Source organism: Salvelinus alpinus, chromosome 6 (assembly GCF_045679555.1).
Source record: "Salvelinus alpinus chromosome 6, SLU_Salpinus.1, whole genome shotgun sequence".
NCBI lineage: Eukaryota > Metazoa > Chordata > Actinopteri > Salmoniformes > Salmonidae > Salvelinus > Salvelinus alpinus.
In genome coordinates, this window is record NC_092091.1 from 38498463 (window position 1) to 38742255 (window position 243793).

Here is a 243793-nt window from a genome sequence, read left to right on the forward strand (position 1 = left end):
ATGTCTTCACTATTATTCTACAATGTAGAAAATAGTCAAAATAAAGAAAAACCCTTGAATGAGTAGGTGTGTTCAAACTTTTGACTGGTACTGTATATATCTTCCGTTTAGAGGGTCTTATATGATGCAGTTCACACCAGCACTGCCGGATGTTTTGATTTGAAAACTGCGTTGGCGTTTTGAGAGGGGAAACATTTAAGTATCTTTGCCAAAGATGAATAGGATAAATGTTTAATTATATTTGCTGACATCCTACATTTTTTGCACCAGTAGTTTAGTGATCTAGCTACATAAACCACGGCCCTTTGCAGACACGCTTTCTCCAATGTTGATTGCAATGTGGTACTTATTTAAATTAGGTAAGAGAATATCATGTTACCATTGGTGTATAAAACAAGAGTTAAGGTGACCAGTAAAGGGGACCAGTAACTTTATGGTCAAACTTTATCAATAATTTTTCATAAATTGATCATCATTCTTTGGCCTGGTTTTATCCCCATATCATTACATTTTATGAAAGACATGATTTGAAAAAAAACTGTACTTTTTCATGATAGCCAATTGGTAGTTTTAGTCTTGTCCCATCACTGCAACTCCCCTACAGACTCGGGAGAGGCGAAGGTTGAGAGCAATGCATCCACCGAAACACAACCCAACCAAGCCACACTGCTCGCTTAACCCAGAAGACAGCCGCACTAATGTGTAGGAGGAAACACCGTCCAGCTGGCAACAGCGGTCAGCTTGCTGGCGCCCAGCCCGCCTCTAGAGCACAATGAAATCCCAGCCGGCCAAACGCTCTCCTAACCCAGACAATTGTGCGCCATCTCATGGGTCTCAGCAGGCTGGGATTGAACCTTGGACTGTAGTAACACCTCAAACACTGCGATGCAGTGCCTTAGACCGCTGCGCCATTAGGGAGGACAGAATACATGATTTTGTCTGTTCATGACCTTTAACACTGTACCAGTGTCTATACGGGTCCACACATTGTGTTAATTTAACACTGGAGAATTTGCTGTTTTGAATTCACTTAGAAGTGGAATTTAATTAGTTAAATCGACTCTGTTTGAAGAACTATTATGGACATTTGAATTTATGTAATTTATAGGGAGAGGGAACTGCATTGTAATTGCATTTGTGGAATTGACCCCAGCCCTGCAAGAATTTTGAATTGAATTGATGGAATTTGAGGTAGACATTCAAAAATCATGAGTCCATGCAACTTATGTGACTCGTTAATCAAAATTTGTATCCTAAACTTACTTAGGCTGGCCATAACAAAAGGGTTGAATACTTATTGACTCAAAACATTTAGGCTTTTCATTTTTAATTTATTTGTAAAAATTGTAAAAAACACAATTCCACTTTGAATTCTTGGGGTATTGTGTGTACACCAGTGACCAAAAAAATCTAAATTTAATCCATTTTAAATTCAGGATATAACACAACAACATTTGGAAAAAGTCAAATGGTGTGTATACTTTCTGAAGGCACTGTATATCCATATTGGTTATGCCATGGTAATTCCCCAGGCGTACAGGTAATAGTGATGGTGATTAGAGAAGCACTAGCTATTCTGATGAGTTAATGTTATGGAATGTATTGGTAATGTGCGCACAATGTCAGGGTCTGATGTGTTAGTGTGTGTATGAGAGGAGGAGAGAGAAAGTGATTGAGTGGGAATTTGTTGAGTGTGTGTGTGTGTGTGAGCGCATGTACAGTACCATGCACACTCGCGTAATGTGTATGTGGGAGGTAGGTGGGTGGCGGGAGCGGGGGTGAACTGCATGCTGGTCTATATGGTAATGAGTTATAATTGCAGCGTGCGTTCTGCTTGATTGTCTACTTTTAAGATTCAGGGCGATTTTACATAATTATTCAGCCTTTTCAAATATGCTAATCAGACAAGATTTTCTGCTTCTCTGAGGCATCTTTAATCACAATTATATGCCTGAGTTCATGGCTACATCCTAAATGGTGCCATATTCCCTGTATAGTATACTACTTTTGACCAGAGCCCTATCTGTCCTGGTCAAAAGTAGTGGACTACTGTGGCTTCAGAAAGTATTCACACCCCTTGACTTTTTTCACATTTTGTTGTGTTATAGCCTGAATTTAAAATGGATTAAATTGAGATTTTGTGTCACTGGCCCACACACAATACCCCAAAATGTCAAAGTGGAATTATAAAATGTATTGAGTCAATAAGTATGTAACCCATTTGTTATGGCAAGCCTAAATAAGTTCACGAGTAAAAATGCTTAAAAAGTGACATAATAAGTTGCATGGACTCACTCTGTGTGGCAGTAATAGTAGTTAACCCTACACATACAATTATCTGTAAGGTCCCTCAGTTGAGCAGTGATTTTCAAACAAGATTCAAACTCAAAGACCAGGGAGGTTTTCCAATGCCTCTCAAAGAAGGATACCTATTGGTTAATGGGTAAAGTTTTTTAAAAAGCATGGTAAAGTTATGAATTACCCTTTGGATGATATATCAATACACCCACTCACTATAAAGATACAGGCGTCCTTCCTAACTCAGTTGCCGGGGGAAAAGAAACCGCTCAAGGATTTCACCATGAGGCCAATGGTGTCTTTAAATACATTTTAAAAAATGTCTAAACCCCTGTTTTCGCTTTGTCATTGTGGGTATTGTGTGCAGATTGCAGAGTTTTAAAAATTTATTTAATCAATTTTAGAATAAGGCTGTAACGTAATAAAATGCGGAAAAAGTCAAGCGGTATGAATACTTTCCCGAAGGCACTGTATTTGTATATGTATGGAAATAAATTATTGATCTATTATGAATTATTCCTTGGCTGAATGGATTTCTTAACTTTTTTGGAGGTCTTTTTTGTCAACAATGACAGCGGGTCACACATTTCACCACTCTCCCCCAGGGTGCAAACACACACACAGACCTCTCCCCCAAACTAGCGTTGGTGTTCTGACACCCCATTAATCACCTGGTCTATATATAGTTATTTAATTAGCAGCAGCAAACTCACTTCAAGCAGACATCATAAGGCTGCACCCCCAAGACTGTGTGTGTGTGTGTGTGTGTGTGTGTGTGTGTGTGTGTGTGTGTGTGTGTGTGTGTGTGTGTGTGTGTGTGTGTGTGTGTGTGTGTGTGTGTGTGTGTGTGTGTGTGTGTGTGTGTGTGTGTGGGCAGGGGGCTGGTCCCACCAGGCAGTGTCTCATTGGAAGCAGTTTTAAAGAACAATCCAAATGCCAGCAACACAGACCATCTAATTACCTTCACTTGGCAATTAAACCTCATCTGGATTAACATGCTGTCTAGTGGGAGGAGAGGACTGACCTCTCACAGCACTGCAAGCCTCGCACATCAGACGTACATAAACAAGTCTTGGGGGTAAAATGTGATGATGCCTGCTATAATTGTGCTCTATCTTTCTTACTGTCTCTCACACCCACAACCCACACTCTCTCACACCCACAACCCACACTCTCTCCGCCTGTCTCTCTCTGTCACAGTCGCAGAACATTCGATTTGCCTGATGGGGGTAGGGAGACCTGTGTGCTGGGAAAAAACTATGCACGGAAATAAAAACAATTATTGCTGGAACTATATTTCACGATCATATTTTGCTATAGTCCTTTCAAATATTGTTTTGTAGTTATAACCCCTCTATAGTTTAATTAATCTTAGCCTATCTAGTAATTTAGAATCACCATATTTGGTAGCGTGTGCTGTTCGATGCACTGTGGTTACAATGTATCACTAATCCAATGATCTCATAAAAGGTCAAACAAGTTTGGTACAGGGATAGACATCTTTGTACATGCAAATCTGATTGGATACAGCATTTGATTAATTTAAATTCAAAGTTGCATTTTTCTCTCTCAGGGCTAATCGGCGACATTTCCGGCGACAGCTGTACTGGGACCGGCCTCGAAAATCGGGGCGTGGGGGGGCGTCATCTGGTACACCTAAACTGACTGCATGCTTTTCATGATCAGTAAAAATCTATTGATCAGGCATTTTCAGACACGTGAGGGTAGCCTATCCATTTGGTATATACAGTGCCTGTAGAAAGTCTACACCCCCTTGAACGTTTTTCACATTTTGTTGGGTTACAAAATGGGATTAATATAGATATAATACATGAAATACTCCATAATGTCAAAGTGAAAAGAAAATAAGACACATTTTTACAAATTCATAAAAAAGTCTACAACTAAAATAGTTGTATAGCATAAGTATTCGCCCCCTTTGTTTAGGCAAGCCTAAATTAGTTCAGAAGTAAACTTTAGCTTAACAAATCACATAAGAAGTTGCATGGACTCACTCTATGTGAAATAGTAGGTGTTGACTACCCCTTCCTCTGTCCCCCATACATACAACGTCTGTTGTATGTCCCTCAGTCAAGTATTGAATTTCATGCACAGATTCAACTACAAAGACCATGGAGCTTTTTTGAAAGCCTCATAAAGAAGGGCAGTGATTGGTAGACTGGTAACAATAACAAATCAGACATTGAATATACACTGTATATACAAAAGTATGTGGACACCCATTCATTCACATTTTTCAGCCACAGCTGTTGCTGACAGGTGTATAAAAGAGAGCACACATCCATGCAATCTCCCAAGGTAAACATTGACATTAGAATGGCCTTACTGAAGAGCTCAGTGACTTTCAACCTGTCACCATCGTAGGATGCCACCTTTACAACAAATTTTGACATTTCTGCCCTGCTAGAGTTGCCCCGGTCAACTGTGTTGTTATTGCTTCCATGTGTAACTCTGTGTTGTTTGTGTCACACTGCTTTGCTTTATCTTGGAAAGGTCGCAGTTGTAAATGAGAACTTGTTCTCAACTGGCATAGCAATAAAAAAATATATAAAAAAAATGAAGTGCTGTTATTGTGAAGTGGAAACGTCTAGGAGCAACAACGGCTTAGTCGTGAAGTGGTATGCCACACAAGCTCACAAAACGGGCCTCCCGAATGGCGCAGCGGTCTAAGGCATCAATACAGACCCGGGTCACAGCTGGCCGTGACAGGGAACCCATGAGGCATCGCACAATTGGCCCAGAGTCATTAGGGGAGGGTTTGGCCGGCCGGGATGTCCTTGTCCCATCACGCTTTAGCGACTCCTTGTGGCGGGTTGGGCACCTGCAAGCTGACTTCCGGGTCACATCGGTGCAGCCGGCTTCCGGGTTATGCGTACAGTGTGTCAAGAAGCAGTGCGGCTTGGCAAGGTGGTGTTTCGGAGGACACAGGGCTCTCGACCTTCGCCTCTATCGAGTCCTTACGGGAGTTGCAGCGATGGGACAAAACTGTAACTACCAATTGGAATTCACGAAATAAGGGAAAAAGGGGTAAACGTTTTTATTATTTCAAAAACACAAAACGGAACCTCTGAAGCGCGTCCACGAAAATCAGTCCTCGGTTGCAACACTCACTAGTTCCAAACTGCCTCTGGAAGCAACGTTAGCACATCAACTATTCGTCGGGAGCTTCATGAAAATGGTTTGCATGGCCGAGCAGCCGCACACAAGCCTATGATCACCATGCGTAATGCCAAGCGTTGGCTCTGGAGCAGTAGAAGCCCGTTCTCTGGAGTGATGAGTCACGCTTCACCATCTGGCAGTCCGACGGACAAATCTGGGTTAAGCGGATGCCAGGAGAACGCTACCTGCCGAATACATAGAGCCAGCTGTAAAGTTTGGTGGAGGAGGAATAATGGTCTGGGGCTGTTTTTTATGGTTCGGGCTAGGCCCCTTAGTTCCAGTGAAGGGAAATCTTAACTCTACAGCTTAACTTCTTTGGGATAGAGGGCAGCATTTTTACTTTTGGATGAATAGCGTGCCCAGAGTAAACTGCCTCTTACTCAGTCCCAGATGCTAAAATATGCATAGTATTATTAGTATTGGATAGAAAACACTCTGAAGTTTCTAATACTGTTTGAATGATGTTTGTGAGTATAACAGAACTCATATGGCAGGCAAAAACCTGAGAAAAAATCCAAACAGGAAGTGGGAAATCTGAGGTTTGTAGTTTTTGAACTCAGCCCCTATCGAATACACAGTGGGATGTAGGTTATTTTACATCCTAAGGCTTCCACTAGATGTCAACCGTCTTTAGAACGTTGTTTCAGGCTTATACTGTGAAGGGGGGCCGGATGAGAGCTGTTTGACTAAGGGGTCTGGCAGCAGCCTCGTTCTCAGTCACACGCATTTCACATGAGAGGTAGCTCTCTTTCCATTGCTTTTCTACAGACAATGGAATTCTCCTGTTGGAACATTATTGAACATTTATGATAAAAACATCCTAAAGATTGATTCTATACTTAGTTTGACAAGTTTCTATGACCTGTAATATAACTTTTTGAACTTTTTGTCCGACTGGACCTGAACGCGCGTTTGGATTTGTTTACCAAACGCCCTAACAAAAGAAGCTATTTGGACATAATTGATGGACTTTATGGAACAAATCAAAAAAAATTGGGAGTAACTACAATATTGTTGATCCATCCTCAGCTTTCTCCTATCACAGCCATTAAACTCTGTGACTGTTTTAAAGTCACCATAGGCCTCATGGTGAAATCCCTGAGCGGTTTCCTTCCTGTCCGGCAATTCAGTTAGGAAGGATGCCTTTATCTTTGTCTTTGTAGTGACTGGGTGTACTGATACATCAGCCAAAGTGTAATTCAAAACTTCACCATGCTGAAAGGGATATTCAATGTCTACTTGTTAAATGTTTACCCATCTACCAATAGGTTCCCTTCATTGTGAGGCATAGGAAAACCTTTGTGGTTGAATCTGTGTTTGAAATTCACTGCTCAACTGAGGGCCCTTACAGACAACTGTATGAGTGGGGTACAGAGATTAGGTAGTCTTTCAAAAACCATGTTAAACACTATAATTGCACACAGAGTGAGCCCATGCAACTTATTATGTGACTTGTTAAGCACATTTTTACTCCTGAACTTATGTTGACTTGCCATAACAAAGGGGTTGAAGACTTATTGAGTCAAGACATTTGAGCTTTTAATTTTTAATAATTGCACTTTGACATTATGGGGTATTGTGTGCATGTGAATTGCCCCCCAAATGTTATTTAATTAAAATTCAGGCTGTAACACAAAAAAAAATGAAAAATTAAGGAGGTGAATACTATAATAGAGATTGGCAAGAATACATTTCTGCACATTTGCCTAAATTTGCAGTAAAAAAAAAGTAAATATATACAACAACTTCTAGATGTTATTTCTATAAAAGGACAGTATGTTGCTCTATTCTCATTTAAATTACTGTAAAATCTTGTACTGTGACCACAATTGAGAGTCAGCCTTAAATGGGAGCTACACCACCAGATCTGACGGGCCGCCCCCAGGTGGTGAGGGTAGGTAACAACATCTCCACCCCGATGATCCTCAACACTGGGGCCCCACAAGGGTGCGTTCTGAGCCCTCTCCTATACTCCCTGTTCACCCACGACTGCGTGGCCATGCACGCCTCCAACTCAATCATCAAGTTTGCGGACGACACTACAGTGGTAGGCTTGATTACCAACAACGATGAGACGGCCTACAGGGAGGAGGTGAGGGCCCTCGGAGTGTGGTGTCAGGAAAATAACCTCACACTCAACGTCAACAAAACAAAGGAGATGATTGTGGACTTCAGGAAACAGCAGAGGGAGCACCCCCCTATCCACATCGACGGGACAGTAGTGGAGAGGGTAGTATGTTTTAAGTTCCTCGGCGTACACATCACGGACAAACTGAATTGGTCCACCAACACAGACAGCGTTGTGAAGAAGGCGCAGCAGCGCCTCTTCAACCTCAGGAGGCTGAAGAAATTCGGCTTGTCACCAAAAGCACTCACAAACTTCTACAGATGCACAATCGGGAGCATCCTGTCGGGCTGTATCACCGCCTGGTACGGCACCTGCTCCGCCCACAACAGTAAGGCTCTCCAGAGGGTAGTGAGGTCTGCACAACGCATCACTGGGGGCAAACTACCTGCCCTCCAAGACACCTACACCACCCGATGTAACAGGAAGGCCATAAAGATCATCAAGGACAACAACCACCCGAGCCACTGCCTGTTCACCCCGCTATCATCCAGAAGGCGAGGTCAGTACAGGTGCATCAAAGCAGGGACCGAGAGACTGAAAAACAGCTTCTATCTCAAGGCCATCAGACTGTTAAACAGCCACCACTAACATCGAGTGGCTGCTGCCAACATACTGACTCAACTCCAGCTCACTTTAATAATGGAATTGATGGAAATTGATCAAAAATTTATCACTAGCCACTTTAAACAATGCCACTTAATATAATGTATATGTATATACTGTACTCTATATCATCTACTGCATCTTGCCATCTTCATGTAATACATGTATCACTAGCCACTATGCACTTTTATTGTTTACATACCCTACATTACTCATCTCATATGTATATACTGTACTCGATACCATCTACTGCATCTTGCCTATGCCGTTCTGTACCATCACTCATTCATATATCTTTATGTACATATTCTTTATCCCTTTACACTTGTGTGTATAAGGTAGTAGTTGTGGAATTGTTAGGTTAGATTACTCGTTGGTTATTACTGCATTGTCGGAACTAGAAGCACAAGCATTTCGCTACACTCGCATTAACATCTGCTAACCATGTGTATGTGACAAATATTATTTTTGATTTGATTTGATTTGAGTGAGAAAGAGATATGGCAACAGCCTTATTGTTAATAATGCATTTCTGCACTTTGTTAAAAGCTGATCAGTATCAAGTAAATTGTTGTTCAATTACCCCCACCAACATAACACTAGCAGTGCTCAAGGACACTTGACATAGAGTATACATTACTTCTTTGAGGATTTGAACTATGCTATCTCTTGGTTGGGAATGAATGAATGTTTCTGCAGTGCCACTAGGTTCATACCAACAGCTTAAAACATATATTAACACACAAAAAGGGTATGCTTAGGGTACACTACAGTGTTGTTACCTGGGGTACACAAAGTTCAAAGGTACACTTCACAGGTACACATACGAACTCACAGTTTGGTACCTTATAGGTATAATGGGACATATATCTACCCAATATTTAGAATATAAGGTACGATCGTCATTACGCATTGATAGGTGGGGGCAATGTACTGGTGGAGCTCATTAGCATATTCGGGGGGCATGGTCAGATATGTGTGTTTGTGCCAACCGTGAGTATAGCAGTTTAAGTCTTTGATGTTTATGCCAATGCAATCAAAATATTGCCAGTAACAGACAGTAGACTTACTGCTACTAGAAGTCTTACCAGTAACTTACTGTGCCTTCACTGACTCTATTGTTGACAGCACGCACATTAATTGCTTTTTGGCAGCATACTGTGAGAGTGACAGCCTATCAGAAGATTGTAGTCATGGCTTATTTGAGGTGTGGCTTACAGTTATCTCTTCCATAAGTGGAGAAGTCATTCCATTTAGTGTGGTGTGTTAATAAACCTTAAGTCTGTACACTAAAGCACTTACAAGGTGCCCTTGGACAAGATGAAAGAAGATGGTGGACAAGGAAGAAAGTTGTACATATTATGAATAAATATGAGGCGGGGGATTGGAGAAGCCTTCTGGACTATCTGGTGAAGGAGAAGATGGCAGATAAGGAAAAAACAAGAAAAGTGGAATATGTTTTGAGCAAATATGAAATGGAGGATTGCACAGAACTTCTGGAAGAGCTAGAGAAGGAAAGTGAACGTGTAGAGAGTGAGGGTGAATTAGTTGTGGTGGCAGGTGCAGTGATGACCGCCGAGAAGGAGATGAGGGAAGCGGTGTAGTGAGGGAGGTTGGCGCCAAGTTCAAAAACAGGGATATGTGCTCAGGTAGCTGAGAGATGGAACCTGAGTATGGATCTAGTACCTGAAGTGAGGACTGCCGAGTTTGGGCCTCATCCCGAGGAATGAAAGGATCATTCTGGCCCAGTAGGAGTGGCATTTGTGGAGAGAATGGATCCTTGCATTTTGGCTGATCCATATGTGGTGTCAGGTTGGGTGAAGAAGAGGTTGGGGACTGTTTAGTTGGTGAGAGTAACTCGGAGTGGCATAATGATGATTTATTGTGTTTCTTTAGTCCAGAGGGAGCAGTCGCCATAGGTCACGCGACAAGAAATGTGACTTGCTTGGCTCTCCGGAGCAGGGCACCTTTGAAAGGGATGATAACGGGGTTGGCATTAAGTATTGAGGAGGATCAGTTGAAGTTGAATATTCCCGGTGTCTGTGACGCATGCCGTTTGGTGAGACGCAGATGCTGCGGAGAGCGTGGGGAAACGGAGAAGACATTGTCTTTCCTGCTGAGTTTTAATGTTGTCTCTGCCAGACAAGGTCAAGTTAGGAAGTGTAAGTTATCCCGTGAGAGCTTTTGTTCCGAGAATACTACAGTGTTTTAAGTGTCAAGTTTGTCAGCATGTTGCAGTAAAGTGTAGGAGGGAGATTCCTAGATGTGAGAAGTGTGCAGGAGGGCATGAGACAAAGGAATGTGTAGTATCAGTGGAGAAAGTTGTGTGTGTTAGTTGTAGGGGTTGAGGTTGACAGGGTTAGAGTAGTACAGAAAGTGTTCTATGCCGGAGCAGTGAAGAGAGTGGTAGAGGAAGATGATTACAGGGTGAGTGATACTGAGAGGATTCCTGTAAGTAGGCAGAGACAAAGGGAGAGGGATGGGGAATATATGTGCTCCAGTAAGGTGGGCTTTTTAGCATTCATAGCCATGGTTGTCAATTGTACCTCAGAAATGAATCGGAATTCACAGAAAATAGAGGTTGTGGAGGCAGTGGCTGAGAAGTACTTGGGATTGCGAGGATTTACTGCAGAACAGTTGCAGGGGGTGTTGAGTGGTCCTCTCAGACTGTTGGTCTGGAGTAGGTTTAGATAGGGTTAAATAGTGAAAGGGGTTGGTGTTTTGGTTTTGAGAGGGCTAATAGTTGGCAGGGCAATTTTGTATTACTGTACCAGGAATTGTATGTGTGTATGCACCTAAAAGTTTGATGCGACCCGCCAACCAAATCCTAAAGAAGAAGAAGAACTTTGTACACTGTCAGTTCTGCAGTTTTGTCAACGGCTGACGTGATGTGCATGTGATGCCAAAAAATATATTTAATTTATAGCTAGTCAACATGGAATACACACTTTCCTACCAAACCATCAGGTGGATCAGCTACAGTGAATTACTTTGAATTTTACAATGACTAACTTGTATGTATACTGAACAAAAATATAAACAAAACATGTAGGGTGTTGGTCCCATGTTTCATGACCTGAAATAAAAGAAAACAGTAATTTCCCATACTCACAAAAAGTGTATTTCTCTCAAATGTTCAAATGTTGTGCACAAATTTGTTTACATCCCTGTTAGTGACAATTTCTCCTTTGCCAAGATAATCCGTCCACCTGACAGGTGAGGCATATCCAGAAGCTGATTAAACTGCATTACAGTTTGATCATTACACAGGTGCACCTTGTGCTCGGGACAAAAAAGGTCGCTCTAAAATGTGCAGTTCTGTCACACAAGACAATGTCGTAGATGTCTCAAGTTTTGAGGGAGCATGCAGTTGGCATGCTGATTGCAGGAATGTCCACCAGAGCTGTTGTCAGATAATTTAACATTCATTTCTCTACCATAAGCCGCCTCCAATGTTGTTTTAGAGAGTTTGGCAGTACGTCCAACCTGCCTCAAAACCACAGACCATAGGGCCTCCAGTGCACTGCAGTGTTTGAGGCGTCACTACAGATCCGGGTTCGATCCTGGGCTGTGTCGCAGCCCGCCGCGACGGGAGACCCATGAGGTGATGCACAATTGGCCCAGCATCGTCCGGGTTAGGGGAGGGTTTGGCCGGCCTGGATTTCCTTGTCCTCTAGCGACTCCTGTGGTGGGCCAGGCGCATGCAAGCTGACTCTGGTCGGCAGCTGAACAGTGTTTCCTCTGACACATTGGTGTGGCTGGCTTCCGGGGTAAGCAAGCAGTACGGCTTGGCAGGGTTGTGTTTCTAAGGATGCATGGCTCTTGACCTTTGCATCGTCCGAGTCCGTACGGGAGTTGCAGCGATGGGGCAAGACTGCAACTACCAATTGGATTTCACGAAATGGGGGACAAAAAAGGGCACAAGAAAATAATGAAAACGCAGACCACGTGTAACCATGCCAGCCCAGGACCTCTACATCCGGCTTCTTCACCTGCAGGATCATCTGAGACCAGCCACCCGGACAGCTAATGAAACGGAGAATTTCTGCACAAACTGTCAGAAACTGTCTCAGGGAAGCTCAGCTGCGTGCTCGTCGTCCTCACCAGGGTCTTAACCTGACTGCAGTTTGTGGTGTAACCGACTTCAGTGGGCAAATGCTCACCTTTGAGAAGTGTGCTCTTCCCAGATGGATACCGGTTTCAACTGTACCGGCAGATGGCATGTATGGCGTATTGTGGACGAGCGGTTTGCTGATGTCAACATTGTGAACAGAGTGCCTCATGCTGGAGGTGGGGTTATGGTAAGGGCAGACATAAGCTACGGACAATGAACACAATTGCATTTTATCGATCGCATTTTGAATACACAGAGATACCATAACGAGATCCTGAGGCCATTGTCGTGCCATTCATCTTCCGCCATCACCTCATGTTTCAGCATGATAATGCACAGCCCCATGTTGCAAGGATCTTTACACAATTACTAGAAGCTGAAAAAATTTCCCAGTTCTTCCATGGCCTGCTTACTCACTAGACATGTCACTCGTGGAGCACGTTTGGGATGCTCTGGATCGACGTGCATGACAGCGTGTTCCAGTTCCCGCCAAAATCTTTGCACAGCTATTGAAGAGGAGTGGGACAACATTCCACAGGTCACAATCAACAGCCTTATCAACTCTTTGCAAAGGAAATGTGTCGCGCTACATAAGGCAAATGGTTGTCACACCAGATACTGACTGGTTTTCTGATCCACCCCCTACATTGACCAACAGATGCATATCTGTATTCCCAGTCATGTGAAATCAATAGATTAGGGCCTAATGAACATATTTCAAATGACTGATTTCCTTATATTAACTGTAACTCAGTAAAATATTTGAAATTGTTGCATTTTGCATTTATATTTTTGTTCAGAGTAGTTGACTGTAAGTTATTGAAAATTAAACATTAACTTCCTGTGAACCAGCTTCCATTAAGCTACTGGAAAATGCACAGTAGGTAATTATTATAATTACTAGTGGGAAACGAGTCTATCATCTCTGAGCTTCCCACATGATGACCTCAGCATTTTTGTCAATTAAATGTAATAACAAAACATTATTTATAAATAGCAATTTATTAATGTTTTTTTACTCTACAATTTGTTTGCAAGCATGATAGCTGTACTTTTAGTTTATGGATGCGCAGCTTGTTTTCCATTAGCCAATTGCCATTTCCCAACGATTTCAAAGCACGTGAACGCATCCAACTCGTATTTATGACTTCACAACTGGTAAATTCCCACCTCCCACATGGTTACAAATGCAGCTTTATATATAATATTTTGGGTAGAAAAATGTACCAATACACTAGATAATCCACACATGTACCCTAAAATGTACCGACCAGTACCATGTGAGTTCATATGTGTACCTCTGAAGGTACCTTATGTGTACCTTTGACCTTTTTGTAAAACCAGGGAACAGCACTGTATCATAACCATACTCATATTTTTTAGTGTGTGGATATGTGTCCTTGGTAACAAATAACCATCTGGTGACACTGCTGAGACATTAACCCTTTGACATGTACGAACACACGGGTGTGATAATTCTACAGTGGTCGCTGCAGCATACGCTCAAACCAGTATGAACAGAACACTTATTTAGAACGTCCAGTTACGATTGATGCAACAGTCAGCGTTTGAACTGGCCACACTCTTTTTTCACAGAAGAAATGTAGGCTACATTAGTCGTAGCGCTAATTGAGGAAAGAGTGACCCAACACAAGCGATCATATTTAGCTAACTCTCGGCTGACAGAAACCATAATATGAATGAGCTAATATCAATTACTATTTACAAATCATCACATCACAGGTGACCTCACCAGTGACTGAAATAATTGAGTAAAACACTTGAAAAAATGTTAAGTAATCCGACGATGGGTAGTTTGTGCGCACCAAACCAAAGATAAGAGGTTACAAGTTGAGTTGGGTCTGTTTGCAATATGCAAGTTGAAGGGGGTGCCATCAACCATCATTCACTTCCATCATTCACTTTTGGGAGTTTATTTGAAAGACGAGTGGACCATTCTTTAACCTCATTTTGTTATAACATCTTTGGTCTGACAGACATTTATGTGACCATCAGAATACATTGTATGATGTCAACAAGCATGATGCCACACATAGCTGGCAATTAACTTAGCATTAGCTCATCATAATCAGTACAACCTTCAAAAAACTATTTCACACACGTCATATGTGTCCATTACAATCTATGCAAATTTGTCACGAGTACTTGAAAACATGTGAATAAAACCGTAAATACATTATAGTCCATACACACTGTACATACAGTGTGCTACAGTAGAAATGACAACACGATATACAGAAACTATATAATGATAACTTAATAAGCCACTTACTTTGGTAGGAACGCACACATGTCCAAAGTTATTAGTAGTAGTGAAGGCAATGTGCCGGCTCATTAACGCCTGAATTACATCGTTTTTTTGTACCATCAACTCAGCTTGCAGGTTCCCGGCCCACCACAAGGAGTCGCTAGAGCACAATGGGACAACTAAATCCCGCCCAGTCAAACCCTCCCCTAACCCGGACGACATTGGGAACCACCTCATTGAACCCAGGTCTGTGTTGACACATCAAGCACTGCATTAGACTACTGCGCCACTTTGAAGACTATAATGCCTCAAACTTAAATTGTCCGCAACAGTGAAATGGGCTACTTCTATGTGAATTAATGAGGAGGCAGAACACACCTCAATTTGAACTGTTGTTTGAAAATATAACTTCTTAGAAAATAATTTGAAATTGACAAGTTGAAACATAGCCTATAGAATTAGCTGGCAGCGTGCCTTGGTTTGAGGGCAGCGTGGGTTAAGGGTGCAGAGTTTTCACTTTGGGAAAAATAGCGTGCGCAATTTCAACTTCGTGCTACTCATCCCCAGAATATAAGATATGCATATTATTAGTAGATTTGGATAGAAAACACTCTGAAGTTTCTAAAACTGTTTGAATCATATCTGTAAGTATAACAGAACTTATATAGCAGTCAAAACCCTGAGGACTAACTTTTTTATTGTTAAGTTCCTGTATGTTCAATGGGTTTTCATGGGCACACCAGAATTCTAATTACTATCCACGCAGTTTCTACTGCTTCCACTAGATGTCGCCATTGTATGGAAAAAGGTTAAGGTTTTTCCTTAGTGAACTGACAAAGATATTGACCCGGAAGTGGAGTGACGTCGTTTGTTTATGTTTGAGAGTTGAGCTGGGGCCTGTTGCACAAAAGTAGAATTAAGACATCCGGGATAAATGACTCAGCTGAGCTCAATGAAGCCAAAACATGTGCGTCCAGGCTTAATTGGTTGCACAAAGACCAAGCCAGGATGAGCAGACACGGATTCATTAAGCCAGGTGAAACCAATCCTGGATAGGTGCGCGCTCACGGCTCACTCAAATAGACCCCGCCACAGATCACAGATTAACTGATTTACCATGGCAACTAGAGCCGCGTACTTTTCCCCGTCGGAAGCACAAATCCTCATGGAGGCATACGAGGAGGTAAAATATATAATTAAGAAGAAAGGCAACACCGCCACAGTGATAAAGCAAAGAGAAAAAGCGTGGCAAAGTATTGCAGACCGCCTGAATGCGTAAGTAGTGCACAATTACACACTCACCGCTCCGCTGAAACATCACAATTACAATTCAAATATTTAATTCACATCTCCAAAAATGCAGTTGTACTGTAATTATGAAACGGTTAAATTTTTTATTGAAATGCACTGCAGATATGAGTGAAATTGTGTAAAGTAACTCCATCACACTGTATAAAGCTATGATAAATTTTTTGATATTTTTACTGAAAACAAGACAAAAATACCAAGTAATTTTTTGCAGTGTGACTCCATTAAATGTGTGTGTGTGTGTGTGTGTGTGTGTGTGTGTAGATTAAACATGAACGGGCCAAAACGGACATGGCAGCAGGTCAAAATCAAATACAAGAACATTCTGCAGAATGGTATGGTCCCTGACTAATATTTAACAAAGCACAAGCATATATTGTACCCAGAAGGTGCCTGCTCACACATTGTCTGTACTGTTTTAGCAGTGAAAAAGAATACCCACAGACAAGGCACGGGTGGTGGGTCACCAAAGGCTGACCTTACCCCAGCAGAGGACATGGCCTTGGAGCTAAATAAAGGCAGGCCCGTCTTAGAGGGGATCCCTGGGGGGAAAGAGACGAGCATAGGTTCCTCCCAAGATGCCACCCGCTTCATTCAAGGTATGTCCTTCCATCTCTACATGGGATACAACCACATTCATATTGAATCAATTTGGACTGTCTGACTTTGGTTTACCTATTGCCTTGCAGTGTCTGGCAGCACTGTGTTCCTGTTAGAGCCACCAGCACAAGCACCAGACGATGCTGATCCAGTGAGTACTCCATCAAAGGCATACTGTAGGCCTGGCATGTCTTGTCTACTAGCTTCAATATGAATCCGATTAAATGTGATAGGGTGAAGGCCCCAGTGCAGCAGCAACAGCACATGATGGAGACGATGATGAGGAGGAGACCATCTCTCTGGATTCCAGAAGGCATGAGGTATCATGTTAAGACTGTGAAAGTACTATTTACTCTACAATGGTGAGGAGTCCTCATCAAAATCAAAAAATCTAATTTCTTTTACAGGACCCAGATGCTATACAGTGGGAAAACCAGCCTGGCAACATAGTGCGTATTAATAAAAGGACACCACATCCTGCCAAATTCCAGCTGCGCTAATTGTATTGTGTTCACAGAGCTCACAAGCTATCAGAAAGTTGTATGGCAACCACCTCCGGCGCCAAATAGAACTGGCAGACATAGACATTCAGTACAAGAAGAAAAAGATGGAAAATCTTGCACTGGAGTCCGAAATAAAAAAGAGGACAATTAGGAAACTGGACCTTGAAATAAAAAAACTTGAGAGGGAGGTGAGATATGCCTTCAATGTACACTGTATGCTAACTGTAACACAAATGTATTAATCATTATTTTTCTTTCCTCCCCCAGCTCCAAGAAGATGACACAGCTCAAAATAAAAATTAGGTATATTCTCGTAAAGTCAAGTGAGCCATGACATATGAGCTCTTATTGTGAGCACACAGGACGGTGGCATCTTTCTAAGGTTTTTTTTATTTTCCCAGCAATCAGTACAACCAAGTCATCGTTATAAGGCATCGCCCTCTTTTGCCCACCCCCCCAGCACCAGGTGTGGCCACTAGCCTATATGAAGGCCCAAAATTGTGTGTTCCTTTCTGCTCTGACAATGGCATGCCCATTCGTGCGAGATGTGGTGGATGAAGAAGCACTTGTGCTGAGGAGAGCCTTCAGGCGAGAAAGGGTCTTCAGGGACCGGTTGGACCCACTGGCCTTCCCTGATGACCATCTATATGAAAGATACAGGTTTTCTGCAGATGGCATCAGGTATCTATGCAGACTACTGGGTCCCAGGATTAAGCACCGCACTGCACGGAGCCATGCACTGAGTGTGGAGCAAATGGTTTGTGTGGCCTTGTGCTTTTTTGCTAGTGGAGCCTTCCTGTACTCAGTGGGGGATGCAGAACAGCTGAACAAGGCCACAATTTGCCGCACAATAAGGAGTGTGTGTCTGGCTATCAAAGCATTAGCAGATGTCTTCATCTCCTTCCCTGGCCACAGAAGACTCTGTGACATCAAAGAGGAGTTCTATAGGATTGCAGGTAAGAGGATCTACAAATTACAGGACAACTGTTAACACATAGTAGGATACTCATTACTTTGTGTGACAGGTTTCCCCAATGTCATTGGTGCAGTGGACTGCACACACATAAGGATAAAAGCCCCCTCAGGTGCCCATGAGGCCGATTTTGTGAATAGGAAATCCTTTCACAGCATTAATGTTCAGGTGAACATAACTTATTGATATTGTCCATTGACGAACACTCTGCATTGCCAGTGATGTGCATTGATTGGTGTAATATTCCTCATCTTATGATTTCAGATGGTCTGCAATGCTGACTGTGTGATCAGCAATGTTGTGGCAAAATGGCCTGGCTCAGTCCATGACTCCAGAATCTTTCGGGCCTCTGAAATCTATCAGTGCCTATCACAAGGTAAGCCACACAACCCCTATTTATAACCATCATGGCTGTGTCAAGAATATCACTGTGTTTATGAGGTAGTAATGATGAGATTTTGTGTTGACAGGTGAATTCTCTGGTGTGTTGCTGGGAGACAGGGGGTATGGCTGCCAGCCTTTTCTCCTGACACCTTTCACAGACCCCCAGGAAGCACAGCAGGCCTACAACCATGCCCATGCCAGGACCAGGGCCAGAGTTGAAATGACCTTTGGCCTCCTGAAGGCACGCTTTCACTGCCTTCACAAATTAAGGGTCAGCCCTGTTAGGGCATGTGATATTACTGTGGCTTGTGCTGTCCTCCACAATGTGGCCTGCCTGAGGAAGGAGAGGGCCCCCAGAGTGCCACCAGCCATGGACTGGGACAATCCGGCAATCTTCCCTGATGACGACAGTGGTCGGCTGCTGAGGGACCAATATGTGTTGAATTATTTTAGTTAGTATGTGTGCTTTCAATTTTGGTTAAATATGTCCTGCGGTGGCAGAGGAATTTGGGTTTTTTTGGGTTCGTTTTTTGACGAATTTGGCCTCTTATGATGTTTGTGCGGTATACTGTGTGTAATACAAGGCTGCAGGGAGGCTACTGCATCCATTCATTTGTCTGTTCAGTTGATGTGTATGGATTTGTCCTGCATTTATTTTAGTGTGCAGACATGCAGGGTGTGTTATATACAGACCTTTGAATGTGTATGTATCATTTTGTATAATATGCTTGGATTCTGTGCTTTCCATCTTGTAGAGTCACTGTGACTTCAGTTTCGAAAGGAGCTGATGGTTTACCTGCTTTGTTTTGTCCTTATTCAATAAAGGAACATAATGTTACACATTGTGTTTTTATATTCATATGGAATGTGTATTTGTTTATATGACAGAGTACTAGGGCCACACTGAAGAAAAAGGATAAAGTCATAAATTTATGAGGCTGGTTCTTTCTGCAGAAAAGCTACATATTGTTTTTACAGTTTTGATACTGACAATGTCACATGACAATGTGATACTTAATATTCTGGCACATCAGCATGTCTTTGTTTATGAAACCATACTGAAGTACAATTTCACGAAATGCCCCACATCTGTCATTTTAACAACTGTCCTCCTTTAAAACAACTGGTTACAATATTATGACTTGTGTTTTTTTCCCCTCTGTGGCCCTAATATTCTATCATTTTATATATAGCCTTATAGTCTATGGGAAACTGTAAATTATCTAATGATAGCAACATCATCTAAAAATCATTTTTTATCCAAAATCATTGAAATTAATGATCACAAACGTTTAAATAATAACAGTGGGTCTAGTTATATGTGATAACAATGTATAGTGAGCAGTGAAATAACTATTGGTTTCCATTTGTGGTGACTGCTGACTGACATTAGGGATGAGATTAAATAGATCCTGGAATTTAGCCTGGTCTGGAGCAGGCTAGCTCCACAGAATAAATCTCCATGGTAATTTATACCATAACATATCCTCCTGCCCCCTATCCATCTTTAGTGCAACCGGATTACGGATCAATTGAGCCAGGATCACCAAGATATCCTGGCTTAATCCCTTATCCTAGTTTTGTGCAACAGGCCCCAAGACTTGAAAAGTACCGTGAGTTTGTTGATATCCTGTATTGAAAACAGATTGACCCGTCTTCAATTTGATCGATTATTAACATTTACAAATACCTTAAGTTGTATTACAAAAGTACTTTGAAATGTTTTGGCAAAGTTTAGAGGTAATTTTTTAGATATTTTGTCGTGATTTTGCGCAAATTGAACGCTATTTTTCCTGGTACAACGGCGCCAAATAAATGGACAATTTGGATATATATGGACGGAATTAATCGAACTAAAGGACCATTTGTGATGTTTATGGGACATATTGGAGTGCCAACAAAAGAATCTCGTCAAAGGTAATGCATGTTTTATATTTTATTTCTGCGTTTTGAATAGCGCCGGCATGGTTGAAATTGTCAAAAAAGAGAGTGTAGCCTCTGTACTATCATCAGATAATAGCATCTTATGCTTTCGCCGAAAAGCCTTTTTGAAATCTGACATGTTGGCTGGATTCACAACGAGTGTAGCTTTAATTTGGTATCTTATATGTGTAATTTAATAAAGTTTGATTTTATAGATTTTTTTTTTAATCTGGCGCTCTACATTTTAACAGGCTGTTGGGACGCTAGCGTCCCGCGATCCCAGAGAGGTTAACTGTCCTGTAGCGTAAAAATCACATTTTGTAATAGTAAGTGTTATCTCACATCAAAAGAACTCACGCTGGGGCAACTGTTGGAGATATTTGGAACTCACACATGAAAAGGTTAATGCACTCCAGACCAAAAGGTTGCAAGTTCAATACCCGAGAGAATGTATGCACACTTAGGGCTAGATTCTAGCAGAGCCGCGCTAGCATACACCTGCAATTAAATGCAATTGCAAGTGAGTTGTGCCGAGTTAAAACTTCATGGGGCTATGGCCCCTTTTTTCTTCACTTCCTGTCTGAATGAAATGCCTAAAGTAAACTGCCTGTAGCTCAGGCCCTGAAGCCAGGATATGCATATAATTGGTACCACTGGAAATAAAACACTTTGAAAATTGTAGAAATGTTAAAATAATGTAGGAGAATATAACACAATAGATATGGTAGGAGACAAACCAAAGAAAAACCAACCACATTTTATTTTGAGAGACCATCCTCTTAGAAATGCAAGAGAAAGGTCATATTGAAAATTAGCTCCCTGTATGCAATTCCTATGGCTTCCACTGGGTGTCAGCAGTCTATGTTCAAGGTTTCAGGCTTGTAACTTCAAAAACAAATAAGAAATATCAGTTTTAGTAGAAGGACACAGTCTTGGAAATTCGTGTTTGCGTGCGCCATGAAGACATTACGCACCTGCTAAAATCAGTGTCCAATTTAACATAGTTCTTTCTGAAATAAATATTATAGTTTGATTACATTTTAGGGTATGTGAGGAGTAAATAGAAATGTATTTTGACTTGTTGAAACAAAGTTTAGGGATAGATTTTCAGATTCCTTTCTCTGCAAGTTGAACGAGTGGATAAATCAAATCGATGGTGCCAAATAAACTGACTTTTTGGAATATAAAGAAGGATTTTATCGAACAAAACGACACTACATGTTATAGCTGGGACCCTTTGGATGACAAATGAGAGGAACATTTTCAAAAAGTAAGTGAATATTTCATCGTTATATGTGAATGTATGAAACCTGTGCCGGTGGAAATATATTTTGATGGGGCGCCGTCCTCAAACAATCGCATGGCATGTTTTCGCTGTAATAGCTACTGTAAATCGGACAGTGCAGTTAGATTAACAAGAATTTAACCTTTCAGCTGATATAAGACACTTAAGGTATTACACTAAATATGTATCCTGTATATACAGTTGAAGTTAGAAGTTTACATACACCTTAGCCAAATACATTTAAACTCAGTTTCTGACACATAATCCTTGTAAAAATTCCCTGTCTTAGGTCAGTTAGGATCACCACTTTATTTTAAGGATCTGAAATGTCAGAATAATAGGAGAGAGAATGATTTCTTTCATCACATTCCCAGTGGGTCAGAAGTTTACATACACTCAATTAGTATTTGGTAACATTGCCTTTAAATTGCTTAACTTGGGTCAAATGTTTTGGGTAGCCTTCCACAAGCTTCCCACAACAAGTTGGGTGAATTTTGTCCCATTCCTCCTGACAGAGCTGATGTAACTGAGTCAGGTTTGTAGGCCTCCTTGCTCACACACGCTTTTTCAGTTCTGCCCACACATTTTCTATCGGATTGAGGTCAGGGCTGGCCACTCCAATACCTTGACTTTGTCCTTAGGCCATTTTTCCACAACTTTGGAAGTATGGTTGGTCTCATTGTCCATTTGGAAGACCCATTTGTGACCAAGCTTTATCTTCCTGACTGATGTCTTGAGATGTTGCTTCAATATATCCACATAATTTAGTTATATTCTTCTTTCATCAGACCAGAGAACATTTCTCCAAAAAGTACGATCTTTGTCCCCATGTGCAGTTGCAAACCATAGTCTGGCTTTTTATAGCGATATTTTTTAGCAGTGGCTTCTTCCTTGCTGAGCGGCCTTTCAAGTTACGTCGATATAGAACTCGTTTTACTGTGGATATAGATACTTTTGTACCTGTTTCCTCAAGCATCTTCACAAGGTCCTTTGCTGTTGTTCTGGGATAGATTTGCACTTTTTGCACCAAAGTACGTTCATCTCTAGGAGACAGAACGCGTCACCTTCCTGAGCGGTATGATGGCTGCGTGGTCCCATGGCATTTATACTATCGTACTATTGTTTGTACAGATGAACGTGGTACCTTCAGGCGTTTGGGAGATGGATGAACCAGACCTGTGGAGGTCTACATTTTTTTTTTTTTAGGTCTTGGCTGATTTCTTTTGATTTTCCCATGATGTCAAGCAAAGAGGCACTGAGTTTGAAGGTAGGCCTTGAAATACATCCACAGGTACACCTCCATTTGACTCAAATTATGTCAATTAGCCTATAAGAAGCTTCTAAAGCCATGACATCATTTTCTGGAATTTTCCAAGCTGTTTAAAGGCACAGTCAACTTAGTGTATGTAAACTTCTGACCCACTGGAATTGTGATACGGTGAATTATAAGTGAAATAATCTGTCTGTAAACAATTGTTGGAAAAATTGTGTCATGCACAAACTAGATGTCCTAACCGACTTGCCACAACTATAGTTTGTTAACAAGAAATTTGTGGAGTGGTTGAAAAAATGTAACCTAAGTGTATGTAAACTTCCTACTTCAACTGTACTTAAGTGTACCTAAATGTTTAAAATCCATAATATGTATGATTATTTATTTGAATTACTCGCCCTCCAGTTTCACCTTAAGCTGTCCCGCTAGCGGGACACCGATCCTTAAGAAGTTTTAATTTACAGGACTTGCCAAGAAGTACCCAAGTCCATTGCGATTGACAGTAAAAATATAGCAAAGCACTAATACATTATCCTATTACTGTAGAAATGTACCGTATGACTGTAAAATTTACCAGCAATGGTCAGCAGTGTAGTTTCATGTTATCATATGTGATTCATTTCAGGAAACTAGGCGTCTATCACACGTCACTATTTCACAGGAGCGGCATTTGAACGTAAACATACATTTTTTTATCAAAATGTGTTTTTTGCCAAAAATGCCTTCTGGAACATGTGAACTTTCATGCGCCTTAATAACAAACCTGTATTTCATCCATGAATATGAATACAATTATTCAATTACGAACCTAGTTGGTTTAGCCATGGAAAAAGTCAGGAACCTTCCCGCTAGCCATGATTGGCTGAGATAATGGATGGGCTGGACATGCCGGGAGATGAGTTTGGATTGGTTTGCCATGTAGCATGCTTCTGTCTTAAACATGAACTGTTCAGTATGTGTTGACAGTCCTTTCTACCACGCCATTTTTGAAAGACATAACGTTAGCCATCGAGAACTACAAAAGTTTTGCTACTTTTCTCAACAACATTGATTGCCTGAATTTCGCAGGCGCTATTGACAGATCAGTTGGAAAAAGTGATGAGCTACCTTCTGCACACGCCACGGTCAGTGTGAACCGGAGTGTCTTGACACAACGCTGGCCAAACAAGATGTAGCTACAAACAAAACAGAGTTAAATGGTTCCAGTCTGCCGTGAAGCTTTCATCCATCTAGCTCATTTTCAGATATAAGTTTCACATTTTGTCAGAAAGTAATTTTATTGCAAGTTAAAGCGTACTGTTAGTTAGCTAGCAAACATTACGCGTATGATGTGTGTTGTAATATTATTCAAATCAGAAATCCATTTGTATTGCTAGTTATAGCCTAATGTTATTTAGCTAACATTGAACCTAGTTTGTTAGCTTTAGCTACCTGCTGATTCATGCAGCTATGACAATGTTTGTATTGGTAATAGTACGAGTTGGGATTATGCCGTTCATTGTTTAGCTATCTACCTAGCTAGCTACATGTCTAACCAAAAGACTCCACTTCGGCCGGATTATTACATGACCCATCAAATTAGCCAGGTGTGTCTGGGGGTGATTACAGCCATCTATTGTATTTCATGAACATGTGTACATGTCTAGACAATAGTGACCCATCCACTTAGTTTGATGTGGCTGGGGGGGATTATAGCATTGCCTTCACATGACCCATCAATTTAGTGTGTTGGGTAAGTGTCATCTAATAATGATAAAATATTTTTATCTGGACACTCTCTGTTTTTGATTTTGCTACTAAGCAAATAACCACTTCACTGTACCGTTAACACCTCCTATATCCTGTGCAAACAAGATTTTATTTGTTATAGTGTGTGTTTACCACATGGCCTCGCATGTAAATCCTTAAAGAGATGGGTGGGGCTAAGGCTTAAGAGGGTGTGAACGATGCTGAATGGGTGTTGACAAAGGAGAACTCTCCAGTAGGTGTACAGTACCAAAACGTTCAAGGGCCATTTTCTCAAAAGTGGGGTTAGAAGTTTATAAATTTTCAAAACAGAATTACTTTCCCATTGTTCCTCAACTGCAGTGTATGATATACCATTTTCTACCTCTGAGTCTCTACTTTTATTCAATGTAAAAAACACAATTTCAAATTTTGCTACATAAGAACCAATCGAGACGGTCAGTCACATATGTTGAACCACATGTTTTCACATGTGAAAAATCACGATTTCACACATTTTGAAACAATGTAAAAACATGTTTTTGGAACACTTCACGTGATCTTTTACATGTAAAGACATGTTTTTGGAATACGTTACATGTGACATTTCACATGTGAAAACATGTTATTGCTGTTCAGCTAAAGTATGACACCACCTGGAATTTGAACTAACAACCTCTGGATTTGAGGTGCGCTGTATGTGTGAGAGTGTGTGTGCATGCAGGTGTTTGTGTGTGTCTATAATAATACCTCCCCTGTCATGGGGGAGCAGTGTGCGAGAGTGATATGTGCTGTTTTCTCCACAACTGAGATAATAAATTGGGAGGCTCACCGAGGGGCCTGAGGAGAACAAACATCCATTATAAACCACCGTCATGTCAAACACCAAGAAAATTGCCAGCCATTTTGTGTGTGTGTGGGTGCATGCCTGCGTGCGTGTGAATAAACACACATGTCACACACCAATAAACTTGCCATATTCACCTTCTGAGCTTCAGCGAAGTATTGGTATTTCAGTGGTAGAGCCAAGATTAGGTTGTCTGGATAACCCCAGTGTGTCACGCCCTGGCCTTAGTTATCTTTGTTTTCTGTAATATTTTGGTTAGGTCAGGGTGTGACAGGGGGATGTTTGTGTATAGTTGTCTCGTCTGGGGTGGTTGTATGGTATAGGGGGTTTTGGTAGAGTGTATGGGTTTGTGTTGAGTGTAGGTGTCTAGGTAAGTCTATGGTTGCCTGAATGGTTCTCAATCAGAGACAGCTGTCATTCATTGTCTCTGATTGGGAGCCATATTTAAGGCAGCCATAGGCAGTAGGCTTTTGTGGGTAATTGTCTTTGTGTAGTGTTTAGTGTCAGCACTATTTGTTTGATATAGCTTCACGGTCGTCTGTTTGTTGTTTTTGTTCGTTTGTTTCGTCTTCATAATAAAAAGAAGATGTCTTTCTATCACGCTGCGCCTTGGTCCTCTCTTCAAGGTTACGACGATCGTGACACAGTGGTTCTGAGGGGATTTCTAATGGTGATGTATTTTGTTCCGAATACAATTGCTCGGTGGACATCGAGAACACCTTATTTCTCAAAAACCACAAACTTTTATGGAAAGATGGCTTCTCAATCTGTTGGGAAATAGTTATTCCTTAGTTTAATTAGATCGTTAGCCAGACAGAGTTACAGGCAGATAAACAAAGACAGAGACCAAAACTAGAGATAGGTACAAGCAGAGTTAGAGAGATACTATAGTTGGAGATATTAATTAACTGAAACATTCTCGATCGTTGATTTCTCTTGGCTGTTGTTGTTTAATTAGCTGATGTTGTTGGAGATGAGTCCTTAATGGAACACCCGCCACTTATTCAACACACACACACACACACACACACACACACACACACACACACACACACACACACACACACACACACACACACACACACACACACACACACACACACACACACACACACACACACACACACACACACACACACACACACACACACACACACACATGCCTCTCTCTCATTAAATACCAACGGGACAAGAGTGGATGAGAGTCAATAATTAGCTTGGTAGCCAGAGATGAGCTGCATCGCAAATGGCACCCTATTCCCTACACAGCACAATCAATGGTGTACATTTAACTCTGAAAGTGTCAAATGTACACTATTGTCAGTAAACATGAGTCCCACTGTACTGATGTTAAAATAACACTTTTGAAAGTGTTAAAGATTTAACTCTGTTGCAGTGTTCCCCATTTGACTCTCAAAATGTTAAAAGGAGCTCGATTGTGGTGTTTGCATAGCTCTACTCAAGAGTAATATGCAACACCTACAGTGTAAAACATAACACTTGAAATAGAGTAAACTGGACACACTTTGCTTAGTCCTGACTTTGTTACACTTTCTCATTGTAAGAAATTAACACCTGTAGATTTACAGCAAATCATTTTGGGGTGTTGTTTTAACACTGTAGGACGTAAAGTCTAATTCACATTTTTCATAGGTTGCCTTTTCATGGTAGTTAAATTCTTTACTTTTAAAGGCCTGGGTCTTTCACCAAGTGAGTTTTAGGGTGAACGATATTATGAAAATTAAACTATGACAATACATTACATATATCAAAGCCTTAATAGCCTAGTTTTACCTTAAAACAGTGGTGTTAGTAAACTCCTGGCATACAGGCCACATTAGTCATGCAAATCACATTATGCTGAGTTGCAATGAATGTGTAATTCCTATTTGAATCCAACCAATTAGAATTCAATAGACATTTTTATTCACCCACAACCGGCACTCAGAATGACTTCCAGGATTATGTAACTTCATGTAAATGAAACACGACCTAAACCATTTAAACCGGAACAACCATTTCAGTAACGGGTGCAAAAAATATATCTAACTGATTGCAGTAGTTTAGAAGCATTTATGTTATTTATCTTTGTGTAGCATAAGATGAATCAATCAATGTACATGCAAAAACACTGATATTAAAAACAATCTTTAAAAGATCTACCCGCAGCAGAGCATGCTGGGAAATATGATTGTGATGGGGTGTGGTTTTGATGGGGTGTGGACTGTTTTACTCTCCACAGTGTAAAACAATACCTTTGGTTATTAACACTAACACTGGAGGTTATTTTACCCCACTAAATGTTAATTTCACTATTACAGAGTGAATATACCTCCTAAATCAACACTAAAAATGTTACACTTAAAAATGAACACTGGTCAATTTGCTGTGTACACAGCAAATTCTTCAGTGTTAAAAAAATCACAAATGAACACTGAGAGTGTTGAGTCTGTGGAACCATATAGACACCAGAACAGTGTTAAATTAACACAATGCTAAGTGTAAAGCTTTATTCAAATATTTCCCAGAGTGCCATGTCTTTCAAGAAAATTGTAAAGTTACCGAACTATTTGTTAGTGACAAAGACATGGTTGTTGCATACATCCATTTTCATTCCTATTGACTTCACAAAGTGAGATCATAAGTGTATATGTCTCATAGTTTAGTCTTCCTAACCCTGACAGTCATTCTGAATACAGGTTGCGGATGAAAAAACATTCCAAAAGATGGATATCCCCACACTAGCTGAATTCCAATAGGAACTACACATCACTTTGCAAGCCAGCATAATGTGACTTGCAGGCCTGATGTGGCCTGTAAACCATACGTTTCAGGCCATAATTGTATTACACTCTCAGAAAAAAAGGTTAAGATTACAAACACTTATCACTGTAGTGGTACTCTGTAAGGTTCTCCTTTGTACCTTTAGTTATAAGTCCATAATAGTACCCCAGTTCATACATCAGGCCACATCAGGCCTGCAAGTAGGTTGACAAATTTCAGGTGACTTTCCCAAAATTGGATTTCCTGCTTCCCTGTCAAGGAAATGTCCACCCAGATTTTCTGGAAAATTGCAACCCTACCTGCAATCACATTACGCCGGCTTGCAAAGTGATTTGTAATTCCTATTGGAATCCAGCCAGATATTCAGCAGTTGGAATTTTTATTCACCTGCAACCAGCATTCAGAAGGAGTGCTATATTTAGGAACGTAGTCTTCTTCTTCGATGAGGTTTAATGGCGGCTGGCATTCAATAAAAGTCCGCCACTTACCAGAATGGAGTATAACACCCTTATACTTTGCTTGAAAATACAAATAAATCTACAAATACCCAACCATCTAACCCTACACTCACTAAAAACCCACCACCCTACTCCAATATTTAAATCTATCTAGTCCTACGGATGGGGCACCACCACTCAACACACCCTGTAACTCTTCTGACGTCATGTCTCGTGCACCCAAATACCCGTCTGCAGCTGCCACCACAACCTACATTTTCTGTGACTTACGTTCCATCCCTGCAGTACAGTTGATAACCATTGCTATAAATGCAAAAAAATCTTAATGAAACGTATCACTTGTCGGCCTATCCCTCTACTGGTTCAGATCTACTACTCACACCACTCCTCTTAGGATCCCTCCTCCCCCTTGACCCATCTACCTCTACTAGGATGGCGCCGGAAGAGATGGCTGCTGTTTTATGGGCTCCTAACTAATTGTGCTATTGGGTGTGTTTTTATGTGTTATTTGTAACTTATTTTGTACATAATGTTTCTGCCACCACCTCTTATGACCGAAAAAAGCTTCTGGATATCATGACGGCGACCACTCACCTCGTACTGGACAAAGATTTTTCCTTTAACATATCGGACGGGAAATAATTTATTTCAGACACCCGACAAGGCCCAAATCCCCGTCATTCGCATGAAGAAGAGACAGAGATATCAGGGACATAGGTCGGGGTGCCTTGTAAGGATCCGACGGAGAGTGAGTTATCCCCCTCTACCATCAGTCCTATTACCCAACGTGTAATCATTGGATAACAAAATGGATGAGTTCTGATCACGACTATCCTACCAACGGGATATTAAAAACTGTAAAACTGTAAAGGCGTGGCTGAACAACGGCATGGATAACCTACAGCTGGCGGGGTTTTCAGGCCATCGGCAAGATAGAACAGCTGCCTCCGGTAAGACAAGGGGTAGCAGTCTGTGTCTATTGTAAATAACAGCTGGTGTACGAAATCTAATATTAAGGAAATCTCAAGGTTTTGCCTGCCTGAGGTAGAGTATCTCATGATAAGCTGTAGACCACACTTTTTACCAAGAGAGTTTATCTATATTTTTCGTAGTGGTCTATTTACCACCACAAACTGATGCTGCCACTAAGACGGCACTCAACAAGCTGTATAAGGCCATAAGCAAACAAGAAAATGCTCATCCAGACATTAATGCATGGAAACTTAAATCCATTTAACCTCATTTCTACCAGCATGTTAAATGTGCAACCAGAGGAAAAAAACTCTAGACCACCTTTACTCCACACACAGAGATGCGTACAAAGCTCTCCCTCACCCTCCATTTGGAAAATCTGACCATAACTCTATTCTCCTGATTCCTGCTTACAAGCAAAAACTAAAGCAGGAAGCACCAGTGACTCACTCAATAAGGAACTGGTCAGATGACGCAGATGCTAAGCTACAGGACTGTTTTGCTAGCACTGACTGGAATATGTTTGGGAATTCTTCCGATGGCATTGAGGAGTACACCACATCAGTCACTGGCCAATGAAAAAGTGCATAGATGACGTCGTCCCCATTGTGACCGTCCGTACATACCCCAACCAGAAGCCATGGATTACAGGCAACATCCGCACTGAGCTAAAGGGTAGAGCTGCCTCTTTCAAGGAGCGGGACTCTAACCGGGATGCTTACAAGAAATTCCGCTATACCCTCCAACGAACCATCAAACAGGCAAAGCATCAATACAGGACTAAGATTGAATCGTACGCTTGTCGGATGTCGCAGGGCTTGCAAACTATTGCGGACTACAAAGGGAAGCACAGCCGCTAGCTGCCCAGTGACACGAGCCTACCAGACGAGCTAAATGCCTTTAATGCTCGCTTCGAGGCAACCGACACTAAAGCATGCATGAGAGCATCAGCTGTTCCGGACGACTGTGTGATCACGCTGTCCGTAGCAGATGTGAGTAAGACCTTTAAACAGGTCAACATTCACAAGGCCACAGGGCCAAACGGATTACCAGGACGTGTACTCCGAGCATACGGTGACCAAATGGCAAGTGTCTTCACTGACTTTTTCAACCTGTCCCTGACCGAGTCTGTAATACCAACATGTTTCAAGCAAACCACCATAGTTCCTGTGCCCACCTGCCTAAATTACTATCGACCCGTGGCACGCACATCTGTAGCCATGAAGCGCTTTGAAAGGCTGGTCATGGCGCACATCAACACCATTATCCCAGACCTACTGCACTCCACACTGCCCTTTCCCACCTGGACAAAAGGAACACCTACGTGAGAATGCTATTCATCGACTACAGTGCAGCGTTCAACACCATAATGCCCGCAAAGCTCATCACTAAGCTAAATACCCTGGGACAAAACACCTCCTTCTGCAACTGGATCCTGGACTTCCTGACGGACCGCCCCCAGGTGGTAAGGGTAGGTAACAAAACATCTGCCACACTGATCCTCAACACACGGATCCCTCAGGGGTGTTCACCCATGACTTCATGGCCAAGCACGACTCCATCACCATCATAACGTTTGCTGATGACACAACAGTGGTAGGCCTGATCACCGACAAAAATTAGATAACCTATAGGGAGGAGGTCAGAGACCTGGCGGTGTGGTACCAGGATAACAACCTCCCCTTCAACGTGATCAAGACAAAGTAGATGATTGTGGACTACAAAAAAAGGATTGAGCTCGCCCCCATTCTCATCGACAGGGCTGTAGTGGAGCAGGTTCGACACCAAGTACTTTGGTTTCCACATCACCAACAAACTATCATGGTCCAAACACACCAAGACAGTCGTGATGAGAGCTTGACAACTCCTATTCCCCCTCAGGAGACTGAAAAGATTTGGCATGGGTCTTCAGATCCTCAAAAAGTTCTACAGCTGCACCATCGAGAGCATCCTGAATGGTTGCATCACCGCCTGTTATGGCAACTGCTCGGCCTCCGACCGCAAGGCACTACAGAGGGTAGTGTGTATGGCCCAGTACATCACTGGGGCCAAGCTTCCAGGTCCCATATACCAGGTGGTGTCAGAAGAAGTTTAAAAAAATTGCCAAAGACTCCAGCCACCCTAGTCATAGACTGTTCTCTCTGCTACCACACGGCAAGCGATACCAGAGTGCCAAGTCTAGGTCCAAAATGCTTCTTGACAGTTTAAATCCCCAAGCCATAAGACTCCTGAACAGCTAATCAAATGGCTACCCGGACTATTTGCATTGTCCCCATCCCACACCCCATTTTACGCTGCTGCTACTCTGCCTATTATCCAAGCATAGTCACTTTACCTCTACATAAATGTACAGCACATTGACTCTGTACTGGTATCCCCTGTATATAGCCTCGCTACTGTTGTTACATTTTTTATTACATTTTAAATTCATATTTTTATATTGTTTACTTCAGTTTATTTTAGTAAATACTTTCTTTAGACTTTTTAAAATGTAAACTGCATTGTTGGTTAAAGGCTTGTAAGTAAGCATTTCACTGCATTCGGCGCATGTGACAAATAAAATTTGATTTGATTTGTTGTCTGCCACAGCATACAAATGTTGTATGGAGACTAGATAAAGAATTTAAACTGGAACAAACATTTCAGTAACGTGTGCAAAAAAAAATCTAACTACCTGATTGGATTAGTTTAGAAAAATGTATGTTATTTATTGTTGTGTAGCATAAGATTAACCAATCAGTGAATGTACATGCACAAACAGATATTGAAACAAACAATTCTAAAAATAAACCTACGATAGAGCATGCTGGTAAATGGGTCACGACTTCCGCCGAAGTCGGTCCCTCTCCATGTTCGGGCGGCGTTCGGCGGTCGACATCACTGGACTTTTAGCCATCGCCAATCCACTTTTCATTTTCCATTTGTTTTGTCTTTGTTTTCTACACACTTGGTTTCTATTCCCTAATTACATGTTCATTATTTAACCCTCTGTTTCCCACATGTTAGTGTGCGTGTTTATTGATTGTTCATGGCGGTACTTGTCGGCTGGTTATGTTTGCCAGGTTATGTATTTACGCCGTTATTTTCGAGTGACCGGTATTTCTCCGCACTTTGAGTATTGTCTGTATACTGGTGCTGTCGTGGAATTAAATACCTTGTACACTCATTTCTGCTCTCCTGCGTCTGATTCACTGCACCAGTTAACCACCGCCTGACATAAATATGATCATGATGGGTGAAGTTTTGGTTCAGAGTGATGGGTATGAGCTTCATGCCCCTGTATTATGGTAAAATTAGGCCCTCAAAATAAGGCCTTTTGAAATACTTAAGGTATTAGACTAAATATGTATACTGTATATACAGTTGAAGTTAGAAGTTTACATACACCTTAGCCAAATATATTTAAACTCAGTATTTCACAATTCCTGAGATTTAATCTGTCACGCCCTGACCATAGTTTGCTTTGTATGTTTTATGTTTTGTTTGGTCAGGGTGTGATCTGAGTGGGCATTCTATGTTGTATGTCTGGTTTGTCTATTTCTATGTGTTTGGCCTGATATGGTTCTCTATCAGAGACAGGTGTTTTGCGTTGTCTCTGATTGGGAACCATATTTAGGTAGCCTGTTTTGTATTGTGGGTTGTGGGTTATTGTCTATGTGTTAGTTGCCTGTGTCTGCACTGTTATATATAGCGTCACGTTCGTTTTGTATTAGTTTGGTTAGTGTTTCTTCTTAAATAAATAGAAGAATGTATTCACTTCACGCTGTGCCTTGGTCCTCCTCTCTTCCACATTACGACGAGCGTGACATAATCCTCCTACAAATTCCCTGTCTTAGGTCAGTTAGGATCACCACTTTATTTTAAGAATGTGAAATGTCAGAATAATAGTAGAGAGAATGATTTATTTCAGCTTTTATTTCTTTCATCACATTCCCAGTGGGCCAGAAGTTTACATACTCTCAATTAGTATTTGGTAGCATTGCCTTTTAATTGTTTAACTTGGGTCAAACGTTTCGGGTAGCCTTCCACAAGCTTCCCACAGTAATTTGGGTGAATTTTGTCCCATTCCTCCTGACAGAGCTGGTGTAACTGAGTCAGGTTTGTAGGCCTCCATGCTCGCACACGCTTTTTCAGTTCTGACCACAAATTTTCTATGGGATTGAGGTCAGGGCTTTGTAATGGCCACTCCAATACCTTGACTTTGTTGTCCTTAAGCCAGTCTTGAGATGTTGCTTCAATATATCGACAAAATGTTCCTCCCTCATGATGCCATCTATTTTGTGAAGTGCACCAGTCCCTCCTGCAGCAAAGCACCCCAAAAACATGATGCTGCCACCCCCGTGCTTCATGGTTGGGATGGTGTTCTTCGGCTTGCAAGCCTCCCCCTTTTTCCTCCAAACATAACGATGGGCATTATGGCCAAACAGTTCTATTTTTGTTTCCTCAGACCAGAGGACATTTCTCCAAAAAGTACGATATTTTTCCCCATGTGCAGTTGCAAACCGTGTTCTGTCTTTTTTATGGCGGTTTTGGACAGTGGCTTCTTCCTTGCTGAGCGGCCTTTCAGGTTATGTCGAAATAGTACTCGTTTTACTGTGGATATAGATACTTTTGTACCTGTTTCCTCCAGCATCTTCACAAGGTCTTTTGCTGTTGTTCTGGGATTGATTTGCACGTTTCGCACCAAAGTACGTTCATCCCTAGGATACAGAACGCATCTCCTTCCTGAGCTGTATGATGGCTGCGTGGTCCCATGGTGTTTATAATTGCGATTGTTTGTACAGATGAACGTGGTACCTTCAGGCGTTTGGAAATTGCTCCCAAGGACGAACCAGACTTGTTGACGTCTACAATTTTCTTTCTGAGGTCTTGGCTGATTTCTTTTGATTTTCCCATGATGTCAAGCAAAGAGGCATTGAGTTTGAAGGTAGGCCTTGAAATACATCCACAGGTACACCTCCAATTGACTCAAATGATGTCAATTAGCCTATCAGAAGCTTCTAAAGCCATGACGTCATTTTCTGGAATTTTCCAAGCTGTTTAAAGGCACAGTCAACTTAGTGTATGTAAACTTCTGACCAACTGGTATTGTGATACAGTGAATTATAAGTGAAATAATCTGTCTGTAAACAATTGTTAGAAAAATTACTTGTGTCTTTTATACTGATAACAAGTTCAAACAGGTGCCATTAACACAGGTAACGAGTGGAGGACAGAGGAGCCTCTTAAAGAAGAAGTTACAGGTCTGTGAGAGCCAGAAATCTTGCTTGTTTGTAGGTGACCAAATACTTATTTTCCACCATAATTTGCAAATAAATTCATTAAAAATCCTACAATGTGATTTTCTGGATTTTTTTCTTCTAATTTTGTCTGTCATAGTTGAAGTGTACCTATGATGAAAATTACAGGCCTCTCTCATATTTTTAAGTGGGAGAACTTGCACAATTGGTGGCTGACTAAATACTTTTTTGCCCCACTGTATGTGTTCGGAATATAGTTGTGTGTGTGCATGGGAGGATAAAGGAGTGTTATGAATAGAGTTGTGTGTGCTTGGAAGGAGTGTTAGGAATAGTAGACCTGCCAACCCTGTCCAACTTTTTAGAGTACCAGACACGCGCGTCAAATTGGAGATTCATGTGCTTAGACAAACATTATGGATCACACCTGGTTCAGTTCGGTCCTCTGAAAAGGTATTTACAAAACAGAAATAAAATATTCATACTGATAAGTACAGAACATATAAAATAAATATATTTTTTGTGGAATTAGCACAGATTGTCTGTATGTTTATTCCATTACATGTACAGTGTAGAATGGAGATAATAATCTATAAAGTTTTTCTTCGCACATGTCCCCAAGTTTAGTCTATATAGTAGAAGAACTTGTCACCTCTCAAACAGGGCCAATCTCTAGGGCCAGCTCACAAGTATTGGATTTTTAGACACGGTTCCTAATCAGCACGAAAAGCAAAATCATTTTGAAAACATAAAAACAAAAACAAATGATCGCATAGACACAGACCACAAACTGGCTACACAAGGCTTAAGTAGGTTAGCGCGAAGGGAATCTGAACGCTGTTCACTAGAAGAGTCCGGTGTTTCAGCCGATGTAAAGGTGCCTATTGTATTTCTTTGCAGCACATACATCATCTCAGATATTCGAAATTGAGAAAATCTCAAATCTATTGCAAAGACATTTTAGAAGCATTACCTCTATAGCTAATACCAGACACTCAATCATTCTTAATCAGTCTTCTAAACTCCCGACTCCATTTGATGCCAAGATGTTTATATTTATTTTTGATTATACTTTTGTAATGCTTTTTTGTGACGTGGATCATAATTACAGTTACAGTCTTGCGTGATCAGGTTGCGTGATCCTCGTAATGTTACGTCTAAAATACAACTAATGAGACGCAGTATTAAATGTATATCACCCTCTCACAAATGCGACCAGTTATTTTTCATATTTGTATTTAATTTCTTTCACTAGCAAATGCGAGTGAACTGCTGGCACTTTAGACCCCCATGAATGTCAATCTTATGATCGCTAACGTTAGCTTGAAACAATTTGTGTTTACCTTTCCACAACACACAGAGTCGAAAAGGGATTTGTCCATATGTTTACGTACAGCTGGCAGTCGGAAAACTCACCATCACAATAAACAGGAGGAGGGGCAGACACGGGGTAGCTACATCGAATAATGATGTATTAATCTCCATGTCCGTTGACACAAACTCTGTATATGTCAAAGTCGTGGCCAGAAGTTTTGAGAATGACACAAATATACATTTTCACAAAGTCTGTTTCTTCAGTTTGTATGATGGCAATTTGCATATTCTCCAGAATGTTATGAAGAGTGATCAGATGAATTGCAATTAATTGCAAAGTCCCTCTTTGCCATGCAAATTAACTGAATCCCCCCAAAAATGTCCACTGCATTTCAGCCCTGCCACAAAAGGACCAGCTGACATCATGTCAGTGATTCTCTCGTTAACACAGGTGTGAGTGTTGATGAGGACAAGGCTGGAGATCACTCTGTCATACTGATTGAGTTCGAACAACAGACTGGAAGCTTCAAAAGGAGGGTGGTGCTTGGAATCATTGTTCTTCCTCTGTCAATCATGGTTACCTGCAAGGAAACACATGCCGTCATCATTGCTTTGCGCAAAAAAGGGCTTCACCGGCAAGGATATTGCTGCCAGTAAGATTGCACCTAAATCAACCATTTATCGGATCATCAAGAACTTCAAGGAGAGCGGTTCAAATGTTGTGAAAAAGGCTTCAGGGCGCCCAAGAAAGTCCAGCAAGCGCCAGGACCGTCTCCTAAAGTTGATTCAGCTGCGGGATCGGGGCACCACCAGTACAGAGCTTGCTCAGGAATGGCAACAGGCCGGTGTGAGTGCATCTGCACGCACAGTGAGGCGAAGACTTTTGGAGAATGGCCTGGTGTCAAGAAGGGCAGCAAAGAAGCCACTTCTCCCCGGGTAAAACATCAGGGACAGACTGTTATTCTGCAAAAGGTACAGGGATTGGACTGCTGAGGACTGGGGTAAAGTAATTTTCTCTGATGAATCCCCTTTCCGATTGTTTGGGGCATCCGGAAAAAAAGCTTAACCGGAGAAGACAAGGTAAGCGCTACCATCAGTCCTGTGTCATGCAGTAAAGCATCCTGAGACCATTCGTGTGTGGGGTTGCTTCTCAGCCAAGGGAGTGGGCTCACTCACAATTTTGCCTAAGAACACAGCCATGAATAAAGAATGGTACCAACACATCCTCCGAGAGCAACTTCTCCCAACCATCCAGGAACAGGTTGGTGACGAACAATGCCTTTTCCAGCATGATGGAGCACCTTGCCATAAGGCAAAAGTGATAACTAAGTGGCTCGGGGAACACAACATTGATATTTTGGGTCCATGGCCAGGAAACTCCCCAGACCTTAATCCCATTGAGAACTTGTGGTCAATCCTCAAGAGGCGGGTTGACAAACAAAAATCCACAAATTCTGACAAACTCCAAGCATTGATTATGCAAGAATGGGCTGCCATCAGTCAGGATGTGGCCCAGAAGTTAATTGACAGCATGCCAGGGCGGATTGCAGAGGTCTTGAAAAAGAAGGGTCAACTTCTGCAAATATTGACTCTTTGCATCAACTTCATGTAATTGTCAATAAAAGTCTTTGACACTTATTAAATGCTGGTAATTATACTTCAGTATTCCATAGTAACATCTGACAAAAAATATCTAAAGACACTGAGGCAGCAGACTTTGTGAAATGTAATATTTGTGTCATTCTCAAAACTTTTGGCCACGACTGTAGCTCGAGAATCGGGATGTTAGATTTACTCAGTGGATTTATTTTTTGTTAAAATGTTGTTTTCTTAATGTAAAAAAAGAAATAAATCAGACCCTATTAATTTATGCATACTTTGTACTCTAATCTCGTACCTGCATACATGGACAGAGAATTACGTAGTTGGTATGCAAAATGTGTGCATGTTGGCAGGCCTGGAATAGAGTTGTGTGTGTGCATGGAAGGAGGAAAGAGTGTTAGGAATAGAGTTGTGTGTGTATGGGAGGAGGAGGGATTGTAAAGAATAGAGCTATGTATGTGTGGGAAGGAGTAGCTGAGTTAACTGGTCGCAGCACAAATTGGTTTTGGTGGCAGTGGGGACTTTCAGTAAGTGACGTTAGACTGATAGGTCCTAGTCTCAACAGAAACAAAGAAAATATGCATTATCTTGAAACCAGTATAAAGGAAATTTTACATTGTGATTCTTATCTTTTGTGTCATAACAATCCTTGGTTCCTGCCTGTGTCTGGTCAAGAGATCGGGGGGCCTTCCGGAGGAACATCTGGCAGAACGCCCAGAATATGTTCTTTAAGTTAAGATAGGAGACGGAGACAGTCGGTTTAGATAGCAGTATATAAGGCTCTATTTAAAGAATACCCTTGGGGAGCTCACTTCAGACCGGTACTTATGCATCTAAGTTTGACTGTGAGAGTGATTCATTTAATATTGGCTTCAAATGTCCTATGTAAGAATTTCCACCACACCAGTGTAGACTTAATGTCTCTTGCTGAGCTCTGTCTGAAGAAAATAAAAAAAGGAAAAAGGAATAAAAAAAGAGAGGGCGGAACTGAAAAATGGGCAGAGAGCATACATTTTGAGTTCAGATTTAAAACTCAGTGTGTGTGTGCTTCTGTGCATACATGTATGTGCGCGAGTGTGCGAGCGTGTCTTTGTAGCACAGGTAAATAAGTAGGAAACCATCTTGTCTCAGTCAGAGTTCAAAGGGTCTCTCTTCTGTTCCTCTCTGTATCTCTATTGATCTCTGTGTTCTCCTGGGGCTCCATTACTGAGATAAGTGGTTGTTCCCTGCTCCTACAGCTGCTGCTCCTGTTCCTTGATCTCCTCTACCTAGCTCAGTGTTAGCGGGGGGATTGTAAAACCACCATCTCCCTTTGTAATTAAAGAATTTTCAGGAACTAGAATAAATCTAATCTGAGCGTCAGAGGAAGCGAGAGAGAGGGATGGAAAATGAAAGAGGCTGTCTCAGTGGCATGGCTTATTGGAGGCGGGGCTTTCAGATATTTCTTCTTGGCCACCTGCTAGAGTAATGGTAGAGTAAATGTCATTCCTGTTCATCATGTTAAGTTCGTATACTGCAAATGTAGAATTTTCTTGAATATTTACGCTGACCTGACTCCCAGTCCACGGACCTGACTCCCAGTCCACGGACAACGCCAAACCCCTAGCATCCAGAAGACTGATGCTAATCCCCGACGAGGAGGCTGCTGAGGATGGAGCCACCAATCGACATGGAGCAGCAAGAACGGCAACAACAACCGCCAGACCAGAAACCATGATCCGGCTGGGATTCAGCAAAGCAGTTCTCCAGAAAGGTATGACCTGTGTCTGACCTCAATTGCCTGGTGAAACCCACAGGGCTACAGAAATCAATTGAAGCCAGTTTCAAGACACCCCAGAAACTAGAACAGTTTTGGTTAAAATACAGAAATTGCTAAGATTTAGCCCCGTTTAACATATTCAGAGTATACCCCCTTTCCCACACAGAATCTAAGGTAGTTACAGAACAGCTTCACAATGAATGCATTCAGGACTATGACATACACATTTGGTTAAGCAGGTTCGCCACCCTCGAGTCGACGGCTAGGAGGGACCTGGACGAAGGCAACATCTGGACTGGGGCACAAACATTTTATTATTTAAAAAAATTCAACCGGAGTGGTTGGAGACCAGCACCTCCCAAGTACCATCATGCTGGGGAACAACAGGGGCAAACTAAGGTTCATATTATTAGTATTTTCATGTGTACATATGAGACACGCCAACTATATGTATTTTAACCAGTTATATTTGATTAAATTTGTAGTTGAATGTCGAAAGCTAACGGCTAACTAGCTTAGCACTAGCCTGACAGTCTATGGTGTTTTGTTACATTGAATATGTATGCCTCTTCTCTAATTTATTTTCCTATTAGCCAGTTTAAAGAGGAAACGGTGGTGTACTATTGTAGCCTATGTAATACAAGTGTATTATTCTAGTGGTTTTGGACACCACCACACCATATTTGAATAAGTAATAATTAAATGAATAAATGAGAGCTACTGTATATGAAGTGTGTCATTGAGAAAGGGGTTACGAAACAAGCTGTTTGTGCATTACAGTTGAACCTCAACTCACCCGTTGCAAAAACTAAATCAAATACAGTAGCTACTTCGGTTTGTTTGGGCGTGATCCATGCATTGGTTGTATTTAGCTGGCCGAAAGAACTAGCTGTATGTTGTTACTACGTGCATAATCATCCATGTCCCACATTTTCATTGTCATTTTATTCACAGTGAGCTTGGGAGGAGAATGCAGAACCCTGCATCACCTCAACACCAGCTAAGGAAGGGAAAGGGAGAGGTAATTAGAACAGAGGGAGAGAGAGAGGACATACAATCTCAATTCATCTTTCCTCGATTCCTTTGCATCATATATCCTCGCCTCCTTTTCAAATGCGTCAGAGTATGTACATTGGGAGCAGTAATGCTATCTATGAAAATTGTAATAATTGACTGCCATTAAAGGTAATGCTGTTCATTATTTTGCTTTCCCCATCATCCCAGAAACTAATTAGTGGGGGAAGCTGTGCTCATCTAACCTGCACAATCATTTTACACAATTCAAAACTGGTTATATTCAATTGGTATTAAATAAATCTCTATTAGTTTCAATGTTATTAATAAACTAAAGTGGAAAGACTGACATTCACTAAACTGGTGCTTCTTTTGTCTCCCGCAGGTTACGGGGGGGACTGGGAGAACAAGCCCCATCGGGGATTCTGCACCCCATTTTGCATGACTGTGGAAGGCTTCTTTGATTGACAGTCTCTCTCTCTCTCTCTCTCTCTCTCTCTCTCTCTCACGCTACCATAATTCCAATGGATATCCAGTGCAGGATATGTGTGGTTGTAATGGATGACAACCAGTGTGGGAATGTGGACTATTTATGATAAGGTTAAGATTCATTCAAAGAAGGGGTCAGCAACCCAGTCCTGATTGTGGTAGTTCTGAGTGTCACATGTTTTATTGAACTTCTAACACTGTTCTGCAGAGAAGATCAAAACATCCACCCAGAGAACCAACACCATGTACATGCTGTTCGGGAGCAGCTTCAGTCAGAGCAGGAAACCCCCACCGAGCCCAGGCCGCAGCACTACACTGACATGTCCTTGACAGGCTGCACTGCCAGTAGAAACCAACTGTGGCCAACTCTTCTGTGGTTCCTGTATAATTACGTATTGGAGATGTGGGACCTGGCTTGGTGCTATAAACTATGTCCCATCTGTAAACAAATGGTGACATTACTTTTCCTGCTCTTGCATGACCACGCCTCATTGCAGCAAGTTCAGGATGGGCAGGCTGAGTTCGATACTCATCTTGCAGAATCTCAACGATTACAACTGCAGGTTCTTAGGCCAGCCCAGATCTCTCATGTATCGCCTGCGGGAGGTCCCCACGCTGCAGCGCCACGCCTTCAGGGATACTTCCTGATTTGGCAGAGTTTTTCACAATGCTCGTTAATAAATGCTAGTGGCCATGACAAAAGGCAAAAGAGAGTTGCCTTGGGGGTATGGTTTGATGTGATTGTTTCTTGGGTGTGTCTTTGCCATTCAACCGCAACAAACAAGTGCAGTAGTGAGTACAGCGAGGGAAGCTGAGCTAGCTTTGCTATGGAGAGAACAATATTTTGCTAATTCAGTTCTATATGTAGGCTAAAGCCTGCACGGACCTTGTGTTTAGCCAAGCTGACATCAGCTAGCTAGCCAACACAGTCTCACTGCAGAATTAGACGTTCATCCAATTTCTCCAAACTGCATATTTCGAAGTTACTCCAAAAGTAAGTTACTCCCCCCCCCCCCTGAAAACAGTGTCCACAACTGGGAACGAACATGGGACCCAGAGTAATGGCATTACGCCCATCCACAACACCCTAGAAAAACCCAAGCCTACTTGATGGTAAAAGCGCTCACTGTTTCCCCTAGTAGTCGGTTTTGAAGGCATACATCCTCAGGACATGGATAGACATCCAATTTTGACATACATCTTGAACGACCTGGCTGAGCTAGCAATGTCCGCGGTCTTCAGTCAGTTCAGCTTTCCTACAACACAATATTCTATAACTGGCTAGTTTAGTCTCGTCTCCTCTCTCTTCATGTCCTCTGTTAGATCTTTCCTGAGAGACAAGTCCCAGAACTAACATCCCTACAGGTGTAGGCTACATTTAGACATTGCACAAACATCGCCCAGCTTGAGTGTAGATACATCTACTAAAAATCGAAAGATGTATTTGTATTACAAAGACAAAACATTGTATGCTGTAAATATCCTATTAATGTGCTTATAAATACAGTATGCCTAAACTTTACCTAACAAATCAAAATCAGTTGCGTGTAGATTACAAATTCAACTGTCGAACCAGAACTAGAATAGCATTTCGATTTCTATAGTCTATTTGCCAAAATCTAAGGATTTGGATGTCTAACATACTGACATGCAGAGCTCTCTGGGTGAGGGTCTGTCTTCAAGTCTTTAGTGGGCAATGAAGGCCTTTTCATCTATACGATTTATTACAAGTTATGTACATGTGCAGTCAGGTGGCAGGAGGGGTGAAGTGCATGACACTCCATCCTGGATATGACAGAGTTTGCCTCATGGGTCCAGCAGTTCAGCAACTACAGGCAGATGTGAGATGCAGGAGGATGACACTCTTCTCATACTGAGTAGCCTACATTGTAATATGAGAGAATGCAATTGCTGAACTTGTGTAGATATTCTAAACAAAGTGTTTTGATAACTTTCAAGTGTAACGGTTCCATGTAGAATAAACCATCCTTCACATAATATTGTAGAAGCAGTGTTCTGCTAATAAACTATGTGTAAATATTACTCTTGTCTTCCATCTTTTATTGTCATTCACAGCCGTTACAGATTCTGTACCTATCAACATTTTGTCTGGTGGTGCTGGGACTATCTTGCCAAACATGTCAGCTGTCATACCTTCCTGTGTGGTGTCCCATATCCCCCCCCCGTGATATTAACATTTGATTCAATAATAGCAAAAGACGATAAAAAGTAATACATGTGTCTTGTATAATGTTATTGCTGAGTGCAAGTTCACTCCATTCAGAGACATCAGCATCAAGCCTGTCCGTCAGTCTGGACTCAGTCACATCATCTTGCAAGTATTCACTGTAGTGTTTACTGTAGTATACTGTAGGCTTGGGCGGTATACTGTATATACCATACACCGGGGTATTTGGAAATAGCCACTACCATCAATACCGTTAAAACTATTTATAAACCAATACATTTTAATATTTGTAGTTACTTTTTAAGTAAATACCTGAGGTCAACTTGAGCAATATGTTAGGACATGAAACTGTTTTATTTTTGTTTGCACTTGATAACATATTTAGCTAGCAGCCTCCATGGAATTTCTCTATTATTTCTGTAATTTTTTTAGATTTCTTTTAAACAAAATGCTGTGATGGAGTGCTGCATCAGATGACCTGGTCTCCACAATCACCCGACTACTCCCTTCACAGAACAGAGCAAACTGTCTCTAACAGAAAAAAAGAGGAGTGGGAGGCGCCGGTGCACAACTGAGCAAGAGGACAAGTACATTAGTGTCTAGTTTGAGAAATAGATGCCTCACAAGCCCTCAACTGGCAGCTTCAAAAGAAATCAGCCAAGACCTCAGAAAACAAATTGTAGACCTCCACGAGTCTGGTTCATCCTTGAGAGCAATTTCCAAATGCCTGAAGGTACCACGTTCATCTGTACAAACAATAGTATCCGCAAAACACCAGTCTCAACGTCAACACTGAAGAGGCGACATACTATACAGTATGTACAATAACAAATCAATAATGGACACGGAGAGCTAACATTAATAATGTTGAATAAGCCATCTGATTCAATAAATCATGGAGTTGAGTTTGCCTTTTTGCTCAAAATGTAATTTAATGCGCTTCAAAGATTTTTACTATTATTCTTTATATCATTTATCTTTGTTTCATAGTATACTTTCCTATTGTTCCTTAACATTGTTCCTCAACTGCAGTTTATGAAATACAATTTTCTAGCTCTGAGTCTATACTTTTATCCAATGTAAAAAACACAAAATCAAATTTTGCTACATAAGACCAAATCGAGGAGATGAGTCCCATTTGGCAAATCTGACCATAACTCTAGCCTCCTGATTCAAGCTTTTAAGCAAAAACTCAAACTGGAAGTAGCAGTGACACTTTCAATACTGAAGTGGTCATTTAAAGCGGATGCTAAGCTACATGACTGTTTCGCTAGCACAGACAGGAATATGTTCAGAGATTCTACCGATGGCATTAAGGACTTTACCACATCAGTCACCCCTTTCATTAATAAGTGCATCGACAACATTGTCTCCACAATGACCGTACAAACATATCCCAACAAGAAGCCATGGATTAGAGGCAACATCCTCACTGAGCTAAAGGCTAGAGCTGCCACTTTCAAGGAGTGGGACACTAATCCGGACGCTTACACGGAACCCAAACCGGCTGCGCGAGTGCGCCTTCGTGCACAAATGTATTTTGTCCCCCCACACCAACCGCGATCACGACACACAGGTTAAAATATCAAAACAAACTCTGAACCAATTATATTAATTTGGGGACAGGTCGAAAAGCATTAAACATTTATGACAATTTAGCTAGCTAGCTGTTGCTAGCTAATTTGTCCTGGGATATAAACATTGAGTTGTTATTTTACCTGAAATGCACAAGGTCCTCTACTCCACCAATTAATCCACACATAAAACGGTCAACTGAATTGTTTATAGTCATCTCTCCTCCTTACAGGCTTTTTCTTCTCTTGACTTTATATTGCGATTGGCAACTTTCATAAATTATGTGCATTACCGCCACGGACCTTTTTCATATTTCAGTCACCCACGTGGGTATAACCAATGAGGAGATGTCACGTGGGTACCTGCTTCTATAAACCAATGAGGAGATGGGAGAGGCAGGACTTGCAGCACAATCTGCGTCGGAAATAAAACTGACTTCTATTTTAGCACTTGGAAACGCAGACGCCGTTGGCACGCGCGAGCAGTGTGGGTGCAATAATTGAATAACATAGATTCAATTATCTCTGGGACATCTTGGGTGTTGGGTTGGGCGGTGTCTGTGCATAGGTCAAGTTCTGGCCTGGTTTAGATCTTATCTGTCGGAAAGATATCGGTTTGTTCTCTGACAAATCAACTGTAAATTTCGGTGTTCATCAAGGTTCCGTTTTAGGACCACTATTGTTTTCACTATATATTTTACCTCTTGGGGATGTCATTCGAAAACATAATGTTAACTTTCACTGCTATGCGGATGACACAGCTGTACATTTCAATGAAACATGGTAAAGCCCCAAAATTGCCCTCGCTAGAAGCCTGTGTTTCAGACATAAGGAAGTGGATGGCTGCAAACTTTCTACTTTTAAACTCGGACAAAACAGAGATGCTTGTTCTAGGTCCCAAGAAACAAAGAGATCTTCTGTTGAATCTGACAATTAATCTTGATGGTTGTACAGTCGTTTCAAATAAAACTGTGAAGGACCTCGGCGTTACTCTGGACCATGATCTCTCTTTTGACGAACATATCAAGACTGTTTCAAGGACAGCTTTTTCCATCTACGTAACATTTAAAAAATCTGAAACTTTCTGTCCTAAAAGGATGCAGGAAAATTAATCCATGATTTTGTTACTTCTAGGTTAGACTACTCTAATGCTATACTTTCCGGCTACCCAGATAAAGCACTAAATACACTTCAATTAGTAAATACGGCTGCTAGAATCCTGACTAGAACCAAAAGATTTGATCATATTACTCCAGTGCTAGCCTCCCTACACTGGCTTCCTGTTAAGGCAAGGGCTGATTTCAAGGTGTTACTGCTAACCTACAAAGCATTACATGGGCTTGCTCCTACCTATCTTTCCAATTTGGTCCTGCCGTACATACCTACACGTACGCTACGGTCACAAGACGCAGGCCTCCTAATTGTCCTTAGAATTTCTAAGCAAACAGCTGGAGGCAGGGCTATCTCCAATAAAGCTACATTTTTATGGAATGGTCTGCCTACCCATGTGAGAGACGCAGACTCGATCTCAACCTTTAAGTCTTTTTTGAAGATTAATCTCTTCAGTGGGTCCTATGATTGAGTGTAGTCTGGCCCAGGAGTGTGAAGGTGAACGGAAAGGCACTGGAGCAACGAACCGCCCTTGCTGGCTCTGCCTAGCGGGTTCCCCTCTCTCCACTGGGATTCTCTGCCTCTAACCCTATTACAGGGGCTGAGTCACTGGCTTACTGGTGCTCTTCCATGTCGTCCCTAGGAGGGGTGCGTCACTTGAGTGACGGCACCCCCCCCTCGGCACCTCCCCCTTGGGTTGTGCCGTGGCGGAGATCTTTGTGGGCTATACTCGGCCTTGTCTCAGGATGGTAAGTTGGTGGTTGAACATATCCCTCTAGTGGTGTGGGGGCTGTGCTTTGGCAAAGTGGGTGAGGGTATAATCCTGCCTGTTTGGCCCTGTCCGGGGTATCATCGGATGGGGCCACAGTGTCTCCTGACCCCTTCTGTCTCAGCCTCCAGTATTTATGCTGCAGTAGTTTATGTGTCGGGGGGCTAGGGTCAGTCTGTTATATCTGGAGTATTTCTCCTGTCTTATCCGGTGTCCTATGTGGATGTAAGTATGCTCTCTCTAATTCTCTCTTTCTTTCTTTCTCTCTCTCGGAGGACCTGAGCCCTAGGACCATGCCTCAGGACTACCTGGCATGATGACTCCTTCTGGTCCCCAGTCCACCTGGCCATGCTGCTGCTCCAGTTCCAACTGTTCTGCCTGCGGCTATGGAACCCTGACCTGTTCTCTGTGATTACTAGTATTTGACCATGCTGGTCATTTATGAACATTTGAACATCTTGGCCATGTTCTGTTATCATCTCCACCCGGCACAGCCAGAAGAGGACTGGCCACCCCTCATAGCCTGATTCCTCTCTAGGTCTCTTCCTAGGTTTTGGCCTTTCTAGGGAGTTTTTCCTACCCACCGTGCTTCTACACCTGCATTGCTTGCTGTTTGGGGTTTTAGGCAGTGTTTCTGTACAGCACTTTGATATATCAGCTGATGTAAGAAAGGCTATATAAATACATTTGATTTTATTCTGGATCTTCATTGTTGTTATCTGGTTGGGGGCGGTGGGGCATTGGTGGGTTTAGGATTTGGGTTAGTGCATAGAAACCGGGACAGGTTCTGAAGAAGTGGCCCCCTTTCCCGCACATGTTGCAGGGGCGTGTGGAGGTATAGTCTGAGGTTGTCGATGGTTGTCTATACAGAACTTGCAAATGATGGCTGTGGCCAGGTGACCCAGTTGGCCACAGTTCCTGCACAGTTTAGGCATGCTGTAGCAGTGGACAGAGCCTCTGTTGTTTCCCAGGGTGATAGTGCTGGGGAGGTGTTGGACTCCGCCCACTGTCGTTAGGTCCTTAACAGGACTGGCAGGAGTCTCCGAGCTGCTGACTTGAGGGTTGCGAACCTGCTTAACCAAACTTATATGTTGTAGTCCTGGATGCATTCATTGTGAAACTGTACTGTATCTACCTTGGATTCTATGTTGGAAAGGGGGTATGCTCTGAGTTTGTTCAACGGGCTGTTGTCTGGTCATTTCTTACTCCGGCTGTTGGTCCAGTACTGGTTCTGGATGCTGGCGGGGTGCGGGGTGGTCCATGGACTGGGGAGTCAGGCCACAGCTATGCCACTGTTACCTTTCCTTCATCCCCAGTCCTTCAAGTGTTGGGTGGTCCATGGGCTGGGGAGTAAAGTCGGCCGCTGTCAAGCCACTGTAACCTTCCATTTTTCTCTAGTCCTTCCGGTGTCGGGTGGTCCGTGAAATAGGGGAACAGCACTAGCCGCAATCAAGCCACTGTTACTAGTACTGTCCCATATACCGTCGATGGAAAATAAAATATGAGAGAGAGAAAGTGGAAGGACACAACATCATAAAATCATTCTGCGTAATGAAAATAAACCAGAGTTGTAAAGAGTGGGTGGGACATAGGGAGTATATTAAAAGTGTTTATTCTTTCTTCCATTGGAGAAATATGTTTCTGCATGTCACCTCTGTCGCTAAGCAGTGACTCATCCTCTCAGCGAGGGTTGTCGCGCTTTAGTTGGATGTCTGCCCGGGAAGAGGCGAGGCACCAGGATCTCTGTGACATTTTAGCTGTAGGCAGCCTGACCCCTTGACCTAGCATGCAAATCATCTTGTGTGGATTGTTCTAGAATGCTGGTGGTGTGTGGGTGGAACTGATGCCCTCAGGGCTATGGGGCTGAACTCCTCAACTCTCTTTCATTTCCTCAACTCTCAACTGGCAAAACCAACTCAGCTCCCAACCAGCATTGTCTTCTCAACTCAATATTAACCTGGAAGCAACTCAACTCTCAAACGACACAAACTAACCACTAACAAAAATACTCAAGCGCAAATACAACTGTTCTAAACATAGGCTACATAATAAGAGTTCCCTGAATACCAGATCAACATTCCCAACAGATTAGACTACAGTAATCTACAAAAGAACACTGCATCTCAGTTGGTCCAATTATTAGAAGAAAACCAATATGTTGCATCTCTGTTTAGCAGACAGATTTATAGCAAACATATTGATCTTATACTAATAAGGCCCACATTTGGTGTTTAGTTGAATTTAAGTGATTTTCCTGGAAACTAATTGTGAGTCAGTTTTCTCAATGGGATTTCAGTTTGTCCAGACTTTGTAATATAAATTGGTTCATACAAAGTATGAGTTCATTCAGTGAATTGATTCCCAGATGCCCAGATGACTCCCAATGGGGAATCAATGAGTTGATTCTCAGATGATTCCCTCTATAATAGGGAAATAAGTGAGTGGATTCACAGATGATTCCCTGTATAATTAGGAATTTGTGAGTTGATTCCTAGATTACTCCCTTTAAAATAGGGTAGTTAAGCCTTGGTGGGCCTGCAAAGACTCACAGAGGCCTGTACAAGAGGGTATGTTACGGGAACACTGCATCTATCTATTATCCCCCAGTCATAATACAATCATCTTTGCTGTAATGGGGAATATTGCCTTGCATAACTCACTCACAACTCATTTGCAGAATTAATTGCAGTATTAGGCTCGGCACGTCCCCAGCGGCTAGTGCAGCTCTTGCGATAACAGATTTCATTAAGTTCACTTGTTTACAACGCATTCCATCCGAGACACCAATGATATGCAGGAGAAGGAGGCAGCCACACAGAAAGACATGCAGAGTCTCTCACAGTACAGGGCTCGGCTCAGGAACTACAGACGTGGGTGAGTGAGAGATGTCTGTAAAGAAGATGGCCTTTGTCACTAAGATAATGTTGATAATCCTTGTGTTTGGCCTCAGGTCACTGCTCAGGAACTGTACAGGCCTGGGTGAGAGAGAGATACACTATATATACAAAAGAATGTGGACACTCCTTCAAATTAGTGGATTCGGCTATTTCAGCCACACCCGTAGCTGACAGGTGTACAAAATCAAGCACACAGCCATTCAATCTCCATAGACAAACATTGGCAATAGAATGGCCTTACTGAAGAGCTCAGTGACTTTCAACATGGCACCGTCACAGGATGCCACCTTTCCAACAAGTCAGTTCATCAAATTTCTGCCCTGCTAGAGCTGCCCCAGTCAACTGTAAGTGTTGTTATTGTAATGTGGAAACGTTTAGGAGCAACAACGGATCAGCCGCAAACTAGTAGGCCCTCAAGCTCACAGAATGGGATTGAAACGCGTAGGGCGTAAAAATCATCTGTCCTCGGTTGCAACACTCACTACCAAGTTCCAAACTGCCTCTGGAAGCAATGTCAGCACAAGAACTGTTACCCGGGAGCTTCCTGAAATGGGTTTTCATGGCCGGGCAGCCGCACACAAGCCTAGGATCACCATGCGCAATGCTAAGCGTCGACTGGAGTTGTGTAAAGCTTACCGCCATTGGACTCTGGAGCAGAGTCCAATGGCGGTAAGCTTCTCTGGAGTGATGAATCACGCTTCACCATCTAGCAGTCCGAAGGACAAATCTGGGTTCGGCGGATGGCAGGAGAACGCTACCTGCCGCAATACATAGAATACATAGTGCCAACTTTAAAGTTGGGTGGAGGAGGAATAATGGTTTGGGCTAGGCCCCTTAGTTCCAGTGAAGAGAAATCTTAATGCTAGAGCATACAATGACATTCAGTTTGGGGAAGGCCCTTTCCTGTTTCAGCATGACAATGCCCCTGTGCACAAAGCGAGGTCCATACCAAAATTGTTAGTCGAGATTGGTGTGGAAGAACATGACTAGCCTGCACAGAGCTCTGACCTCAACCCCATCAAACACCTTTGGGAGGAATTGGAACACCGAATGCAAGCCAAGCCTAATCGCCCAACTTCACTAATGCTCTTGTGGCTGAATCGAAACAAGTCCCCGCTGGAATGTTCCAACATCTAGTGGAAAGCCTTCCCAGAAGAGTGAAGGCGCGCACACACACACGCACACACACAAATACACCACACATTTTATGAGAAAGTGTCCTGAGAATAATAATAATGTCACACACTATCCAACACTTTCTAATAAGTCTTTATTCACCCGTCGCTGCATATAAAAGCCTACCTCCATTTTGAAAGTGGACCCATGACTACTGGTACAAATTGTAGCACCTGGGGAAAACCCACCATGGGATTAATTTACTGTGACACTACTCACAACTATCCTCAGACAACCAGGCCTGGAACACATACAGTTAACTTGCCCATTGACTGATGGAGGACCAACCCAGTTAGAGGCTAGGTTGGTTTGATAGAGCTCATCTCAGCCATAAAGAGATGGTTCATGTACAGTGCATTCGGAAGTATTCAGACCCATTTACTTTTTCCAAAAATAATTATCTCAACAATCAACACACAATACTCCATACTGACAAAACAAAAACAGGTTCCCCGAAATGTTTGCTAATTAATAACAAAGAAAAAACCCAGGAAATATCATATTTACATAAGAATTCAGACCCTTTACCCAGTACTTTGTTGAAGCACCTTTAGCAGCGATTACAGCCTCGAGTCTTCCTGGGTATGACGCTACAAGTTTGGCACACCTAATTTGGGGAGTTTCTCCCATTCTTCTCTGCAGATTTTCTCAATCTCTGTCTGGTTGGATGGGGAGCTTCGCTGCACAGCTATTTTCAGGGCTCTCCTGAGATGTTCGATCGGGTTCAAGTCCGGGCTCTGGCTGGGCCACTCAAGGACATTCAGAGACTTGTTCCGAAGCCACTCCTGCGTTGTCTTTGCTGTTTGCGTACGGCTGTTGTCCTGTTGGAAGGTGAACCCTCGCCTTAGTCTGAGGTCCTGACAGCTCTGGAGCAGGTTTTCATCAAGGATCTCTCTGTACTGTCCTCCGTTCATCTTTCCCTCGATCCTGACTAGTTTCTCAGTACCTGTCCGCTGAAAAACATCCCCACAGCATGATGCTGCCACCATCACCATGCTTCACTGTATGGATGGTGCCAGGTTTTGTCCATACGTTACGCTTGGCATTCAGGCCAAAGAGTTCAATCTTGGTTTCATCAGACCAGAGAATCTTGTTTCTCATGGTCTGAGAGTTTTTAGGTGCCTTTTGGTAAACTTCAAGCAGGCTGTCATGTACCTTTTACTGAGGAGTGGCTTCCGTCTGGCCACTCTACCATAAAGGCCTGATTGGTGGAGTTCTGCAGAGATGGTTGTCCTTCCGTAAGTTTCTCCCATCTCCACAGAGGAACTCTAGAGCTCTGTCAGAGTGACCATCGGGTTCTTGGTCACCTCCCTGACCGAGGCCCTTCTCCCCCGATTGCTCAGTTTGGCCGGGGTGGCCAGCTCTAGGAAGAGTCTTGGTGGTCCCAAATTTCTTCCCTTTAAGAATGGGGGAGGCCACTGTGTTCTTGGGGACCTTCAATGCTGCAGAAAAGTTTTGGTGCCCTTCCCCAGATCTGTGCCTCGACACAAACCTGTTTAGGCTCTCTATGGAAAATTATTTTGACCTCATGGCTTGGTTTTTGCTCTGACATGCACTGTCAACTGTGGGACCTTATATAGACAGGTTTGTGCCTTTCCAAATCATGTCCAATCAATTGAATTTACCACAGGTGGACTCCAATCAAGTTGTAGAAACATCTCAAGGATGCTCAATGGAAACAGGATGCACCTGAGCTCAATGTTGTGTCTCAGAGCAAAGAGTCTGCGTACTTATGTAAATAAGGTATTTGTCACGGCTGTTGAAAGGAGGGGACCAAGGTGCAGCGTAGTGAGCGTACATTTTCTTTTATTTAATCAAAATGACACCGAACAAAACAATAAACACTACAAAAACAAACCGTGAAGCTCAAAGGCTATGTGCCCTAAACAAAGTCAACTTCCCACAAAGACAGGTGGAAAAAAGGGCTACCTAAGTATGGTTCTCAATCAGAGACAACGATAGACTGCCTCTGATTGAGAACCACACCCGGCCAAACACAAAGAAATAGGAAACATAGAACATAGAATACCCACCCCAAGTCACGCCCTGACCAAACCAAAATAGAGACATAAAAAGGATCTCTAAGGTCAGGGCGTGACAGTATTTCAGTTTCTTAAATGTAATAAATGTGCAAAACTGTCTAAAAACCTGTTTTTGCTTTGTCATTAATGGGTATTATGTGTAGATTGATAAGATTTGTTTTGTATTCAATCCCTTTTAGAATAAGGCTGTAACGTAACAAAATGTGGAAAAAGGCAAGGGTTCTGAATACTTGCTTGTCCCATTTTAATACTGTCAGAAATAACAGGCCAGACTGAGAGGCACAGACAAGTTAGAGTCAAATGTTTCATGTTGAGTCTGTTGCGGAGGTCTCTCTTTAAATCTCTCTCTGTTGTTTGCGCTCACTCTCACTCTCGTTTTCTCTCTCTTGCACTACGTAATGCGTGGTGCAAGAGAGTGCACTACGTAACTCTCTTGCTCTGAGTCTCTATTTTTTTCACTTTGTCTCTCTTTCAGTCAGTGATAGATGCCCTGTGCCATAGATGCCTGTTATGATGAGAGAGCCAGCAAAGAACAAATCAGCACAGTTCAGAAAATAGAGGAAGAAAGAGAAGAGAGAGGAGGGAGGGGGGCTATCCACAAAGCACATCAACAGTGATAAAATAGTTAACATGTGTCAGAGACACTGCGCAGCATGCACTGCAAAGTGTCAGATTGATTTCTTTATGTATTTTATTATTCCTGTCTCCCGCTTGGAAGGCAATAAACGCTATACTATGCATATTTAAACATAAATCAGAATTAAGATTAGTGTCATATATAGCTGCTTAATGTATATAATGTGTCTAGCTCATCACGCTCTCTCTACCTGGGGTCAGTCTCTGTGCGTATAGCTTAAATGTGCAGTGAGAGCCTTAAAAACAATACCAGACGTAGGAATGACCTGTGATCTGGAAAACGAACTTGCAGACATTCTCAACGACATTCTCAACGACAAGACATATGAGAGACCACTCTCTCAGGTAGGATAGGTCTCTATTACTACACCCTAAAAATGCTGTGTTGTTTGGTTGACCCAAATGCTGGGTTGCAGGCGTTGGGTCACTTAGTATGGTTGTTTTCTTGAATAACTGCTGGGTAATTGGTGCTGGTTATTGGTGCTGGGTTATTGAGCTGTAACAAAGCAGTCAGATCAGAAGACTGGAGGTGTAGTGGCTTTCATGCAGTTATGTTTAGCCACCCACGAGAGTAAATGTCATTCCTGTTCATCTGTTTTATTGTAACCTTAACATGTGTTAAGGTTGAGCTTTGCAATTTTTTTTTTAGTTTCAATGAGGTTTACAGATGTATATGAATTTCATTTAAACCTTTCTAGTTTAAATACCCAGCTGCTAGGTCAACCCATCATGACATTAAAAAATACCCAACTGCTGGTTAAATTAACCCATGTTTGGGTAACCCTAACAACCCCATGTTTGGGTAACCCTAACAACCCCATGTTTGGTTATTCACACAACTCAACTGACTGGGTCAAAACAACCCATTGTGTGTTTTGTCCAATATTTACCCAGTGCTGGCATACCAAATAACCCAAATTGGGTTGTTTTTAAACCATGCATATTTTAGAGTGTACAAAGGGATAGTTCCATTATGTCGTATAGCTCTATCTATGGCTTAAAACAAGTCATACATCATTGCATTATACTCTCTTACCTAATTTAACTAAGTATCACCTTGTAACCAACATCAGAGAAGGCGTGTTTGTCCAGTGGAGTGGCATATATAGCTAGATAGCTACTCTACTGGTGCCAACATTTGACTGTAGGGTGTCAGTAAATATATGTAATTAAAAGTTTACACTATTCATCGATGGCAAAGATACTTATATGTCTCCCCTTTCATCTGTGTTTGGTTTTAGCTAGTTACTGGCTCGCTCGGTCTTCAGCCAGCACGGAACAAAAGGGGGGAGAAGGTTTGTTCAAAACTGGCGCAGTTGTCATGTGAAAACATTCAACACTGCTGCTGTGAATTGCATCACAAGAGACATGCCAAATGGGAGATGTATGAAACAATTGACAGCGTTGATGCAATTTCAATGCTGTTTGAGTTGCTTTATGTGTCACCAGATTTTGATGAGATGATTTTACTGCTCACTGCATCCATGTTTTTTGACATAGGTGTCTCAAAGACCTGTCAGACAAGGCAAGCTCATGAATATAAGCTCCCTGCCCACTCAGCCTGTCTTTTCAAACTTCCTGGTAGTTAGCCAGGATTTTTTTTTTGAAATATTCCTATCTGCAAAAAATATTCTGGGTGATATTTTAGTCTCTAAAAACGCTATTTTACATAAGAATCAGAATGTCTGTTGGGGACCTTGAATTCTCTGAGGTGAGAGCAGTCAGAAGAGGATACAGTGGCACCTAGTGGTTGTGCTGGGTTATACACTCATGAGAGAGAAAAAAAGCATAAAGCAGGGAAGATATTCGAGTGACTGTATTCCTGCCTGCATTCTCCTCCAGTTGCAAACACACAGCCACGATGATATTACATTTTGTTGTATGGAGGTTGAAAAGATGACCACCACATACAAACAACAATATCTGAAAACTACAGACAATTGGGGAATTGGAACAGATTTATGTTCCCACCACAATTTCACCTTCTATAAAATCCCTATTGAATCCTGAGTACCTAATAAATGTGCCTGTGACTATCTCTAGTCATGTTATTAGAAGTGCAGCAGTACTAATGATTGCTGCAGCAGCAATAATATCAGTGATCTTTGTGATTTTTAGAATTGTTGAATCAACTAAGCGGCACACTTTAGAACAGCCCACACGTCTATTTTCTCCATTTACATTTGAAATGAATGAATAAATTAAGTCTATGGAAAAAATATGCTGAGAAGCAGAGCATAGTCCCCAAACAAATCAGGCTCTCCCCAACAACTGAGAGCATTGCAGGTTTATGATTAATGATTATTCCCTCCCTCCCTTTTCCCTTCCCCCTTCGTTTCAAATATATTTTTTTTAAGGGTTCCTTATAGAACCAAAAAAGGTTTTACCGCTTGCTTTATATATGGAACCCCTAAAAGTTCTATATAGAACCCTCTTATTTGGTTATTTTTTCAGAACCCTAGAGGTTCTTCTTCACTGAACCAAAATGGTTCCATATACAGTACCTTCGGAAAGTATTCAGAACCCTTGACTTTTTCCACATTTTGTTACGTTGCAGCCTTATTCTAAAATGGATTAAATGTATTAGAAAAATCTCATCAATCTACACACAATACCCCATAATGGCAAAGCAAAAACAGGTTTGTAGAAAGTTTAGCAAATGTTTATAAAACATATATGTATACCTTATTTACATAAGTATTCAGATCCTTTGCTATGACACTCGAAATTGAGCTCAGGTGCATCCTGTTTCCATTGATCAATTCTTTCTAGAACTTGATTGAAGTCCACCTGTGGTAAATTCAGTTGATTGGACATGATTTGGAAAGGCACAACTGTCTATATGAGGTCCCACATTTGACAGTGCATGTCAGAGCAAAAACCAAGCCATGAGGTCAAAGGAATTGCTCCGAGACATGATTGTGTCGAGGCAAAGATCTGGGGAAGGGTACCAAAACATTTTATTCAGCATTGAAGGTCCCCAAGAACACAGTGGCCTCAAAAACATTTAAATGGAAGAAGTTTGGAACCACCAAAACTCTTCCTAGACCTGGCCAAACTGAGAAATTGGGGGAGAAGGGCCTTGGTCAGGGAGGTGACCAAGAACTCGATGGTCACTCTGACAGAGCTCTAGAGTTCCTCTGTGGAGATATCTCTGCAGCACTCCACCAATCAGGCCTTTATGGTAGAGTGGCCAGACGGAAGCCACTCCTCAGTAAAAGGCACATGACAACCCGCCAAAAGGCAAACTGAGTGGCGCAGCAGTCTAAGGTACTGCACCTCAGTGCTAGAGGCGTCACTGCAGACCCTGGTTCAATTCCAGGCTGTATCACAACCAGCTGTGATTGGGAGTCACATAGGGCAGTGCACAATTGGCCAAGTGTTTTCCAGTAATGGCCGGGGTAGTCCGTCATTGTAAATAAGAATTTGCTCTTAACTGACTTTCCTAGTTAAATAAAGGTTAAATAAAAAATTATAAGTAATGAATAAAAACTAAAGACTCTAAAACCATGAGAAACAAGATTATCTGGTCTGATGAAACGAAGATTGAACTCTTTGGCCTGAATGCCAAGCGTCAAGTCTGGAGGAAACCTGACACCATCCCTACGGTGAAGCATGGTGGTAGCAGCATCATGCTGTGGGGATGTTTTTCAGCGGCAGGGACTGAGAGACGAGGGAAATATGAACTGAGCAAAGTACAGAGAGATCCTTGATGAAAACCTGCTCCAGAGCGCTTAGGACCTGTAACAAACGTCGTCGGGAGAAGGAGAAGAGGACCAAGGTGCAGCGTGGTAAGTATTCATAATACTTTTAATAAATACGAACACTTGAACAAAAACAACAACAAACAAACAGTTCTGCAAGGTGCAATACACAAAACAGAAAACAACTACCCACCAAGCACAGGTGGGAACAGGCTACCTAAGTATGGTTCTCAATCAGAGACAACGATTGACAGCTGCCTCTGATTGGGAACCATACCAGGCCAAACACCTAGAAATACAAAACATAGAACAAAACATAGAATGCCCACCCCAACTCACGGCCTGACCAAACCAAAATAGAGACATAAACAAGGAACTAAGGTCAGGGCGTGACAGGACCTCAGACTGTGGCGAAGGTTCCCATTCCAAAGGAACAACAAACCTAAGCACACACCCAAAACAACGCAGGAGTGGCTTCGGGACAAGTCTCTGAATGAGTGGCCTAGCCAGAGCCCAGACTTGAACCCGATCTAACATCTTTGGAGAGACCAGAAAATAGCTGTGCAGCAAAGCTACCGATCCAACATGACAGAGCTTGAGAGGTTCTGCAGAGAAGATTTGGAGAAACTCCCCAAATGCACGTGTGCCAAACTTGTAGCGTCTGAGCTCAATTTCGAGTCTCATAGTGAAGGGTCTGAATACTTATGTGAATAAGATATTTCATTTTTTAATTGTAACAAATTTTCACACTTTTTTAAAATCTGTTTTTGGGTTTGTCATTATAGGGTATTGTGTGTAGATTTCTGAGATTTTTTCTCTCTAATTTAATCAATTTTAGAATAAGGGCTGTAACATAATAAAATGTGGAAAAGGTTAAGGAGTCTGAATACTTTCCGAAGGCAATGTTGTTTCCTGATATTTGTTATATCTCTCCGATATAGGACAGACACTTCTGAACAAACTTATTTTAAAAAACATTTTGGGGGGAATATCTGTTTATCCATGTATGAAGCTGTTATTCAATGTGTTTTTGTGGGCTAATAGTAGTAAGGCCAAATTCAATGTTTAATCAAATGTTTGTATATGCTACCTTAAAACCTCTTACGGCTGAAATCCCGTTAACGGGATCGATTTGACAACAGCCAGTGAAAGTGCAGGGCGCCAAATTCAAACAACAGAAATCTCATAATTAAAATACCTCAAACATACAAGTATTATTCACCATTTTAAAGATAAACTTGTTGTTAATCCCACCACAGTGTCCGATTTCAAAAAGGCTTTACGACGAAAGCATACCATGCGATTATGTTAGGTCAGCGCCAAGTCACAGAAAAACACAGCCATTTTTCCAGCCAAAGAGAGGAGTCACAAAAAGCAGAAATAGAGATAAAATGAATCACTAACCTTTGATGATTTGCACCCCATTATTTCTGTCTCTACTTTGCGCTTTCTTCCACTGCAAACCAACCATTCCAGTGTTTTTAGTTTTATTTTACTTGCTGTGTTGTATTTACTTCGCCACCATGGCCTTTTTATATTTTTATTTATTTATACATATATTTGTTTGCCTTCACCTCCCTTATCTCATCTCACTTGCTCACATTGTATATAGACTTATTTTTTTTCACTGTATCATTGACTATATGTTTGTTTTACTCCATGTGTAACTATGTGTTGTTGTATGTGTCGAACTGCTTTGCTTTATCTTGGCCAGGTCGCAATTGTAAATGAGAACGTGTTCTCAATTTGCCTACCTGGTTAAATAAAGGTTAAATAAAAAAAATAAAAAATAAAAAATAAAAAATAAATGATCTTCATCAGATGACACTCATAGGACTTCATGTTACACAATACATGTATGTTTTGTTCGATAGTTCATATTTATATCCAAAAATCTCAGTTTACATTGTTCAGTAATGTTTTGCTTCCAAAACATTCAGTGATTTTGCAGAGAGCCACATCAATTTACAGAAATACTCATCATAAATGTTGATGAAAATACAAGTGTTATGCATGGAATTAAAGATATACTTCTCCTTAATGCAACCGCTGTGTCAGATTTCAAAAAAGCTTTACGGAAAAAGCACACCATGCAATAATCTGAGTACAGCGCTCAGGCACCAAAACAAGCCATACAGATACCCGCCATGTTGTGGAGTCAACAGAAGTCAGAAATAGCATTATAAATATTCACTTACCTTTGATGATCTTCATCGGAATACACTCCCAGGAATCCCAGTTCCACAATAAATGTTTGTTTTGTTCGATAAAGTCCATCATTTATGTCCAAATACCTCCTTTTTGTTCGCGCGTTTAGTTCACAAATCCAAATTCAAGAGGTGCAGGCACTTAGTCCAGACTAAAAGTCAAAAAAGTTATATTACAGTTCGTAGAAACATGTCAAATGATGTATAGAATCAATCTTTAGGATGTTTTTAACATAAATCTTCATTAATGTTTCAACTGGACAATTCCTTTGTCTTTAGAAATTAAATGGAACGCAGCTCACTCTCATGGGCGCACGCCTGACTGAGCTCATGTCATTCTGCCAGACACCTGACTCAAACAGCTCTTATTCGCTCCCCCTTCAGAGTAGAAGCCTGAAACAAGGTTCCGAAGACTGTTGACATCTAGTGGAAGCCTTAGGAAGTGCAATCGGACCAAATTTTACACTGTATATTGGATAGGCAAATACTTGAAAACCTACAAACCTCAGATTTCCCACTTCCTGGTTGGATTATTTTTCAGGTTTTTGCCTGCCATATGAGTTCTGTTATACTCACAGACATCATTCAAACAGTTTTAGAAACTTCAGAGTGTTTTCTATCCAAATATACTACTAATATGCATATCTTAGCTTCTGGGCCTGAGTAGCAGGCAGTTTACTCTGGGCACCTTATTCATCCAAGCTACTCAATACTGCCCCCCAGCCATAAGAAGTTTTAAGGGGTCCTAAAATTCAAAACCAAATAGCTAAATTATCCTTGGTATGACCATCTTGGTATGACCAAGAGGTTAAAACAATTCCATATGTTAGCTTAGAAGACGAGCACAGGTCTGCATAGAGAGACCTATTTGCGTGTGAGTTCCAAATATCTCTAACGGTCGCCCCCAGCGTGAGTTTTTTTATGCACCTGTTCTCAAAACGCTCTTACTGTTCCAAAATGTGATTGTTACGCAACAGGACAGTTAACCCTGCGCTGCCCTCAAACCAAGAAACGCTACCTGCTAATTATCCATAAATTATGTTTCAAATATTTTTTACAAGTTTTATTTGCTAACAACAGTTTCAATTGAGGGGTGTTCCAACTCCTCATTAATTCACATATAAGTAGTCCAATTTAAGTTTGAGGCTTGACTGAGCCGAACAAACGCCTTTCTTCAACGTTAGCCCAAGCACTTCCCCAGTGTTTCCGCAGATCAAGTATGAAGACATTTGCGCAGTCTTGCACAAACTTTTCCCCCCTGGCACATTTTCTGGGCTGGAGCTCGCATTGCCTTCATTGTTGTTTTCCGTATAAATAGTAACTTTGGACATTTGTGCTTTCCTATCAAAGTAAGTGCCTTATTTTATGTGTATCGTGTTGTCATTTCTACTGTAGCCTACCGTATGTATGTATGTATGTATGTATGTATGTATATATGTATGTATGTATGTATGTATGTATGTATGTATGTATGTATGTATGTATGTATGTATGTATTTATGGAGTTTAAATGTATTTACAGTTTTATTCACATGTTTTCAAGTACTAGTGACAAATCATACATTCCGATTCTTGCATAGATTGTAATGGACATATATGATGTTTGTAAAATACTTTTTGAAGGTTATACTGATTATGATGAGCTAATGCTAAGATATGTGCCAGTTTAGTGTGGCGCCATGTTTGTTGACATCATACAATGCATTCTCGGTGTCACGTAAACGTCTGTCAGACCAAAGATGTTACAGAAAAATGAGGTGAAGGGATGGTTCACATATCTTTCGAGTACATTTCCGGACGTGAATGAAACAAAGTGAATGATGGTAGACAACAAACCCCATTCAACATGCATACTGCAAACAGACCAAACTCATCTTGTCTCCTCTACTTATCTTTGGTTGACTCAAAAAACAAACATGAAGGTGCGCAGAGCTACCCATCGTAGGATTACTTTAAATTTTTAGAAAGTATTTTACTGAATTATTTTCGATCAATGGTGAGCTCACCCGTGATGTGATAAATTGTAAATAGTAATTGGTATTAGCTAATTGATATTATGCTCTCTGTCAGCCGAGAGATAGTGAAATATGACCGCTTGTGTTACATCAATCTTTCCTCAGTTAGCACTAGCACGAATGTAGCCTACATTTTCTGGTTTGGATGATTGTGTTATGCTGTTGCCAGTAATTTACTGGAATTCAGTACCACCCAACAGAATACAGTACCATATTGTATTTTTGCAATTGAAAAACCTTTTCCTGAAAAACGACAGTAATTTACTGTCATTTTAAGTTCCTCTGCGTACACATCACGGACAAACTGAAATGGTCCACCCCCACAGACAGCGTGGTGAAGAAGGCGCAGCAGCGCCTCTTCAACCTCAGGAGGCTGATGAAATTCGGCTTGTCACCAAAAACACTCACAAACTTTTACAGATGCACAATCGAGAGCATCCTGTCGGGCTGTATCACCGCCTGGTATGGCAACTGCTCCACCCATAACCGTAAGGCTCTCCAGAGGGTAGTGAGGTCTGCACTACGCATCACCGGGGGCAAACTACCTGGCCTCCAGGACACCTACACCACCCAATGTCACAGGAAGGCCATAAAGATCATCAAGGACAACAACCACACGAGCCACTGCCTGTTCACCCCGCTATCATCCAGAAGGCGAGGTCAGTACAGGTGCATCAAAGCAGGGACCGAGAGACTGAAAAACAGCTTCTATCTCAAGGCCATCAGACTGTTAAACAGCCATCACTAACATTGAGTGGCTGCTGCCAACATACTGACTCAACTCCAACCACTTTATTAATGGAAAAATGTATGTAATAAATGTATCACTAGCCACTTTAAATAATGCCACTTTATATCATGTTTACATACCCTACATTACTCATCTCATATGTATATACTGTACTCTATACCATCTACTGCATCTTGCCATCTTGATGTAATGTATCACTAGCCACTTTAAACAAAGCCACTTAATATAATGTTTACATACCCTACATTACTCATCTCATATGTATATGCTGTACTCTATACCATCTACTGCATCTTGCCTATGCCGTTCAGCCATCACTCATTCATATATTTTTTTACGTACATATTCTTATTCATTCCTTTACACTTTACATAAGGTAGTTGTTGTGAAATTGTTAGGTTAGATTACTCGTTGGATATTACTGCATTGTCGGAACTAGAAGCACAAGCATTTCGATACACTCGCATTAACATCTGCTAACCATGTGTATGTGACAAATAAAATTTGATTTGATTTTAATTAAGTATCACCCCTGCTGAATACAGTATAATTAATTTTGGAGCACCAAAAACCTTTAGTGGGTGCATGGTATTGCTGTGGCTCATTAACTCATTTTGAGGCATACCTTGTAAGCAGGTACACTTCTTGCACCAATTAGTGAGAGGGCTGCAGCAATTTAAGTGACGTGGTAGTAGTTCCCTACTAAAGCGCACAAGCAGAAGCAGAAAAATGAAATGAACAATTCAATTGATAGATGAGTGGCAGCAAGTCTTAACTCTTAATGGTTGATTGTTTTGCCCTGTAGTCACTGCCACTTCCAAGTTTTTTCTGAATGCTTAAACACTAACAGTGATTCTTGAAGCACTATCTCTGAAACCATTAACACTTGTAGCCAATGCATTTACCAAGTGTGCTAAACTGAATGCACATTCTCTGCTTTACACTCAGGTTGTAATTTTATAACACACTTTTTGCAAAACTGTAAACACAACTCACTGCTTTACACTCAGTTCGCATGTGATGTGGATGAAGTCTTATGGCCAGACCCACAAAGGTGAGATGTAGCCAAATAAAAGTATGACAAATGTTTTTGTTTTCTTCTACTGTGCTTTTGTTGTTTGAGGAGTGTTAGAACATTTTTAGAAGAAAAAAGATCTAACTTTTTCCTCTTATTTGTGTTGATAGTGTGTTATGTTCAGAATACACATCCATACTTTACTCATTTGGATACCTGTGTGTATGTGTGTTTATATATGTATGACAAAACTTTATTGCAAACTGCTATGCCCTGCACACATAAAAAGCAAAAGCCACAAGTGTTTTTCATTTGTACTATCAGTGCGTAGTTGGTGCTTCATGTGCGTATTCAAAGGATGGTTTGTATGTACTGTATTGACGCAAAAACACAATTTTTTTAAAGAGTTTTGCAAAAAAAAATTGCTATTACAAGAGATGTATAAGGTTTTGCTGGTTTGGTGTAAGGTTTTGTGGTTAGTGTGTAGAGTTTAAAACTATAGGCTATTCTTGCAAAAGATATTGCCGAAGCAATCAGAAGAAAACTGTCACGCCCTGACCTTAGAGAGCCTTTTTTTTCTCTATTTTGGTTAGGTCAGTGTGTGACTCGGGTGGGTACTCTAGTTTTTGTATTTCTATGTTGGCCTGGTATGGTTCCCAATCAGAGGCAACTGTCTATCGTTGTCTCTGATTGGGGATCATATTTAGGCAGCCTTTTCCTCACTGTGGTTGTGGGATCTTGTTTATGTATTTTTGCTTGTGAGCACTGCATAGCTTCACGTTCATTTTGCTCTTTATTGTTTTCTGTGCGTTTCACTCGAATAAAGATGATGAAACATTCCACGCTGCACCTTGGTCCGATTCATACAACAACGAGCGTAACAAAAACTGTAATTGGAACGCTGTATTATATAACTACACATTCACTGTTAGCAATTGCTGAAATGTTATTACAATACCAATTTAACAATTACTTGCTGTTTTGTTGTATATTTACTGCAGCATTCTGTACATAATACTGTGGGAGGAGAAAGAATCACTGGCTCATCAACATATTTCGAGCCTTGTACGTGGCTATATTTATTGCACCCGTCAGTGAGAATGCTGTACCAATTGAAATGATATGTGGTAGTAGTGCCTTATTAATTTATTGTATTGCTGCTCAGTTTAGCTTTATTCTGTCTACCCTTGGTCTGCAGCCCTCATCCCCTGCCTGCCTTTCTATTCTTATTTCTGATCTGTCTGCCTTAGGCCACCACTGACCAGACCAGGACCAGCAGACTGCCAACAACCCGGAGAACACCAGAGGCCATTACCACCAGAACCAGATGCGTGGAGGAAGGACCAAGGACACCAACCTACGCCTGGAGCGAGAATACCACAAGGGAGTGCCCCCTTTGACCTACGAGTTACGGGCTTCCAGGTGTATCTGCCTGCTCTGAGGTTTGTTTTTCCTCCCCTTGCAGGACTGGAGCAGACCCAAAATTCACCAACACCCACCTGAACAAGATGACCGGGATGAACCCAGGAGCGATGCCCCGCTAAAATGCGACGATGTTGACGCTAATCCCCAATGAAGAGGCTGCCGAGGTCAGAGCCGCCAATCGCCGGGAAGCAGCAACAACAGAGAACCATTACTATGGCATACCCAAACTGTGCAGGAATTGCTGCCAACTGGGCCATCTGGCTGTAGCCTGCACAGCCATCATCTGCAAGATCTATAAAGACAACCATCCCTCCTCAGACTGTACATCCACACGCCACTACAACCTGTGCGGGAAAGGGGGGCACTTTTTCAGAACCTGCCCCGGTTCCTACGCCAGCAGGTCAAGGGCCAAGGCCACCAACCAAATTTTCACCACCTTCACCCCTCCTATCATCTTACATCCCTCCATCAGGACAGGTTAGGGGGCCACCGGGCAGTCAGAGGGGAGGCACGTCAAAACCCATGAACAGCCAAGGGGAGGTGCCACCATCAAGCACCTCAGATTCACTAGAAGCCCTCATCTAAATCTGCAATGACATGGCCAACACCAGACCCGGACCATCTTCATAATCCATTATACCCCTGACAATATCCACCCTCAACACCAGAAGCATCCGGTTTCCAGACAGACGAGAGACCGTCCTGGTACACCTCTCTAATAACCTGGCACATAGCACCAGTTGTAGAAAAAGTACCCAATTGTCATTCTTGAGTAAAAGTAAAGATACCTTAATAGAAAATGACTCAAGTAAAAGTGAAAGTCACTCGGTAAAATACTACTTGAGTAAAAGTCTAAAAGTATTTGGTATTAAATATACTTCAGCATCAAAAGTAAATGTAATTCCTTAAGTATCAAAAGTACAAATCATTTCAAATTCCTTACATTAAGCAAACCAGATAGCGAAATTTTCTTGTTTTTAAAATGTATTTACGGATAGCCAAGGGCACACTCCTTGTCACGTTCTGACCATAGTTCTTGTGTGTTTTGCTTGTTTTAGTGTTGGTCAGGACGTGAGCTGGGTGGGCATTCTATGTTGTGTGTCTAGTTTGTCTGTTTCTATGTTTGGCCTAATATGGTTCTCAATCAGAGGCAGATGTTTTGTGTTGTCTCTGATTGGGAATCATATATATAGGTGGCTTGTTTTGTGTTGGGGTTTGTGGGTGGTTGTTTCCTGTCTCTGTGTATTCTCTGCACCAGCTAGGACTGTATCGGTTTGCCACTTTTTGTTATTTTGTATTTGTAAGTGTTCTCTGTTTTATCGTTTAATTAAACATGTTGAACACTGGCTACGCTGCGTGTTGGTCCGATCCCTGCTACACCTCCTCTTCTCTTGAAGAGAAGGAAGGCTGCCGTTACACTCCTACGCTCAGACATTATTTACAATTATAAACTGGGTGGTTCGAGCCCTGAATGCTGATTGGCTGACAGCCGTGGTAAGACAAAATATTTATTTTTACTGCTCTAATTACATTGATAACCAGTTTATAATAGCAATAAGGCACCTCTGGGGTTTGTGATATACGGATAATATACCACGGCTACGGGCTGTGTCCAGGCACTCTGCATTGCCTCGTGCGAAGAGAAAAGCCCTTAGCTGTGGTATATTGGCCATGTACCATACCTCCTCGGGCCGTATTGCTAAAATGAAGCAAGTGTGTTTAGTGAGTCCGCCAGATCAGAGGCGTGAATTGGACCATTTTCCTGTCCTGCTCAGCATTCAAAATGTAACGGGTACCTTTGGGTGTCAGGGAAAATGTATGGAGTAAAAAGTACACCATTTTCTTTAGAAGTCAAAAATATAAATAGTAAAGTAAAGTACAGATACCAAAACAAATACTTAAGTAGTACTTTAAAGTATTTTTCCTTAAGTACGTTACACCACTGGGTAGCATGTACAGAGAGCTGCCCCCACGGATGCACTGGCAGTGAAAAAAATCGAACACCTATTTGTTGAGTGCACCGTGGCTAGGCGGGTGTGGGCTCTGTTTGTTCCCTCTGTCTCCCGCTGACCCTACTACGCTTGACGGCGGAGAACATCCTGAACGGACCTCCCGGCGGATGCACCACCTTCCAGTTCCGCCAATAGTGGAGAATCATCAGCACCGTCAAGCAGGTCCTGTAGGAGACAAGGAACATCAGGGTCTACCAACAACAAACCCACCGAGCCGCCCAGACCAAGTTAAATCCCAGAACAGTTGCCCCTCTTCCACGCCCCACACCACCAACCACGCCTCCAGCACCAGCCAAGGCCGATGGACACATTCTCTACCCCCCCTCTCTCTTTTCATTTCTCACTACCCTTACCTCCCACTATCACTCTCAGAGAACCAGCACCAGCCTAGAACCTGGAACCATCCACCACAAGAGGGCGGAGGGGGGACCAAAGATCACACCTTCACCCGGAGCGTGCAGGCCACAGGGAAGTACCACCATTGACCTCTGGGTCCAAGGCTCCCTTGTGTGTCTGCTTGCTCCTCAAGTTGTTCTTCATCCCGTGTACAGACTCAGGTCCCGACCCAGCACCTGCATCAGCCCCAGTTCCCGGTTCCTGGTTCCTGGTTCCTGATTTATTTTCACGATCTCCAGCACCAACTCTTTCCCTCCAGTCCTGGCCCCAACATAGGTACCAACCCAGGTTTTCCTGGTCCAAGCCACAACACCAGCACCAACCCTGGACACAGCACAGACCAACCACAATTGCCAATTCCTTGTGCTCTGATTTCTGTTTCACTGATCTGCTCTCGTAAAAGACTAGCAGTTGTAAAAGCCTGGGTTTTCTGCATGTTAACACTAGAAGCTTATTACCTAAAAAGGATCAATTGGAAGTGTGGGTTCACAGCTCTAATCCAGATGTGTTGGTCATTACTGAGACGTGGTTAAGGAAGAGTGTTTTGAACACTGATGTTAACCTTTCTGGTTATAACCTTTTTCGTCAAGACAGATCTTCCAAAGGTGGGGGAGTGGCAATTTTTATTTATTTTATTTTTATTTAACCTTTATTTAACCAGGTAGGCAAGTTGAGAACAAGTTATCAATTACAATTGTGACCTGGCCAAGATAAAGCAAAGCAGTTCGACACATACAACAACACAGAGTTACACATGGAGTAAAACAAACATACAGTCAATAATACAGTAGAAAAATAAGTCTATATACAATGTGAGCAAGTGAGGTGAGATAAGGGAGGTGAAGGCAAACAAATATATGTATAAATAAATAAAAATATAAAAAGGCCATGGTGGCGAAGTAAATACAACACAGCAAGTAAAATAAAACTAAAAACACTGGAATGGTTGGTTTGCAGTGGAAGAAAGCGCAAAGTAGAGACAGAAATAATGGGGTGCAAAGGAGCAAAATAAATAAATAAATACAGTAGGTAAAGAGGTAGTTGTTTGGGCTAAATTATAGATGGGCTATGTACAGGTGCAGTAATCTATGAGCTGCTCTGACAGCTGGTGCTTAAAGCTAGTGAGGGAGATAAGTGTTTCCAGTTTCAGAGATTTTTGTAGTTCGTTCCAGTCATTGGCAGCAGAGAACTGGAAGGAGAGGCGGCCAAAGGAAGAATTGGTTTTGGGGGTGACCAGAGAGATAAACCTGCTGGAGCGCGTGCTACAGGTAGGTGTTGCTATGGTGACCAGCGAGCTGAGATAAGGGGGGACTTTACCTAGCAGGGTCTTGTAGATGACCTGGAACCAGTGGGTTTGGCGACGAGTATGAAGCGAGGGCCAGCCAACGAGAGTGTACAGGTCGCAGTGGTGGGTAGTATATGGGGCTTTGGTGACAAAACGGATGGCACTGTGATAGACTGCATCCAATTTATTGAGTAGGGTTTTGGAGGCTATTTTGTAAATGACATCACCGAAGTCGAGGATTGGTAGGATGGTCAGTTTTACAAGGGTATGTTTGGCAGCATGAGTGAAGGATGCTTTGTTGCGGAATAGGAAGCCAATTCTAGATTTAACTTTGGATTGGAGATGTTTGATGTGAGTCTGGAAGGAGAGTTTACAGTCTAACCAGACACCTAGGTATTTGTAGTTGTCCACATATTCTAGGTCAGAGCCGTCCAGAGTAGTGATGTTGGACAGGCGGGCAGGTGCAGGCAGCGATCGGTTGAAGAGCATGCATTTAGTTTTACTTGTATTTAAGAGCAATTGGAGGCCACGGAAGGAGAGTTGTATGGCATTGAAGCTCGCCTGGAGGGTTGTTAACACAGTGTCAAAAGAAGGGCCAGAAGTATACAGAATAGTGTCGTCTGCGTAGAGGTGGATCAGAGAATCACCAGCAGCAAGAGCGACATCATTGATGTATACAGAGAAGAGAGTCGGTCCAAGAATTGAACCCTGTGGCACCCCCATGGAGACTGCCAGAGGCCCGGACAACAGACCCTCCGATTTGACACACTGAACTCGATCAGAGAAGTAGTTGGTGAACCAGGCGAGGCAATCATTAGAGAAACCAAGGCTGTCGAGTCTGCCGATGAGGATGTGGTGATTGACAGAGTCAAAAGCCTTGGCCAGGTCAATGAATACGGCTGCACAGTATTGTTTCCTATCGATGGCGGTTAAGATATCGTTTATGACCTTGAGCGTGGCTGAGGTGCACCCATGACCAGCTCTGAAACCAGATTGCATAGCGGAGAAGGTATGGTGGGATTCGAAATGGTCGGTAATCTGTTTGTTGACTTGGCTTTCGAAGACCTTAGAAAGGCAGGGTAGGATAGATATAGGTCTGTAGCTGTTAGGGTCAAGAGTGTCCCCCCCTTTGAAGAGGGGGATAACCGCAGCTGCTTTCCAATCTTTGGGAATCTCAGACGACACGAAAGAGAGGTTGAAAAGGCTAGTAATAGGGGTGGCAACAATTTCAGCAGATAGTTTTAGAAAGAAAGGGTCCAGATTATCTAGCCCGGCTGATTTGTAAGGGTCCAGATTTTGCAGCTCTTTTAGAACATCAGCTGACTGTATTTGGGAGAAAGAGAAATGGGGAAGGCTTGGGCGAGTAGCAGAGGGGAGGGCAGTGCTGTTGTCCGGGGTAGGGGTAGCCAGGTGGAAAGCATGGCCAGCCGTAGAAAAATGCTTATTGAAATTCTCAATTATAGTGGATTTGTCGGTGGTGACAGTGTTTCCTATCTTCAGAGCAGTTGGAAGCTGGGAGGAGGTGTTCTTATTCTCCATGGACTTTACAGTGTCCCAGAACTTTTTTGAATTTGTGTTGCAGGAAGCAAATTTCTGCTTGAAAAAGCTAGCCTTGGCTTTTCTAACTGCCTGTGTATACTGGTTTCTAGCTTCCCTGAAAAGTTGCATATCACGGGGGCTGTTCGATGCTAATGCAGAACGCCATAGGATGTTTTTCTGTTGGTTAAGGGCAGTCAGGTCAGGAGAGAACCAAGGGCTATATCTGATCCTGGTTCTAAATTTCTTGAATGGGGCATGCTTATTCAAGATGGTGAGGAAGGCATTTTTAAAAAATGTCCAGGCATCCTCTACTGACGGGATGAGATCAATATCCTTCCAGGATACCTCGGCCAGGTCGATTAGAAAGGCCTGCTCGCTGAAGTGTTTCAGGGAGCGTTTGACAGTGATGAGTGGAGGTCGTTTGACCGCTGACCCATTACGGATGCAGGCAATGAGGCAGTGATCGCTGAGATCTTGGTTGAAAACACTAGAGGTGTATTTGGAGGGCAAGTTTGTTAGGATGATATCTATGAGGGTACCCGTGTTTACGGAATTGGGGTGGTACCTGGTAGGTTCATTGATAATTTGTGTGAGATTGAGGGCATCAAGCTTAGATTGTAGGGTGGCTGGGGTGTTAAGCATGTTAAAATTTAGGTCGCCTAGCAGCACGAGCTCTGAAGATAGATGGGGGGCAATCAGTTCAAATATAGTGTCCAGAGCACAGCTGGGGGCAGAGGGTGGTCTATAGCAGGCGGCAACGGTGAGAGACTTGTTTTTAGAGAGGTGGATTTTTAAAAGTAGAAGTTCAAATTGTTTGGGAACAGACCTGGATAGTAAAACAGAACTCTGCAGGCAATCTTTGCAATAGATTGCAACACCGCCCCCTTTGGCCGTTCTATCTTGTCTGAAAATCTTGTAGTTGGGGATGAAAATGTCAGAATTTTTGGTGGTCTTTCTAAGCCAGGATTCAGACACGGCTAAAACATCCGGGTTGGCAGAGTGTGCTAAAGCAGTGAACAAAACAAACTTAGGGAGGAGGCTTCTAATGTTAACATGCATGAAGCCAAGGCTATTACGGTTACAGAAGTCATCAAAAGAGAGCGCCTGGGGAATAGGAGTGGAGCTAGGTACTGCAGGGCCTGGATTCACCTCTACATCACCAGAGGAACAGAGGAGGAGTAGGATAAGGGTACGGCTAAAAGCTATGAGAATTGGTCGTCTAGAACTTCTAGAGCAGAGAGTAAAAGGAAGTTTCTGGGGGCGATAAAATAGCTTAAAGGAATAATGTACAGACAAAGGTATGGTAGGATGTGAATACAGTGGAGGTAAACCTAGGTATTGAGTGATGATGAGAGAGATATTGTCTCTAGAAACATCATTGAAACCAGGTGATGTCATCGCATATGTGGGTGGTGGAACTGTGAGGTTGGATATGGTATAGTGGTCAGGGCTAGAGGCTCTACAGTGAAATAAGCCAATAAACACTAACCAGAACAGCAATGGACAAGGCATATTTACATTAAGGAGAGGCATGCTTAATCGAGTGATCAATAAGGGTCCAGTGAGTAGAGGTTGGTTGGGGTCACGGCGATCCAGACAGCTGGCCGGGTAGATGGCTATCGGTAGCAAGATAGCATAGTATGGAAGTCTATTTGTAGATACCTCGTGCGTTTCCGTCGGTAGGTTAGTGGGGTTCCGTGTGGTAGAGGGGATCAATCCAAATTGGCAAAATAGATATAGTGACCCAAGAAAAAAAAAAATAATAATAATAATAATTGTCCGATATACTTATTCAGATAGCAGCCGATAAGACAGCTAACGGTTAGCGGGCCCCAGATGAGCGTTCAGGTAACGTCGGGACGGAGGTGCCAGTTGGATAACTCCCTCGGGCAGATAACGTCGGCAGTCAGTCGTGAAGGCCCGGTGGGGCTCCGTATCTGCAGCAACAACAAAACAACAACAAAAAAAAAACGGGTCCGGATAGGTGGCTGTAGCCCAGGAATGGCTGATGGAACTCCTCAGCTGGCTAGCTCCGGAATGATTTGAGTTTGCTCCGGGATCGACGTAAGCCAGTAGTCACACGGTTTGCAGCTAGCTAGCTGCAAATGTCCAGAGCCTGCGGCTGAAATCCGGGGAAACTGAGAGAGAAAAAAGTCCCGGAATGCTCCGGTCCGAGTCGCGTTGCACAAAAGTGCCGGTAGATTATCGAGCTAAAGGAATAGCTGATGACCACAAAACGTGGGCAGCTGAAACACCAACGCTAGCCAGCAGACCGGCTAATTTCTGGGCAGCTACAGATTAGCTTCTGGCTAGCTATCGGATAGCTTCTGGTTAGCTTTCTGGCTAGCTTCTGAATTAGCCCCTGGCTAGCTTCCACGGTGGTTTTTCAGATTTGAGGTAAATAATACTTTTTTGTAATTGGTGAAGCGGGTTGCAGGAAAGCTTTTGCAGGGAAGCTTTTGTAGTTGAGTTCTTGGATAATAAAATATATAAAAGATATGCGAAGAAAGGTGTAAATATATATATATACAGGACACGACAATACGAAACAGAAATGACGTCTGAACTGCTAAGCCATCTTGGAACGAAATGATGCATGTAGATCTTCACTCCCTTAGTGGTGCAGTAAAACAAAAATAATAGACCCGCATATGAAATAGAGTTGACAAAAATGATAGATGTGTAGTAGACTGTAGGATAAGTCATATTAATATCCAATGGTATGTGCACTCTGTAGTGAAGTATTTAATGTAGTAATAAAAGGACAAAGTATCAATTGTGACTAAGTGATGATATGGAATGAATACACATGCGGGGGTAGAGGGATAGTGGGAGGGATGGAAGGGAGTTAAAAGGTGATTGACAGAGGGATGGAATTATAGAGAAAGGGGATTTAGAAAGTTAGGTAGAGAGAGAGGGGGGAATAAAGTTAGAGAGGGCAGAATGTGTGAGAGAGAGGGAGAGAGAGAGAAGAAGGATTACAGTGGTATCCAGAGTATAAATGCACCGTAAGGAGATCATCTTTTGAATGTTCAGTGTTCAGACGGTTTCCCTCCATGTTTGGTATTCTCCTGTGTTTACATGCACAGTAATAATTATGTAAAAAAATGTAACCAGGCAAGTCCGTTAAGAACAAATTCTTAATTACAATGACTGCCTACCGGGGTACAGTGGGTTAACTGCCTTGTTCAGGGGCAGTACGACAGATTTATACCTTGTCAGCTCAGGGATCGGATCCAGCAACCTTTCGGTTACTGGCCCAACGCTCTAACCACTAGGCTACCTGCCGCCCCAAACGGTAACACCTTAATTGGCGTTCCAGCAGTGTATTTCATCTGCGCATGTGCTAGCACCAGCTGAGAAAGCCTCCCTCTTTAGCATGAGTGAAGTGAGTTCGGAACAACTGAATGTATGCATCTTAGAAGTGGTTTTCACATACAAACTGTCCAAACTCAGAATCAAATATGCGTCCCCAAAATAACATGGTCGCTGTGGTAGAACGTTTATATTGATTGCCGATTTTCTGCATTTATCATCAGGTAGCCTGATTTCAGATTTGTACATGTAAGCAGGATTATTTAATCAAACTATTATATTCATCTATCCACAATAATTGCATTATTGTGTGCAGGTAACCATTCTCTGTGTGTGTGTGTGTGTGTGTGTGTGTGTGTGTGTGTGTGTGTGTGTGTGTGTGTGTGTGTGTGTGTGTGTGTGTGTGTGTGTGTGTGTGTGTGTGTGTGTGTGTGTGTGTGTGTGTGTGTGTGTGTGTGTGTGTGTGTGTGTGTGTGTGTGTGTGTGTGTGTGTGTGTGTGTGTGTGCCTGACAGTGTACAGTATGTGCCTTGCAGCATGTGGATATGTGCCCTGGAGTCTGTGTGTGTAATGTATATGTGTCTTCTGCAGTGTGTGTTTCCTGCAGTGTGTGTATGCCCTGCGGTATGTTTGTTCTACTGTGTGTGTGCGTGTCTGTGTGTGTTTACTGCATTGTTAGCGTTCTAAGGTATGTGGTTGTTTAGGGAGTAATCCACATACACAGCAAATCCTTCAGTGTTATATCTACACTGAGAGTGAAAAATGTAACACTGGTCCAGTGTCTATATGGGTCAACACTTTTCAGTGATAAATGAACACTGCTCAGTGTAAAGCCTTATTTGCATATTTCCAAGAGTTCCTTGCCTTTCAAATGAATTGCGGAGTTACCACCCATGATGGCATTTGCTAGTGACATGGTTGTTGCATTCATCAATATCTAGTCCTGTGGCTCTCCCCAAGTGAGATCATAACTAAATTCAAATGAAGTTCTTTCATGGTTTACAGGCTACATCAGGCCTGCCAGTCACATTATGCTGGTTGGCAAAGTGATGTGTACTTCCTATTGGAATATTGGAATCCAGCCAGTGTGGGGATATCCAACATTTTCATTTTTATTAATCCACAACCTGCATTCAGGTTCGGAAGACTAAGATATGAGACTACCTAAACCATGTAAACTGGAACAACTATTTTAGTAACGGGTGCAAGTAACAGATTGGATTAGTTTAGAAAATGTATGCTATTTATATTTGAGCAGCATAAGATTGCTTGATTAATCAATGTACATGCAAAAAAAAAATATTAAACAAACAATTATAAAAATCTACCTGCAATAGGAGCATGCTTGGAAATATGATAATGATGGGCTTGGTTTTGGTTTAACACTGGTTACTAACACCAACACTGGGGATTATTTTACATCAATGAGTGTTAATTTAACACTTACAGTGTTAATTTAACACATGAATCAACACTATAAATGTTACATTGAAAATTCAACACTAGGTAACACTGGCCAATTGCTGTGTATTTATTAACTCTGCCACTAAATGGAGGGTGACATTTTCTGTGTGCTGCCTGACATTTAGTTTGACATTTCACTTCTTTGAGGCTGCAGAGGTCTGGCTAGGGCTGATACACACGCACACACACACACACACACACACACACACACACACACACACACACACACACACACACACACACACACACACACACACACACACACACACACACACACACACACACACACACACACACACACAGGTCTAGCTCTGGTTACGTCTCAAAAGCCACCCTATTCGCTATATGGACTGAACAAAAATATAAACGCAACATGCAAAAATGTAAAAGACTCTACTTAGTTACAGTTAATATAAGGACATCAGTCAATTGAAACAGATACCATTTGCCTCATGCAGCGCGACACATCTCCTTCACATAGAGTTGATCCGGATGTGGATCTCCTTCGCATTGAGTTGATCAGGATGTGGATCTCCTTCGCATTGAGTTGATCAGGATGTGGATCTCCTTCGCATTGAGTTGATCAGGATGTGGATCTCCTTCGCATTGAGTTGATCAGGATGTGGATCTCCTTCGCATTGAGTTGATCAAGATGTGGATCTCCTTCGCATTGAGTTGATCAGGATGTGGATCTCCTTCGCATAGAGTTGATCAGGATGTGGATTGTGGCCTGTGGAATGATGTCCCACTCCTCTTCAATGACTGTGCAAAGTTGCTGGATATTGGCTGGAACTGGAAGACGCTGTCGTACATGTCAATCCAGAGCATCCCAAACATGCTCAATGGGTGACATGTTTGGAGACTATGCAGGCCAGAACTGAGACATTTTCAGCTTCCAGGAAATGTGTACTGATCCTTGCGACATGGGGCCATGCATTATCATGCTGAAAAACATGAGGTGATGGGGGCGGATGAATGGCAAAAAATGGGCCTCAGGATCTCGTCACGGTATCTCTGTGCATTCAAATTGCCATCGATAAAATGCAATTGTGTTCATTGTCCGTAGCTTATGCCTGCCCTTACCATAACCCCACCTCCATATGGGGCACTCTGTTCACAACGTTGATATCAGCAAACCGCTCGCCCACTTGACGCAATACTTCTGCCATCTGCCTGGTATAGTTGAAACCGGGATTCACTCAAGTGTGCCAATGGCCATCAAAGGTGAGCATTTGCCCACTGAAATCGGTATGATACAAAACTGCATTTAGGTCAAGACCCTGGTGAAGATGACGAGCACGCAGATGAGTTTCCCTGAGACGGTTTCTGACAGTTAATGCAGAAAGTCTTCAGTTTTGCAAACCCACAGTTTCATCAGCTGTCCGGATGGCTGGTCTCAGATGATCCCGCAGGTGAAGAAGCCGGATGTGGAGGTCCTGGGTTGGCATTGTTACACGTGGTCTGTGGTAGTGAGGCTGGTTGGAAGTACTGACAAATTCTATAAAACGATGATGGAGGCGTTTTTTAAATATTTTTGTTCAGTATAGTTACAAACGATGGAGAAATCCTTATCTCACCAACAGAGATTTTGAAAGAAGAAGTAAAATATTTCAAAGAAATGTTCTCGTCAAGTTCTCTACATAGGGTTGTCTCTCAAAAGTAATGCACTATGTACGGAATAGGGTGCCATTTGGAAGACAACCTGTGCTCTGTGCCAAGCGTTACTGTCATATCTCACATCAGGCTGATGTCTCCAACCTCTGACTCATTTAACACCCACCTACTAGAGAGCAGAGACACACTGTGACCAGCTAACGATAACTACCAAGCTCACTTATCACTGCTGTAACTTAGACAGACATCCACACACACACACACGAGAGAGAGACAAGTCTGCCAAGACAAATTCCACACTCAGCTTTCCAAAGAGCTGCCTCTGAATTATAACAGTGTGAGCATATTATATTGTCATCATTAATCTTTCTGTCAGTGTCTCTCTGTGTCTGAGTCAGTATCTCAGTCTGTAGGGCTCACTCTCTGTAGCAGTATTTTTGTTTGTGTCAGTCAAGTAAAAAACAAGAATTGACACCCAAAAAAGTGTTGACTAACGGAGTAATAGCATACCCATGAAATAATTGGGAGCATACACTATAAACACAAAAGTAGTGGATTTGGCTGTTTCAGCCACACCTGTTGCTGACACTTGTATAAAATCGAGCACACAGCCATGCTATCTCCATAGACAAACATTGGCAGTAGAATCGCCTTACTCAAGAGCTCAGTGACGTTCAACGTGGCACCGCCATAGCCACCATTCCAGCAAGTCAGTTTGTCAAATTTCTGCCCTGCCAGAGCTGCCCCGGTCAACTGTAAGTGCTGTTACTGTGAGGTGGAAACATATAGGAGCAACAGATATGTGAAAATGTTCATATTTGGTTGTAAAACCTTAGAGATAAATGATTGCAATTCAAGATAATCCATAGGATTTACTACAATCCTGCCAGAATGCATGTAGTGCACCCAGAAATGTCACATCTCTGTTGGAGATGCAACAAAAATATAAAAGGAACTCTATTACATATGCTGTGGTCATGTGACAAACTGACACCATTTTGTCATAATCTGTGGTATCATATGGCACCATATGGTGTCTAGGAATTTGTATCCATCCATCTCCACGATTATGTCTGTAAATATCAATATCAACGTTTTGTAACTTAGGTCTAATTGCTGCAAAATAATGTATAGCTATCAGTTGGAAAGCATCGTACTCACCGTCAATAACGAACTGGAGGGCTGAACTACATAGTTACGTTCCAATATATTCTGTGTTTTATAAAATTAAGCAAAAAAAAAAATGTTTGATATAATCTGGAAACCTTACATTGACCATCTTGAGGAGTGTGACATTTTCCAAACAGATATAATCAGGTTTGAATTTGATTTGTACACTGAGTGTACAAAACATAAGGAACACCTGCTCTTTCCATGACAGACTGACCAGGTGAATCCAGGTGAAAGCTCTGATGACTTATTGATGTCACCTGTTAAATCCACTTCAATCAGTGTAGATGAAGGGGAGGAGACAGGTTAAAGAAGCAGGATTGTGTATGCGTACCATTGAACGGAGTATGGTAGTAGGTGCCAGGCGCACTGGTTTGAGTGTGTCAAGAACTGCAATGCCATTTTTCACACTCAACAGTTTTGTGTGTGTGTCAAGAATGGTCCACCACCCAAAGGACATCCAGCCAACTTGAAACAATTGTGGGAAGCATTGGAGTCAACATGGGCCAGCATCCCTGTGGAATGCTTTCGACACCTTGTAAAGTCCATGCCCCGGTGAATTGAAGCTGTTCTGAGGCCAAAGGGGGTGCAACTCAATAATAGGAAGGTGGTCCTAATGTTTGTACAGTCAGTGTACATGTTTATTGAAAAGAGAGGCAACAGTGTGTTTTTGTGTGTTCATGGACAAGTGTGGGCATGTTGTGGTGTGTATCAGGTGTGGTGGTTGTGTTGTTTTTGTGTTATGTTGTTTCTTTATAAATAAAAGTAAGCAATACAACATGTTGTAGTCCTGTGTAGCTCAGTTGGTAGAGCATGGCTCTTGTATAGTGGATTCGATTCCTGGGACCACCCTTGTGTAAAAAAAAACATATGACTGTAAATCGTTTTAGATAAAGCATCTGCTAAATGGCATACTGTATGTTGCATAATTATAAAGCAATACAGAATAATTGAGCAAACAATTCTCTGAATACTTTGAATTTCGCCTCCATATAGAAGGCATCATTTGAAGTGGCAATCAACAGTAGAAACAATAACAAAGCGTCCGGTTCGGTAAACAGCTGAGGAATGGGCCTGGAGACATATAACCGCTCTCATATTCATAGACAGAGCTATGGATGCAAGGACTGAGTTAGACAAAGATTCGTAGTTGAACAAGGCACTGCATGTATCATTTTTTATTTTCTTTTACTGTACTTGAGTTTTGACTTGAAAACCTGTGACTCGACTCAACTTGACTTGCTTTTAGAATGCACAACTTGGACTTGACTCAAGTCTTGACCCGTTCTACTTGGGACTCGACTTGAGACTCGGCCCTTGTGAATTGAGACTTCCTTGTGACTCAAATAATAGTGACTTGATCCCATCTCTGGCATTTTCCAGCCCTAATGCCAGGTTTGGCAATTCACCTGTCTTATATCCGCTCGCTTGCGCTGAGGGAGGTGTGGCAATATTGAGCTGTGTTCTGAAAAACAAGTGCAAAAGTGACACTTTCATGCCGCACTTAAGGGAAGTTTTAAGACCCACAAAAATAAAATCTTTGTCTATTTATTGAGGGTACCGACAGACCTTTTCATTATTTTGTCTACAACACATTTCGATTAGCCTATGTAATTGCAAAATAGGGACCTTGTAGCAGTCATAAGGGCATGAAATCAGCAGAAGGCAAGGCAGGTTGATGGGCTCAGAGTGTAGATTTATGTACAGGTTTTGGTGATCCAATGGTGAAAGCGTCATATCATACAAAATATACAAGCAGATGTACCAAATATGCAAGGTCCTCTGTATCGGGCTTAACCTGTCCAATCTGAACGGACAAAGGTAGAGGGCAAGACAGTACTCAAATCTATCCAATAGGAGCTCAAACGGGTAGGCCTGTTTATTTTGTCTGAAATTGTGTTTATTTTGTCTGTGAACTTGAGTCATGTCTGGGGTCGTGGAGGGAAAATGCGGCACATGCACAAGAAAGTTTTAGTTTTGTTTGAGTTCAGTCAGTAGCACACAATCTCAATTTGTGTGTGTGTGTGTGTGTGTGTGTGTGTGTGTGTGTGTGTGTGTGTGTGTGTGTGTGTGTGTGTGTGTGTGTGTGTGTGTGTGTGTGTGTGTGTGTGTGTGTGTGTGTGTGTGTGTGTGTGTGTGTGTGTGTGTGTGTGTGTGTGTGTGTGTGTGTCTTTGCAGTGCGAAGTTTGTTACAATCTAAGATAGATAACAATTGTTAATGTAATTAACGGTTATTACAACACCTGTAAAGCGGAGTGATACATGTATAGTTAAAAGTCCCAGTGCTGTTGTACTCTACCCCAATCAAATTACTTGGTCGTATTATAAATACTTGTGAACATCATTTTCAGTTCTTTCCGCCCTTTTCATTGAAAGCAGTGGGAATGTTTTACTTGCGTTTGCTTTTAGTAACATTCGAGATGCTTTGGCATCTACAACCCTGGGCCTGAAGTAACAGTGGATGAGCAACTGGTTCATTCAGAGGTACATTTTATTTTCATATCTGTAATGTAAGTGATTTTCACTGTTAATTGTATGTGTTTCTGTAATATCATTGATTTATGTGATTGTTTTCTGTGACACTGTTACTAATTACTGATAGTAATTTTTTAAAATGTTTTATTTAACCTTTATTTAACCAGGTAGGCCAGTTGAGAACAAGTTCTCATTTACAACTGCGACTTGGCCAAGATAGAGCAAAGCAGTGCGACACAAACAACACAGAGTTACACATGGGATAAACAAACATACAGTCAATAACACAATAGAAAAGTCTATATACAGTGTGTGCAAATGAGGTAAGATTAGGGAGGTAAGGCAATAAATAGGCCATAGTGGCAAAATAATAACAATTTAGCAACTAAACACTGGAGTGATAGATGTGCAGAAGATGACTGTGCAAGTAGAGATACTGGGGTGCAAAGGAGCAAAAAAAAAATAACAATATGGGGACGAGATAGAGATGGGCTATGTACAGGTGCAGTGATCTGTGAGCTGCTCTGACAGCTGATGCTTAAAGTTAGTGAGGGAAATATAAGTCTACAGCTTCAGTGATTTTTGCAATTCGTTTCAGTCATTGGCAGCAGAGAACTGGAAGGAAAGGCGGCCAAAGCAGGAATTGGCTTTGTGGGTGACCAGTGAAATCTACCTGCTGGAGCGCGTGCTACAGGTGGGTGTTGCTATGGTGACAAGTGAGCTGAGATAAGGCGGGGCTTTACCTAGCAAAGACTTATAGATGACCTAAAGCCAGTGGATTTACCGACGAATATGAAGCGAGGGCCAGCCAACGAGAGCATACAGATTGCAGTGGTGGGTAGTATATGGGGCTTTGGTGACAAAACGGATGGCACTGTGATAGACTACATCCAATTTGCTGAGTAGAGTGTTGGAGGCTATTTTGTAAATGACATCGCCGAAGTCAAGGATCGGTAGGATAGTCAGTTTTACGAGGGTATGTTTGGCAGCATGAGTGAAGGATGCTTTGTTTCGAAATAGGAAGCTGATTCTAGATTTAATTTTGAATTGGAGATGCTTAATGTGAGTCAAGAAGGAGAGTTTACAGTCTAACCAGACACCTAGGTACAGTTGAAGTCGGAAGTTTACATACACTTAGGTTGGAGTCATTAAAACTAGTTTTTCAACCACTCCACAAATGTATTGTTTTAACAAACTATAGTTTTGGCAAGTCGGTTAGGACATCTACTTTGTGCATGACAAGTCATTTTTCCAACAATTGTTTACAATTCACTATCACAATTCCAGTGGGTCAAAAGTTTACATACAGTAAGTTGACAGTGCCTTCAAACAGTTTGGAAAATTCCAGAAAATTATGTCCTGGCTTTAGAAGCTTCTGATAGGCTAATTGACATCATTTGAGTCAATTGGAGGTGTACCTGTGGATGTATTTCAAGGCCTACCATCAAACTCAGTGCCTCTTTGCTTGGCATCATGGGAAAATCAAAAGATATCAGCCAAGACAAATTGTAGACCTCACAAGTCTGGGTTATCCTTGGGAGCAATTTCCAAATGCCTGAAGGTACCACATTCAACTGTACAAACAATAGTATGCAAGTATAAACACCATGGGACCACGCAGCTGTCATACCGCTCAGGAACGAGATGCGTTCTGTCTCCTAGAAATGAACGTACTTTGGTGTGAAAAGTGCAAATCAATCTCAGAACAACAGCAAAGGACCTTGTGAAGATGCTGGAGGAAACAGGTACAAAAGTATCTATATCCATATTAAAATGAGTCCTATATCAACATAACCTGAAAGGCCGCACAGCAAGGAAGAAGGGACTGCTCCAAAACCGCCATAAAAAAGTAAAACTACGGTTTGCAACTGCAAATATATTGTACTTTTTGGAGAAATGTCCTCTGGTCTGATAAAATGGACAATGACCTGAAGCATACTTCCAAAGTTGTGGCAAAATTGCTTAAGGACAACAAAGTCAAGGTATTGGAGTGGCCATCACAAAGCCCTGACCTCAATCCTATAGAACATTTGTGGACAGAACTGAAAAAGCGTGTGCGAGCATGGAGGCCTACAAATCTGACTCAGTTACACCAGCTCTGTCAGGAGGAATGGGCCAAAATTCACCCAACTTATTGTGGGAAGCTTGTGGAAGGCTACTCGAAACGTTTGACCCAAGTTAAACAATTTAAAGGCAATGCTACCAAATACCAATTGAGTGTATGTAAACTTCTGACCCACTGGGAATGTGATGAAAGAAATAAAAGCTGAAAGAAATAATTCTCTCTACTATTATTCTGACATTTCACATTCTTAAAATCAAGTGGTGATCCTAAATGACTTAAGACAGGGCATTTTTACTAGGATTAAATGTCAGGAATTGTGAAAAACTGAGTTTAACTGTATTTGGCTAAGGTGTATGTAAACTTCCGACTTCAACTGTATACTGACAGACTGTTACCTAAAGCCCTTGGACTCCACTGTTGCAAAGGGGTGTAGGCCTTTCACTATGAACTTGGTCACGGCTAGGTGGCACTCATTCATCCTCTCCTTAGTCATCCTCCCACTAGCTGCCAGCGTGAAGGGGCTTTGGGCTTGTGTTTGGCTTGGACCAGCGGTATTAGAGGGAGGAGTGGGTTGGTTCATTGTAGCTGCAACTTTAACAAAAGAGTGGCAAAATCTTGAAATGGGAGATTAAATTTATGAACTGGCTAATGGTTACTTTTGATCATGAACCCATGTTCGCATAACTTGGTTAACTCCGTGTGTGGGCTCTAGGCTGCTAGCATACATACCTAACGTAGACCGGGCAACGAGAGATTAACTACGAGCTAGGCAGTCAAAAACTGTGCATTTCTCTGCCTGTACATGATGCACTATCGAAAGATGTTTGGACAGATTTGTTTGTAAGGGCGGTAACACGAGCAAAGTCTTGTTGTACTTGTGGTAACGAGCATTGTCAGCATTGACTCTGGTGAAGTGTAACCACACTTTTGAACATTTTCACTCTCTCCGCCATTGTCACTATTTAAGTGCAGTGTGATGTGTGTTGTGTAGTTTGTGAGAGATCTCTCTTCTGGATTGGGAATAGCAAAAATGCATCATAGACGAACGTCTTCATCTTATTGCAAATTAGAAACAGTTGGTGAGAAAGTGTGCAAGATAACGTTTATGTAGCAATAATAAATAGGAAATGTTTTATCTTAATTTCTCCAGTACCGAAAGCAGAACCGATAACGTCGGGGCTTATCAATACTACAGTATTTCATAATTTAGCCCCGGGGTCCGTTTAATACTGGGTTTCAGTACCCATCCCTACTTTTAGACTTGGAAAAATACATTTTAAATGGTGTCAGGGGGCTGATCAGCATGCTGTTTTGCTGGTCCTTTTTTCTAAATCTTTGTTTCTATGTCTGTGGTTTCGGATGTACATTAATTGTTATTTATAATATGCAGCACAAAGATATATTTTTTTAATCTACGCTAATCTGGTTGTGGTTGGATGTATTATACCCATTATTGAGAAGGTGGAGCCAGTTCATATGGGTTATGTTGTCTCATCAACTTTATGCCCTCTACCTTGCAATCAATCTGAATGTAAAACGTCTGTGATTAACTTTTCCAAATGTTGCAAATTTGGCTGGTTTTCAATGAGAATTAAAAACCATCCTGAAGAGGAATATGGCGGACTGAAGATGGTGGTGCAGAATGCCTCATGATAAAAATGTAATATTCAATCTGTAAAAAGGACTAAATATTAGCACTTCACTCTGACTTTGATTCACTTATTCGTACACAATAACCTTCAATCTGGATAACAACACCAAACAAATGAAAAGGCGAGAGAAGTTTATCGACACATTACCAACCAATGCCAAAACATGTCAGAGAATAACCAGAGTAAGTATGGAGAACCAATCCCCAAAAGAAAACAAGACACCTCAACAAACACAGACGATTCATGGAGTTCACCACCCGGTACGGTAAGAATGGAAACCAACCTGCTCAAGTCGATAAATGATAAATGAGGCATTCTTGAATTAGTCAGTAAAGATCTAAAAGGAGTTGAAGGCAAGCCTCAAGAAGAGTGGCGAGAAAGCCGTGACACTGGAGAAAGAAACTAAAAAGCTAAAAGTTACTGTCAATATTATTGAAACGGATCATAATGAAATTAAAAAGAGAACAAGTTTCAAGAGTTCAATCACAATAATTGCATGCCAAACTAGATTTTGTACTGCCAGTCCTGGTTATAGGTAACAATCCTTTGTAAGAAGTGCCTATATTATTAAGCATGTTATTCATCAATTGTGGAAATAAATTAAGATATGCACAATTTGTCTTCGATATATATACACTACCAGTCAAAAGTTTTAGAACACCTACTCATTCAAGGGTTTTTCTTTATTTTGACTATTTTCTACATTGTAGAATAATAGTGAAGACATTAAAACTATGAAAAAACACAAATGGAATCATGTAGTAACGTTTTTTTTAAACAAATCAAAATATATTTGATATTCTTCAAATAGCCACCTTTTGCCTTGATGACAGCTTTGCACACTCTTGGCATTCTCTCAACCAGCTTCATGAGGTAGTCACCTGGAATGCGTTTCAATTAACAGGTGTGCCTTCTTAAATGTTAATTTGTGGAATTTATTTCCTTCTTAATGCGTTTGAGCCAATCAGTTGTGTTGGGACAAGGTGTGTGGGGGGGGGGGGGGGGGGGGGGGGTATTTGGAAGACATTTGGTAAGAGACCAAGTTCATATTATGGCAAGAACATCTCAAATAAGCAAAGAGAAACGACAGTCCATCATTTCTTTAAGACACGAAGGTCAGTCAATACGGAAGATTTCAAGAACTTTGAAAGTTTCTTCAAGTGCAGTCGCAAAAACCATCAAGGGCTATAATGAAACTGACTCTCGTGAGGAGCCCCACAGGAACGGAAGACCCAGAGTTACCTCTGCTGCAGAGGATAAATTCATTAGAGTTACCAGCCTCAGAAATTGCAGCCCAAATAAATGCTTCAGAGTACAAGTAACAGACACATCTCAACATTATTATTATTATAATTGTTTTTTTATTTACCTTTATTTAAACAGGGAGTCATGTTGAGATTAAAATCTATTTTATAAGAGAGCCCTGTACACATTACAATAAAAACAGAATATTAAAACAACACACGTGTATAAAACAATAAAATTCAGCACAATCAAAAAATAAAATAAACATTTAATAAAAGAAATCACATTCAACTACATAGAGGTCCTCAATCAATAATCTAAACTGCCTGAGTGGCACCAGCACATCTAACTGCAGCAAATTTAGCAGATTATTCAAAAATTTGGGGCATAAAAACAAAACGCAGATTTTCCCAAATCTGTGGAGACTGGAGGGACCTCTAGTGTTACCAAACCCATTCACAGGAATGGATAAGTTCAGATTTTTATCTTAATGAATGATGTTACGTATAGAGGGAGTTTCTGTAAGATTGCTTTGTAAATAAATACAAGAGAATGCAGCTTTCTTCTTACAGATAGAGGTCCATCCCACATTTTTGTACAGACTACAATGATGAGTCCTAAAATTGTCCCCCTGTGATAAAAAGTATTGCTGTGAACGTAAACTGTGTCCAAGGGTTTTAAAACAGAGGTTGCCACATGCATGTAAACAATATCACCAAACTCCAATACAGGGAGAAGCGTTGTTTGAACAATCTTTCAAAAAATTATGGATATTAAACATTTAGGTACATACAAGTGTCTTATATCGGTTGAAAGCTTAAATTCTTGTTAATCTAACTGCACTGTCTGATTTACAGTAGATATTACAGTGAAAGCATGCCATGCGATTGTTTGAGGACGGCGCCCCACATCAAAATATTTTCCAAATGTTTTTGTGTTATATTCTCCTACATTAGTCTAACATTTCCACAAACTTCAAAGTGTTTTCTTTCAAATGGTACCAATTATATGCATATCCTGGCTTCAGGGCCTAAGTAACAGGCAGTTTACTTTGAGCACGTCATTCAGGCGGAAATTGAGACAAAAGGGGCCTAGCCCTAAGACGGTTTACTAAGGCATGATTTATTTCGATATAAAAAAACTATCTTAGCTTCTTAGTCAGAATTTTTATATGCGTTACGAAGGACCACGTCATGAATCCAGACACCCAGGTACTTATATTGAGAAACAGGCTCAATTTGGGCTCCATTTATAGTGCAAATATGCAGGTCCGCAGGGTCAACATTTCGTGATCTAGAAAACAGCATAACTTATAACTTATAAGTCATGCTGAAGTTCACAAATGGCCTGCTTCATTGAGGTGGCACAGAATTCCAAAATTGTGTCATCTGCATAGAGATGAATGTTACAGGTATTAACAGTGTTTCCTCTGCCATTAATATACAAAGTGAACAATAATGGACCCAAAATCGTTCCCTGAGGATAACCTTTTTGAATTTCAAGAAATTCAGATTTAACCCCATCTATCAAGATGGCCTGAGTTCTGTTGCTAAGATCATTCTGAAACCATAAACGGGCTGTATATCCCAGGCCTATTCTTGATCATTTCTTCAGCAAAACAGAACGATCAACAGTGTCGAACGCCTTTGACAGGTCAATGAACAAGGCAGCACAGCATTTTTTAGCATCCAAGGCATTGACAAGATCATTAACAACTAGCGTGGTTGCTGTGGTAGTACTATGCCCAGGCCTAAACCCTGGTTGGTTTATATTAATAATAGAATTATCAGATAAATAGGAACGAAGTTGTACATTAACCAAGGATTCAAGAATCTTAGCAAAACACGGTAGTCTTGAAATGGGGCAATAGTTGTCAAGATCATTTGTATCCCCACCCTTATGGAGTGGCAGCACATATGCGGATTTCCATGCTTTTGGAATACTTCCTGATAGCAATGTTAAATAAAAAATGTGGGCTACCGAGACAGCGATAAGGGGTGCTGCACACTTAAGCAGATCAGGCTCCAAATGATAAACCCCTGTAGATTTTTTTTGTCTAATGTTAACAAAGCATCCAGGACTTTATCAGTGAATTTTCGAAAAGAAAACTCCTGACCAGCATTTTCAGTATCATTCAATAGATTTTCACCATCTACATCCAAACTACTCTTTTCAAGAGCTGGCTTTGAAATACATTCAAATATAAAGCCTGCAGAGATAAAATGGTGATTAAATGCATTAATGATATACATTTAGTCAGTAATAGGGCCAGAATCTAAATACATTTGTTGGGGGAGGGGAGAGGAGACACAACCCTTCAGTGATTTAACAGCTTTCCAGAATTTAGCTGGGTTCCCTGTACATTCAGATTGTGTATTAACGTGATAATCTGATTTTGCTTTTAACTAGTTTTACACACAGATTTCTCAATCGCCTAAAAGACTGCCAGTCTGGGCCCGAGTCTGTGAATCTAGCTTTGGCCCAGGCAGCATCTCTCTTGTGTATGACTTCAGATAGCTCTGGACTGAACCAAGGGCTAGACCGATTTTTAATGCTCTGTTTTTTTAAAGGGAGCGTGTTAATCTACAATACAATTGAAAACATTTGTGAAGTGTTTCAGAGCCAACTCTGGGTCAGATATAGATGCAATGCAATCAAAGTCACCAAAATAAAAGGTCACAAAAAAAAGGTCGTAATAAAAATGGCAATTAAATCAGAGAGTTTGGTTAGTACACAGTTCTTGGTGGAGGGTGGACGATAGATTCCTTAACTGCTATTTTTGATTTTGAACCCAACTGAAGACTTAAAGCCAACAATTCAAACCGTTTCGGACTGTTGGTAGCCTTTAACTTTTTATGGCTGTAGGGGCAGTATTGAGTAGCTTGGATGAAAGGTGCCCATTTCAAAGGGCCTGCTCCTCAGTCATAGTTCCTAATATTTGCATATTATTATTAGTATTGGATAGAAAACACTCAAGTTTCTAAAACTGTTTGAATTATGTCTGTGAGATTAACAGAACTCATATTGGCAGGCAAAATCCTGAGTTGAAATCAAAACAGGAAGTCAGAAATCTGAGCTTGTCTGTATTCACCAGAGTCCTTTACAACCTTTTGTGAATAGGGGGCGCGGTTTTCACTTTGGGAAAAAATCGTGCCCAATTTAAACTGCCTCGTACTCTATTCTAGATCGTACAATATGCATATTATTATTACTATTGGATAGAAAACACTCAAGTTTCTAAAACTGTTTGAATTATATCTGTGAGTAAAACAGAACTCATTTGGCAGCAAACTTCCAGATAGGAAGTGAAAAATCTGAAAACGATGCTCTGTTCCAGGGCCTGCCTATTCAATTGCCTAATATCTATGGATTTGCATGCACTGCATACGCCTTCCACTAGATGTCAACAGGCAGTGGAAGGTGGAATGGGGTGTCTAGCTTGATCTGAGGTCGAACAAGAGCTCTTGGAATGACGTGACCACAATTTCCTTTCTCTACCTAGGCGCGGGAAGGACATCGACATTGGCTTCTGAAAAGCGTTCGGTATAGATGGTGGATATCTCCGGCTCTGATTTTATTTGATAGATGTGATAAAAACATCATAGAGTAGTTTTTTTCAACCGAGTTGTATCAGTTTATTCAACGTTTATTGCGACTTTTAGCATTTACCTTTCTTTGCGTCAGGAGAAGATGGGCATGTTCGCGCCACATGGCTAGCTAAGGTTGCTAATTCGACAGGAGAAGAGGACATTCTAAAACCAAACAATGATTTATTCTGGACCTAGGACTCCTTGTACAAGATTCTGATGGAAGCTCAACAAAAGCAAGAACAATTTATGATGTTATTTCGTATTTCTGTGGAAAATGTTGAGTCCTATTTTCCGCCCTTTTTGCGGGCGCTGTCTCGCTATAACGTAAGCTGTTTGTTATGGTAAAGTTATTTTTAAAAATCTAACACGGCGGTTGCATTAAGAACTAGTGTATCTTTCATTTGCTGTCCAACATGTATTTTTTAGTAAAGTTTATGATGAGTTCTTTGGTCAGATTAGGTGAGTGTCCAAAATATCTCCGGACAATTTGGTGAATCGATGCTACATATTCACAATGTATAACCACGGTTTGCAGCTCAAAATATGCACATTTTCGAACAAAACATAAGTGTATTGTATAACCTGATGTTATAGGACTGTCATCTGATGAAGTTGGTCAAGGTTAGTGAATAATTTTATATCTTTTGCTGGTTTTTGCGATCGCTACCTTTTGCTGCTGATAAATGCATTTGTGTGTTTGGCTATTGTGGTAAGCTAATATAATGCTATATTGTGTTTTCGCTGTAAAACACTTAAAAAATCGGAAATATTGGCTGGATTCATAAGATGTTTATCTTTCATTTGCTGTACACCATGTATTTTTCATAAATGTTTTATGATGAGTATTTAGGTATTTCACGTTGCTCTCTGTAATTATTCTGGCTGCTTTGGTGATATTTTTGATGGTAGCTGCAATGTAAAACTATGATTTATACCTCAAATATGCACATTTTCGAACAAAACATACATTTATTGTATAACATGTTATAAGACTGTCATCTGATGAAGTTGTTTCTTGGTTAGTGACTAATTATATCTCTATTTGGTCGGTTTTGTGATAGCTACCTATGCGGTAGAAAAATGCTGAAAATATGCGGTTGAGTCTTTGGCTATTGTGGTTAGCTAATAGAAATACATATTGTGTTTTCGCTGTAAAACATTTTAAAAATCGGTAATGATGGCTGGATTCACAAGATGTTTATCTTTCATTTGCTGTATTGGACTTGTGATTTCATGAAAATTATATTATATAATATCCCTGTCGCGTTAGGCTAGGCTATGCTGGTCAGCTTTTTTGATGAGGGGGATCCCGGATCCGGGAGAGAGAAGCGGTAGAGGTTTTAAGAATTCCAATTGAGTTATGACTGATGTTGCACTGCCTAGGGGTTCCACTAGATGTCAGCAATCAATAGAAATTCCAATGAGACTTCTATGATGTTGTGGGAGAGAATGAGAGTAGAATCAGTCAGGTGTCCATCAAGCAGCCATGCGCTGATCATGCCTTTTCCTCATGCAAGGCACTGACGTTCCATTGCTCACGCAGACAAGAAGGAATACTCCGGTTGGAACTTTATTGAAGCTATATGTTAAAAACATCCTAATGATTGATTCAGTACTTAGTTTGAAATGTTTCTTCAACCGGTAATATCACATTTTGAAGTTTTTGTCCGATATAACGCTGACCAGAATTAGCGTTTGGATATGTAAACCAGACGCGCTAACAAAAGAAGGTATTTGGACATAAATAACGGATTTTTTCAAACAAAACAAACATTTATTGTGGACCTGGGATTCCTGGTGTGCTTTCTGATCCTAATCAACAAAGGTAATGGAATATTTATCATGTATTTTATTGTTTATAGTGACGCTGTCTTTGCAGCTGTGGTATGCTACTTTGAGCGCCGTCTCAGATTATAGCGTGCAATTATTTTTCCGTAAAGTTTTTTTTAAATCTGACACAGCGGTTGCATTAAGGAGAGGTATATCTATAATTCAATGTGTATAACTTGTATTATCATCTATATTTATGATGAGTATTCATGTTGAAATGATGGGCTATGCAAAGTCACTTGATGTTTTTGCATTTAGTGAATCTTGTAGCCTCAATGTAAACTCAGATTTTTTTATATAAATATGAATTTAATCAAACAAAACATGCATGTATTGTGTAACATGAAGTCCTATGAGTGTCATCTGATGAAAATAATCGAAGGTTAGTGATTCATTTTATCTCTATTCTGGTTTTTGTGAAGCTATATTTAGCTGGGAAAAATGGCTGTGATTATTTTTGGTTTTGTGGTGACCTAACATAATCGTTTGTAGTGCTTTCGCTGAAAAGCCTATTTGAAATCGGACACTTTGGTGGGATTAACAACAAGATTACCTTTAAAATGATATAAGACACATGTATGTTTGAGGAATTTTAATTATGAGATTTCTGGTTTTTGAATTTGGCGCCCTGCACTTGGACTGGCTGTTGTCATATTCGTCCCGATATCGGGACTGCAGCCATAAGAGACACAGAAAGAACATTCCTTGTGTAAATAGCAACACCACCACCTGTGCCTTTCCTATCAGCCCCAAACACGTTGTAACCATCCATAGAAACCTCAGAGTCCAGGGTTTTGTCAGTTAACCAGGTCTCAGATACAATAACAAATATCAGGGTCTGCCTGAGAGGCCCAGATCTTGACATTATCCATTTTAGGTAATGAACTATGAATATTAAGATGGAAAAATGTCAAACCTTTTCTGCATTTAAAATCATACAGAGTTTCAATACAAGTCAGATTACTTTGAGATTTCAGAACAGTAGGAGACTCAAATATTGGATTATATAACCTATAAGGAAAATAAAACAAAGTAGAAATAGCAATTACATTTCTCCGGCTAGCACCATTTGGCATGTCACCACTTTCAGACACAACATGTGGAACTCTCATAGAGACCAAAGAGGGGATGGTAAAAACGGACTTACACGTAATGCTAATATTGTCCTCACATCAATTTAGTTGACCAAGAACCTTTCCAATGTTTGATGACAACAGCCGGGAGCCATTTTCACCCAGGTGAATTCCGTCTTCAACGACGGGCCACAGTCCGGAACCTCCAACGACGGGCCACAGTCCGGAACCTCCAACGACGGGCCACAGTCCGGGGCCTGCAACGAGGGTCCCCAGTCCGGGGCCTGCAGAGAGGGTCCCCAGTCCGGGGTCGGCCACGAGGGTCCACGCACCAGAGGCGCCACCAAAGTGGGGGAGCCAGAGGTGGAGTGGGGTCTGCGTCCCGCACCGGAGCCGCCACCGAAGTAGATGCCCACCCGGACCCTCCCCTATAGTCAGGTTTGCCACCTTTGGGGGCGGGTACTGTCACGCCCTGACCGTAGAGATCTTTTTATTCTCTATGTTTGGTTGGTCAGGGTGTGACTCGGGTGGGAAACTCTGTTCTTTGTTTCTATGTTTTGGCCGGGTATGGTTCTCAATCAGGGACAGCTGTCTATCGTTGTCTCTGATTGGGAATCATACTTAGGCAGCCTTTTTTACTTTGGTATTTGTGGGTAGTTGTCTTTGTTAGTGGTATTATAGCCTAAGTAAGCTTCACGGTCATTTCCTTGTTCTTTGTTTTGTTGGCGACATTTATAAATAAAGAAATGTACGCTCACCATGCTGCACCTTGCTCCGGTCATTTCCACGACGACTGTGATCGTGAAACGTACTAGTCAAAAGTTTGGACACATCTACTCATTCAAGGGTTTTTCTTTATTTTGACTATTTTCTACATTGTAGAATAATAGTGAAGATATTACAACAATAAAATCACAAAGCTCAATCAAAAGCAGCTAAGGTATTTGAAAGAAAATACTAATTGAACCCAGGTCTGATGAGAAATACCAGTATATGAACATCTGGAGAAGGAGCAGGTAAAAACTACAGCCTAGGTTTCAACCTGTCCTTAACTTTCTTTCCATGCTGTGTTTTCCATGCCAGAGGGTAACAATCTGGGCATGATAATAATGAGGAATGATGGATTTAATAATTTTCTCATGATTACTTTTAAAGCCTACCAATTATTTTCCCTCTGGTTAAAAATACATTTTGCCCAAGTTATCCTTCACGTACAGATCTGGCAGCAATTTTAGCCATAACAATCAGAATAGGTCAAACTATAGCTTATCATTTATTTAAGTGATGATGCCCTAGAAGCCGATGTTTTTGAGGAATATATTGGTACCAGTCTTGTTACGTCCGAGACGAAGTGGAGGGCCGGTTGCTACCAAAGACGGCTGGTCGTTCGTTCTATTGCCAGAGACGCGACCCAGTCGTTCAGTCTTTTTGTATCTATGGACGCGACCCAGTCGTTTGTTCTAAATGTTCCATTGCCATACTGGCTGGCAAAGTTCTTAACCCTTGCTTGCTAGCTAGCCAACTACGGCTAATTTACAGTCACGTCATCATTGCAGCCAGAATAACAGCTAGTCTCATTTGCATTTGTTAAAAGCTGTCTTCTAAAGACATTCATTTGGATACATCCATAACAATGAGCTAATGAGGCGCGATTTCGCCTGGCATAGAAAATGTGCTCACTCATTAGGATACCGTTGTTCAGAGGAGCTAGCCAACAACACAGATACAGTGACATAATCACTTCAAACGGAAGCTGGAACGACTGCAAACATACCTTTTTTCAATTAACTTAAAAAAGATATATATCCATAAAAATGATGCCAGCTGATTCATGATTTTGACTGGTTGAGGAAACGCTGCCTATCTGTCTCGTTCCGACTCCCGACAGCTCACCTAGTGGTTAAGACATGTCATGACAGGTTGAAGAAGCCAAATGTATCTATACTGAACAAAAATATAAATGCAATATGCAACAATTTCAAAGATTTGACTGAGTTACAGTTCATAGAAGGAAATCAGTCAATTTAAAAAATATTCATTAGGCCCTAATCTATGAATTTCACATGACTCTGCAAGGGCGCAGCCATGTGAGGGCCTGAGAGGGCATAGGCCCAACCACCCACTGGGAAGCCAGGTCCAGCCAATCAGAATGTGTTTTTTCCCCCCCAAAAATAGCTTTATTTCAGACAGAAATACTCCTCAGCACCCACCCCCACCCACCTCAGACGATCCCGCAGGTGAAGAAGCTAGATGTGGAGGTCCTGGGCTGGGGTTGTTACACGTGGTCTACTGTTGTGAGGCCGGTTGGACGTACTGCCAAATTAACATTACATTCTCTGGCAACATTTCTGTTTCTGCAGTCAGCATGCCAATTGAACACTCCCTCAAAACTTGAGACATCTGTGGCATTGTGTTGTGTGACAAAACTGCACATTTTAGAGTGGCCTTTTATTGTTCCCAGCACAAAGTGCACCTATGTAACGACAGTGCTGTTCAATCAGCTTCTTGACATGCACACCGGTTAGGTGGATGGATTACCTTGGCAAAGGAGAAATGCTCAATAACAGCGATTTAAACAAATTTGTGCACAACATTTGAGAGAAATAAGATTTTTGTGCTTATGGAACATTTCTGTGATCTTTTATTTCAGCTCTTGAAAAATGGTAGCAACCCTTTACATGTTGCGTTTTATATTTTTATTCAGTACATTTTCAGTGTTCCGCAGAGTAGTGAACAGTCAAAATGAATGCTTTATGAGCCAACATTCAGAACTTGGCAAATGGGGAATAGAGATCTGTGTCTGAATATAAATCTACCCTCGGTGGTTTATGACTAACCAACATGAGATATACTGTACATACTTTGGCTCCATCTTCAGGCTAAATGTAAGACAACCAAACCTGAATCTCACAAATCGTATTACAGTAGGTTGGCACACTAAAATTCAGTAAACCTCTATCAATAGCCAAGAGGAGAGGAATTATTAGAACAGGACCATTTTATAAACTCAAACAGATCTCTGAATAGTCAACAGTTACCAAGGGCCTTGAATTAATTCTTGAGGAGCCAATCTGTCAATTACATATTTAGGAGTGGGGAAAAAATCATAATCAACTGAAATGAAGGTGTCATTTATATACGCTACTGGACCCATCCATTGTTGTTCCAGATTAGACTAATCTGTACTCTGAGAAGACAGGTACACACACGTAATCATTTTATCCTCTTCCTAATCCCATTTTTATAAAATGGCCAGAAAGCGTGGTTTGTGTGCAAGAGTTTCTGATTCCTTCATTATTGACTTAGTCAATAATGGGGGATATAAAGGTACAAGAGAGGGGTGTGTTGCCCAATTCAACGCCAGTCAGTCAGTCTGTCTACAGGTCTGCCTGTGTTAGATCTGCCAACCAGTTATCGCTCCAAATGGACAGATCATTGGGTCACAGTGCCATTCTGTGTGGGCTTGTCATGGTATGTTGTCAGGGCATATTAAACCAAAGAGGTGTGTACAGACAGATGTAAAGGTTGCACTTTACTGATCCTATACAGGTGGTGGACACTGTACTTGTACTTCTGTGTATCCTCCAGAACACAGGTCTAACGTGTGTATAAAGAGCATGCAGGCCAAGGTGCCTATGGGTATTAGAACAAAAAGGGCATATGACACTAAATGACCTAGAGTTTTGTGTCCTATTTGAGCTTGGTATGGAGGGCATACATGCCAATTAATCTCTGTTTGTTTTGGAAGTGGCATGTATAGTGATACACAGCAGATACTTTTGCTGACATTTTATATTTACGTCACTTAGCAGACACTCTTATCCAGAGCAACTAGGGTTAATTGACAGATTTTTCAACTAGTCAGCTCGGGATTCGAAACAGCCACCTTTTGGTTACTGGTCCAACCACTAGGCTATCTGCCGCCTGGTGGCTGACTAACTTATGGCAATACACTGATTGGACCTCATCATACTGGAACGGCATATGAGTTCTCTGAGCAATGTTCTGTACATACAGTAGAATAGGCTAACATAACTGTTCTGTGGCTTTAATTAGGATAGTTAACCTGTAATAACTTTTGCAATGCATATCATAGATAGCTTTTATATATTGCATATTGTTATGTAAACTGATAAGGTTTATTAGCCGTTTAAATGTACAGTACCAGATAAGGTAAAAATACTTAGAATATTAAACATTTGCACAGTTTGTGTTTGAAGTCGAGATATCAGAAGCTATCGTCATCTTAGTACAGTGAGGGAAAAAAGTATTTGATCCCCTGCTGATTTTGTACGTTTGCCCACTGACAAAGAAATTATCAGTCTATAATTTTAATGGTAGGTTTATTTGAGCAGTGAGAGACAGAATAACAACAAAAATATCCAGAAAAATGCATGTCAAAAATGTTATAAATTGATTTGCATTTTAATGAGGGAAATAAGTATTTGACCCCTTCTCAATCAAAAAGATTTCTGGCTCCCAGGTGTCTTTCATACAGGTAACGAACGGAGATTAGGAGCACACTCTTAAAGGGAGTGCTCCTAATCTCAGTTTCTTACCTATATAAAAGACACTTGTCCACAGAAGCAATCAATCAATCAGATTCCAAACTCTCCACCATGGCCAAGACCAAAGAGCTCTCCAAGGATGTCAGGGACAAGATTGTAGACCTACACAAGGCTGGAATGGGCTACAAGACCATCGCCAAGCAGCTTGGTGAGAAGGTGACAACAGTTTCTGTGATTATTCGCAAATGGAAGAAACACAAAAGAACTGTCAATCTCCCTCAGCCTGGGGCTCCATGCAAGATCTCACCTCGTGGAGTTGCAATGATCATGAGAACGGTGAGGAATCAGCCCAGAACTACACAGGAGGATCTTGTCAATGATCTCAAGGCAGCTGGGACCATAGTCATCAAGAAAACAATTGGTAACACACTATGCCGTGAAGGACTGAAATCCTGCAGCGCCCGCAAGGTCCCCCTGCTCAAGAAAGCACATATACATGCCCGTCTGAAGTTTGCCAATGAACATCTGAATGATTCAGAGGACAACTGGGTGAACGTGTTGTGGTCAGATGAGACCAAAATGGAGTTCTTTGGCATCAACCCAACTTGCCGTGTTTGGAGGAGGAGGAATGCTGCCTATGACCCCAAGAAACCATCCCCACCGTCAAACATGGAGGTGGAAACATTATGCTTTGGGGGTGTTTTTCTGCTAAAGGGACAGGACAACTTCACCGCATCAAAGGGACGATGGACGGGGCCATGTACCGTCAAATCTTGGGTGAAAACCTCCTTCCCTCAGCCAGGGTATTGAAAATGGGTCGTGGATGGGTATTCCAGCATGACAATGACCCAAAACACACGGCCAAGGCAACAAAGGAGTGGCTCAAGAAGAAGCACATTAAGGTCCTGGAGTGGCCTAGCCAGTCTCCAGACCTTAATCCCATAGAAAATCTGTGGAGGGAGCTGAAGGTTCGAGTTGCCAAACGTCAGCCTCGAAACCTTAATGACTTGAAGAAGATCTGCAAAGAGGAGTGGGACAAAATCCCTCCTGAGATGTGTGCAAACCTGGTGGCCAACTACAAGAAACGTCTGACCTCTGTGATTGCCAACAAGGGTTTTGCCACCAAGTACTAAGTCATGTTTTGCAGAGGGGTCAAATACTTATTTCCCTCATTAAAATGCAAATCAATTCATAACATTTTTGACATGCGTTTTTCTGGATTTTTTTGTTGATATTCTGTCTCTCACTGTTCAAATAAACCTACCATTAAAATTATAGACTGATAATTTCTTTGTCAGTGGGCAAACGTACAAAATCAGCAGGGGATCAAATACTTTTTTCCCTCACTGTATATGTGTGTGCATGTATTACGGGTATTACGGTCAGGAGTTGACCATCAGTGTGGGATGGAATGCTACACGTCCAGGAGTTGACCATCAGTGTGGGATGGAATGCTACACGGCCAGGAGTTGACCATCAGTGTGGGATGGAATGCTACAGCCAGGAGTTGACCATCAGTGTGGGATGGAATGCTACACATCCAGGAGTTGACCATCAGTGTGTGATGGAATGCTACACATCCAGGAGTTGACCATCAGTGTGGGATGGAATGCTACACGTCCAGGAGTTGACCATCAGTGTGGTATGGAATGCTACACGGCCAGTAGTTGACCATCAGTGTGGGATGGAATGCTACACGTCCAGGAGTTGACCATCAGTGTGGGATGGAATGCTACACGTCCAGGAGTTGACCATCAGTGTGGGATGGAATGCTACACGTCCAGGAGTTGACCATCAGTGTAACATCACCACCTGTTCATGCTGGTCCACATCCGCACTTCGACCTTTTTGTCCTCCAACTACACTAGAAATTTGACTCAAATCAGGGGGAAAAAAATTGTCTTTCCGCTCCAATTTTACATGGGAGCACTGGAACAGACACATTTCCTGTTATTCCTTGCCTAGGCTTACCTACAATTTTCTATCCTCGAAACCCAAAGCTCAGACATTACAAAAAATGGCACGGTTGTGAGAGAATGCATTACAGTAGGTTACTTTCGTTCTCTAGGACCATAGTTGGCGTGTTGCCATGTCTGTATTTCTGACCTTGATGGCTGTGTTGTGTCTGGCTGGCATAGCCGCATAGATGTGCCAATGATTGGCGCCAACTGATGGTGAAAAGTGTTACTATTTGTCTATATTGGTGTAGTCAGTTTGTAGTGTTCGTCGTTGTATACCAGGCCCTGTGTTATGTGTATGGTTGGTTATGACTGAGTTACTGTGTGTATTGTGTGACTGTTCATGGATTGGTATTTTAGTTATATCAATGGCTGTGGTTGTGGTTTGTGGTCCAGGACAGGCACGGCGAGTCAGACGCTCAATGCCCGTGGCACTGAGTGTCTCCCGACGAGACGCCAATGGAATGATCTGGGCACAGGTTGCTAGTAGGTACCTATGAGGATGCACTACTGTTTGGTGTGTACATGTGAAATGTTGTTCATTACTAATATAAAATGTACATTCTACTATGTGGACACATTTTTCAACCAACTGCATTATTAAATGGTATTCTACTAATCTAGAAAAGTTTTCAAAAACTGTGACAGCACTCTCTCTCCTTCAGAATGACAGACGTGACAAGTACATCATTTGATCTCAGAGCAGGACTTCCAGACGGGGGTGTACCGTGTTGCGTTTGACTCTGAAGCCTACTGGAAGTCTCTGGGAACCACGCATTTCCACAAGACTGCCGAAGTGAGTACAATCCCTAACCCGCTCACTGCTCTGAGAGCTAGAACACAAACTTAGGTTATGTAGCATGTTGTGATGCTCTGTAACTATATCCGGTTTTGTTTTACTATGGTGTCCCGTTTCCTTATAAACACAGGTTGTACAACTGAACGGTTGTGTGAACATTTTGTGCAGAGACATTCTGTGAATGAATTGCTTATGACCGCATACTGGCTTTGATTCAATAGCTTTTTCTTTGCTACAATTTTGTTTGTCCTCGGTGAAAAAAAGAGGTCACAGACCTAGTTGGCCAAAAGTTACCTGCCTTCCTGAATGTTGGTCTGTGGGATTGAGGTGAAAAGCAGTACAAACTGCTGTGCCGTGTGTGTACAGGTGGTGTTCGAGTTCCACGCGGAAGGACATCGTTACTACACCCTGGCCCTGTTGTGGAGTCTCTTCTCCTACACTACCACGGCTGCCGTGATAAACGCACACACCTGACCAAGCTTAACAAATAAAGAGCAGGTAGACGACTGACTGAGCCTTTGTTTAACGAACACTGCCACACACATTCATCATATTACTACATAAAAGTGGGACGACTGTCTGCACTGGTCAGTGAAGGGATGAGCGTCTCGTAGGAGTAACACCAACTGTCGGAAGAGAACGCACATTAATGATTTAGTTCAGCTCCCTTCTATAGGCTACTGTGTAGGTTTACTAGTGATAAAAGTGGATAATTGTAGGGAAGGTGAATCCGTGGGTAGCACATACCTGAAGCCTACAGGTACTGTATAATGTAACTTGTTATACGCATGTATTAGCCTGTAAGATGTCTATGCATTTCATTTGTGTAGGACTAAGTATTACTTTTTCAGTATCCTACTGACAAAAAAGTCACTATAGAAAGCAGTGGCGAGAGATGCAGAAACAAGACAAAGAAAAGACGTGAGGTTTCAGAGGTGTTTCCCAGAACATGGCAATGAATGTGTTTTATTCATATTTTGTTGACAAAAAAAAATAAAAATTTACAAAGTCCAACAGTTCAACTCTTGTATATAGTCTTTTACTGGCTGTTATACCAAAGATTGTGGAAGATTGACAAGATGGCTAACCGTTCAGCTTCACCATGTAGAAAGTTGTCTGCGTTGTCGGAGGGGGGCAGGAACTCTAGCAAAATGAAATGGCTAAACTAGACGCAAGAGGCGCATTAGTAGGCGCTACATCGAATTAAGCTTGTTTTTTTGGGCCAAATCGACAATGTGTTTAAAGTTCATATTTCTATAAATGCATCTTCCGAACAATCTAAGTACAAACCCATAAAGTCAAATGAATATGCCTGACATTGAATGAGCAAATATATTATTTGTATACCAGATGACACTTCATTCCCATAGATTTCCATTCAAAAGTCACTACTTCCTCTGTGTCATCCTCCACTTCCTGGTGGATGGTAGTAATGCAAGAGTCTGCACTCAGGCTCCAGCTATGACTCTTTGTTCAGACATAGCAGAGTATAGTGAGAAGACCGGAGAGATGAGGATCCAAGACGATTGTACATGTCATGGCCAGAGTAGAACAGGCCTCTGATTGGACAGCAGGAAAAATTGGATACAGTCAATCATTGATACACCAACACAATAGACAGACACTTGAGTAGGATTCCTTTTGAAATCCTACACAGCCTGTTGTCATGGAAACTTTGTGCCAGAGCTCCATTCTAGTTGGAAAATAAAAAAGCAAATACACTAACTTCAGTTTAAAAACAATCCAAACCGTTACTGTAACTTTCAACCAAGAATCCAAAGTGAAAACAGTATGAAAAAAAAAAAAGTTGAATTAAAAAAAATAACTCAAGGCACAAATATGAATACTGCAAAAATGTCATACTCTACATTACAAATTATGTAATGGTGAATATACTCATTAGAAAAATGTTATCTATTTTTGGATATTCGTACAACCAACAGAGGCAGTAGGAGGGGAGAGTAGGGGGGGTCCCTTGACCCCCCTCCCAATTGGGCTGGGGGTGTAAACCAAACCACTAGCGACCGGGTGTAGCCAGCACACTGCCCAGCCGCCCCCTAAACTACCCTTCCTTCCATACATCACCCCCTACTCCTCTCAGAGGCAATAACAATATGTACAACTCTGAGTGAAGTCCCAAATGGCACCCTATTCTCTATATAGTGTACTACTTCTGACCAGAGCCAGTAGTGCACTATATAGGGAATAGGGTGCCATTTGGGACACAGAGAGAATACTGACCCTAGATAATCTTCAGTGACGGGTGCTTTCTCTAATTCATCTCTTTAATACTTTTCACACTGTTCCTTGAACAGATTGAAAAAGTCAGACACGATGACAGGAAGAGAGAATGTGAAGAAGCGGATCCCTTCCAGCGAGTGAGATGACGGGATCCAGAGAAAGAAGCTACTGACTCAGAGTGCATCTCTCTGCTACAGTAACTCATAGCACCCTCAAGTGGGGGGACAGCTAGGCTGCCCATAACTTCTACAATGTATATAAAAACAACGACAGCGTTTATCCTCTTATGCAAAAACCCGTTACTGAGCAAAAGGCATAGCAAAAGAGAAGCCCCCAACCCAGTCCCTAACACTGACCTATACCCAACACCGAGACATATACAGAGATATATAGGTAACTTCCAAAATAAAATAAACACTTGAATAAATGGGGGCTACAAAGTATAGAAAGCAGATGCTTCCATGCAGGTGTGGTTCCTGAGTTAATTAAGCAATTAACATCCCATCAATGTTAGGGTCATGTATAAAAATGCCCAGTTGCCCATTATCAGACACTTGTAGAATCTATGCCAAGGCGCATTGAAGCTGTTCTGGCGGCCCAACGCCCTATTAAGACACTATGTTGGTGTTTCCTTTATTTTAGTAGTTACCTGTATGTTGTATATATGTCATATATGTCATAGATATATGGCTCTTTTAACACTTACACCCTGATGGCTACTATCAACACTAGTTTATCTGGATGCTGAGACACCATAGAGGAGCTCATGGGAGGAGAATTAATTTAAAAAGGGAAGGAAGGAAAGACGAGTAGAGATAAGAAGTGTAGAAGAGGCAGGTGGAAGAATTAGGATGGGTAGGTATCAGAAGTGGAACTTTGGCACAGTTGACCACCTCCAACAGAATGTCTTATCACTACCGTGTCTTCTTTGATTCCGTCTCACCTCACCCGATTGGTCAGAAATACACCATTGAGGTCTTATGTAACCGTAGCTAATGTCTGTTAACCAAAACATACTTTAGCCTGGCACTTCGTTAGCCACTTTAGCTTTGGAGCGAAAATGACTGTAAACATCTTCAGGCCGCTCCTCCACAGCACTACAAGCGTGACGGGACAGAGAGAGCTAGGCTACGTTCCAAATTACCCTACTCCCTATATAGTGTACTACTTTGACCAGGACGCATAGGACTCCAGTCAAAAGAAGTGCACTATATAGGACACAGGGTGCCATTTTGGACAAACACCATGTTTGGAGCAGGACAGGAGGTTCCCAGTACTGCAATACTGTGATGGAGAAAACATGGGTAGTTTGAATAGAGCGGTTCTACTTGAGACATACATTTGATAAATCAACTCAACATAACTAGCAAAACACCCAGACAATTTAAATATGAACTGTATGGGTAAAATATATGTACAAGAGAAAAACCGCTAATAGGTACAAAGAAATCAACTGCCTACATTTTTTCCTTGCTAATCTTCGCTATTCATGGCCAAGATTTCAGTCTGTGCCATTCAAGAACAGGGTTAACTGTTAGCTTTAGCTACTGTTCTTTCATTCTGGCCCCTAAATACCTCACAAGCCTATTAGGACCACATCACATCACAGCTCACACACACACACACACCAGCCCAAACCACAAGCTGAAACATAATCCTGTGCCAAACACGCTATTCGCACTGTATACACTCCTCCTCCAGAATAGCAAACTACACACACCAGAGGAAGATAGAATGACATCTCAGCTTACCACTTAGCAGCAACAGTCCTTAGCTCTGGTCCAGGGCGTTACATGTGGCTTGCTGTTGAAGGCTCAGCATCAGCAAACTACACATAACACCCTGGACCAGAGCTACTACAGTCCTTTGAACCCTGGCCTCCATCTGTCTTTCTGTACAGGAACACGCTCCATAACGTCAGTTAGTCTATTTTCACACTGTGCGCCTCGAGAAAAAAAAAAAAACTCTAAAAGGCAAAACTGAAAAAGTAAACATCTTGAAATTATCCAATAAATTATGCTTAAAAAAACATCTAGTAACAAAATAAATCAAGGCATGCAAAAGATAGTCAACCTAAGAGATTCTCATTCTTTTAAAGCCAAATGTCCATCTATTGTTACATCTTCCCAGTGAAATGGAAGAACCACTCACTCTGTAAAGTCCTTTAAGTCGTCAGGAAGAAGGTAGCTGCCAAAACAAAATTCAAATCCACTGGAATAACTACTAACAGGCTCTGAGCGTTTAATTGGCCAAATATGTACATACGTGTTCTGTGCTCAAGCTTTTAAGTGGCCAGTATTTACACATGTTCTGTGCATCATGCGTGTCGGCAGTGCAGCAAAGAAACAGCAAAACGCTCATCATGTGACACACAGAGAACTAGGATCGAGTGATCTAAAACATCCGTTAAAAAAGGAAAAAATAAATACTAAGAAAATAGATCATATCAGAAAATGTACATCACAATAAACACATAAGTCGCCTTCGCTTAGCTCCTCTCCTATTTCCTCCTCTTTAAGGAATATGTTTGAATACATGTTTCATCTTTAAAAAACGAACAATGTGTAAAAAAAATGATATAACATGAAGACAAAAATGTCTGTTGGCTCGTAAGGTGATACTGAGACGTTAGAAGTTAAAGCTGTGCTGAGCGGTGCTGTGAGATAAAGTCAGAGTCCCAAATGGCACCCTATTCCCTATATAGTGCCCTACTTTTGACCCGAGCCCTAAGGGCCCTGGTCAAAAGTAGTGCATTAAGCCTCTGATCAAAAGTAGTGCACTACAGTATATAGGGAATTTGTGATGGGGGGGAAAAAACTAAATCGAGTTACATATAGCAGTATTATTTTTGGACGATATCAATACCTGATTCTACGAATCGATTTGTAAAAGAAAAATATAACTTTTTTTCCCCTCTCGTAACTAACTGTAGCTAGTGCTAGTCGGCTGTACCTGCGCCAAACCTATTGGATGAAAAATACCATAGCTTGTTCTCCATCTTTTTAAATAGTGATCCAAAATGTTTTTAGCACTTTTATTCATCTTCTCATGCTCTCTCATCTCTGCAGCAGACAGACTGAGTGTACAAATCATTAGGAACACCTGCTCTTTCCATGACAGAATGACCAGGTGAATCCAGGTGAAAGCTATGATCCCTTATTGATTTCACTTGTTAAATCCACTTCAAAATCAGTGTAGATGAAGGGAGGAGACATTAAAGAAGGATATTTTAGATCTTAAGACATGTATTGTGCGGGCCATTCAGAGGGTGAATGGGCAAGACAAAAGATTTAAGTGCCTTTGAATGGGGTATGGTAGCAGGTGCCAGGCGCACCGGTTTGAGAATGTCACAGCAACACTGCCGGGTTTTTCACTCAACAGTTACCCGTGTGTATCAAGAATGGTCCATCACCCAAAAAACATCCAGCCAACTTGACACAACTGTGGGCAGCATTGGAGTCAACATAGGGCGGCATCCTTGTGGAACGCTTTTGACACCTTGTAGAGTCCATGCCCCAACGAATTTAGGCTTTTCTGATGGCAAAAAGGGGGTGCAACTCAATATTAGGAAGGTGATCCTAATGTTTTGTACACTCAGTATATAGTGAGCAATATATTTGGAATATCAAATGGCAATAAAAAAAAAGAAATGGGAAAAAAATGGCAGTATCGAATAGCAATACATATCGGCACCTAAGTATCGTGACATTATCATATTGTGGGGTCCTTGGCAATTCCAGCCCTATAGGGAATAGGGTACCATTTGGGAGGCTGCCAGAGAGCCGTGGTTCTGAGGCTGAGCCTGACACTTTAAGGCGTTGCAGTAAACATCAGATGTGGGAAAAACTAATGCTGTCCTTCCCTCCTCATAATGTATTATGAAGTGTTGATGTGAAGTAGCTTAGTAGCTAAAGCCGGCATGAACACACTGACATGCAGTGACACACGGACACAAAAAGTCAGATACACACATCCTTGCAAGCACACACACACAACACACACACACACACACACCATTCACAATCATCACAGAAACATACACAATCAATTGTTCGATTAAACAGACCCTATATGCCCCTTCCTCTTTCATGTTTGTTTTTTTTGAGTAAGGTTTCTTGGCAGCGTTACATGGTGTGCCTCCGACCCCACCCCCAGCCCCTCTTTGCCCAGCTTTGGGGTACCGTTTGATGCTTGAGGGAGTGTGAAGGGTTTAAGGGGTCAGGTGGGAGTCAAGAGTTCAGTAGTCTGCGATGGGGGCCAGATCAGGGTGCAGGTCCACGGTGATGTTCTTATACAGGGAGCTCAGGGAGATCTCAGGGGTGTAGTTGAGGTTGTTCAGGCCATCCAGGTGCTGCCTCTCTTTGGAATACCTCAGCAGCTTGTACCTGCAGAGAGGAAAGGAAGGGGAAGGAGGATTAGCTAGCAGTTAGCATTCATACCAGCAGTCACAGCTCAAAATGCCACCCTATTACCTACATATAAATATTTATTCCAGGGGACCTGATCAAAAGTAGGTCACTGTGTAGGAAATAGGGTGCCATTTCAGGTGCAGTCACAGGGAGAGGAGGATAAGCTAGCAGTTGGCATTTATAGCTGGAGTCACAGCGAGAGGAGATGAAAGGGAATTAGCCAGGTTAGCATTGACAGTAATGAATCCAATTATACACACCACCACAGGGATCCTTAGTTAGCATTAATGCTAATGACATTAGGGAGATCCATAGTTAGCATTTGCATAATGAAACCAGGAGGATCCTTTAGTTAGCTTTAACGCTAATGAATTAGCTTACACTGTCTGGAGGAACTTGTGCTCTGGTTGCAGAAGGAAAACCCTTACCCAAAGAGAGAAACTCTTCTGCCCTCTCTCCTCCTCTGTCCCTCCCTGCATCTGAACGCTGAACATAGCTCTCTAGTGCAGAGTTACGATGAGGACTGTAATGCGGATGAGACCTGGTTGACTTATGTTAAAAAGGGACTGACGACTGTCAACACGGCGAAAGGGACTTGGCCAGCGGATGGGGAGTTAACAACTCAATGCTGGCACAGAAAACACCCACGCACATACAGTACCACAAACCACTGACACTAGGCCTGGAAGGTAAGCAACTCTCATTCTATCAATCATAGCTCTGTGGTTGCACCAAGGCTAGAGTGAGCACAGAATTGTGTTGAAATAAATAAACAAAATTATTTCCTTTAAAAAAAAAATTATAAACATGAATATTCCAGTACCTGGGATACATCCCAAATGACATTCAATTCCCTATATAGTCCACTGCTTTAAGTACATAAAATGTGAAGTAAAACATGAGAAAGTGCAGATGGCTGGATATAGTGAAAAGTTGAAGGTATTGAAATAAAATAGAAATTAAGTTACTTACTCCTGTCCACAAAGGGCGATAGAGATGAGGAACAGCTGCACTCAAGTAGTAGGATTAACAGTGTTCACTACCTTGAGATTTTTAAAGCAAGGGACTGTTTTAGGTACACTATATATAGAAAAGTATGTGTACACCCCTTTAAATTAGTGGATTTGGCTATTTCAGCCACACCTGTTGTTCACAGGAGTATAAAATTGAGCACACAGCCATGCAAGCTCCATAGACAAACATTGGCAGTAGAATGGCCTTACTCAAGAGCACAGTGACTTTCAACGCGGCACCGTCATAGAATGCCACCTTCCCAACAAGTCATTTCGTCGAATTTCTGCCCTGCTAGAACTGTCCCGGTCAACTGTAAGTGCTGTTATTGTACAGTGGAAACGTCTAGGCGCACCAACGACTCAGCCTCGAAGTGGTAGGCCCTCAAGCTCACAGAACGGGACCGCCGAGTACTGAAGGCGCGTAAAAAATAGTCTGTCACGACCTCACTAATGCTCGTGGCTGAATGGAAGAAAGTCCCGGCAGCAATGTTCCAACATCTAGCGGAAAGCCTTCCCAGAAGAGTGGAGGCTGTTATATCAGCAAAGGAGCGACCAACTCCATATATTAATGCCCATGATTTTGGAACGAGATGTTCAACTAGGGGGTGGGCAATTTCAGCCCTCGGGAGCCTGATTGTGGTCACAGTTTTGCCCTAGCCCCAACTAACAAACCTGCCTCCAACAATCACCTAATCATGATCTTCAGTTTAGAATGCAATTTAATTAAATCAGCTGTTTACTACTACTAAATACGGCTGCTAGAATCCTGACTAAGAAATTTGATCATATTACTCCAGTGCTAGCCTCCCTACACTGGCTTCCTGTTAAGGCAAGGGCTGATTTCAAGGTTTTACTGTTAACCTATAAAGCGTTACATGGGCTTGCTCCTACCTATCTTTCCGAGTTGGTCCTGCCGTACATACCTACACGTACGCTACGGTCACAAGACGCAGGCCTCCTAATTGTCCCTAGATTTTCTAAGCAAACAGCGGGAGGCAGGGCTTTCTCCTATAGATCTCCATTTTTATGGAATAGTCTGCCTACCCATGTGAGAGACGCAGACTCGGTCTCAACCTTTAAGTCTTTACTGAAGACTTATCTCTTCAGTAGGTCATATGATTGAGTGTAGTCTGGCCCAGGAGTGTGAAGGTGAACGGAAAGGCTCTGGAGCAACGAACCGCCCTTGCTGTCTCTGCCTGGCCGGTTCCCCTCTCTCCACTGGGATTCTCTGCCCCTAACCCTATTACAGGGGCTGAGTCACTGGCTTACTGGTGCTCTTTCATGCCGTCCCTAGGAGGGGTGCGTCACTTGAGTGGGTTGAGTTACTGACGTGATCTTCCTGTCTGGGTTGGCGCCCCCCCTTGGTTTGTGCTGTGGTGGAGATCTTTGTGGGCTATACTCGGCCTTGTCTCAGGATTGTAAGTTGGTGGTTGAAGATATCCCTCTAGTGGTGTGGGGGCTGTGCTTTGGCAGAGTGGGTGGGGTTATATCCTTCCTGTTTGGCCCTGTCCGGGGGTATCATCGGATGGGGCCACAGTCTCCTGACCCCTCCTGTCTCAGCCTCCAGTATTTATGCTGCAGTAGTTTATGTGTCGGGGGGCTAGGGTCAGTTGGTTATACCTGGAGTACTTCTCCTATCTTATCCAGTGTCCTGTGTGAATTTAAGTATGCTCTCTCTAATTCTCTCGTTCTCTCTTTCTTTCTCTCTCTCGGAGAACCTGAGCCCTAGGACCATACGTCACGGCAAACCGGGCATGATGACTCCTTGCTGTCCCCAGTCCACCTGGCCTTGCTGCTGTTCCAGTTTCAACTGTTCTGCCTGCTGTTATGGAACCCCTACCTGTTCAACTCTTAATGATCGGCTAAGAAAAGCCAACTGACTTTTATTCCTGATTATTATTTGACCATGCTTGTCATTTATGAACATTTTGAAAATCTTGGCTCTCTCTAATTCTCTCCTTCTCTCTTTCTTTCTCTCTCTCGGAGGACCGGAGCCCTAGGACCATACGTCAGGACTACCGGGCATGATGACTCCTTGCTGTCCCCAGTCCGCCTGGCCCTGCTGCTATTCCAGTTTCAACTGTTCTGCCTGCGGTTATGGAACCCCTACCTGTCCCAGACCTGCTGTTTTCAATTCTTAATGATCGGCTATGAAAAGCCAACTGACATTTATTCCTGATTATTATTTGACCATGCTTGTCATTTATGAACATTTTGAAAATCTTGGCTCTCTCTAATTCTCTCCTTCTCTCTCTCTTTCTCTCTCTCAGAGGACCTGAGCCCTGGGACCGTGCGTCGGGGCTGCCGGGCGTGATGGCTCCTTGCTGTCCCCAGTCCACCTGGCCTTGCTGCTATTCCAGTTTCAGCTGTTCTGCCTGCGGTTATAGAACCGCCACCTGTCCCGGACCTGCTATTTTCAACTCTTGATGATCGGCTATGAAAAGCCAACTGAAAATTATTCATGATTATTATTTGACCATGCTTGTCACTTATGAACATTTTGAACATCTTGGCATAGTTCTGTTATAATCTCCACCCAGCACAGCCAGAAGAGGACTGGCCACCCCTCATAGCCTGGTTCCTCTCTAGGTTTCTTCCTAGGTTTTGGCCTTTCTAGGGAGTTTTTCCTAGCCACCGTGCTTCTACACCTGCATTGCTTGCTGTTTGGGGTTTTAGGCTGGGTGTCTGTACAGCACTTCGAGATATTAGCTGATGTACGAAGGGCTATATAAAATAAACTTGATTTGATTTGATTTACTAGAGATGGAGAAAAAGTGTGACACCAATCAGGCCTCGGAGGACTGGAGTTTCCACCCCTGCAAGGTGTCCACATACTGTTGGTCATGTAGTGTATTTTCATGAATACCACATATAACGAGGACTTCCTGGAGCAACGCTGTATTGAGAGCTAAGCTAATGTGATGTTTGAGGTAAAGTTAGGTAAACATTCTTTGACATGGTTACGGCGCCTGCTATGAACTGCTAGCATGCATCTACTGACCTGCCCAGGAACTGCACCTCTCCCCGGTGGTGGTGTGGGATGGACTTGTATTTACCCACTTCTCCCTCCGGCCTTGTGATGTTCAGACCAGCATAATGTACTCTATGAGAGAGAGGGACAAACAAAGCCTTTCATTAAGTTACCCAATCAGATAACAGATTTGTCTCTCTCAAACACACACAGACACACACTAACTGACCTGTTCCAGAGGTCATCGTCCTCTCCTCCCCAGCCCCAGAACGCATTGGGAAAGCCATTAATCTTGCGGAACTGTTCCACTGTGAGTCCACTCACACCCCCAAAGAACTCACCATATGGTAGTCTGTGGACAACACACACAGCATTACCCACAACACACAGGACACACACCTGTAACACGCACGACACACATTCAACACGGACAGAGGACAGACACAGACAACAACATAGCCTAGCTTTGCCTGGGGAAAGATTTTTGAGTTTTGAACAAAACGACAGAAAGGAAAAAGAAAAAAGGAGAAACCTTACCAGTCAGTATCACAGGAAAGCAAACAGGTAACAAAGAATAAGTTTGGCTGTGATACAACACAGACCCACAATTATGTTTTCAGACAATTTACCATACAGTCTGCAAATTTAGAAGAGACACACATAACCAGACTGGAAAATCGGTTCATACATTAAGCCTTAGTCCAGGACCACAGAGTTTTCTCTGTATTAATTTAGCAGCAGCGCACCGCCACTGCTAAATTGTTGCCACAACACCAGAAAGTGAAAAATAATTATAATTTTTTAGAAATACATTTTCGGAATTGTAAAAACGCTTTAAGTATAAACTTAAAATGAGTAAAGTACGTAGAAAAAATTATTGACCTATATATTTTTTTATTATATAATCATGGATTACTGATGGTGCGTGCAGGGTACATGTCCAGAGGTACCAATTTATAAAAAATGTAAAAAATGTTTGCGCATAAGAACACAAACTAACCATGACAACAACAAAAACTACATTGAGAAATATATAGAATTGTAGGAAATTAGCTGAAAAACAGCATTTTACTATTTTCCGCCAATTCCGGACTGATTCAAGTCGTGACTTACAGGTACATGTATTTGTCCAGTTTGGCTGCGAAGTGGCGAGGCATCTGACCACAGCCGTAGTAGTTACGGTCGTTCTCTGGGATGTGGTCGACATCGTGGAACACCAGACAGTCCCAGTCCAGATCCTTCATGGCTTCCAGGAAACCCACGTTAAACAACATTGCTCTGTTGAATGGCTGGGTACCAGACTGATGGAGGGAGAAAGAAGAGTTAGACTAACCCTAACCCAAGTTAAACATGGCCCTATTGAAGGGCTGGTCCAGTGTTACATTTTGTCAACAAAAATAGTGACAGAAATATTTGTCAAACACCTATTTATCAGTGGCAATTGACAAGACGATAAAACAGACTAAAGAGACCCAGAAAAAAACAACAAAAGAAAAATACATTTTTCACTTTGCTTGAGGAAAATGAGACAAGACTAAAGTATGTCTGTGACTAAAATCTGACTAGTAAGTGGGCTGTACAAGAGTTTTTGGAGAGCTTTTCAGTGTCCTTTGTTTGGTCCAATCAAAAGCATGCATGACATAAGCAGAATTGTAAGGCTTTCTTATCGCAATGCGGTAGAAAATAAATACCATGCCCAGGTCATTCATGAGTCACCTCTCTGCCCAGCAACCGTTCTCCAATCTGGCGGCAACAAATCATTGATGCAAATAAGGCACACGCCATGGCTACTCTCCTGATGGTATAAGCTCCCGGTAGAAAAAAGGGTCAATGTTTTGAGTCACTTTACTTATGTCGATTCAAACAAGCCCTAATGCAATGTTTCCATGGGAGAAGACAGTGTTTGCACCTACAAGATGACGGGGAAATATACTGCCAACCTCGAGACATCTGAAAGCACATTATTCCAACATATACTCTCAGGAAATACCAAGCTAATTAGCTTGGTGCAACCTATCAGACCACTACTTACGACAGAACTTTAATTAGAATATAGCTACAGTATGTCAAGGGGCAGGGCTCCACACTGCAACCAGTGTCACATTTCACGACCCTTTGACTTAGCTGTGCGAGTCACATTTTTTAATTGATCGCATCAGTGCGAGCTGAACATTCATTACATGGTCACTTCACTAAAAACATTTATCCTGTCTGGTGTACCAAGAAAGCCATTGGTCAACCGCAGAACCTGCAGAATGCTGCAGCATGGGTACTGACCTAGACCAGACAGAGAGCAGCACACATTACACCGGTTTTAAGATCTCTGCACTGGCTGCCTGTGAGTTTTAGAATTAAGTTTAAGATTATTGTATTGGTTTTTAAATCAATCCATGATTGTGCACCCAAATACATGTCAGACATGCTTTTAAGTTATGTACCCAGCAGGTCCCTCAGGTCCTCTGGCACTGGCCTTTTAACTATCCCAAAGCCTAGGACCATGAGGCATGGAGAGGCAGCCTTTAGTTATTATGCCCACAGCCTCTGGAATAGCCTGCCAGAGAACCTGAGGGGGCCGAAAATGTGGACATAATTAAAACATATTTTCCTGAGGGTGCTTTTAGTCTTTGTAAGTTTGTTGTGTGGTAAATATTTCAGCTTTTGTGTTCATTGTTCTTTATAACTTTTCCCTCTGTGAATAACACATACAGAATCATGAAGTAACCAAAAAAGTGTTAAACATATCAAAATATATTTTAGATTCTTCAAAGTTGCCACCCTTTGCCTGAACAGCTTTGAACACTCTTGGCATTCTCTCAATCAGCTTCATGAGGAATGCTTTTCCAACAGTCTTGAAGGATTTCCCACATATGCTGAGCACTTGTTGGCTGCTTTTCCTTCACTCTGCGGTCCAACTCATCCCAAACCATCTCAATTGGGTTGATGTCAGGTGATCGTGGAGGCCAGGTCATCTGATACAGCACTTCATCACTCTCTTGGTCAAAATAGCCCTTACACAGCCTGGAGGTGTGTTGGGTCATTGTCCTGTTGAAAAACAAATGATAGTCCCACTAAGAGCAAACCAGATGGGATGGCATATCACTGCAGAATGCTGTGTTAGCCATGCTGGTTAAGTTTACCTTGAATTCTAAATAAATCACTGACAGTATCACCAGCAAAGCACCCCCACACCATCACACCTCCTCTATGCTTCACGGTGGGAACCACACATGCGGAGATCATCTGTTCACCTACTCGGCGTTTCACAATGACAGGTCGGTTGGAACCAAAAATCTCAAATTTGGACTCATAAGACCAGAGGACAGATTTTCACCGGTCTAACATCCATTACTCGTGTTTCTTGGCCCAAGCAAGTATCTTTCTTATTGGTGTCCTTTAGTAGTGGTTTCTTTGTAGCAATTGGACCATGAAGGCCTGATTCACACAGTCTCCTTTGAACAGTTGATGTTGAGATGTGTGTGTTACTTGAACTACATGAAGCATTTATTTGGGCTGCAATCTGAGGTGCAATTAACTCTAATGAACTTATCCTCTCCAGCAGATGTAACTCATGAGAGCCAGTTTCATCATAGCGCTTAATGGTTTTTGTGACTGCACTTGAAGAAACTTTCAAAGTTCTTGAAATTTTCCGTATTGACTGACCTTCATGTCTTAAAGTAATGATGGAGCTGTTCTTACCATAATATGGACTTGGTCTTTTACTAAATAGGGCTAGCTTCTGTATACCACCCCTACAAAGGAACCTTTAACAAGGCATACCTGTTAATTTAAATACATTCCAGTTGACTACCTCATGAAGATGGTTGAGAGAATGCCAAGAGTGTGCAAAGCTGTCATCAAGGCAAATGGTGGCTATTTGAAGAATCTCAAATATAAAATATATTTTGATTTGATTAACACTTTTTTGGTTACTACATGATTCCATATATGTTATGTCATAGTTTTGATGTCTTCACTATTATTCTGCGATGTAGAAAATTGTAAAAAATAAAGAAAAACTCTGGAATGAGTAGGTGTGTCCAGACTTCTGACTGGTACTGTATATATAGTGTGTGACACTGTGGGGAAAAACATTTGTGACCAAATCATGGGCTGGTGCCACCAACTGAAAAAGGTAGTGGAACCAGTGACACGGGGGAAATCTGGAGAATTGTCAAGGGGTGTGATTTTAAAGCTGCTGCAGAGTAATGTGTTCTTCTGCCAAGGGAAGAGAATCATGCGATAGGATGTTATGCCGAAAAATGTGTTGGTAGGATAAAGCTGTGTATGTTTGTGCACATCGAAGTCAGTGATTTATGTTTACTATAAGTTAATGAGGCAATAAAAATGTGATGACTAAAATGTGACTTCAATAATACGGCATTTAGTTGACAATAACTAGACTAAATCAGTATTCAAATAACAAAAATGTGACTAATACTAGACAAAAAAAGTGCCAAAATTAACACTGGCTGGGTTCCAAACTGATAAGGGAGGGGGAGAAAGAGAGGAGGTCGAAGAAAGAGCAATGTGAGCTAATCTGACCACAGCTCATCATCATAGATTCCACATTTCTCACCAGTGGGTGGCAGAGTTGACAAACTAGTGAGGCTGAATAGGATGAAGGGAGACTAAATGTGTGCAATAACAACAGAACTTGTTTAAAGCTGTGTTACAGCTGTGTTACCTGCTCGATGACGTAATATGCAAACTGCAGTCTCTGTCTCTGCAGCATGGGGGTGAGGTGCTGGAACAGGATGGGAAGGTGCTCGTAGCGGTTACGGAACGGGATCAGGATGGCCACCTACACAGGGAGCAGGACAGAGGAGTGGACAGTCAGACACACACAGCATGTATACGCTCCTGTGCATCTAATACAGAGGGAGCAGGGCAGACAGACCAGAAGTAGAAAATCAAATGCTTCTAATAGAGGAAAGACACCGGTGTATACAAATATGGCTACAGTTCAATTTCATTTTCTAGAGATGAGAGATGAGATAGAGATAGAGATGAGAATAAAAGTAGTAAAATAACTGAACCGCACAAGCACACACACATTTCCTCAGTCATACATGTTAACAGTCATACCTTCCAGCGTGGTTTACAGTCCTTGGGTTTCCAGTGTCCTCCAAAGTGAACATCCAGATACTTAGAGAACTTCAGATCAATCTCCTCCATAGGGATCTCAGTCATATTGACATCCATAGGACCCTCTGAGAACATACACATAAACCTTCAGTAAACACACACACTGTGGGATCTAAGTCAGTCCATCCAGGATTTCACTGCGTTGCTTTAAAAAGAAAATAGTTGCAGGCAAAACTGCTGGATTTTTCTGCGGCAATTCTGACATTTTGCATGGCCTGTTTTCAATGTTTTTTGTCCAATTTGCCACAAAAATGCACTTATGCAGAAAAAGTTTATTGCCATGTGGCTTGACTGAAACATTTTATGTGATGAATAGTTCATTACAAGCTCTCTTTTTGTATTGCAGTGATTTGACAGTTTAATGCGGTAAAATAGCTTTGATTTAACTGTTTAATATAGAAACAAGTGCAGTGAAGTCAAATTTGTGTAATATGGGGGAATTGTTGATTTTGGCCCAAATAAGTTGAGCGTAGAGTCGAAAAATCCTGGAGGGACTGTTTAGTCATATTCACATCCATAGGACACACTGAGAACACACAATACACACACCTTCAGTCAATACACACACACACCTGTTACAAAGTCATGTTGACATCCATAGAACTCACTGATCACACACACAACACAATTTCAGTAAATACACACACACCTGTTTAACCTCTCTTGGGTAGGGGGCAGTATTTTCACGTCCGGATGAAAAGCGTGCCCAAAGTAAACTGCCTGTTACTCAGGCCCAGAAGCTAGGATATGCATATAATTTGGATAGAAAACACTCTAACGTTTCTAAAAACTGATAAAATTATGTCTGTGAGTATAACAGAACTGATATGGCAGGCGAAACCCCGAGGACAAACCATCCCCCCCAAAAATATGTTCAGCCTACCACTGTTTTCAACAGCTGTCACTTTTATTATGAGGCGAAATCCTCCCAGATTGCAGTTCCTAGGGCTTCCACTAGATGTCAACAGTTTTAGAAAGAGTTTCATGCTGGTTTTTGGAAAAATGAGCCAGAAATTGTAGTTTTTCTAGGTGGCTCCCATTTTGGCTGTAGTGTTTCCAAGCGCGGGGAAGATTTGAACTAAATTTGAACTAAAATTGAATTACGAGGCCCGAAGCATGTACAGTGCATTCGGAAAAGTATTCCGACCCCCTCCCTTTTTGTTAAGTTACAGCCGTATTTTAAAATGTGTTAAATAAACATTTTCTCAATCAACACACAATACCCCATACTGACAAAGCTAAAAACAGTTTTTTAGAAATATTAGCAAATGTATTATCACAAAACAGAAATACCCTATTTACATATAGCAAAGGGTCTGAATGCCTGAGACAAAATTGAGTGCCGGTGCATCCTGTTTCCATTGATCATCTTTGAGATGTTTCTACAACTTGTTTGGGGTCCACCTGTGTTAAATTCAATTGATCAAACATGATTTGGAAAGCACACCTGTCCACATAAGGTCCCACAGTTGACAGTGCATGTTAAAGCAAAATCCAAGCAATGAGGTCGAAGGAATTGTCAGTAGAGCACAGAGACAGGATTGTGTCGAGGCACAGATCTGGGGAAGGGTACCAAAATAATGTCTGCAGCATTGAAAGTCCCTGGATGGGGGTCACCTTGGGGTCATGATAGGGGCTGCACCAAATGATTGATGTATTATAATTGATTATGCTTATGTTGTATTAATAGAAGGGGACGGGCTATAAGACCCTCCCCCACTACATATATAGGGTCCTGGACCACAGATTAGCAATATATGCATTATAAGGTTAAATACTGTTCCACAGTTCTTTACTAGTCTCTGCCTCTTATAGAAATGGTCTAAACAGAAGTGTGAGCAATTGCGGTCAAATCAGGGTGTGTGTGAGAAAGAGCCTCAAGGCTAAAAGAGACAGACACCTGCAGGGAAGTAAATAGATAAGAGACAAATCAGACATACCACTGTAACCCACACATGAATGGAAAATTACTGCTGAGCCCTTAGAAAACACTGGACTATTGTTCTCCTGCAAGTTTGCATAAGTGTATATGCATGGGCTTGGTCTCATGAGTAGAAGGTGTTGACGTAGGCAGTTACACCACAAGGGGTTGACTGCAAGTATATTAAAACCGCTTTGGGCTAGGAGGCAGTATTTTGACGTCCGGATGAAAAGCATGCCCAAAGTAAACTGCCTGTTACTCAGGCCCAGAAGCTTGGCTATGCATATAATTGGTAGATTTGGATAGAAAACACTAAAGTTTCTAAAACTGTTAAAATTATGTCTATGAGTATAACAAAACTGAAATGGCAGGCAAAACCCAGAGGACAAACAATCCCCAAAAATAATAATAATTTCAGCCTACCACTGTTTTCAATGGCTGTCATGTTTATTATGAGGCGAAATCCTCCCAGATTGCAGTCCCTAGGGCATTCCACTAGACGTCAACAGTCTTTAGAAAGCGTTTCATGCTGGTTTTTGGAAAAATGAGCTAGAATTTGTAGTTTTTCTAAGTAGCTCCCATTTTGGCTGTAGTGTTTTCATGCGATTGGATGAGAGCACGATCTTTGTGGTTTATCTCCGGTAAAGACAATAACGATTCTCCGTCTTATATTTTATCGTTTATTTACGTTTTAGGGTAGCTGAGGCTTGATTATAAACATTGTTTGACTTGTTTGGAGAAGTTTATTGGTAACGTTTGGGATTAATTTTGTATGCATTTGAGGGAAACCGGTGGATTATTGAATGAAGCGTGCCAGCTAAACTGAGTTTTTAGAGTTATAAAGAAAGACTATCGAACAAAAGGACCATTTGTGATTCCTTTGAATTTCGTGCTCTGCAATTTCACCGGATGTTGTCGAGGTGGGTCGCTAGCGGAACGCCTTCGCCAGAAAGGTTAAAGCAATTTTTACCGGTTTTATTTCACAGAACTTACTCTGAAACATACGTGCTGTGTTTCCATTGTCAACTTCTGTCTGCAATTTCATTATTAAAAGGTTTGATTGATTTACTTAAAGAAGATATTGTCTGACTGCTGATTTCACCAATAAGCCAATGATTGACAAGGAACCTACCCTGACATCCCCAAGAACAGTGGCCTCCATCATTCTTTAATGGAAGTAGTTTGGAACCACCAAGACTGTTCCTAGAGCTGGCCGGCCAGCCAAACTGAACAATCAGGGGATAAGGGCCTAGGTCAGGGAGGTGACCAAGAACCCGATGGTCACTCTTGACAGAGCTCCAAAGTTCCTCTGTAGAGATGGGAGAATGTTTCAAAAGGACAGCCATCTCTGCAGCACTCCACCAATCAAGCCTTTATGGTAGAGTGGCCAGATGAAAGCCACTCCTCAGTAAAAAAGGTACATGACAACCCACTTGGAATTTGCCAAAAGGCACCTGAAGGACTCAGACCATGAGCAACAAGATTCTCTGGTCTGATCAAACCAAGATTGAACTCTTTTGCCTGAATGCCAAGCGTCACGTCTGGAGGAAACCTGGCACCATCCCTACGGTGAAGCATGGTGGTGGCAGCATCATGCTGTGGGGATGTTTTTCAGCAGCAAGGACTGTGAAATTAGTCAGGATCGGGGAAAATATAAACAGAGCAACGTACAGAGAGATCCATGAGGAAAACCTGCTCCAGAGCGCTCAGGTCCTCAGACTGGGGCGAAGGTTCACCTTCCATTAAGACAATGACCCTATACACACAGCCAAGACATACCAGAAGTGGCTTCGGGACAAGTCTCTGAATGTTCGAGTGGCCCAGCCAGAGCCCGGACGTGAACCCGATTAAACATCTCTGGAGAGACCTGAAAATAGCTGTGCAGCAACGATCCCCATCCAACCTGACAGAGCTAGAGAGGATCTGCAAAGGAGAATAGGAGAAACTCCCCAAATATTGGTGTGCCAAGCTTGTAGCATCATACCCAAGAAGACTTGGAGCTGTAATCGCTGCCAAAGGTGCTTCAACAAAGTACTGAGTAAAGGGTCTGAATACTTTTATGTAAGTGTGATATCAGTTTTGTTTTCATAGATTTGCAAACATTCCTAAAAACCTGTTTTTGCTTTGTCATTATGGGGTATTGTGTGTAGATTGAGGGGGAAAAACTATTTCATCATTTTTAGAATAAGGCTGTAACATTACAAAATGTGGGGATCTGAATACTTTCCGAATGCACTGTATGTGTCATGTCACTCTCCTACCGTCTATCTTCAGATTTCATTGATAGCAGAGGGGAAATGGGTAATGCAATACGTTTAACTGTAGCTAAAGTGCCTATGTAGATATAACCGGCATGATAAGCCACACACATCCTACAGGGGGAGCGAGTGGGACAGAATGAGGAGCAAGAGATTGAGAAATAGTAAGAGAAAGAGGATGCACAGAGACAGCCAAGAGTAGCTTCTCTCATGAGTTCCATAACACGACCTGATCATAGTAAAATTCAATATAGGCAGAAACTGCTTCTCACGATGTTAGCTAGCACAGCTCATGCGCAGAAACACGGCATCGGGTCTAATGGTCGTGTCGAGCAGAACTGAGCATGTGCAGCAGGCCTGTCAAATCAAAAAGGCACCCGCTCGATATAAAGTTGTTGACAATTTTAACATGTCCTTTTTGTCACTTTCAAAAGTTTGTAGTAATGACAGTTTTAGCTACTTAAGACATTGGCTCGAATCTGTGTTGTCTTTATTTTGAGAGAAGAAAATACTACTAAGGACACATTTTTCACTCCTCCCAGCCTGGTCTGTCGAGTCTGCGTCGCAATGCATTCCCGTAAGTATCATGCGTTTGATAAAATCCTCTCAGTAGGCAAACTGATGGTTTGAAGACAAGCGTTCTGGTTACTTACTCATAGAAGGTAAGCGTTCTGGGCAGGGGAGGTTCTGGGCGTATGTGAAGTTCTCAGGGAGGTATGCGGTTGGCTGGGACATGTATTCACTGGAGTTACTGCCATCTGGGTAATCTACAGGAACACACAAGACATTTATTTATTTTTTGATTGATTGTATAAATTACTTTTCTATATTCCCCTTGTAGGTAGCTTAGAGCTGGATCATGCTGATTAATAGGTAGTGGAGGGGAGTAGACGGTGTCTCAACCAACATGAGACGATGTAAAGCCAAAAATCACAAAAACATATTGGAAGAAAAATAGGCCTAAGCCTGACCGACTCTAGCTCTCTTGCAGCTAGAGTGAGGGTCATTCTTGGGTTTTTTGGCTGCCCCTTGTCTCATATTGGCTGAAGCACTGCCTACTCCCCTCCACTACCTATTCAAATCAGTAAGATCTACCTAAAAGGGAGATGATTGAGATGTCATTTATACACTCCCCTACATAAATATTTGGACAATGAAGCTACAACTTTTAATTAGGCTATACAAAATGTTTCATAAGGTGACAGTACATCATGCAACATTTTCATAGATACGTTTTAAAGTTTAGCGATTTACGTATCTAGTCCCCCCTTGTCAAACAGTGCCCTACGGAATTTGTGCACCCTAGGTAAAGATGAACAAAAAAGGCTTAGAAAAATGTCATATGAATCTTACCTTTGATTTAAAATTGTTCAAAAATAGTCATTAGGAAGAAGAAGAAAAAATATTAAAAAACATGCATTGTCCGTGTGGCTCAGTTGGTAGAGCATGGTGCTTGCAACACCAAGTTTGTGGGTTCGATTCCCACGGGGGACCAGTATGAAAAGAAAACAAATACGAACATGTATGCACTCACTACTGTAAATCGCTCTAGATAAGAGCTTCAGAGAACTTTTTTAAAATTTAATTTTTGTAATTTAACACAATTATTGGCACCCCAGCATTTAGTACTTTGTGCACCCTCCCTTTGCCAAGATAACAGCTCTGAGTCGTCTCCTATAATGTTTGATGAGGTGGGAGAACACATAGGAAGATATTTGAGACCATCCCTCCATACAGAAACTCTCCAGGTCCTTCAGAGTCATTGGTCCTCACTTGTAGACTCTCCTCTTCAGCTCACCGGGATGGCCATTGCAAAAGCTTGATTCTATGGCCAGTGAAGCATTTTTGTGTGGATTTGGAGGTATGCTTTGGATCGTTATCCTGCTGGAAGATCCAACAACGACACAGTTTTAGCCTCCTGGCATAGGCTGCTAGGTTTTGGCCTAAAATCTCCTGGTATTTGATGGAGTCCGTGATCCTATGTATCCTAACAAGGTTCCCAGGGCCTTTGGAAGCAAAACAGCCCCACAACATCAGATCCACCACCATATTTCACAGTGGGGATTAAGTTATTTTCTGTATGACCATGGCTCTTTTTACACCAAACACATCTCAGGTGGTTGTTGCCAAAAAGCTCTATTTTAGTCTCATCAGACAATAGAACCTGGTTCCAATCAACGTTCCAATGTCATTTAGCAAACTCCAGGCACTTACATTTGTGGTTTGGTGACAGCAGAGGCTTTCTGGCAACCCATCCAAATAACTTGTTGGCATGGAGGTGGTGTCTAATTGTAGTTTTGGAGACTTTGTGACCGCAAGATGTAACCAACTTCCGCAATTCTCCAACTGTAATCATTAGAGATTTTTTTGCCACTTGAACCATCCTTCTCACTGTGTGGAGGCAAAATACACTTGAGTTCCCTTCCAGGCAAGTTCATCACAGCTCCATTTTTTTGGTACATTTCTTAATTATTGCCCTAATAGTGGAGATGGGTATTTGCAGGTGTGTACCTATCTTTTTATAGCCATTGCTTGACTTGAAGGTCAAACTTTTGTCTAATTTCATGCGTTTGTTCTCTGGCCTTTCCCATGTTGATGGATATGACTAAGGAAGTTTAGCATGCGTGTCAACTCATATTTATACCCCAGTGAAACAGGAAGTCATGGTTGACCACTTAAGAGTTCCTAAAGAATAAAACAAAAAAAGGTAAAATCAATCGGAATATACATCAATTCGATTTTGTTCATCAGAATTTCTAGGGGTGCCAACAAGTGTGACACGCATGTTTTTGAATACAATGTTTTTCTATTATTTCTGAACAATTTTAACTCAAAAAGGTGAGATTCATATGATATTTTGAGTGTAAGATCAAGCTGATAAACAAGTCAATTTTTTCGCAGCCTTTTTGGATCATATTTACCTAGGGTGCCAATATTTCAGGAAGGCACTAAGTATTTGGACAAATTAAATTATTCATTTCCTTCGGAAAGTATTCAGACACCTTGATTTATCCCAATTTAGAATAAGGCTATAACGTAACAAGTTGAAAAAGTCAAGGGGTCTGAATACTTTCCGAAGGCACTGTTTGTGTCTTTAAGTAGTCAAAAGTATTGTATTTGATCCCAAATACCTAGCACAATGATTACATCAAGCTTGTGACTCTACAATCTTGTTGGGTGCATTTACAGATTGTTTTGGTTGTATTTAAGATTATGTTGTGGCCAATATAAATGAATGTTAAATCATGTATTTTGTCATTTTGTAGTCATTTCTATTGTAAATAAGAATATAATGTTTCTGAACATTTCTACATTAATGTGGATGCTACCATTATTACATATAATCTTGAATGATGAGTGAGAAAGTTAGAGGTACAAAGATCATACCCCCAAGACATCTTAACCTCCCACGATTACCCTAAACATGGGAGTGTAGAAATTATTTTTCTGGGGGGGGGTATTATATTTATGCCACTGACTTTCTCACTCCACAATTCATTAATGATTAGCATGGTAGCATCCACAATATAGAAGTGCTCAGAAACACATTCTATTCTTATTTACAATAACAGTGTCTCCAAAATGACAATATATTATTTTCCATTCATTTATATTGCTCCCGAGTGGCGCAGGGGTCTAAGACCACATCTCGGTGCAGAGGCTTCACTGCAGTATCTGGTTCGAATCCAGGCTGTATCTCATCCGGCCATGATTGGGAGTCCCACAGGGCGCACATTTGGCCCAGCGTCGTCCGGGTTGGGCCGGGGTAGGCCGTCAACGTAAATAAGAATTAGCTCTTAACTGACTTGCCAGGTTAAACATCTTTTTTTTGCATCCAACAAGTTTGTCGTCACAAGCTTGATGTAGCCTACAGAGGAGTATTTTCTGTAATAAAGCCCTTTTGTGGCTGCACCCCTACCCAGTCATGTGAAATCCATAGATTAGGGCCAAATTAATTTATTTCAACTGACTGATTTCCTTATATGAACTGTAACTCAGTAAATTATTTGAAATGGTTGCATGTTGCGTTTATAATTTTTGTTCAGTATACATATGACACCTTGAAATGGGGGGGGATTAGATATAGTGCTTTCATTTCTAAAACGGATGTGAAAATACCCTCATAAAAGGTGACATTCTGTACTGTTGCCTCAAATGAAACACTTGATCTCAAATCCAAAATGCTGGTGAATAGAGCCAAATTATAAGTTTTAGCTTCACTGTCCGAATAAATTAGTAGGGTATTTAATGGACATTGACTTTCCATTTTTTGGTAAGAGAGGAATGCTGGTTAAGATAAAAGGTGGAGGGGAGTAGACAGCAGTTAGACCAACGTGACAAAGTGCAGCCAAAAATCACAAGAACCTCAGAAGGAAAATAGCATCAACTGCAGTCCCTTTAGTATTTGGCAAAACGGAGCCGACAGAGATGGTCACCTCGCTTCGAGTCCTTAGGAAACTATGCAGTAGTGTTTTAATGTATTATTTCTTACATTGTTAGCCCAGAAAATCTTAAGTGTTATTACATACAGCCAGGAAGAACTATTGGATATAAGAACGACGTCAACTTACCAACATTACGAACTGGAATACGACTTTCCCGAAGCAGATCCTTTGTTCAGACCTCCACCCTGGACATTGGATCTAATCCCAGAGGGCGACCCAAAACAACATCGCCGCAGAAGAAGTAGACGGAGCGGCCTCCTCGTCAGACTTCGAAAGCCTGCACACCACCCACCGCTTTCGAGTATATTACTCGCCAATGTCCAGTCTCCAGGCAACAAGGTGGACGAAATTAGGGCATGGGTTGCCTTCCAGAGAGACAGAGATTGTAGCATTCTCTGTTTCACGGAAACATGTCTCACTTTCAATATGTTGTTGGAGTCGGTACAGCTTCATGAGTCGCGCCAACAGAAACAAACATCTCTCTGGTAAGAAGAAGTGCGGGGGTGTATGCTTCATGATTAACACCTCATGGTGTAATCATAAACTGCCTTAATTTTGCTGGACCCTAGGAAGAGTAGCTGCTGCTTTGGCAGAAGCTAATGGGGATCCATAATACATACAAATAACATACAGGTACTCAAGTATTTCTGTTCACCTGACCTAGAATTCCTTACAATCAAATGCCGACCATTATCTCCAAAGATAATTATTGTCAGTTATAATCCCAGCTGTGCATATACCCCACTCACGCAGATACCACGACGGCCCTCAAGGAACATCACTGGACTCTATGTAAATTGGAAAACATATATCCTGATACTGCATTTATTGTAGCTTGGGATTTTAACAAAGCAAATTTGAGAACAAGGCTACCTAAATTCTATCAACATAATGATTGCAGCACTCGTGTGGGTAGTACACTGGACCACTGCTACTCTAACTTCCGCGATGCATACAAGGCCCTCCCCCGCCCTCCCTTCGGCAAGTCCAACCACGACCCCATTTTGCTCCTGCCGTCCTATAGGCATAAACTCAAACAGGATGTACCCGTGACTAGAACTATTCAACGCTGGTCTGACCAATCGGAATCCACGCTTCAAGATTGTTTTGATCACGCAGACTGAAATGTTCCGGGCAGCCTTAGAGAATAAAATTGATTTACACGCTGACTCGGTGAGTTTATAAGGAAGTGCATTGGAGATGTTGTACCCACTGTGTCTATTAAAACCTACCCTAACCAGAAACCGTGGATAGATGGCGACATTAGCGCAAAACTGGAAGCGCAAACCACAGCATTTAACCATGGAAAGATGACTGGGAATATGGCCAAATATCAACAGTGTAGTTCTTCCCTCCGCAAGGCAATCAAACAAGCGAAATGTCAGTATAGGGACAAAGTGGAGTCGTAATTCAAAGGGTCAAATTCAAGACATATGTGGCAGGGTTTACAAGCAACAAAAAGAAAACCAGCCACGTCTTGCTTCCAGAAAAATTAAACACCTTCTTTGCCCGCTTTGAGAATAATACAGTGCCACTCTCCTTCTCCGTGGTCGATGTGAGTAAGACATTTAAACGTGTTAACCCTGAAAAGGCTGCCGGCCCAGCAGGCATCCCTAGCCACGTCCTCAGAGCATGCACAGACAAGCTGGCTGGTGTGTTTACGGACATATTCAAATCGCTCCCTATTCAAGTCTGCTGTCCCCACATGCTTCAAGATGGCCACCATCGCCCCGTAGCACTCCCTTCTGTCATCATGAATTGCTTTGAGAGGCTAGTCAAGGATCATATCACCACCACCTTACCGGCCACCCTCGACCCACTTCAATTTGCTTACTGCCCCAATAGTTCCACAGACGATGCAATCGCCATCACAGCACACTGCCCTATCCCATCTGGATAAGAGGAATACCTATGTTAGAATGCTGTTCATTGACTACAGCTCAGCATTCAACACCATAATACCCTCAAAGCTCATCATTCAGCTTGAGGCCATGGGTCTCAACCCCGCCCTGTGCAATTGGTTCCTTGACTTTGACGGGCCACCCCCAGGTTGTGAAGGTAGGAAAACATCTCCACTTCGCTGATCCTCAACACTGGGGCCCCACAAGGGTGCGTGCTCAGGCCCCGAGTGTACTCCCTGTTCACCAAATACTGCGTGGCCATGCACGCCTCCAACTCAATCATCAAGTTTGCAGACGACACTACAGTAGTGGGCTTTACCATCAACAACGAGACAGCCTATAGAGAGGAGGTGAGGGCACACGGAGTGTGGGGTCAGGAAAACAACCGCTCACTCAACGTCAACAAAACAAAGGAGATGACAGTGGACAGCAGAGGAAGCACCTCACTATCCACATCGACGGGACAGCATTGGAAAGTTAAGTTCCTCAGCGTACACATTACAGACAAACAAATGGTCCACCCACACAGACTGTGTGGTGAAGAAGGCGCAACAGTGCCTCTTCAACCTCATGAGGCTGAAAAAATGTGGCTTGTCACCTAAAAACCTGAAACTTTGACAGATGCACAATTGAGAACATTCTGTCGGACTGTATCACAGCCTGGTACGGCAACTGCACCGCCCTCAACTGCAAGGCTCTCCAGAGGGTGGTGCGGTCTGCACAACGCATCACCGGGGCAAATTACCTGCCTTCCAGGACACCTACAGCACCCGATGTCACAGGAAGGCCAAAAAGATCATCAAGGACAACAACCTCCCGAGCCACTCCCTGTTCACCCCGCTGCCATCCAGAAGGTGAGGTCAGTACAGGTGCATCAAAGCTGGGACCGAGAGACTGAAAAACAGCTTCCATCTCAAGGGCATTAGACTTTTAAACGGCCATCACTAACTCAGAGGCTGCTACAGAATCAAATCATTGGCCACTTTAATAAATGGATCACTAGTCACTTTAAATAATGCCACTTTAACAATGCATCTTACAGTATATTCTCATATACAGATGAGTAATGTATGTTATACCATCTATTGCATCTTGCCTATGCAGTTCAGCCATCAATCATCCATATATTTATATGTACATATTCTTATTTCATCCCTTTAGATTTGTGTGTATTAGGTAGTTGTTGTGGAATTGTTAAGATGACTTGTTAGATATTAATGCACTGTCGGAACTAGAAGCACAAGCATTTCGCTACACTCGCATTAACATCTGCTAACCATGTGTATGTGAACAATAACATTTTATTTGATTTTCAGAATTTGAGCGAGGGCCAATCTTGTGATTTTTGGCTGCCCATCGTGTCATGTTGGTCTGGTCTACTACCCTCCTAAGATTGGAGACCCCGTCTGGCTCACCTCCTATCAAACTCACCTGTGCCGTTGAGAGTACTGTTCTTATTGGTGTAGAGTCTGATCATCTGACCAATGGTCCTCACATTATCCCTCAACATGATGCCCTGGGCTTGCACCATGAAGAAGTAGGTGTTGGCTGGAGAGAGGGATTGAGACAGGGAGAGGGAGAGCGGGAGGGGAGGGTGAGGAAAAGGAGGGAGAGAGACATAGGAAAGAGAGGGACAAAAGGAAAGAGTGCAATCACTTTAGTCTGACTGGTTCAATTACACCCCACTCACGTACCAGTCCACGACAGTAAATTTCCTGACTGCTCAAGTCGCCTGCGTAAAAGCTTTCCCTCCCCCAGTCTCTTGGCCATAAAGGAACAACCTCAGCGGTCACCCAATGCCACAGTTTAACTCTGTACCAGCAGCTAACAGTGATGAGACACAGGGCGGCGAGATAAGTGGCAGGAAATCCCTGTCTCTGGCTACATCCTAAATAGAGACCTATTCCTTATATAGTGCACCTCACCCTATAGGCCCCAGTCAAAAGTAGTGCGTCTATTCGGAACGCAGTCGCAGTCCCACTCCCAGCCTAGAGGCTGCTAGGGGCTCTGAATCATTTAACATTTACCACTAATGCAGCAAAACAGCCAGGGCACACACACACTTCATCAGCTAAGGTTACACACTCACGCATCTCATCAACTTACACACCCATCTCATCAATTACGAACACGGGCACCAAATAAATTACAAACTCACACACAGACACCACACACCATCTGATCTATCACCCATTACAGAGGACCGGTCAAGCACTAAGAGTCCTTTACTCTGAAACACCAACTAATAGGTCTGGGCGGTATACCGCATTTGACTATACAGTATACCGGTACTGATGCACGGACCGGTATGAGTTTTTACTTTACCTTCTATAAATGGTATTTCAATGTTTGCTTTGTTAAATGTGATGTGCAACACCGGCGTGTATAATATATATATATTTTTTTAAATAGTTCACCCCGTTTTCTATATGAGTAATATCTCTCACTATCCTCCTGCATGCCGCTAACCACACCAAGCCCTGACACTCAAGGAGATAGTAGTTGCACGACCACTTGCCTTTCACTCTGAATGGTCAGATGGATGCAACGATGTTGGTGACATGCTGCTTCCACAAGTCTTATATAATTACACTATTCGTTTGTGTAACTAGTGTCTGTTAGTTTTGTTTTTTCTTAGCAATGTGTTGCTAAAATAACTTAGTTAGCAGCTAATGCTAATCGCTAGTTAGTACATTTAGCAAGCTAGCTAGCCAGCTTGCTAAATGTACTAAGAGTCAGAGTAGCCGTAACTAGCTAGCTAATACTGCCTGGTACCATTACCTAGATAAGATACCATTGCACAAACATGCTTATCAGAGAGGAATAGGCGAAGCATGATTATGTTGTCTAGCTAGCGAGCCAACAAAACTTGTGATCTAACATCTAATTAGGGTCCCCTGGAAACACTGACCAACTATTGGTTCCTACTCTGTCAATAATTCCTCCCTGGCTTATTAATTAATTGTCATGTCAAACAACAATGTATTCTAGGTCCTGCCCACTATATTCCAACTATATAATTAGAATTGTTATGATTCCAACAGTTCACCAATTAAACTAGGACTAGATTTTGCCCATATCATGATGCGTGGCACAGTGTGGAAATGATAAGAAAATGATTTTTGTTGGGAGTATAAATGGAGAAAGCCCTAATTGAAATCACATAATGTGTGTTGCCACCCTAGGGACATGAACTACTCAAAGCATATTTAGAAATTTAGAAACTAAATATTGTCATACTGTCAAACATGTGTAAACAAATTGTAATATGATATTTTGTCCATATTGCCCAGCTCTACCAACTAATTCAAAGAAGCATAGTTTTGAGAAGCCTTCTGAGGCTAAATAACCAGATTTCAACCAACATATCTGACTAGCCTGTATCTCAGCAACAGCATAAAGCAAATATCCCCTGTTACTGTTATTAGAGACTGATGCAGGTTTATCAAGAGAGTATTACAATATAATTAAATCTTTAGATTGGACAGGTAGGCCAATCTCAGAGTCTGAATCACCAAACATTTGCATATCAGGGTCAGTGCTGTGCCCTTTCACCACAACTTGGGTGGTACCACACTTATGTAAAGCAACGCAAAAAGCACAGTCCACTGTGACACACACTCCCGATGAGAGGGTGTGTGTGTTGTGGAGGATGATTCAGAATTAGTTGGGTAACATAGATAAATAAGATGTTTTATTTACATAATATGCTTATGTGAGATACTTGTCATTAGAATGTCTCCCTTTGGACTACACTGTTGGCAGTTGCACTTTTCCCTTCTCAGCTAGGGAAAAGTCACTTGGGGCCCAGAGAGGGAGGTCAGAATGGAACATTGTCTTCATATGTGAATGTATCTGTTAAACCATGTGAAGGGATGGCGTGATTAAGGGGGAACCAATGTGCGCAAGTCACTCCCCTCAGTGAGCTTGTCCAGGAGTGGGGAGAAGAGGGGGTTTACTTGAGATAGGAGAATATAGAGTTGACAATTGAGTTATGCCTTGAATGAGGTAATGTTTTGGTACTATGAAGTACCAGGAACGAGATTAGAACCTCGTTTTAGAGACCAAACTGAACGATAATTTATAGCTAATGCTATCTGGCTATGGGATACTCCTTTCTCAAGTAAAAGGCCCTTTGGAAGTTTTCCTAAGATCGGTGGTTCGTCATGTAAGTTGAGAGGGGTGTATCTTTGCTATAAAAGATCTCAGTTGCCATTATGTTGAGACTCAACTATTCATTGGAGATAGTGAATTGTTGAAAGTCAAATGCTATTGCAAAGCTTAAATTATTATTAAAGATGAAGTTTAAGTATAACTCTGACTGGTGTGTGGTTTGTAACTCTCCTCATTTGGTAATACAGGAAATTGCCACGACAGTGTGTGTGCCATCAAACACCACACTCTCTGTGCTGACCATATCTGACTAATAATGACTGACCAATTGACCATATAATCCAGCATTATCATCTTGTTAGCCTACATACTGACACTGTCTCAGATAATGTACACACAGTAATCCCTGACTGGACATACACATCTGATATTTAAAAGAACAGTTACTCAGGAATAAGATGTGATATTAAACAGAACATAGCGGATAACCTATGGGACTTCCATAGGATATGAAAAAGAAAGCTGGTGTTCGATGGCTCAGAGGATGAAAACGCATTCTCCAGACCTACTGACCTTTTCAGATATTACTAGGCCTATATTAAATTGTATTTTCCAATGTCTGTCTACTATACATATTAGCTGGCAGTGGTTTACCTTTTTGATGCTATCAAAATCAAAACAATCTAGGCCTAATCTTTCTAGTACTGGTTGAAGGACATACATTTGAAATTTGTTTTTGTTCTCAACCATACAGTTGTGTCACATAGCTACGCTGTGGAGATGTGGACAGTGAGATGCCTTGAGCGACAGGTAACTGCCAAAATAAGGGAAACACTTGAGTAAATGAGGGATACAAAGCGTATTGAAAGCAGGTGCTTCACACAGATGTGGTTCCTGAGTAAATTAAGCAATTAACATCCCATCATGCTTAGGGTCATGTATAAAATGCTGGGCAGGCCATTATGTTGGCTATAGTGGCTATACCCCCATAGGATGACAATGCCCCCATCCACAGGGCACGAGTGGTCAATGAACGGTTTGATGAGCACAAAAACAATGTAAACCATATGCAATGGCCGTCTCAGTCCCCAGATATCAACCAAATTGAACACTTATGGGAGATTCTGGAGCGGTGCCCGAGACAGCGTTTTCCACCACCATCAACAAAACACCAAATGATGGAATTTCTTGTGGAAGAAAGGTGTCGCATCCCTCCAATAGAGTTCCAGACACTTGTAGAATCTATGGCACGGTGCATTGAAGCTGTTCTGGCTCGTGGTGGCCCAATACCCTATTCAGGCATAATGTTGGTGTTTGGTAGTTCTGTACCTGCCCGCGCCCAGAAGACCTGCTCTGGCTGCTCAGCTTCCCCTGTTGACCACCTGAACCTCCCTCTGCTCAAGCCTTGTGCTTGACTGTCGTGTCATCTGTTGGAGGACTACACTACTCAAAACTTGTTAAGTCCAAACCTATACACATGTCATTCATACTTCAACTGATGTTTGTTTTGCTTTTCAAGCACTTTGAAATGTGTTTATTTGTACAGTGGGTGTCATAAGTATTCACCCCCTGGATTTCCCCCACATTTGGTTGTATTACAAAGTCGGATTGAAATAAGATCGATTTGAGATTTTTTGGGGTCATCGGTCTACACAAAATGCTCCATAATGTCAAAGTGAATTGAAAAGCCTACAAATGTTTACTAATAAATAAACATTTTATAAAATAGTCGTTGCATAAGGGCAATTCATGCTAACGGAACTGCGCTTTGACTCAGATATTTCACTGATTGATTTAAAAGCTTAACAAACCATACAACTCTATGCATGAGGACTGCTTTGAACAATCTCAACAGAAAATTTCACACAAAAATCTCTACTGGAAGAACTGCGCAGATGCAAAGTCTGGTAACAGAATTATGGTAAAATTATTTATGAGATCAGATTTTCCAAAGAAAATCTGCTCTGAATTAAGATTCAAAGATATCTGCAGAAAAAATGTGGTGTCAGCTACGACATGACTCCTTGAGTTAAAAAAAAAGAAGATATTTTGGTTATTGAACTACATTATATGAAGTGGACTTACATCGGGTAACGGAATTACATCATGTGTCCCTGATCAGTACTATAGAGAAAAGCATTATTATTGATAGGAATAAAAAAAATCTTCATTGTGATGCATCCTGAATAGCTACACAAAGGTAGAAATATACAAAAGACCACATTTGGTTGGTATGGACCAGACCAAATCTGAAACCAATCATGGACGTCTATGTTTCACAAGTTTGAACACACAGTGCATTATACTGCACTCGTGTGCTTTACTGTATTGTACTTTCCAAACTTGCAAAACAGACATCTATGATTGGTTCAGATTTGGTCCTGCCAGGGCGGACTGACCAAATTTCAACATCCATGGACGTTGAGCATCCTGACTGGTTGCATCACTGCCTGGAATGGCAACTGCTCGGCCTCCGGCGGCAAGGCACTACAGAGGGTAGAGTGAACGGCCCAGTACATCACTGGGGCCAAGCTTCCTGCCATCCAGGATCTCTACACCAGGTGGTGTCAAAGGAAGGCCCTAAAAATCTTCAAAGACTCCAGCTACCCTAGTTATAGACGGCTCTCTCTGCTACCGCACGGCAAGTGGTACCGGAGCACCAAGTTTAGGTTCAAGAGGCTTCTAAACAGCTTCTACCCCCAAAGCCATTAGACTCCTGAACACCTAATCAAATGGCTACCCAGACTATTGCCCACCCCCCTCTTTTAAACCACTGCTACTCTGTTATTTTCATCTATGCAGTCACTTTAATAACTCTACCTACATGTACATATTACCTCAACTAACAGGTTCCCCCGCACATTGACTCTGTACCGGTACCTCCCTGTAAATAGTCTCGCTATTGTTAGTTACCTGTTACTTCTTTTTCTTATTTGTATTTTCTTTTTTTAACTGCATTGTTGGTTAGGGGCTCGTAAGTAAGCATTTCACTGTAAGGTCTACTACACCTGTTGTATTCAGCGCATGTGACTAATATCATTTGATGTTGGTCAGTGCTCAGTGGTTGAGGATGCTTGTTACAGTAAATGGAAAGAGGATAGGTGGTATGCGTCAGTAAGAGCCAGGAGACATTCGAGAGAAAGCGTCAAAGAGAGAGAGGAAGCGTGAGGGGTTGTCCAGACTATCAGTCTTGCTTTGACCACAAAAAGAGAAAAAAAACATTATGAGCTGAACATAACAGTATGCCAGTGAAAGGGCGGACAGTAGCAGGTGACCCAACTGTTTTGTCAGTACTAGGATTTCCCATTGTAGCTTAATTGCAGTAATTACATTACACAGTTTTCCATAATTCAATTACGGTAACAGAATTACAGGTTTTAAATCATCACTTAATAAACAAACTTGATATCAGTAAAAACACTAAATTGGTAGGTCTACCTTTACTTGCTACTTCTGTGAACTTTCAGTATCGTCCCTCATGACAAAGAGAAATGAGAAAATATCATAAAGATACGTGGGCTTTTGGTAACGGAATTACAAGGCACAAGGCAATGTTAATTAAACTTACAGAATGCAAATAAATGTCTGTTCGAGTACTCAAAACAAAATTTTAAACCAGAGATTAAAAAAAAATGAAAATACTGTAAAACTATTTGGTAGATGTGCTTTGTGGCTTGTTCAGATTTTTTTTTTTTTGATTGTTCCATTACATGTTCTTTTGCGGGGCACAACAAAAAAGAAACAAAGCATCACTTTTCCCTAAATTCCCCATGCCACACAAACTAATTTGTGTTCCGCCGCTCCCTCTATACACCCGTGCTGAGTGCACACACAAGCTCCTGTTAGACCTACAAAAATAACAGACTATAAAAACGGTGGGATACACAATTCACATTCCTTGCAAAATGACGACAATTTTATCACAAATTCAAAATGGACTGATTGAAGTAGGAAAATATATGTTCCAACAACGAGCTGCCGTTTTGGAAAAATTGCATCCAGTATACTTGTCGCTTAAGCTACTTTGCGACCTGCTAGTGCCGTTTAAAAAGTGGTTAGACTAGGCTGTTACCCCCCTAAACATAGACAGGTTCCAAACTGTCGCAACGTCAACAGTGAAGAGGCGACTCCGGGATGCTGGCCTTCTAGGCAGAGATCCTCTGTCCAGTGTCTGTTCTTTTGCCCATCTTAATGTTTTCTTTTTATTGGACAGTCCGAGATATGGCTTTTTCTTTGCAACTCTGCCTAGAAGGCCAGCATCCCGGAGTCGCCTCTTCACTGTTGACGTTGAGACTGGTGTTCTACGGTTACTATTTAATGAAGGTGCCAGTTGAGGACTTGTGAGGCATCTGTTTCTCAAACTCTAATGTACTTGTCCTCTTGCTCAGTTGTGCCCCGGGGCCTCCCACTCTTTTCTATTCTGGTTAGAGTCAGTATGTGTTGTTCTGTAAGGGGAGTAGTACACAGTGTTGTACGAGATCTTCAGTTTCTTGGCAATTTCTCACATGGAATAGCCTTCATTTCTCAGAACAAGAATAGACTGACGAGTTTCAAAAGAAAGTGCTTTGTTTCTGGCCCAAAACAACTGAGATAGAGATACATATACAGTTGAAGTAGGAAGTTTACATACACTTAGGTTGGAGTCATTAAAACTTGTTTTTCAACACTTGTTTTTTCAAACAACTAAAGTTTCGACAAGTCGGTTAGGACATCTACTTAGTGCATGACAAGTAATTTTTCCAACAATTATCACAATTCCAGTGGGTCAGAAGTTTACATACACTAAGTTGACTGTGCCTTTAAACAGCTTGGAAGATTCCAGAAAATAATACCATGACTTTAGAAGCGTCTGATTGACTCAAATTATGTCAATTAGCCTATTGGCGGTGTACCTGTGGATGTATTTCAAGGCCTACCATCAAAAATCAGTGCCTCTTTGCTTGACATCATGGGGAAATCAAAAGAAATCAGCCAAGACCTCAGAAATGGTACACAAGTCAGGTTCATCCTTGTGAGCAATTTCCAAATGCCTGAAGGTACCACGTTCACCTGTACAAACAATAGTACGCAAGTATAAACACCATGGGACCATGCAGCCGTCATACCGCTCAGGAAGGAGACGCATTCTGTCTCCTAGAGATGAACGTACTTTGGTGCGAAAAGGACAAATCAATCCCAGAACAACAGCAAATGACCTTGAGAAGATGCTGGAGGAAAACAGGTACAAAAGTATCTATATCCACAGCAAAATGAGTCCTATATCGACATAACCTGAAAGGCTGCTCAGCAAAGAAGAAGCGACTGCTCCAAAACCTCCATAAAAAAGCCAGACTACGGTTTGCAACTGCACATGGGGACAAAGATTTAACTTTTTGGAGAAATGTCCTCTGGTCTGATGAAACAAAAATAAAACGGTTTGGCCATAATGCCCAACGTTATGTTTGGAGGAAAGAGGGGGAGGCTTGCAAGCCGAAGAACACCATCCCAACCGTGAAGCACAGGGGTTGCAGCATCATGTTGTGGGGGTGCTTTGCTGCAGGAGGGACTGGTGCACGTCACAAAATAGATGGCATCATGAGGGTGGAAAATTATGTGGATATATTGAAGCAACATCTCAAGACATCAGTCAGGAAGTTAAAGCTTGGTCGCAAAGGGGTCTTCCAAATGGACAATGACCCCAAGCATACTTCCAAAGTTGTGGCAAAATGGCTTAAGGACAACAAAGTCAAGGTACTGGAGTGGCCATCACAAAGCCCTGACCTCAAACCTATAGAAAATGTGTGGGCAGAACTGAAAAGCGTTTGCGAGCAAGGAGGCCTACAAACCTGACTCAGTTACACCAGCTCTGTCAGGAGGAATGGGCCAAAATTCACCCAACTTATTGTGGGAAGCTTGTGGAAGGCTACCCGAAACTTTTGACCCAAGTTAAAAAGGCAATGCTACCAAATACTAATTGAGTATGTAAACTTCTGACCCACTGGGAATGTGATGAAATAAATCATTCTCTCTACTATTATTCTGACATTTCACTTTCTTAAAATAAAGTGGTGATCCTAACTGACAGGGACTTTTTACTAGGATTAAATGTCAGGAATTGTGAAACACTGAGTTTAAAGGTATTTGGCTAAGGTGAATGTAAACTTCCGACTTCAAATGTATACACACACGTGTAATTAAGTCTCATTAAAGTGTGGATTTTCAGGCACATTCTTCATGTCAGCATCGGCTATCACCTACAACTCGACATGTAGGTCAATTATTCATGTACATTCACAAATACTGATGTTTTTCCCTTAACAGAATTGCTTTTTTTTCCAGATTTCAAATCAATTTAAGATGGCCTATTTTTGTTAAATGGACAGACTGGGCACTTCTTAAAGGCCAAATGGCCATGCCCCTCAAATCATGAAATTCCAAGCCTGGCTGCAACAGAGGTCACTGTATAGAGCAAGTGTTCAAGGGGCTGCGCTTTGCGGCCAGGCCGGGGACATATCGGAGAAGCCCCAGAGTCATGCTTTCTTTGGAGGGGTGGATTGTGGATTTTGCTCAATTGGAAAGTTTATTCTGTGATCTTAGGATCAATGTTGTCACAGTTGCTTCTTGTTGATGATGCAGCTGCTAACCTTCTTGCTATATAGCTAGCTATCCTCTTCCTTTCTGAATTAATGTGGCAATGTATTTCTAGCTAGCAAAATAAGTCAACTAGATTGATTTTGTTTGTGTATGTCAATAGCATAAGGTGCCTTCAGAAAGTATTTACACTTTTCCACAAGGTGGAAAAAGGATTAAACAGATGTTGTGGTCTACACACAATGTCAGCGGTTTTTAGAATTTTTTACTAATTAATTAAAAAGCTGAAATATCTTGAATGTGTAAGTATTCAACCCCTACGGTATTGCAAGCCTAAATAAGTTCAGGAGTAAAAATGTGCTTACCAAGTCACATAAGTTGCATGGACTCACTGTGTGCAACAATAGTCTTTAACATGATTTTTTTTGAATGACTACCTCATTCCTGTAACCCACACATACAATTTTCTGTAAGGCCCTTTAGTCAAGCACTGAATTTAAAACACAGACTCGACCACAAAGACCAGGGAAGTTCTCTAATGCCTCGCAAAAAAGGGCATCTTCTGGTAGATTGGTAAAACATGAAATATCTCTTTGAGGATGGAGAAGTTATTCATTACACGTGGATGGTGTATGAATATCTAAATGACAGTGAAAAGAAGCAAGCCTTACCAGAATACATGCATCCTGTTTGCAATGAGGCGCTAAAGTGAAAGTGCTAAAAATGTGACAAAACTGTTTAGCTTCATGTCCTGAACTCAAAGCGTTATGTTTGGGGTAAATCCAACCACACACCACCGAGTACCACGTCATAAAAAAATATATACATCAACGGAATGGAGCTAAGCACAGGCAAAATTCTAGAGGAAAACCTGGTTCAGTCTGCTTTCTGACAGACAATGGGAGACCAATTCACTTTTCAGCAGGACAATAACCTAAAACATGTGGCCAAATATACACTGGAGCTGCTAACCAAGATGACATTGAATATTGGTCTCGTAAATTTTGACTTAAATCTACTTGAAAATCTATGGCAAGACTTGAAAATGACTGTCTAGCAATGATCAACAACCAACTTCGAAGAATTTTGAAAAGTCTTGTGGAAAGCTCTTCGAGACTTACCCAGAAACATTCATAGCTGTAATCGCTGCCAAAGGTGATTGTAACATGTATTGACTCAGGGTTGTGAATACTTATGTAAATTAGTTCTCATTATCAGTACATTTGTAAAAATGTCTAAAAACATGTTTTTACATTGTCATTAGGGGGTACTATGTGTCGATGGGTGAGAAATTGAATCGGGCTGTAACAAAATGTGGAATAGGTCTAGAGGTATGAATACATTCTAAAAGCACTGTAGCTAGCAAAGTTTCACTTGTGAGCTAGTATTAGTATCCTAAACCTAGCCAGCTAAACTGATAGCCGTAAGCTAAAACCGGGGAGAGAGGGAGGAGATAATTCACTTTAATTTACTGCTCGCTTGCTAGCTAAATGTTCACACAAATACATATTACCACATGTAATTGATGAAATTCGATTTTTATTCTATAAAGATTGTAATTGTGTCAATATGTTGTGAATATTGTATAAAAATCCTCACAGCCATTTACCATACTAAAAAGTGAAGTGCCACTTACAGCTTACCATGTGCAGTAGGCTAGAGGCAATATGTTCCTCCACCGTGTGAGACAGAAATTATGATCGTGCGTTCGAGGCATTCCATCACTCTGTGGTTGTTATATGTGGGGAGCATAAATTGTCCAACTGCAAACTAACAAAAAAAGTTAAAACTAGGAATGCAACGATGACATTTTTGGCCAATACCGATATTTTCTTGCCAAAAATAAATAAAACCTTAGGCCTTAAGCATTCTAGTACAGTTAAATAGTTACACACACACACAGCGGTCTAAGGCACTGAGATGCAGTGGGAGTCCCATAGGGCGGTGCACAATTGGCCCAGCATTGTCAGGGTTTGGCCGGGGTAGGCCGTAATGGTAAATAAGAATTTGTTCTTAACTGACTTGCCTAGTTAAAAAAAAAAGTTACACACACCAAATATTATTTTGTTGGCATGTACGTATGTCCCAAGCGTCTGTAATCAGGTTCAGGGTATTAAATCAACCTACCAGGGTGTTAACAAACACGACAGGAACAAGATCATTCACATGAATCGATCACATTTTTACTAATACTGTAGAACTTCGTTCTAAAGCGATAGATGAAGTCAGAAGTTTACATACACTCAATTAGTATTTGGTAGCATTGCCATTAAATTGTTTAACTTGGGTCAAATGTTTTGGGTAGCCTTCCACAAGCTTCCCACAATAAGTTGGGTGAATTTTGTCCCATTCCTCCTGACAGAGCTGGTGTAACTGAGTCAGATTTGTAGGCCTCCTTGCTCGTACACGCTTTTTCAGTTCTGCCCACACATTTTCTATAGGCTTGAGGTTAGGGCTTTGTGAAGGCCACTCTAATACCTTGACTTTGTCCTTAGGCCATTTTGCCACAACTTTGGAAGTATGCTTGGGGTCATTGTCCATTTGGAAGACCCCTTCGCGACCAAGCTTTAACTTCCTGACTGATGTCTTGAGATGTTGCTTCAACATATCCACCATTTTCCTATTCCATGATGCCATCTATTTTGTGAAGTGCACCAGTCCCTCCTGCAGCAAAGCACCCCCACAACATGATGCTGCCATCCCCGTGCTTCACGGTTGGGATGGTGTTCTTCGGCTTGCAAGATCACCCCTTTTTCCTCCAAACAAAACGATGGTCATTATGGCCAAACAGTGTTTATTTTTGTTTCATCAGACCAGAGGAAATTTCTCCAAAAAGTAAACCAGTCTGGCTTTTTTAAATTGCGGTTTTGGAGCAGTCGCTTCTTCCTTGCTGAGCGGCCTTTCAGGTTATGTCGATATAGGACTCATTTTACTGTGGATATAGATACTTTTGTACCCGTTTCCTCCAGCAACTTCACAATGTCCTTTGCTGTTGTTCTGGGATTGATTTGCACTTCTCGCACCAAAGTACGTTCATCTCTAGAAGACAGAACGCATCTCCTTCCTGAGCGGTATGATGGCTGTGTGGTCCCATGGTGTTTATACTTGCGTACTATTGTTTGTACAGATGAACGTGGTACCTTCAGACGTTTGTTAATTGCTCCCAAAGACGAACCAGACTTGTGGAGGTCTACCATTGTTTGAGGTCCTGGCTGATTTCTTTGGATTTTCCCATGATGTCAAGTAAAGAGGCACTGAGTTGGAAAGTAGGCCTTGAAATACATCCACAGGTTCACCTCCAATTGACACAAATTATGTCAATTAGCCTATCAGAAGCTTCTAAAGTCATGACATCATTTTCTGGAATCTTCCAAGCTGTTTAAAGGCACAGTCAACTTAGTGTATGTAAACTTCTTACCCACTGGAATTGTGATATAAATCATTGTAAGTGAAATAATCTGTAAACAATTGTTGGAAAAATGCCTTGTGTCGTGTGTAACAGTTTAACTTTAGTCCGTCCCCTCGCCCCGACCCGTGCGCGAACCAGGGACCCTCTGAACATATCAACAACAGTCACCCACGAAGCATCGTTACCCATCTCTCCACAAAGTCCGCGGCTCTTGCAGAGCAAGGGGAACCACTACTTCAAGGTCTCAAAGAGAGTGACGTCACCGTTTGAAAGGCTATTAGCGCGCACCACCGCTAACTAGCTAGCCATTTCACATCGGTTACACGTGCACAAAGTAGATGTCCTAACCGACTTGCCAAAACTATAGTTTGATAACAAGAAATGTGTGTTGTGGTTGAAAAACGAGTTTTAATGACTCCAACCTAAGTGTATGTAAACTTCCGACTTCAACTGTATATCCGTACCCATTGGATGCAGTGATCACAATATAGTGGCTATATCCAGGAAAGCCAAAGTTCCAACAGCTGGGCCTAAAATAGTGTACAAGAGATCATACAAAAGATTTTGCTGTGACTTTTACGTGGATGTTAAAAATATTTGTTGGTCTGATGTGATTAATGAGGAGCATCCAGACGCTGCACATGATGAATTTATGAAATTTCTTCTTCCAATTATTAATAAACATGCACATGTTAAGAAACTGATTGTTATAACTGTTAAGGCTCCATGGATTTGAGGAAATTAAAAACTGTATGGTTGAAAGAGATGGGGCAAAAGGATTGGCTAATAAATCTGGCTGTACATCTGACTGGCTTAACGCAAATTGAGAAATTATGTGACTAAACTCAACAAAAAGAAGAAACTTTATTATGAAGCCAAGATCAATGATATCAAGAATAATGGAGAAAAGAAACTTCAGTACTTTAAATGAAATTATGGGCAGAAAGGCAAATTTAATTCCATCTTTCATCGAATCAGATGGATAATTCATCACAAAACCATTTGATGTTGCCAATTATTTTAATGATGATTTCAGTGGCAAAGTGGGCAAACGTAGGCAGGAAATGCCCATGACAAACAGTGAGCATTTATATCATGTGTAAAAAAAAATATATATTGCAAGTTTGAATTTTGTAAAGTTAGTGTGGGAGAGGTGGAACAATTATTGTTAACGATCAATAATGACAAACCTCCTGGCATTGACAACTTAGAAGGAAAGCTACTGAGGTTAGTGGCTGACTCTACAGCCACTCCTATCTGTCATATTTTTTATCTGAGCCTAGAGGAAAATCTTTGTCCTCGGGACTGGAGGGAAGCCAAAGTAATTCCGCTAACCAAGAGTGGTAAAGCGGCCTTTATTGGTTCTAACAGCAGACCAATAAGCTTGCTGCCAGCTCTTAGCAAAGTGTTGGGAAAAAATGTGTTTGACCAAATACAATGCTATTTCTCTGTAAAAAAATTAACAAGACTTTCAGAATGCTTATAGAGAAGGGCACTCAACATGTACTGCATTGACACAAATGACTGATGATTGGTTGAAAGAAATTGATAAGAAGAAGATTGTGGGAGCTGTACTGTTAGATTTCAGTGCAGCCTTTGATATTCTTGACCATAAACTGCTGTTGAAAAAACATGTTATGGGTTTTCAACCTCTGCCATATTGTGGATTCAGAGCTATCCATCTAATATAACTCAAAGGGTTTTCTCTAATGGAAGCGTCTCTAATGTCAAACATGTAAAGTGTGGTGTACCGGAGGGCAGCTCTCTAGGCCCTCTTTTCTATTTTTACCAATGACCTGCCACTGGCATTAAACAAAGCATGATTATTGTCCAGTCGTGTGGTCCAGTGCTGCAAGGAAAGATCTAGTTAAGCTGCAGCTGGCCCAGAACAGAGCGGCACGTTTTGCTCTTAATTGTAATCAGAGGGCTGATATTAATACTATGTATGCCGGTCTCTCTTGGCTAAGAGTTGAGGAGAGACTGACTGCAAGAAACTAATATGTTGAAAACCCCAAATTGTTTGCATAGTCAACTTACAGACAACTGACACACTTATCCCACAAGACATGCCACAAGTGGTCTTTTCATAGTCCCCAAGTCCAGAACAAATTCAAGAAAACGTACAGCATTATATAGAGCCCTTATTGCATGGAACTTCCTTCCATCTCATATTGCTCAAATAAACAGCAAACCTAGATTCAAAAAACAGAGAAAGCAACACCTCGTGGCACAACGCCTCCCCCCTATTTGACATAGATAGTTTGTGTGTACATTGATATGTAGGCTACGTGTGCCTTTTTAAAAACGTAGTTCTGTCCTTGAGCTGTTCTTGTCTAATGATATTCTGTATTATGTCATTCTGTATTATGTTTCATGTTTTGTGTGGACCACGGGAAGAGTAGCTGCTGCTTTTGCAACAGCTAATGGGGATCCTAATAAAATACCAAATACCAGTAAAACATAATCAAAACCTATTTCTTTCACTTACTTGCTGTGCTGTTTCGTTGTTTCATTCTCAACCAGGATTTCATCATACCTGTCAAGCAGTGAAGTTTCAGCTCTGTCTGTCCGTGGCCTCTCTTCCTCGGTGAGCACTGTGTCCGTTTCCATCTTGTCCAGCTGTGTATGTAACATTTCACGTAAACCCTGTTTCATGTCTGCATCGAAGTAGCGGTCCTTGTACCTAGCATCGAGCACAGTAAAGAGGCTCAGAGAGAATACCACCGAATCGCTTGTTCACAGCCTCGAGTACATTTCGAAGTTTCGGCAGTTTGGTTGAGCAGGCGTTTCAATGCCATGACAAACGGAATCAAGTCTGCTGCGGATGCAGTTGATGAGCTTATTTCTCAAGTCAGTTGTTCGAATGGCGCTAGGAGTGTGTTCATGTCTCCAAGTTTCAAACATGTTCTCAAATGCCATTGAAATGGCAGCAGCAGTATGAGAACCAGCACATTCTTGAGCATGCAATATGGCTTTCCTCAGTACGAAATCCTTGTCAACCCACTGTGCCGTCAGACTCGGCATGCTCATGGGGCTGACATCGCTGGTCCAAATGTCAGTCGTGACGCCCATAGCATAATGAATTCCATTATCTTGGCGTTAATGTATTTCGCCTTCGAGTTGCGTTGCTGAAATGTTCTTACTCTTTCAAATGACTGCTCAACTTGTTTAGTTGTTGGAAGACTGCGCTTAGTATTTTTCTGCTTTTGTTCTGTGTAACGCTGTATTTTACGTGGCGTCATTATGTCATATACGTATGCACGTCAGCTTTGACATCGGTTTTGCGCATCAGCGTTAAACTACACATCGGGCCGATGCCATTTTGGCATTTTTAGCTAAAATCGTCCGATTCCTAAATATGCTCACCGATATATATATCTTGCATCCCTAGTTAAAACCAATATATTTGTTAATACACAGCACCAACTACATAAATACACTAAATGACCAAAAGTATGAGGACACATGTTTGTCAAACATCTCATAAGAGAATTAAATAATGGGCATTATTATGGATTTGGTCCCCACTTAAATGCTATAACAGTGACTAGTCTTCTGGAAAGGCTTTCCACTGGATGTTGGAACATTGATGCAGGGACTTCCTTCCATTCAGCCACAATAGCATTAGTGTGGTCGAGCAATTAGGCCTGGCTCGCAGTCGGCTTTCCAATTCATCCCAAAGGTGTTCGATTGGGTTGAGGTTAGGCAAGTTCTTCCACACAGATCTTGACAAACCATTTATGTATGGACCTCGCACAGGGGTATTGTCATGCTGAAACAGGAAAGGCCCTTCTCCAAACTGTTGCCACAAAAGTTGGAAGCACAGAATCGTTTAAAATGGCATTGTATGCTGTAGCGTTAAGATTTCCCTTCACTGGAACTAAAGGGCCTAGCCCGAACCATGAAAAACAGCTCCAGACTTTTATTCCTCCACTAAACTTCACACTATGCATTCAGACAGGTAGCATTCTCCTGGCATCCTCCAAACCCAGATTCATCCGTCGGACTGCCAAATTGTGAAGCGTGATTCATCACTCTAGAGAAATTGTTTCCAATGCTCCAGAGTCCAATGGCAGCGAGCTTTACACCACTCCAGCCAACGCTTGGCATTGTGCATGGTGATCTTAGGTTTGTGTGCGGCTGCTCGGCCATGGAAACCCATTTCATGAAGATCCCAACTAACAGTTATTGTGCTGACATTGCTTCCAGAGACAGTTTGGAACTTGGTAGTGAGTGTTGCCACCGAGGACCAACTATTTTTTATCTGATACTCGCTTCAGCACCTGACGGTCCAGTTCTGTGAGCTTGTGTGGCCTACCACTTCGCGGCTGAGCAGTTGGTGCTCCTAGATGTTTCCACTTCACAATAACAGCACTTACTGTTGAACGGGGTAGCTCTAGCATGGCAGAAATGTGACTAACTGACTTGTTGTAAAGGAGGCATCCTATGACGGTGCCACGTTGAAAGTCACTGAGCTCTTCAGTAAGGCCATTCTACTGCAAATGTTTGTCGATGGAGATTGCATGGCGGTGTGTTCGATTTTATACATTAATTTACAGGGGTGTCCACATACTATTGTATATACAGTAGGGCTGACCCCATTTAGTCGATTGTTTGATCGATAGGCTTTTGGTCAACCTAGATTTTTTTGGGGGGGGGTGGGCAGTGGAAAATATATAAAAATCATTTATGATTTTGTCTGATTCACACCTGTCTGAGTGGACTAATCCATTGCAGAGGCCGCGGGGATGTTACACCAGTATATTTAAATTTTCTAATATACAATGTTTGTTTGGTAACGGTAATTTCTGTTAATACATTCAATAAATTATTATTACAGTCTTACCGTTATCATTGTAGGACATATGAGTTGACTTAACAGCACAAACAAATCTGGGACCAGGATAGTCGCCTGGCTGTCTGTGTTGTCCTGTTCAAAATAGTGCTGCAGAATATTGTATATTATATCAGCACCAGTGGCAGCTGGTGGGAGGAGCTATAGGAGGACTTCCTCATTGTAATGGCTGGACTAAAATCAATGGAACGGAGTCAAACATGTGGTTTACATGTTTGATACCGTTCCATTGATTCTATTCCAGCCATTACAATGAGCCCATCCTCCTATAACTGATCCCACCAGCCTCCTTTGATCAGCACTATGTCCATAGCGTGATCCTTATGGCCTAGCAGTAGCCAAAACACTGTACCATTCATAGTGACAGTGTTGTAACTACAGATATAAACCGAACAGCTGGTTACCCATGTGCAAATAAAAGCTAACACCCTTTTCCTGTGTTGCTTCAGACAAAGGCCCAATTATTTTTAGCTACTGATATGCTGTAGGGATTTTACCCCTGGGACCACTAATATGCTCATCAAAGAAACAAACTGTTTCAAGACATGACTTACTTGGGAAAAGCTGGCATATTTGCCATCTTACTAAACATTGGCTGATTGGATTAATGACATAAACATGGATCTTATTCTAGGTTACCTTGCTCACTCTGTTCATGTGAAATACATATAGGCCTATCAGATGTACACTACCTAGCTACTAAACCACACAACTAGGTAGTTAGCAGTGTTGGTCATGTGGCTCTACTTGCTGGCTCTGTCAGCAACTCCATATCCCTTCCCACCATGGCATGGTTCAACAGCATGGCAGATATTCATACGAGATTGCTGCTATGTGTTAAGTTACTAAGTTAGACCTAGTGAATAATCAGTTAAATGTTCCTTTCTGAAACCCGTGTAAGAAAATGAATAACTAAATTAGTTAAACTAGCTTGTTTCTGAGCAAGCACACTTTGTAGAAGAGACAGCGCATGATTGTTCAATGTTGACTAACGTTACAGCAACAGCAAGATGACGTTATATTGAGCTGCCTAGTTACCTTACATTTAAAAAATAATATCACCTTTATTTAACCAGGTAGGCTAGTTGAGAACAAGTTCTCATTTACAACTGCAACCTGGCCAAGATAAAGCAAAGCAGTGTGACCCACCAACAACACATAGTTACACATGGAATAAACAAGGGTCCAGTCAATAACACAAGAGAAAAAAAAAGTATATATACATTGTGTGCAAATGGCATGAGGTGGTAAGGCAATAAATAGGCCATAGTAGCAAGTAATTACAATTTAGCAAATTAACACTGGAGTGATAGATGTGCAGATGATGATGTGCAAGTAGAAATACTGGTGTGCAAAAGAGCAGAAAAGTAAATAAAAACAATATGGGGATGAGGTAGTAAGATTGGATGGGCTATTTACAGATGAGCTATGTACAGCTGCAGCGATGAGTTAGCTGTTCAGGTAGCAGATGTTTAAAGTTAATGAGGGAAATACAAGTCTTCAGCGATTTTTGCAATTCGTTCCAGTCATTGGCAGCGGAGAACTGGAAGGAAAGGCGGCCAAAGTAGGTAATTTATCATGCAATCATCCAAATGATTATCTAGCTATATCGAGAAGATAAATAATCGGTTCACTAGTTAAGCCTAATAGGTTGTAAACTGATCCCTGGACGATTAGCTAGCTTATTTAGTTAGCTAGCCAGCAGATCCAACCAGCTTCCTTACATCTTAACTAGGGTCAGACAACATTCCCGTGTATATTAAGAGACCGGGGACACAACGCGAGATATGGCTTGTAGAACAAACCTACCTCAACTCAAGGATGAGAAATACGTTATACTCCGAATTTTCCCATTATCACAACTGATACACCACGAAGATTGAAAGACTGCTAGTTAAATTAGTCGTTCAATCTAATCGGTGTGACAGTTGATATAATGGGACAGTTCGGAGTACAAGGCATTTCTCATCCCTGGATTGAGGGACGTTTTCCTAGCCATATCTCCCGCCGGCTCCGCTGTGTCTTAATATACACAGGAATACTGCAGCTGTAGGCAAGCGGATCGGATGGCTAGCTATCCAGCTAACTAACGTGAGTTAAATAGCTAACGTTAAATGGCTAACCTAACTAGGCTAGCAGGAAGCTACAGTAGTATTAACTGGCAGGAAGCATCCCCACAGTTTCACACTGTACTGTCTATGGCATCTCTGTTGATGTCAATGTAGCTTGCTTGGCACAAGCTTGGATAATAACATAAAATTAGGTGTTCATGTTAAGATAATAAACTCACCTATTCCAGGAGCCACATATATGAAGTAGAGACCAGTCGTAGACATGGAGAAGAAAAAAATGAAGGCCAAAAATGAGCGGTTCGACACCCGCAGCAGCCGCTTCCAATTCACCATATTTGCTTCGAATTTACCGATAATCCCATAAAAATATACCGTTTGGATAAAAAAAAATATTAAATTGATATGCTAAAAGTAGATGATATTATCATCCAAAATCAATGCAACGACACAACACGCATCATTTGAGTCGGGGATGCAGCGAAAAAGGCTAATGCTAGGAAGTCATGAAATCCCGTATGGGCGGCTTTCCCCAGTCAAGAAATTTCCAGATAGAAAAAAGCAGGCCTGCATCAGGCACTGTCAAGCCTCAACGAAACCATCGATCGGGCATACTCATACTGAAACCGTTAACTACTGTAGTTACTGACATGAGTAGACAAATAATACTGGCTAATTTCTTAAGAATACTCGTGATACTGATCCATGTTTAGCTTGCTAGTTATATATGTATTTTCTCGCCCGGCGACGAAGGTTTAAAAAAAAGACCATGGGAGCCGGTCTGCACCGCTGCCTCCTCTCATACAAATCTCAACGATGTTTCTAAAACACTCACACTTGGCTACCTACTTCACCAAATCGCTGAACGGAATCCAATAACGGCGAGCGGTTTAGCAGGTATATCGGGCGATTCTCATTGCACCAAATATACATTTGTGCGGGGGTTTTAGAGTGATCACATAAATAAATTTGGATTCGTTCAATTTCATTTCTGCTGGTGCTGCAGACATGGTTTCCGGTGGGTGTAAGTGGTCTCTTTCCGTCCGCCCAACCCTCTTATATTTTGTCGCCATGGACACCGTGGGGCTGCAGTAAGGGCCTTTGGGTTCATGGGGTCGCTGCTTCTCTCAAATAATTTATTATGTGTGTGTCTGAAAGTAGGTGGGTCAACAGAAGTGGGAGGATCAACAGCGATAGGTGTTACACCAGCGCTCTGTAATTGGTTAGACGTTTTTGATTGAGCGTGTTGTTTTTCATTTCTTATCACGTTGTTGTTGTTAAATTCCCCACCGTGTGAAATAAGAGAGTGCTAAAAGCACTAGCTCAGGTCTTGATAGAGAATCATACCGTGCCATTTGAATGTTAACAAAACACACTAACAACTCACTTATAGCCTAAATATGAAAGTAAAGTCATTTTGACCTACTTAATAGTCTACCACATTTTTTTTATTACCAATAAATCATAATTATTAGGCCTATAACCAATGTTCCCTCTAAGCTGCAGGGTGCGATGCCGCGGCTGTTGAGCGATGGGTAACGATGCTTCGTGGGTGACTGTTGTTGATGTGTGCAGAAGGTCCCTGGTTCGCGCCCGGGTCGGGGCGAGGGGACGGTCTAAAGTTATACTGTTACATTGGTGCCGTGACCCAGATTTATAGTGTTACACATACACCTTAGCCAAATACATTTAAATTCAGTTTTTCACCATTTCTGATATTTAATCCTAGTACAAATTCCCTGTCTTAGGTCAGTTAGGATCACCACTTTATTTTAAGAATGTGAAATGTCAGAATAATAGTAGAGAGAATGATTTATTTCAGCTTTTTATTTCTTTCATCACATTCCAAATGGGTCAAAAGTTTACATGCACTCAATTAGTATTTGGTAGCATTGCCTTTAAATTGTTTAACTTGGGTTACCTTCAGACAAGTCCCGTGACACTTGTGGGGGTTGTAGAGCAAAACGGAGAACACCATTGTGTCTAGCCGAAACCGTTCGGACGCTACAGATGTTTTTGTGAGAAGACCAATTTTCGGGAAGTGTCCTGGCAGCAAGGTTTAAACAAATCTCTGCTGTTGAAAACTAAATTTAAGTCTTAAAGAAATGTGAGATAATGTCTATAGTTTATAAATTGCTTGACTGGGCTGATGAGACAGTGGATTGCGCAGTCAGATGGAACTGAGTAAATAGTCATTTTAATGTCATAGATTTAGCCGGTGGTAGCTTGTGGAATAGACATCGGCTGGAATGCGGTTTTAAACATTCAGGATTAGACCCACCCATTGTATAATACGGTTTTAAATACCTCAATGGATCGCAAAGGAAATCCCATTACAAACTATCCCCCTCATGCACTTAAGGAAATCACGAATATAATGGATGAATTGGAACTAGTATGGAGGCTTAAATATCCTGAGAAATACAGTTGAAGTCTTAAGTATACAAACACCTTAGCCAAATACATTTAAACTCAGTTTTTCACAATTCTTGACATTTAATCCTAGTAAAAATTCTCTGTCTAAAGTCAGTTAGGATCACCACTTTATTTTAAGAATGTGAACTGTCAGAATAATAGGAGAGAGAATGATTTATTTCAGCTTTTATTTCATCACATTCCCAGTGGATCAGAAGTTTACATACACTCAATTAGTATTTGGTAGCATTGCCTTTAAATTGTTTAACTTGGGTCAAATGTTTCGGGTAGCCTTCCACAAGCTTCCCACAATAAGTTGGGTGAATTTTGTCCCATTCCTCCTGACAGAGCTGGTGTAACTGAGTCAGGTTTGTATAGGATTGAGGTCAGGGCTTTGTGATGGCCATTCCAATACCTTGACTTTGTTGTCCTTAAGCCATTTTGCCACAACTTTGGAAGTATGCTTGGGGTCATTGTCCACTTGGAAGACCCATTTGCGACCAAGCTTTAACTTCCTGACTGATGTCTTGAGATGTTGCTTCAATATATCCACGTAATTTACCTGTCTCATGATGCCATCTATTTTGTGAAGTGCACCAGTCCCTCCTGCAGCAAAGCACCGCCACAACATGTTGTTGCCACCCCCGTGCTTTACGGTTGGGATGGTGTTCTTCGGCTTGCAAGCATCCCCATTTTTTCTCCAAACATAACGATGGTCATTATGGCCAAACAGTTCTATTTTTGTTTCCTCAGACAAGAGGACATTTCTCCAAAAAGTACGATCTTTGTCCCCATGTGAGGTTGCAAAACGTAGTCTGCGTTTTTTATGGCGGTTTTGGAGCAGTCGCTTCTTCCTTGCTGAGCGGCCTTTCAGGTTATGTCGATATAGGACTCGTTTTAATGTGGATATAGATACTTTTGTACCCGTTTCCTCCAGCATCTTCACAAGGTCCTTTGCTGTTGTTCTGGGATTGATTTGCCCTTTTTGCACCAAAGTACGTTCATCTCTAGGAGACAGAACGCATCTCCTTCCTGAGCTGTATGAAAGCTGCGTGGTCCCATGGTGTTTATACTTGCGCACTATTGTTTGTACAGATGAACGTGGTACCTTCAGGCATTTGGAAATTGCTCCCAAGTATGAACCAGACTTATTTCTTTAGATTTCCCCATGATGTCAATCAAAGAGACACTGAGTTTGATGGAAGGCCTTGAAATACATCCACAGGTACACCTACAAATTATGTCAATTAGCCTATCAGAAGCTTCTAAAGCCATGACATCATTTTCTGGAATTTTCCAAACTTTTTTTCTGGAATTTTCCAACAAAGTAGACGTCCTAACCGACTTGCCAAAACTATAGTTTGTTAACAAGAAATTTGTGGAGTGGTTGAAAAACGAGTTTTAATGACTCCAACCTAAGTGTATGTAAACTTCCTACTTCAACTGTACATAGCGGAGGCTCAGTCAAGCTAGTCATCTTGACTACTTTCTTATGTCATTCTCGCTGGCACCAAAAGTTTTTTTTCTTCTCACCAAGCTGCTTGCCTATTGTCCTGTAGCCCATCCCAGCCTTGTGCAGGTCTACAATTTTATCCCTGATGTCTTTACACAGCTCTCTGGTCTTGGCCATTGTGGAGAGGTTGGAGTCTGTTTGTTTGAGTGTGTGGACAGGTGTCTTTTATACAGGTAACGAGTTCAAACAGGTGCAGTTAATACAGATAATGAGTGGAGAACAGGAGGGCTTCTTAAAGAAAAACTAACAGGTCTGTGAGAGCCGGAATTCTTACTGGTTGGTAGGTGATCAAATACTTATGTCATGCAATAAAATGCAAATGAATTACTTAAAAATCATACAATGTGATTTTCTGGATTTTTGTTTTAGATTCCGTCTCTCACAGTTGAAGTGTACCTATGATAAAAAATTACAGACCTCTACATGCTTTGTAAGTAGGAAAACCTGCAAAATCGGCAGTGTATCAAATACTTGTTCTCCCCACTGTATATGGAAATGTCCGCTCTATTCAAAATTACAACCAACTATACTAAATAAAAATATAAACGGAACATAGAACAATTTGGCAGATTTCACTGAGTTAAAAGTTCATACAAGGAAATCAATCCATTTAAATATATAAATTACACCCTAACAATGGATTTCACATAACTGGAAATACAGATATGCATCTGTTGGTCACAAAATACCTTATAAGAAATGGGCCTCACGACGGGCCTCGGGTACTCGTCATGGTATTTCTGTGTATTCAAGGTGCCATCAATAAAATGCAATTGTGTTTGTTGTCCGTTGCTTATGCCTGCCCATACCATAACCCCACTGCTACCATGGGGCACTCTGTTCACAACATTGCCATCAGCAAACTGCTCGCCCACACGATGCAATACACGTGGCCTGTGGTTGTGAGGCCGGTTGGATGTACTGCCAAATTCTCTAAAATGACATTGGGAGGCAGCTTATGGTAGAGAAATTAACATTAAATTCTCTGGTAACAGCTCTGGTGGACATTCCTGTAGTCAGCAAGCCAATTGCATGCTCCCTCAAAACTTGAGACATCTGTGGCATTGTGTTGTGTGACAAAACTGCACAATTTAGAATGGCCTTTTATTGTCCCCAGCACAAGGTGCACCAGTGTAACAATCATGCTGTTTAATCAGATTCTTGATATGACATATTTGTCAAGTGGATCGATTATCTTGGTAAAGGAGAAATGTTCACTAACAGGGATGTAAACAAATTTGTGCACTAAATTTGAGAGAAATAAGCTTTTTTTGCACAGAGAACATTTCAGGGATATTTTATTTCAGCTCATGAAACATGGGATGAACACTTGGCATATTGCGTTTATATTTTTGTTCAGTATAATTGAAGCATTACCGCAAAAATGGAAGAGGCAAGTATGAAGGACAGAAAGTAAGGAACTTGTCTGTTGGCACTGCATTACAGACCAAAATTTGTTTTAAAAAACAACTGTGATGAATAAAAAAGTATACTAGTTTCATTTAAGGACCAAAAAATTGACAGCTGTGCCATACAGATTGCAAAATAGATTTTCGATATACCTATCCCATGGCACATGGTTTATTAACTCATACACAAAACAAAGGCTGATTCAAAACAGAGTTTTTCTATTTAAATCATGCTAAATTCTTGCAACCAATAGAATGTTATATATATGGGGGATACAATCATCCCAGCTCTGCAGATTTTGCTGCGAAGAGACAGAATCATAAGATCATTTGTTTTGTTTTGGTCCATATGAAGCTTGTTTTTGGTCGCAGGTTCAGCAATGGCTGAAGAATTGCAACATTTACCTGTTAACTCTGCATGTAGCACTGCTACTGTTATCTTTAATTTACAATCTGTAGAATCTGAGAATAGAAAGGTTCAGAACTTTGTGAAACATCACAGCGCAGTTGAAAAATATACTGTGTCAAATAAAAATCAATCCTGGAGGGTCTTCAGAGGTAGATGGGAGGGGTTGAGCGTAGCTGAAGGATGGGATAAATAAAGACAACGAATGTAAAATATACTGTGTCCATAAAATGTATATAGTATGTATAAGCTGGAAGTAGAAGCATAAGTGTTATTGTCCATAAGTTTACTCCAATTAGGGGAGGGGTGGTTGGGTTAGGGGAAAATAAAGTAAAATATATTTAAAAATAAAATAATTATATTTATAAAAACGAACATATGGAGGATTGGAAATTATGCAGACAATTACATTGATAGAAGCCGCAATCTATTTGCAATATTAAACCTGATCCATCCATTTATTTTTTATATATAAAGAAAAACAGCTTGGTTTCCTTTAAACCCACATGCGTTTGTGTCTTCTTCATCGCTTTCATCTGCCTCCGGCTCATTCCAGCTCGCGCATGCAGCACGATGCATACATGAGACGAGCACACACTCATATCATGACACACAGGCAGGCAGATGCTATAACGAGACTGGCAGTCTGGCATCTTTCCATGACAGTTTTCATGGAAAGATTGTCCATCATTACACCGACAGCTTACTCAGTGAATATGAATGTGTGATCTATCTAATCAGCTGCTTATCAGAATCTTGATTTGCTGATTTAGGTGTGTTACAGTAGGGTTGGAGCAGTCTCTCTGATCAGTTGATGTTGTTACTCGAACTCTGTGAAGCATTTATTTGGGCTGCAATCTGGAGGTGCAGTTAATTGCCGGTTTCTGAGGCTGGTAACTCGAATGAACTTATCTTCTGCAGCAGAGGTAACTCTGGGTCTTCCTTTCCTTTGGTGGCCCTCATAAGAGCCAGTTTCATCATAGCGCTTGATGGTTTTTGCGACTGCACTTGAAGAAAGTTCTTGAAGTTCTTGAAGTTTTCCAGATTGACTGACCTTCATGTCTTGAAATAATGATGTACTGTCATTTCTCTTTGCCTTTTTGAGCTATTCTTGCCATAAACTGGACATGGTCTTTTACAAAATAGGGCTATCTTCTCTATACCACCCCTACATTGGCACAATACAACTAATTGTCTCAAACAAAGAAGAAAATAAATTCCACAAATTAACAAGGCACACCTGTTAATTGAAATGCATTCCAGGTGACTACTTCATGAAGCTGGTTGAGAGAATGCCAAGAGTGCGCAAAGCTGTCGTCATGGCAAAGTGTGGCTACTTTGAAGAATCTAACATTTCCATCTCCTTGTTCTCCTCTATTCCTTCATCGAGTACGCAGACAGGCTGTCAACAGTTTAGTGAAATATGTTTAGTTGCGAAAACATGTTACTATCGATGTTCCCAAACAGATTTCACTTGGTTTCTCAAATTAAGCACTGGGTAGCTGCAGGAACAAGGTTGGAGAGCCCTTGGCATACAGAGTTTGGGTGGAATAGCACCTATCAGGCAGCGAGAGCATGCTCCTCAAATAGTGGTTGATGCAGGGAATGAAATCCTGTATCTCCTCCTCATACGGTAGCAGGGAGATTTCTGAGGTCCGGATTGGACCGGATTGTTGATTCATCATGGAGCAATAGCTGTGTTCCCAATTCCAGTTATTCTGAGTGCCCTGGGGGTATAGTAGTGAACACTACAGCATGCACTTCCCCTATAGCCCCCCCCCCCATTCTCTACCACCCCAGGCATGTTCTGCTGCTGCTTGAACCCCCAAAGGAAAGAGACTGTCCAGTTTTACATGAATCTAGTCCAGTGGTTCCTAACTAGGACCCCGAAAAAGGTTGGGAATCACTAATTCTAGTCCACCAGCTAGCTCTCTACAGTTTAGCCTGTGGAGGTGGTTAGTTTTACATGTATTCATAATGATTGAGTGGATCCACTACTGTATGGTACATGTGGAGTTAGGGCAGGAGGTTAAAAAGTGGCCACTAGCTAGTCACACAGACGGGATATGTCGATTTTATTTTGCTCAACTTTCACTGTGGCAGGCTACTTTGAATGTGCATAATAGCATGTCCGTCCTTGTTAGTTCCTCCAGCGAATACTGTAGGCCAATTCCCCCCTCTGGCCATCTTTTACCAACAGAGCGCCAAGGGGCAGATCTTATCACACTGATGCATATGCATTGCTGAGCGCATTGTTCAAGTATACAACAAGCGGGTTACCAAGAAAATAAGATACAAAATAAAAAACATTGTCTCTGTGTTTCATAAATGATTTGCAATTCGCAATCTTACCGGAGTCAGCATCCGAGTGAGCACCTCTCTGTCTCAGTACTGTATGTGCATTCCAGCTTTCTGATGCTGTCTGGTCAAAAATTGTATGACATTGTTGCCACCCGTAGCATTGAATGCAAGGCAAGCTAGCGAGCTCAGCCAGAGACATTTGAAAAGGATAAGAATCCCAGCGGGAAATGAATGGGGGAAAAAGTAAAAGATAATGTCACGATTTCAGAGCTATCCAATATTACAGATGACAAGTTAATCATCTTTTATGCTTGGAACAGACTTGTAATGTTGAGCTTCTTGTTCACGTAATTTGTGTTCATGTTGGGGTTTTGTGCAAGCACCCAATTGACTCTTTGAAGGAGAGATCTTGTCTGAGTTTACTCGGAATGCACCGCAAGGCCCATTGCCAATGTACGGCAACGTACACAGTGAGCGATTTTAATGGAGTTTCCAATCTCCTCAAAAGTATATCTGTCTCAGCTGTTAATGGTCCTAGCGCACCAAAATACAGTCAAGGGAAACCAGTTTGGATGGTACCAATCATATCACATCAGAAGCCAAACTAAACTGACAGAAGAAACTTCAATTGTTGCATCATCTCGTTGTGTCGTTGTCCCCCGGTGGCTAGCTAGCTAAACTCGTCCCTTTCCTAAATTACCATTTGATGGAGATAGGGATTTTGACTTGTGGTTTTACTTAATTCTACATACTGGCCAATGATTATAACATTGATTCTGATCCAACCATATATTCATACATTGTGCCCCTGGCCTGTGAGGATGGAAGTTCAACATGTAGCTAGCGATATGTAGTAACTAGCTGGCCTGTTGCACTGTTGCCCATGACGTTAGGATAGCGAGAAAGCATTTTAGCGAGGTAGCCTAGGACAACAACATATAAAAGCTGTAACGTATGACAGATTAATAGACGTTTAGGAAACATGCACATGTACACACACACAGCCACATATTTAGCATACCTTGGACTAAATACTTGTTGGCATACTTTAGTTGTCATTGGATTAGACTAAACATAGGTGATTAGTGAAAGAGATTTGCGTCAGTTCAAATCTGGTATCAGGACAAAATGTGATTCAGAGTCACCGAATATATTTTAAGTATTTTAATTAAACTCAAGCGATAAATGGTAAATGCAATTTTCGTATATACGGGTTCGCTGTATCACCGCGCAGGGTAAAACAGGGAACTGGCAGGAAGTACGTAAACAGCTGTTCTTATACCGCGAGGACGTAGTTCCAACTTCCGTCTGTTGGCCTATCACAGTAGAGGCTGAGCGCGGTTTAGACTTTGCCCAGCCTATGCTGGCACCCGGACTTGTCCAAGTCCCTAAGTGCTCTCCTCTGTCCGCATCTGGTTGTTGGGTAGATTAGATCCGTCTTGTGTCTGTCGATTCTACACTGACACAGTTCCTAATATGGTATTGTCCAGTGCCCTACCCTCCCTGGTTGGCTTAGAGATATGCACCCCTCCCCTCTCCAGATTGACCACAGCTTTTATGGCCTGTCACTCAATGTTGGTCAGTCTTTACACACCTACACATCTGTATTGTTTGTGTGTGTGTGTAACAAAACAATATTCATCTTCAAACAATATGCTAGCAGGCTATAGTGCATAAACATAAATCCTAACATTAGATGATGTTGAAATGTTGAATTTGAAATATTGCTGGAATAGTGGAGGCTGCGCCTGTTTTCTTTGTTTGGTTCTAAATCAATAGTTGTTTAGTTGTCCGAAAATGTCGGAAACGTTAACTTGCTTGGCCATGCTGTAGGTCATGTACCTGGTTGAATTTAGTCTGCCACTGTGTCTTATTATTTTCTCGGCTTTAGGCTAACAGTCTATGTCACCGGTTCAAAGCATATGAACTCCCGCAAGGGATATGGAACAACATTTATCACAACACATAGGTTGTGATATGGTGTTTTTCCCCTGGCATGGCTTACCTGGTGATTTTACCCATGAGTCAATTACCACTGGCGTGTCATCATGGGTGCTTTTTAAAATTTACAAAGTGCACCTCAATGTACGTGTGTGTGTCATAGAAAAATGTGCGCGATTCTTTCGCTGACAGCGTACAGAGAAAAACAAATCTACCACGCAGCAGGTCCAGCGGTGGCCAATTTGAGCGCGCAGAGTGGCGGGGAATCTGGAGACTGCCCAATGGTCAGTGAGTCAGTCTCCTTATTCCCAGCCTTACCTCTTGGTGGTTCTCGGACTCTGCCCTGTCTATAGAACTCCCTGAGAATCGAGGGAAGTCCTCCCGTCATGGCTCGAGGATGACAGCCAGTGTGTAGATGGAACTTCATTAGTAAGTGACTCAGAGTGCGTGTTCCTTAGCAGCCTAGAACTGGACCTGTTCCACAACAGTTAAATGCCACTGCGTGAATAATGGGCCGTTTCTCTCAGACCACTGCGTGGGAGACAGACACCGAGTCCTCTCCAACCATACCCTCTCTGTTCATTCAGCAGAGGGAGTCCAAGCAGGTGCAGTGCGAGAAGGGGGGCAACGGGAGAGGAGAGGTGTGTATCCAAGGTCCTCCGGCTCACGCGCATGTTGGTGGGGCAGGGGCTGCTGACTTCTCCGCACTCGGTCCATTTAAAAAAAACTCCTAGCCTGACACGGGAATGGTCACTGACTGCACGAGATGCCCGTTCACGCAGGTGTATTTTTAATAGATCTAGAAGCTTGGACGTAAAGCCCCTGGATTATGCTGGGGAACAGCTAGGCTATTTTTGATCGGCATATCTATCCAAGTGCATATCATACCAATATAGGGAGTATTTTGGTTGCCCAAATGTAATTATTATTTTTTAAATCACTAATCGGTCTTTTGACCAATCGGATCAACTCTGAAAAATATCTGAAGTGATTGGTCAAAAGATCAGAATTGGGCTGCCTGTGTAAACGCAGCAATTGAGTTATTTTCCAAAAGCAAGATTACCCACAAACCACTACTGGAGGAATCTAGACTAGTCAATTCCAAATTACACAACACAATTCTAAGCCACGTTTATTTCTGAAAAGGATAATACGCCAACCTGAAAATGTGGTGCCTGTCTGTTATATTTAAGGGACTATAATAACCAAATGGCCTACTGTTTCTGAGAAATACATACAGCCTATAGTACCATGTGAGGTTCCAAGATACAGTTGAAGTCGAAAGTTTACATACATAGGTTGGAGTCATTAAAACTCTTTTTCAACCACTCCACAAATTTCTTGTTAACAAACTATAGTTTTGGCAAGTCGGTTAGGACATCTACTTTGTGCATGACACAAGGAATTAAAAAAAAATAAAAAATGTTTACAGAGAGATTATTTCACTTATAATTCACTGTATCACAATTCCAGTGGGTCTGAAGTTTACATACACTAAATTGACTGTGCCTTTAAACAGCTTGGAAAATGTCAGAAAATGATGTCATGGCTTTAGAAGCTTCTGATAGGCTAATTGACATAATTTGAGTCAATTGGAGGTGTACCTGTGGATGTATTTCAAGGCCTACCTTCAAACTCAGTGCCTCTTTGCTTGACATCATGGGAAAATCAAAAGAAATAAGCCAAGACCTCAGAAAAAGAATTGTAGACCTCCACAAGTCTGGTTCATCCTTGGGAGCAATTAACAAATGTCTGAAGGTACCATGTTCATCTGTACAAACAATAGTACGCAAGTATAAACACCATGGGACCACGCAGCCGTCATACCGCTCAGGAAGGAGACGTGTTCTGTCTCCCAGAGATGTACGTACTTTGGTGCGAAAAGTGAAAATCAATCCCAGAACAACAGCAAAGGACCTTGTGAAGATGCTGGAGGAAACAGGTACAAAATATCTATATCCACAGTAAGACGAGTCCTATATCGACATAACCTGAAAGGCCGCTCCAGAACCGCCATAAAAAAAGCCATGCTACGGTTTGCAACTATACATGGGGACAAAGATCGTACTTTTTGGAGAAATATCCTTTGGTCTGATGAAACAAAAATAGAACTGTTTTGCCAAAATGACCATCGTTATGTTTGGAGGAAAAAGGGAGAGGCTGGCAAGCCGAAGAACACCACCCCAACCGTGAAGCACGGGGGTGGCAGCATCATGTTGTGGGGGTGCTTTGCTGCAGGAGGGTCTGGTGCACTTCACAAAATAGATGGTATCATGAGGGAGGAAAATTGCGTCGCTATATTGAAGCAACATCTCAAGACATCAGTCAGGAAGTTAAAGATTGGTCGCAAATGGGTCTTCCAAATGGACAATGACCCCAAGCATACTTCCAAAGTTGTGGCAAAATGGCTTAAGGACAACAAAGTCAAGGTATTGGAGTGGCCATCACAAAGCCCTCAAGCCTATAGAAAATTTGTGGGCAGAACTGAAAAAGCCTGTGCGAGCAAGGAGGCCTACAAACCGGACTCAGTTACACCAGCTCTGTCAGGAGGAATGGGACAAAATTCACCCAACTTATTGTTGGAAGCTTGTGGAAGGCTACCCAAAACGTTTGACTCAAGTTAAACAATTTAAAGGCAATGCTACCAAATACTAATTGAGTGTATGTAAACTTCTGACCCACTGGGAATGTGATGAAATAAATCATTCTCTCTACTATTATTCTGACATTTCACATTCTTAAAATAAAGTGGTGATCCTAACTGACCTTAGACAGGGAATTTTTACTATGATTAAATGTCAGGAATTGTGAAAAACCGTGTTTAAATGTATTTGGCTAAGGTGCATGTAAACTTCTGACTTCAAGTGTACCTGCCACCAACCACAGCAGTGTGGCTTTAGAACCATAGACAGCGACAAAGTGAGATATACTGTAGCACACACAGCTTCTCTTTATCTCAATTCTCTTGGGTTCTGAATTCACAGTATGCTGTCACCCTCACCCTTATTAACCCGAGTGCTACAAAAGCAATCCAACATGAAGAGAGGAGCATCCAATACAATTAAGTTGTCACCATTTGACACGTGTAAATTAACTTACAGGTTCTTCATCTAATGAACGAGAGAGAGTGAGAGAAGTACAATGTTACAATAGTATTTGCCATTCTGTTTTGGCTTTCATATCATGCAGCTTTTCAGTCATGTTAAAACAAGCCTACCACCATTACTGTTATTTATTCAGGCAGATCGCTCAAGAGTGACTTCGAAATTGGTTGTCTATAGAGGTCTTGAGGACATCTGGAAACGCCTTCAAATTTGGCCACTAGGGACAATAGTGATCACTGTTACCATCATGTATGTTTAGGTTTTGCTAGGGTGTTGTGGACAGGGGTGGCGGATGGGCGTAAACCGATGAATCTGGTTCAGAAGGTTGCGTCAAAGATCGTACAGTGTGAAGATAGGAAGAAACTGCTTCTCCAATAGAAATACTCAATCATGCTTGTCGGCGATATCATGGCAACTTTGGCTAGCTTAGCTCATGCGCAGAAACAGGTCAACTCGCACCGAACTGCGCAATGTGCAGGCGATCAAATAAATAAGCACTCCTTTCACGAGGTTGGAGTAATAGCATGTTCAACGACTTAAGACATTGGCTCGAATCTAGGTTGTGCCTTTAGACCTCGGTCTGGTCTGCTTCGCCAACGTTCCCGGAAGTCTTGCGATGTTGCGTCTTTTGGGTTTACAAACGCTGTGGTTGCGTGTTCAATCCCATTGGTGGGTTTTAACCCTATCCCAAACCTTAATCCTTACTTTAACCATTTGGAATGAGTCCCTAAACGGAATATTTTAACCCAAAACCTTAACCTTCTAAATTTGAAATTTGGAGCAACTTCTACATTTGTAGAAACGGTACGATACTGAGCAGAAGTCAACACAGGGTGTCAAAAAGACTTTGAAATGTTATGTTTGGAGAAACGTGGATAAATATCTAAGTGTTCTGCAGTGAGACAAAGCTTGTATTTATGTTTATTGTTGTTGCTGTCAATGTAAATATCATTATCACTACTACTATTATTACTGTTAGTTCGACCATGTGTACTTTGACAATGTAAGTGATTTAACTTGCCATGTCAATAAAGTCTATTGAAATGGGAGTGTGTATGTGGGGGGCAGGGGAGGGGTGCCAGAGGAAGCATTTTTACCTGTCTGTGTATGTATGACAGTGAGAGAGGGGTTGAGTAAGGACATCTGACAGCATGAGTCTTGTCTTCATGGTCATTTTTGTCTGCTTTCAGAGGGTCGTGACTGCTTTCTCTTTCATGGTACGTTTGCCTATAGAGTCATCCCTCATCTCCTGCTCCATCTACCCCTATATTAGTCAGAGAGAGAGCTCTGCTCCAAATCAATTAAAGCCAGTTGAGCTCTGAAACTGAAGGGTGAAGCTCTGGCCTCCCTGTTTGAATGAGAATCACCTGAGAGGGGGTGGGAGGCAGAGAGAGAGAGGAGTAGGAGCCAGGGGTTTTGCTACTCTATCTGGTCACTATAGAAAGGTAGGAAGTGAGAGTTGGCAGGGAGAATGAGGGGGTTAGGAACCATTACTTAGCCTGGTCCCAGATCTTTTTGTGCGCTCTCGCCAACTCCTACAGACAGCCAGCCATTAGCCATAACTGTATCATTTGTCTGAGTGGACTTCACCCTGATCCTGTGACAAAGGCCACAGAAGTTTAGTCCAGGACAGATGGGGTTAAGATGGTAATGATAGACCTGAATGACTCACTTTCATTTTCCTTGCAGGTGAAAGAGTTTGTTGGAGCCAAATTCACACTTTATTCATGCTATATTTATTATTTTGCTCCATTTAGAAAAATATAGAATATAAGAATAAATATTGCTTCATGAAGTCATGTTTTTTGGTTTTCTATTATGTTCATCACAGGTATTTAAAAGGATTATGGAGCCTTTCCTGGGCACTTCGCTCATCGATGGAATATAGCCTATTAAATTACCTTTGGAAAAGAAATGTCTATTTTTACACAATCTGAGCTTTGGATTCCCTGTTTTGTGGTTGCTTTCATCACATACCTGTGGCCTCAAGGCAAGGTTGGAATTGGAATACGAATTGCCTTTATGGTTCTAGGAAGAACCCTGTAAAGGGTTATTCTACTACAAGGATAAGCCTGTAGAAACCCTTCTTTCCCCAAGAATGTAGAGAACCACAGGGGACTTTACAACTTAACTTCTGTTAATTTATTAGGTACCAACAAGATTATTAATGCTTTATTAAAGAATGGCAACTTCACACTAAAACTTCTGAATTAAATATCTCATGTTTTAAGCTTTGCCCAGATATGCATGTCAGCTGCTTGTGTCAGCAGATCTACTAGTTTCTCTGTGCATCCTTGAATGTGAAAGCTCCTGGCTAGGCATACTTTTAAACACCATTTTACAATATCATTTGTAATATTTTACAAATGTTCAAATTGCATCTGTTAGACACAATCTTTCCAGAAATAATTAGTATTCGGCGATTAGAGAATCCATTTGACTAAAACTGATACTGAGATACACACACTTACACTGATGTGCGTCTATCAGGGAGATATAGCGACAGAGGACAGCTTGACAAAGACATCGCTCCTAATGCACTTAAAACAGAGTTGGCATTAAGAGACGGAGCAGATCTACAGAGATAAGCTAATTGAGGGTCGAACTATATTCACTGCATCAGAGACAGTCATTAAGTCTTTTTCCCAAATGGCACGCTATTCCCTTTATAGTACACATTGAGATCTAGTCAAAAGTAGTGTAATATATATGGAACAGGGTGCCATTTGGAATGCTAAATAAAACTTGCCCTGAAAAGTATTACAAATCACCACGTCGTCCACACATTTCACCATACAGAGGAGACAGTTACTGTATCTCACAGCCCATATCATTGGTTACGTTTTATTTCTATTTACAGTAAATTTGTTATAAATATAATACATCATTTTCATCTGAAAAGCAGTTGAGTAAATACATACATTTAAATAACAGCTTGATCACAAGGTGGAGGAGGGCCAATGAGGGAGAAGTATAGGGAACATATTGATTTGATTGATTCATTAGTTTGTTTTGTAGAAAATTACATGTGTGCTCGTGGGGACTGACAGCACAGTAAATCCAGATGGACTACAGACCAACAACAGACAGGTGGGCAGGCAGCATCAGGGCCTGTCAGTCAAAGGATTCATTTATCATAGTATAGTGGTCAACCTCTGGTTCATATTCTAAAGGGTTTGTGATGTGCCGACAGTCTGGTCCATGTGGGGTAGCTCTTCCTACTTCCTCATCCAGGTTAATCCAGGAAGTAAACAATGCAATCACTACTGTGATAACTCAACACCCTGTGATTCGTTTTTCAACAGTAAAAATAAAATAAAAATCTCTGGCGGCAGACAGATGCCACCGTTACCATAGGAGACAGGTCATTGTCTTTGTCTGTTCTGTGTCCTTCCCTTTCACGGGTTGATTTCATAAAATAAAAAAAGGTCAAATCCAAAGCGCCTCCACTGAGATGATAGACTCATATGCAGAGAGAGAGAAAATAGTTCCTTCTTCCACATGTAAGTCTATGATGTTTTGCTTTGTTGCTGGGACATAAAATAGTTAACAGTCGGACCATCAAAGTGGTTACAAGCTGAACTGATGCACAATTTAATTTGAACATTCCATTTTGTTTTTACACAATTGGAAAAATGTGTCAACTTTTTAGGGCGGGGAGTGGGTGATTTGAAACTGGGTGGAAAGATGGGATGTGGAAGATATTTCTTGCTGGGTGCGTCTCTCAACCCTGTTGTTGCCAACCAATGGGGGACTCTGGAGCCTTGGTAGTGATGATTGACAGATGGTTAATTGGCTATTGATGATGGGGCGGGACAATGTTCAGGTGCTGTTGATGATGATGATGAGTGCTGGCGTGGCCGTCTGCTGGCTGGTCTCACACATAGCTCCCTGGTCCGCCAGTTTGGCAAAGACCCGTGGCGTTCCCAGATTATAGACGCCCGCATGCAGGAAGCAAGCTCGCAGCTGCACTCGCATCACTTCTTGTGCCCCCAACTGCAGCTTGAATTGCGTTTGGCCCAGCCATGTAAACGAACCGTGCACCTCAAGAGACTCGGGGCTGATGGAGGGAGGAGAGGGATGGGAGAAAAGTTAGAGAGAAAGAGGGATGACGGCAGAGGGAGAGGAGAAGAAAATAGAAAGCTCACTCAAACCAGGAGGATAAATAGAATGCAGTTTATCAGGTAAACATTGTCAGGGACATGAGGAACAGATGGCAGATTTAACAGTACAGAGTGAGTTTGTGTTATGTTTACCTGGTAGTTTTGTGGCGTAGGTCAATGATGACATCAACTTGAGCCATGGAGCAGTTAGACAGAGTCAAAGTGACTGGAACCATACACAGACTACAGGGGGGGAAAAGAGCCAAAAGAGACATAAATATATATTTTTTTACACCATTAATCATGTCTCCCTTTCTTCACCGCATAGAACTTTTCAGTCGCATAACACGGACCACCGCTGCAGTCAATGCTTGTACCATTACATAGCTGAAGACTGTGAGCACATGTCGCTGGCTGTTTTAAATTACTCTCAATATGCTATTTTTTGGTTTGGTAATAATATTGTTTGGCTAGCTGATCATGTTACGCGTGTGTGCTACCTCTTCTGATTGAAGGGGTGGCTGTAGCTCTCTGGGTACTGCAGGTTGGTCTTGATGAGGTGGGAGAGTTGTTCAATGGAGGGCCGTGTCATTGGAGGCGGCAGCTCCGGTTTAAACTTCAGCAGCACCATCTCCTGAGCATCCTACAACAGGACAGAGGAACACAAATCAGATCAGGACGCAGGAAGAGCAAACGTCAACACCTTTACCTCAAACACACTGCCGATGCATAGTGCATTCGGAAAGTATTCAGATCCCTTTACTTTTCCCACATTGTGTTACGTTACAGCCTTATTCTAAAATGTATTTAAATATTATCCTCAATCTACACACAATACCCCATAATGACAAAGCGAAAACAGGTTAGAAATGTGAGCAAATGTGTTAAAAACAGAAATACATTTACATAAGTATTCAGACCCTTTGCTATGAGACTCGAAAATTATCTCCGGTGCATCCTGTTTCCTGTGGACACTCATCCTGTGGACACTGACAGAACTCCAGAGTTCCTTTTCGGAGATTGAAAAACCTTACAGAAGGACAACCATCTCTGCAGCACTCCACCAATCAGGCCTTTATGCTAGAGTGGCCACACGGAAGCCACTAAGTAAAAGGCACAACAGCCAGCTTGGAGTTGCCAAAAGGCACCTAAAAAATTCTCACTATGAGAAACAATATTCTCTCGTCTGATGAAACCAAGATTGAACTCTTTGACCTGAATGCCAAGCATTATGTCCGGAGGAAACCTGGCACCATTTCTACCGTGAAGCATGGTGGTGGCAACATCATGCGGTGGGGATGTTTTTCAGCAGCAGGGACTGGGAGACTAGTCAGGATCGAGGGAAAGATTAACAGAGCAAAGTACAGAGAGCTCCTTATTGAAAACCTGCTCCAGAGTGCTCAGGACCTCAGACTGGGGCAAAGGTTCACCTTCCAACAGGACAACAACCCTAAGCACACAGGCAAGACAACACAGGAGTGGCTTCAGGACAAGTTTCTGAATGTCCTTGAGTGGCCTATCCAGAGGCCGGACTTGAATCCGATCGAACATCTCTGGAGAGACCTGATAATAGCTGTGCAGCGACGCTCCCCTTCGAACCTGACATTGCTTGAGAGGATCTGCAGAGAATAATGGAACAAACTCCAAAAATGCAGGCGTGCCAAGCTTGTGGAGTCATACCCAAGAAGACTTGAGGCTGTAAATCACTACCAAAGGTGCTTCAACAAAGTCCTGAGTAAAGGTTCTGAATACTTATGTAAATGTAATATTTCCGTTTTTGCAAACAATTCTAAAAACCTGTTCTTGCTTTGTCTTTATGGTGTATTTTGTGTAGATTAATGAGGGAAAAAACAATTGAATCCATTTTAGATTAAGGCTGTAACGGAACAAAATGTGGAAAATGTCAAGGGGGCTGAACTTTCCGAATGCATTGTATATGTGTTGATGTATTTGTGTACAGTATATTGCCTCCCTTACTGTATGTCTCCTATGCTGGTGAGTGGTGACCAATTGAATTTTACCTCTGGGGATCAATAAAGTTTGTTAAATAAAAATAATTGAAAAAAAATCTTCCACTCAGCTTTGAGATAGCAAAGCATGGGCCTGCCTCTTAATCACTCATCTGTGTAGAGTAGACCCTTCCTTACTCATGTTGGCCTATACACCCATGAGGAGCATAGGTCAGAGTAGACACTAACCCTGTAAAAACCTCTACCAGGCCTGAGTCCGACATACCAAGCTTTCCATTGTCACCCTGTCCCCACAGCTTACAGGGTGTTTGGGAGGTGGCCAAGTAAACACTCAGTGCCCTGTTGGACATTGGCAGGGAGATATAGGGGCTTTTAGGTAGTGAATGAGAGAGAGTGCATTCTCCAAGAAGTAGGATCGCTTTGTTTTGTTTGTGCTTGAGTCGCAATGCAAAGGAGTCCAGGAGTGTGTATAGTTATTCAGCCTGTGTGTACACTACACAGAACAAAATGGTGATTGACTGTTTACAATTGTTTCTCAATACATTTGTGTACCTCTTTCTGTGTCAAAGAGCAGGCCTCTTTGTCGATGGTCTGTAGGGCCACATGAAGCTGTCCCTCTAGGATCACCTGCTTGTTGTCCTCAACAACAAATGCCTGTAAACAAACAAATAAATATTGTCAACTATCATAGGCCTTTCTACAACTAGCAACATCATTGGCCTGATGCCAAAAGCAAAACAACAGCAAATACCTCAATAAAAACTTAGCATAAAGAGTGCATTTTACTAATGCATAATTAAACAATGGAACAATGGAGCACATAAAAAAGGCTAGGTCTGAGCATGTGACTGTAGCTGTATAGTACCGCTGGAGCGTATGTACATTTCAGACACTCAATGTGCATGTCGTTTATAAGGGCCTGTATTGAATTGAATGCATGAGTGTTGTGCAACAGATGTTCTTGTATAGAGATGGTTATTCCCTATAGCCTGTAATGCGCACTTTACCTCTGCGCTTTCACAGTTTGCGCTACTGTTAAACCTGAAATATGTAACTTTTTGGGCAACCCGACCAATTTCACATAGAAAGAGTTATAGATCTGTCATTCTCATTCAAAGCAAGTCTAAAAAAGCGGTAGATAAGTTCTATGCGTGCTATTTTTATGCTTCCCGTTCTTAAGTTCAGTTTTTGCGTTTTACCTTCTGTTTTGTACACCAGTTTCAAAAAGCTGAAAATAAAATGTTTTTGGTTATGGAAAATATATTTCACAGCTGTTTGGATGGTACAATGATGCTCTACACCATGGGTGTCAAACTCTGGCCCGCGGGCCGTAATTATATTTGGCCCGCGAGACAATACCAAATTACTACTAGCGCATTCACCGCTAATACTACGAATCCCATAATGCTCTGCTGTTGTTTTCGCGCGCCAATCAGGACAGGACCCAGAAACGCCCTCTCTAGTCATAGCAACATAGACGCTACAACTGTCAGCGCGCTATCCCTTCCCAAAAATGGCGAAAAGAAAGGCAGAAAACAGGAGCTTTCTGGACAAGTGGGAGGCAGAATGTCTGTTTACATATGTAAAAGACAAACCTGTTTGTCTTGTTTGTGGAGTCAACGTGGCTGTAAGTAAGGAGTACAACGACACTATGAAACGAAACACCATGACAAATACAAGGACCTGGACATGACTCAAAGGAGCCAGAAAGTAGAGGAGATGAAAAGAAGTTTGGTTTCACAACAGAATATGTTCAAAAAAGCCACATCACAAAGTGAGGCTGCTGTAAAGGCTAGTTATATAGTGGCAGCAGAGATCGCAAAATCAGCCCGGCCCTTTAATGAGGGAGAGTTCGTGAAAAAGATTAGATCAGTGTGCAATAATTAACGTTTTCTTTGTGCACTTTTTCTTGCTACAAGGCATGGGCTTGAATGGTTGATTGATTTATTATCATTTTATTTGTAAAATTATTAGCCAGTGGAAAAAGTTAAAAAAAAGTTTATTTTGGTATTTAAATCAGAAGGCTGCAAATAGAAAAGAGGCATACGATTTTTATTTAAATTTTATTTATTTAATAAATTAATGCCATTGATGTGTTTTTTCATTTGAAATTCGATTTTGCATGTCTCCACTATTAAATTATATATTGTATGGTAATAAGCGATGCTTGTTCCATATTCAATGTTAAAGCAAAACTTGTTTGGGTCCATATTAAAAGGTTAATTTGTTCAATGTTGGCCCGCGACTTTGTTCAGGTTTTACATTTTGGCCCACTGGGTATTTGAGTTTGACACCCCTGCTCTACACTATACCTGCTTGTTTTGACACAAACTGGAATTAAGCAAACTATTAGAATTGTAGCAACCAGGAAATGGCGGAGTGACTTCTGCATAGTAGTGCATCTTTAAGTCATGATGCGAGATTCTAGAAGTTTCAGTCTGTCCTCGGCTCTGCATGCGCAGTGAGATTTGACTCTATGGCACCAGAAAAAGATCAGATAAGAACACCACCAGTCCTGAGAGCAAGGGCCATAAATCATGTCTAAGTAAGTTCTCTCTCCTGTGAGATGTTTATACATATACTGCTGTTAATGTATGCTGTTATGTGACTGTTTTTTTTATTTTTACCTTTATTTAACTAGGCAAGTCAGATAAGAACGAATTTGTATTTTCAATGACGGCCTAGGAACAGTGGGTTAACTGCCTTGTTCAGGGGCAGAACGACAGATTTTTACCTTGTCAGCTCGGTGATTCCATCTTGCAACCTTTCGGTTACTAGTCCAACTCTCTAATCACTAGGCTACCTGCCGCCCCCTAACCACTAGGTTACCAGTATATCCCTGTATAGATGCACAATATATCGGTGAGCATATCGGAATTGGACAATTTTAACTAAAAATGCCAACATCGGCATCGGCCCGATGTCTAGTTTAAAGGCGATGTACAAAACCAATGTCAAAGCTGATGTGCATACGTATTTAACGTAAGTAGATGACAATGACGCCACAAAAAATACAATACACTTCAAACAACTAAACAAGTTCAAGTTGAGCAGTCATTTGAAAGAGTAAGAACATTTCAGCGAGACAACTCGAAAGCGTAACCCATTAACGCCAAGATAATTGAATTCATTGCCCTTGAGAATCAACCGTTCTCTGTCGTGGATGATGTTGGCTTTTAGCTTCACGACTGACATTTGGACCAGCGATGTCAGCACCATGAGCATGCTAAGTCCGACAGCACAGTGGGTTGACGAGGATTTCGTACTGAGGAAAGCCGTATTGCATGCTCAAGAATGTGCTGGTTCTCATACTGCTGCTGCCATTTCAATGGAGAACATGCCATTAAAACTTGGAAACATGAACACACTCCTAGTGCCATTCGAACAACTGACTCGAGACATAAGATAATCAACTGCGTCTGCAGCAGACGTGATACCCTCGGTCAAGGCATTGAAACGCCTGCTCAACAAAACTGCCGACATAAACCGTGGGGTTAAAACTTAAAAGTACTCGGTGGCATTCTCTCTGAGCCTCTTTACCTTTCACCGTGTGTGTTAACTATTTAACAGTACCAGAATGCTTAAAAAGGCCGGTATCGGAATCGTTATTTTTTGGGGGCAAGGAAAATACCGGATATCGGTATCGGCCAAAACTTTCATATCGGGGCATCCCTAATGCTATGCGATTCTTTCCTGAGTAGATATTCCTACTGCATAGCTTAACATATACTGGTTCTTACCTTTCAGAACCACAAGTCCATTCCTAATTGTAACATGAAGCTCACTTCAAGCCTGTGTGTTCTAATGTGTGGTGCTGACCATGAGCCAATTAAACTCTGTATATGCACACGTCTGCCTTGTTCTTGCTGGGCAGCCTGTAGCGAGTCTAAATACAAAAACATATGGACGCCCCTTCAAATGAGTGGATTCAGCTATTTCAGCCACACCTGTTGCACACAGCCATGCAATCTCCATAGACAAACATTGGCAGTAGAATGGTCTTACTTAAGAACTCAGTGACTTTCAAAGTGGCACCGTCATAAGACGCCACCTTTCCAACAAGTCAGTTCGTCAAATTTCTGCCCTGCTAGAGCTTCCCTGGTCAACTGTAAGTGCTGTTATTGTGAAGTGGAAATGTCTAGGAGAAACAACGGCTCAGCCACAAAGTCGTAGGCCAAACAAGCTCACAGAACAGGAGCGGCGAGTGATGAAGCGCGGTTGTGACCCTCACTACCGAGTTACAAACTGCCTCTGGAAGCAACCTCAGCACAATAACTGTTCGTCGGGAGCTTCATGAAATGGGATTTCATGTCTGAGCAGCCGCACACAAGACGAAGATCACCATGGGCAATGCCAAGCATCGGCTGGAGTGGTCTAAAACTCGCCTCCATTGGACACTGGAGCAGTGAAAATGCGTTCTCAGAAGTGATGAATCACACCTCATCTGGTTCGGGCTAGACCCCTTAGTTTCAGTGAAGGAACAATCTTAACGCTATAGCATACAATGATATTCTAGACAGATAATTCTGTGCTTCCAACTTTGTGGCAACAGTTTGTAGAAGGCCCTTTCCTGTTTCTGCATGACAATTCCCCTGTGCACAAAGTGAGGTCCATAAAGAAATGGTTAGCCGAGATCGGTGTGGAAGAACTTGACTGGCCTGCACATAACCCTGACCTCAACTCCATCAAACACCTTTGGGATGAACTGGAACGCAAACTGCGAGCCAGGCCTAATGGCCCAGATCAGTGCCCGACGTGGCTGAATGGGAACAAGTCCCCGCAGCAATGTTCCAACATCTTGTGGAAAGCCTTCCCAGAAGACTGGGCTGTTAATGCAGCAAAGGGAGGACGAAATCCATATTAATGCCCATGATTTTGGAACGAGAAGTTCAACGTGACTTTTGGTCATGTAGTGTTTATGAACAAATGTGCACACGTGGCTCGCTTTGATCTCAAAAACTGTATGATTGAAAGACAGCTCGTGCCTGCCAATGCATCCCTACAATAACTATACTCCGATGCGCTCTGCAGACAGTGGGAGGACATTGAGCAATACATTCATCAGAAATGGCTCAGTGTCTAATTGTTTGATATTATGATTTTTGTGTGATATTTTTTTTCTTTTACTTGTCTTGGGACAATTTAAATCTATATTCTTCTTGTCTAACAATGTTTTTAATTTGTCCCGGGCACACAGACAAAGGTTAATGTCAAGCCCTGTTGAGCCTGTCTCCTCCCCATCTACACTGATTGAAGTGGATTTGACAAGTGACATCAATAAGGGATCATTCACCTGGTCAGTCTGTCATGGAAAGAGCAGGTGTTGCTAATGTTTTGTGCACTGTGTAATACCACAGCCCTATATATGGCTACTAATGGCTAGTACAATATTAGTATTAATCGCATTTGAGGTCTATTTAAATTCTGTAGTCGTATTACTACTAGTAATAGTCGTACTACTACTAAGTAAACTCAGCAAAAAAAGAAACATCCTCTCACTGTCAACTGCGTTTATTTTCAGCAAACTTAACGTGTAGATATTTGTATGAACATAAGATTCAACAACAGACAAACTGGACAAGTTCCACAGACATGTGACGAACAGAAATTTAATAATGTATCCCTGAACAAAGGGGGGTCAAAATCAAAAGTAACAGTCAATGGCAGCAGGTGGCCACACCAGATACTAAGTACTGCAGTGCATCTCCTCCTCATGGACTGCACCAGATTTGCCAGTTCTTGCTGTGAGAGGTTGCCCCACTCTTCCACCAAGGCACCTACAAGTTCCCAGACATTTCTGGGGGGAATGGCCCTAGCCCTCACCCACCGATCCAACAGGTCCCAGATGTGCTCAATGGGATTGAGATCCGGGCTCTTCGCTGGCCATGGCAGAACACTGACATTCCTGTCTTGGAGGAAATTATGCACAGAACGAGCAGTATGGCTGGTGGCATTGTCATGCTGGAGGGTCATGTCAGGATGAGCCTGCAGGAAGGGTACCACATGTCTTCCCTGTAACGCACAGCATTGAGATTGCCTGCAATGACAACACGCTCAGTCCGATGATGCTGTGACACACCGCCCCAGACCATGATGGACCCTCCACCTCCAAATCGATCACTCTCCAGAGTACAGGCCTCGGTTTAACGCTCATCCCTTCAATAAACGCGAATCCGACCATCACAAGACAAAACCGCGACTCGTCAGTGAAGAGTACTTTTTGCCAGTCCTGTCTGGTCCAGCGACGGTGGGTTTGTGCCCATAAGCGACATTGTTGCTGATGATGTCTGGTGAGGACCTGCTTTACAACAGGCCTACAAGCACTCAGTCCAGCCTCTCTCAGCCTATTGCGGACAGTCTGAGCACTGACGGAGGGATTGTGCGTTCCTGGTGTAACTCGGGCAGTTGTTGCCATCCTGTACCTGTCCCGCAGGTGTGATGTTCGGATGTACCGATCCTGTGCAGGTGTTGTTACACGTGGTCTGCCATTGCGAAGACGATCAGCTGTCCGTCCTGTCTCCCTGTAGCGCTGTCTTAGGCGTCTGACAGTACGGACATTGCAGTTTATTGCCCTTGCCACATCTGCAGTCCTCATGCCTCCTTGCAGCATGCCTAAGGCACATTCACACAGATAAGGGACCCTGGGCATCTTTCTTTTGGTGTTTTTCAGAGTCAGTCCAAAGGCCTCTTTAGTGTCCTACGTTTTCATAACTGTGACCTTAATTGCCTGCCGTCTGTAAGCTGTTGGTGTCTTAACAACATTCCACAGGTGCATGTTCATTAATTGTTTATGGTTCATGGAACAAGCATGGGCAACAGTGTTTAAACCCTTTACAATGAAGATCTGTGAAGTTATTTGGATTTTTACAAATTATCTTTGAAAGACAGGGTCCTGAAAAAGGGAAGTTTCTTTTTTTGCTGAGTTTAGTAATGGTAAGAGTCCCTTTAATTCTGTGGTTTTACCTTCCAGAGGATGATGATGTCGAGGTCCACCTCGTTACACTTCCTGACCACGCCCGCTATATCCTTGGCCCCGCCCCCATGCCCCACCCCCTGACTCCTGGAATGTCTCCCCTGTATCTCCATGGCAACGGGAGGTCTCAGTGACTCCAAGGGCTGACACCTCCGGAAGAAGAAATCTGCACATGGAGTGGTGGAGGTGATGATCTGAGGAGAGGAGACACCAGACGTTGAGAGGAAGGGAAAGGCTGATCGTTTTTTCCCCTCTTATAATGCATTCACAGCAATAACATGACAACATTGACAGTCACAGATAACAACAATGTGTTTCCTCCACATACCAGTTCATTCCCAAGGCTCAGGTCTGCAAATGTGTATTTCTCTGCTGCCTTCAAGGGAACTGAAAAACAGAAGTTAAAAACAGGCATGAGAGAGAAAAGAGATTCTCCATATTGACCGATATTGCTGGTAGTGTGTGTGTGTGTGTGTGTGTGTGTGTGTGTGATGTGTGCATGCATGCGTATCATGTTACCTTGCAGGGGTTTGCATCGTGTTGCTCTGAAGCACAGCTTTCCTCTCTCTCTGCTGGTGAGTTTGCAGTCTGGAATGACAACAAGAGGAGGATGAAAGGAAAGACCTCCCTCTCTGAACTCTAACAAACACTCTTGAACAGCATTCTTACAGTAACTCAGAAAGCCTCTAAGAACAACTATCAAAACATCATGATCATGACACACACTACATATACACAGTGAGGGGGAGAGCGTGAGATAGACACAGCTGCATGTGAGCTCTCACATTTTCCAACATGTTTTAAACTTGGATTTTTTCGGGAGGGACATATACAGGATGCTACCCCACACAGCAAAACCTTCCCTCCAGATCAAAACTCCAAACCTACAACCTAATTTTGGACAAAATTACCTGGAAGGATTAATAATACCAAGGACACCATCCAACCTGGAACTGAGACAGACCAGATACAACTTCAATTAGCCCTGAGGTATGAAGTGAGAGGTGTCGAAGCATGAGCCCAACAAATGGCAGGCTAATCCTTCCCAAATCCAGGGGCATGGAAGCCCCCTCCTGCTGTTCAGAGACCATCTGCTGGCATTTTTTTTTAATACAAGAAATCTGCCTCCAGAAATTAAAGCTTTTCCCAAGTGGGTGTGGCACCTACTCCAGTTGCCTGCTACACTGCTGCTTGGATTCCACCTGGTGATCTGTTCAAAGTCTGCCCTGGTTGTTGCCCCTACCACACTCCCCCCTCTCTCCCGAGCTTTTGCTCACCTCCAGCACACAGGCACTGTTGGGGCAGGTAACTCTGAACTTACAATGGCTAGCCCCGAATCGTTATATTTGTTTTCTTGTGCATTTTGCTATTTGCCTCCTGCATGCTTTGCTGGCTACGAACTTTCTTTACCCAACCATGGGACAGACTATGTTTGTTCCCACACTCAGGACTCTGACTCTCTATTGGTTATGCAGACTGCTGGCCTCCCAATCCTATTCTAACCACTTCTCGCCAGCTTCTCGCCATTCATGTTAACTGATGAAATTGCTGTATAATATGATCTTGTTGCCATCTAATACACATTCAAATGTCATAAATCAACACCGCAGAGCTCTCCCTGTCCTCTGCCATGCCTTGATTGTATTACTATTGATGATATCTGGAAATGTGCATGTACACAACCCTGACCCATCTACTGTTTCTAGCCACAATTCTGACTTGTGCTTTGATATTTGCTTCACTGATTTCTGCTCTCGTAAAAGCCCGGGTTTTCTGCACGTTAACACTAGAAGCTTATTACCTACATAAGGGAGGGGAGTGGCATTTCCCATATGATCGATGAGGATCTCCATATTGCAAATGTACGGTCCCTTATTAAGAAAGTTTTGAATACTGATGTTAACCTTTCTGGTTATAACCTTTTTCGGCAAGACAGATCTTCCAAAGGTGTGGCAATCTTTACCAAGGATCCCCTTCAGTGCTCGGTTGTCTCCACCAAGTCTGTCCCCAAACAATTTGATTTGCTGGTTTTAAGCATTAAACCTTCAAATAGCTCTTTGTTGACTGTTGCTGGGTGTTATCGTCCTCTATCAGCACCAGCCTGTACCCTATATGCCCTAAGCCCTCTCCTGGCCCCTTACACTGAGTCTGAATTTGTCCTGCTAGGTGATCTAAACTGGGACATGCCTAAACCACTTGACCAAGTGCTAAAGCAATGGGACTCCCCAAATCTTCCCCAGATTACCAATCCCACAAGGTATGACTCAAAACACTCAGAAAAGGCTACTCTCCTCGATGTTATCCTCACAAATTATCCTGAGAGGTATCAGTCTGGTGTTTTCTGTAATGACCTTAGTAACCACTGTTTTACAGCCTGTGTTCGTAATGGCTGATCAGTGAAACGACCTGTCTTGATTGGTCATAGACGCTTGCTAAAAACTTGAATGAGTAAGACGTCCTTTATGACCTGGCCTCTAAACAGGTATGGAATCAGCTTGATCCCTTCTGTCGAAAACACTTGAACCTTCTTTTTGATATTTTCAGTGACATTGTTAACAAACACGCATCCATTAAGAAAATGAAAATGAAAAACAGGTTCAGCCCCTGGCTCGACCGTGATCTGGCAGTTACTCCACTTCAAGAATTGCATTTGGCGAAAGGCTCGGCACACGCATACACTCAGGCTGACTGGCTCTCGTTCAGGCAAATGAGAAATAAGTGCACTTAGACTATCCGGAAGGCCAAAGCTAGTTACTTTAAGGAGCAGTTCTCTCTGTGGGTCTAACCCCAAGAAGATCTGGAAAACGATTAAAGACCTGGAGAATAAACCCTCGTCCTCACAGCTGCCCATGTCCCTTAACGTTGATGATGTGGTTGTTACTGACAAGAAGCACAACTGAGCTTTTTAAATCACTTCATTAAGTCAGGATTCCTATTTGACTCAGACATGCCTCCTTGCCTGTCCAACATTTCCTCATCTCTTGGAAGGCAGCCACAGTTCATCCTTTATTTAAAAGGGGGAGATCAAGCTGATCCTAACTGTTACAGGCCTATTTCTATTTTTCCCTGTTTACCAAAGGTGTTGGAAAACTTGTCAATAATCAATTGACTTGCTTTCTTGATGTCTATAGTATTCTCTCTGGTATGCAATCTGGTTTCCACTCAGGTTATGTATGTGTCACTGCAACCTCAAAAGTCCTCAATGTCACAATTGCCCTTGATTCTATTTTTATTGACTTGACAAAAGCTTTTGATACCATTCCATTCTTGTGGGCCGGCTAAGGAGTATTGGTGTCTCCGAGGGGTCTTTGGCCTGGTTTGCTAACTACCGCTCTCAAAGAGTGCAGTGTATGAAGTCAGAACAGCTGCTGTCTCAGCCACTGCCTGTCACCAAGGGTGTACCCCAAGGCTCGATCCTAGGCCCCACGCTCTTCTCAATTTACATCAACATAGCTCAGGCAGAAGGAAGCTCTCTCATCCATATATATGTAGATGATAGTCATGCTCAGCTGGCCCCTCCCCGGGATGTTTTGTTAAATGCTCTACAACAAAGAATTTTAGTATCCAACAAGCTTAGTCTACCCTTAACCTTGTTCTGAACACCTCCAAAACAAAGGTCATGTGGTTTGGTAAGAAGAATGCCCCTCTCCCCACAGGTGTGATTACTACCTCTGATGGTTGAGAGCTTGAGGTAGTCACCTCATATAAGTACTTGGGAGTATGGCTAGACGGTACACTGTCCTTCTCTCAGCACATATCAAAGCTGCAGGCTAAAGTTAAACCTAGACTTGGTTTCATCTATCGTAATCGCTCCTCTTTCACTCCAGCTGCCAAACTAACCCTGATTCAGATGACCATCCTACCCATGCTAGATTACAGACATATCATTTATAGATCGGCAGGTAAGGGTGCTCTCAAGTGGCTAGATGTTCTTTACCATTCGGCCATCAGATTTGCCACCAATGCGCCTTATAGGACACATCACTGCACTCTATACTCTTCTGTAAACTGGTAATCTCTGTATATCCGTCGCAAGAACCACTGGTTGATGCTCATTTATAAAACCCTCTTAGGCCTCACTCCACCCTATCTAAGATATTTACTGCAGCCCTCATCCTCCACATACAACACCCGTTCTGCCCGTCATATTCTGTTAAAGGTCCCCAAAGCGCACACATCACTGGGTCGCTCGTCTTTTCAGTTGGCTGCATCTAGAGACTGGAATGACCTGCAACAAACACTCAAACTGGACAGTTTTATCTCAATGTCTTAATTCAAAGACTCAAATCATGGACACTTACTGACAGTTTTGGCTGCTTTGCGTGATGTATTGTTGTCTCTAACTTCTTGCCCTTTGTGCTGTTATCTGCCCACTAATGTTTGTACTATGCTTTGTGCTGCTGCCATGTTGCTACAATGCTGTGTTGTCTTCTTAGGTCTCTATTTATGTAGTCTTGTGTTGTCGTGATGTGAGTTGTCATATTATTAATCCCAGCCCCCGTCCCCGCTGGAGGGTTTTTGCCTTGCCGTCATTGTAAATAATAATTTGTTCTTAACGGACTTGCCTAGTTAAATAAATAAAATAAAAAAACGCACCGTTGGACTGTATGAAGGCATGCTAATAAATGATTTAGCTATGTATCAGACAAGGCCAGCTCTCTTTACTGCTAACAAAGAGCATATTTTAAAATGTCAATTGTTAAGTTAACCAATTAAAGTCTAAGAGTGGGTGATGATTCAGAGAGCTAACAGGTTGGCTGCTCTCCCTGCATGCGCACACACAAAGCTATAAAAGCCATCTAATGTTCTAACACATTGATGTTCTTTTCAGCTCACTGATTACCATTATGGGCCATCTGCAGCTCAGTTCTAAGTGGATAGTGTGTGCGCGATTTGTGTTCTAAGCCCACGGATATGTGTGTGTGATTAACAAATAGTGGTGGGGGGGAAACAAGTTACTTATCATGTTATTATTTTTTAGACATAATATTTAACTCGAATTTTGTAAAAAAAAATAAAAAAAAAAATAAAAGTTTACACAATGAAACATTAGGAACACTTGCTCTTTCCATGACAGACTGACCAGGTTAAAGCTATAATCCCTTATTGACGTCACCTATTAAATCCAGTGAGTCTGTCAAGAACGGCAACGGTGCTGGGTTTTTCATGATCAACAGTTGGTGTGTATCAAGAATAGTCCACCACCCAAAGGACATCCAGTCAACTTGACCAATGCTTCCCACAGTTGTCAACATGGGCCAGAATCCCCTTGGAATGCTTTCGACACCTAGAATCCATGCCCTGACAAATTGAGGCTGTCAACTCACTATTAGGAAGGTTTTCCTGTTTTGGACACACCTACTCATTCCAGGGTTTTTATTTTTAATATTTTCTACATTGTGGAATAATAGTGAAGCCTGTGGAACTGTGAAAACTGTGAAACAACACATATGGAATCATGTAGTAACCAAAATAAGTGCTAAATCGAAATATATTTTCAATTTTGGATTCTTCATAGTAGCCACTATTTGCCTTGGTGACAGCTTTGCACACTCTTGGCATTTCCACAACCTGCTTCATGGAGGTAGTCACCTGGAATGTATTTCAATTAACAGGTGTGCCTTGATAAAAGTTAATTGTGGAATTTCTTTCCTCCTTAATGCGTCTGAGCCAATCAGTTGTGACAAGGTAGGAGTCGAGTACAGAAGATAGCCCTATTTGGTGAAAGACCAAGCCCATATTATGAAGGTCAGTCAATCTGGAAAACTTCCAAGAACTTTGAAAGTTTCTTCAAGTGCAGTCGCAAAAACCATCAAGAGCTATGATGAAACTGACTATCATGAGGACCACCACAGGAAAGGAAGACCTAGAGATTACCTCTGCTGCAGAGGATAAGTTCATTACAGTTGCCAACCTCAGAAATTGCAGCCCAAAAAAATGCTTCAAAGTTAAATGAACAGACACATCTTAACATCCAACTGGTCAGACGAGACTGCGTGAATTAGGCCTTCATGGTCGAAATGCTGCAAAGAAGACAATACTAAAGGACACCAATAAGTAGTAGAGATTTGCTTGGTCGAAGAAACACAAGCAATGGACATTAGACCGGAAGAATGTGTCCTTTGGTCTGTTTAGTCGAAATTTTAGACTTTTGGTTCCAACCGCCGTGTCTTTGTGAGACGCAGAGTAGGTGAATGGATGATCTCCGCATGTGTGGTTCCCACAGTGAAGCATGGAGGGGGTGCTTTGCTTGTGACACTGACTTATTTAGAATGCAAGGCGCACTGTATTTCTGATCAATTCTATGTTATTTAAATGAATTTTTTTGTTGCTTTTCTATCAAAAACAAGGTCATTTCTAAGTGACCCCAAACTTTTGAACAGTAGTGTGTGTGTGTATTTAGAAATGTCCTTGTTATTGATAGAAAAGCAAAAAAATGCTGTCCATTAATATGTTATATATATATTTGCTACTGTATGTAGCCTTACCAAGCGCTAGTCGGCTGTACCTGTGTCAATACTTTATTATTTTCTTCATCCTATAGCTTGTTTTCCACTTTTTTTCTAGTGAACCAACACATTTTCATCACTTCTACTACCCCTGAAGTAGAAGTCTCTCTACAGCAGACATAGTGAGCAATATGTTTGGAACATCAAATTGCAGTATTGAATCGCAATACATATAGAAACGTGAGAATCTCATTACATATCGGCACCTAAGTGTTGTGATAATATCATAATGTGAGATCCTTGGCAATTCCCATCCCTATTAACAAACAGCAATTACTATTATAGAAGGAAAACATGATGTAGCTTAATGTATTGTATGGAGCCAACTAGCACTTCTACGCCAGCCGCAGGCTGTGAACTAGTATGATCGCAGAGGAACACAGAAAGGAAGAGGGAGAACAATGGAAAGAGGGGGAGGAAAGGATAAGAGATAGTATTGGCAGAGGAGTGTGGATATTGACGCTGTGTGCATTATCGAGTCATCCTGCTGTGGCTAATTAGCTCGTCAGCAGTGTGGCGTAGCACACCTACTGGGGCAGCTGTCTGCAAGACACACAGACTAGAGGAAGAATAACCCCCACAGATAGCCATTCTGATTAAATGTGAATGTGTAATGTTATGGGGGCAAGTCTACTGTGCTGGGGGGTCTCTTTTCCACTCTGTTCTGGTCACTGCCACCTTATCAGACATGGAATTGTGGCGGTATAACAGAGCAAAAATGAGCAAAGTGACCGACTTCCAGACATGCCACCCCTGTGGTGTGTGTGGTGATTCCTGAAACTATAATATAACACACTGAGCAAAGGGGGTGGCTTAAAGTTCACTCTGCACTCGGCTATGTGTCCTGGCCACCGACCATGCCACTGGTCATCAGTCATGAAGCTGGTTCCCACGGGGATAGTTTAACCAGCCTCGCAGAGAGCTGAATAACATGACCTGGATCTGAATCAAGGTACACTATATATACAGACAAAAGTGTGGACACCGCTTCAAATTTGTGGTTTCTGCCATTTCAGCCACACCTGTTGCTGACAGGTGTTTAAAATCGAGCACACACTCATGCAAACTCCATAGACAAACATCGGCAGTAGAATGGCCTTACTGAAGAGCTCAGTGACTTTCAACGTGGCACCATCATAGGATGCCACCTTTCCAACAAGTCAATTGGTCAAATTTCTGCCCTGCTAGAGATGCCCTGGTCAACTGTAAGTGCTGTTATTGTGAAGTGGAAATGTCTAGGAGAAACAATGGATCAGCCACGAAGTGGTAAGCCAAACAAGCTCACAGAACAGGAGCGGCGAGTAATGAAGCGCGGTAGTGACACATACAGTTGAAGTCTGAAGTTTACATACACCTTAGCCAAATATATTTAAACTCAGTTTGACAATTCCTGACATTTAATCCTCGTAAAAATCCCCTGTCTAAGGTCAGTTAGGATCACCACTTCCTCCAAACATAACGATGATCATTACGGCCAAACAGTTCTATTTTTGTTTCATCAGACCAGAGGACATTTCTCCAAAAAGTACTATTCATGTCCCCATGTGCAGTTGCAAACCGTAGTCTGGCTTTTTTATTGCGGTTTTGGAGCAGTGGCTTCTTTCTTGCTGAGCAGCCTTTCAAGTTATGTGGATATAGATACTTTTGTACCCGTTTCCTCCAGCATCTTCACAGGGTCCTTTGCTGTTGTTCTGGGATTGATTTGCACTTTTAGCACCAAAATACATTCATCTCTTGAGATAGAACGCGACTCCTTCCGGAGCGGTATGACGGAAGGAGGTACATCCACAGGTACAACTCCAATTGACTCAAATGATGTGGAGGTCCACAATTATTTTCTGAGGTCTTGGCTGATTTCTTTTGATTTTCCCATGATGTCAAGCAAAGAGGCACTGAGTTTGAAGCTAGGCCTTGAAATACATCCACAGGTACCCATCCAATTGACTCAAATTATGTCACTATGACCCACTGGAATTGTGATAGTGAATTAGAAGTGAAATAATCTGTCTGTAAACAATTGTTGGAAAAATTACTTGTGTCATGCACAAAGTAGATGTCCTAACCGACTTGCCAAATCTATAGTTCGTTAACAAGACATGTGTGGAGTGGTTGAAAAACGAGTTTTAATGACTCCAACCTAAGTGTATGTAAACTTCCGACTTTAACTGTACTGCCAAGTTCCAAACTGCCTATAGAAGCAACGTCAGCACAATAACTGTTCGTTGGGAGCTTCATGAAATGGGTTTGCATGGCCGAGCAGCCTCACACAAGCATAAGATCACCATGCGCAATGCCAAGCGTCGGCCGGAGTGGTGTAAAGCTCGCCGCTATTGGACTCTGGAGCAGTAGAAACGCATTCTCTGGAGTGATGAATCACGCTTCACCATCTGGCAGTCTGACGGACAAATATGGGTTTGGTGAATGCCAGGAGAACGCTACCTGCCCGAATGCATAGTGACAACTGTAAAGTTTAGTGGAGGACGAATAATGGTCTGGAGCTGTTTTTCATGTTTCGGGCTAGGCCCCTTAGTTCCAGTGAAGCAAAATCTTAACGCCATAGCATACAATGACATTCTAGATGATTGTGCTTCCAACTTTGTGGCAACAGTTTGGGGAAGACCCTTTCCTGTTTCAGCATGACAGGATTTTGCTTCACTGGAACTAAGGGGCCTAGCCCGAATCATGAAAATCAGCCCCAGACCCCCGTGCACAAAGCGATGTCCATACAGAAATGGTTTGTCGAGATCGGTGTGGAAAAACTTGACTGGCCTGCATAGAGCCCTGACCTCAACCCCATCGAACACCTTTGGGATGAATTTGAATGCCGACTGCGAGCTAGGCCTAATCACCCAACAGTACCCGACCTCACTAACGCTTGTGGCTGAATGGGGGGCGGTCGCATAACTATCGGATAGCATAAAAAGCCACCAATTGTAAGCCGCTCTGGATAAGTCAATCACCACCTTCCGGAGACACCTGAAACCCCACCTCTTTAAGGAATACCTAGGATAGGATAAAGTAATCCTTCTGACCCCCCCCCCCCTTAAAAGATTTAGATGCACTATTGTAAAGTGGCTGTTCCACTGGATGTCATAAGGTGAATGCACCAATTTGTAAGTCGCTCTGGATAAGAGCGTCTGCTAAATGACTTAAATGTAAATGTAATAAGACTGTCTATTAAATGACTAAAATGTGATTCTAAAATGTTCTGTGACTTAGGAGCATAGACCAAATGAAGGGCTCCCGAGTGGCACAGTGGTCTAAGACACTGCATCTCAGTGCAAGAGGCATGCATCACTGCAGTACCTGGTTCGAATCCAGGCTGCATCACATCCGGCAGTGATTGGGAGTCCCATAGGGCGGCGCACAATTGGCCCAGTGACGTCCGGGTTTGGCCGGGGTAGGCCGTCATTGTAAATAAGAAATTGTTCTTACTTGCTTAGTTAAATAAAGGATAAATTAAATAGTCAAATCAAGGTAGCCCCTCCAAACAAGTAAACCTCACTGATCAAACCACCAAAAGGCATCTATCTAATGAACTTAACAGCTGTGCAACACAACCCAACACATCAAACCAATCCAGTGGATGAAGTGAAACATTCCTAAGCCAGTCTGCCACATGGCTAACTAGGAAATGACTTAGTTTCCACAGACAAGATATCACCTAGTGATAGACTCCTCAGCAACACAAAAATCTAAATCAAATCCTTCCAAATTAAATGACAGAAAGACACAGAGCGAAAGAATTAAGAGAAAAGAGTGAAGTGCCACAAACTGAAACTTCTTAAGTCAAGCATCTTTGAATGGAAATGCACAAATCAAAAGCTGAGACCGAAATGGTAGTCATCCAGTAAATGAGTTTAAGACTATTTGTAGTCCCTTCTGAGATGGCTATGGAGAGCAGAGAGGGACAAACCTTTGTCTTCTGCTGGGTTTATACACTTGTGTAGTCTCCACTGTTTACTGCTGCTAGAGACCTGTGCAATGTGAAACTCACGCACCCCAGCCTCGCTCTGTAGAGAGAGAAAAAGCGTGAATATGTATCATAACGACCAGCATTTAAAGTCAACACATTGAACAGCAATGTCTGTCATAACCTTCATGTGTACATCAAATCTTCAGCATACTTGTACAGAACACAAAAGCGGAACCTTTAATAACAATGTGCCATCAAACATCAGCTTAACTGCGAGTGATTGTGTGACTGAAATAGTATGTGTGTGTATGAGTATTACAATGGAACGTGTTAGTGTATGTGTGTATATAGCATGCTTGTGGAGCTCACCGAGTTGATGTTCTCCACGTCAACAAACACCAGCATGCTGCCGTTCCTCTCCTCCTCCTCCTCAGGCAGTGTGTTACTACGACAAGCTGTGGCCCGAACAGACAGCGAACGACTCGCACAAATAAATACTGTGTGACGCAACACCCTGTGACTAGGGAGAGAGAGAGGGGTTTGAGATGGAGGAAAGCAGAGGACATGAGTGGAGTGACAGAAGGAGAGCAGAAGTTAGATGGAGGGATGGTAAAAAGAGAAACGGGTGGAGGGATTGAGATTGAGTTCATGTAATGCATTTCCAACTCATAATCGTCGTGCTTAGTAATGCAGCCGGCTCACCATAATTGTACCTACAGAAACCACATTACAAGTAAAACATTTGATTTAAACAGATGATCAGGCACATTCTGTAAAATGTGAAAGGTCCTTTAACAGAAAAATGTATTACTTTCTAAAATAGAATGATATGGCTTTTCAAAAGTGCCACAATTTGATCTCATTCGATCTCCAATGAGCAAATGTTTTATTTTATTTCACCTCATTGAACCAGTTGAGAACAAGTTTACAACTGCAACCTGGCCAAGATAAAGCAAAGCAGTGCGACACAAACAACAGAGTTACACATGGAATAAACAAACGTACAGTCAATAACACAATAGAAAAAATCTATATACAGTGTGTGCAAATTAGGTAAGATTAGGGAGGTAAAGCAATAAACAGGCTGTAGTGGTGAAGTAATTACAATTTAGCAATTAAACACTGGAGTGATAGATGTGCAGAAGATGAATGTGCAAGTAGAGATACTGGGGTAAAAAGGAGCAACAAAAAAAACAATACGGGGATGAGGTAGTTGGATGGGCTATTTACAGATGGGCTATGTACAGTACAGGTGGGCTATGTACAGGTGCAGTGATCTGTGAGCTGCTCTGACAGCTGATGCTTAAAGTTAGTTAGGGAGATATGGGTCTCCAGCTTCAGTGATTTTTGCAATTCGACCCAGTCATTGGCAGCAGAGAACTGGAAGGAAAGGCGGCCAAAGGAGGAATTGGCTTTGAGGGTGACCAGTGAAATAAACCTGCTGGAGCGCATGCTACGGGTGGGTGCTGCTATGGTGACCAGTAAGCTGAGATAAGGCCGCGCTTTATCTCGCAAAGACTTATCGATGACCTGGAACCAGTGGGTCCGGCGACGAATATGAAGCGAGGGCCAACCAACGAGCGCAAACAGGTCGCAGTGGTGGGTAGTATATGGTGATTTGGTGACAAAACAGATGGCACTGTGATAGACTGCATCCAATTTGCTGAGTAGAGTGTTGGAGGCTATTTTGTAAATTACATCACCGAAGTCAAGGATCAGTAGGATTGTCAGTTTTACGAGGGTGTGTTTGGCAGCATGAGTGAAGGATGCTTTGTTGTGAAATAGGAAGCCGATTCTAGATTTAATTATGGATTGGAGATGCTTAATGCGCGTCTGGAAGGAGAGTTTACAGGCTAACCAGACACCGAGGTATTTGTAATTGTCCACATATTCTAAGTCAGAACCGTTCAGAGTAGGTGATGCTGGACTGGCGGGCAGGTGGGGCCAGCAATCAGTTGAAGAGCATGCATTTAGTTTCACTTGCATTTAAAAGCAGTTGAAGGCCACGGAAGGAGTTTTGTATGGCATTGAAGCTCGTCTGGAGGTTAATTAACACAGTGTCCAAGAAGGGCCAGAAGTACACATAATGGTGTCGACAGAATAGAGGTGGATCAGAGAATCACCCGCAGCAAGAGCAAAATCATTGATGTATACAGAGAAAAGAGTCGGCCCGAGAATTGAACACTGTGGTATCCCCATAAAGACTGCCAGAGGTACGAACAACAGGAACTCCGATTTGACACACTGAACTCTGAGAAGCAGTTGGTGAACCAGGCGAGGCTGTAATTTGAAAAACCAAGGCTGTTGAGTCTGCCAATAAGAATGTTGTGATTGACAGAGTCGAAAACCTTGGCCAGGTCGATAAAAACGGCTGCACAGTATTGTCTTTTATCGGTGGTGGTTATGATATCGTTTAGGACCTTGAGCGTGGCTGATGTGCACCCATGACCAGCTCGGAAACTAGAATGCATAGCGGAGAAGGTACGGTGGGATTGGAAATGGTCGTTGATCTGTTTGTTAACTTGGCTTTCAAAGACCTTAGAAAGGCAGGGTAGGATAGATATAGTTCTGTAGCAGTTTGGGTCTAGAGTGTCTCCCCCTTTGAAGAGGATGACTGCGGCAGCTTTCCAATCTTTGGGGATCTCAGACGATACGAAAGAGAGGTTGAACAGGCTAGTAATAGGGGTTGCAACAATTGCGTTGGATAATTTTAGAAAGAGAGGGTCCAGATTGTCTAGACCAGCTGATTTGTAGGGGTCCAGATTTGGAACTCTTTCAGAACATCAGCTATCTGGATTTTTCGGTGATGACAGTGTTTCCTAGCCTCAGTGCAGTGGGCAGCTGGGAGGAGGTGCTCTTATTCTCCATGGACTTTACTGTCCCAGAACAGTTTGTGCTACAGGATGCAAATTTCTGTTAGGAAAGCTAACGCTAGCTTTTTCAAACTGCCTGTGTATATTTGTTCCTAACTTCCCTGAAAAGTTACATATCGCGCGGGCTATTCGATGCTAATGCGGTACACCACAGGATGTCTTTGTGCTGGTCAAGGGCAGTCAGGTCTGGAGTGAACCAAGGGTTATATCTGTTCATGGTTGCATGAATACAGTGGAGGTAAACCTAAGCATTGAGTGACGATGAGAGAGGTTGTCTCTAGAGACACCATTTAAAGCAGGTGAGGTAACCGCATGTGTGGGAGGTGGAACAAAAGGTCTAGCTAAGGCATATTGACCAGGGCTGGAGGCTCTACAGTGAAATAAGACAATCACTAACCAAAACAGCAATGGACAAGGCATATTGACATTAGGGCGAGGCATGCGTAGCCGAGTTATCATAGGGACCAGTGAGTAGCTAGGCGAGCTGGAGACACGGCGATTCAGACAGCTAGCGGGCCGGGGCTAGCAGAAGGGCCTTAGGGGGACGTCGCGACGGAAGAGTCAGTTGTAGCCCCCGCGGATGGTTACGTCAGCAGACCAGTCGTGATGGATCGGCAGGGCTACGTGTAGGCAGTAAAATGGTCCAGGCCAATTGGCAAAATAGGTATTGTAGCTGGCAAAATAGGTATTGTAGCCCAAGAAATTGGCTGATGGACCTCTTCAGCTAACAGTCCGATATGCTCTAGACAGCTAGTGGGCCGCGGCTAGCAGGCTAGGTGATGGGCCTTTCAGGCGACGTTGCAACGGATGAGCCTGTTGAAACCCCCTCGGGCAGATTACTTCGGTAGACCAGTCGTGATGGATCGGCGGGGCTCTGTGTCGGCAGTAAAAGGGTTCCAGGACAATTGGCAAAATAGGTATTGTAGCCCAAGGAGTGGCTGATGGACCTCTTCAGCTAGCCGGGAGATGGGCCTAGCACGAGGCTAGTTCCAGGCTAACTGGTACTTGCTTCGGGACAGAGACGTTAGCCAGGAGTAGCCACTCGGATAGCAGCTAGCTAGCTGCGATGATCCAGGTGAAAAGATTCAGAGCTTGCAGTAGGAATCCGGAGACATGGAGATTTGGTGGAGAAAAAGCAGTCCGGTATGCTCTGGGTTGAATCTCGCTGTGCAGACTGGCAGGAGTTGACTGGGCTAAGGTTAGCTGATGACCGCTAGCAGTGGCTAACTGACTACTAGCTAGTTAGCTGGCTAGCTTCTGTTGGGAGTTCTGGTTCTAAAGTATAGAGCATACCACATTGGGTGAGGTGGGTTGTTGAAATGTTGAAATTGAGGTTTAAAATTGTAAAAATATATATACACGGGACACAACAAGACAAAGACGTCAGAACTGCTACGTCATCTTGGGTCTGACTACAAGCAGTGAACACTGATTTTAAAGCAAGACTGACACATGCAGGTGTACATTCAGGATAACTAGGAGACTTAGAAATACACACCTGTATTGAAATGATACCCAATACGCTTCAGGCAGTGCTTAAGTTTGGCCGGTACTCATCGTAAGTTTTCTACTGCTTGACTACACCCATCAAGTCTACTCGAACAGAATAGTTGCTCTAAAATATGTGAAATTAAAACTTTTTCATTCAACTACTTTCTCCCCTTAGCGCTTCGTGTTACACTATTTGGCTTGTGCAATGTGTATTGACTAATGAGTGAATACCGGTCTTCTCTTCCTGATCTTAACTTGTGTAGTTTTGTGTGAAGACTTCAAACGTAGGCAGCTTTCACAATTTCTTTTTAGGATTCTATCAGCTCCATTCCATCTTTTATTAAAAAAATTATAATGAGATAGTTTCTTGCATTCATGTCTTGCATCAGGCAGCTTCCCCAAGGTCCTACCTGAATAGAATAGCCTGCTCTCTCTTCTACCTGATTAACAGGCAGCTCTCTCCCATTTCTGGATGGCTGGTGTAAGCCTAATGTGCAATGAGTAAGAGGCTTCTCTCTTTAATAACTCTGCCCTATCGGATTATGAAAGGTTGCTCTTTCGCTCTCCCCAACCTGATTTGGATTCTCTCCCCTGCTTTAATGGCTGGTCCAATGTGGCTTTTCAGTACGCAGTGCGTATCATACTTTGTTCTTGAATAACTCTCCCATACCTGATCTTGGCTTGTGTAGTGAATATCCTACCTGATCTTGCCTCCCTTCTCGGCGCTCTCGTAGTAGAACAGGAAGTGGATCTCGTGGACTCCTTCCTGGTCCGGTCCTCTCAGCCACAGGGGCAGCTGGGTAGATTCTCCAGGCTTTAGTGTCCCCTCTCCTAGAGGGATCTCCGTTATCCCTTTACCCCCCATACCCGCACCGGACACTCCTCCTCCCCTCAACCCTGTCCCAGACCCAAAGTCCCCCTCTGAAACCAGTGTCACCGCGGCAACAGACCCGGGCGTGGCGCCAGGGGGTGTGGCCAGGGTCTTGTAGGCAGAGCAGTTTTCAAAAGAGGTGGGGCTGAGGGGCGTGAGAGGTGTGGCTAAGGAGGAGCTTCCAAAGGTGAAGAAGTCTGGGTGCGTGGATGCCACCCGCAGGCCACACAGGGTAACGCGACTCATGTTACAGAACTCCACGTAAGCCTTCCTGATCTCACCACATAGCAGGGCAGTAGGGAACTGGAGGAAGAATACCTGGGGGGGAGAAATGGGAGAGCGAGGAAGAGGGGTGGGATAGTGATAGAGAAATGGGGACAGAGAGAGGTTAGTTAGTGTGTGACCAGTTACAGTGTAACAGCCCTTCTCACGAGATTGGCAGATATATAAAGCAGTGATAGGGAGGGACTTGGCTGCCAGTCATTTGAATATAGACTAGTCTGAATCCATCCCATAATTACTCATATACTGCACAGTCCAATCTAAATGGTAATACATCGCAGAAATTGAAAAAGTAGATGGGAAAAATGACCAATTCACATCGCTGGTATGAAACCATCAGTCGTACAGGGAAAGAGGAGGGCAGACAGCATAGGATAAAGGACGAGCCCTGAATCAAACATTTACCCCCTGGCCATTCCTGTGAATCTAAGAATTACTTCCACCAATCCAATCCTCTGAGATCTACAGAAGTGTCCAGTGAGTAGGGACCTAGAGATCAAGGGGCTAAGGGTTGATTTGGAATTGAGTGAATACCTCTAGCAGGGGCATGGGAGGGGTGATGGTGGGGTCAAGACGTCGGTCAGGACCGTGACTGACTGAGGTCTTCTCCTCTTTGGTCTGGTTCAACCGCGGTCCCTGGATCTCTAGGTCCTGTCGACCACGAACTGATGTTCCCTCTGCCGCTGAGGGACCTGTTGAGAGGACCGCAACCGTCAGGTGAGCGGGACCAAAACAGGATTATAAACCAGGTGGTTCAAGCCCTGAATGCTGATTGGTTGAAAGCCGTGGTATATCAGGTCCTATTCCTCATGAATGAGAGAAAATTACTATTTACTGGTCTAGTTACGTTTGTAACCCGTTTATAATAGCAATAAGGCACCTCGGGGGTTTGTGGTATTATGGCCTATATATCACAGCTAAAGTCTGTATCCAGGCACTCCGTGTAAGCTGTGCTAAGAACAGCCCTTAGCCATGGTATATTGGCAATATACCACACACCCTCGGGCCTTATTGCTTAATTATAGTACTGGTTTCACTGTGTGTGTGACTACATGACCATGTGTATGTTACCTTCGCTCTGTGAGGCTGCGGTGCTGTTAATAGTAGTGTCTCCAGTAGAGGAGGTGGAGGCCAGGTTATAGACTAGACCCAGGATGTTGAGCTGACCTGTCTGGTGGGGCAGCAGCTTCAGACGAGCCTGAGGGAGGTGACAGAGAGGAATCAGACAGAAGAAATTGAAAGACTTTTAAGAAGAAAAAGAAGAGCGACTGAGGGTCGGACACAGAGAGAAGTCACAGAAAATTAGGGTGAGGAAAGACAGCAAGAAGAGAGAACTAGAGAATCATAAAACGCAGCTTACCAATTTCGTCTCCTCAGGGCTCAGGTAGAACTCTGAGATGACTTCTGTGGCAATGACGTCATCTTTCTGTGGGGTCTGCAGCAAGAGGGATTGTAAAAAGTAGAGGTAAAATGAGCCTGCTGATGACATTTGCAGACATGACGAGCCGATTGAAGAATAGTAGGGTCATATTCAACAGGCACCAAACGAAAGAAAACATACTGAAACTGTGGGACTTATCCAATAAGAAAAAGGTGTTTTGCTACAGTGTGTACTTATGAATATGACCCTGCTCTTACAGCACTGTAGCCTCAAAGACCAAAGGTAACACACACTCTTACCCTGGGAATGCTGGCCTCCTTCTCGTTGCTGATGGCCACAGCATCTCCGACCGAGTCTTCCTGCGGATGCGGTCGATTGAAGTCTTTGAGTGTAAACTTCCACAGCAGCGAGAGGTCAGAGAGAACCAGTGGAACCTTTAGAGGGTTCCGGAACACCACCTCAACTATGATGGGTTCTAGAGGGAGAGAGAGAGAGAGGTAGAGCGAGCGACGGGGGTAGAGCGAGCGGCGAGCGAGGGACGAGCGGGTAGAACGAGCGGCAGGTATGGCGGGTAGGGCGAGCGCCGAGTAGGGCGAGCGCCGAGGGGCGAGTAGGCCGAGCGACGAGGGGGGCGACGAGGGGCCGAGCGACGCGGGGTCGAGCGAGGGAGGTAGCGGCGAAAGGGATAGCGAGGTAGCGGAAAAAGGAAGACACAAGAGGAAGGGAGCAGGATAAGAATAAGAACACAACTTCTAAAATGTATTAAATTACTAAAATTGTCAATCTACACAATATACCCCATAATGACAAAGGGAACTCAGGTTTTGAGTAATTTTTTCAGGTTTGAGACCGGAGTGCTGGAGTCGCCTCTTCACAGCTGACGTTGAGACTGGTGTTTTGCGGGTACTATTTAATGAAGCTGCCAGTTGAGGACTTGAGGCATCTGTTTCTCAAACTAGACACTCCAATATACTTGTCTTCTTGCTCAGTTGTGCACCGGGGCCGCCTCCATTTCTCAGAACAAGAATAGACTGACGAGTTTCTGAAGAAAGGTCTTTGTTTCTGGCCATTTTGTTATCGAACCCAAATGCTGATGCTCCAGATACTCAACTAGTCAAAAGAAGGTCAGTTTTATTGCTCCTTTAATCAGAACAACAGTTTTCAGCTGTGCTAACATATTTGAAAAAGGGTTTTCCAACGATCAATTAGCCTTTTAAAATTATAAACTTGGATTAGCTAACACAACGTGCCATTGGAACACAGGAGTGATGGTCATTTACAAGATTGTCTACACTGTATTTCTGATCAATTTGATGTTCATTTAAATGGACATAAAAATGTGCTTTTCTTTCAAAAACAAGAACATTTCTAAATGACCAAACTTTTGAACGATATTGTACATTTGCAAAAAATGACAGAAAACTGTTTTTGCTTTGTCATTACAGGGTATTGTATGTAGATTGATGAGGGAAAAAATGTGTTAAAAGTCAAGGTGTCTGATTACTTTCCGAAAGGCACTATGTGAGGATAGTGAATGTAATACTATTTATAATATGTGTGTGGTTGTAGGTGAAGGGTTGTGTGAGTGGGTTAACTATCAAGCTATCAGACTTAAAGTTGAATAGAAGACAGAGAGAGATGAGGGAGTGGGATAAGAAAAGAAAGCCGTGCTAAAAGGAGGAGGGATGAGAGACAGGAGTGCCAGTGTAGTTACCCTCCACAACAGCAAGTGGGAAGCGGAGGTTGTCCGTCTGACTGTTCAGGCAGCACTGGGTGGGTTGAAACGTTGCCGGAACGACACCACGTTTTGCGGCGGCAACCACCTGTTCCTCGAGGTCCTGCCACATGGCAGCTAGGTCCCGGTCAAACTCCTGGTCCAAGGACACGTGGGTGGCTGCCTGCTTCTCACCTGATTAATAAATCAATATCACAATCAATTAGGGATGCAACGATTCACCGATATGCATCAGTTCTGAAAATACCTCATATTTTGTGACAGCTGCGTCCTCTTCTTCAGTGTCGAACTAAGCATGTCATTGTGTTGACAGTCATTGATCTACAAGTCATTTTGCATGTAAAAAACTAACAGGCATTATCAGTATCGTAGCCAAACTGTGCGCAGCTTCGCGTGCTGCCCAATGAGGTAGGCCTATTCCTGATCTGATATGTCTGTAAAATGGCTTGCGCAAAGCTGCTTTATAAGTTGAGTGACAACCAATGTAAATTAACTGGGTTATGTTTATCAACAGCGCCGTTGAAAATGATGTTTTACCGGAATGAAAGTAGCCTATGCTACCGCCAGAGAAAACTCTTATATGGCTATAGGTAGGCGACACGCTAATCAGGGCTCACATTCAATTTTATTTTGATTGTTCAGGTTCACCATCAGCAATTTTTTAAGCAAAACTACTAAAACTATCAGTATATATGGTCATTTTTAGATTTACAAGATAAAGTTAATCATTTCACAACATGCACAGCAGAAAAGAAGCTCAGAGTCCGTCAAAACTTCCAAGTGGTCAAAAAATAAAAGGATTATGAGACGGGTCGAAGCCAATAAATATATAGCAGTACTTCGGATATGTCATAGCTAATTTAAAATATAAATATTGATAAATTACACTTTAAATCTGCAAAAATTACTAATTGATGGCTGATTGTGATTTCAGATCAAAAGTGGGGAGGGGACAAAACGCAAACATTGCCCCACCCCCTAACTGATAGTGATGAGTAGATGCCCAGTTTCCCCTATGGCTCAGCTCAGAATTGCACCAAATCATTTCAAACTAAAACATATCGTTCCTGTGTCATATCGGAGCCCATGTATCTAGATGCGTATCAAATCGTCTTGAAAGTGAAAGATGCACATCCCTACAATTAATTGATCAATCAGGTCATTATGGATCAAACCAGCACTATGCAGTAGCACATAATACATAGTGCAATAATACAACTGGAAAAAAATGGCTATATGAGTTGGTTGGTGCAAAAGGGATACAAACATACACACTCCTACAAACATTCCATAAATGTCACACACTCTCTTGTTGGCTCTGTTGTCACAGAGTGTCAGGGGATAAATTACTCATCTAACTTCATGTTTATGTGACCTTCAGTACTCAACACCAACACTCCTCACTTATGACACACACACACATGTATGTAACGGTATGCCACGTCTCAAACCCCACAGGACAATACCTCCTTTTGTGCTGAAAATGTGTTTTTGAAATGTCTTCAGGCCATAGTAATCCTAAATTAAATATCTAAGGACAGAGGGTATGGTAGGAAATTAAAAGATGTTTTGTTTTGAGGGCCTGTTTAAATGAAGCAGCTGTAATCAGTGGACGGCAGGAAGGAACTTTCTTCAGCCCAGGCAGCCACACTTTGGCAATGTCTGAAACGGCACCCTATTCCCTACTTGGTCAAAAGTTGTGCACTATATAGGGTGCCATTTGGGACATGGTCTTTGACTCCTCTGATCTTCATTCAAAGTTTGACTCTTTAATGACGAAGATAGTCGCTCAGCAGCAGTGCGCAAACACTAGACGTACGTCTCGTTTCACAGTCTCAAAACGCACATTTAAGTTCACACACACAATGCACTCTGTCTCACTGCTATTTTTTGCAGCTAGAAATGTATGATTGGTGAGCAGTGTGTGGGTTTGTCTCAGTCTTACCCTCTGCCAGGCGGCGTTCATGGCCGAAGTAGACCCTGGTGGCAGAGCTGTTGATGCAGGGTAGGGGCAGCTGGGGTAGCGCCACCTCACATGCCCCCGTAACATTCTGGAGGAAAAGGTACAGAGCAAGGAGACACTGTTAACACAAGGCTGTGACGGTCTTGGAATGAGGTTACAGAAATTGGCCAGGCCAACGTACACGGGGGGAGGGAACGACGACTCAAAAGAAACACGTAGCTTTTCTCCACAACTACACTATTGTGTAGCATTTCATTATTATTCAAGTTAATATTACTTCTAAATATTAGTCTAGTATACAAATTAAGAAATGCCAGATTAGAGAGGATTGTAACATTTTCGTATTGACACAACTTAATACGGCTATCAGACTCAAAAGAAACGTGCAATTTCACTATTGCAATACACTTAGTGTACACACACAGTACCAGAGTTCTGTAGTGTGTACAGTAGGGCACTGACGACAACAGTATTGCGACAAGGAAACAAAATACGAAGTGGATGTGATTTCTTTAGGAAAACAGCCCTAATATTAGGGGTGAATAGTAAGGCGGTACAATCCGGTAATATTGGGGGTATGCCGTACCGGTAAAACATTAGCCCATCACAATAATTAAAGCAAAATGTCAAGTAAAATCTAGGCTATTACACCACTTTTTTATCACTTCTGCATTTCAGATGCATGAAAAATTTGCGAACGGAGTAGAAAAAAAGTTTGTATAGCCTACTCTCCAAAATGCGATTCGACGAGAACATTGAAATTTGGCCAAAACCGAGACACGTGCAGACAGCAGTGGATGCATAAATTCTGACCTAAGGACAATTGCCATATGTCGTGACAGTTTTTGGTGTTCTGTGTAAGAGATGTCTCTTTCCATTCACCACTGTTTGGAGGCTGGAAATATGTTGCAAGTGAATTGAACGTGTGCAGGTAGCCTAGTAAAGAAAAACTTTGAAGTGATTGTTTGACAATGCGATGAAAACATGACTGGTTGTGTTAATGCCACAATAAAAGGTAATGCATTCAAAAAGTTAAATGACAAATCTTTACGACTAGGCCCACAGAGAACCTATTGAATTTTTTTTTTTTTTTTTTTGGGGGGGGTGGATCAGCTTAATATTGCGGAAAGAATGTTGTTTCCAATGTAATTGTCTGCATCATTTCCAATCCCCCATATTTTTTTGGGTAAATATATATATCCATTCACGTATGCATACATATACACATATATACATACACATACCTACATAGACATACATACTTTTTTTTAAAGAGTATACCTTTATTATTATTCCCTGCAAACCCTACCACCGATCCCCCAATTGGAGTAAACTGATAAACATTTCTGTTTTTACCTTCAATTTATACATCTTATACACATTTACAGACACAGTCTACTTTACTAAGTTCTCTCTTGTTTGTTCTTAGTCCTTCCTCTATTTCTGTTGTCCATCCAGTTTGATTTCCACTTGTAACTGTGCTATTTCACAATAGCTCCGCACCTATACACATTTCACAGATCCCGTATGCCCTACATTGTTTATCTTGTTATTAGTCCCACCCTTCAGCTCCACTCAACCTTTCCCATCTATCTTCCAACATCATCCATTTCGGATTTTTATTTGCCATATATTTTTCAGCTGTGCTGTGATGCTTCACAAAAGATTTGAATCTTCCTATTCTCATAGCTTCCACGGATTGTAAATTAAAAATAAACATTTTTGCTAAAATAATTATTATATTATTGATTGATTGACTATGGCTTTTCAAATCCCCCAGTATTGCTATCTGTAGCGTTAGTTCTACGCAAATGTTGCAATTCTTCAACCATTCCTGGACCTGTGACCAAAAACGAGCTACATGCGGACAATACCAAAATAAATGGTCTAATGACTCTGCCTCCTCACAGCAGAATCTACAGAGCTGAGAAGATTGTATCCCCCATATATATAACATTCTATTAGTTGCAAGAATTTTGTACAATAATTTAAATTGAAAAATTCGAAGTTTTGAATCCGGCGTTGTTTTGCGTATCAATTCATAAACCATGTGCCATGGAATGGGTACATCGAAAATCTCTTCCCACTATTTTGCAATTTATATGGCACAGCTGTAAGTTTTTTGGTCCTTAAATGAAATTGGTATATGTTTTTATTTATCACACTTTTCTTTAACCATTTATGTTCTTTAATATAAGGCCGACATACAAGTTCCTTACTTTTATCCCCTTCCACCTGCCTCTTCCATTTTTGTGGTAATGCTGCAATTAATTGGTTGTAATTTTGGGTAGAGCAGACATTTCCATATGTCTGTGTTAGCTGCATGTGTGACATTACTCCACCAGTCCTATTTATGATATCATTCACAAAAAGTATACCTTTTTTAAACATTTCTTCGATAAATACAGTTTTTTTATCAATTACTATATTTGAATTTAACCACAAGATTTGTTGTACTATTTGTTCCGTCCTTTCAGGTGGATTAAACTGAAATTGCAACCAACTTTCTAAGGCTTGTTTAAAAAATAAAGATATTTTGGAGATTATTTCCTTTTCAAGCAACCGAAAGTGAGCAGGTGTAATCTGAATAAAGGGAAAAAGGCCCTTCTTGAACATAGGATGAGACATTCGTACCAATCTACTAGAGAACCAGTTTGGATTTAAGTATAACTTTTGTATGACTGATGCCTTTAGTGAGAGGTCTAATGCTTTAATATTTAATAATTTCTGCCCTCCGAATTCATATTCGTTATATAAATAGGCCCTTTTAATTTTATCTGGCTTGCCGTTCCAAATAAAATTGAATATTTTTTGTTCATATAATTTAAAAAGCAGGTCACTAGGTGTAGGCAAAACCATAAGCAAATAGGTAAACTGTGATATGATTAAAGAGTTAATCAGGGTGATTTTCCCACAAATAGACAGGTATTTTCCTTTCCATGGTAGCAAGATCTTATCTATTTTTGCTAACTTTCTATAAAAATTTATTGGAGTGAGATCATTTCTTTCTTTTGGGATTTGTATACCGAGTATGTCCACATCACCGTCAGACCATTTAATTGGTAAACTACATGGCAATGTAAAATGTGTATTTTTTAGTGATCCAATACGTAATATGGTACATTTATCATAATTTGGTTTTAATCCAGAGAGGATAGCAAATGTATCTAGATCCTCTAAGAGGCCGTGGAGAGATTCTAGTTGTGGTTTTAAAAGAAAACATGAATCATCAGCGTACAATGACACCTTAGTTTTTAGGCCCTGGATTTCTAATCCCTTAATATTAATGTTTGATCTAATTTTAACAGCTAACATTTCGATGGCAATAATAAATAGATATGCCGATAGTGGACAACCTTGTTTTACTCCTCTAGATAGTTTAAAACTTTCTGAGATGTAGCCATTATTTACTATTTTACACCTAGGGTTACTATACATCATTTTTACCCATTTTATAAGAGATTCCCCAAAATTGAAATATTCTAGGCATTTATATATAAACTCCAGTCGTACTTTATCAAAAGCCTTTTCAAAATCAGCTATGAAAACCAGGCCTGGTGTCCCCGATATTTCATAGTGTTCTATTGTTTCCAGTACTTGCCTTATATTATCTCCAATGTATCGTCCATGTAAAAAACCTGTCTGATTAGGATGAATAATATCTGACAAAACTTTTTTTATTCTATGCGCCAAGCATTTTGCTAGGATTTTTGCATCACAACACTGAAGTGTAAGAGGTCTCCAATTTTTTAAATGGACTGGATCTTTATATATACCACTTGGGTCCTGTTTCAGTAATAATGATATCACACCTTCTTGTTGCGTGTCTGATAATCTATCATTTATATAGGAGTGGTTAAAACAAGCTAATAGTGGTCCTTTGAGTATAAAAAAAAAATGTTTGTATACTTCCACTGGTATGCCATCCAGTCCTGGAGTTTTCCCATCCTTAAAGGCCCCAATTGCATCAAGTAGTTCCTCCTCTGTAATTAGGCCTTCACATGAGTCTTTCTGTACAGATGTTAATTTTACATTATTATTAGGGAAAAAATCCATACAATTAGTTTCAGTTAGTGGAGATGGAGGAGCCTGAAACGAAAATATATTCTTAAAGTACTTTACTTCCTCTTTCAAAATATCATTTGGTGAATCATGCGTGACTCCATCATTTGTAACAAGTTTTAATACGTTTTTTTTGGTAGCATTTCTATATTGAAGATTGAAAAAGAATTTGGTGCATTTTTCCCCATATTCCATCCAGTTAGCTTTATTTTTGTAATATATTACACTGGATCTTTCTTGAATAAGTTCCTCCATTTCTTTTTGTTTTTCCTCTAACTTATTCTGTGCCTCTATGGTACCGTTTTTATTGTTATCTAACTGTACTGTTAGTCCTTCAATTTCCTTTGTTAATATGGACTCTTTTGATCGAAATTGCTTTTGTTTTATAGATGAGTACTGAATTGCATGGCCTCTAAAGGCACACTTAAAAGTGTCCCATACAATATGGGGATCTGCTGTACCTATGTTATGTCTAAAAAAGTCAGTTATAAATTCTTCTGTCCTAGTTCTAAACAATTTATCATCTAGTAGGCTTTGATTAAATTTCCAATATCCTCGCCCACGTGGAATATCTGTAAGAGTAATATATATGCCAATTATGTGATGGTCCGACCGCATTCTGTCCCCTATCAAACACTTTTTAACTTTTGGTGCCAGAGAGAATGATATAAGAAAGTAGTCAAGGCGACTAGCTTGATTAAGCCTCCGCCATGTATATCTCACTAGGTCAGGGTATTTAAGTCTCCATATATCCACTAATTCCAATATATCCATGACATTCCTGATTTCCTTAAGTGCCTGAGGGTGATAGTTTGTAGTGTGATTTCCTTTCCGGTCCATAGAGGTATTTAAGACCGTATTAAAATCTCCCACTATAATAATAGAGTCTAGTGTTGCTTGTAGAGTTGATACATTCTTATATATATTGTCAAAGAAGCTTGGATCATCATTATTCGGACCGTATAGGTTAATAAGCCATATATGTTTATTGTCCAATAACATATTTAAAATAATCCATCTACCTTGAGGATCTGTTTGGACAAGTTGCACATTTGGATCAAAGTTATTATTAATTAAAACCATCACCCCTTTTGAATTTCTTTGCCCATGGGAGAAATATATTTCGCCCCCCCAGTTCTTTTTCCACAAAACTTCATCTAAAACTGTTGAATGGGTTTCCTGTAAACAGTAGATATTATAATCCTTCTCTTTTAGCCAGGTAAATACTGATCGTCTTTTCTTATTATCTGCTAAGCCATTACAATTGTAACTGGCTATACTTATTTCACCACTTACCATAATGAGACACACCTTTCAATTATTTTTATCAAAATATATGTTTGTAAACGTCCTATTAAAAAGTAACATAATGATTGAGTGTCTATATAGTTGTACCATGACATTTGCATCTCCACTAAGCAAACCTCCAATTGGTCCCCACTATTCCACCCGCCAAAAGCCCCCATCTCGAGTTGGGTTGTCATCCCAATGCCCGGCAGACCACCCCCGACCCCCCGCATCGCACAGCCCCGGACCGACTGGGATCCATCCTTCGAAAAGTGCACACAGCACCATCCACCGAACCGAAGCAGATCCATTGCCAAATGCATTTCCATCACCCTCACCTCGATTTTTATTACATATTGCTGTGAATCATCCTCTATAGTCCCTAACATCTTTTACTTCTTCCTTCGCAACAGTTGTGGGATACACACATACACCCACACACATTCAGCCCTTACCCCCACACAACCATAAGCTCACCCTCTCAACAATTGCACCATCCCAGAGCCCAACTCAAGATGGGTCATGATTTACAAATGTACTTGCAGTTGCAGCTGCATGAGAAGGCCTGCAAGACCGCGCAAAAAATGAGCATAAATGTAGAGATTTATTTACCATTGTCACATCCTAGATGATGGAGGTCAAATGTACACCTTCCTGAAACACCCACAATACGGTCATCCATTTTGACCATGTTCCCAAGCCTCTCCATGCAGTCCGATTGGTTTCGTGCCACCAGGGCCACAATAATATACCCCCTCTCTGAATGTCCGAGTGTGACCCCCTCCCCATGGGTTACTGCAGCTAGTGTTGCCAGCACTGCCACTGCCTGGGTGGGGGCACCCCACCGGAATCCCCACCGGCTAGGTACAAGGTCATCAAGGTTCTCATTAGCAGCTTTGAGAATTTCCTTGTTTATTATGCTCTAGGGGGCTTTGGCTTTGCAGGACCAACCCTGCCAAGCAGGCTCAGAATCTTGAGGGGGCAGTGCTGCTCTTGGTCCCTGACCTCATTTTGGCTGCATACAGACCGCATACAGCATGCACATAAAACAGTTAGGGACTTCTCCTTAGTATCTGGGCTATTCATGTGGGTGTCTAGGGTATAGGGCCATGGACCGTACCATTAAAATAGGATAATAAATAATTAGATATAATTTATTTTAAAAATGTAGTTCCCCATGATAGGACAATAAATAAATAAGACGTGTAATTCATTATAAAAGTATATCCATCATCTGAACAACATTGAAAGCCCTCTCATACCCGGCCCACAGCAATACACTGGCTCTGGGATATGCAACTATTTCATTACTCACTCACTCAACTTTTCAAACATAACAAATAAAAATAAACACACACCACACCATCCACACATACTGTGCCTTCTGTTTACTTAGTTTTTATCTTCACTATATAGAAATAGTGCTTGTGTTCAATTAGTTATATGTGAAGATTTATAGAAAAGCTATATTTTGTATTGTATTGTTACAATCTGTAACCGGGCTTGAATTGTGTTTATTTTCCTCATCTATGAGAACTTTGTAATTTTTAAAATAACCATGGAGTAATCTTTGTGTCTCTGAACAACTGGTTATCAATATATAGTTTATCAACGACGAGAGCTACTCGTTTCGCTTTTAATCTATTTTCTTTGAAAATTGGATACAGAACTGGATGCATAAATTCTGACCTAAGGACAATTGCCATATGTCGTGACAGTTTTTGGTGTTCTGTGTAAGAGATGTCTCTTTCCATTCACCACTGTTTGGAGGCTGGAAATATGTTGCAAATGAATTGAACGTGTGCAGGTAGCCTAGTAAAGAAAAACTTTGAAGTGATTGTTTGACAATGCGATGAAAACATGACTGGTTGTGTTAATGCCACAATAAAAGGTAATGCATTCAAAAAGTTAAATGACAAATCTTTACGACTAGGCCCACAGAGAACCTATTGAATTAATAGGGATTCTATACTGTATCCAATTCTATGATTAGGCCCATACATTTTTTGGGTGCACGCACATATAGGTGGTCCTGTACCGGGAAGAAAATGTATTCTCTGTTCACCCATGCCTAATGTAGAAAACAACATGTTTTTATCATCCAGAGTCATATCCATATTTATTTATTGTCCAAGCTATAGCACACTATTCTACATACCGCAGGTTTTTAAAAGGACCAAAATACAAGGAAATTAGTGTTCTTTTTTTTAGATACATGTTCCATCTTAAATAACCTATCAAAATAACTGCCTCATGTCTTTCTGGCTAATGGAGTCCTGAGGGACAGCAGGCTAGCCAATGATTCGCTCCCACTGGCTGGAGCGAACCCGGGACTGAGTCAACATGCCCCCACTCTAGTCGGGAGGGCCAGGGGACAGAGTAATGTCACGATACCAGAATTTTGACTTTGATACCGATACCAGGGTTAGTACCACGATGCTCGATACCAAAACAACACCACAGCAAAGAAAAGGACTGTAGAAGAGCTGTGAGAAGGTCAGTTATAAATAAATTATATGGGTTCCCAAAAGAACTGATCTTTATCAAATCTAATTTCATACGACGTATAAATAACTTTTGGAAAGATCAGATTCAGGGCTAGCCATTAAAAAAAGTATGATCCACAGATCTAAGTAGGGTTGGACGGGATCCACATTTTTTAAACCGCCAAACCATACCGCAGTATATGGTATTACCAAAATGTGCACACAAGGGGCATTATTTCAAAAAAAATAACAAGGATCTTGATCAAGGAGGGGATTGAATGTCTCTTCTGTAACCAAGCCCTTGATCTTGACATCCAGGCACTTAGCTTGAAAGTTAGCAAACCAAATGCACAGCTGGATATAGTTTATTTCACACATCTTAGATTACTCATAGATACTTACACACTGAACAGAAAATACAAAAACGCAACATGTAAAGTGTTGGTCCTATGTTTCATGAGCTGAAATAAAAGATCCCAGAAAAGTTCCATATGCACAAAAAGCTTATTTCTCTCAAATGTTTGTTGCCGAATGTGTTAACATTCCTGTTAATGAGCATTTCAACTTTCCCAAAATAATCCACCCACCTGACAGGTGTGGCATATCAAAAAGATGATTAAACAGCGTGATCAACAGGTGCACCTTGTGCTGGAGACAATAAAAGGCCACTTTAAAATGTGCAGTTTTGACAACACAATGCCACAGATGTCTCAAGATTTGAGGAGCACGAAATTGGCATGCTGACCGCAGGAATGCCCACCAGAGCTGTTACCAGAGAATTTCATGTTAATTTCTCTACCATAAGCTGCCTTCAACTTACGGTATTGAAAATCATAGTCGGTATTTCGAAATATACGAGTACCGGTGTATCACCCAAGCCTCGACCTAAGTGAATTTGAACAACCCTTAACTGGAACAGAATATGGAAAAATGTGACCGTGGCATCACAACTTACACATTTTATGTTTGTTCACAGACTGCATTTAACACCAAGGAAACCTTTAACAAAGAAATTGGCCCCAACTCCCAACTGTTCACTGTGTACCATAAAATCAGGCTGACACATTCCTCTGTAATTATGTTGGAGTGCCCTGCAGTTAAATGCTTCTGGGACAAAGTTACAAAATTAATTTAGAAGTGCATGAATGTAAAAATTAAGTCTGCTATGTTGCTTAATGATAGCATTGTTGGTTAGGGGCTCGTATGTAAGCATTTTACTGTAAGGAATAACTGTTGTATTCGGCGCATGTGACTAATAACATTTGATTTGAGCTCCTTGAATCTGACTGCTGGCAGGCAGCACTGTTGCAAAAAAGATGTTGGCTCTTAGATGGCAATCAACTCACGCTTTCCAACTCGCCAGTGGTTACAGTTACTATTAGAAGTTATAACATTTTAATTATCAACAGCGAGAATGAATGGTGCTAGTCAACTACTGTATACTTGGCTCTGTAAAGAATTATCTCAGCTAAAGTCCAACACCAACAAATAAACAAACAATCTATGAAGTCCAACAGATAGACACTGTAAACACACACAGCACTCTGGACTTTATCCAAATGTTATTACGTTACAGCCTTATTAAAAAAAAAAAAAAATGTTTGTCCTCATCTATCTACACACAGTACCACATAATGTGGAAAACAGGTAGTAAAAAAAACAGAAAAACCTTATTTACATGAGTATTCAGACCCTTTGCTATGAGACTAGAAATTGAGATCAGGTGCATCTTGTTTCCATTGATCATCCTTGAGATGTTTCTACAACTTGATTGGAGTCCACCTGTGGTAAATTCAGTTGATTGGACATTATTTAGAAAGGCACACCTGTCTATATAAGGTCCCACAGTTGACAGTGCATGTCACAGCAAAAACCAAGCCATGAGGTTGAAGGAATTGTCTGTAGAGCTCCGAGACATGGTTGTGTCGAGGCACAGATCTGGAGAATGGTACCAAAACATTTCTGCAGCATTGAAGGTCCCCAAAAACACAGTGGCCTCCATTCTTAAATGGAAGAAGTTTGGAACTACCAAGACTCTTCCTATAGCTGGCCGCCCAGCCAAACTGAGCAATCGGGAGAAAAGGGCCTGGGTCAGGGATGTGACCAAGAACCCGATGGTCACTCTTGACAGGGCTCCAGAGTTCCTCTGTGGATATGGGAGAACCTTACAGAAGGACAACCATCTCTGCAGCACTCCACCAATCAGGCCTTTATGGTAGAGTGGACAGACGGAAGCCACTCAGTAAAAGGCACATGACAGCCCACTTGGAGTTTGCCAAAAGGCTCCAAAGGACTCAGACCATGAGAAACAAGATTCTCTTGAATGCCAAGTGTCACGTCTGGAAGAAACCTGGCACAATCCCTACGGTGAAGCATGGTGGTGGCAGTATCATGCTGTGGGGATGTTTTTCAGCGGCAGGGACTGGGAGACTAGTCAGGATCAAGGGAAAGATGAACGGAGCAAAGTACAGCGAGATCCTTGATAAAAATTATCCAGAGCACTCAGGACCTCAGACTGGGGTTAAGGTTCACCTTCCAACAGGACAACGACCCTAAGCACACAGCCAAGATGACACAGGAGTGGCTTCGGGACAATTCTCTGAATGTCCTTGAGTGGCCCAGCCAGAGCCTAGACTTGAACCCGATCGAACATCTCTGGAGAGACCTGAAAATAGCTGTGCAGCGACGCTCCCCATCCAACCTGACAGAGCTTGAGAGGATCTGCAGAGAATAATGGAAGAAACTCCCCAAATACAGGTGTGCCAAGCTTGTAGCATCATACCCAAGAAGACTCAAGGCTATAATCGCTGCCAAAGGTGCTTCAACAAAGTACTGAGTAAAGGGTCGGGGGGGGTATGTATTTCTTACTTTAGTAATTTTTTGGAGTGACAGCCCATGTTAAATAAACTGAATATACACAGAGTGTACAAAACATTAAGGACACCTTCCTAATATTGAGTTGCACCCGCCCCTTTTGCCCTCAGAACAGCCTGAATTCGTCAGGGCATGGACTCTACAAGGTGTTGAAAGCATTCCACAGGGATGCTGGCCCATGTTGACTCCAATGCTGCCCACAGTTGTGTCAAGTTGGCTGGATGTCCTTTGGGTGGACCATTCTTGATACACATGGGGAAAACCCAGCAGCATTGCAGTTCTTTACACAAACCAGTACACTTGGCACCTACTACCATACCCAATTCAAAGGCACGTAAATCTTGTGTGTCTTGCCCATTCACCCTCTGAATGGCACACATACACAACCCATGTCTCAATTGTCACAAGGTTTAAAAATCCTTCTTTAACCTGTCTCCTCCCATTCATCTACATTGATTGAAGTGAAATCAATAATAGATCATAGCTTTCACCTGGATTCACCTGGTCAGTCTATGTCATGGAAATAGGTGTCCTTAATGTTTTGTACACAGTGTATGAATTTATATGAATATTGTACCTGTATACGATGCAACACTAGGACAGCCTGTGTCATTCCAGTTTATCACACCATGGCCTTGTTCAGGGGTATAGAGGTACTCTAAGGAAGGCTTCCTGAGCCTCCCTGTGGTAGGCTGTATTAAGGTAATATTGAGGTTATGTATAGGTTGTGTTGTGATCTTGTTTCCTTGACTCCCTGCTGTGGGGTTGTAATAATGTGCTAACGCTGTGGAAAGGTTGTTTTTAGGTTGTGATAGAATTTTATTAACATTGTAAGTGTGTTACCTTGTAGACGTAGAGGTATTCCCGGAGGAAGGCTCCCTGCTGTGTGGAGGTCTGCTGGCTGTCATTGGTGAGGATGTGTCTGAAGGCTGTGACAGCATTCTCTGGTTGGCGCAGGGTGAAGGACTGGCGGCCGATAGTGAAGTTGATATGGTCTTCAGCCAGGGACCAGCCTTTACCCTTATACACCTGCATGGCCTGGCAGTAACACCGCAACGCATGGCGCTTCTACAGGGAGGGAGAGAGGGGAGAAGATACAGGAGGGGATAGAGAAACAGCAGAGGGCAAGAGGAAGACCGAAGAAAGCGGAGGGGAAGATAATGACAGGTAGAGAGAGGAGGGGGAGAAAACAATCAACACGCTCCATCAAGAGTTCTGAAATGGAATGCTCTAACAATTCTAGAACTTTGAAGACGTCAGGCCTCCCGCTCAAACGGGGTTTCAGAAGGACAGAAACCATATCACCCGTCTGACCCACCAGTAGAATCACTCCTGTCTCACCTCGTCTCAGATCACCACATTCTGTTTTTAAAAGGCCTGATTGGTGTTTACACACCCACAATTCCTCTTTAACAGGAATTTACATACCCAAGTACATGGTACCTCCCTGTTTCGCCCTCTTCAGTTGCATGTCTACAGAACAAAGCCTAACTTTAGCCTCTTTCAGTCCCACTCACCTGCCCTGCCTTGCTGAAGCGGTGTCCTGCCAGGATCATGTGGAAGGCAAACTTCCTGACCATGGGGTTCCGCATGTTAATGAAACAGTGGGCTGCCTGCTCCAATAGGAGGGCAGAACGCAGGTCAGAGTCCTGGGAGGGAGATAGACAGGGTTATACAGGTTAGCTAATACCTTGGACATGCCACACAACATTTTAATTGAACTTTTAATTATACAGGTTAGTCTAACTTGTTTGCAAGAGAAATCTGTTCAAGACGGCAGTAACATTACAAACATAAATATAGGCTACACGTAACAGTGATTCGCTACAGAATTACACAGAGCCAGAGGTTAATCGACAGTGTAAAAACAAAGAACCTGATACAATGATAAATCAGAAGTAGCGTCTAGAGCCCGATCAATGTTTATTTGGGTCCAATACCGATTCCTTGGGGGGGACAAGCACTTATCGATACTGTTTAACAGCGAGGAAATTAAATCATTACTCCACAATGAATTGTCATAAATTGCCGATCCAACAGAGCAATTGTCTAAGAAAAACGCTTCACATGTTGACTTCTTACATTGTGACAACAATGACATGAGAATGGCCGCAAGTGTTCAGATAAGCACAAGACTTTTTCCATCCCATTTACTGATTATCGGTGGAATTATAGGCGAATAACGATATAGCGTTAGAAGGCCAATATTGGCCGATAATATCAGTGACCCGATATATCGGTCGTGCTCTAGTAGAGTCTTCTCACCTCACTGGTCATCTTGATGAGGAGGGTAGCAGCATCAGAGTACTTGGCCTGACTCTTTAGTATCTCAGCACTGAGCAGAGCACAACGTTCAGCTAGGACCATGTTCCTGTATGGGGGGGAAAGACTTTCATAAAACATTCTTACACACACACACTACCACACTACCACAGGGGTGAGAGCCGATTGTAGTTTTGTGGCTTGCATGCGGCTTTTCAGCTATAAGGCTGGTTATTTTAGCCTACTGGGCATTGTTAGTCAATGTGCAATTTTGTGACAGCACATGAAAGTGTGTGTGTGTGTGTGTGTGTGTGTGTGTGTGTGTGTGTGTGTGTGTGTGTGTGTGTGTGTGTGTGTGTGTGTGTGTGTGTGTGTGTGTGTGTGTGTGTGAATGTCGTACTTGGACACATCTCTGTAGGTCTGTATTGCCGTGTCCATGTAGTGTGCTGGATACGGCCTTGGAGCCCCAACTTGTAGAAACGCAGACACTGCTGCCATCTCCTACAGACAGAGAGATGAGTGAGACGGATGGATGCAGAGAGAGTTAGGGGGGAGATAAGGGGAAAGAGATGAATGAGAGAGAGGAGAAAGAGAGCAGAGTGAGAGAGGGGCAGCAAAAGAAGAGAAAGATAATCATTTCAAATATATTTCTCATATATCCATACAACCATCAGTGTTGAGTGTTATAAATGGTGGGTGTGATGTGGCTAGGTATAAGACACGTGAGGGGCGGTCACGGTTCCAGACCATCGGCCTGCCATTAATATTCTGGCTAAACACACACACACACCTGTCTGCCATTAATATTCCGGTGACCCAGAAAGCCATGAGGCGTGGCAGCATCCTTAAAACCGCAGGATGCTAGGACGGGCAGCAGAGGGCAGGGAGATCAATACGGTGTGTGTGTGTGGCCATTTTCCAATATCATTCAGTGTTGTATATCTGTCTAGGGAAAGTAAGATTCCGATGTTGTCACGATGCTTTCTTCAGATGTGCACCGGTGACGCCACCTCTAGTTCTGTCTCTGTGCCTTCAATTACGCTTCGGTTCTCTCAGACATCAAATTAGTCTTTGTTCTATATGTTCCATGACTCCTCTGAACATTCTACAGGAAAAACTCCACATTTATTTTCTTTCTAGTCTGCTGTGGTAGATATCGTACTGCTCAGGTCTCCAAGAGTACAACAAAAACATGTTTTGCTGACGTCATTCAGAGGTGCAGGGTAGATTGATGTGCGTGTGCTCAGTCTCAGTACTGCTGATGTGCTGCTGCTGCCGCCAAGCACTTACTTTACCTTCTGGCATCTCAACCTTACATCCTGCTGTGTCCTTTCCGCGAGACAGTTCACAAACCTTCAAGAAAATGTATTTTGTGTGTGTGCATGCGACGTGTGTGTATGAGCACGTGTATGCACGTGTGTGTGTGTGTGTTCACGCATGCGCGTTCTCTTTCCATCAGTGTATGTGCGTGTTCTCACCAGTGCCCCAGCGGCATAGAGCATGGCCTGGTCAGAGAGGAAATCCTTCTTGGCCGTGTGGTAGCAGCTGTACGCCAGGTCATAGAGCTGAACCAGGAAACAAAGGTCAGCCATCTTCCTGATCTGCAGCTCAGGGGCTTCTGGGGGATAGCTAATGACATCACACAGGACGGAGAGCAAAGGTCAGACAGCTCAGGAGATGAAGGTGTTAGCAAACTGCCATCCAGAACCATTCTGAAGTTGCCTCACCAAATGGCAGCCTAGTGTTCTCTATTTAGTGTACTACTTTTGACCAGGGCCCATAGGCTGATGGCAAACCTCCATCCAGAAGAATTCAATATGCAAACTGTACACTGCTTTGGGTGAAAGCCTAGAGCTAATCTCTGATGAGTTCTAACTCTCTCCATCCTGTCCTTCTGCACCTTTGATCAGACACATGGATGGTTGAACACAGTAAATGTGATTGTCTGGTACATACGGCATGCACACAGTGTGATCCAAGGCTTGATCTGTTAATAATGAGAGGACTCGGCCGTCCTTGACAAACACTAGTCAGTAAGCAGTGTGATCGTAAGTGCTAAGACCAAAGCTAACTGGACAATCTCCTCGCTAATGGTGATATGATGGTGATGAAGAGGAAGTTGAGGAGGAAGGGGATGTACTTACAGGAGGCCAGAAGTGTTCTTCAGTTCAGCGATACTCTTCTCTGGAACTTTCCCACCTCCAAACCACTTCTTAGTGGCAGAGAAAAGAGAGCGACTCAAGCCTTTCCTGGAGACCAGCTACAGAGGGAGGGATGAAGAGCGGGAGAGAGAAGGAATGAGTTCAGATCATTAGGAGGCCAACGGTCATATCATTGATCATGTCCATCAATCCCTCCAAGATTTCGCAGCTTTTTTTGGGAGTGCTTTTTGCAGGCAAAAATGCTTGATTTTTGCATGGCAATCTACAATGATTTTGTCCACTTTTTTTCTTTTTGTAGTGCAGTAACTTGACAGTTTTATGCTGTAATATTGAAGTGATTTGACTGTTTTATGTGGTTATTGGTTAAATTTGAAAGTCCTCGCATAACATGCAGGGAATTGGCGATTTTGCAACAACAACAAAAAATTTGCGATAGCAGAAGGACTGATGAATCAATATTGACAGGAGGTTGATATGGCAGCAGTCACGGCCGTACAGTTACCAATAAACGTGTCAATATAAGAACAACACAGAGCGTACCGGAGCAAGCGTTTACGCGGTCACTGAGCCGTCTAATGGTCATTGTGCATGCGTGTCTCTACCTGGTCATTGAGCTGTCTGATGTTCTTCTCTATGTGAGGCAGTAGTCCCCTGAAGGTAAACTCCTGGATGAACAGTCTGATGCGGTCGTGGTCGTTCAGCGTGAGGCACGCCCCATGGCTGGTGGCCGCTGCCACTCCCGTGGCGAGGGGCGGTGGCTTGGTTTCCACGGCGACGGCCCTGAGAGCATCGAGGCTACCGGGCGTGTCACTGGGTGCATCCAGCTGGAGGGGATGGGTGCTGTCCAGACTGTTGACCAAGACTCCGTCTGATAAACGACACACAATGTCATTGTCAACAATGTGAAGGCGTGTGGCCAGACTGTTGGTGATTCCGTCTGGGTAAACAACAACAAAACATGGTCAAGTACATTAAGCACATGATGGATGTGCGTCCAGAATGTTGGGAAACTCAATCTGAACAAATCATCAACACCACGTTGTCAACCCAGGCAGGCTTCAGATTAGTAAAGAGCATAGAGTATATCTGCATTAAATAAGTCAGCTGAACTAGAGCTGTGTATTTATTTATTTATGCCATCAATCTTTTAGTAGAGTGAGAGGAACGAATCAGATACACAACGGAGGTGTAAAAGAGGCTTCAACGAAACAAATGTGTATTTTACACGTTTGAAATACATTTCCGTGGATGAGCACTCCCAACCACCTTGGGGTTGCTGAGCGCCGAGCTCTTTTCAGCTGAGCCACGAGTACGCGTAGACGCAGTCGGATTGAGGAGTGGCCGACGCCATGGAAATCTTCAGCTCCCGAGTACTGCCGAAGTGGCTACGCTCACCTTTCTCTTCCGAGTCGTGTCCGTCCACCTCGGATGTTCCTCCTACGTTGTTCTCTACAGCCATGTTGTTCACCACTACAGGGGCTGGATCCTCATACTGATCCTGGAACAGCCATGAGCAAACACAAAAAGATGAGTCATGTTTAATAGGCACGCAACGGAAGAAAATATTCAGAAACGGAGTAAAACAGGAAGGTGCTAAGCTGAACTTGTCCAATAATCAACGTTCTTTTTTTTCCGTTGCAAAACAATGTGTCCTAATGAACCCAACAATGGTAGTGTCGGTTGCATGCTACTGTACATTAGCAACTAGATTCTTGGAACACATTGTCTGGGCACCAACTGTACCTGGCTTTGCAGGCTACTCTTGTGAAGGTACTGGCTCCATGGGTCTGGGATCTGTTCGTCTGCTCCCGCTGCCGCCGTACGAGAGTTGACCTTCAACAGGTAACAACCCTGAGCACCATACCTCTGCTTCATATCCTCATACACAGAGTCAGCCCTGAGAGAGGGGGAGAGAGAGAGAATTAAGGGAATCCATAACTGCTGATGAGGAGCGGCGTCAACACCTTCCTGATTACTGCTTCGGTCTAATGACGTGGGGGGGGGGGGGCGTCGCACGCGCACACAGGGTTAGCCGAGGTCAGTGGATTAAAGAGAAGGAGAGCCGAGGTCATAGGCCTGGCTGTCTGAGATGTTGTGTGCGCACTGGCATGTCTGCGGTGTTTGCGTCAATACTACTCACCTCTGTTCGTCTCCCTGGCTCATGTCGTGCAGTAGGACGTAGTACTTGAGTGTGTTGGGGATGAACCACTTGGGGTTGGTGTACTCGCCGCTGTGCTGGATCCTGTGCTGCTCCTGAGACAGCTTGAGGAACTTCTCCACTGGTACAGCCTCACTGGACGACACCACCAACAGACCTGCAGGGACGGCCGTCAAAGAACCACAACCAAAGAGAGCGAGAAGGAAAGGGGGAGGCAACCACGCAGACGGAGAACGAGGGAGGGTGGGGAAAGGACGGTGAAAACACACACACAGAGAGCGAGAGCGAGAGAGAGCGAGAGAGAGAGAGCGAGAGAGAGCGAGAGAGAGCGAGAGAGAGCGAGAGAGAGCGAGAGAGAGCGAGAGAGAGAGAGAACTTGTCTCTCATCATCAGTGTTCATTCTACTACGTTGAAGCAGTGAGAAGGATACAGGCGAGGTAGTGGTTGAGGAACTCATGGTCGGATGCAGGCATGGACTGGAGGAAGCTCTCTCTGTACGCCTCAAACCAGGGAGTCGTGGCTGGAGAGATAGGACAACAAGATGAGAGAGAGAGAACATTACTCTAACCAGGTCTCACCTCCACACCACCACCCTGAGAGTGGAGCTGCATAGAGCACCTGTAGCCGACACCCGGGGGTGGGGGGGGGGGGGGGGGCTGCAGAGAGGTCTACACACACCAGGGTCAACCAGCCAGGAGAGGCCATCACACACACTAGGGTTGAGCGATATTACGATAGCATAGTCTATCAATGATTGACAGCCATCGTCGATGGGGACGCGACAGACGATGGCTTAGCCTACTTTAACGTCACTGGCGCCGCAGAGTAAAGAAACGGAGTCTCGCACAAGTTTAAGCTTATTAAGAAAGAAATGATCCATGCAGGACTGAAAAATGACTATTAACTTATCCTCCTACTAGGCCTATTATAAAAGTTAAAGTTAGGAACAGTAGCTTGTTTCCCAATTATTCTAGCTTAAGGCGCTGTCCTAAAGTTGCAGCTTTAACAAGACGGACAATCTACAGCCTAAAGCATAGGCTTCTCTCAATCACAGCTTTATGAGATCTAGAATATTCTTTACTTGCTTTATTTGCCTCATAGAATAGTAATTATCCAGTTCTGAATACGGTACACTGCTTCTATCCAGCCCATGATGTCTAACCTAACTCACTATGGTAAGACAGACTGTCTGAGGAACAGTCACTGCTCCATCATCACTCCCCTCCTCCCAGCTGCCCACTGCACTGAGGCTAGGTAACACGGTCACCACTGATAAGTCCGTGATAATCGAAAACTTCAACAAACATTTCTCAATGGCTGGCCATGCCTTCCTCCTGGCGACTCCAACCTTGGCCAACAGCCCCGCCCCCCCCGCTGCTACTCGCCCAAGCCTCCCCAGCTTCTCCTTTACCCATATCCAGATAGCAGATGTTCTGAAAGAGCTGGAAAACCTGGACCCATACAAATCAGCTGGGCTTGACAATCTGGACCCCCTATTTCTGAAACTGTCCGCCGCCATTGTCGCACCCCCTATTACCAGCCTGTTCAACCTCTCCTTCGTATCATCTGAGATCCCCAAGGATTGGAAAGCTGCCGCGGTCATCCCCCTCTTCAAAGGGGGAGACACCCTGGACCCAAACTGTTACAGACCTATATCCATCCTGCCCTGCCTATCTAAGGTCTTCGAAAGCCAAGTCAACAAACAGATCACTGACCATCTCGAATCCCACCGTACCTTCTCCGCTGTGCAATCCGGTTTCCGAGCCGGTCACGGGTGCACCTCAGCCACGCTCAAGGTACTAAACGATATCATAACCGCCATCGATAAAAGACATTACTGTGCAGCCGTCTTCATCGACCTGGCCAAGGCTTTCGACTCTGTCAATCACCATATTCTTATCGGCAGACTCAGTAGCCTCGGTTTTTCTAATGACTGCCTTGCCTGGTTCACCAACTACTTTGCAGACAGAGTTCAGTGTGTCAAATCGGAGGGCATGTTGTCCGGTCCTCTGGCAGTCTCTATGGGGGTACCACAGGGTTCAATTCTCGGGCCGACTCTTTTCTCTGTATACATCAATGATGTTGCTCTTGCTGCGGGCGATTCCCTGATCCACCTCTACGCAGACGACACCATTCTATATACTTCCGGCCCTTCCTTGGACACTGTGCTATCTAACCTCCAAACAAGCTTCAATGCCATACAACACTCCTTCCGTGGCCTCCAACTGCTCTTAAACGCTAGTAAAACCAAATGCATGCTTTTCAACCGTTCGCTGCCTGCACCCGCACGCCCGACTAGCATCACCACCCTGGACGGTTCCGACCTAGAATATGTGGACATCTATAAGTACCTAGGTGTCTGGCTAGACTGCAAACTCTCCTTCCAGACTCATATCAAACATCTCCAATCCAAAATCAAATCAAGAATCGGCTTTCTATTCCGCAACAAAGCCTCCTTCACTCACGCCGCCAAACTTACCCTAGTAAAACTGACTATCCTACCGATCCTCGACTTCGGCGATGTCATCTACAAAATAGCTTCCAATACTCTACTCAGCAAACTGGATGCAGTTTATCACAGTGCCATTCGTTTTGTTACTAAAGCACCTTATACGACCCACCACTGCGACCTGTATGCCCTAGTCGGCTGGCCCTCGCTACATGTTCGTCGTCAGACCCACTGGCTCCAGGTCATCTACAAGGCTATGCTAGGTAAAGTGCCGCCTTATCTCAGTTCACTGGTCACGATGGCTACACCCACCCGCAGCACGCGCTCCAGCAGGTGTATCTCACTGATCATCCCTAAAGCCAAAACCTCATTTGGACGCCTTTCCTTCCAGTTCTCTGCTGCCTGTGACTGGAACGAATTGCAAAAATCTCTGAAGTTGGAGACTTTTATCTCCCTCAACAACTTTAAAAATCTGCTATCCGAGCAGCTAACCGATCGCTGCAGCTGTACATAGTCCATCTGTAAACTACCCACCCAATTTACCTACCTCACCCCCCATACTGCTTTTATTTATTTACTTTTCTGCTCTTTTGCACACCAGTATCTCTTCTTGCACATGATCATCTGATGATTTATCACTCCAGTGTTAATCTGCTAAATTGTAATTATTCGATTTATTGCCTACCTCATGCCTTTTGCACACATTGTATATAGATTCTCTTTTTTTTCTACCATGTTATTGACTTGTTTATTGTTTACTCCATGTGTAACTCTGTGTGGTCTGTTCACACTGCTATGCTTTATCTTGGCCAGGTCGCAGTTGCAAATGAGAACTTGTTCTCAACTAGCCTACCTGGTTAAATAAAGGTGAAATAAAAAAATAAAAATAAAAAATGTGCGCGCCACACAGACACACCTGTTCCATGCTGAAGCTCGTCCACCAGAAAGGAATATTAGGAAAAAAAATGTGCACTTCGCCTCTGCCCAGGCTTTAAACATCATAATCTTTCGCTGGCCAATAGGAAGAAATACTATGTATAGCAATGTTTGATGGGTACATAATCACGATAGGACAAAGGTCGACGTCGCCCAACCCTCACACACACACAGCTGAAGGGTCTGATCGCGGAGCCGCAATAAATTATACTCTGTGAGAGAAATTAGATGAATTACTGATTAGCCAAATGAGAGTAGGGTTTGTACCACTTCCGGATTCTTCTTTTATACTAAACCCATTCGAGATGCAGAGAGCATCATGCTGCTCGTTGTAGACTACATTTGTCATCAAGAGATTCACCAATTATTGTCCGAACAACAAAAATCAGCAGGAGTATATAATGTTACCATGGCCAAATGTAGACATCAACTACGTAAAGTAACACCTGTGTGTGTGTGAGGAAACAAAGAATGAGTGCGAAGCGTAGTCTGCATACTAACTCAGGTACTATCTGAACTGGTCCAATAAGAAGATCTCATGAGCTTTAAGAAATGGGGTGCCCTAATGAACGCGACCCGGGTAATTCTGCCATCTCTGGTGTGAGTTCTCTGAACAGCTCCTTCGTGACACCTCAGATAGACTATTACTCCCTCTTTCCACATTCATCAGAACACAGACAGAGGCACAACAGCATTATGAGGATCAACATGCGACACTCTGGTCCATTTTACAGATGATTAGGCAGTAATACATTTACAGTCATTTTATGGCAGGCAAATTATTCAAAATAATCTCTAAAGCAACCAGTGCTCGGCCTTGAAAAATGTAAAGACAAAAGATGACGTCAAGTCAAAACAATTTGTTAGTGTCACTGCCCACAAATTTGGTGACAAGTGTACCCAGAATGACCAAATACACCAACATTGGATTTCATCAAACAAATTGTCTGTGTTTTTAACACTTGTGCTATGCTTGTGTACAAACAGGCATGCTATGTGTCTTCCATCACGAGGACCACCAGTTAGTAACCTACTGATTGAGAGAAAACCAAACAGATCAGGAGTTCTATGCTACTTACAGACCTGGCTTCAAGTACTATTTGAAATAATTTCCAATACTTAACTTGTGCTTGATTGAGCTTGCCTGGCACAACAGGACCAATAGAAAAGTCCCAAAAGTGCAAACACTGCCTACCTGGCACTCCAGGCAACAAAGTACTTGAAATTACTCCAAATAGTATTTGAACCCAGGTCTGTTTGCTACTAAATAAAGCCACAGGATACAAGGGAAACCTTGCGTGAGTGAGTCAGGAGTGAGCATCAGAGAGCTCACTTCAGTCAGGTCAGTGAGTGATCTCAGTAACTGAGAAGCACGCGGCAGTCAAGATTCATCTCAGTTTAAAGCCTTCTGTTTTGAATCAATTCCAATTCCCTGTTATCAACTTTAATTCACTGTTTGAGAGAAAACCCTTTAACTTGGAGTAAGAGTTAATGCCGGGGGGAAGTCCGAGTGCCCAGAGATGCGGCTCAGAAAGCAATAGGCCATAGCCAATTAGGGGGCCTATGTATGACTGTAAGGCACTTTGAGGCCTGTATAAATAAAATCTAATTGACTGATAGAGCACAGAAGTGAGAGTACAGGAAGAGTGTTCAGGACATAAACAATTCCCCACCCTGACTTCAAACAGCCTAAGATAGAAAGCATAGTTTCCATTTCCACTGGCTCAAGTCTCAGGACTCTGGAATGCGGATATCTTACAAGACACCCTATCTAATATCCTGGGATTTAGATATAGGCCTAGGCCAATTATATATAAATGGGAGACGGAAGAACACTGACTAAATGATCCCACTTTACACCCATCCTTTATATATGAAGAGACTATTTTATGTGTCCAATGTTCTTCCTTTTGGTGTAGGATGCAGGAAAAGATAGTTCCATTACCAAGATTCTATCAAAATGAGCTCTAATGCCCTGAGTCACTTCATGAACCCACATAACAAGACCATTTCTGAGACAACCAGTACAGAGTACACTTACTTATATGGAAAAGTACACAAACATATGCAGGGATGTGATCAGGACAACATAGTAAAAACAGGAAATTTGGGATTTTTGCTTATACATGGAAGAAAATGTAAGAAGAAAAGAAAAAAAAATCACATCCCTGATATGGACATCTGAAACTACTACCTTGTGAGAGAGCAGAAAGAATAAGGAGAGATGGTAGAGTTCACTAAACGGGTCTGCTACGGAGAGACTAGAGAGGAGAAAAGGACAGTCTGCTACACAGTTAGGAGGGAGGTAGGAACGGAGGGAGGGAGGGATAGCTGTAAATGGAGAGAAGAGGGAGGGCCCTCCCCCCACACACCTGTGGGCCAGGTGAGGTGAGGTGAGAGTACAGGTACCTGTGTAGTGCTTGGAGGTGCTGAGTTCCGTTAGTGTGTCCCTCCAGTCACTGTACCAGGGGACGCTAGCTTTAAGAGAGCGATCTGACAGGGGGAGAGAGTCAGGGACTAGCGTTAGCAACATCCCATTACCTGTACAGGAGCACCCACTGATGTTCACCACTCATAGATCTACAGTACCAACATCATAGATATACACGATCTCACATAGTAGATTGTAGTTATGACCAATAAAACCAGGGAAGCGCAGCATTATAGGAGACTGAGACTAGGGTCAATCTTACCACCATGGCTCCCACTTTAACCTACAAATGTGCTCCTATAGATAGCTTGGAGAAAAGGTTAGCCCAAATCACAAGCTTAGCTTTCAGTTTAGCATTCAACAAAACATTGACGACAGAACATGTCATGTGTATGCTCCATTCATAGGTCAAAGGGAGACATAGGAGGGACATGGTTGGATTGACTTAACTTTAGGTTAGGGTTAGAGGAGGCTGTTTGACCCAAGCAAGGTCCACTAATAGTACGAGAGCAATAGAGGGGATTGGAGAGGTTTGCGGAAGTGGACTGTAAGAGGGGCACGCTCTGTGGTAACATCACCACAACAACATTGCAACAACATTGCCCAAAGCTGATTCTTTGAAAAATGGAACCAGAATCTTCATGAACCCGTTTTTTTGTTTTATACTTTCCCGAAATTGAACACAAAATATATTATTTCTCTAGGCTACATTCATATCAGATACAGTGAGAAAGAATGTCCTGCAAAGAGCATTTCACAGAGCTGATTTAAGGTAAATAAAAGCTTTTATGGATATTTATAATCCATTGTCAAAAGGTGTGACCTGTAAAGTCATAAGTTAGAGGGCAGAGATTGTAGGAAGGCTCTTACCCAAGGGTCATCCAGGTGAGTAAAAGAGAAAATAAATTGAGGGAAGAAGGTCAGTAATGAGGAAATTAACAAAAATAAATCAACATGGAAATCACCCCCCATACTACACTACACTTGGGGCGGCAAGTAGCCTAGTGGTTAGAGCATTGGGCTAGTAACCGAAAAGTTGCAAGATCGAATCCCCGAGCTCACAAGGTAAAAATCTGTCGTTCTGCCCCTGAACAAGGCAGTTAACCCACCGTTCCTAGGCCATCATTTAATATAAGAAGTTGTTCTTAACTGACCTGCCTAGTTAAATAAAGGTACAATAAAAATAAATAAAATATACATTTGCTGTTATTGTCAAAAAAAAAATATATATACTAAATAACTCCAGGTCATCCCTCTCCCCCATGTTCTCTCCTTAGTGTCTGTTGCCCTCTACAGGACAGTCTGGGAAACTACAGGACTTCTCATTCCTCATCAACACTACATTCCTACAGCTCATTAACCAGGTGATGATTCCAGGCCTCTGTTCTGTCTTAGTTTTACTATTACTAAACCTGTGGCCAGAGTTCATTCTTCTCATATCGGTCTTGGCCCAGGAACTTATGGCGTCAAATCAGCCTCTAAAGTCCATCATTGAGCAAGCAAACAATGAGTGGAGAACGGGGTCCTGCGAGCAGAGAATGAGTGCCACTAGTGCACAGACCAGTCGAGAGCTCAGAACGTGGTCCAGCAAGCAGAGGATGGGTCTCACGAGCGCACAGACAGCGGGGTCGAGAGGAACATCTTTGCTGCAAGCAAAATATTCATTTGAGCAGGGATTTTTGTTTTGCAGAGATAATTACTACATGTCAAAATACACTGCTCAAAAAAATAAAGGGAACACTTAAACAACACAATGTAACTCCAAGTCAATCACACTTCTGTGAAATCAAACTGTCCACTTAGGAAGCAACACTGATTGACAATAAATTTCACATGCTGTTGTGCAAATGGAATAGACAAAAGGTGGAAATTATAGGCAATTAGCCAGACACCCCCAATAAAGGAGTGATTCTGCAGGTGGTGACCACAGACCACTTCTCAGTTCCTATGCTTCCTGGCTGATGTTTTGGTCACTTTTGAATGCTGGCGGTGCTCTCACTCTAGTGGTAGCACGAGACGGAGTCTACAACCCACACAAGTGGCTCAGGTAGTGCAGCTCATCCAGGACACATTTGTGGCCTGCTGGAGGTCATTTTGCAGGGCTCTGGCAGTGCTCCTCCTGCTCAAAGGCGGAGGTAGCGGTCCTGCTGCTGGGTTGTTGCCCTCCTACGGCCTCCTCCACGTCTCCTGATGTACTGGCCTGTCTCCTGGTAGCGCCTCCATGCTCTGGACACAACGCTGACAGACACAGCAAACCTTCTTGCCACAGCTCGCATTGATGTGCCATCCTGGATGAGCTGCACTACCTGAGCCACTTGTGTGGGTTGTAGACTCCGTCTCGTGCTACCACTAGAGTGAGAGCACCGCCAGCATTCAAAAGTGACCAAAACATCAGCCAGGAAGCATAGGAACTGAGAAGTGGTCTGTGGTCACCACCTGCAGAATCACTCCTTTATTGGGGGTGTCTGGCTAATTGCCTATAATTTCCACCTTTTGTCTATTCCATTTGCACAACAGCATGTGAAATTTATTGTCAATCAGTGTTGCTTCCTAAGTGGACAGTTTGATTTCACAGAAGTGTGATTGACTTGGAGTTACATTGTGTTGTTTAAGTGTTCCCTTTATTTTTTTGAGCAGTGTATATACACACTGAACAAAAATATGAATGCAACATGTAAAGTGTTGGTCCCATGTTTCATAATCTGAAATAAATATACCATTAACGTTCCATATGCACAAAGAGCTTATTCATCTAATTTTGTGTACAAATTTGTATACATCCCTGTTAGTGAGCATTTCTCCTTGGCCAAGATAATCCATCCACCTGACAGGTGTGGTATATCAAGAAGCAGATTAAACAGCATGATCATTACACAGGTGCACCTTGTGCTGGGGACAATAAAAGGCCACTAAAATGTGAAGTTCTGAACCCCAGATTCTGAGATTTTGGCAGTACGTCCAACCGGCCTCACAACCGCAGACCATGTGTAACCAGGCCAGCCCAGGACCTTCACATCTGGCTTCTTCACCCGCGGGATCTAACAAAGTGCTTTGTTATGTCTAACAAAGCACTTTTGTGGGGAAAAACTAATTCCGATTGGCTGGGTCTTGCTCCCCAGTGGGTGGGCCAGTCTCCCAAGAGTGTGGGCCTATGCCCTCTCAGGCCCACCCATGTCTGCGCCCCTGCCAAATAATGCGAAATCCAGATTGGGGCCTAATTTATTTAAATAGACTGATTTCCTTATATGAACTGTAGCTCAGAAAAATTGTAAAATGTGTTGCGTTTATATTTTTGTTCAGTATATCTTTGATCGACTTTGTGCTCTTTCCACAGATGGCTCTAGCTTGCTGATAACAGCTGATGAGACTACCTATGCGATTTGACTTCTGTATTACTGCATGTAATCAAAACAACGAAAAAAATACCAAATTGAAATATTTTGACACTGATTTGGGAACTACTATTGTCTGTGAAATTAGACAATTACTATAAAACAAATCTGTTTCCTCAATTAAATGTTTGGAGAACGCATGGCGGTGCTTCTCCTCAATCCTCCTTTGAATGTAGTGTGGACAATCATTACATGTTAACCTGAGTTTAGCTGGTTAATCATTCATTTCAGTTTACATTCTATTATTTGGCACTGGTTATGTACTGTTATTGTAGAAGGGTCTCCCCTTCGTGTCTCCATATTATAAAAAATCCCCATATGCTTTGTGTGCGCGCCCTTGGGCTTAATAAATACCCTAAATATTAAATCCTGCCTTTCTCTCAATTTCTGCACACTCTCTTAACGAGCCCTTCCTTTCAATGTTACCATCATGCCATTATTATTTGTGTACCCACATGCAAGGTTGGGGAAATTTACATGCAAGGGATTACAAAAAACGGTAACTGTAATCCGTTACCAGCAAACATATTGTAATCAGATTAGATACTTTTGAAAAACTAAGATGATTATACTTCAATTCAGAAAGGATTTGTGAGAAGAAAAAAATCTTTGACACTTATGTTGTTTTCTCAATGACATTCAAATCAACATTGAAAAAAGGCATAAGTTTAAATTTGTTCCGCCTGAGCGAGTCTGACCACAAGTCAGAGACCACTGCGGCGACACACCAAATGTTTTTGATCGAGCGCAGGAAAAGTGCAGGAACAGGCTTTTGTAGGCTACAGTCCAAGGTATATCTTCCAATGGTGCAACTGCTGTCAAGCTCCAAAGACTATCCAACTTTAATAAACACTTGGCGATAAGGATGACAGAAGTGTAGTCTACGGCGATACGGATATTACATATTATTGATATCTACATAGCGCACGGATGTGAATCACACTGCTGCTCTCTCATTTAGCTATTTGCGACTTACGGATTGTGGTTGTTGTGGATGGCTGTAAACAAATCTAAATGTGTATTTGAACCCAAAAATGGTTGAATTCAAGAAGCTTAAGCTGACAATCAATCATTGTTTTTGAAACCAGTGGACAGCCAGTGAAAAATGAGCTCATAACAGCTGCATAGTGAGGACCCCAGCCTTTGGAATAAAAGTAGGTCTTATTGCTCAAACTAATTCATGCGGATAAAAAAAAAAATAATAATCCATTAGTCTAATGGACACATCACACAGTTTTGAAAGACTTAAAAAGGGTCAATCTGTAGTGGATGTAGTTGCTACATTCATTTTTCTACATATACAGTGGGGAGAACAAGTATTTGATACACTGCCGATTTTGCAGGTTTCCCTACTTACAAAGCATGTAGAGGTCTGTAATTGTTATCATAGGTACACTTCAACTGTGAGAGACGGAATCTAAAACAAATCCAGAAAATCACATTGTATGATTTAAGTAATTCATTTGCATTTAAAATGAATCGTTCTGTGCTTACTGTTCAAGCTGGCTTGCAAGCTAAACAGCCGGCTCTGAAGCACATCGATTTGTTGGATGTCATGCAATCACACTCTGGACTGGCCAAGGGTAAGCATGTTCGTTTGTCCATCACTCCAGTGTAAGTGACCAATCAAAGGTTTCTAGACACGCACCGGATAGATTGCCCACCACCACCACTAGATTGGATTTCAATCGGGGGGAAAAAAGCAATTGTTGAAACCCAAAAGTGATCTGGAGCAATGAGGTTCTGCTTGCCCAAAATCACACTAGCAAGCTCTCACGTCTGGCATGTTGGATTGCGGGACATCCTCTGCTCTCTCGAGACCATTTCTTCACTCTTGACTGGCCTGTGTGCTCGCGGCACTCATCTCTCCTCTGCGCCCTCGTCTCAGCGTTTGCTTGCTCAATGACATTTAATCGTGATCGACAGCGCCATCTCACGCACAATGGACTTGAGGCTGATTTGACACGATAGGAATTTAGAAGGGACTGAGGTTGTACCACAGATAACAGCTTTGGTGGTACTGTGTACTCAATGGAGTCAGCTATGGCTTGTGGCTGCCCAAGCCCAACTTCTCAGTTTTACTTTGACTGCACTATGGAGGTTGCCTGACTGTCACACTAATTTGGCAGACAGAAACCATGCTCGCCTCCAGTTAGCATCTGAAAATAAATTTGACTGGACATGCTTATCAGTCTATAGGTTCATTTGCATTGTTTTGCAGAATTAAATTGGTGTCAGAATTTAACAAATTGTGTCAGTCATAAAACAGGAAGTGTCTTGATGGATCGGAATTATTATTTTGCCAAAAATAACGTACAGTGAGTTTATAGAGCTAGAAAGTAGCTTTCTTACATCAACTAATGCCTGTCTCTATTTAGAGTGAGCAAGCCAGAACGGAGACTTGCTGCTAGGCAACTCACAGACGGAGGCTGCAGGGAGCAGTGGGAGAGAGAGGAGCAGCACGAAGCAGCGAACAGCTAAGCTAATAACAAAAAAACTCACCGCATTTCTGTCCTACTGGTTTTCATATCAACTGTCTATGGTTGTCCAGAAGCCAAAGGCACAATCCTAGTCACATTAACAAACCATCCTAGTTGTTGCATATTAAAATTTGCCCTCTAAGTTTAATGGACATGTTCATGTCCGTCACATGAATTGGCTCGCATAAGGTGCATCTTTTGGGAAACTCTACCGGCTGATGGAGATGTTTGAAATGCATTATCTATCTAAGTTTAAATAATGCAACAAAACAAAAAATGTATGGCCTACACGGAGTCTAAATACACATTTTTTACAGTAAATTTATTTATGATGTTTTTTAACAACGGCCATTAAAACTGCCGTTTTCCCCATGATTGCAAGAATTGTTGTGCATTGACTGCTTGTCAGAATGCATGTTTACCAGGGCTTCCCGCTGCATCGCAGTGCTAGCTGTGCCACTAGAGATTCTGGGTTCGAGTCCGGGCTCTGTCGCAGCCGGCCACGACCGGGAGACTCACAATTTGCCCAGCGTCACCCGGGTTAGGGGAGGGTTTGGCCGGCAGGGATGTCCCTGTCCCATCGCACACTAGCGTCTCCTGTGGCGGGCCGGGCGCAGTGCACGCTGACATGGTCGCCAGGTGCACAGTGTTTCATCCGACACATTGGTGTGGCTGGCTTCCAGGTTAAGAGGGCATTGTGTCAAGAAGCAGTGCTGCTTGGTTGGGTTGTGTTTCGGAGGACGCACCACTCCCCCCCCCCCCCCCCCCCCAAAGCAAAAATGGCTTTTCATTTATCTGCATGTACAGCCCTTATATTTAACCATTTCTGCATGTATAGCCCAACCATATTCAACCACCAACCTTTTCAGGACAACCAGGGCTACAAAAACAAAATAGACATACAGTGCCTTCAGAAAGTATTCACACCCCTTGGCTTTTTTTCACATTTTGTTGTGTTACAACCTCAATTTAAAATGACTTAACATTTTGATTTTGGGTCTCTGGCCTACACAAAATACCCCATAATGTCATAGTGGAATTATGTTTTTCAAAATGTTTACAAATGCATTAAAGGCTGAAATGTCAAGTCAATAAGTATTCAACCCCTTTGTTATGGCAAGCCTAAATAAGTTCAGGAGTAAAAAAAAATTGCTTTGTTGCATGGACTCAGTGTGTGCAATAGTGTTAAACATGATTTTTGAAGGACTACCACATCTCTGTACCTCATTTGTAATTTTTTTTTACACCTTTATTTAACTAGGCAAGTCAGTTAACAAATTCTTATTTTCAATGACAGCCTACCGTGGAACAGTGGGTTAACTGCCTTGTTCAGGGGCAGAACAAGTCATTGAAAATAAGAATTTGTTCTAAACCGACTTGCCTAGTTAAATAAAAAGGTAAATAAAAAAAACAGATTCATCCAAAAACCAGGGCAGTTTTCCAATGCCTCACAAAGAAGGACACCTATTGGTAGATGGGTAAAATAAAAGGAGACATTTAATATCCCTTTGAGCATGGTAAGTTATGATTTACACTTTGGATAATGCATCAATAAAGAAAGGTGTCTTTGTACACTGATTGATGTTCTTTTAAATCCACAATTACAATTCCTCCACAGCCTCACAGGCTCAAGATAATTTATCTAACCTCTGGATTAAAACCAAATTATGATAAGTGTAAATGATTACGTATTGAATCACAAAAAATGCAACTAGTTTACCAATAAAATGGTCTGACGGGGATGTGGACATACTCGATACACATGTCCCGAAAGAAAGAAATGATCTCACTCCAATACTTTTTTATAGAAAGTCACCAAAAATAGTTAAGATCTTGCTACCACGGAAAAGGAAAATACCTGTCTATTTGTGGAAAAATCACCGTGATTAAGTCTTTAGTCATATCACAGTTTACCTATTTTGCTTATGGTTTTGCCTACAGCTAGCAACCAGCTTTTTAAATTATATGAGCAAAAAAATATTCAATTTTATATGGAATGGCAAGCCAGAAAAAATTTAAAGGGTCTATTTATATAATGAATATGAATTCGGAGGGAAGAAATTATTAAATATTAAAATCATTAGACCGCTCACTAAAGGCATCAGTTATACAAAAGTTATACTTAAATCCGAGTAAATTAGTAATGTCTCCCCCCATGTTCAAGAACGGCCTTTTTCCCTTTATTCAGATTACAACTGCTCACTTTGTTATTTGAAAACAAAATCTCCAAAACGTAATTCTTTTTAAACAAGCCTTATAAAGTTGGTTGCAATTTCAGTTTAATCCACCAGAAAAGACAGAAATAATATAACAAATATTGTGGTTAAACTCAAATATACTAATTGATAAAAAACCTTAAATGATAAAAAAAAAAGGTATAATCTTTATAAATGATATCAATAAGACTGGTGGAGTTGTCACATATGCAGCTAACACAGACATATGGAAATGTCTACTCTACCCAAAATTACAACGAAATAATTGCACCATTGCCACAAAAATGGAAGAGGCAAGTGGAAGGGGGAAAAAGTGACCAAAATTGGTTAAAAATAAATTACCGTAAATAAAAAATATACACCAGTTTCATTTAAGGGCCAAAAAAATGGACAGCTGTGCCATATAAGTTGCAAAATAGTTGGAAAGAGATTTTTGATGTACCGATTCCATGGCACATGGTTTATGAATTGACACGCAAAATGACACACACACATATATACACACACACAGGATACAATCTTCCCAGCTCTGCAGATTTTGCTGCGAGGAGGCAGAGTCATTAGATCATTTATTTTGGTACTGTCCATATGTAGCTCATTTTTGGTCACAGATCCAGGAATTGCAACATTTACCTAGAGCTAACGCTGCAGTTAGCAATACTGTGTGATTTAAAAAGTCATAGATAAATAATATAACAATTGTTTCAGCAAAAAAGTTTATTTAAATTCATAATCTGTAGAAACTATGAGAATAAAAAGGTTCAGTACTTCCGTGAAGCATCACAGCACAGTTGAAAAATATATGGCAAATAGAAATCCAAAATGGAGGGTGTTAAGAGATAGATGGAAGGGGTTGAATGGAGCTGACGGGTGGGACTAATAATAAGACAAAACGTAAAACATACGGGGTCTGTAAAATGAATATAGGTTAAGAACATTTGTGAAATAGCACAGTTACAAATACATGGCAAATAGAAATCAAACTGCATGGACATCAAAAATAGAGGAAGGCCAGGACTAAAAACAAAATATAACAATTGTAAAATAGATTGTGTCTGTAAGATGTGTATAGTATGTATAAGCTGGAAGTAGAAGCCTAAGTGTTATTGTTTATTAGTTTACTCCAATTGGGGGAGGTGTGGTAGGGCTTGCAGGGAATAATAAAGGTACACAAACACCGTTCAAAAGTTTGGGGTCACTTTGAAATGTCCTTGTTTTTGAAAAAAAATGAATTTTTTTTGTCTATTAAAATAACATCAAATTGATCAGAAATACAGTGTAGACATTGCTAATATTGTAAATGACTATCGTAGCTGGAAACGGCAGATTTTTTATGGAATATCTACATAGGCATACAGAGGCTCATTATCAGCAACCATCACTCCTGTGTCCCAATGGCACGTTGTGTTAGCTAATCCAAGTTTATAATTTTAAAAGGCTAATTGATCATTAGAAAACCCTTTTGCAATTATGTTAGCACAGCTGAAAACTGTTGTCCTGATTAAAGAAGCAATAAAACTGGCCTTCTTTAGACTAGTTGGGTATCTGGAGCATCAACATTTGGGGATTTGATTACAGGCTCAAAATGGGAAGAAAAAAAGACGATTCTTCTGAAACTGGTCAGTCTATTATTGTTCTGAGAAATGAAGGCTATTCCATGCGAGAAATTGCCAAGAAACTGAAGATCTCGTACAACGCTGTGTACTACTCCCTTCACAGAACAGCGCAAACTGGCCCTATCAGTTTGACCAAAATTTTACCAGCATGTCACATGTGCAACCAGAGAAAAAAAAATCCTAAACCACCTTTACTCCACACACAGAGATGCATACAAAGCTCTCCACTGCCCTCCATTTGGCAAATCTGACCACTAATCTATCCTCCTGATTCCTGCTTACAAGCAAAAACTAAAGCAGGAAGTACCAGTGACTCACGCAATAAGGAAGTGGTCAGATGAGGCAGATGCTACACTACAGGACTGTTTTGCTGGCACAGACTGGAATATGTTCTGGGATTCATCCAAAGGCATTGAGGAATACACCACCTCAGTCATTGGCTTCATCAATAAGTGCATCGATGACGTCGTCTCCACAGTGACTGTACGTACATATCCCAACCAGAAGCCATGGATTGCAGGCAACATCTGCATCGAGCTAAAGGCTAGAGCTTCTGTTTTCAAGGAGCGGGAAACTAATCCAGGCACTTATAAGAAATCCCGCTATGCTCTCAGACGAACCATCAAACAAGCAAAGCGTCAATACAAGATTTAGATTGAATCCTACTACACATGCTCTGACGCTCGTCAGATGTGGCAGGACTTGAAAACTATTACGGACTACAAAGGGAAACCCAAACGCGAGCTGCCCAGTGACGTTAGCCTACCAGACGAGCTAAATGCCTTTTATGCTCGCTTCGAGGCAAGCAACAATGAAGCATGCACGAGAGCACCAGCTGTCCTGGATGACTGTGTGATAACCCTCTCGGCAGCCGATGTGAACAAAACCTTTAAACAGGTCAACATTCAAAGCCGCTGGGCCAGACGGATTACCAGGACGTGTACTCAAAGCATGTGCGGACCAACTGTCAAGTGTCTTCACTGGCATTTTCAACCTCTCCCTGACCGGGTCAGTAAAACCTACATGTTCCAAGCAGAACACCATAGTTCCCGTGCCCAAGGAAGCAAAGGTAACCTCCCTAAATGATTACCGCCCTGCGGCACTCACGTCGGTAGCCATGAAGTGCTTTGAAAGGCTGGTCATGGCTCACATCAACAGCATCCTCCCGGACACCCTAGACCCACTCCAATTCACATACCACCCCAACAGATCCACAGATGATGCAATCTCTATTGCACTCCACACTGCCCTTTCTCACCTGGACAAAAGGAACACGTATGTGAGAATGCTGTTCACAAAGCTCATCACTAAGCTAAGGACTCTGGGACTAAACACCTCCCTCTGCAACTGGATCCTGGACTTCCTGACGGGTCACCCCAAGGTGGTAAGAGTAGGCAACAAAACGTCTGCCACGCTGATCCTTAACACTGGGGCCCCTCAGGGGTGTGTACTTAGTCTCCTCCTGTATTCCCTGTTCACCCACAACTGAGTGGCCAAACACAACTCAAACATCATCATTAAGTTTGCTGATGACAACTGTGGTAGGCCTTATCACTGACAACGATGAGACGGCCTATAGGGAGAAGGTCAGACAACTGGCAGTGTGGTGCCAGGACAACAACCTCTCCCTCAATGTGAGCAAGACTAAGGAGCTGATCGCGGACTACAGGAAAAGGCGGGCCGAACAGGCCCCCATTCTCATCGATGGGGCTGTAGTGGAGCGGGTCAAGAGTTTTAAGTTCCTTGGTGTCCAAACATACCAAGACAGTCATGAAGAGGACACAACAAAACCTTTTCCCCCTCAGGAAAATGAAAAGATTTGGCATGGGTCCTCAGATCCGCAAAAGTTTCTACAGCGGCACCATCGAGAGCATCGTGACCGATTACATCACCGCCTGCTATGGCAGCTGTTCGGCATCTGACCGTAAGGCACTACAGAGGGTAGTGCGAACGGCCCAGTACATCACTGGGGCCAAGCTTCCTGCCATCCAGGACCTATATAATAGGCGGTATCAGAGGAAAGCCCATAAAATTGTCAGAGACTCCAGTCACACAAGTAATACACTGTTTTCTCTGCTACCGCACGGCAAGCGGTACCAGAGCGCTAGGTCTAGGACCAAGAGGCTCCTCAACAGCTTCGAAGCAATTTTCTCCTGAATACAAAGTGTTATGTTTGGAGCAAATCCAATAAAACACATTACTGAGTACCACTCTCCATATTTTCAAGCATAGTGGTGGCTGCATCATGTTACAGGTATGCTTGTAATTGTTAAGGACTAGGTAGTTTTTCAGGATAAAAAAAATTAACGGAATGGAGCTAGGCACAGGCAAATATTCTAGAGGAAAACCTGGTTCAGTCTGCTTTCCACCAGAAACTGTGAGATGAATTCCCTTTTCAGCAGGAAAATAACCTAAAACACAAGGCCAAATCTACACTGGAGTTGCTGACCAAGAAGACCATGAATGTTCCTGAGTTGCCGAGTTACAGTTGACTTGAATCTACTTGAAAATCTATGACAAAACCTGAAAATGGTTGTCCAGCGATGATCAACAACCAATTTGACAGAGCTTGATGAATTTAGAAAAAGAAAAAAAATAGGCAAATGTTGCACAATCCAGGTCTGAAAAGCTCTTTGAGACCCAGAAAGACTTGGTTGTTATCATTGCCAAAGGTGATTCTAACATGTATTGACTCAGGGGTGTTGAATAGTTATGTAATGAAGATTTTATTTTTACAAATGTTATACTTTTTCTTCCACCTTGACATGAGTATTTTGTGTAGATCGTTGACAAAAAAAAGGCTATTAAATCCCAACTTGTAACAACAAAATGTGGAAAAATTCAAGGGCTGTGAATATACTCACCACTAATATTGAGGTCATAGTCGCCAGCAGTAATGACATTGGCAACACCACCCTCAGCCGGTTGGCATGTCAACACCACCTCGCTGAGCAGACGTCGGTGGGCATGGCCAGGGACGCCGGAGGCAGGGACAGAAGGGCGTGTCACCACGTTGTTGACGCTGATGCGAAGGTTCTTCACCACCTGCACCTGGTTGTTGGGGTCCCTCATGTGACCTACGAGACAGAAAGTGTGTTTGAGATAGAATCAGTGATCTTGCATCTCAAAACAACGTCTTGTTTAAAACTGATCACATCGAACATGCTGAAACCCATAGTGGCAAGAGAAAGTATGTGAACACTTTGGAAATACCTGAATTTCTGCATAAATTTGATCTGATCTTCATCTAGGTCACAACAATAGACAAACACAGCCTGCTTAAACTAATAACAAACAATTAAACATTTTCATGTCTTTATTGAACACACCGTGTAAACATTCACAGTGCAGGGTGGGAAAAGTATGTGAACCCTTGGATTTAAAAACTGGGTGACCGTCCTTTGGCAGCAATAACCTCAACCAAATGTTTTCTGTAGTTGCGGACCAGACCTGCACAATGGTCAGGAGGAATTGTGGACCATTAATCTTCACAAAACTGTTTCAGTTCAGCAATATTCTTAGGATGTCTGGTGTGGACTGCTCTCTTGAGGTCTAGCCACAGCATCTCAATCGGGCTGAGGTCAGGAATCTGACTGGGCCACTCCAGAAGGCGTATTTTCTTCTGTTGAAGCCATTCTGTTGTTGATTAACTTCTGTGTTTTGGGTCGTTGTCCTGTTGCATCACCCAACTTCTGTTGAGCTTCAATTGGCGGACAGATATTTTGCAAGAGAATGTAAGGCTGTCTTGATAAACTTGGGAATTCAATTTTCTGTCGATGATAGCAAGCTGTCCAGGCCCTGAGGTAGCAAAGCAGCCCCAAACCATGATACTCCCTCCGCCATACTTCACAGTTGGGATGAGGTTTTGATGGTGTGCTGTGCCTTTTTTTCCTCCACACAGTGTTGTGTGTTCCTTCCAAACACAACTGTAGTTTCATCTGTCCACAGAATATTTTGCCAGTAGCACTGTGGAACATTCAGGTGCACTTTTGCAAACTTCAGACACTGGACAGCAGTGGCTTCTTACGTGGTGTCCTCCCATATACACCATTCTTGTTTAGTGTTTTAAGTATCGTAGACTCGTAAACAAAGATGTGTGCGTGTTCCAGAGATTTATGTGCCTTTAGCTGGCAATCTAGGATTCTTCTTAACCTCATTGAGCATTCTGCACTGTGCTCTTGTAGTCATCTTTGAAGGATGGCCACGCCTAGGGAAAGTAGCAACAGTACTGAACTTTCTCCATTTACAGACAATTTGTCTTACCGTGGACTGATGAACATCAAGGCTTTTAGAGATCATTTTGTAACACTTACCAACTTTATGCAAGTCAACAATTCTTAATATTCGGTCTTCTGAGATATATTTTGTTCGAGGCATCAGGCAATGAGGCATCAGGCTGCTCTAACCAACATCTCCAATCTCGTCTCACTGATTGGATTCCAGGTTAGCTGACTCCTGACTCCAATTAGCTTTTGGAGAAGTCATTGGCCTAGGGGATCACATACTTTTCCCAACCTACACTGAATGTTTAAATGATGTATTCAATATAGACAAGAAAAATACAACAATTGCTGTGTCAGCTTAAGCATACTACGTTTGTCTATTGTTGTCACTTAGATGAAGATCAGATCAAATCTTATAACCAATTTACTCAGAAATCCAGGTAATTCCAAGAGGTTCACATACTTTCTCTTGCCACTGTATATAGTCAGTCAGATTTTCAAGTTAAAATCTCACTTTTAAAAAGTTCATATTCTGTTAACTCATACCCAAATAACATTATTGACTAGTCTTATACTCGTATGTGGCCAATGAATAATTGAGAAAACAATCCCCCCCCCCCCAAAAAAAAACACTTAAAATACCCCACCTCAAACTTGTATATCAAAACAGACATTTCAAAATGCTTGCCATTTCCTCAAAGTATGACGTCATACTCCTGAGAAGGATGAGCTGGCCAATCAGCGGTCTAATTGCATGAATATTGTTAATGGCCGGTATACACCCCACCATTCTGTTGTTGGGGTCCACCCTTTCCAACACAAAAGCTGCTTTTTTACATAATTACCAATTTTTTGAAGGAAAACGATTTCACTCATATTGTAAGTAATTACATATCATATTTCATAGACATCTAGAAACACTGGGCAGTTACTTTAAAACGGAAGGGGATGTGCATAGCTTGGTTAATGTCAGTGAAGAGGTTTAGACCTATATATGATAAATAAGGGTCCCTTACATAAACTAACCTATGACAGAGATCAAATTAAAAGTGTTAAAGACCTAGGGCCTATGCCTAACTACTACCGCTAACATTATCAATGGTGAGGACAACCGTACAACTGAGCATGCACCGAGTCTCACATATGCCCCCCACCCACAAATAAAAACACTTATTGGCATTCACATACATGATATTTGGCTAAATAAAGCTTTGTTCATGTGAGGTTGTAGTAGCAAATGGCCATGTAACTTATGGTAGTAGTGTTTTCCACAAGAACAGAGCAGCCAGCAAATAGAAAGAGTAGCCAGCCAGTGCCCCCAGCCCAGGGGGGTCCAGGGAGGCTTGCACCCAGTGTGATGTTTATTGCAGAAGGAGCTCTACTTGTGGCAGACTCTGGTTCATTCTAATGCCTTTATTCTATCTGAAATGGGTATTTCTATCCATAAATAGGCAAACGTGTAACATCAGGGTCAACATTTCAAAAAGGTATGAAATACATTTAAATAGGATTTTCTTGCAGCTTCACATGTGTAGTTACCGGAATAAGAGTCTCGATAGGCCCAATGAGGCCATAACTCCTAGCAACAACAAAACATATACAATCATTCAAAATGTCACATGGTCACTGTTGTCATGCCTGGTAGCCAGGTCTATTTGTGCTTCAAATAGTCAACATCTCTATCATTTACAGCCATGCTAAACCTCCCAGAAGAACGCAAAAGAAAAACATTTCTATAGTTCATATGATAGAATGGGTTCTATCAAAAAAAAATCATTGACAATAATAACCAATAAAATTATAATTTGGCGCGGCAGCCTAAGACACTGCATCTCAGTAGAAAAGGCATCACTAGAGTCCCTGGTTCGAATCCAGGCTGTATCACATCCGGCCGTGATTGGGAGTCCAATAGTGCGGCGCAGAATTGGCACAGTGTCGTCCGTGTTTGGCTGGGGTGGGCCATCATTGTAAATAAGAATTTGATCTTAACTGACTTGCCCAGTTAAATAAATCAAAATAATCAGTAAACACTTCAAGCAGCGCGTGTGTGTGAGAACTAGACATCACATTCTTGCTTCCTTTGTCCATGTTTCCTCCACAACTTGCCTCTACTTGAAAGTGCATTGGAGCCTGAGGGTAGGAACCTTCCCTCTCCCATGTGCTAGGAGAAGGAGGTGATGAATGGTGGAAACATGGGGAGAGAGAATCTCAATTGCATTTCCTTCATTCCTCACATCCTCTCTCCTTCTCAAAACCCATTGGATAAGAAGGTGAGAGGGGAGGGAACTCAGACCTTTTCATTCAATGGGTTTTGAGGAGGAGACGAGGAGAGAGGATGCAACGAATCAAGGAAATGCAATTGAGATTCTCCCAAGGACAGACGAAGCAAGTATGACAACTATTCATGTTTTTTGACAGTGCCAGACTGACTGAGCTACCATAATACCCATGGCCTGTCCAGAAACAACCCCTACTGCCCAGAGTCGAGAAACTTGTGAGATCTGAGAGGGATTGATGGGTGGTGACACTGAGCGCGCCACCTTACCCTCATAGGCTTGGTGGAATTTTGCTTACACGTGTCCAATTGTCTCAGATCTCAACAAGTGTCTAGGTCTAGGGGTTGTTTCTGGACAGGACCCCACAACCCTGCGGGTGTGTGGTGGACCTACAGCACGACACTTGATGCATTGGTTGGATGTTAAATTCCATTGCTATACACACACAGATTAGCACAGGTGTAAACTGGACAAACCGACGGCACCCCATCAGGCTGATGAGACAGGTCTGGGGAGCTGAAAACCTGTTGTAAACAGCGAACGGATACACTTGCATGTCTACTATTCATACCCTTGCTTCAATCGAGGCTAGTTAGGAAGTGCCCCGATCCCGCAGCTGAATCAACTTCAGGAGACGGTCCTGGCGCTTGCTGGACTTTCTTGGGCATCCTGAAGCCTTCTTCACAACAATTGAACCGCTCTCCTTGAAGTTCTTGATGAGCCGATAAATGGCTGATTTAGGTGCAATCTTACTGGCAGCAATATCCTTGCCTGTGAAGCCCTTTTTGTGCAAAGCAATGATGATGGCACGTGTTTCCTTGCAGGTAACCATGATTGACAGAGGAAGAACAATGATTCCAAGCACCACCCTCCATCTGAAGCTTCCAGTCTGTTATTCGAACTCAATCAGCATGTCGGAGTGATCTCCAGCCTTGTCCTCATCAACACTCACACCTGTGTTAATGAGAGAATCACTGACATGATGTCAGCTGGTCCTTTTGTGGCGGTGCTGAAATGCAGTGGAAATGTTTTTTGGGGATTCAGTTCATTTGCATGGCAAAGAGCGACTTTGCAATTAATCTGACCACTCCTCATAACATTCTGGAGTATATGCAAATTGCCATCATACAAACTGAGGCAACAGACTTTGTGAAAATGTATATTTGTGTCATTCTCAAAACTTTTGGCCACGACTGTAGGTGAAATTAGGAAGGGAAACGGGACCAAATTATTAGGGTGAGGCACATGGGCTACTAACAGCTTACTACACAACATACTTAGTATTACTTTCTTAGCTACAGTATGCATATCTCCCTCTCATTATACATATTTTATGCAGAAGCAAACAATACATTTTTGGACTCACGTTGTGGAATGTGGCACGACGGTCCTTCGTGGCAAACTTTGTCATCAGATTCTGGCATTCTCTGAATTTATGGTGCTTTCAAGACAACTGGGAACTCGGGAAAAAAACAAAGTCAAATCATGATGACGTCAGTAAGCTTCAGGTCCGAGCTCTAGAAAGAGCCCCGAGTTCCCGACTTGCAATTCCAAGTTGGATGACGGTTCAAAACATTAGTCCCCCCGAGTTTCCAGTTGTCTTGAACTCAAATCAGTTCTCATTTGTTTTGAGCACGGCAGAAGTCATGCTGAATTGACACCATGGCCAATGTTGAATGTTGATCCTTTTAATCTTGGAAGAGAGACCCTTAAATCCAGACTTGGACCACACATCCACTCTAATGAATAGAAGGCTAGTGATTGCTTTGAAATGCTTGCAGTTAGCCACCGATTCCTTCCAAACCACTCATTTTTAGGCGTAGAATGGCGTCGGAAGAAATGGCAGCAGTTTTACGGGCACCTAACCAATTGTGCTATTATGTGGGGTTTTTGCAACTTGTTTTATACACAATGTTTCTGAAACCGTATATTACGGCAAAAAAGAGCTTCTGGATATCAGGAGAGCGTTCACTTACCTCGAATTAGACAAAGATTATTATTTTATTTATTTTTTCCAACAAGCAGGACCCACAGGATTTACTTCGAACACCCGACAAGGCCAACATGCCCGTCATTTCCAAGATAAAGACACACAGGTACAGAGAACACAGGGTGGGGTGCCTCGTAAGGATCCACAGACAGCAAGTGGCAAAGCTGCCGTTACCGTCAATTTCTTGCCAACATGCAATCCCTGGACAATAAAATAGACAAGGTACGATCACGAATATCCTACCAACGGGACATCAGAAACTGTAACATCTTATGTTTCACGGAATAGTGGCTGAACGATGACATGGATATTCAGATAGCGGGATATACGCTGCACCGGTAAGATAGAACAGCACATTCCAGTAAGATGAGGGGGGGGGGGGTGGGTGGTCTGCACAAAATCTAAGGAAGTCTCTAGATTTTGCTCGCCTGAAGATGAGTATCTAACAATAAATTGTAGACCACACTATTTGCTAAAAGCCACACTTTTCGTGGCTGTTTATTTACCACCACAGACAGATGCTAGTACTAAGAATGCACTCAGTCAGCTGCATAAGCAAACAGGAAACCGCACACCCAGAGGTGGCGCTCCTAGTGGCCAGGGATTTTAATGCAGGGAAACTTAAATCAGTTTTACCTCATTTCAATCAACATGTTAAATGCGCAACCAGAGGGGGAAAACAATTCTAGATCACCTGTACTCCACACACAGAGACGCATACAAAGCTCTCCCTCGCCCTCCATTTGGTAAATCTGACCATAATTCCATCCTCCTGATTCCTGCTTACAAGCAAACAAAGCACCAGTGACTCGGTCTATAAAAAAAAGTGGTCAGATGAAGCAGATGCTAAACTACGGGACTGTTTTGCTACCACAGACTGGAACATGTTCTGGGATACTTCCGATGGCATTGAGAAGTACACCACATCAGTCACTGGCTTTATCAATAAGTGCATCGAGGACGTTGTCCCCACAGTGACTGTACGTACATACCCCAACCAGAAGCCATGGATTACAGGCAACATTCACACTGAGCTAAAGGGTAGAGCTGCAGCTTTCAATGTGTGGGACTCGAACCCACAGGTTTATAAGAAATCCTGCTATGCCCTCCGACAAAACATCAAACAGGCAAAGCACCAAAACAGGGCTAAGAGTGAATCGTACTACACCGGCTCCGACGCTTGTCTTATGTGGCAAACTATTACAGACAACAAAAGGGGAATACAGCTGCGAGCTGCCCAGTGACACGAACCTACCAGATGACCTAAATTACTTCTATGCTCACTTCAAGGCAAGCAACACTGAGGCATGCATGAGAGCTGATAGCACTCACGGCTGTAGCCATGAAGTGCTTTGAAAGGCTGGTCATGGCTGACATCAACACCATTATCCCAGAAACTCTAGACCCATACTGCCCAAACAGACCCACAGATGATGCAATCTCTATTGCACTCCACGCTGCCCTTTCCCACCTGGACAAAAGGAACACCTAAGTGAGAATGCTATTCAATGACTACAGCTCAGCATTCAACACCCTCGACCACACTAATCCTCAACACTGGAGCCCCTCAGGGGTGCGTGCTCAGTCCCCTCCTGTACTCCCTGTTCACCCACGACTGTGTGGCCAGGCACAACTCCTAAACCATCATTAAGTTCGCAGACGACACAACAGTGGTGCCAGAATAACAACCTATCCCTCAACATAATCAAGACAAAGGAGATGATTGTGGACTACAGGAAAAGGAGGACCGAGCACACCCCCATTCTCATCGACGGGGCTGTAGTGGAGCAGGTTGAGAGCTCCAAGTTCCTTGGTGTCCACATCAACAACAAACTAGAATGGTCCAATCACACCATGACAGTCAAGAAGACGGAACGACAAAGCCTACTCCCCCCTCAGGAGACTGAAAAGATTTGGCATGGGTCCTCAGATCCTCAAAAGGTTCTACAGCTGCAACATAGAGAGCATCCTAACTGGTTGCATCACTGCCTGGTATGGCAACTGCTCGGCCTCCGACCGCAAGGCACTACAGAGGGTAGTGCGTACGGCCCAGTACATCACTGGAGCTAAACTGCCTGCCATCCAGGACCTCTACACCAGGCGATGTCAGAGGAAGGCCCTAAAAATTGTCAAAGACCCCAGCCACCCCAGTCATAGACTGTTCTCTATACTACCGCATGACAAGCGGTACCGGAACACCTAGACTAGGACCAAAAGGCTTCTCAACAGCTTTTACCCCCAAGCTATAAGACTCCTGAACAAGTAATCAAATGGCTACCGGATTATTTGCATTTTCCCACCCCCCCCAACCCCTCTTTTAAGCTGCTGCTCTCTGTTTATCATATATGCATAGTCACTTTAACCATACATTCATGTACATACTACCTCAATTAGCCCGACTAAGCGGTGCCCCCACACGTTGGCTACCCGGACTATCTGCATTGTGTCCCACCACCCCCTCTTTTACTCTACTGCTACTCTCTGTTTATCATATATGCATAGTCACTTTAACTATACCTACATGTACATACTACCTCAACTAGCCTGACCAGCCAGTGCCTGTATATTGCCTCGCTACTGTTATTTTTCGCTGACTTTTTACTGTTGTTTTTATTTCTTTACTTATCTATTGTTAACCTAATACCTATTTTTTACTTAAAAATCGCACCGTTGGTTAAGGCCTGTAAGTAAGCATTTCACTGTAAGGACTACACCTGTTGTATTCGGCGCACGTTTTTGAATTTGCGATTTCCAACTTGTGTAATTTTTATGTCCAATGGCCGACGAGCACAGATACAATTTATTTATAATTTCTCTTCATATGAAAAGGATTAAAAAAAGATTTGCCAGTAGATTGTCGACTTGATTCATGATGACTGCTAGCTTGCTAGCTAAGATTTTGAAAGCATAATAGATATAACGTGATTTGACGTCATTTTATCTGTGGCCAATGACCTTGTGCCTTCTTGAGGGCACTTCTAATGTAACTCCATGGCAGCACCCAAGGGGCTTGACTATTCGAGCGCTACCCTTAGATTTGGCAGTGACATAGTATCCACATGAGTGACAGAAGACTGAGCCAATCACGGCGCAACTAGAGAAAGTACCAACCCCTACGCTCCGTTATCTTCCACTGGCTGCCCCACCACTACAGAAAGCACTGAGTTAGGCTGAAACGCCTGCATTTTGGAGCTGCCTTAAGAAAAAAAGAGACCAAGTTTGTATATGGCTTTATGAACTAAATTTTTGTACAAAAAAATATGTTTTACATTGTTTGCAAACTGATGTGTGACCCTTAAATGGCAATGATTAATTATTTTGGGGCTAGAAAGGCGGGGCTCAAAACAAGTGGGGTTCTGCCCCACCTGCACTGAATGACAAGTTGCCACTGTTTGACACAATAGCTGTTAGCAAAGGTGTCAGCTAGAGATGACACGCAGGACCTTGCAGGGATTTGTAGTTTGGCATGATGTCTACGTTGATGCTAATTAGCATTTTCAAATCACTAAATAGAGCTGAATATATTGATGAAAGTCACCTTGCCCAAGAGAGATTTAAATGGTTATCAAAACGTCACGCCAGGGTAAGTCTACACGAAACACAGCCCTTATTCTAAGTGTTTCTAAAATCCCGCTAGGTTTTAAAGTGTATTATGACCCCTCCACTTTGAGGCTCCATGGAAAACACTCTGGCACTTCTTCACAGTGATGTCCTCTGAGTCAGCCCCGTCAACAATCTGGACACATTCCTCCAGATTTTTTATTAAATGTGCTGGAAGTTAAACACACACCAAGAGCTTATTCTCTGGAGTTTTGTGAAATTGCCACTCCTTGTTTCCTGCTCATCTTGGGGAGATTATACATTTGATTAATCGAATATAAATGGTGTCTTGTGTCTATGAGAGGACTCATTATTAGACAACTAGGGTTATGATAGGGCAATGACACTTATGGCGGTGAGTTTATCACAGCCTGATAATCAAAACCTAGAGCCTTGTTTGCAAAACACGGCAGTTTTCCAATTTCACTTCAGCCATAGCAAAAATAAACACTAGATGTGATTGGTAGGCCTTGCCCTTTGCAAAGATATTATATGGTACCTATGGGATGGATATGGGTTGGTAGCTAGCTAGCTAGATTACATAATGAGTGAGGAACCAAGCCATTGGATTGTCAGTCTGACAATGAGTAACCTGGCGTTTTAAATGCCAGTGGTAAACAAGCATTAAACCGAATTACGAATACAACCGTCATCTACTCTAGCCAAAGACACTCTGGCTAGTGGCTGCTTAATCCAAGTTCAACTGAATGTCTATTTGTCTCAGAATCCATCTTGCTTAGCCAGTTAGCGAGCTTACTAGCTACGTTAAGTCAAATGTTGTTGTTGGGCGTTGCTCAGTCAGTGGCGAGATGACTGTCTGATGCAGTGTCACACGAGATGACTGTCTGATAGCTGGCTAAGCACCTCTGAATTTGGCTAACTAGCTAATATAGATAGCAAGCAGATAGCTGCAACTTCAAGGAAGGGTGTCTAAGCAATTTAGCTAGCTAAATTAGCATGACAGGCGAAGCTTAGTTAACTCCCAAGTCGTCCTTCCCATCCCCGGCCCTAATAGAAGTGGGCCTCTTCCCCGCTGCGTTGAAACGAAAGCAATTTTAACTAACAAACGTTACAAAAGCACCCAAGGCGGTTACAGCCGCACACTGGCAGATATCTTGGGTGTCAAGTGGGCCCTATCGTGTGACACATTCAAGAAACAAGACAAGGCCCCTGTTTTAACACCACGTCTGCTACTGCTGGTTAGTCCTTCCTGTCACTTGACTTGACACAGCCAAGTGACGGCGGTAAATGCAATTGGCTAACGTTAGCTTAGTTGGCTAGGAGGACAGCATCATGCTAAAGCTAACTAGTTAACAATTGTGAACACACAATGCCGCAAACATAGCTTGGTTTAAGATGTCTCTGTGTCATGTGTCGGTCTGGAGCATAAAAAGGTTTAGTTGTTGTGTGTCAAAGCCCTTACCTTCGGATGTTAACCGGCAGAAGGGCCTTAGCAGCTCCGAGAAATTCAGGTTGTTTTTACGAGTCACTTTCTCCGCATCTTCGCTGCACAGGACCGCCACCATAGGGACAAACGAGTCCTGGATGAATTCCTGCACCGACTGTACGCACTGAGCCATCGCGGTCTGCTTGAGAGGCCCGAGCTACGAAAATGTATTTATCTCTGGATTTAGATAGTGAAACGCTAACTATCCGCTTCTGACTTGAAAATAACTCCCTTACTGACCGTGAAAGGCAGCCATGTTGAATTCTACAGTTGCTTGCTGTGGCAGCACAGTGGTGGTCATGTTATTGCCGCGTTCAAAACAACGGGGAACTAGGAAATCTCCGACTTCGGAGCGTTCAAAATAACTGGGAACTCGGGAAAAAAAATAGCCCCGACTGGGAAATATCGATTTGAACTGTCATCCAACTCGGGAGCTCGGGCCTCTGTCTAGAGCTCCGACCAGAAGATCACTGACGTCATGATTTGACATGGTATTTTTTCCCCCGATTACCCAGTTGTTTTAAATGCGGCATATGTAGGGAGACCAGACAGTGGCAGCTCAATCGATGTGTGGCTTGCTACGCCTCGAGCTGTTGGTCTAAGGTCGTTTCACACAGTTTGAGCCAAAGTTCGAATCAAAAATAAAGTTTGATTATTTGTTACAGGTCCGTGTACTTTTTGCCCAATTAATATTTCATATTAGATGACAAGATACAAAACGAGTAAAGTCGTTCCTCGTTTTTTTTATTTGAATCTGAAATCAAACAACACATAAACGGGTTTGTTTTTATTTTCTAAAGGAAATAACGATAAACTAGATAATGATTTGATTATTCAAATATTGCGTTTTTAAGACTGTCACTTCCACAACTTTTACAACCTTAACGACTAAGCCAATTTATACTTGATCTGAAAATGTGATCGGAGACTCCATATGGAGGGAGTAACCCAATAACGTAGCCTCGCTGTGCGCCTCCGAAATGTTGTAACAATGCGGAGGCGTACATATAGTTCCGCATTGACATGATTGGTTGACAGTCGGTCGGGGTGGGAGGTCCTGTATAAACACAAACTCACTTCCTTGTCAACTTCCTTTGTAATAATATTTTACATAAGACAGCGAGTGTGATTAGGGTTCGACACTGCATGGGAAGGGAGAGAGCCCCTGAGGGGCGGTGTTGTTGTTTTGTTTTTTGTGGGGGGGGGGGACGTGCGCGCGCGCGCGCGCTTGTTTGAAATTGAAAAGTGTCACATCAATACAAAGCAGCTGCATTATAAGTGGGATGCACTGTTGAGCACTACATCCGAAAGGGTTTGTGCTGATTGTATGGAGATTGTGACAGCCAGTTAAATGGTAGTCGATAAACTGTATATTGATAACCAAATGTTCCGAGACACAAAGACTACTCCATGGCTATTCTAAATATTACAAAGTTCCCATAGAGGAGTCGACTAATGTTACACCCAATACTAGCCATGGTAGGGATTGTTATTAAACAATATATAGAAAATAAATAAAATGCAGCAATTGTTAAAGAAATAAACTGCACTATATCATTCTAGATATGGGAATGTTGGAAAATAATTTGTTTTACTTTCCATTTATAGTATTTCATAAATTGATAAGACAGCGTTAGAAGAAAGGATAATTAGTGAAATAATACATCTTCAAATATAAGGAACTAGAACACAAAAGTACTCAATCAACATGGTACTGATAAAACACAGAAGACATAGAAGGCACACTATGTGGGTATGTGCGGATGTATTGTCATGGAAGGTGGGTTGTGTGTTTTTGTGTTTGGAAAAGTGTGGAATTAAGTGAGTGAAAAAGAATAGGGGTGTGTTTGTGAGCAGGGGTTGTGAGAGAGAGCTTTCAATTTTGTGCAGATATGGGATATACGTTTTAAAATAAATGATTAATATTTATTTATCAACTGTCCTATCATGATGGAATGGTCAACAACCCTATACCCTAGACACCCACCTGAGCGACCCATACAGTAAGGAGAAGTCCTTATCTGTTTTATGGGCCTACTGTAAGTAGTCTACACACAGCCAAAACAGAAAGACAAATGTGGTCAGAGACCTACTAAAGCAGCACCGCCCCCTCAAGATTGTGAGCCTGCCTGGCAGGGTTGGTCCTACACAGCCAAAGCCCCCTGATGGGAGAGCATTATCTACAAGGAAATTCTCAAAGCTGCTAATGAGAACCTTGACGACCTTGTACCTAGCCGGTGGGGATTGAACGCTTCAATAGAACATTAGGGAACATGCTCAGAGCATTACCACTGAGGACCAAGCGAGAATGGCCTCAGCAGATCCAAACACTGACTTTCGTATACAATGCAACCATCCACAAGACCACAGGGTACGCAACCCTTTGCCCTATGTTCGGCCGTGTCCCCAGGCTTCCAATTGACGTCATGTTTAAGGCAGTCCTCCAAGATCTTGTTGTGGTAGAATTCAGTACTTACTCCAAGACTCCTCTCGACCTTGACCGAAGCAGCGGGAATTGCACAACACATTTGCAAAGAACAGCAACACCAGACAAGACAATACAACAAGAAGGTAAAAGGGGTCTCGCTCCACAAAGGAGATTGAGTGTTACTGGCAAACAAAGGGAAAAAGGGGTAAGAAGAAACTGGCAGACAAGTGGGAGCCTGTGATGTACACAGTGGTCGAGAATGAATCTACTGCTAGATGGCATCTTCTTACCTGTCAAGGAGCCTCGGGATGATGGATCTGAAAGAGAAAGTGATCTTACCTGTGGAAGTCCGGAAATGGATGATGTCAGTGACCTGGAAAGGGAATCTTCTGTTCGACAGAACAAGTATTGCCCCTGAGTCAGTCACATCTCTTGAAACAGATCCCTCTCCAGCTGTACCTGAGACAGACACCATCATTGACCTGGACAATGTTGACTTTTGCCCTGTTTACAGCTCAGACAACTGGTCATGACAGTGTCTAGACCCCCTTACCCATACTGGACTCAGTAGCTGCCCAGGGTCCAGTTAGAACAAGAACAGGAAGGGGTGTTAAATCAGTGAATTGCCTTATTGAGTCCATGGTTCAGAGACCTTTTAGATGGAGCTGTGGGTTGTCGTCAGGGAAAGCTCAGGCCTAAGGACACGTTGCTTAAGTTCTAAGGTAATACAGGGATATAATATGTTGAGGTCTCTCTATCATACATGAATTGATTAGTTTCATGAGACAAAATAGGTATATGTAAAGTTGAAAGACCAAGTGTCCTGTGGTGTAGGCTGCACCACGTTGCTCTAGAAGGGTTAGAGGCCTGATCAACCTTTTAAACTCCTTTTTTAACTGAACTGAAGATGAGATCTTTAGAGAAGCTGGTCTAGTCAAGGGTCATTTGTCTCATTAACTATTCGTGCTGTTAAAGGCTAAAGTATATATTTTTTGAGTGTGGTGGTTTTGGTGATATTCAGGAGGGGTGAATGTAACAGGAGTTAGTAAACTGATGAATATTCACTAAATCACACTTTTCCTCATTTGTTTTTGGTTGAATCTCCTACTGGTTTTTGTTGGGCTCTGTGTGTGACGTCAGCGCTGCGCACACAAGCTTGTTCTTGTTTACAAACGTTGGAGTAAAACAAGCTTACATTTTGGGTTCTGATGGGGCTTGACAGTTGAACTAAGCTCATGATGCATTTATAAGTTATATTCTTCAAGAATCAATGAGTACATATCATTCATTTATCAGTCCAAAAATGGATGTAGTAACTGCCGATTTCCCCTTTAAATTACAGTACCAGTCAAAAGTTTGGACACACCTACTCATTCAAGGGTTTTTGCCTTCAAGCTGTCTTCAAGGTAAAGGGTGGCTACTTTGAAGAATCTCAAATATAATATATATTTTGATTTGTTTAACACTTTTTTGGTTACTCCATAATTCCATATGTGTTATTTCGTAGTTTTGATTGTCTTCACTATTATTCTACAATGTAGAAAATAGTACAAATAAAGAACAACCCTTGAATGAGTTGTGTGTCCAAACTTTTCACTGGTACTGTACATCTCAACTGGGAAACTAGGCCCTGATCCGTCAGTCTCTCCTGGACTGTCACCTTCAGACAGTCCCGGGGAAAAGTGCCTCACACATCGAAAACCAAATTGGCAATGAGGTATGCTAGGCTATGGTTTACAATGTTTATTTTTCAAATTACAGTACATTTAGGAAGTATTCAGACCACTTGACTTTTTCCACATTTTGTAATCTTGCAGCCTTACTCTAAAATTGATTAAATAAACATTTTTCCTCACCAATCTGCAGATAGAAATGGCAGAAACTCCACAAATACAGGTGTGCCAAGCTTATAGCGTCATACCAAAGACGACTCGAAGCTGTAATCGCTGCCAAAGGTGCTTCAACAAAGTGTTGAGTAAAGGGTCTGAATACTTATGCAAAT

The 243793-nt window shown here is 42.2% G+C and overlaps 3 protein-coding genes and 1 pseudogene across 8 annotated transcripts; 2 read left to right on the plus strand and 2 right to left on the minus strand.

Annotated features, from left to right (window-relative positions):
- The first annotated feature begins 15484 nt into the window (after window positions 1-15484).
- LOC139578654 (putative nuclease HARBI1) lies at window positions 15485-19219 on the plus strand. 5 transcript variants are annotated; one of them, XM_071406561.1, is made up of 11 exons: window positions 15485-15867; window positions 16165-16235; window positions 16323-16499; window positions 16590-16651; window positions 16734-16820; window positions 16908-16949; window positions 17018-17191; window positions 17271-17306; window positions 17405-17959; window positions 18241-18352; window positions 18447-19219. In XM_071406561.1, the coding sequence occupies exons 1-8, from the start codon at window positions 15710-15712 to the stop codon at window positions 17304-17306; spliced, it is 807 nt and encodes a 268-aa protein (XP_071262662.1). In that variant the 5' UTR covers window positions 15485-15709; the 3' UTR covers window positions 17405-17959; window positions 18241-18352; window positions 18447-19219. The 5 variants fall into 5 exon arrangements, with proteins under 5 accessions (XP_071262662.1, XP_071262661.1, XP_071262660.1 ...); XM_071406560.1 differs by having other exon boundaries at window positions 17018-17306; XM_071406559.1 differs by having other exon boundaries at window positions 17018-17959.
- A 21891-nt stretch (window positions 19220-41110) lies between these two features.
- On the plus strand, window positions 41111-42016 carry LOC139577841 (E3 ubiquitin-protein ligase RNF170 pseudogene; annotated as a pseudogene).
- Window positions 42017-104763: 62747 nt separating this feature from the next.
- LOC139578658 (beta-1,4-galactosyltransferase 6-like) lies at window positions 104764-146413 on the minus strand. The gene is made up of 9 exons (XM_071406570.1): window positions 146082-146413; window positions 126276-126392; window positions 119152-119265; window positions 114260-114384; window positions 113859-113975; window positions 110288-110475; window positions 109404-109526; window positions 109205-109306; window positions 104764-105166 (listed from the first exon to the last, which is right to left on the minus strand). The coding sequence occupies exons 1-9, from the start codon at window positions 146194-146196 to the stop codon at window positions 105019-105021; spliced, it is 1149 nt and encodes a 382-aa protein (XP_071262671.1). The 5' UTR covers window positions 146197-146413; the 3' UTR covers window positions 104764-105018.
- A 15364-nt stretch (window positions 146414-161777) lies between these two features.
- Window positions 161778-239927, minus strand: LOC139578659 (trafficking protein particle complex subunit 8-like). Of its 2 annotated transcripts, XM_071406571.1 has the most exons (30): window positions 239340-239926; window positions 228692-228904; window positions 216102-216185; window positions 210738-210827; window positions 210290-210464; window positions 209893-210046; window positions 209545-209647; window positions 208752-209017; window positions 208132-208247; window positions 207466-207616; window positions 206388-206488; window positions 205991-206096; window positions 205243-205374; window positions 204569-204793; window positions 192999-193104; window positions 191033-191227; window positions 189618-189793; window positions 189298-189372; window positions 189009-189135; window positions 188472-188629; window positions 187486-187973; window positions 182790-182940; window positions 182421-182517; window positions 172515-172583; window positions 172324-172382; window positions 171986-172189; window positions 165575-165676; window positions 163553-163695; window positions 163206-163295; window positions 161778-163009 (listed from the first exon to the last, which is right to left on the minus strand). In XM_071406571.1, the coding sequence occupies exons 1-30, from the start codon at window positions 239494-239496 to the stop codon at window positions 162772-162774; spliced, it is 4551 nt and encodes a 1516-aa protein (XP_071262672.1). In that variant the 5' UTR covers window positions 239497-239926; the 3' UTR covers window positions 161778-162771. The 2 variants fall into 2 exon arrangements, with proteins under 2 accessions (XP_071262672.1, XP_071262673.1); XM_071406572.1 differs by lacking the exon at window positions 216102-216185 and having other exon boundaries at window positions 239340-239927.
- Between the last annotated feature and the right edge of the window lie 3866 nt (window positions 239928-243793).

Bases quoted from the DNA above. Each gene is read 5' to 3' on its own strand.
- LOC139578659 (XM_071406571.1), bottom strand. From the start codon at position 239,496: ATGGCTCAGTGCGTACAGTCGGTGCAGGAATTCATCCAGGACTCGTTT. The intron at 216,186-228,691 runs GTGAGTATATTC...TCCCCCTGTCAG, and splicing joins CTATGACCTCAATATTAGTG to ATCGCTCTCTTAAAGCTAGC. The intron at 188,630-189,008 runs GTAACATACACA...TCCTCTCAACAG, and splicing joins CGCAGCCTCACAGAGCGAAG to GTCCCTCAGCGGCAGAGGGA.
- LOC139578658 (XM_071406570.1), bottom strand. From the start codon at position 146,196: ATGGTGAATTGGAAGCGGCTGCTGCGGGTGTCGAACCGCTCATTTTTG. The intron at 114,385-119,151 runs GTAAGTAACCAG...GTATGTTCTCAG, and splicing joins AGAACGCTTACCTTCTATGA to AGGGTCCTATGGATGTCAAT. The intron at 109,307-109,403 runs GTCAGTTAGTGT...TCTCTCTCATAG, and splicing joins GACGATGACCTCTGGAACAG to AGTACATTATGCTGGTCTGA.
- LOC139578654 (XM_071406557.1), top strand. From the start codon at position 17,488: ATGAAGGCCCAAAATTGTGTGTTCCTTTCTGCTCTGACAATGGCATGC. The intron at 17,960-18,028 runs GTAAGAGGATCT...TTTGTGTGACAG, and splicing joins GGAGTTCTATAGGATTGCAG to GTTTCCCCAATGTCATTGGT. The intron at 18,145-18,240 runs GTGAACATAACT...TTATGATTTCAG, and splicing joins TTCACAGCATTAATGTTCAG to ATGGTCTGCAATGCTGACTG.